The following is a 224,002-nucleotide window of genomic DNA, read 5'->3' as shown; positions in this document are numbered from 1 at the left end:
GTCAGAGTTCTTACACTTGATTAATTTGCTGTTCCTCCCAGACCAGCTTGGTCTCAATACCTGATTTCAGCTCTGAGAGACTCTCACCATGAGATGGAGACATGCGTTCAGCCTTGCCAGAGCAGCTTTCTCAATAGTACAGTCACAGTTCATTCTCTTATTGAGTCCCTGGTTCAGTTTTTCTGAGGACAACAATAATCCCAACAATAAGGGATGAAATTGCAATCTCTTTAATCTCCATGTAAGCTGTTTGTAAAGCAGTTATTAACATTGAAAGAAACAAATAGGAAATTACCTAAACTGTACCTTGGAGCGGAATTTTTTGATTCTTACTAACAGCTAGATGATATTTTCCAGGCCAGTATGGAGATAAAGAGCAAGAGAGTAACCTCAGAATACTTTAGCAATTTAAACTTTCAGAATGTCAATTCACTCACTGGGCTGCTTCAGAAATGGTCAAAGATCTCCGACATTCGGCACTAGCACCATCCAGTGATCTATGACTGGAGATGACCATAAAGAACCCACCTCAAATGCAATTTTTGCAGGAACTGAGGCAATCCCTATGCTTTGCAGTTGTGTTGCTATTTGGGGAGGGGAAGACTGCTGCGAACCTCTTGTTTTGCTCCAACTGTCTTCCACTTTTAACACCTACATGCTGTGTGGTGGGTACAGGGCCACAACAGATCTCCACGTGGATACTCTACTGCACAAGATGCCTGAGTCTTCCCACTAGAATTTGAGATCTTTTAGGAACTCAGAACCATCCAAGATAGGTGAGCGGTCACTCCGTGGAAGGAGAAGGAGCTCCTAAAGCTGAGTTAGAGCTCAGTTTTACTGAATCACCACTGAGAAGCAAATGTCTCTCTTCACTAACTGCACAAGAAACCAAGGCAGATGAGCCTGTTAACACCAGCAGCTCAGTTAAGTGCCCAAGGTTAATGGGGATGAATTCAGATCAGAAAATCCAGGCCTTTGTGTAGCTGTGTAGCCCGACCTCACCCACAGAGAAACCCCTCACAGACACACACTTAGTGCAGAAAAGCATCTGTACAAAGGGCTTCTTAATAAAGAATAAGTGCACCTATTTAGAGAGCTAAGGTGGGACTGAAATTCTATCATGGCTTTTCCAGTCCATTTCTGTTCCTTAGAGAAGCCCTTGAGATCCAGTCCTGCGTCTGGATGTACGTGTGTGTGTGGGTGTGTGTGCTGCTGACCGGTGCAATGGCAGAATTAGGATTTTCCTGGGAAACAATACTGTTTAATTTGCTTTAATTTAAATCTGAGATATGTGGGGATTGTGGAAGAGAAACAGTCCTTTGCCTGAAATTCTGTACATCGGCCTCAGCTTATTTCAGGCAATCATGACTCTGTGGACATTTTTCATAAATTTACAAATATATATACATATATATACATATATACACGTATATGTGTATCAGCCTATGGGCTACATTTACCACTGCATTGTTCCAGCCACACAGAATTATAATGGTTGGTTATTTTTACGAAAAAAAAAAGAACTATTGGTATAAATTTGAAGTGACTTCGTGGTGGCTGTCACCATATCTATGCAAAAGCTCCTGAAGAGGGCTGACGTATAAATACAGCCCGCCTTGCCGAAGTTCCCCCACCACATGCACACATAAATAGAAACACAGAACTGTTAAGGTTGGAAAAGACCACTAAGATCATCCAGTCTAACCGTCAGCCCATCCTCACCATGCCCACTGACCATGTTCCTCAGTGCCACATCTACCATTTTCTGAACACCTCCAATGACTGTGACTAATGGGAGGTGTCTAAAGAGGACCCTGTTTTACAGTTTTAATGAAGCAAACTTCCCATTGACCCTACTGACCTGTGATCGAGGGAAATTTCACTTCAAAAGAAGCAGAAAGTTCAACTGTACCTATTTCCTATTTTAGGTACAGCTTACAGCTTTGAAAGTTGTAACTTCTGCCACAGTAGATCTCAAAATGCTTTAAAGTAATTTAAGTTACTGCAGAAAAGTATCTTCAAAAGCCCCCAAATATACTTTTTTTGTGTGTGTAAGTAGGGGGAATTTTGTCCTGTAGAACACAAAAACATGAACATAAACATATTAAGTGATGGAAATTGCCGAGTAAAAATAGTAACAGTTTAAATTAGATGTCTGTGATTGCTATTGGTGCCCAGGAGTTATAAATAATTCAGTACCTCCTTGCTGAAAAGTCTGAGGCTGCACTTCTCTTCTGTTGTTATGATTACCTGATTTTTTTTTTCTTACGATCTATATTGTTAAAAGAAAACTCTTCATAAAAATGTAGTCTTATGGTCTACAGCCAGATGACAACTATTCTTCAGACACAACTTCACAGGAGTTTAAGCAAATTAGGAGCGTGCATGGTTTTAAAAATGATGCTGGCACCAGGAACATTCAGTGTTATACTCCTATTTGCTGTCTGAACAGGGACTGGAAGCTGTGGTTCTTCTGTGTAATTGGCCTCAGGAAACTGAGCCCCATCTGGCTGACACTTCTTGGTGTCCACATCCCCTTGAAACCGGAGCTAAACCTGCAGGTCACACTGCTTTTTGAAGACTTGATTCTATCAGAATCACTTGCTGTTTGGGAAGTTCTGACCAGTTGGCTAAATAACAAGGCCACTTGAAAGGAATTGCTTTTACAGCACTATTCCCATGCCATGGGATATGAAGCTCCCTGCAGTGCTGAGCCCCATTACGTGCAGCCATGGCAATGCCAGCAGCCAACCATAGCTCTCAGCAGAGGACAGAAATAAGATTCAGGCTGCCCCTCATCCAGCAACATTTCTACATATGGGGATTGTAAACTTTTCTGAGTTGGAGGTGATATGGTGCCATTTTTTCTCTCAAATATGAAAACTGGCCATCTGTTTTACAGAAACACCTTGTAAGTGCAGGTTGCAAGAAGCAATTTGCAAACACCAAGGCTCTCTTGATGGGATTTCAGTTTTTTTTTTCCTTTAGCCTTACTCGCTCAAAAAGAACAGCCCATTTGTATCACACGAGTGGTTACTGCTGGGGTCTATAGCATTAGAAATTAGTGAGGACTTGTGGGCACAGCTGTTTTCCGAGGTAGAATTGCCAGCTCAAGTCTGGCTGGATGCAGAAGTAGGTCTGCAGAAATCCCATATTTAAGAGCACCAATAGTGAGGTGTGGAGTCTTGCAGTGGTGTTTCAGCATGTTACTGCTCTGAGCTGCTGCCTGCCCCCCATTTTGCTGGATATATCCTGCCCAAAGGCAGAGCAGGCAGAAAGAAACATGTATTTGTATCTCGGCTGCTTCCTTTTCCTACACCTCTGGGATAAGAACAACACAGGCAGCTCTTCTCTAAATATTCAAATACTTTCTAGTGGCAAGTATCCAATTCACACCAGCTCCCACTTCTCTTCAGCAGAGATTTTATATGTGATCTGCATACACGACCTAACACAGATGCAGATGACACCTGAATGGCACTGCAACTCCTGAGCTAAGTACGAAAGAGCAGAAAACAAACGATTATGTTGCATTTTGCTATGTACTTCCTCTGCACATAATACACATATTTCCAGGTTACCCACATCAACTGGGGTATGAATGTTTGTGTGTGGCTAAGGAAGGAGGGGAGTGAGGGTGTCCACATATATACACCCTAATCTATTAAACTTTTGACGGCGTTTTCTGCCACTGTGCAGGAGAGTTAATCAATAAAAAAAGACATAAAAGTATAGTCTGGGCAGTGATTGACAGCTCAGACTCCTGATGCTGTGGGTGACATTGGATTGTCCTCACGTAACTCAACCAATGCCCGTCAAGTCTGACCTAAAGCAAATGCTGCTTGATTTCCTTTTTTTTTCACTCCCCACCTCCCCCTGGGGGTAACCTATCTGAGCCTCAGTTATTTTCATTCCCAGTCTCTCCTTAGCAAAAAAGGACAATTGATCTGTGACTCTGGAGTGCTTTACTAAAGGTGACCAGCATTTCATTTCCCTCTTGTGGCCTATATTGAGGCAGTTGTCCAGGCTTTTTCTGCAAGTAAAATCCTAAACATGTGCAAGGCATACTGCACTTAAACTAGCAGCATTCTGTCAGGCTCCAGTTCTCCCACCATTGCCCATTGGCACCAGCAGTTGGTCCTTTGTTTTAAAAAGCATCGCAATCTCTAGCTATGGCTCTGAAGAAAGCTACAGGCTTGGGGTATTAGTGATCTGGGGAGGAAGATAGAATGGGAAACATAAATCAGGGAAAAAAACAGATAATAACTGATTTCTTTATAAAGCAACTCATTAGATAAATGCATATATGAGCACTCATTTCATTTTCAGCACTAACCAGGATAGCACTGAAATATTTTTTGATGCACCTGATCCAAATCTCACTGGAGCCAAAGTGAACCTTTCTGTGGACGTCAGTGTATGTCATACGGAGCATATGCATTATACTGCTGGCTGTTACTGGAAACTGTGGGGCACTGAGTGTTGAGTTAAGCCCTCTTTTTATGAGCTTTTCAGCTCAGACTGGCAGAATCAAGATCTTATGGGGAGTATGGAGTTGGATTATTTGAAACTCAGTTCCTGGTCTTGGATATTCACCCATCACTAACCTTTACATGCTGAATGTGCTTCATGCAGGCTTTTTACTCCTCATCTCTCAGTGGTGCCTGGCAATCATTCAGAAATGTCTCTGTTTTTTACCTTGAACCTTTCCTTGCTGACTGGATGAATGCAACAGGAAGGGCTGTGAAAGAGCGCAAAACCTGGGGGTAAGGAGAGGCAGTGCTGATACACAGGGATGATTTTTGTGAATGCAGTTCTATAGCCCTTCTAGGCCTATGTAGAGACACAAAGAAGAAAGAGCCCAAATAATGTATGTCTTTATTTAAGCTATACTTGGTAACATATTATTTCCTCTCCATTTTGCTCCTGGGAGTTAGCTTGGCACTCAAGAATTAAGGACAGATTACAGTGATTTTCTTCTGAGCTCTGCTTATCAGTGGGGCTCCAAGGATGAGCCTGGTTTGGAGGTGCTGCATGGTGAGTAAATGGACAGCCATGGAGACACAGTCTTCCAGGAACACTTGGGAATCTGAGATATCCCCTGCATAGCAATCCTCTCCCTTCCCAATGCTGTTTTGCTCATCATCTGATGAAGTGCACAGCTAGCATGCTACAGCTAAAAGTGCTCCCAAATGACTTGTGTCTACAGGGAAGCAGAATACCTGCACTCTCATGAGTCTCTCCTGGGAGGAGAGGATCCTCTGGGTTAGAGGAGGGTTTTGGTTTTTTTAATTTATTTTGTTGGTTTTATTTTTTCTTCTTTTCATTTCTTACTGTAGCTGAAATAACATTTTCTGAAGTAGTGACAGTTTTTTAAAAGCAGTATTTCAAAGAAATTGCTCTGGTCACTGGTGGCTTCTGATCCACTTGTGACTGTTCCTGGGGTAGAGCAAATGAAATAAAAGCCCAACTAGAAATATGACTTGAGGGACCATACTATTTAGATGAGGGAAGATCTGTGTTTGCAGAGAGGGAGAAAGGAGAGATGATATATACAGGTGGCCACTATGAGTCAGGAGTTTTAACATGCGAACAGCTTTAGCTTGAAGATGGTGTCCTAAGAGTCCGTAAGATAAATAGCACATAGATTCCTGCAATATATCCCCTATGCAGGGCTACCACACTGTGCCCTGGCAGGGATAGAAGTAGAAGCCATTGCAACTAACTCACTACCATCACAGAACCTCACTGTACAAGAACTGGAGGCTCACTGTTAAAAAAACCTCAGCCGACACACCACAGAGCGCTGGGGCAATTCACCCCACTTCCCTGGGAACAGCCTCCTGTAAAAGGGAGGGAGCACAAGCACCTGCATCAGGCTAGGACAAAGGTGTCACATTATCTACAAGGACAGGATAGGAAAAGAAGAACAGAGGCTGGACTCTGAAGGAAGCTGAACATCACCCAGAAAAGCACATTCTTAACTTTAAGCATGTGAATAGTCTACCAAAGGCAATGAAATCAGTCACATGTTTGAAGTAAAGTATGTGCTTGAACATTTCCCTGGAGCAGACTGAGAGACAGGGCCAAGACCCTTAACGTGGGGAGCACATCTGACAGGTTTCTGACTACTGCTCAGACTACTAAACCAGACACTAGTTGGAAAGCTTGAATGTCAGGTCAGAAAGATATTTCAAAGCCTCCCAAAAATGCAGAAGCTTGGAGCAGATGGAAGTGTGCTTTGGCTCTGCATGTACATAGTCGCTAGCCATCACAGATCTGTCTCTAGATTATCTTGGGTCAGCACTGCTCTAGAGATGAGTGCAAGACAACAGGTAAGGCTCTTGGCCCACCTCGTACTGCTCATGGCCCTTTGGGGCTCCTCCTGAGTCTGTGAGCAGCACAGAGAGAAATTAAAAAAATCCCAAGGGCTTTTGCCTGTGTTTCAGTCAAAGATGAGCACCAAAACTTCTGCCTGGACAGGTGGTCCTTTTTGGAATCCAGTCTAACATTAAAGTTCTGTATTCACCTGCTGCTTCAGGCACTTACATCCACACTTTTAATACACTTCATACTTGTACAGGCCTGAGAGGCTGTGCTATAATGAATGGAATATCACAAATCGGGCCTAAAGATAAGATCCAGGGTTAACACTTCTCTGCTATAAAGAAAAATGAGCGTAACCCTCTCCCACAATCACCAAACACAGGCCAGCACTCAGCTCGTACACAGCTTGTAAACCAACCAACACTTTCAGAGAGTACTTCATCAAGGCAGATCTATTTTCATGTCAGCTGCAGAGGGAAGAGTTGAGAGTGCATGAAACGGCAAAATGACTTCAATTTCTTTCAATCTTACTGCTATAGCTCCTTCAAAACTCCAGCTGAAAAGAATACACTTCTTGAATTGTCATGGCTCACATGAGGCTGTATACCACCACAGGAGCTGTCATACTGCTTCCCACGTCACAGAACCCAATGGCAGATGCCAGTTAGAAACCCCTCTGTCTTTCGGTCTAGTGAGGTCACTCCAGATACCTCTATTCACATGAAGGAGTTTCCCTATCACACTCAGAACTGCAGAGGAAGAAGAAAGTTTGTGTTCAAAGATGTTTTAATGAAACAAGTACCAGTTTCGTAAAGCATTAACACCTTTATGAGAAGTTGCTTTCTCTCAAAATCTTTCATAGTTTGAAATTTTTCACATTTTTAAAGGTCTCTTTTAGTTTTCAGTTATTGTTTTTATGCTTTTGGTTTCAATTTAGCTTTCCAAGAACTGTTTTTATTTTTAATTTCCTTCTGTCCAGTGGTAACTCATCAGCCTCCTCATCTAGTGAGCATCTGCACGTTCAAACAGTTTCAAAGCTTTTCAGAACACTGCTTAAAAACATTGCCAGAGAAAAAAAAAATCCAATCTACTTAAAAAGCAAGTTTCTTCAAAAGGTTTCCATTTTCAACATGAATCAATAAATACTTACTTTCTCCAGTCAGATCTAATGGAGAATGAAATGACAAAACTTAACTTGCCGGGGATGGCATTTCAGTGGCAACACATTGACTTGGCAGCTGACATTGGCATGTTCTGGGAATTTGTAAACCAAAGAACATAAATGCTAAGTAGCTGAGCAGGAGTGAAAGAAAACCAAATTTACCCTACTCCAAAATAGCCTTCAGAAACTTTATTTCTTTGGACACTGTTAACAAAAAGGAACATCATCACACAAGGTGTAACAGGGAGGGAAAGCAGATCTGGAAGGGGAATGGCTGGCTATGCAATTGCATTGCATAAAAATTATTTCTTGGTTGGATTTTTTTTTTTAACAAGTCAAAATGCTGCTTCCTGACAGCTGCGTAAATAGCATAATCTGGAGTTAATGCCTTTATTTCTGTGCAGGCATCATTTTGGCAGATTACCTCCTTATCCTTTTGAGATTTCATAGATTCAGGAGATCACAGAATCACAGATTGGCTTAGGTTGGTAGGGATCTTAAATCCCATTCAGTTCCAACCCTCTGCCATGGGTAGGGTTGTCACCCAGAGCTCCCATACAAAGTACCTTTGAATGCTTCATCCACAACCTCTCTGGTCAGCTTGTTTCAGCACCTCACCACCCTCTGAGTAAAGAATTTTCCCCTAACATTCACCCTAAATCTCCCCTCTTTTAGTATAAAGCCATTCCCCCCTGTCCTATCACTATCAGACTGTGTAAAAAGTCAGTCCTCCTTCTATTTAAAAGCTCCCTTCAAGTACTGGAAGGCCACAATGAGGCCTTTCCGGAGCCTTCTCTTCTCCAAGTGAAACAAGTCCAAATCCCTCAGTCTGTCTTCATAGGAGAGGTGCTCCATTCCACTGATCATCTTTGTGGCCTTCCTCTGGACTTGCTCCAACAGCTCCAAATTTTCTTGAGCTGTGAGCCCCAGGTCAGGCGTAGTTAGATGATTTTTATCATCGAATGGGAGCTGATGGCATGCAGATATCGGGTGCAATAAAAGACTGATGTAACTACCCCTGAATTAAGAGCATGTTGGATTGGCTTGTTTTGTGGGGGACTTTTTTCTCTGTTCTGTATCCCTTTGCCTGCTCATTTATCGGAGGTGCCATCACTTTCTGAACAGGGCCATTTGGCAGTTGCCTCTTCCTGCTCCTTTTAGTTACGGCCTTGGCCTTTCACCTCACCTTCCCCTCAGCCACTGTTCCCCTGCAAGCAGCTGCTGTCTTCACAGCCAAAATGCTCTGCTTCCTTCAAAGGTATACATCCCCATCTGCAAGCTTGGCTGTTCTGTTAGCTCTTCTGGGATCTATGACCTGAACGGTGTGGAGAGAGGAGTAAAGGGAAAAGGGGGTAACAGGAAGAGGAGTGGCAGGAAAAAGAGAAAGACCAAAAGAGAGAGAGAATCCCATTTGAAATTCACAATTATATCATACAACGCTTGAGCTCATGGGAAATGGATCTCCATTCTCTGCATCTGACCCTTTCTTTTCCACAGTTCTCTCAGATGGAGAGTGGAGATGTCCAGTGAACTGGGGCAGGTTCCAAAGACAAGATGTGTGAAGTTCTTATTTGGCATACATGAACACAACAAGAGGCTTCTCTTACTTCTCTCTTACAAAAATTTTCTCCCTTTTTCTCTTCAGTAATGGCTTTTGCCCAGTTTTCTCAGACATCCAAAAACTGAGTGTAATTCCAATCCAGTAAATACTCAAGAGGAACAACTGCCAGGACTCCCCCACCTCCCTTCTCCTGGTCAGTATTCCCTTGGATCCACCATTCTGAGCTCTCGGATGCTCCACGAAAACCAAAACCATCCAGAAATCCACCAGAAGAGACACACTGTCTCAGACCTGACGGCTTTCTTCACGCTTCTGCAGTTGCCTCAGTCTTGGGCCACAAACACAGCATGGATGGTGTAGTGGACAATCACATTGCAATTTTTTACATTTTTCTTTTTCTTAAAAAAAAAAAAAAAGAAGAAGAAGAAGAGGGAAGAAAATGTTATACACACAAGTATCACAGCATTTTCAGAAGGCCTTCTACTGCAATTGCATTAGCAGTTCAGCCTCAGTTGTAAGCCTGGATGTAAGGCAGCTGGAAGATTAAAACCGTACTGTTGGAGAGTCTGTTGAGACATCCTCATGTTGTTTTTTTTCGTTGTTGCTGTTGTTGTTTGTTTTCTGCTTTTACTTCATAAGATCCTTATTTTAAATTGTTTTTGTCTGTTTGCTTCTTTCTAAAGTTTGGCAGGAAAGAGAAAATGCTTTTTTGCTTTTCCCCACGTCTTCTGTCCTTTTTGTTTTCTGCATTTTAAGAAGAAAGGAGAAAGAAAAGTAGAAGGAGGAGAAGAAAAGAAAAGAAAGGAAAAGGAAAAGGAAAAAGAAAGGAAAAGGAAAAGGAAAAGGAAAAGGAAAAGGAAAAGGAAAAGGAAAAGGAAAAGGAAAAGGAAAAGGAAAAGGAAAAGGAAAAGGAAAAGGAAAAGGAAAAGGAAAAGGAAAAGGAAAAGGAAAGGAAAGGAAAGGAAAGGAAAGGAAAGGAAAGAAAAGAAAAGAAAAGAAAAGAAAAGAAAAGAAAAGAAAAGAAAAGAAAAGAAAAGAAAAGAAAAGAAAAGAAAAGAAAAGAAAAGAAAAGAAAAGAAAAGAAAAGAAAAGAAAACTTCAAACAATATATATATGTATATTTAAAAGATAATACTAAGAGAAACAGCAATAGGGTAGGCTTTTTTCATTTTGTTTCCAGAAAGAAAAGAAAGTGCGTGGGTTTCTGATAACGGCCTCGAGGAGGTACATTGTAGAGGTGGCTCATTTGCTTGATTTGTTTATTTGCTTGTTGTTTGCATTTTCCTTTCTAACTGCAATGGACAGGCTTTTTGCCCCTGCTCCCCAGCCCTCCATGTCCTGCACAGATTGCAGGTCCCCCACCCGGAACCCTCTCTCCCTTGCCAGGTGGCAGCTGGTAGGTGCAACATCATGTTCATTCAACCTCTAAGGTATGATGCTGAAGTTAAGAGTTGGATGGAAGAGCCATGTGAGAGAAAAGCTTTCCCATCTTGGTGAGAAAGAACGAAGCAACACAGAGTCCAGTGGAGATGTGAGTGCCGTGTTGGACTCAGCTCTACCTTGGCACTGGCATTAATTTGAGATTATATATATATATTTAATTATATATACATATATATGCATGTATACATATACATAGACATATATATATATATACGTGTGTGTGTGTATCTGTTGTTGGCTATTTTTTTAGCACACTGTCCCATTCTCAGGTCTAGATTTGGGGCAGTTGGTCCTGGGGACAGGTTGGACAGAAGGGGCCAGAGTGCAGAAGAAGCCAGAGATAAGAGTGAGGCCCAGGCCCCCCCATGCACAGAACATGGACCAGCCATAGCCATGGCTGATGTCGTCGGGAAGTCCATACAGGTAGCGGGGGAAGCGGGAGAGCTCGAAGTTGATTCCAGCCACACACGTGCACAGTGAAATGATGCAGAAGGTTCCTGGAGGAGAGCGGGAAGGGGAGAAGGAGAAAGGAAAAAAAATACAGAGAAGTTAGAAGAGTGAGAGACATATCGCTTTCCTAGCTGCCAAGAGTTGGTGAAGTCAGTAAGGATACGCCTAAGGGAAGACGTTCGTATAGAAAGTGGCTTAGTCTAGCCATGGGAAATGAACTGTGCCACCAGAGCCTCGAATATTGATCTGATGCTGAATAGAGTTGTATGGAGAAACTTCAGCTGGAACAGTTTTGTCATTATGAGCACTCCCTTGTGAACCAGAATGCTCCATAAAACCATTGATTTTGCAGGAATTTTGCTTTAGATAAATAAGGAGTGAATAGTCATGTTTCAGTACTTTTTAGAGGAAAAAGACTGAGTTCTTGTTAAAATTCAGTTTTTCAATTATGAATTTTATAGAAGAAAATATTACAAAATACTTGACATTTTGGCTACGTTGAAACATACATTAGAAATGCCCTGGGGAGTTTTTTTTCCCATTCTTCTTACATCAAAATCTAAAATGTTCCACTATGCTTGCCCTTTCAAAATGCCACTTTTAAAATCTTAAAATCCCTCACAAAATTTGGATTCTATCTTCTGAATGACTCCAGTGCCATTCCAGATGCCCTCTGCAATACCGGTGAACAATTCAGAATATCCTGTTCTTGTTTTCCATCTCTGCAGCAGTATTTCATTTCTTCCTGAAAGCACTGCAAGGACAGGTTTCACAACTCTGTCAGGTGTTAAGTATTTTGGAAGCCACACACATCAGATGAGGCTGAACCTTAGCCCACCCAGATGAGTCTAACTGTGATCTTTGGCCTCCAGCTTCATCACAGTTAAACTCTGAGTTCCTGAAACGTCACCGTTGCCACCCACACACCAAATAATGGATAGCTGCAGTCTCTGTGTGCCCATCTCAAGAGATAACACCCACTGTCTACACAAAGTCGGTAGTTTATTTTTCCTCTCTAATTCCTCCCTGTACAGTCCTCTCTGAATTGTCTGCAAGAGACCCAAAAGGTGATACACAGTACACATGATAGAGTACTCACATGGTTGGCTTGCTGCTCATGCACATCCCTTTGGCATGCTATGTGTGCTACCTGCAAAGCACGTCCTGTGTCAGACCTCTGTTCACCAGCAGGGCTGCTGGGTGATCTACTATTCCTGTCCATAAGATAGCAAAATGCCCTAAAGCATTCACAGCTTGCCTGTTTTTAACATCAACCTCTTTTCTTCTGGTACCTTTGCCGCCTTCTGTCCCCTCCTTTCTCTGCTCCTGCCACTGTCCTGCAACTCTCCTTTTGTGTCTCTGCTGCTTTGCTCTTTCTAGTTGCAGTTACACTGAAAAATGGATTTCCATTGAAGACACAGATTAGATTATGTGTTGAATTCCTCTGGAATTAGGCTCAGAACTGAGGACATTTGTAGGAACACACATACCACCAAAAATGTTTGGACTCCCCACCATGCCCATCTCTCTAATTTAGCAGGCACATCCTGAAACTCTAGAATCTCCATGAAAACTCCATCATGAATGAGCTGTGAGCCCACTGTCATGTCACTGTTACCCCTCTGACCACAGCCTCCATCACCTCACAGAATCACAGAACCGTAGGGGTTGGAAGGGACCACCAGAGATCATTGAGTCCAACCCCCCTGCCAAAGCAGGATCCCTACACCAGGTCGCACAAGTAGGTGTCCAGGTGGGTCTTGAATATCTCCAGAGAAGGAGACTCCACAACCTCCCTGGGCAGCCCGTTCCAGTGCTCCGTCACCCTCACCGTAAAGAAGTTCTTGTGCACATCTCTTTGGATGGTCATTTCTCTTCCTATGTGTTTGCTACTTGCCACTTGCAGATAATCTCCATTGTAAAGCACAGGGAATACTAGAAGTCTGGGTTCCTCTCCTGATGATATATATGGCTGCCAAATGGCCCCATGAGTACCACTCATAAGTTCTCACATTATGATAATGCCACAGGGCACCAGTCTGTACCAGAGAGTTGCTGTGGTAGATACTCTGCTGTTACGAAGGCTGCCTTCTTAGCCCAGCCCAGCACCCAGTTAGGCTGCAGTTATTGCTGTGGACTTTTGCAAAAGTGTTGCAAGTGCCCCAGCTCTGGTGTTGCTTTCAGAGATGCCCTGCACTACTTCAAAGCACAGAGCAGGAGGAATGGGTCTCTTTCCCAGAATCCCTTACTCAAAAATCATGTAGTTTGATCAGGGTAAAACTTCTGTTCTTTACCATGTCACTTAGGTTATCCTGGAACATGAAGCTGTCTGCCAAGAACACGGCTGTCCTTGTGTGACACATCAACATGACTAGTACATTGTGGAGAAAAAGGATCCCTCAGAGCTGCTGTGCTCAAAACCCAGCTCTACGGCTTGTTTCGGAGAGTTAGAAAATGACATGAAAGGCCTCTCTTTTCTAGCAAGAACATGATAATTTCAGTTCTCTTGAAATACAAGATTGTTAAGAGAGGTGGGTGGGAAAATCTGTGCGGCCAGACTGAAACTGCATTTGGAAAGTACAAAAGGGAAGAAAATAACTTCAGTTTTCAAACGCTCCCTGTGCTTTCACGCTTTGTCTTGGCTATTTTGATTACAAGCTCTTCAGTACAAGGAATGTTTTGTACCCATTACATTTGTACAGTGCCCCAACCTATTGGCACTCCATCTTGCTGGGGGTACTCTGCCCCATAACAAATGAACAACAAAATGGAACAAGTAACAGAGAACAAAGCTTATCACGATCATGTGATTTGTTTTTTTTTTTTTTTTAAAAAAGGCTGCTCCTATCCTGCCCCTGCACTGGGGAAAGTGCAAATGCCATGATTAACAGTGACCATCACACACAACATCAAAGGATGCATAGTGTGGCTCTCAGCCATTCACCCCTTGTGCTTCTGCAGGATGCTTTGTACAGCACTGTGGGCACAGATTTATCAGCCTCTCTCACACTATTCATTGCAGACATTAAACTGTCATTTTATACCACCTAGAGTAATTCTTACAAACATTATATGAATCCTATGTGTTGTTTGTGTTCAGCCAATCGAGGAAGTTCCCACTTGTAGTTAATCTGGCTTCTCACCAGGAGGGTTACTGACGAAAACTGGCTGCTGTTAAACCTCATGACTGCTCAGTGCCTTTTCCTCATGAACTGGCAACCATAACACAAAAGATCATCTTTCCAAATGTTACAGGTGTTGGCCATCATAGCAAAACAGTCATGGGTGGAAAGGATGATGAGACAGAGTTTGCCCTTGGACAGCTTCTGCTAGTGCAGGTCTGACACCTAGCTTGGAAGAAAGGAGGAGGAAGGCTGCCACTCTTGCCACAGCACTGCCTGCTCTATGGATGCAGCACCAAGATTGCAGCAACTCCTGAACATCCCCAGTACTGAGATTCTTTCTCTCCCCAGAAAATAAACAGAGCCGTTATTTGGTTTCCTGGTGGGTTCTTGCAGCCAGTGAGGTACTAACACACCACATACCCAGGCAGCAGCAGCAATGCAAACTTGTCTTTCTTTGTCAGAATCACTGCTCATAACTTTGGCCCAAGCAGTCATGAAGGCTGGAGGGCTGAGGCTTGGCACTGGGGCTGTGGCACTGGTTTCTACAATGTGAATGACAGGCAGTAATAAGGGCTTACCAGGGATGTGCTGGTGAATGAGCTGGGCTTGGAAGATAAAGCCCATCTCCTCCAGCAGCTGGGGAGAGCAGAGCACATTCGGTTCTTTGTGACGGGATTTATGTGTTATCATCCTAAGTGAAGCACTAATGAATGAGACAAGGCAACAACAAGAGCATTTTTGACAAAGGAAATTCGCATGTCATTGCAAAATGCTACAGGCAGGTGAGGAATGAAATTCCACATAAGGCCATGTCTGCACTACAAAAACTGCTGTTTGACATGCAGTCAAGCCTCCATCTTGACTCCTCATCGGACAGATATCCTCTTCTCTGGTTTTGACAATGCTTGTCCTGCTAACAGAGCACCTGAGCTATTAAATTCGTCATGGTTGGTGACCTTGTGCTTTTCCTTTCTCCTTATTATGGAGGAAGAATATAAAACATACTGAATGTCTCTTCCATTAAGACTGGATATTTGTGTTGGGCAGATATGATCTTCTTCTTCTGTTTTTTTGTTTTTGTTTTTTTTTTTTTACAATGGACATTTACAACATTAGAGTCCTTTAATCTCAGTCCTTTAGTTGCCACAATCTGACAAATGACAAATGTTAGCTGTATCACCCTGTTCTCTTGTGCAAGACCTCATGGTGGATGCGCAGGTTAGTGGCCACTGCCAAGCTCAGCCTCCTGTCAGCTAAGCCCATGACTCCCAGCTGACTCTCCCATTTTGGGAGCCTGTCAGGGCAGAGGTAGGGCTCTGGCTCCCTGCCACTGGATATGGCTGCTCATGGGACATTGCTTCTGCCATCTTCACTGCAGGGCAGACGTGGTCAGGAGAGTGATGGCTGGGAAAGGAAATACAATTACTGACCAAAACCTAATTTGAAGTGGATTGTGAGCAAGAGTCCTTTGTTGTAGCTGTTTTTAAGCATGATTTTAGCAAGTGGAGCTGTGGGGCTCTGCAAGGAATTTTATTTGGTAATCACTCCTTTTCTTTCTACTATTTCATATCTGGAGAGTGAAGAACTTAAATCACCAGAATGCAATATGTGTGCACTTCAGTACATCTTCTGGGGAAGGAAGGAAGGAATCACGGAATCACAGAATCACTAATGTTGGTAAAGACCATCATACAAGATCATCCAGTCCAACCATCCACCTATCACCAATGGTTCTCGCTAAACCATATCCCTCAACACAACATCCAAACGTCCCTTGAACACCTCCAGGGTCAGTGACTCCACCACCTCCCTGGGCAGCCCATTCCAGTGCCTGACCACCCTTTCAGAGAAGTAGTATTTCCTAATATCCAGCCTGAATCTTCCCCGGCGCAGCTTGAAACCATTCCCTCTAGTCCTATCACCGGTTACACGGGAGAAGAGGCCGACCCCCAGCTCACTACAGCCTCCCTTCAGGTAGTTATAGAGAGCAATAAGGTCTCCCCTGAGCCTCCTCTTCTCCAGACTGAACAATCCCAGCTCCCTCAGCCGCTCCTCATAAGGCCTGTGCTCCAGACCCCTCACCAGCTTTGTTGCCCTTCTTTGAACACGCTCCAGGGCCTCAATGTCTTTCTTGCAGTGAGGGGCCCAGAACTGGACACAGTACTCAAGGTGCGGCCTCACCAGAGCTGAGTACAGGGGAACAATTACTTCCCTACTCCTGCTGGTCACACTACATCTGATACAAGCCGGGATGCCATTGGCCTTCTTGGCCACCCAGGCACACTGCTGGCTCATGTTCAGCCAAGCGTCAACCAACACCCCCAGGTCCATTTCCTCTACACAGTCTTCTAGCCACTCCGCCCCAAGCCTGTAGCGTTGCTTAGGGTTGCTGTGGCCAAAGTGAAGGACCCGGCATTTGGTCTTATTAAACCTCACCCCATTGGCATCCCATAGCCCAGCTACCCAGCCTGTCCAGATCCCTCTGTAGGGCCTCGCTACCCCCAGGCAGATCGACACTTCCAGCCAACTTGGTGTCATCTGCAAACTTACCGAGGGTGCACTCAATGCCCTCATCCAGGTCATCAATAAAGATATTGAAGAGGACAGGCCCCAGCACTGACCCCTGGGGAACACCACTCGTGACCGGTTGCCAGCTGGATTTAGCTCCATTGACCACCACTCTCTGGGCCCGGCGCTCCAGCCAGTTCCTTACCCAGCCAAGAGTGTACCTGTCCAAGCCACGGACTGCCAGCTTCTGCAGGAGAATGCTGTGGGAGACAGCGTCAAAGGCTTTGCTGAAGTCTAGGTAGACTACATCAACAGCCTTTCCCTCATCCACCAGGCGGGTCACTAGATCATAGAAGGAGATCAGGTTGGTCAAGCAGGACCTACCCTTCGTGAACCCATGCTGGCTAGGCCTGATCCCCCGGTTGTCCCGCACTTGCCACGTGATCTCCCTCAAGACAATCTGTTCCATAACCTTCCCTGGCACTGAGGTCGGGCTAACAGGCCTGTAGTTCCCTGGGTCCTCCTTACAGCCCTTCTTGTAGATGGGAGTCACGTTGGCAAGCCTCCAGTCTTCTGGTACTGGAAGGAAAAGGAAGGAGAAGGAAGGAGAAGGAAGGAGAAGGAAGGAAAAGGAAGGAAGGAAAAGGAAGGAGAAGGAAGGAAGGAGAAGGAGGGAAAAGGAAGGAAGGAAAAGGAAGGAAGGAAGGAGAAGGAAGGAAAAGGAAGGAAGGAAAAGGAAGGAAGGAGAAGGAAGGAAAAGGAAGGAAGGAAAAGGAAGGAAGGAGAAGGAAGGAAGGAGAAGGAAGGAAGGAAGGAGAAGGAAGGAGAAGGAAGGAAGGAGAAGGAAGGAAGGAAGGAGAAGGAAGGAAGGAAGGAGAAGGAAGGAAGGAGAAGGAAGGAAGGAAAAGGAAGGAAGGAAAAGGAAGGAAGGAAAAGGAAGGAAGGAAAAGGAAGGAAAAGGAAGGGAGGAAGGGAAGGAAGGAAGGAAAAGGAAATTCTGTTTCCTTGATCTCCTCACCTTCAGAATACATCACCAACATGAAGTCAAGGGAGATTCAAAAAGCCAGTAATGAAAATGCTTCCTGCCCCAAACCCACCTTTGAGACCCCTGTCTCTGTGGCAGCACAAATCATTTTTCTTATTAATGAGAAAACATTTCTTCCATGTCTGGCTGGGAGACACACATTCTCTCCCCCAACAGCAGGCAGAAATGACTCACCTCATGAGCTAACAGAGCTGTCTGATGTACAAAGTAAACAAACAAACAAACAAACAAACAAAAAAACCAACCCCAAACAGATTCCTTTCCCCTTCTGTTTTTTGCAGAGAAAGAAATGACAAGTATTATTTATAAACACTAGTAGGTATAAAGGGAAACAAAAAGGTATGGATTTTAGGATGCCCTCTGAAACCAAGTGATTCTCAAATACATGTGAGTCTCCTCCTTTTCTCTTGGCTGCTGTTGATGGCAGTGTCTGGCTACTAATGTCTTTGGAAGGAGTGTTGTTTATTTAATTATCATCAGTTTTTTATTGCAGGGCTATAGGAAAAAAAAAATCTCACAAGTGAAACAACACTATTTTCAGTTTCTCTGTGCCCTGCTAGTTTTATTGTTTTCAAGGTACGTGAAACAAACAAATAAAATGGGGTCTAATCCTAAAGTGGAGCATGTACCATTAGCTATTTAAATTATATCACAATCAAATGAAATTATTAAAGAATAAACCAAATTCCCTCCCAGCACAGGGATGACAAAAGCCTTTTGGAGGGAGCAGCTTTGCAGTAAACTCCTTCTGTGCACGGATTAAACGCCTCAGCAGCACACAGCTCTTGAGAACACTTTATTGCTCTGTGCATACATGCATAGAATATAAATTATTGCTTAATTATGTACTGTTCCAACAGAAGCAGCTTGCAGCATCACCGGTAGGTTGCAGAATAGCAAGGGGCTTACTGGGAAATTGCCCTTATAAAAAAGCTGAGATGGAAGCCAAAGTCTGACTGGGTGATGAAGATCCAGTGCCATGTCCTTATCAGACCATAAACCCACCTTGGTTGGCACCTTATACATTTTTATTTTATATTAAGAACCAGAATAAAATGCAGGGTCTGTAGAAGGGCTGTGATATTGCATTATAGCCACTTTGAGAATGCTGTTTGCATTTGGCCTTTGGCTTCCTGCTTCAAAACGTACCCATGGCACCTATGCCCTACATGTGAGAGCTGAGTGCCTGCCGCTGGTGTGTTCAGCAGCAGCTCCTGTCTATTGGATTGATGCTGTACAAGCTGTAATGCATTCTGGCATCAGAGGACTACATATCCTCCATCACGACTGCATACACTGAGTGGGCACGACCCTTAGGTTTGTGTAAGTCGGAGCAGAATATGGAAAGACATTACAGCAGTTGAGGGCTGAGTTGCAGTTAATTGTTGCTCCAACAGTCAGTCTGTATTTTGCATGCTACATACCACTCAGATTTGCTCATGGAGACGTTTCTGCTGCCATACCAAACAGCGCATGATGTTGCACCAGGAGTAGATGCTCATGCTGGGTGCCACTTCAGTCAGCAACAGCCAGGACAGAGCAAGTACCGTCTGAGCCAGTATGTAAGGCAAAAGCAGGGCCATGTAGCTAATAGCACATTGTTTTGATAAAATGTACTAGGGGAAAAGAGGGGAGCTGATCAAAGCCTGAGCTGAACAACCCTCTAATTACTTTAGCCATAGTGATGCCTACGACCCACCTGAGCTAACCTAGCAATAATAAAGTGACTTCAAAGTAGCCATTGAGCAAACATAATGGCTCGTGAACTTGCAGCTACAACAGAGGAGGCAGCAAAAATTGTGCCAGTTGTAGCAGTGGGATGTTATTCAGAGCAGTGGGATGCTATACAATATTTTACTGGTGGCAGAAGAGAGAAAAGAAGAGGCTTTCTTAATGTTAAAATAATGAAACATCCTAATCAAAGGTTAGTGAAGTTATTATATCCTTTTTCTAGCAAGTACCACACTTGGTGACAGGCAGAAACTGCTAGTGGGTTTGTTGCATCCCTTGCAGTTTGCACCTCCCAGGACTGCCCAGGAAGAGATGCTTTGTCATGCTCTGAGGCTAAAAGACCAAAGTCTGAGCCAATTCATCTGAATCCACTGTACCTCAGATACGCCTGATGACAAGACACGTGAGTTTAGTATCAAACTGTATGGCAGAGAGGTGCTTCCAGCCTCAGCCTTTGCCAGAGCTGAAGATAAACTTGTAAGGTCAGGGTTGGGCTTGCTTCATCACAGGGCATCTCCCGTAGCACAGGGAATCCATGCACCACTTTGCATCCAGTTTTTCAGCAACCAGGTCATCCTGCCTCCCTCCAAGGATTGTCTTTTTCCTCCAGTCAGAAAGAAATGAACGTCTCTCAGAAGACTTTGCTTGGCAAAACCTTTCTTCTGTGGGAAATTTTAAACAGCTTGAAAGTCTTTAGAATTATTCTTTGCAGCCAAGGGACACAGCTACTGACATATAATAGCCCCAAATCAAAGTAAGATGTAATTGATTGGCCAGCCAAGAGCACCAGGAACAGGCCTTAGGAAGCTCAGATAATTTACATGAGTGCTCTCAAACAACAAAACTATTCAGACCCTCTCTGTGCTGCCTTGAAGGATCCCAGAGCATAGAAGATGCTGAAATCTTTCCTGTTGCAGCCTCTGAAGCACACACAGGTGCAGAGAGGTGACACCCCTCTGTTAGCACTGAAAAAGCCAGGGCAGTGCACATTGGCTGGAAAAGAAGGCTCTGCTCATCGAGTTTCTGCCTGATCTGGCTGCTTCTCTGTGAAATTTCCAGCAGCCAGATGAACTTCTCTGTCCAGGCAGATTAGACCAAGCGAGCGTAGCAGTGATTTGTCCAAGGGGAGTGTTGTTTTTCCAAGTTGACAAACCAAGGAGCCAATGAGATTTGCTACACAAACAAATTCACTCACCTCTCTCTCTGCAAAGAAATCTTTCTGTCCAGCAAATTATGCCAGCATTGATCTTCCTTCTGTTGCCTATACAGTTCTCTTTTCCTCTTTGATGCCAGGCATGCAGAAAGACTCAGGAGATATTTTAAAAAGAAACAAAAAACAACCCCATGATAAATGCCAGTTTTGTTTTCATTGCCTTCCTTCGGCCTTGAAGCATCACGCTGTTGGAATTCAAAAGCCAGCAGCAGATCAAAGACCTGGTGATGCTATTAAGGGGTAAGGAACAACCACAGAATTTTAAAACTACACGTAACTTGTTTTCCAGGACTGGGTGGGTGGGAATGTCTTTTGTATTCCTATCGGTTCTGTCTTCCCTACTTTATTTCTGCTTTAATTCACCTTCTGTCAGGTTCCCCAAAGACCTCCTGACATCCCTGAGAAGCAAACCAGATTGCAAGCCCTTAAAAACCATCCTAGGCTTTTTGTTCTCATAACTCTAGATGGGACCGACTCTTCTATCAGTAGCTCTTGTCCTGCTGAGTGAGAAATTACAAGTCAGCAGAGATGATTTTTAAAAAGATGAAAACAGGAATGGGAATCGTTTTTGCTGAAGAGCCCGAGTGGGCTGACTTCTCTCTTTACTGCCCACCAGGTTCAGGGAGGCTGAACAATTTGAAGTAAGAGTGAAAAAACAATGAGTTTATATGTGTGCACACACTGCTTGCCCTCCTTTCTGATCCAGATTATCAGATCTCTGCACCTCATTACTACGCCTTTCCCCTCCTTATCCTAAATGCCAGTGTACTTCTGTACAAAGTTGCCAAAATTGCTTGTTCTGCTGTTTCCTTCCCACGGTGTGAGCATGTATCCAGGAGAATCAGAAATGAGCCACAGGAAAAAATCCAGCATACTCAAAGGCTGATTTTGAAGTCAGATGGTAATGTTTCCACAGAGATCAAATGCTATGGAGTTGACAGTGAATTCTCTAGTCATGCCATTCTTTTCAGGAAAAAAAAAAACAACAACACAACAGCACAACAAATCTCAACACCTCTGAGTGACTATTCCCTGCAGCACAGCTGTGTTATTGATTTAAAAAAAAACACACACCAAAAAACCATTTCTATCTCCAACTCCACCTCCATTCTCTTATAGAGGTGTTAAGCCTTAGGTCCCTGTTTGCCAGATCTGTCGATATCGACTTTAAAGAATCAGCTTAATTCCTCAGGTATTATGAAATATAACTACTAATGAAAATAGCATGTTTCTGCGAGAAGAAGGACATATCCCTGCTTTTGAACTTCTGTTGTAGGAGATGCAAAGATGTGTATAATTCCCCTTGAGGAGTATTACAACATGAAATTACAAAAGAGCATTTCAGTGGAAGGTACGCAGTAGCATATAGAGAAGCCCAGACAGTGAAAGTAGACAATCTTTCATGTTCCTAGAGAGCTTCCTTTTTAAATTTTCAAAATAAATAAATAATATAATATAAGATAGATATAATAAATAAAATAAAAACGCGTTCTCAGTGCACCATAGAGAACTACTGGAAGCAGAGATCTAACACGCTACCCAAACTCTTCTATATTTGATATATTGAACCTTGTCCCATCTTCTCATGCAGTTAGCTAAGCAACTGTTTTCTATCTTGGAAACACTGAAAGGGCCGCCTTGATCTCATGTTAAAATACCAAAACATGGCAAGAGGGGCATATTTTTACATGGTTTATTTCCTAAAAGTTTTTTTTTTAACTGAAAATATGTAATTAAATTACATTCAGAAGGGAAATCTAAAATGTGCTTACTAATGGTTAGCCAGTAAAGACAAAAATGCACTCTCAATCCTAATCCTGTGGGAGGGCTGGACATATATATCCATATATATCCATATATCTATGTATCAATTTATATACAGATGTGCATCCATCAGTGCCCAGCTTTTAAAATACATAAGAAAAACATAACAAAAGAAGGGAACACTTTAGGTCCAAGAAACATGACCTAGGATGGAACCAGAGACTATAACTAGCCATCCCATCCATGAGGGATACTATGAACTGTGTAGAGGAGAGCTGCTTGAAGAAAGGGACTGAAAGCGAGGAGGAAAGGGCATTTTTAATAACAGACTAACTCTTATTATCTCACTATGCAGGTGCTCTGCATTGTTACATTACTGCTTGAGGGGACACTGAGGCACCAAGTCTGCCTGGCTCCTGCAGGCTCTGGGTCTCATCACAGGTCCACGAAGACCTCCATGTCTCTTTCTCTGCCTTCCCCAGTGCCCTGCTAATGTGTTTGACAGTTCTAAAAAAATCAAGAGCCCTAGAGGGATTTAAACATTTAAAACATATTAATGGTATACATTAACACAAAGTCCATTCCAATTCAAGACATTAAAACCCTTTAAACATAGTGCACAGTTTAACCAAATCACAGGTAGGAGCAGAAATGTGTGTCTGGTGTGGGAGGGATGGCAGAGGGACACTGACCATATCTCCCCGAGGCTTGGTTCAAAGGTTCATACCCGGTTTATGTCCTCTCAAATCAGCCTTTGTCACCATCTGGAGGCTGATCCACGTAAACAAGTACATAGGCTACTCTGAAAGGAGTTTTGCTGAATTCTTAAGTTTCTCTGCAGTCATCATTAATTTAGCGTCTCCCACAGGATTAGAATGTGATTGGCATCTCACTTTTTCCAGCATTCCAACTTCTTTTGAATTATAAATACTTTTTCAGTTGGCAAAAGCTGTTATGCCTCAGCAAAGATGGTATTTACGTCAATCTTTGCTGGTCAGACTCCAGCCACTTTTTGTATGCCTCCGTTTAAGTAAAGATCACATGATGTTGCTTAAGCTCTATATGCAAACAGATGTTCACACATATATGCATTTGCACTTGTATTTCCATGATGGGAAAAAAAGGATTTTGTGTAAATATAAGGCTATTGCTTTGAGGGAAGGAGCACAATTTTCAGTGAAAAAATTGTGTGGAAAAGAAAACAAAAAATAGATCACAGGTTGCCCAAGGAGGCTGTGGATGCCCCATCCCTGGAGGCATTCAAGGCCAGGCTGGATGTGGCTCTGGGCAGCCTGGTCTGGTGGTTGGTGACCCTGCACATAGCAGGGGGGTGGAAACTAGATGATCATTGTGGTCCTTTTCAATTCAGACCGTTCTATGATTCTGTGATCACAAAAAAAGTCTTCAATCTTCAGTGTTGTGGATTGATCACGTCACCACAAGCTCTCATCCTGAAAAATGCGGAGAGACCTTGATCATCAGCGGGAAACAGACACCCCAGGCTCCCTGCTGGATCCACCACCTCTCCAGAGGGAGTCCAAAGAACGCCTTTGGATTTCTCTTTCTGTTCATCTCCCTCCCTGCCTCCTCTTGGCAGCTGCTCTGAAGGTAGCTGCCTAGGAGACGTCAATCACAGAGCTTTGCCTCACGCTCGCTGTATTAAATTGTTACATTTTTGTTTCTTAAATTATTCAGCAGCGGAATGATTATTTTCAGATGGCAGGACCACGGTTATGTAGAATAAACACTCTTATTTTCTGCCGCTCTGTGCTATTTTCAAAGTACAGTGAGTTAAATTTGGGACGCAAATGACTCAACAGCTGGTAGCGATCCATGGCTGCAAACACACAGATGCCTCCGTTGTCATCTCCTAACACACGCAGAGCGAGGCAGAGGAAGCACAGCACACGGGACTGGGATTTTAAAGACAAGGCTCTGCACGGAGGCAGGGAGCAAAAGGGTGCAGATGTATGCAGCACATCTGCACTGACAAGTGTGGGTACAGGGCTGATCAAGCACTATGTAGGCAGGACTTATGCCTGCACTGAGGGAAGGACTATTTGGGGAACATTTCTGAGGAGAGATGAGGATGAGGATTTGGAAAGGGTTGTTCCTCCCTGGATTATTATCTAAAAGCTTGCTGGGAGAAAGGCGCTCGTGCATTCGTAAGTGGGTTGTTCATTTCTTTAATAAACATCTTTTCTTGCATGTCTGAAATATAGCATTAAATTGTGCCAGCACACCTGCATAACTTTATTTCTTCTTCCTTCTCACACATCTTCCCTGTCTGCTTATCTCTGTCACAGAAGCCAGCACTGGAAGGAATATGTTTTCACCTCTGCTTTGAGGAAAGGTTGGTAGTTATTGCAACCCTGATCTAAGACTCATGAAGAGGAACTGCTGCAAAGGGCAGTCTGGCAGCAGAAGCCTTGGGCAGGTCAGAAGGAACCCAGATAGGCAGCAGAAATGGAGTTGGCAAACAGTGCTAGAATCCCCGAGATGGGAATATTTCCTTGGTGGAGCAGAGGACACAAGGCCTTCCTGGCAGCAAGTGCTTAGATGGAAAATCAGAGAGGAAAAACTCCATAGTGCTGTTTTATAAGGCAGGACAAAACAGCAAGGCTGTCAGGCCTTTAAGTGCCAGTAAAAAAAGGGATTGCAGGCTCCCAGGCAATGCCCCAAGCCCAGCATCTCACTCAAAGATGTTGCTAGGCAAAGGTGAGATATGAGATACAGTGTGAGACTACAGATCATTTTATCACAGATCTGCATGGTGAAGCTATATCACACGAATAAGGGCATTTAGCAGCTGGAATAATTTCCAAATAGACTAATTAGAGTCTGAATTATTAATGGTAAAATTTATAATTGGCTCAAAGCAAGGTTACAGCAAGAAACATACTTGACTTTGCAAAGAATAATGAAAATTTGCAAGGGTGGTAAAATGATATGCTTCTCTAAGGGAACTGTTAGCAAGAGGGGAAAAACCCTAAAATGATCATAAAGTGCATGTCACAAGACAAAACAGGCAGAGAGCAGATGAAGGAGTAAAGGGAACGGGTAGAACAGTAAACAAGTGCAGAGATGATTTATTGCATTTATTTGCAGTAAATTTGGAACAAAATAAGACAACTCAGAAGTCTTTCCCTGAAGGGCTGCCTTGTTAGGCATGCAGTAAAAATCCTAACAGTTTCACTGAAATGTGTTCTCAATACAAATTACAGACTTAGAAAAGGAAAACACATGAATGTGCAGCTGAAGGACAGAGCTCTGATAAGGCTGATAAAACGTCATTCTTTGTGGGTCTTTAATACATTTACAAAGGCAAGTGATGCAGCTCTTGCCAGGGATATAATTTGGTCAGGAATAATCTTATGCTGAAGCAAGTACTGGAAAAAAAATATTAGAAGTGCCATTTTTAATTTCCAGCTGGGACCAGAGACTGCAGCTCATCAGAGAGGTGCACCAGATTGAGCCGGGGGGGGGGGGGGAGGTGTAGCCTCTCCGAGATGCTGGAGTGTGTTCCCATGGGGCTGCCCTGCCACCCCACTTCTCCTGTGGCAGGCACTGGAGAGGAGGAAAAGGGTTCTGGAACATATGGGTATGAAATCAGCCCTGCTCTCAAAACTAGAAATATAGAATCTCACATGCTAGTGCAGAACAGCTGGCTAAAATGAAACGGACTGGGAAAAGGGACACTGAAACAAAAAGATCCTATATGTGAATGTGCTGGAGGATGGGGGAAAGGCCCGTAAGTAGCTGCCCATATGGTAGTTAGTTACGTTAGTTACGTAGTTACGGGTTAGCCCGTGTGCCTAACATGATACAGGAAATATTCTTAAATAACTTGATGAAGTACTGGAAGGAGGGATGCACTGAAGATGCAGAAATTTGCCTCGATAGGGTTATTTACCAGTGGGCCAGCTCACAGCATCTCAACTCTTTGGGGCTGGAAGAGAAACGGACATTTGACCTTAAGTTGGTAACAATGTTGGCTGTTACTTGGGGAGGAAAGACACCAACCAAATGAAGTGACAATTTTGCCACCGTAAGCAAAGAAGTCAAGGATCTGGATACATTCAAAAGAACTTCTCCAAATCTGAAACTGTAAGGACTGCTTCATGGGAATTGATAAAGAAGTCATACTCAGGCTTCAAAAAGCAAAAGCATGGTTTCAGAGCAACTAAACATGCTTTGGTCAAAGCAGAATATAAAAAATGCCCCAAATATGTGCATTTCTTTTGGTAGATGTTTAACTGAACTCCTTTTAGACTATCACTAAGTACTTGATATTCATGAAACTTGATAAGTTTGCCACAGGACCATGACATTTCAAAGCAGTGTTACAGATGCCTCTAAGGTTTCAGTGACTATTATAAAATTGGAAAATTACTGGAGGATGTGCCCAGCATAGAGCTTTTACTGGTGCACAGATTTTCAATAATTTGCATGTAGAGAACAAGCGAGAAGCTGCAAGAGGATGTGCTTGGAGTGATATATAATTTGAGTGTGACCCACTTCTATAATAGAATTAAACAGTGTCAAGTAGGATGCATAAAATGAACAAATCTTAGGGAAACTGAAGAGCATGGTTCCAAATGGAGAAACTCCAGAAGAGAAACTTTTGTAGGATAAAATCATACTGGTAATGCTGAAATGAAGCTACAGTCCTGGGTACAGGACACTATGCAGTAGTATCATCATTCAAAATGAGGTCAGAAATACTCCATATAACCTGCAGTGTCCATCTGGCCTTATGCAAGATGAGGGACTAAAACAAAATCTATTGCTGTCAGGTAAATGTTGTCATTCAAGATAAGAAATCCAAGTGCAAATCCTATGATAAATACAGAAAAATATGCAAGAGAACTTCAGAAGCCGTAAGAGATGTGTGTTGTTGATACAGATACATTTGGACTAAAAAGGAAAGATGAATTATTAATAATTTAAACTTGTTACAAAACATGCTGAATAACAGTGTAAAATACACTCTAAATCACAGTTCACATGTCCTGGATTCCAGATGAGCTAATACCAGATAACAGCCTTGCATTTCACAAATGACTTATTCCAGCAATTTGCTTGAGAAATTACTTCAAGCACAGTAAAGCAAGTCCTTATTAAGCACTGCCACATGGGCTAGCAAGAGGACCATTCAGTAAATATATTAAAGAACCAGAGGTCCAGGGAAACCATGTCTGGTCTTGTAAGATTACTACAGTACATTTCTCAGTGCTCCATTGAGATTTCCTGTTCAAAACTCATAGACGACTTAAGCAAGTAATGTTAACCCTGAAATTGTTACAGGAAAGCTGTTTATCTATAAATTAATACAAAACAAATGCTACAAACATAGCCTGAACAAGCAGCACTGCAAATGGAAGGGAAAGTCAGATTTTGGACTGATTATAAAGCAACCAAGGTAACACAGAATTCTGTTATCTGCAGTGCGGTTGGACACTGTAAGACTCCCAAAGCATTTTCCCCCTTTTTAAACCAGAAGAAAACTAACCAGAACTAGGAGGCATTTTGAAGGCTGATGGGGTGACATCTTGACAGCATTTATGTCAAGACAGAAGTAACAGATTCATCTTCAAACAGTGTTTGGCAAGAAAAGGTTCAAACTAGATTCATTGGCTGTAGAAAGAATGCCTACGTAACTTGTGACACAGCAAGAAAACACTGATAGCTACTGACTAACAGATTAGATGGCTTTAATTATGCATGTATTAACTGACTGCTTCATTTTGTAGATGCACATTTGCTGCTGAAAGAAACCAGGAAAGGGGTAGCAGTTGCCATGGACTTGTGCAACAAAGAGAATAACAACCCTTTGAAACTTTGATTCACGTGCCTATGCTGGAGCAGAAAATATGTTTGATCTCCTCCCAACGCATCTTTATTAAAAGTATCACACATCTTGACAGAATTTGGCAGATAAAATGATCTGGTGCCTCTCATTTCAATTAGTTTCAGCTTCCAACTGCTGGATCTTGTTATTATTTTGTCTACTCAGTCAAAGAGCATGCTACTATCAGATGGTTTCTCCTTGCACAGGTACTTCCACACGGTGTTCAAGTCAATTATAAACCTTCTGTTAAACACTTTCAAGCAATTGGCTTTTGTGGCACACTGTGTTTTTCGTGTTTTCCAAACCTGCAGTCATTCCCATAGCTCTTCTGCAAATCTCTTCCATCTTTTCCACATCCTTTTTGTTAAGGATACCGGGTTAGGATATCCAGAAATAGTTTAGCTTTCCCCAGAGATAATCCTACCTCACGCTCTTATCGCATATTCCCATCAAAACAATTATGGGATGAACTGGCACATGTAGCAGCTGCATTGCACTGAGAGCTCCCATGCAGCTGGAGATCCCAGCAACCGTGATCTCAGAGATCTTCTCAGAGCTGTTGGTTTCCGAGAGGCAGCCTTGTGTTCTGCAAAACTGACTGACGGTTTTGTTCCCAGTTGCATGACCTTGAATCTGTCTCCACTGAAATGTGTATAGTTTGAGCATACCAAACCACTGTTATTTTTCTAAGTTGCCAGTGACCCATCTCATTATGTGTGCTTACACTCAGTCTTGTTTCACCTGATAACTTTCATGAGCTTTCAAAAGAAACTTTTTTTGCTAGAAATTCCCCACATTTATTGATAACTTTCAATTGCTAAATAAGACTTAACTAGTTTCTAAAAAAAACTGCTTGTCGTATTTATTTACTGTATTCCAAACACTTTAATCTGATGCCATGCTGTAGTAAGTTAAATATCACACACATATCTGAGCATAATATAGCAACATAGCCCCCATGCAAATTAAGCTTTTAATTACATAAGCAATACTGAGCTAATTTGGCAGACCCATTGCCCATAACGTGCTGAACACCCACAACAAACCATTTACTGGCAGCCACATATAGACCAGTGTGTGTTTGCAAAGGGTACTAGCAGACTTCAAATGTGTTTGTGGGCACCAAGACATCTATCTCACCAACAGCACTGGAACATAAATGCTTATTATCTGAGCACTTAGCTCCTCTTCTGGGACTACCCATACTTTCCTGTGTTTTACACTCTTTGCTGTATCACAACACAGTAAGTGTGAACAAGTGGTCAAATGCATTGAAATGCTGATATGCTCAGTGGGCAAGGACCCAGACAAGCAAAAACCACCAGCAAAAAAAAAGAATGGAGAACAGAAGTAATACTGTTCAATTGTAGATGTTCAGCCAGCACCGTGGTTGGGACTTAATTCTCACATCCTTCGTTTAAAGTAATTATGTGCTATGAAGCCTGCTGGTGGCAGAAAGTTGGATGGCATCTGTAGTAAGGAAGACTGGAACATTACACAGGAAATATTGGGTAACCTTGAGGGCTACTATAGTGAAAATGGGAAGAAGTGCAAAAGCACAGAGTGCCAAGGCATATATCTAGGGACTAATAAACAGCAACTCTGCTGTAAACTGTGAGCTCATCAGTAGAAAATTACAAAGGAGGAGAAAGGCCTGGATGTATTATCTAACTGAAGGATGGCTGTGGGTCTCTCATGTGACATAGCATGAAAAAGGCAAATACAGTTATAAAGTACTTCAGGCAAGGGACTTCCATCAGGGCACTGGAACCTTCACATCACTATACGAGGCACTGATCAGACCTTGTTCGGGAATTACTCTTCTCATCTATATTTGAGAGAGGCATGTACAAACAAGAACTGGTGGCAGAAAGGGCTGCTGGATTGATAACTGATCTTACAGAGGGAAATCTACAGGAGTAGAAAACTCATATTTAGAGAAGGAAAGGTGAGAATTTACCATTATGCTCTTCGTAAGCATCAGAGAACTTAAACCAACGGTTGCATTTGACTCAAAGAACAACTAAGCAGGAATAAACACATATTAAAATGATGATGGGCACAGATTCCAGTTACCAAAGTCTCCCACAGTGGAATAGAATAGTAGTGGAAATAACATGTGCCTCATCTTCAGAGTCTTATTACGAAATTTATTAATCTTAGAAAGCTGAAGGTATAGGAGATTCTGTGACAGTGTTACTTGTATCAATAGTGGTCTGGTCTAAGCAACCTAGAAAGGCCCTTCCCAGTTTGACTTATGGAATATGCAACCATAGTTGGGCTATTCATAACATACAACAGAAGGAACTCAGAATGAAACCAAGTCCAGTTGGTTTCTTAAAACTTAAAACAATTCTGAAAACATGTTTTTAGTGACAGAAAAGGGGGAACATATGAAAGCAACATTTGTCTTCTGAGACACCAAAATCCTTACCTCCCATGAGGAAGAGAAGCCCCGCCACATATTGCATAAGGCCTCGATCCCAACAGCACCCCAGCACCCCGATAATCCATCCGAAGAGGATGATGGCCACAGCCATGCCCATGAAGCCAGCTGTCATCCTGCGCAGATCTGCAGTGGGGAAGACAGAAAAACAGCATGCTTGAGAACGGAGCTTCATAAAAGTCTTAATCCAAAATGCTACCAAAATGTGGGGTGTTCAATATGTTTTGGCACAGGAGGGTTTGTGTAAGGAACGTCCGGAGGGAAGACAACCCATACATTAAGCCACTAGCTTGGGCTGGGGAGAGGGAGCAGGTGGCCACACACACAAAACTAGGGATTCACCTTAGTTCTGATTCCATCTGTGATTTTGGGATAGACATTGAGCCCCTCTGGGATGCAGTTCCCCATGTGTAGGATGGGGCGTAACTCCCTGCTGCCCTGCAATGCTGTCTGTGAATCTCGGGAACTTCAAGATGGTGAGACACACAGTGCCCTGCTGTCAGAGACAAGAAATTCTATGCAGACACACAGCTTATTGCCCTCTCTAGTATCTAGATGGTGACCTTGTCAGATGATTTTTGGTGAGGACGTTTTTGAGTGCTGCGGGAGCACAGTGAGTGGAAAGAGGGCAGGAGGACCAAAGTGGAACATTTAGTGCTCTGAAAGTTGGGACAGAGTAACACATAAGATATGCCTGCATGGGGTTAACCTGTATTTATTTCAGAAGTAAAGGAAAAAGGTCTTCAAGATCTAATGCAGGAAATCCTTAAGTTAAGCCCTTGCTGCATCCTATATTTGCCTTCTGCAAAAAAAGGATGGGACTAGAGGGATCCCTTGTTCTAGATGTGCTGGGAAAAAAATCTTCACAGCTGCTTTTGATGTGAAATCTGAGCAGGGAAACCACCTTGCAAAAATAGAATGGCCTATGAGAGCTGACAAACATCTTTACATCCTCAAATAATGGAACAGATGGGAACATCTTCACTAACATTTGCCTGTTCCCGGTCCTTCCTCATGCATGCAGACAAAGTTTAAGCACTGATATGTCAAAGTATATGTGTAGGGAAAATTCCAGCCAAGTCAGCTCTCCAAACATTCGTTTCCTTTTGAAAGCAAATTTTATTTGCATAGCAATGATTTCACTTGCTTTCAAGAAACAGAATGCTTATGACAGAGGGAGGTGGGATTGAAAACCATGAATCAGCCACTAGTCTCTATGGCAGCTTCTCTCCTTGGCTGGTATTTCCCTGTTTCTCAATTTCTGTTATCTTTTGCCCTTTTTCTACAGTGGATCAAAAGGACCACAAATACCAGCAGTGCAGGGTCAGTGAAATTTATGAACAGCAACAAATTATCATCATCAGAGATAAAAAACAAACTCCTAATCCAAAGTTCAGAGACTCTGCAAGGTCTGTAGGTGTGCTGAGACAGAATGATGTGATTCAGTGAAAAACAGTTTACTCAGGGCTGCGTTCATTGTAGTGATTCTTACAGAAGATGGAGTAGCAGAACACAACCTTTCCCTTGAAATTATAATGAATTCTTGTAGATTGTCACTGATTTCTCCAAGGACTCTCTCTGACAAAAAAAAGATTACCAGGCCTTCAGCCCAACAGTATCCAGTGCCCTTAAATATACATCTTTATCTGAGGTTTTGTGACTGTCTCACCAAAACCACACAAAAAAACTCATCACAAAACATTTGAATGTATTCTAAATGGTCTGACACAGAAAAAAAACCAAAATCATTTCCTGCAGAAACTCCTACTTTCCACAGGCAGTGCTGGTCCCTTTTCCTTGGGAATTTCTCAGAGGGCTTCCCAAGGCAAGCAGTAAATGTTAGTAAGCATTTCTGTCGGCAGAGCGTCTTCATGCTCTATAGTCTGTGAAAGCCTGGGCTCAGTTTGAAAGACAGACAAAAATTTAAAATGTTTACTGTTTCTATGTCATCTTCAATAACAGCAAAACACGTCTCAGAGCTGCTGTGCAGCTGTCCATGTCAGCTCAGCAAAGCCCATCCATTTTAACTTGAGATTGCTGACTCTGGGTAATGGCACTCGCTCGTCCAAATAGCCTAACAATTTGCTTTTAATTTAAATATTCAGCCATGAGATGTCACTAACTCCTCAGACCTACCCAATGACTGACTGATGGTGCCAGTCTCAGAAGGGATCACAAGTATCTCCACAAACTATCCACAAACTAAGGGATGGTTTCCACCCCAGTCGAATGAGCATGAGTTTTACCATTGGACAGAATAGTACATACAGCAGGTCCAAGACTTGAAGACCCATTTTTTGAGGTTTGTTTCACTGGGCCTTTTTTCCTGCTGGAGACTGAAACGCAGCAATATCCATCAGCATCTTAATTCTGGGCTCACGTTCCCTTTTGAAAAAAAAACAAAGCTAACCTCTTTGACTGACATCTAATATCACACATGAAAAAAAAAAGTCACAATTCTTTAAGAAATGCTATTTCTCACTAAGTTCAGTGGGCTCAGCTTATGATTGCCACTGCTCGTGCCATATGCAAACCTGTTCTTCATTAGCCCGCCTATTAGGGTTTATTTAAAATACATAAAATACAAACTTTCTTTTCTGTTCAAAGCCACCTTGGTTTTTGTCCTGTCATATCCTTCCTTGAAGGCAGCCCTTGCAAATGGCAGTGCTAGGAAGGAGTTGCAAAGCTGGTTTCATAAGCAGTCCACGCTTTATCAAGAGCATCTTCCTGGTGCTCCTCAGCTGTCAGCCAGCATGAAGCTGATGTCAGTATAGGGAGCAAGTCTATTCAAAGTTGTTCTTTTATGGGAAAATATTTAATGGATATAATTTGTTGCAGCAGCAGATCAGCACCCTCAGGCAATTCACTGAGAAGGACATGGAATAGGAGCCCATTTCCTCTGGACACAAACCCACATTAATGGTAATTTTATGGTTATTGTTCTGATGGCACGGCTTCTTGGCAAGGAAAGCACAGCAGAAAAGCAAAGACTCGTATGGTGTATTTGAAGCAATATGTATATTCTTTCTGCTAATTTAGGAAAAGAGGGTGTCATATAAATAAACAATAGCTCATCAGTAAAAATTGGTGCTTTTTTGTCCAAATTTGATCAGCACTGACAAGACTTTCCCTAATTACATACACTGCAGTGGTAAATAGTGTCATGCTTTGCCATGTAACTCTACTTTGTGACATTCAAACATATCCTGGGTTTGATTTTTTAATGTTCTGGTTTATTTTTACTTCAATTGTTTTTAGATTATGACACGTAGGATTCCCCACACTCTTTCTTGGAAAACTTCTGAGTAACTGCAGAATCTCAGGATGATGGCACGACAATCCCAACGCAACTGAAGGAGTGATTATGCCAGAAAAATGCATTGTTGCATGTGATGCAGCTAAATGGAAACTGAAATAGCAAACATGCTATTTCACATATTCACAAACATGCTATTACACATTCCCCTGTCCTTGAGGACAGATTCCCAAAAGATTTTGTTCACTAACTCCCTGAAGAGCTTCGAGTTGGCTTTCCTAAGATTTGGTGTCCTGATTTTATTCTTTCTCTGTCCCATACGCCTGAGGATTATGAACTCTACTATTGCATTATCACTACAGTCCTGATGTCACCAATCAGATCACTTGTTTTGGTGTGCAACAGGTCCAGCTGGTCTTGTCACCTTCTTGGAGGATAATTCCTTAGTTCCTTTGAAGTATTTCCCTTGAGTTTCCCTGTTGCCTTCTCGTATTGTCTCAGAGGTCCCTGGCTTATGGACGTAAGATTTCAAATGTGATTCAGTGTTGCCAGCAGGTTGAGGGCCCTCACTAGAACCCTGTCCCTCTAACTTAGTTATGCCGTCCCACATCTTATCATGGACAGAATCACTTATCTCCCTCCCCCTTCAAACCTAGTTTAAAACCTGCCAATGAGCCCTGGTGTGTTTTCACTAAGGACCCTCTTCTACCTTTGAAAGAGGTGAAACCCATCACTGCCCAGTCATGTAGGCTATCCTGTTGTCAAAAGAAAAAAAAAATTGTGGCAGTGGTACCAGCCACAAAGCCAAGTGTTTATAATAGTGGATCCTCCCATTTCTTTCAGTTCTTACCCATTACAGGAAGCAGAGACAAGAAGATGACCTGTACCCTCGACTTCTTCATCAGACATCCTAAAGCTCCGAAATCCTTTCTGATAGCCCTTGAACTAAGTGTTGCTACTTCATCACTCCCCACATGGAGAAGGAGTAATGTAATGATCTGCTGGTCATACATGCTAGGCAGTTTCTTGGCAATGTCCTTCAGATGAGCCCCAAGGAGGTAGCAGACTTCTCAAAGAGGATTGGCATACTGGATGTTCAGTTCCCTGGTGGGATGAGTCACTTACAACTAATACCCTTCTCTTCTTTGTAGATGTAGCCCTGATACTGGAATAAGGCTGTTCTAATTTTGATTTTGTCGGTTCATCCGGTGTCAGTGGGCTGTTACCACCCACAGACAGGCATTCCTCTTCCAGAGCCTTGTACCTGTAGTAGAGTCCCTGAGGGCGTGGAGCAGGCAAGGAGGGGTTCTGCTTGCAGGCCCAAGCATGGGCGTGCCTCCATCCGCTCTTCTCTTTTGTAATTCAGACCTTTAGGAACTAACTGCACGATGCAAGTAAGGAAAGCATTACAGAATTGCTTGTTGTGTAGGGATTAAAATGTCAAAGTAGACTTTTGATGCCATGCCTGTTTGACCAGTAGTCTGATTGATGTACTACATGGATTTACCGATCACTTGTGGGTGAATACATAGTATTCTCTTTCCACTCACATTTTAGAGGCACCTTCTTATCCTGTTTACAGTTGTGAATATATTTCCTTTGAGAGTATTTTCCATGGCTAACACTGCTACAGGTGCTGCTGCACGAAACAGAGAGATAAACTTATCCTGATTCAAAACCAACGTGAATTGTTAGGTCAGGAATTCAGATACCCCATTCGAGTAGGCTAGAAACAACAAATTTCTTGATTAGTAACATTTGAGAAGGGACAGGGGCTGAAATAATCCAATTCCCATGACTGAAACTGAAATTGTAAGTTTGAAAGCCAGAAGCTTCATGAATCATGATGAAAAGAGAAACATTAGCATTTTAGACAACCTCTTTAAAAGAGTCTCATAAAACAACAAGCACTTCCTAAAAGCATTTTAGTCCTCCGCTAGAGAATATTAACTCTAAAGCTTTTCTAAAGATAATGAAAGGCAGAAGAGCTGATTAAGATCTGCTTATTTTCAAGTAGCTAGTGGAGAAGGTTCTCTCTGTCAGTTTGCAAATGCCCCTGCCCTTCATTTCACCCTGATATCTGTCCATCTGTATTTGTTATGAGCAATAAAGTATTTCATGCTGGTTATCACATTGTGGAAGAAGTTTCACACCCCAGCAGCTGCAAACAGAACATGTTCTGAATCAGCGTTGCTTCTTGAAAATTTCAATATGCCTTTTTGACTTCTGAAGTTCTGTCCTTTTCTTTGAAATTGCGTCATTTTTCTAAGGCAAAGGCTTGGTCCTTCTATTGATATCTATCTTCTTTTCCAAAAACAAGATTAATATTCTGAAAATATTAGACACTTCTTTCCTCACAACATGGACAGGAAGCAAAATGTGTGAAAGATGGGGAAATCAAGACAAGACGAAAATAAACAACCTGCTCATGACTACATGAAAATGTGGAGGAACATATAATGGAATCTATATTATCAGGATTTCTGGCAAGCCCTTTAATTACACAGCACTGCTTTTGCTTTCAGCAATGCTTATTCTCAACTGTTTGTTACCAGATCACAGTACAGTGTTTATTACCAAACCATAAGATTGTGCAGTACTGCTGAAAACAGTCCACCCTACATCTCCTTTCTTCTATCAACACAAAAAGGTCCTCAGGGACTAAAGATCCTGAAGGCTGCATCCAGAATCTAGGACACCTTAGAAGACAGTCATGACATAGGGCAGTCCTTTCCTATGGTGTCCCATCAAAAGGGGAAATCAGCATGTATTTCAGTGCCTCTCTAGGACCAAATATCAGGAAAAATCACAAACATCACAGAAAGCAGAAATAAAGTAAGTTAGCATTATTCTTTAGCATAATCCTTCATTCCAGGTAATCTTTGTGTGTACTGGACCTATACTAGATCTTACTTCAATCTATAACTAGATCATACTTTGATCTATACTAGATCAAAGTACTGTAGTAGATCCTGTACTAAATTCATTCTCATCTCTTTATTGATGTGGTTTTAAACACATTTGTACTTGAAGAGAGTCTAACTCACTCCCTTATCCTTTTTCAAAGCAAATATAGGTATTGAAAATCATTTAAGAACAGCTGTTTGAGAGCCTAATTTACCAGCTTTCACCAAGTTTAGTTCAAACAACTTCTTGTATAAACAGCCTCACAGAGGTATCTGATATCTTTCCTTCTCTGACCTCACCTCAATAGCGCAAAATGGGTGAAGATCTAAAATTGGACAGATGTGTCTTTCACTGAAAACTAACCCTAGCAGCTCCCAGCTACCATGAAGAAATGAGTATTAATGCAGATAATTTTGAGTGGCGTCTTCTGGCTCTCACAGTTCTCTCTTCATGTCTTAAGACAGTATTTTGGATGAGGTTGGCAAGCGGAGGGTGAGACTTTAATCTTTTCTTTCCACTTAAGGAATGAAGAGATAAGAAAAGAAATATGTATTAGTCTACCTGAGACTCCATTAAAATCTTTGAGTACTTTTAGTGAATTCTGTAGCAATTCAGTCTCCAATTTGAAGATTACTCTAACACAGTCACAATGAGTACAACCTACTTCAATAAAAGTAACAGTGGATTATACTTCTATGCACATACTCTGCACCAGGGAGTGACTCAGAAGTACAAGTCTCATAAATATGTACACTAACTGAACCCTCAAAAATGAGAAAAAGGTCCTCAAATAAGAAAAAAAAAAAAAAAAAAAAAAAAGAAATCAAAACTCCAAAGAACTTAGGTAAGGTGTTTTTTTGGTTTTTTTTTTTTTTGGTTTTTTTTTTTTTTTTTTTTTTTTTACAAGCGGTGCAAAAATATTTATAACAAGTATGTGTAGTTTCTCCTGAACCAGAAAATCTCATCCCTCATCCCTTTCTCTGGACTAGCGGTGCTGATTGTGTGATGAAGTGTTTTGTTATCAGAACGGATGAACTCACCAATATGGAAATGCTCATAGGAAACTCCACAAATACTTGTTTATGGCTAGATTACATTACTCGACATATTTCTCAGGACAGGATGTAGAAAGGACATTCTAAGACGTGATTTATTGTTGTTGGGACAGATCATGTTTTAGAGTTGGGTGAGCAGTTCATCAGAAGGGGAATGAAGTCCACAAACCCCACTATCTGTGGAATTTCTTGTTTGCAGTGAACTGTCTGATGAAGCACCAGGGAGGAAAGGGGCATCCCAAACCAAATCACACGCTGTGTGTTACTGCCTGGAAGAAGTTCCTCCAGCAGTGGGGGAAATCACAGAAGCGTAGGAAATTCTGGAGTGACTGAAGGCAATATCTAGAGTTTGAATATCATGTCCTGATCTTCCTCTTGCCTTTTGCTTTTGCAGGGTAGGAAGGAGACAAAAGAGAATCACTAGATAATAAGTGGCAGAGTTAAGGAGGCAGTAGAGAAGTACAGAAATAGAGCTTGTATAAGTGCAGGGAAAAAAGATAGGTGGGAAAAAGTGTCTCATTTGAGGCTGAAAAGATGGATTTGTATTCAAAAGAATTTATGCCATGGATATTAAAGAGGTGGATGTATAAAGGAGGCATTTATGCAGCAGAAATTTAACACATTAGATGGAGTTCTGATCTAATGTAGAGTTTCACCGTAGAAGGCAAAAAAATTATGCTAGGTCTTTGGAGAAAAATAGCTTTGAATATCATCATGTAGAATGGTTCAGCCTTTTGCTCCAATCTTACTCCCCTTGTGTTGAAAAAGAATATCTGGTTAGAGAACAAATTATCTGCTGTATTGCTACTCAGCTCTGAGTGGCAGCAGGCTGGGAAGGAAACAGAAGCTTGGCCCTTACAACCCCCAGTGTAGTGGGCCAGTGTGGCTGAGCCTCTGCCAAAGCATTGTTCTATTCTGTTCTGTTCTGTTCTGTTCTGTTCTATTCTATTCTATTCTATTCTACTCTGTTCCGTTCCGTTCCATTCCATTCCATTCCATTCCATTCCATTCCATTCCATTCCATTCCACTCCACTCCACTCCACTCCACTCCACTCCACTCCACTCCATTCCTCCCTATCCTATCCTATCCTATCCTATCCTATCCTATCCTATCCTATCCTATCCTATCCTATCCTATCCTATCCTATCCTATCCTATCCTATCCTATCCTATCCTATCCTATCCTATCCTACCCCATCCTGCCCTGCCCTATACTCCTATACTGTCCTATCCTACCCTATGCCATGTCACACCATCCCCTCTCCTCTCCCACTCTGATTTTGGAGATCAGTTCTTTTTCATTGCTGTTGTTTTTTGTTTGTTTGTTTTTCATAAAGTACTTCAAGTTGATGGTTTATATTTATTCAGAGATGTTCATGAATAATCTTTCTTTCTAGATTTACTGTCTGGGGTTTTAGCACTGCAATATGTGATCATCTAGGAACACTTCCAAGCTTTGGTCCCAGCAGAGTATATTTGCAATTTGACCAATCAACCCCTTCATCCCTTTTTCTCTTCTTAATTCCTCAGAAATAAGGAAAAAAGCCTGAGTCAATTGTATTTTTGGCCACCCTTTTTTATGTTCATAACCTTAGTATTTCTCACTCCTGCTAAATGAGGATACATAAAGCAAATATTTCCCACTCCTGGATATGCCAAGAGGCTTTTCATTGTGCAGCCTTCATGGATTACAGAATTAGAGGAACACACAGTAAAATGCATTCTGTTCAATATCAAGATGTGGGACTTTATCAGGTTAGAATTGTAAGATCTAGAGAAACTTGGGAAAAGTGGCCTCTCCAAGCACCACTGCCTCCAAGGGGCTGAGCATCTGTGCAAAGAGCTCAGAGAGATCTGCACTCCCTGAAATCAGTGGGAAGCTTGGGTACTCCAAAGATTTCCTCAGAAAAATCAGACTTTTTCCCATTTCCCATGAGTGCCATCCAAGCTGATTCACCACTTTTTTCAGAGGCATTTAGATAATAGCGATGAACAGTGTACAGTAACAGCTGTGTAATCTGGATACAGGAAGCTCTACATGCTATTATATATAGCCATGGTTTTGTTGTCTAGTTTACAAAATCCTGCTTCCTCAGGGAACGCACACTGCCCTGCTACACTGCATTTCTATGCCAACCACAACTGCAGAATCTGTGTGTTCAACTCTGTGGTGACTGCTGTAGGCAATGCAGCAGTCCAGCAAATAGGGAGAACAATGGGAAAAGCTCTGCTACTCCATCCCAGTGATGACTGGCATGAGAATAGGATCTTCTCTTTGGAAGGAAGTCCTTCACTAAACACATGAAAGTTTCTTACATTTAATCTTCAGTTAGAATCTCATCCGTTGAATCATTTCTTGCAAAGGTGGTCAGGGCCCAACAGGGCCAGAAAGAAACAGAAGAAATGGAAATATCACTTCTTCTCTTCCTCTTGATGAGGAGAGAAGAGAGGACAAAAACAAAAAAATAAAAAACAAAATAATACAATAAATAAACAACAACAAAAAACAACAGATGGAGAATGGAAGAGAGTGATGAAGAAAATTAAAGGAAAGTTCTATTAAAGATGACAAATGGAGTGTGAAAAGAAACAAGAAATGTAATCTATGCAAAATCCCAGTTATCAGGCAGTGTTAAGAGCCTTTTGTAAAACACAGGTTTACCCTACATTCATCTTGAAGATAAATGAGGTTAGAAGTATAGGGGAATGGACCACAGGAGGTACAGGAGGGGTAACACAGAAAGACAAAGACTTGGTAACACTTCCCTCTGTGATCACCTTGCTGCATTTGACTTCCTCCCCTGCTGCCCATCCCACCCCGCCACCAAAGCCCTGCTCACACTCAGTGAATAAAACATTAACTCCAAGGTTCTTCTGCCCTTAAAGTCTCAGTCCCAGCCTGTGGTGCAATATTGCGCAGCACAAGCCTAAGAATAATCCCATCATAAAGCATTCAGAGCAATGCTTTTGATAAATGGTTGGGAGGAAAAAGGCTGGAGGTGGAGTGATATCTCTGCCTTATCAGTGCCCCAGCTCTCTGCTCAAACATCCTCATTTCACAGACACTAGCATTAAATATTTTAATTCAGGAACTCTGAAAGGTGTATTCTTATTTTTAAAAAGAGCATGTAATGCAAACAAGGCCGGTCTGGGACTTGGGAAAGAGGAAAGAGGATGAGGGAGAAGGGAGGAGATATAGAAAGACATTTAAAGCCATGAGAAAACATTCTCTTATGGAGAAATTCTGATTTTGAAGTTTACTCTTCTATTAACATTTAAATTGAAAGGCGTTTCTTCCAAGCTCCACATTGGAAACCAGAAAATCTGCATTTAAATAGATAGCATTTAAAAGGGGGGGAGGGGAAGTATATATCAGAATTGAATGCTTCTCAGTTTGTCTGAAAATAACTTCTCTTATAGATTATTATTTTTTTTTTCTTTTTTCTTTGTGTGCGTGTTAGAAAGAGAAGTTGGACATACATTAAAATTCTGCTTGGCACAAGAAGGAGGTGGGGGGGATGTCTGCTTAATTGCCCAAGACCCAGGTTTTGAGCTGAGATACTCTGCCTCTGGAGCCTGTAGAAGGGACGGGGTCAGCAGGGTCCTCTCCTTCCTGGTCCAGGGGATGCACCCACTTCCACAATGCCTGTCTCCCTACAGATATAACCACCGTCCCCAAAGGGAAAGAATGAAGATGATAATCCTGCACTGTGCGTTGTGTATAGGGTCAGTCTCCTGCTCAATCTGCCAGTCTTTGCCTCATCTCTCAGCCCTGCTCTGTCAGTGCCCCGCATCCCAAGGCTCCCATTGTCCATCAGACTGTATATACAGCCAAGAGCAGGAGCTGAGGTGGAGCAGAGAAATCCCTGCCTCGCGAGAGAGCAACCTCTCACTGTGCCTCTGTCCACAGGAGGCCACAGAATCCTCATTTCTTGTTCTTTGTCATGAGCGATGAAATTAAATTTCACCTACCAGCAGCATTTGGGGAACAACAAAGAGGCACCTGCGTGTGGTGCGTGCTCTAATTCCACAGCACAATGGACTTCATCTCCAGTGAAAAATCCCTGGGACAATCCAATGATTAATATTCATTCCCTTTTTTTCTGCCTCATTTTCAAGCTCATTCTTATAGAAAAGGTCAGGCACTTGATACCCCCTGGCACTACTGTATCAGACACCTAAATGGTCTTTTCTTCCGTGTCATAAAGGGAATAATCAGGAACGAATGAGGAGCAGTGCCCCAGAGGCTCAGCTGGACTCTGGTGGGTTTCACCTTAGGGTTACTGGTCTGAACCTAAGTTAGGTTGGTGCTGGCTGTAGGCTGCAGTCCAAAAGACAGGCAGTAGGTCCTTTGAAAGAGTAAATCCAACAGCTGAGTGCCTACACAGCAATTTCACTCTATTTAGAGTAACACTGCAACAGAGACTGAAGCTTGTGGCAGACTCTGGACACTCCTCTGCCTGCTCTTCCTCCTCCTCCTCTGCTTCTTTCTGCTTGTCTAAAGGATGGCTCCGGTGCTCCCAGGCAGCCATGAGGGTGACTTTAAAAGAATAAGGTTAAAAAGCCAAAGGACAAAAATAAGGCATGAGAAGGATGGATCAGTATCCATACACCAGTAGAGGGGCTACAAAGATGCAGCTACTACTCTGCTTTTCATACAGACCTGGAAAAAAAGGAAAAAAAAAACCACCAACAACAAAAAAACAAACCAAAACAAGCAAACAACAAAAAAGCAACCACCAGGTTTTGTGTGCCACATTTCTCACAAACTAGGATGATCTTATCTCAGGGCCATTTGGGGAATTCATATATATAAGATTGTGAGCTGAGTTCTCTGCAGTGGTCACACCAAACACCATCAAAATGTCTTGAGCAGATAAAAATGTTTTGGTAGGATATGGGAATTCTTTTAAGTGCTGACTTTGTATGAAATTTGATTACATCTAGAAAAACAGAGAAGAAAATAAGCAAAACAGTAGGCCCCTTTTGTACACAATCATCTGAACCTTGAGGAACAATTGGGTGTCATGATTCCTTCTTGGGCCACATTGAAATTACAGAAAAATGAGCAGAGTCCTCCAATATGACACCAGGCCCCTCAGACTCAAGTTCTGTAACACAATCAGTAAAACCTCAGGCTTGGTGGCTCAGTGAACACGAACAATTCGTACCACACGTGACCAGAACAAGTCTGGCTAACTTGCTCCTGTTGCCTCTCTGTTTTCCCCAGCCCACCTTCCTTGAGATCCCACATGGAACAACCTTGTTCTTCCTGGTGTCTGTAGCTAATCTGTATCCCATGCAGATGGAAACCACTTTGTGAGAATATATATTCGACAAGCAGAAACATTTAGCAAGAGAAGCAGGTGCCTGGAAAATGGATTCCCATTTGTCCTTCCCTCCCCTTTTCCAAAACCCAATCATTTCCCTGTTAATAAGCTCGCTGAATATAATGCGGCACTAACCTTTCAGAATTGATGCCAGTGACATTTTGACAGTTCCACATATGGGCCTGCCGAAAGCAGAAGGAATATACATTTGCAATTTGGTAAAAAGCTGGGTGAGCAGCCAAAGCAGCTTGGGGGAAGGAGGAGAAATGCGCCAACCAGCCAAACAAAAGCCCACTGCACAGATGTTATGAACAGAAACAAGGAAAAAACACATCCACAGCTGGATGCACCCAGCAAATATGTGCTCAGAAAAAGAGCTTGAGGCAGCCATTAAGGCCAGCCTGGCTTGAGATGCCTCCCAACTGATTTTCCTCACGTGGCAAACTCAGGGAAAGTATTTCCTAGCAAAAGGAAAATGGGGCATGGGATTCAATCTGTGCAGGCTATGGTTAGCATCAAATGTCACAGAACTCGGCAGTTGTTCTAATGAGGAATCTTCCAATATTGTCTCCGATGTGATCAATCATAAGGAAACAACTGTTTTCTAACACTGTTTTGTGGAGCATCTTTGAAGTTAACTTTTCAAAGTATCTCTGCACAAAACATCACTGACAGCGCACAATACCAGCTCAGCTGTTCTGTGAGTGTATCACACATTGTGCACCTTCCCCAGGTTATATCTCTTCACATCCAACTAATATTTGGTTAAAAATTATCCTCCAGAAACAGATCCAATCATCACGGTACAAGATGAAGATGAGAAAAAAATTGGACTTAGCTGTTTGCTGCAGTGTTTCATTAACCCCCACTGAAGATGATTCTATTCTTTCATGTAGTTATGTCTGATTTCTGATTCCAGGCACTGGTTATCACAATATGGTAAGATAAGGGGTGCTCTGTGAACTCTCCTCTCTCCTTTTCTTTCTGCTCTCCTTTAGCCACATGCAAACAAGTTTAGCTGAAACCAGAGAACTGTTGATTTCAGCTTGGTTTATTGATACATGGAGATTGTGGAGGTGTATACCAAAGAATCACAGAATGATTTGGATTGAAAGGGACCTTAAAGCCTACCCAGCCTCAACCCCCCGCCATGTGCAGGGCAGCACCCACTAGCTCAGGCTGCCCAGGGCCCCATCCAACCTGGCCCTGAGTGCCTGCAGGGATAGGGCACCCACAGCTTCTCTGGATAGCCTGTGCCAGAGCCTCACCAGATATATGCAGATGTAAATAGTAATATGTAATAATGGTATGACTGTTGTACGTGACTAAGCAGTGATGCAAAATTACTATTTAAATACAATGTTTTTTTTGAATTTTCTTCATGATGGTGTGGGATTTTCAGTATCACAATGGTCCAGACACGAATACCCCAGATTGCAACTGGAAGGCAATGGAGTATGCTCTTCTCCTCTCCAGAAACAGAGACAAATGCAGAGCCCTAAAAAATCTCTAACAAATCCTAGATCGCTTCTTAAGGGATCTGAAGCCACTGCCCAGCAGCACGGAAGGCACAGCATCAGAAAGCTTTGTTTCTGTTTGTGTCCAGCCATGATTGATAAGCCTGAAAACGTCAGCTTTACCATTTTTCAGGCATTTCACCTGAAGTATTTTTGTGCTGAAGAAATAACAGTAGGGTAGCTGCAGGATAGCAAAGTAAAGGTTAATAGTATTAACCGCACTCAAAGACAGTGTGAAATTGAAGACCTTTCTGAAGTAATGTCACCTGATGGGCAGGGGACTGCAGCCAAGGCCAGAACGCACAAGGATGTTTCATGCAACAGCAGGACAGAGTTGATGGCCACAAGCATGACATGGGGTCATGTTTGATGGGACTGGGAGGATGATGCGGGTCACAGGGAAGACCTTATTGTTCTCTACAACTTCCTGAAAGGAGGTTGTAGTGAGGTGGGCATCAGCCTCTTCTCCGGGGTGATGTGATAGGATGAGAGGGAATGGCCTCAAGTTGTGTCAGGGGTGGTTCAGATTGGATATTAGGAAACATTTTTTCTCAGAAAAAATGGTGAGGCACTGGAAGAGGCTGCCTGGGGAGGTGGTTGAGTCACCATCCCCGAAGGTGTTCAAGAAACATGTATGTGGTAATAAGGAACATGGTTTTGTGGGCAACATTGGCAGTAGGTGGACAGTTGGACTAGATGATCTTAGAGGTCTTTTCCAATCTTCATGAGTCTATGATTTTATTATTATAAGGGCAGGGTGTCCAGAAGTCATGACAGAAAGCACGCTGGATTTCACCACGCTGTGCCTGATCTGAGGTCATCCACCTGTCAGGCTCCAGGAAGCAGTGTGAAATGGTTTCCAAAGCTAGGATACCATATTTAGTCCCAAATACTTCTGCAACACATGCTTCATCTAAAATAACTGGTAGCATCCAACTTGGCACATGAGACTACCTGGTCTCATCAGATTAAAAAAGTGAGACTTAGTCATTACTTGGCAACAACAGTCCTGTGAGCAGGTTGGGCTTTCACACACACAGAAGAACAGAGAGATCCCCTGCCTTGCTTGAGCAGTGCCAGTAACACAGATAAGAATAGCACACAAATGCTCATCGCAAGCTTTCTCCTCAAGTCTGCACATCCTCAGCAGATAAACAGGATAGGAAGACCATAGAATCATGGAATCATTAAAGTTGGAAAAGACCTCTAAGATCATATAGGCAGCCTGCTTCAATGCATCACTGCTCTTTCTGAGAAGAATTTTTTCCCTAATATCCAACCTGAATCTCCTCTGGTTGAACTTAACGTCATATTCTCAGTCCTATTACTGCTGCTACCTGAGAGGCTGGCCTTCACTTCACCACAGACTCCTTTCAGGTTGTTGCAGAGGGCGATGAGGTCTCCACTGAGACTCCTCTTTTTCTGATTGAACAGTCCCAGTTCCCTAAGCTGGTCCTCATAAGACTTGCATTCCAGATACTTCACAGTTTTGTTTCCCTTTCCATCTTGGATTATTCTATTATTCTGCAACACCAATGAGCCCTGTTTACATTTTTTTTATATCTTATTTTTTTCAACCAACCTCCCAAACTGTTGATAACTGTCTCTGCCATATACCCACCAACAAAGAAACTGTGATCCCTGAGAGTGAGTACCAAGGTCTGCAGAGCACACACACAGTGACACTGGGACAAAAGGCACAACTTTACACTAAGTGCCTCATTCATCAGCCAGGAGCAAGGCTGGTTATGTGTTTGGATATGTGCAAAAAGAGAGAAAAGAGAGGAAAGAGGTGACAGTTATAAATGTTTTGCAACCTGAATATGACATTAATGTATGTATGTGGTGTGTTTACAACATTAGGTATTTGTGCACAACTCTAATAAATACCATGTTCAACAGCAATGTTTCAGAAAAACACTTGGATCTAGAAGGGCTTGCCATGATGAAACAGACTCTCTAGTTTTACTTTGAAAAAAAAAAAAGAAATATCTGTGTACTTAGTCAAGTCCTTAATAAAAATGTAGAGCAATTCCAACAGTGCTCCATATAAAGTTTAATTACCAACAGGCACATTGGAATGACCAGAGAGACTTAAGTGATCAAAACCTGCTCCATAAAACACACACTTGATTTCTGTGCACCAGAACAGAGTCTTAGTAACCTCCCAAGTCTAGAAACATCCAATACAGGATGCATGATGTTGCACCACAGGCACCCAAGGGTCCTCTCTCTGTGGAAGAGGCAGCAAGCCTATGTCTGGGGGATGAGCCAGTGAAGTCCCAAGTCAGAAAGCTCAGCACAACACATGGCTTTCTTTGCTCATTCACCTTAAAAGGCTGCAGAGATAAATCAGAGATGTTTCCAATGCTAGCTGGAAACTGATTGCCAAACTACCTTGATGTTTTCTTGACATTGCTCAGTTGATGGAGTACTGCATGTGGCTCCTCCTGCTCGCCTGGTACCAGAGTTCTATCTTGTGCAGGGCACAGCCATGGCCACAGGCTCAGGACGTCTTTCATTTGGCCAAATGTGCCATCCTCTGCCCCAATTCAAAACTTTTTTGAGATTAGAAAAGGACCCAATGCTGAATCAATGTGATCAGCTCAGAAGCAGGGCAGTCATTGGTAGTGAGGTAGGCTTCCCAAAATCCATGGCACACAATGTTTCTGTAGCTACCTGCATAACGTTTTTCTTCTTTTGTATATGTCAAAAAAAAGAGAGAAATGTAAATGCTGCATACAAATGTTAATATGCTCTATTAATAAATAAATAAATAAATAAATAAATAAATAAATAAATAAATAAATAGATAAATAAATAAACCCTCATATGGGTGTTTTCTTAGAATACAACTTTCTGACTTCTCATTTCCAGACAGCCTTTTTTTCAAATTGCACTTAAATTAGAAAGAAAGGGGATTCAAAAGGGTTAAATGCAGCAATCAAAGCATTTCAATTCAGCCAAAATTTTGTTGGCTGCTCCAAAAAAAAAATTGTTGTTCATTTTGCTGAAAAACGTCCAAAAGTTTGCTCTGCCACCATGCTGCTTTATTCCCTTTGCCTTTTCAGCCAGAAGGTCCTTTATTTCATCAGCCCCGTCCATCCTGCAGCACCCGAGTGGTGGCAGAGGGCTAACAGTATCCCTGGCAGCAATGGGAAGGCTAAACTGGAAAGCCAAGCTTTGATGGGAGAATAAAAAGGGAATTAAATCTCAAATATTTTGTTTCTAAGATGACATATGGTTTCATTTTGTGCCTACCCGCGTCTGATGCAATTGATTTGGGATCTAAAATCCTTGTAGCATATTTTCTCACTTTTAAGAAGCTTTTCAGTTTGCCTGTATTGGCTGGTTTGCTTGTTTCCTAATGGGTCTCTCCAGATCTGATGCAGCATTTGAAGCTGCGATGGATACATATGCGAAGGAGGGGGGAACAAATGGAGGGAAAGTCCTCAGTGTATTGCTAACAGACGCACGTTTCCAAAATGCTGTGCTTAGGAGACACCTAATTCAGTTAACCTCTTTGATCTCATCATGCAGTCCAGAATACCAAAAGGCAATGAAAAGATTGCAGGCAGGTCTGCTATTTTTGCATATCAAAACACATGCCTCAACCCTGTACAGAGTAGGAGACAGATACAGTAAATACACTTGTGATAGATGGAAAAAAAAACATCTTTTGATTTGAAAAGAACAGCTTTCTTCCTGGCTGTATAATGTTCGTGTATGTGCAAAAAGAAAATATTTCCAGAAAACTCACACTGGTAGAAAGTGAATGCGCGCAGGTGCCAGAATTCACTCCTGCAGCACTATACTAGGCCACAGTCATGATGTATCTCTCCTTTCCCCTTCATTATTAGCAACAGAGCAGAAAGCAGATGGCCTTCTGATGACAATGATACATCCCTTAAAATAGCCTATCTCACCTCATGCTCTGTCACCAAAAGATGGGATCTGCTTTATCAGGTCCCAGAAGCCCATTCTCGTTTCCTATAGCTGAGGCTTATCCGGCTAGAAGCCCAGACATGCCCAATGAATGCATGAAAACACCTCTACTTTAAGAAAATGTGCCATCTTTCTCCGTGCAGTTGCCAGCCTGCTCCTTCCAGTTATCTCCTGCCTTTCCTCCTCCATGGTTCAAAGAGCCATGGAGGAAATGCGGTGACTGCTTGGGCTTGTTTGTCTGTCCCTCCTAGGGCCCTAAGTCTGGCACAGGCCCTGATAACCACTGCATCTAGACACAGCAATCATTAACAACTAAGCTTAATTACATCCTAATTTCTCCACATAGAGCCCATGAGCAAGATTTCAATTAATTTTAACTTTATGTAAGTTTGATGCATCTCTATCATTCCATTAAGATGATTTGAGACAAGACAAAGATAAATATAGATGTTATCATCTTCAAAAGTATAAGATTTTTAATTAATTTTTACAAAAAAAAATTAATTACCAATTTACTTATAAAGGATCATAAAATTCATTTTCTAATGACAAAAGGTAGTTTCTGTAAATTTGGGATAGATTTGTTCTGTTTCTCAAATGGAATGGAGAACCTGAACACCTTTTTGATCCCATCTGTTCTCACCATGGAGGATCAGCAATTTCAGTTACAAAGATTCAAATCAATAGCCCATCTAAGTGCAAAGTCCTGCCAGGGTTTTGTAGCGGTCATTTTTATTAGCATGTAAAGTTTTAGCTCATATTGAAGCCTGTTTGCCTGAACCAATCCTCTTCTGGAACAAGCTGCCCAGAAAGGCTGTGGATGCCCCATCCCTGGAGGCATTCAATGCCAGGCTGGATGTGGCTCTGGGCAGCCTGGTCTGGTGGTTGGCGACCCTGCACATAGCAGGGGGGTTGAAAATAGATGATCATTGTGGTTCTTTTCAACCCAGGCTGTTCCATGATTCTACGATTCACGCTGGGAGGAACAGTTGGAAATATGCCAGATCAACAGAATGAAGCTCCTTTAAAGCATAGCCTTGTTGTCATGGGCTATCCTGTTTGCTGGCTATTTCATAGTTTTCATGGTTTTGAAGATGTCCAAGAGGATTTGCTGTGGAGGATACCTCTAAGCTTCACTGATTGGTGCATAGCACCATACTACTAGGGTTTGGCGTCAAGAAGCCTCATTGCTGACACTTCTTTGTCCCCTTAAAACAGTGCTGTAGGGCAGCAAGGCTCCCAGCAATGAGTCAGAGGGTTGGTGCTGTCTCACAGCAGCCGTGCTCACTGCCATCCCTGCAATTAGCACTGTTAGCGGGTTGCTATGCAGGTTTCTGCTCCCTGGAGATAGTATCAGGGCACTGCTCAAAGGAGATGAGGAAATTAATAAATAGGAAGGAAAAATGCAGATGGCTGAAGGGAAAACATTGCACGTTGAAATTGCCCCCAAAGCATTAGCTCTTTGGCCAGAGCAAACCATGCGTTTTCAAGTCAGGGCTCACTGATTGCATCCGTGTCTCTGGAGAAATGTTTGGCTTGGCATGACTAATGCAACAAGCCACATAGCACAGCAGAAATGTCACTGAAGTCCCTATCGTGCAGGACCTGCGATTACCATCAGTGAGCACTCTTAACCTGCTTCATCTTTAATTGATAGCTAAAGAAAGCAGGGAAAAGATAAAGATCTGTGCTGAGTTTTGCTGCATCTTCTTGACTCACAGTAAAAACATGGCTTCTGAAAAAAAAACAAACCAGGCAAGTTGCATTCACTTTGCACCACTGATTCCCAGCTTCCATGCAGTGGAGAGAAACAGAACAAATTCCTCTCACCACAGTACGTCCTGAATCAGAGGAGAGCACAAGTGAGACCGAGGGAGAGATTTAGTTCCAGCCTACACCAAGTGCTGTGCCAGTGGGGAGAGGCAGCGGGGGGAGAAGCTGGGAACGAAAGTCTTTAAATGGGTTTTGTTCCTCTGGAGTCGCAAGGGGAGAGAATTCATAGTCTAGGTAAATCTGGATGTAAAACGAGCAGGGACCCAGCTGGAATCAGTTTAGTGATATAAAGACACATAGTCTTAATTAAGGGAATTGTGATTTGCCAATGAAATCCCAGCAGGGCGTCTGTCTGCCTGATCAAAGGCTCGGCTTTCTGATGGAATCTTAAGTGCATGAGCCATGAAATTACTTTTTGAAAAGGGAACACACAGCACACAGAGGCAGAGCAAGAGGGGAGGAATGGCGGGCAGGAGGGCGGGACGGACATGGGGATGTGGAGCAGAGCCACCAGTGATGCTGCTGAGAGCCTCCATTCCCTCCAAACAAACAAAGCTAGAGCAGGGCAGGTGGAAAGGGAAACGCGCAAGGATGCCAAACTGCCAGTAGAGTCGGTGCTTAAAATCATCACCCACATGCTGAATAGACACATCCCTAATTTGGTCTTAAAAATTGCTTTTAAAAGTGCTTATCTGGGGGAAAATGATTTCCCTTCCAGGTAAACTCCTTTTTCCCACAACCCCTCCCCATTCTCCACAAATGAGACAAAGGCATCTGCTATTTCTGCTCTCAGCCTGATTTTCTAATAAGCTCAAAAACCCCAAAAGCAAGGAAGGCTTCCTCCAAATGATGGCTCCTTTCTTTCTTCCTTTTTCCAGAATAACAAATTTCCCTCAATTTTATTGCGAATGAATCAGTCAACAAGAAATGTTTCAACCTGCTTCAAAAGACATAAACTCCGTCACTGTAGTTGGGAAGAGTTTTGGTTTAAATTCCAAAGTACACAAATTCTGCATGATCTGCAATTATTCTGTTATGAGGTCCTGAACACTGAAAATGCCATATATCATGCAAGAAAGTTGACAGAAGAGATCCAACCTACTCGCTTCACTTATCATGTCTGGACTGCAACAAGTATTCCCACAGCACTCAATAAATTTCCCAAATCCCAGCTCCTCCCACACCAGACACAGCACAGAACTTCATGGGATTAACACACTGCAGCCCCACCTTTATTCCTAAAGGTCTGGTGGGGTGTCCAGAGTTTCCAAACATCTTACACCGCATTTCCAAACATCTTACACATCTTACGCTGACATTTAAATGGCTATTTTTTATTGGGCAATGGCAACAGCAGTTTATGAGGGTGGATAGTAATAGGACAAGGGGAAATGGTTTTAAACTGAGACAGGGGAGGTTTAGGTTAGATATTAGGAGGAAGTTTTTCACTCAGAGGGTGGTGATGCACTGGAACAGGTTGCCCAGAGAGGCTGTGGATGCCCCATCCCTGGAGGCATTCAAGGCCAGGCTGGATGTGGCTCTGGGCAGCCTGGTCTGGTGGTTGGTGACCCTGCACATAGCAGGGGGGTTGAAAATAGATGATCACTGTGATCCTTTTCAACCCAGGCCATTCTATGATGATGATTCTATGATGATTTTAGCAAGAGCTCTTGTTGCTTGACTGAAAACCCAATGCAATGACTACGAGAACCATATCAGAAAAAGGCATTGTCAGCTTGTCACACGGCCTTCCTCAAAAGTAAGTAAAGCAAGCACTTCAGAGGAAAAAATAAAACATCCACACATGTATGCAGTGCAGACAAAGACTCTGCTTAGTGTAGGAATAGTCCCAGGCTAACACAGTAGGATGTTTTGCTGCTAAGGCAACAGCATGGACCTAATAAGTCACAACTGGTGCCCTGACGCCATGCCGGGACCTAAAGTAAAAGTGAAAATAAGCAATCAAGCCCTATGTATTTCTACCTGTGTTCAAAGAATTTGAAGGAAAGCAACAGATGTTGTAACACAAAAAAAAGATAATAATTTTTAAAAAGATGAAACCACCATGGGAGACCACTCTATTTTCAAGCATCTCCAACAGTTTGTGTAGTGAAAACCCTAAGGGATTCTGACAAGTGGCTTCATAGCACGAAGTGCAGCACTGATCCTAGCTAGTGGTGTGAGGATCACGGCCTCCAGTACTTGCCAGTTTGCTCACTTCCTATTAATGCTGCTAGACCTAGAAGAAAACAAATCTCAGCATTATTCTTTGGGGTCAGCTTTAAAACTCTTCCCTGGGACAGTGTAGCTTTTGAGAAAAGCTGCAGTTCAAAAAAATAAGTAAGTGGATCACAAAACTCAGACATTTACCTTAGTTACCCTACTTCAACATGTGTGTGTCTCCCTTCGTGCCCTACTCATCCAATGTCAGTCATCAATTTATTAAATGGGATATGATTAGCTCTGCAGTAGCTATGCACTGTTTGGTTTTTCAGCCCTCCATAAACCAGAAACAGGCCTCCTGGAGCCAAGTGATTTACCTGCAATGCTGAAAGACTTTGTGAAGTTCATATTAGTGGAAAAAATATTTTCCTCACCGCTCACCTTCCCTCAACATCTGCTATCTCTAGGCCCCTCTCTGCACACCTTCACTATTGTGGGACTAACCAACCTCCTGCACTACAGCTGCAGGCACCAGCTTCCATTCCTTCAACCATTTTTTCCTTTCTTCATCTACCGTCTTTTCCATTCATCCCTTCTCTCTCTCCTGCCATTGTTGTTGCATGCTGGGAGCTCCTGTACTCTAAATTTTCGAAGAACAGATTTACATTAAAAAGCACAATTCAAAGCATAAAGGAATGTGTTTTCCAGGAGAGCACAACAAAAAATGTTATAGAGGTTTATAGAAGTTTTAAGGAGGATTGACAGCCATTTCATATGTGTGACTTCTTCAAAACGCTTTTCTTCTCACCACCAGAACAGGCTTCACATTCAAGCAATTCACTGTTTTGAGTTTTCCAAAAAGGTTCTGTGCTGTACTGGAGGGATGAATTAGAAACACCAAAATGTGCTATTACATCATGTATCTTGAGTCACACACTGCTGATTTTGCTGTTCATCCCCAAGCACGTTTGAGATCTAGAGGAAAAGCATCCCTATCCATTTCTCATCTCAGTCACTCGTCCTTTATTTTCCAAATCCAAGAGCATCTGGTGGCTGTTCAGCATCAGCAGAGCTCTTCCATGAAATGTGGATGTCCACCTGATGCAACATCCCTCCTTGTGACTCGGACCTTGTGTTTTCTCAAGGTCTGTGACTCAAGAGTGCCTCACTCCAGCTGTGAAGTCATATACCAGGTAGGGTGCAGTGGGGGGCTGGTTGCCTTCAGCAAAGGTTTGCTGTGCAAATGGTTCTTTGGGCTTCAAGGAAGGGTAGATCAGCATGGCTCTAGTATCTCAGCACTACTCACAGCAGCTGAGCATCATGCTTATTACACACATAAGACCTGTGCACAAGCGTAGTGTAATCATGCACATATAGCTGCAAAGCTGAAATATATGACTGCAAACTATGCAGCCTTTCTAAAGCGTCATAAAAAGGTTTCGATACGAATACTGTTCTGTATTTCCATGAAACACCCGTGGGGCCACAGTGTTGTAACGCCATGCCAAGTGCTTCTGTCATCCCAGGATCTGATCAACAGGTGGATGGTTTTCTGGTAAAGGAAAAGAATGAAAACTTGGGAAGGTGAGCCTTTCTCCTACACTTCAGCCCTCCACAGGAATGAACACCTTCCTTCTTTCCTCTCTCCCTCATTTCCCCTCTCCCTCCATCCCAACATACGGAGCAGTCCTCTCTGTCAGATGCTACAGTTATGCCAGAAAGAAAAAAAAAAAAGAAATGAGGTGCTCTTGTCCTTCAGAGGCCCTTTTCTTTTTAAGCTCTCCTGGTTTTTATTTCTGAGTGCTTTTGCTTTCTCAGAAGAACATTATCAGCTTAGACAGCAATTCTTCCCCAAAAGAAAAGGGGCTGCTTGTAGAGATGCCATCAGCAGTTGCTCCCTGCTCACAGCTTCTAGCTCTGCTGGAATTCATACCCGGCTGTGCTCATCCGCAGGACTTCCTCTACTGCAGACTCCCCCTCCCCTCCCTTATATAACAAAAAACTCCTAATTCATCCTTCCTTAAAAACCCTCTACTAAAAATCAGTGTATATTGTCGTTAGTCCCCCTTCCTCAAAGGGCATTAATTGCTTTAGGCTTCACCTCAGAGTTGCTGAATACTGATAATAACTGGTTTGCCTGGGCTTACTGCCTAAATAGCTAATAATTACAGCCCAAGAACAGCAAGCAGCATGCTGTCTTTCTGCCACAGCCGTCTGTCTATCTTTGCTAGGCATCTGTCTATCTGTCTCTTGGCAATTGTTCCTATTTTTTTTGACTTTCTTCTCATTCTCCATGATGTTCCTTCTCTCTTCTTCCTTTACTTTTCAGTCTCTCTCTTTTGCTTTTTTCAGAGCCCTGACATCTTTGATCTCATGTTGACAAGGAACACAATGTACCAGCTACAGGTTCAGAGATCCAAGCATTTTATCACAGCCCAGAAAAAGCTCAGGATCTGACAGGTGAAACGTCAGAAACAATTACAGAAAGCGAGAGGCATTCCAGCCCCACGGGGAAACCATCCAGCCTGCATTCTGCGCTTCACCTTCTGACTGTGAACAAACCAGAGCCCTGCCACCCAGCCAGCACCCAGAGAGACAAAAGTGATGCAGATACAAGGCAAGATGCTGAAAGCTTGAGGGCTGATGGGGGAGGAAGGGCAGTTCTGCAATGAAAACCACTAGAATCCTCGTCTAGATTCCACTTCAGCTCTGACAAGATGCAGTCATCTCTGTGTATCCAAGACAAATGTGCCCCCATCAGGTGCAGTTTTCATATAGCATCACTACATTATTGTGACCATCTGCTCCCCCAACTTTGCCAACCTCCCATGAACTATGAGGATCACCATACTTTGACCAGGGAGCCAGGAACTGAAATAGAAGCGCGTTTCATAACAGATAAGGGTGATGAGAGAATTTGGTCTCTGCAGTAGCCCGCTGCACTGGAAATATAGAAGGAAAAACAATATAGGAGCCTGTTCGGAAAGTGGGCAAAAAAGATATCCAGGATTGCCTTGTACGAGCAGAGTGGCACACTAGTGCTGAAGCCTCCTATAGCTCACAAGCAAAGAAAGCAGTGAGAATAAAAAAGTACACAGGAATTGCTGGAGCCTCTGCTGTCTCCATTCTGTTGTGTACAGAGAAGAAGGGGTTGTCACGATACAGCTCTGCCACTGGGTTTGAGGAGCTGCAGGTCATCTGGGACTGCCAAGAGGCATTGTTCACCTTACTGCCACATACTGAGGCTTTTCTAGCAAAGGAACCTACAGACCTTTCCATCCACTCCTCGCCATCCAAACTGTGTAGATGAACAGAAAGAGCCTTGAATGCACTGCTTTAGTCAGAAAAGAATTGTGACATGTTTGTATATTGTGGCACTCTTACACTTCTTGGACAAGAGCCAGCAGGGTTTGGAGGAACTCTAGGTGAAGATCTCTCCCAGTTCTTCTGTCAACCCATTCCTCGCCAGACAAGAAGTCAGAGCCTATTCCTGGGAAACCTCACTGCATTGCCCTGCTCCTCACATCTAAGAGAACCCCTGCATCCTCCACTGTCCTCCTGGATGCACCAACCTCAGCAGGCACAGTACAGTGCTGCTCTGATATGGCTCCTAGCTGGGAAACCAGAAGGAAGAGCCACCACAAGCCCTTCATAACAGCTGGTGTTGAGTAAGCCCACTCAGGGGAGATGATCACTGGGGCTGGAAAAAGAGAGGTAGGCAGGGATGCATCCAGCCCAGTCTGCACCCAACAGGTGTGGATATGCCTCAAAGGGTGGCAGATAGCAGGATTCAGGGTTAGCACTGAACATACAGCAGAGGTGTGCTATATTGGTGTTTTGTAGCAGGGCACTGAGAGATATCTTACACCTCCAGAAGCATGCCAATGCTGCAATATCTCTCTGTCAGTCATTACTAGTGCAGACAGAAAGGCTTAAGACTGGGAATCTATAGTCATGTCAGGGAAAGTGATCTACACAGAGGGGTCAAGGCCAAGAAATACAAGTGTTCCTGAAATGTGCAAATAATGAAGAAGAAAAACTAGCCCATTTTTTTTTCCAAAACTCTAAAAAAGTTGTCATTTAAATTCTCTGTGAAAGTTCAGCTCCTAACTCCTCCTCCTGCCCCTGTTCCTCTCATGCACAGCTCCTACGCAAACAACCACTGGGTCCTGGAAAGAGATGCTCACCTCTGCCCTAGGAAATGTTCTTCCCTAGCTCCTGCTTTGGCCATTTGTACAAAATGGCTTTCTTGAACCTTTTTCTTCCCTCTTTTTCTCCACAAAACTGTTCCGGTAAATATTTCTTTTGCTTCCTGATAAATAGCATAATTTGTCTCCCATGTGCATGCACCCTGCCAGATGGCAGGGTGAAGCAGCTATCTGTACAAGGAAGCATTCTGGCTCCTGGTGCATGGGAAACAAGCCAAAAGAAAAAGGAAAAACACTTTCAGATGATGTGCCTCCTGACTCATATTGATGAAAATCCAGAGACAGATAGTTCAGCTTCTTTGCACTCAGCCCTCATTTAATTTTTTCTTGTGCTTTGAACTGTAGGAATAAAGGATTGCCAATCAACAGAGGCTGGAGGAGAAGGAAAATAAAGGTCCAGGCTCTTCTGGACACTAGAGCTCCACGTTTTTGCTGCTGTTTTCCGGTCCTTGGCTGCTTCTAAAAGAATGAACAGAGGAGAAGGGAATCCCAGTTGGGCTTGGCAGGGCTTCATAAGTCATGTGCTAGAATTCAGAGGTGACATGATGATAGCTGCATTTGCCTGAAAATTTGTTGCAATATCATAGAATTATTGGATATTTAAGGATGGAGAAGACCTCTAAGATGATCTAGTCCAACCACCAATTCATCCCCACCATGCCCACTGACCATGTCCCTCAGTGCCACATCCACACAGTTCTTGAACATCCCCAGGGATGGTGACTCCACCACCTCCCTGGGCAGCCTGTTTCAATGCATCATCGCTCTTTCTGAGAATAAAATTTTCACAAGATGCAACCTGAAACTCCCCTGGCACAACTTGAGGCCATTCTATCTCATCCTATCACTAGTTACCTGGGAGAAGAGACTGACCAAAGAGATTGATAGGATGAGATTAACCCCCAATCCATGGGAATTATGATCTCTCCATCCCAGTCCCCATACCCAACAATACAAAATATTTTCACACTCCTCAGGACAGTGAATCTGACTGATTTTAGTTACAAGAATTAATGCAGAGCAGCTTCACAAATAACAACATGAACCCGCTAGCTCAATCTCTCTGAAAATTATAAATCTCAGTGTCTACATGGGAATTCTGTGATTCTGTGAATTAGATATCTGCAGATGTATCAACATCTTTATGCTAAATGACTCATCCACATGCATGTAATAATAGATATATATGCCAGGGTCAGACCTGAGTCCTCCCAGGACTCCCATGCCCATCCCCAATTGAGTATTTAAGATCCCAAGCCCTAAGGCCCCTTGCATAGAATCACAGAATCCCCGGAGTTGTAAGGGACCTTTAAAGGACTGCAATGAACAGGGATACCACAGCTAGATCACGTTGCCCAGGCACCCACTACTTCTCTAGGCAACCTATGTCAGTGCCTCACCAACCTCACTGTAAAAGACTTTTTCCTTATATCCAACCTAAATCTCCCCTCTTTAAGCTTGAAGCCATTTCCCCCTGTTCTATCACCACATCACCATAAACCCTTCTAAAGAGTCTGTCCCATCCTTTCCTGTAGCTCCCCTTCAGGTATTGAAAAACTGCTATCAGATCACCTTGCAGCCTTCTCTTCTCCAGGCTGAACAGCCCCAGCTCTCTCAGCCTGTCCTTGTAGGACAGGTGTTTCATCCCTGGAATCATTTTTGTGGCTTTTTCTGGACACACTCCAACAGGACTACATCTCTCCTGTACTGAGGACTCCACATCCGGACTCAGTACTCCAGGTGAGGTCTCACCAGTGCAGAGTAGAGAGGCAGGATCACCTCTCTCACCCTGCTGATCATGCTTCTTTTGATGCAGCCCAAGATACAGTTGGCTTTCTGAGCTGGGAGGGCACACTGCTGGCTCATGCCTAGCTTCTCATCCACCAATACTCCCAGGTCCTTTTTGGAAGGGTTACTCTTAATCCTTTCATCCCCCAGTTTGTACTGGTAGTGGGGGTTGCCTCAAGCAAGGTGCAAGACCTTGCATTTGGATTTATGGATCTTCATGAGATTCACCTGGGCCCACTGCTCAAGCCTATCTAGGCCTGTCTGGATGGAATCCCATCCCTCTGGTGTGTTGATCTCATCCCACAGCTTGGTGCTATGACATCTTTGTGCACGCAAGCAAATATTTGCATGGATCTACAACAAGTCCACTTGCAGTAATGCCAGGAGGGCACCACCAAACTGCATCAGTAACTTCTTGTCCCCTAATATCCCTTGGGATCTCTGGCACATGACCTCTCCTAAATCATGTTTTTGTCACATCATTTCTTCCTTTGCTGCCTGCAATGACATGAGTAATGTCTTCTGATTAAAACAGTCCCAGTAAAGCCTGCCTCTCCTCACCTAAACTGACCTTATAGAATTCTCTCCAGATTCAGACCTGGATCCACAGCTTGTGGGAATAGGGATTTGAGCTGATGCTGCTCACTTAATATATTGTCATATTATCCATGAGGCCTAAGGATTTGCACCTCAGAAACACTCTCTATGGTCCTGAATTAGCCAGCTCCATCTTCCTGAGGAAAACATTCCATATTGAAAATAAAGTTATGGACTGTGTGGGTGTCCAGTTACGACTTCTTCTTGTTATTGAAAGAAATTCAGCTTGAAAATGTCCTTCAGTTCACACTGTACCTTGGAGCACAAGGGAGACTTGCTTGGGGAGAGTAGATCTCTGCATTCCTAGACCATCTGGGGAAGAAACAGCCTGGCATCTCAAAATTTTGAATGATTCATCATTAAACAGAGGTGAATGCAAAACAAAGAGAGCCTGACGCCATTTTCTCCAGTGATGTGCCATGGCTTATTAGGAAGGGGTTATAAGCTGCTTTCCAGTGTACTTGTTCTCAGAGAGATAAGCTGACTATTGGGAAATCAATCACTATGAATTTTGATAGCAGCTCCTGCTGAAGTAATTACTTCAAACATCAATAATTCTGCTCACCTGCCTGTGGAGTTTTCTGTCATGCTGAAGGTTAGATTAACGCCACAGAGCTCCTGGGGACTTTTTTGTTTTGTTTTGTTTTCTATATCCTTTTCTATCTACTTCCTTTTTTTTTCTTTTTTCCTTGAACACTGATGTAATTGAAATGTCACGTTGTCCGCTCCTCTCTTTCTCTGTCTTCTCACCCAAGTCATCAACATGAGTTTGCTCATATCAGTGAAATTGTCTCCGCAATTCTGTGCACGCAGGAGCTGGCGTTGATTCTTTCTGTCAGACTTACCAAGCATTGAACACTCACATCACATCTCTCTTCAGCTGTTTATGTGTGTGTTTAAGTTAATAGATATTTAGAGAGAAGGTCAAAACAATGTGGTGCCAAACGCTCTTGAATCCAGGACCTTCACATTGGCCTCTGAGTGATATTTGTTCTTCTAATTCTCATGTAGGTGTGTGCCCACACACATCATCATGCCATTCTAGTTTTGCCACATAATACACTGACAGGTACTAAGAAAATTAATAATTTAAAGCACATCTTACAAAAAATGCTCTAACACCTAAAACCTTCTCGACTCAAAATTAATTCCCCTTGAAAGAAAAAAGAGAACAGTTGGTACAACACACATGTATACACTGGCATGTTCAGCAGATGGTAAATTAAAGAGGGTATTACTCCACAGAGAGGCCAAGTATTTCATCTAGTTACTAAACACCAGGATAGAATTGTAACATTATCCAAAACACGTATCATTTTCATTTTATATATAATGTATGATCTGAGTTCTGGACTACTGTGCTTTGCAGACTGCAACCTCCTCCACTTGCCACATCTCCTGTGCTCCTGGATATCTCCCGCTGCCTCATACTAAATATCCTCCAGGTCTCCCACTGTTGCCCCTTTTATACCCAAATTTCATACAGCCCCAGTAGTCTTGCTCTCTCTGCTGGAGCACCAACATATTTATTACTGTATTATTATTGTATTTCAGCTCCCAGCTATGGTAAATTCCATCCTGCCGTAACCCCTACCTCCATCTACCATTAGACAGCCTGGGATTCCTACAGCCTTGGCAGATTTGTTTATCAGCTCATCAGAACCGATGCATGCATGGACTTACTGACTGCCTGCAATTGAAAGCTGGCAGAGATGTGCCGGGGGGGGACATTTCTCACTTCTCATTCCTTATCTTTCTCCATCCCATGTGGAGAACAAACAAGTGCAATATTCCACAGACTATTTAAAGTTACTTGCATGCATACTCTGTTCTCATAAACAACCCGTTTGCCTCAAATTAAACATTATAAAAGTTCCTCTTAATGTTAGCTTTGGGCCTAGCTCATATAGATGTCCTTTGTTTGTAACAGTGATTGATCGAATATATGTCACAGCTTTCAGCAAAGAAAGCATTCAGCAGACCCAATTTCAGATCCAAAAAGCGTCCTGCTGACAATTGCCCACATAAATCCAAGCAAAGAAGAATGAAGACTAAAAGCAAGTGCTTTCCTGTCTGAATGGCAATTCTCGCTCCCAGCAAAGGATGACATCCATCACTCCAGCCCCACTTAGCACATCACCACAGCCACGGCTCACTGGGAGCAGGGAAGGGATGGGCAGCATCATGGCTAATCAGCCCTCTTTCAGAAGCAGCCGCATGTGAGAATAATAAAAACTGCACCTTTAGCTGAATTTCACTCCCATTATCTTAATATGGCTTTGCTGAAGTCAGGAAATCAAGAGCTGAATTTGGTCCATATTGTCCATAATGACAAATCGATATTTGATGACCTGCTGTGAGAATGCCTATTCATTTTATTAACAGGAAAGTGCTCTTGGTTGATCCGGCACTGTTTATCTTACTGTGATCAGAGCTCTTCTGAAATTAACAGTTAAGGGGAGGGAGAACATTACTCCAAAGAGAAAATGTAGTGAAGAGGAAAGGTTCTCAGTGACTGAGGGAAAGGTGATTTGAGCACTAACCTAGCGAGTGAACAACAGGTGAGCAGAATGATTCCTAACTAAGAATATTTAAACTGATTTTGGACTGTTCCAAGATACATTTTGAAATCTCAGAGGTTTTCTTTTCTGTCTTTGAAGTGGCAGGAACATTGCACAGCAAAGGATCTGAGTTTTGTGATTCTTGTTTGGTACATTATGTCAAGATGCTTAGTGAGGATCGACAAAAAGGAGTAAAGAGGAAGGTGGTTTAAGCCTCCAAGTGATGCCATTTATTTAGTTTAATCAACAGTGAAGAAGGTGATAAAAACTGTCAGCTAAGCCTGGCAACGCTATGGGAATGAGCACAAAGACGACAAATGAAACTCAGTGCTGACAAATGTGAGGTATCAGAAAGAATTATTTGAACTTGTCATACATTACTGGCTTCTAAATTATCTATAAACACTATGGACAATCCAATATGCAACAAAGGCAATCTTCAGAACAAATTAAATTAAATACCAAGATGCATGAACAATAGAACAATGAAGAGAACTGGAAATAATGCAAAGTCATTAAGGCAACTTGTAGCATCTATGCATAGGGAAGAATTTAGTTAAAAACTAAAGAAAGAAAAGAATCAGGGAGTCTAACAAAAAAAAAAAAAAAAAACATGGTGGGGGGAGGATTTACAGGACTGTCTATATTCAGAACTGCAAACCCCACCCTGGAGGTAAGAAAGGCATAAATCACAGAATCATTGAATCAAAGAACCAGAGAATCATAGAATCACAGAACCATAGATTGGCTTGGATTGGAAGGGGCCTTAAAGCCCACCCAGTCCCACCTTCCCACCAGCTCAAGGCTGCCCAGGGCCCCATCCAACCTGGTCTTGAGTGCCTCCAGTGATGGGGCACCACAGCTTCTCTGGGCAGCTGTGCTAGTCCTTTGCCACATTCTTAGTAAATAATTTCTTCCAAACATGTAGATTAAATCTCCCCTCTTTTAGCTTAAAGCCATTCCCCCTTGCCTTGTCATTTTCAGGGTAAAAGGTTATAAAAGGCTGTAAAAGGTTGGTCCCACTCTTGCTTGTAAGCTCCCTTCAAGCACTGGAAGACCATAATTAGAAGACCTGAAGCCTTCTACTCCCAAGGCTGAAGAAGCCCAAATCTCTCAGTCTTTCTTCATAGAATAGGTGCTCCAGCCCTCTGAACATCTTCATGGCCCTCCTCTGGATCCTCACCAACAGCTCCTTCCTGTACTGGGGACCACAGGCCTGGACACAGTACTCCAGATGGGGACTCACAAGGGCAGAGCAGAGGGGGACAATCCCCTTCCTCACCCTGCTGCCACCCCTTTGCTGATGCAGCCCAGGATATAATTGGCCTTCTGGGCTGTATGTGTGCTGGCTCATGTCCAGCTTTTTGTCTGCCAGGACCCACAAGTTCTTCTCTGCAGGTCTGCTCTCAAGGTCTCCCAGTCCATACTCATATATGGGATTGCCTCAATGCAAATGCAACACCTAACACTTGGCCCTGTTAAACCTCATTAGGTTCTCTTATTCCCACTTCTCCAGCCTGTCCAGGTTACTGTAGATGATACATCTTCCTTCTATTGTGTCAGCTGCACCAGTGAGCTTGGTATCATCAGCAAACTTGCTGAGGGTACACTTGATCCCACTGTCTTTGTGACTGATGAAGATGTTGAAGAACACCAAGCCCAAGACAGAACCCTGAGGGACAAGACTGAACAGTCACCACTTGCTACTGAACTCCAACTGGATAACCATTGATAACAACCCTCTGGCTACAACCACTCAAGCAAATCTTTATCCACCAAATAGTCCAGCCTTCAAATCCATGTCTCTCCAAGTTAGAGATAAGAAACATTTAAAGAAAACATCAAATGCTGAAGAAAAGTTAAACTAAGAGATCACATTTCTCTATTTTCTTCCTATGAGAAGAAGATCAATTAATCACTGGATTGAAAAATGACAGTTGTCTGGAAACTCACCGTCATGACCTGACACCATTCAGTAAGCTCACCAAAAATTCAGCAGCAACCAGCAATACCTATCTATACATACTCACGCACATACAAAATGTACAAACACACATGTTCCTAAAGCTAAACAAAAAGGCAGTGTTAAACTGGTAAGGACCAAAATTAGACAGGTAACATGACTGAAAGGTGGAACTACTTTAAACAAGAAGAGTTAATTAACTAGTTAAAATGCTGGAGTCTCACAGTCAAAACAAGGCTTGTTTTGATGGCAAATAAAACAGCAATTAGAAATAAAAGCAACATATGGTGAAATGTAAGGCTGAAGTTACAGGTAGCAGTCAACATAAATGAGTGTTATGGGGTGTAAGAAAGTGATAAGGGAAACTAAAGACATCAGGGTAAATGCCTGCCTGACAGAGTTAAGGATGACAAAATGCAGGTTTCTGGAAATGTGCTGGGAACAGAAGGAATCCAAAGAAAAGTAAAAATGAGATACTAGTTACAAATGGTAAATTTGTTAATGTCAAGGTTGCAAAATATTCCATAATCTTTACTGTGTCTATCTAATACACCTATTCCAAGTCAGAAATAGTTCCATAATTAAATATAGAACATACTACAGAACAAGACAAGCTCTGCAGGCCAGAGAATCTGTAATAACAACTCTTAAAAAGCTGACTACAGATATCCTTGGCCTCCTGATGTTAATTTTTAATACATTCTAGATTATCAAGAAATCTTAATATGACCAGGAGTTTCCTAATGTTGAGTCAATAGTCAGAAAGAGCTGGGGAATAAGAAAGGGTTCTTAGCCCAACAGTGCTCCTGGGGAAGATCACAAAAATGCTGATTCAGTATCAAATTCTTAAAGAATTAATACTTATTAAACAAACAAAACAAAAAACAAAACAAAAAAAAACCCAACCCAACACTCATGCTAAAGAGCATGACAGTAAGGGAAAAAAGTATTTTTCAAGCCATACATTTTCATTATCTAATTAAATTAAAAACTTGGTCAAGGAAAGTAAATGAACACTTACACAAATTTTTGGTTTTTATAGAGCATGTGATTTAATACTTTTTATCACTGTGCTTTAAATTGCCTTGTAAATTAACAGTCAAGTATCTATTCAACAGATTAAGGAGTGTCAGAAGGAATCTAAAAAAGGAACAATGAATGGGGAATCATCAGCCTGTAGGAGGATTTGCGTAGATCGTGAGTAAACAGAAGTCAATTCTACATTTCACCACTGATGTGGAAATAAATATCTTGATGTGAAGATTGTAGAGATTGGCAGAGAAGCAGAAACATAAAATAACCTGGATCACTTCATAACTATTTTCATTCAAATCCAATATATTTTAACATAGTCAAATACAAAGTATTGTATCAAGGATGTAGGCATGCAGACCACCTCTGCAAAATGGGAGACTGCAACATGGAATGCAGGGTCCTCAAAGAGGGTTAAGGTTCACTGTAGATATGCACAGTTGGAAAAATGGGTGAATGCAAGTCTGGGAAGTGAAGCAAGAGACCTCCAAACTAGAAATTAGCAGAAATTACACTGGAATGGCTTAATTACTGAAGTAAACTACCAAGAGAAGCTTAACATCTCCATCTCTCAGTCTCCTCACTTCAAGAGTTATCAGCCTCCATGGAGGCTCAGCCATTGAGGATTCCTATGACCAAAAGAATGAACAGATGCTGACTGGCCACAGCTGTACATCTCAGGGCTACTCTCTCTAGCAGATTTCTGATGTTCAGGAGCATGCAGCCCCTGCAGCACCCTTCTCCACAGGAGTATCTCTAGGTAGTTTGGCTACAGAGGCTCATAGTTTAGAGGAGGAAGAAACACTAACACATCTGCACACAAACATCTGCTGTTAGAATGTAAATCTTGTTTCCTTAGAAAACCAAGGTATGTAAAGAGTCTGTATTTATGACCTTGCTTCACACTTACACTAAGATTACCATCAAAGCAAAGTGACAAAGGAGTGTCCATAAATGTAATTTACTCATACTGTAAAAACATAGAAACAACCTGTATTTACATACAGTAAATGCAGTCACATGAAATACAAATTAAGGTAGATAAATGAAGATTTGACAAGTATAATTCAAGGTATAGAGCACTAAGACACACAGACCTTCAGGATACACATTAAAAGGATATTTTCTTCACAGTGCAGAAGGAAGTTATCCTTGTTGTTGGGGGTGAGGCCAAAGAAGTGGTAAATATGAAGATGAGTGGGCTAGAGAGAGGAATGGGGCTTCAATGAGTGCCTCAAGCTGTACAGTTCATCGCCACAAGTTATGCTGCCATATCCTACTCTGCTAGATCCACGTTACTGTCTTTATGCTGGTAGTGCACTCAAGAACAAGGGACACCTGGATTTCAGGGGTGATATCTCATGTCAGAGCCCAGGTAAACCGAACTATTACCATGTTTCCATCCTGCCAACTCATGGGCAGTTTCTGGACATGAAAGAAAGACTAGGAGAAGGCACTGGAGAAATTCTATCATGTCTTTGAGCTCAAATCCTCTCATCAAAGCAGGCAGCTTGTCAGCTACAGCAGCGACAGCATCCAGGCTTCATCTTGTGCCCAAGGACAGATTAATTAGCTCTGATTTGGAATTATTAATCATATACAATAATATTTTCATATATATGTTTTTATATAGCAAGATATAAATACTTACATGTATTCTACCTTATACTATTCTACATATTTATATTCTACTCATGGAATGCATCACATGTGGGATGGGGCCCTGGGCAGCCTGATCTGGTGGGTAGAAGCCCCACTCATGGCAGGGGGCTGGAACTGGGTGAGCTTTAAGGTCCCTTCCAACCCAAGTTATTCTGTGATTCTGTGATTCTATGATACCTATCCATGCATACAGATAGGTATAGGTATACATGTAACAGTGGGACTTTGAATATGGGATACACCAGAACAAGGACCACTAATAGCTGGACAATGAAGACATGTCCTGGGAAAGAGCACACATGAGTAAGAAATAGAAGTGTTAAGAGAATGAAAAAACAGAGTAGGGATGAAAGAAAAACATCAGCTATGTGCAGAGAGCCTCTGAAAGGGCAGAAAAGATGTGCAATGGAGAAGAGCTTGGAAAAGGTGTTTTGATTGTAGTAGAACATGGGGAAACAGAGGCAAAAGGGAAATACAGAAGATAGATACTGAAGCACGAAGAAGTGCCAGGAAAGCCAGGAAAGGAAAAGAGCAGATGATATCAGAAAGGAATTCACTGATGGAAAGACAGGACAGGAAGAAGGCACCTTCCCCTCCCTGTGAATTGGTGCAACTTCTCAATTACATCTCATCTCTTTATTCTCCCCCAGCCCCTTCCTTCTATTCTCATCTATTTCCATTAAGAAGCACAAATCTGCACAGATTCCTTCTCTATGTTCCTGCCCTTCTGCTCTCTCCCACCCTAGCACAAAGACACGATCAGAGGGAGCACCTCTCACCTCTGCCTCCTCCCAGTGTGAGTTTTGTCAGCTGATGAATCACAGAGACAGTACAATTTACCTTCAGAGAGAAAGCCTCATTATGGCAAACCCAAGGTTTGTTTCCACCAGAAGATGTTCCCCTGGGGATGGAATTTAGCAAATTGTATGCAGTGTAATATTAATTTTTGTGTGTTATTTCAAGCTGTCACACTGTCTATTAAATGGCTGGTTTTTTTGTTTTTTTTTTTCCTAACAGGACTATTCCACTGGAAGGAAATTAACACTTAACAGGGATTTCTCCCCTCCTTTTTCAGGTTTCCATCCTCTCTCAGTTTCCCTCATCTGCCCTCTACATCTAGACATAGAGCCACTGGGGAGGCAGTCAGCCCACTTAAAAACCCAGCCAGCTCCACAGAGCCTCCAGCACATTGCATTGTTTTGCAGGCCACTAGTTTTGGCTCTCACAGCCAAATTAGAAAATTAGAATAAAAAGCAGCACCTTCTGGTGCAGGGTCCTCAGCACTCCTGGGGACCCTGAGCAGGAGTCTGGCTGGATTTACGCAGTGCACCAAGCTTTGAAATGGATGTGCAGGGGAAAAGATTGGGAAGGACTCATTGCTCCTAACTTCAGGTAGTTTTAATGTTGGAGTCTTGTCTCATTCTGTTGTGTGCTCATGGGACAGTCAATAGAAGGAGAGGAAAACACTTCCAAAGGATTAATTATTCTATTCTTAATTTATTTTGGGCAGGGTGGCTCTAAAGACAGCCTCGCTAAACAGCTGAGATTAGTTACCTAACTTTCAGACACTGAAAGCCAGATGCCACGAAACACCCTACACACGATTAAGATACAGGAGAAAACAGAAAGGGAGGTCTGCATGATGGCAGAAAAATGGCAGAAACTGGGGAGGAAAAAAGAAAAAAAAAGGGGGGGGGGAAAAAAAAAAGAAGAAAGATGGGAAAGTTGTCTTGTTTGCTAGTGGACAGAAAAGAAAAAAAAAATCCTTGCTAAATCAGCAGTATATTGAGGGTCAGTGCTGCACATAGGCTGAAGCCTTCCTGCTCCCATTGATTTCTCCTGCGTTTTGGACTGCTCAGCAAATCTGGAAGCGAAAACCAAACACCTCGCCTGAGCTGAGGACTAATCCAAGAGGTTTGCCTTTCACGGCTGATGTTCTGGACAGCTCTCCCCCAAAACGCTGACTTCATTACATTTTGCACCTAACTGCTGCTGAGAAAAAAACTGGAGTGAAAGAACAGAGAATTAACACTAACATGTCTCACAGAAAACTGGTCAATATCTGAGAAATCTGTCTCAGGCTATTTCCCTCACATCGCTTTCCGCTAGAGTAATTTAATCTCCTGACAGCACGGACTGTCAAGTCCCGGAAGGGATGCATGTGTGCACACACATGCTCGTGCATCTGTCTGCCGAAGCGTCAGCGATTTTAGCTGTGCTGCGATGTGCACAGCAAATTAGCTCTTGCCCAAACTGGGAAGTGTGGTGTCCTTTTCTGGGGATCGGTGCTACCTTTGCAGCTGGTGAGGTCTGGCATCTCCATGTGTTTTGTCACTGCACATGAAGACACAGGATGGAAACCAACAAATGTGGAACAAAGCTGAGTGCAGTGTGTAGCTTGGCCAGGTTCACCTTCAAGGCTTCTCTGCCAGGCAGGGTATGTGAGACTTATGCAGGTGATGCAGAAGATGGAAATGTCAATGAACTTAAAGAAGAAAAAGGCAAACAGAAAGCTGAAGTATATGCTACAAACAGTTCTGTGAGTAACCAAGGCTTTCTATGTGCAGCACATTCCAAACGACTGAAAAATTGGTGGGATTTACAGATTGCTCATACTGAAAGTACAGTGCAGAAATTCATTTGTGATCATTTGGGACCAAAGGGAGTGAGAGTAAGATGATGATAAAAATGTTGACTCTGGCTCAGAAACACTGAATCTACAGTCTACTGGCTGTGTCAGGCCTGTGGGATGTGCAGAAGGCATTTGGGGTGAACAAGGACTGAAGCCCAGGAGCTGGGAGGATGGCTGGGGTGTTGTTTGACACTGGGTCCCCCGCTGGACTAAAGGGCAAATGATGCACAGTGACTGTGGTGTGAAGAAATGAACATCTTGTCAAGTATGAAATATACCTACAGAAAGGAAAGACAAGTAATTTCCCAGATTGAAAATTGGCAGGAAGAAAAGGGAATGTAGAACTTCAGAGGTGAATCAGTCTAGTGTGGTTTTTTTGTGGCTGTTGGTGGTGTTTTTTTACTTCACTTGCATAAAGCAGCTCCAAAATAGCCTGCAGCTGAATAAACCAACACAAGAGCACTTCTGGTTTGGTGCCTATTGCAGTCTCTAAGCTGTGCTGGCTTTTGACTGTTCACTGACAATTGAGAACATGAGGACTTCTGAGACGATTTTCTTGGGACATGACTGAGGATTTTGGGAGAGGACATCCCAACAGCAGACCTTCAGCTCTGGAGCTCGTCTTCTTCCTCGGCCCTGCCCAACCTGAATGCGATCAGTGCTCATTTACACAGTTTATAAGGAATTCTAGAAATTTGATTTAAGTAGAATGAGAAGGCAATTTCCATTTTCTAATACTGCTTTGTGCATATAACTGTGTGCCATGGTCTTATTTATTAAAAACAAGTGACTTCTCTCTAATTGGATATTAATTCCTGCTTGTGACTTTGTTTTGTTTTGTTTTGTTTTTTTTTCTGCCATGGCATATATTACATTGGAGAACACTTACAAAATAAAATAATAAACTGAAACAATTTGAGACTCCACGGATGCATCTAACTACCCTGTTGTCCCACTTAATCACACCTAATAATTTACAGTGTCACTAATCATCAAACATTAATTTGACATTTCTTTCTCTTAGTTCAGAGTTAATAACTTTATATAGGAAATGTTGGTTTCAGTTAGGAAGAACCAAACTTTGAAGGAACTGCACTGCGTGGAAAATAGCCCAAAAGAATAAGGGTGGAACAGTTTACATTCACCTCACAAGCAGTGGGCATGCACAATAGTGCACATGCATGAGCTCACAGAAACACTCATTTTCAGTTAGTCTGTATTTCAGAGGAAGTGGTGAATACAAACAACAGCAGGGATTTGTCTATTAAACACGCCTTCCCGAAAAATTTGGCACTAATGATGAACAAGTGTGAGAGAGAAGAGGAAAGAAGAGACAGCATTTGGGCTGGATCGCCTTCTTGAGTGAAAGAAACCAAACCAATATACATTTGTAGTTAATTTTTTGTTTCATAGCAGTTTTGTCCCCATTGTACCTTTTCTCTACTTTAATACAAGGGGTAATAAATGCTGTAGCAGCCATGATGGCACCAAAAGGTGCTGTCAGTAGCCAAGGAAAGGCAGGCACCCAGAAGTCAGCACCTGCTTTTTCCCTTTTGTCACCACTCCTGATCTCCCCAGTCAGTTCCAGTAGATGGGGCCAGCTTACTTCTACCATGTCAAGGGGCACATTAATTAATTAGTAATGCATAATCGGTACTGATCTGCTGATTAAAACACACCTCTGCCACAACCTTTAACCTTGAACTCACAACCTGCCAAGCCTTGTCCTCCAACTCACCCCCATCACCTTCAACAAATAGGCAACAGATATCTATCATATCAGTGATATGAACTTTTTCCAGGTGTACAGCTTCAGGTTTCTCAGCAGAAGAAAGACCTTTAACACAATTTTTCTTTCTTCCTCACTTACACTGTATATACATGCCCTACTACATGTGCATCTCATAGAGTAAGATCCTGTTCCCTCAAATTTTCTCATTTTGTACTTGAATATATCTTTCCTAGAGAGAATGAAAAAGGAAATTGTTACAGAACAAAGAAGGGCAGGTTTTTGTTTTTAAGGCTGGCAGAAAGTGAAAAGGTGTGGAAAAAAAAGCAGGAGTGCAGCAGGAGTAGGTAAGAGATAAGGAAGCTGAGCAAGGTGACCTCAAAGGAAAGGAAGCAAGAGTTGGAAGGAATAATGAATAGGAGGAGAAACAGTGCTAATGGAGACAAAACTGATAGGAAGTGAGTGTCAACAACAACAAAAAAAATACAGAAACCAATGCTTGAAGGTCACATTGAGGGTAAACACAGTAGTAGGCAAGCATGGATTTACCTGAAGAGGCTCAGGGGATCTATCTGGAGAAGCTTTGTCTCCACTTCCCTCTCTGCCTTCTTTCCCAGTTAAATTACTGTCTGAGGGACAACTCTGCAGCCTGCTGTCGTGGTCTCATGGATGTGGCTCACTCAGCCCCTCCTGCAGATCACAGTAAGGAACTCAAGAAGACAGAAGATGAGGAGCCTTCACAAAATTGAGTGGGAATAGTAAAAACACCAAGAAGAAAAAACGGGATGGTAGAGTGACAAAACTATTGTACTCAAGTCTGGGCTCTTCACTGTTAGGAAAGTATGTAATTTAGGTCTGCTTGGTGTAAAAGAAAATAATAGAAAGATTATTACATAATCTAGTTTGTTGAAGAAGGAAAACTGAAAATAGATAAATAGGCTGTCTAAGTAAGGAAAAGCAACAAGGCATCTGCATAGGGTATTCTACATACAGCAGTACCACAGAGGATGCTTGTCAGGCACCCACAGCCCACTGCACAACATTACGTGACAGTGCCCCACACACAAAGCGACCACCTAAAATGTGCAGGGCACAAATACAAAGCAAGACAGGGAGGATAAGAAGAATTCCCCAGATGGATACAAATGAGTGTACATCTGTCTGCATGTTTTTTTCTATCATGTGATGCAAATGAGCATAATACAAAATAGAGATTTCTATGGAAGTTCTTCTGAATCTGATGTCTGCTTCTGACCCAGGTATAAGCCCTCTTGATTCCATACTGGCATTTAAACTATACTGAAAAAAACAATATTTAGTGAAACAATTGTGAAATGTGTAATACCTGGTGAAGAGACATGCAGTGATCTCTGAGCTCTGGAGAGGAACCTCCTTGGCCTTGCTGGTTCAGCTCTGATTGGCACCATCTCCCTCTCCTCCTCCCCCTTTCACACACAGGCTCATGAATGATATTGAAGCTATTAATCAGCACCAAGTCCCCAGAGTACCTCCTGCTCTGGAATGCCACTGATGAGCAGATGGGATGTTTGGCAAGAAGTGACCTGGCATGAAAATGAACAGAGAAGGAGAGTGCTAGAGGGGAGGGGAAAGGATCTGCCAAAGGATCTGCCTGCATATCTGCAGTTAGAAGAGTGGAGGGAGAGAAATGTTTCTTCTCTGCTGAATCCATACAATTGTATAAAGATTTACCAGGAGCCACCTGTGCTTATCAGCACCAGCCGTTTTTCTTCCTTTGCAGCCCAGTATGTCTATGTTTGGGGAGATGTATCTAACCTAATTTGGGTAATGCTAACATCTACCTACAGTGGCCCAACATGGGTTAATTGAAAAATGATTTCATAGCCTCCCAGGCAGACTTCACAGCTCACACCAATGACCAGACAGGGGTCACATTAAGAAGACCCTCTGTGTGGCTATTGTAAGATGGCCACATCTGTATGAACTGCAGTAGAAAAAAAAAAGAGTGCTACAGTACTGAAAAACACTGTTACACATCTTGGATTCAAACACGAATCAAATATGTGAGACAGCAGTAAAGACTATTCATCATGGTCATATTTCTTCTTTTTTGAGAAATCTCACATCCTGTTGCAGTTACAAAATTATGCAGTGGCAGAACACACAGTCAGTCTGGCAAAGCAACCTGTGTGCCAGCAGCCTGTGAGATGAGCACCTGCTTGGTGATCATTAGTGAATGGAGAAGGAAATACTTCACTGCCCCATGCTCTCGCTTCACACGCACTTTGAAAAGCCATGTGGTGCATCCTTTGGTGATGCACACAGCACAGTGATACTCCTTTCTATGGTCTGTGTCATACAAGAGCCACAAGGCAGTTTACAACTGCTAACAAATGAAGCCATGTCTCTACAACATCAATGTTATTATGCCTCTTGATTTTATTCCGAGTCTTACCTTTCTACTTGCTCTACTCTGTTTCATGTGAAACTGTGGTTCTCAGGAGTCAACTCATATGAAAGATCTTTAACTGAAGCAGGAATTGGTGAACATCAAGTTTTATGATTTCAAAACACTAAAGTAATTGAAAAATTGCTTCCACTTGAGAAAGAAAAAAAACCTTCTTGCTTCTTAAGTCAATCCTCTTGTTGCATGGTTGGCTTCTGATTTCTAATTCTTGGGTTGGTAAATTGTAACATTTCTTCATTAAGGGGCAGGCGCTCTTATCCTCAGCTGGCAGATCAGAAAATTACGAGGCAGCACTAAACCTGGCCACGGTATAAGTGAGTTTTCAACACAGCTGAATTCCTGCTATATCCTGCAGGGCTGAACTATGCCTATAGGAAGGGAAATGATGTATTTAAGACTGTGTGCACAAATTCTGAAGTAAAATCCAACTGTTTCACTTTCAGCTCACTTTCTCAACCAACAAACATGTTCTCGTCTAAACATGGAATTCAGAAAAAAATCCCTCCTATTTTTAAACAAAAAATCTGCAAACCCACTTGCAGAGCTATTTCAAGAGAGAAAAACCTACTGAAAAGAAAAAGGTTGGAGCTTCTCAAAACTAATTAGGGAGCTGAAGAAGAAAAGGAGTACATTTTTAAAGCATCTGGAAAACGTTGCTTCCTATTTAGATTCTAATAAACTAGCAACAGTTCCCTAGTCTAAGCAGCAGTGAGAACAAATGAGAGACCTTTACACCAAAAACCACTTCAAAAGGCAGGAACAGACAATAGAGGGAGATGCCTGTGAGGTAAGGAGTTAATCAGATCCTATCTCCATTCAGTGCACATCCTTGAAGAGTCATTATGGATACATCTCTGGCAGAGCAGGGACCCCGAGGCCTTTTGTTTAGCTTGCAGTGTACGACACGAGATGGAGCCCACACCGTGTTGTTAAATGCCTGCTGAACAGGATGATCCGAGCTGCTTCACGCACTGAGGATGTTGCACACCACTCCCAGTGAGTACATGGCTACCGAGTTCCCACAGAGAATACCTGGCTGCAGAGGCAAAGCGAGAATCAATCATGCACTCTTCCCTGCCTTGTCCTGCTGTCTGCCTCAGTCCCACTCATCCCACAGCAAGGGACTGAGAGCTGGAAACATGTGGGAACAGAGCAATTGCTTAACACCATCTGAACAGGAGGGAAAAGAAAAAGCAAAATAAAAGTTAAGCAAATGTAAAGGATAAACAAGTTCCCCCCAAAAAAACTTCAGAAAATAAAGAAACCTCCGAATGGAATTTAGTACCAGCATCCATCTTACGGGAATAAGAGGACTGAATGGCTTTAAGGTTCATAAAACAGATTATAAACAGTTGCACAAGAGCAGCACAATATACCGTAAGTTACAATTTTATAGAGGCCTTCAAATGAAAATGAAACACTGGGTAGTTGGGATTTCTTACGTGGATGCAAAAGGAAGAGAAAGTATCAGGAATTTATAAACGCAGGGGAGGGAAAAGGCACAAGAGAGAAAGTGACAGTAAGCATTTCATTGTAAAAAAATCATTTTATTTGTTTCAGAAATATCGCGATGGGTTACTTCAACTTATTTCCTGGTTAAACAAATGACTAAGTCATCAAGGCATAGCTGTTCCGTAACAGAAAGTATCCCCCTTGAGTGAAATGTAATCAAGGAAGGAAAATGGGGAGGGATTTTAAAAACACGATAGCCCTACATGAATTAGTTACTAGCAATCACTCTGCTGTCTTCTTTTCTCTTTTTAACCTTGGGGAAGAGCAGGGGTGAAAGAGATAAGGAAAACAGAAACACAATGAGGGAGAACAACATTTTCCCATCCCTCACATCTGTCAGGACAACGAGGGAGAGTTTTTCTTGAAAGGTGAAGGTCAGGGGAGACAGCTGCAACAGACTGATGTGCATGTCCAGGAAACCAGAGCCTTCAGCCTGCCTGTGACAGAGGAACTTGACCTCATGTACCCTGCATCGATCTGTTGGTTTTTCCACACATAAAGAATGATCAGACTGGGGCCAGGTAGCTCACTCAGGGGATTCTGCCACTTGCTGTTTGCTCCCAGATGAGCAGACAAGGTAAGAAGACTTGTCAGAGCAACAATATGCACTAAGGCCAGCTCAACGCACATGACTCTTGCACTTGGGCTGCAGTGCCTTTTAGCTGGATTGCCACACAAACCAGGGTTGAATCAGTGAGAATGAGCATTGCATTTACATCAGAGAAGGAATCACAGAATGACTTAGGTTGAAAGAGACAACAAAGATCATCGAGCTCCAGTTCCCTGTCATGGGCAGGGTTGCCAAGCACTAGATCAGTTTGCTAGGACTCTGTAAGGAAGATTCTTACAGACTCTAAAAGTGCATGCACAGAGTAGCACTCCCAAATAGCCCACAGCTTTCTGGAATGTTACTGTTATCACCAAAAGGGCACATATTGGACACACAAGACTGCACAGAATCACTATGAGCAGAGTCCAAACCATCCAGATCCCGAAGGAGCAGCACCTCCGAAACACAGACGAGCAATTTTAGCTCCTTACAGTGGTTAGGGGCACCTGCTGGCACTTCATCATAAATGCACTCCTTGCTGTAACACAGTGAGAGGCTGAGATAATCACTCCTTTGTACACCTGGATTGCATGACCACCTCATTTCTGGGAGCACTGTGGGGAATTGCAGGGCAAGAGCAGGGGGCTGCTCAGCACAGGACAGGCCACAGATGACTCCTGCCACAGCAGCATGGACCCTTCTTCCATCTTAGCTCCTAATCCTCCCTCTAGTTATACCTGGGGTGTCCAGGGGATGTGAGACCAGGAAGGCCCCATCCCCATGTCGCTCTGGGATGTGCAGTATTTCACGCAGGGGCTTCACATGTTCTGGGCCATCCCTCAAGGCACTCTACCCTCAGCACACCACCATGTCTCGGGGTGAACACCCCTCAGAGTGGGGCCTTGTTGAGTCCTATGAAGGGCTGTATAGGGCTGTGGTGCAGAACCAGCAGTGTCAGGCTACGTGGAAAAGCAAAGGCCAGAACCATCCAAGTATTTATACCCGGTTCCTCTTTGTCACAGAACCTTCTCTTTGATGCAGTGTCATTACCTGCAAACCCCAGCATTGCTGAACTCTCCGCTGGCATGGGAGCATGCTGCAAAACTTGTCTTTCAGAGACTTTTGGGAGACAAGGATCAGATGTAGGGAAAGAGCATTGTGTTCTAGAGGAAATGTTAGCTCTCAGCTGCCCCTGAGTGTAGTGGAGGAACTGAAATGCTGGGCACTGACTATGGCCATCTGGAACACGTGGACCGGGTTAATGAGAGGACAGAAATTATCTATGCATATAAGGAACAAAATCAGTACTGCAACTGAACAGTTTTGCAGACTCAATCTTTTTTAAGAAATTAAGTTTATCATTCACAGAAGATGTTAACTTTTCTTCATTTATGTCTTCCCATCAGCTTCTCTTTTTCTCTCTAGTGACTTTTTTTGCATATGGACCACATTGCTGCCTAGCGCAAAATCCACTGACTACAGAACAGGTCGTAGCAGAAATACCACTGGCACTGAATGCCTATTCCCTCATTTCCTCTTCTGCTTCTTTCTGTCCATGAGTCAAGTTCTTGTTCCTTGCTTCCACACACACACACAGCACAGCACAGCAAGCTTTTGCACAAAAGCAACATTGTGTTCAAGCAGCCCAAATTCCAAGTGATGAAGTTTCTGCTCCATCTTTTACCCTAACACCACTCTATTGTTCTAAAACATGTAGCTTTCATGTAGCTTTTCTCTAGGTAATTCCAAAATAACAACACTTCCTAACTGCACCATATGGCTGACAAGGGACAGCCAGCCATAGGTCACACTCAGACAAATTCCAGCAAAGGTTTACTCTCTGTAAAGAAATATTTCAGAACCTTTTATTAACACTGCTGTTTGCATCACAGTATGAGGTCACAACCTCAAATAACAGGAAATGTTTGCCAGTGAAGCAAAAGACAAGACTGGTAGTCTAGCTGAGGTCTAAAACCCCACTGTTTTACTCCAGGTCATAATTTAGAAGCCCTCATGCCTCCTCTTTTTTTTTAACTAACCAGCTCTATACACCTAGTAGTCCTACTAAGATTAATTCCCTTCCTTTAACTACAACAGCCCAATTCAGTTTTCCCAAAAGCACTTACATAGAAGGAGGTAACTATGCAATGACAAATCTGTCCTTTTGCTGCTCATGTCATTTCATCTTTCACAGATGCCACTCCTCAATCTTCATGGAAGATAAAACATCATCTGCCAAGAGCCCACAAGAACAGAGCCAAGAAACTTATTCACTTGAGACTTCGTTTATCTCCAGTTCTGATGATTAACATAGCATAGCAAGCAAGGCCTGATGCTATCTGGGTTAAAACCAATATTCATTAGGTGACAGTAATGGCCCTCACTCCTTCAACAGAAGCATACAGGTGCTGCAAGTAAGGGTATTGCTTTATGCGTGTCTTTTATTTCAAATGAGATAATGCCTGTGTGAAGTGCTACGTTGACAGTCTTAGAGATAAAAGCCCACCACCTGCATATACCAGGCAGCACTGGAGGCAACAGGAATGATCAAATGCATAGAAAACCTGACCAAGGAGAACAGTATTGGGGGAAATTCTGGGTGTTTAGTATCATAGAAGCTGAAAAGAGATAGAGCAGTCTTCAGACACGTGAAAGGTAGCTGCAGAAATGCAAGCAGTGTGCCATTTCACAGGGAACAGGACAAGAAACAAGTTTTAGTTGACTGTGGTAAGCAAGATGTGGGTTAGATATTTGGAAACCATCTCCAATGGGAGCATACCATGACTGCAGAGTTTCCAAGGCAGAGCAAGTTAGGCAAACATCTGTCAGAATGGCTGTGAGTGTGGCTTGTCCCACCTCCAGGTAGAATGATGGTGTGCCTGGGCAGTGGAGAGCTGATCCAAGCCCTTTTCCTATGACTCAGTTAACCTCATTATAACCTTCCTCACACTATCTCACCAATGTGCTTGTGCCCTCAACTGGAAAGGCAACACCGAAGTTTATGGGCTATCTCCCTGATCACCCCGTTCAGTCCTTAGTCATATTACTCAAAATGCCAGCAGAAAGGCTAGCCAGTACAATTTGCACCTAAATGTTTTTGGCAGCTGTCTGTTTACAAAAGAATTGAGATGAACTAATGTACAATATGGCAAGTGATTGCTAAAAAAGGCCTGAAACAAACCAGAAGGGAAAGGAATAACTTCCAAAAAATGGCTCATGATGCAACCAGAGAGCATTAAAGGACACCTGGACTTCACAGGAGTTCAATCCACAGTTTGGCCCAACACAAGTCCCGGGCACAGCTGAGAGAGAGACTTGCCAAGAACTTTTCCTGGCACCTGTTTCTAGCCTTCTCATAAATCCTGGCACCTGTAGATAATTCTGAACTACGCTTGGTGGCTATGGAGTACAATCCTTCAGTTTTGATTATGTCCCTTGTACCTAGAGGGTGCAAGTACCTACAAACTGGAAACCCAACTTAATCCCCTCTATGACTGCCACTGGGTTGCAGCAGTCTTGGAAGTAATGTAGTGAAAATGGTCAGTGACCTTTGACGCAAATTCTTCTGGCTCCCTCACAGCACATTCTCCATTCTGAACTCAATGCCTTGGGAAAAGCAGGAGGAAAACGGAAATATGTTGGTGACAGAGACGATGGTCCCTGTCCAAGAAAGATAAAAAATAAGAATCACAGAATTATAGAATGGCTTGGGTTGGAGGGGACCTTAAAACTGTCCAATTCCAACCCCACTGTCACGGGCAGGGTTACCATCAGGCTGCACATTATGACTGGTGATAATAACATTGCTTGGAGTTCAACAGAGAAGGGAATCAATTAGCCTTCTGTCACTGAAAACCACAACAAGAAGAGTCTGTAAAGCACATGTAGGTAGCATTCAATTTTGCATTTTGACTATCTCCCATCTTCCAAGTTCCTCCACCTCTGAAGTCATCTGCAAGTGCAAAGAGAAACTGCACTCTGTACTCAAGAACGAGCTGACAATGTTAATTTGCTTTGCTTGTTCTCATCATCCCATGCATCTTAAGAGGCAGTAACTAAGCCACTGGTCTAACTAAGACATTACTGTCATTAAGAAAGCAGAGTCTTTGGCATTGTGGTGCAAATTAGCATAACGGCATCACACCCTGCGGGGGCATTAAAACAACTGCTTTTATTGTCCTGGTTTAGGTCTTCAGATATGGAAGTCTATGCTTCTGAAACTGCTCTCAAAAGTCTCATTGAAGTCATCCTGCTGTGTCCTATTAGGATGAATCAAACTCCAAAGACCAAGTTTGTGATCTTCCTTAGATAATACTGAAAAGATGCAGCATATTCTTGCTCTCTTGAAAACATTAAATCGTTTGCAGCTATCTTGGTTTTCCAGTTCTATAAATATGTTATCTCACAAAATGGTGATCTGGTTGGTTATGGTGATTTGCAGTAGGCAAAAAGCCACTATGTATGTCTTGCACTTTGTAAACTGCCTAAAATGTGAATTGAAATTTATTCCTGTACACAACTGCAAGAGAGTAAGTTCCAAATCAGCAAGATTTCAGTTGTGAAATAGATACATATTATGCACATATATGCTATTATTATTTTTGTTGCAAAAAACAGGAATTCTCCCTTCAGAGTGTATGAAACTGAGCATCCCTGCCACACATTGACCCTGTGAGTCCCCTGATTACAGGCAGGACTGTCTATAAGGAAATGACCTCACTAGGCCACACAAATGGGGAAGAAATTCTAGCTCCAGTTCTTTCTAATGACAAGGTCACCAGAAAGCCGCTACCCATTTCAATTATATGCAGTAGAGTACTTTGTTGGTGACCTCTCTGTTGGACCACAGAGCCTCTGCTGTTCTCTCAAGCTCTCTATAGATCCAATCAGCTTACCAGCATCATGCAAACATATGGTCCTGCTTCCAGATCAAGGCTGATTCCCTGTGTTCACAGTATCCATGGTATGTGCCATATGATGTGTTTGTACTTCAAAACAAGTTTTTCACTGTCCTACTAGTTGTGTAGAGGATCCTTCATTTCTGTGCAGTGTAACAGGTCTGTCTCTGCTGGTAGAGCAGCCAAGAAAACTTCAAGCACCAAAATTCAGCCTACTGAATGAGGCCAGCCCTAACTGCCTTCCCAGGTATCTCTTCCAGCCTGACTGCTTTGGGAAGTCATTGGGTACTGAGCAGAACAGACCAGTAAGCTTCAACAAGGACATCCAAGCTGAGTCTGGAGCTGGTTCCACTTAAGAGTGGGAGCTATATTACTCTCTGTGGTTTTCCATAACTGGAAATGATTCTTGTTAAATGGAGTAATGGGGAATTTTCAGCATACAGTTAGCATTGATACAATGGTGCAATTAGTAGAGTCAGCTTTCAACACTGTTCCCCTGACTATATCAATGACAGCCTTCAAAACAGCTCTTTTTCAGACCAGACTAATTTGAAAGAGAATCAGTCCCTTTGATGCAGGGATTTCTCTTGAAGCCAGGTCACTGGATCTTGCTGAGCTTAAGTGCTTAAGAATAGCAGCAGTAGCATTCGTATCTCTGGCCTGGGGACTCCCTTTCTACTGCAGTGCTCCACTTCTCAATGCTAGAGTGGATGTCACTTCTATTCCTGGCTCTCAAGCACATCTCCCCGAAATACTGAATTCCAGCTGTGACAACTGGGAGGCAAACTCTAGCACATATGATTCCCAGAGACATGCTACAAACCATATGTGTCTTGATGAGCATCAGCTTTTTGTCCGCAAAGAACTGCCTGTTCAATAAATCCCTACCTAAAGTACACTATATACCCTCTTCACATCACCTTTTCCTCAGTAGGCAGTTGCTGTCACATGGTAAATAATGCCCTCTTCTGCCATTGGGGTGGCAGTGCTGGATAGCAAATTGGAAGGAAGATCCAGAGGTTTACAGTACGAAGGAGACTGAGAATACTTGTAATACAGGAGCCACAAAGTGGTGTTATGATAGCTAGTCCAAGATGAGTGGCACTGGGTTGATAATTGAACTTGATGATTCTAGAGTCCTAGAGTTCCAGCCTTAATAATTCTATGGTTCTACAATGATTCTAAGATGAATAACAAGAACTTCTGTAGTCTGGCTCGAGTGGATCACAACAGAGCAAATGTCGCAAGAAGCTAAAAGCCATTTCCACTCTAATTTAAGCATTTAGATGAGAATGTCATACTGTGTCCCTTCTAAAGGGGTAGGCAGCTTACACAAAGTCAGTTTTATGCTGCTTGCCGCTGCTCTTCGATTTCATATTGATGTATGAGAAGGAGCATAACTGGAAGATACTGCCTTCCTGCTCTGACTTTGACAAACCAAACATGAGCAGCTATGGTTTAAATTCATGTCTTGCAGACCTAACAATTAGCCCCAAATAGAGCCCAAGGGGCACCAAGGAGACATGTCCTGCCCTTTTCTTCAGTTGTCCTAAAGATAGTCTGAGCGCTCTCAAGAAGCTTCCTTCAGAAATCACGTCACAGACCAGCAGCAGCCCTACCACTCAGTAACCTAAAATCCGTGATCAAAACAAGAAAAACTGGCCTGTGGTGTCAGCTCTCCAGCTACCGTAATGACAGCTCAGAATGAGCTGGCACCACACACAGTCTTGATATGAAGACAGAATAAAATATGAGACGGAGAGTGAGAATATCAAAAGGAAACATGAGAGGATGCTATGCAAGGCAAGGCTCTTTGAAAATGTGCTGAAGGACCGTCTGTGAAATAGGAAAGGTTTTCAGCTTCCCACTGTGAAACCTTTCTCTTGCCCTGTGATGCAGGCTTGGTAGGGACTGACCCAAGCTGAGTAATTTCTGTTCTTCTGCCTGCGCAGCTCTCACCTAGAATCTAGCAAATGATCTTGATGATAGCTGTGTAAAAGTAATGAAAAATAAAAAAACAACTGCAATCCAGATGAAGTAGAGAAATGTTAAATTCCTGTGAAGTGTAGTAAGCAGCACTTGCAGGGAAAAGCACTTCACAAAAGGAAGCCAAATGGAGAAGGCTGCAAGCATGGGGACAGGGGCCCTGGGTAGAAAGAGTGAAGGAAGACACATGGCATCTGAAAATGGAGAAAAAAGAGGTAGGTGGGAGTGCAGAGAACACAAGCTGATGCAGCCTCACAGCCTGGCTCATTTAAATGGTAGCAGAAACCTGAGCAGGAATGGAGAGGTGAGTCAGTCTTATAATTAGCCATCTTTGGCAACATACCTAAAGCAGGGGGTAGAAATAGCAGAGCAAATTCTGTCCTACTTACACTGATGCAAATCTGTAATATTTAGCTATAAATAAATTCATTTTATCTGTGTTTTCTACAGAAAACTACATAAAACCAGCATAGCCATTTTCAGATCTTCATGATGAACATCATGCTTGTTTCCACATTTTTAGTGGCATTGCAGGAGACATCACAACTAGAAAGGAATTTATTTTTCATGGCACAGCACAAGTGCTGAACAACAATATCAAACTATTTTCCATTCAGTGTAACCTATTTACTTGACAAGTTAAACGTTTCAATACAACCTGAGAACCGTATTTCTTTAAAGCAGATTTTAGTAGGGAATTTTCATCAACAGCTATTTTACAGAAAAGAGACGGTCCTGTGAAACAGGACACTGGCTTATGGGAATGTGAATTCACATTTTAACAGAGCACTATGAGTTAATAATTTCATTCTCAGCCCAGAAGAACATTAATACATCTCACAAACACACATACTTATCAATATGAATGTTGGCATCTCCCTAAGACCTAGGAGGGCAACGCAGAAGCAGTTACTTTAAGTGAAACTGCTTGGCAGATTTATTGTATTTGCTATGAGGTTCTTCACCTGTCTACCATACTGTACAATATTTATGATATCAACTGTGTTCCCTAGCTAATTGAATGAGAAATAAATGCAATTGTGACACACTTGCCAAAAAAAAGACACCTTTTACTTCAAATTGATGACAAGGCCATTCAATGCTTATAATCCCTCATGCAAACTGAACTACAGACAAACTTTTCATGTCAGGAGCAATGGGGGAAGACATGTTGAGTTACCCCAAATAACAGACAACTACCCTTGCTAAATTAATAAGAAATGTGATAAAAGAACATACTGAGGATTCTGAATGGTTTAATTTAACTCCATATATGCAGAATTGTAGGGGTGGCCAGGAACCTTTGGAGTTCATTTCATCCAGCCTCCCTTCCACATGTAGGACTTAGCACTTGCCTTTGTTAAGTCTCATAACATTCCCCTCCACCCAAACCTTCAACGTTTCCTACTACAAAGTCTCAGTTCCACCCAAAACAGAGCTGGGGCTGCCACGCGCACAGTGCTGCTTTTTCCCCCTCCACCAATCTATCACCAGCAAACATGTTTATGCCATTTATTTTGTCCTAAAGGACCACAGAGCACTCAAAAGCCATAAGGTTGCAGTGCGGAGATGCTGAATTCATTAATGATGAGCACTCTCCTCCACAAGAACAAGGAAAAGAAGCAAAATTTAGAAGCTGTGCATCTTGCAAGCATGTTTAAAAGGCCTCAGAAACACGTGCAGATACAGAAATTTGAAGTGCTGCTGGGGTGACTGCTGTAGGGGCAGAAGAACCGTGGTGACATCACTGAGCAACAGGCTGTGATGTCACCAAGAGATGCACTGTGACCTCAGCACCATCACTGCTCAGCTTTGGGCGCGGGCAGAGCCTGGCCCAGTCAGTCTCGAGCCTGAACTCCGGCCGAGCGCGTGTGCGAGGTTGGAGGTGGAGCGAGATTTGTCTTGGGAGCATTTGTCTTGGGCTGTGCTTTGGGCACTGCTGGCAGCGGCTCTCGCTGCCCGTCCCTACGGCCATCACCCGCATTTCCCTGGCCTGCCTGGCTCAGGCAGCCAGGGCCCCACGGGGCGCACGTACAGCAGCAGAGGTGAGCTGGGTGGGGACACGTCCCCCAGGGAAGAGATTGGGTGAGCGCTGGGACTCGGGGAGCTGCCAGGGCTGCATCGCATGACTCCCACCCATTAGATATTTATAACATCCTCCTCTCAGACCACTCTTCACCAGGCTGAACAGTCCCACACTCTCAGCCTGTCTGCATACAGGAGATGCTCCATGCCCCTAATGACCTTAGTGGCCTCCCACTGGGCTCTCTCTAGAAGTTCCCTGTGTTGCTTGAACTGGGGATCCCAGACCTGGATATGGAATTCCACATGCGGCTTCACCAGGGCAAGGAAAAGGAGAGATATCACCTCCCTCAACCTGCTGGCCATGATGTTTTGAATGCACTCCAGGATATCACTGGCCTTCTGGGCCACAAGGGCACACTGTTGACTAATGTTCAACCTGTTGTCCACCAGGACATGCAGGTTCTTCTCCAAAGTTTGCCTTTCTAGCTCCATTCCCCAGTCTGTATCAATGCATGCAGTTATTCCTCTGCAGTTGCAGGACTCTGCATTTGTCCTTGTTGAACCTCATCAGGTTCTTCTCCACCCAACTCTCCAACATTTCTCTTCCACAGAGTCTCAGTTCTACCCAAAACAGAGCTGGGGCTGCCACGCGCACAGTGCCGCTTTTTCCCCCTCCACCAATCTATCACCAGCAAACACGTTTATGCCATTTATTTTGTTCTAAACAACTACAGAGGACTCAAAAACCATGAGGTTGCAGTGGGGAGATGCTGAATTCATTAATGATGAGCACTCTCCTCCACAAGAACAAGGAAAAGAAGCAAAATTTAGAAGCTGTGCATCTTGCAAGCATGTTTAAAAGGCCTCAGAAACACGTGCAGATACAGAAATTTGAAGTGCTGCTGGGGTGACTGCTGTAGGGGCAGAAGAACCGTGGTGACATCACTGAGCAACAGGCTGTGATGTCACCAAGAGATGCACTGTGACCACAGCACCATCACTGCTCAGCTTTGGGCGCGGGCAGAGCCTGGCCCAGTCAGTCTCGAGCCTGAACTCCTGCCGAGCGAGTGTGCGAGGTTGGAGGTGGAGCGAGCATTTGTCTTGGGAGCATTTGTCTTGGGCTGTGCTTTGGGCACTGCTGGCAGCGGCTCTCGCTGCCCGTCCCTACGGCCATCACCCGCATTTCCCTGGCCTGCCTGGCTCAGGCAGCCGGGACCCCACAGGCGCACGTACAGCAGCAGAGGTGAGCTGGGTGGGGACACGTCCCCCAAGGAAGAGACTGGGTGAGCGCTGGGACTCAGGGAGCTGCCAGGGTCAGGGCTGCAGCTGAGGGACCTCTGAGGGTGTGGAGCATAGCGTGACCCAGATGTGGGGCCAGGAGGGTGTTCTGCTAAGGGACCTGGGCTATTCTTCTGACTGTCCATGGGATGGAGAATGACTGCAGCCTCTCTCCCTCTTGCAGTGCGCAACATTCACCCCTGTGGCATTGGTGAAGAGGAGCAACACCTCATCCTCACTCCCCAGTGGGCCACAGCATAAGGACCATGGCAGCAGAGCAGGAATGGGTATGTCCCATCTGCCGCGATGCATGCCAGGACATTGCCTACGTGGTGCCATGCCATCATGAGTTCTGCCTCGGCTGCATCCTGCGGTGGGGCAAACAGAAGAAGAGCTGCCCGCTCTGCAGGGGGGACATGGAAGTGGTCAAGGTCGCTGCGCGGGATGACAGTGAGGACCTGAACTTCATCATCAGGCCTCCAGCACCACCAGTACCTACCTTCCAGGAAGGCACTGCTCTAAACTTCAGCAGCTCTAGTCCTTCATCGTCCCCTTCGCTGTCTCCTCTGCTGTTCTCAGATGAGGAAGAGGATGAGGAGACAGACGAGGAGACAGATGAGGAGACAGACGAGGAGACAGACGAGGAGACAGATGAGGAGACAGACGAGGAGACAGACGAGGAGACAGATGAGGAGACGGATGAGGAGACAGATGAGGAGACGGATGAGGAGGATGAAGAGGATGAGGAGCTGGAGGAAGAGGAGGCAGAGGAGGGTCCTTTGGTGGACGGTCTCCAGCCTCTGGCCTGGGCACAGCTGTTCAGGCAGCACCAGGAGATCCTGGACCCTGTGCTGCCCGGGCTGCACCTGGAGCTGAGAGCCACCTTTGACACTGACTGGTGGCCAGCAATGGCAGCAGAGAGCTTCATCTTCGATGCTCTGTGTGACATCGGGCCAAACAGAGAGGAGCGGATAGAGCTGACATGGCCTGCGCTGGAGGACGAAACTGAGATGTTCATCCCGGGACTCCTCGACACCACTGTGCACCAGAGCCATGAGGAGGCCCACAGACTGCTGGGTCTGCAGGGCGCCCACGTGTCTGGGGCGCAGGAGGAGGGCCCTGCAGTCAGGGGGCAGGAGGACAGCCGTGTGGCCGCCCCTGGCCCCACAGCCTCCCCACAGGTGACCCTCACATCAAGGCCCGGACTCTCTGGCAGCACTGCGACGTCCAGCAGAGAGGAGCAGCCCAGCACAGCAGGGGCTGACATTCATGCGGGTCCCAGTCACGGCCCCGCTGCACACGCAGCGAGGGAAGCGGAGCGGCCCTGCGAGGAGATGGAGCAGGAGGCAGCAGCAGGTCCCTCTGCCCGGGGCAGCAGCCCCTCCGCTCCTGGCCAGTCTCCTGAGAGGGCACGGCGGCCCCCTAAGAGGAGGGCTGACAGTGACCAGGACCCACAGCCACCCTGCAAGAGGCCGCCGCCTCAGTGGGACTAGCAGGGTTACACTTCTCCTTTGTAAATGTGCAAATGAATAAAAAATGATTACAAAGAATCACAGAATCATTGTGGATTGGAAGGGACATCTTGAGTTCATCTAGTCCAACCCCCTGCTAAAGCACATTCCCTACTGCAGGGTCACAGGAGAGCATCCAGATGTATTCTGAATATCTCTGGAGAACCAGACTCCACCACCTCTCTGGGCAGCCAGTCCCAGTGCTCTGTCACCCTCAAAGTAAAGAAGTCCCTCAGATGGGACTTTCTCCGTTGCATTTTGTGCCCATCGCCCCTCGTTCTGTTACGGAGTACTGCAGAAAAGAGCCTGGCCCCATCCACTTGACTCCCACCCGCTGGATATTTATAAGCATCAGGAAGATCCCCCCTCAGTCTTCTCTTCTCCAGGCTGAACAGTCCCAGGGCTCTTAACCACTCCTCATAAGGGAGATGCTCCAGGCCACTCATCATCTCTGTGTCCCTCCACTGGGCTCTATCTAGAACTTCCCTGTCTTCCTTAAACTAGGGAGCCCAGAACTGGATACCGCACTCCAGGTATGGCCTCAGCAGGGCGAAGGAGAAGTGGAGGAGCGCCTCCCTCAATCTGCTGGCCGTGCTCTTTGTAATACATCATAGAATCATAGAATGGCTCAGATTGGAAAAGACTTTAAAGATCATCATTGGACTTCAGGTCCAGAAGGGCACACTGCTGGCTCATGGCCAACTTGTTGTCCACCAGGTCCTTCTCCACAGAGCTCTTTTCCATCATGTCAGCCCCTAGCCTGTACCGCTGCAGTGCAGTTAGGTTTATTTGCTCCAGTTGGATGTTATCCCTCCCCAACCAGGTTCCGTGCCACAGAGCCCCCGAGGTTGAATGCATTTCCCTCATGGTTCATAATGTTCCTGGTTCCTAGAAATCCTTGCATCAAGCACAGGGCAGAGCCTCCTGAAGCCTCTAGCACCAATTGCACATGGAGCCCAGCTGGGTCTGTAGTGTCCAGAGCTACTGAAAGCAAATGGATTCACAAAGTCCAGTGCATAACCCTCTTGATACTGCTACCTTCCCCACCACTTCCAAAAAGAAGGGGAAATGGGTGCCTTCCTAGACCACTCCATCATGATCCCAAGCAACGCATGGAAACATGCAAAGCTGAACTGAAACTTATTGCAAAAATGGGAGATAGAAGCAGAAATGATGCCACAGTAAAGATGGAATTTCTCTCAGAAAGAGGAAGAACCAGCATAGTGAATTTCTTGTAGTGCTATGAAGGTATCTGTCCAGAGAGGCTATCCAAAAGCATTTATTTCACAGTTAGGAGTGCAAGCCAGTAGCCTGTCTTCACAGGACAATTTTTTTTTACCAAAATATTCTCCATTCTATTAGAAGATCAGAGCAAGGATGTGAAGGGAAAGCAAGGAATGGCAGAAATAGAGCAATGGAAAACACTGAAGAGGCAAGAACAGGACACAGGAATGGTTTTCTTTCTATTTCAAGGAAAGGACAAAAATGTGCAGAGGAATGTATTTGTTTTTCTGTGTTCTTTGCTGTTGTTGTTTTTTACAGTTTTAAATCTCATCAGTTTCCTGATTCAAAGCCATCGAGAATCAAAAATCAAAATGGTGCAGGCCACCTGCTGAGCTACAGAGTGTCACAACAAACTGACCTCCCAGTGAACCAGTTAGCTAGAAACTAATGGAGGCAGCAGCGGTTTCATTGCTGCAACAGCTCTTTCCAGCAAGAAGCAGATCAGAAGACACCTGGGCTGATTTAATAGATTAACACAGGTCAGTGATTGAATTAGTGTGTCAGACATCAATCTCAGTCCTTGGTCAGTCTTTACTGCAGAGAAGGATCTCTGTGAAGAACTTGGAGGAAGACCAGCATTTCAAAGCAGTGAGTGAGTCAAGGAGGGGAAAATACAGCTGTGATTCACCAGAATTTCACTCAGGAGGAACCAACCCAGGAAGAAGGGGATGCATGAAACTGCAGACATGGATTACTGCTTAACTGCTCTTTGGATTTTTATTTGTGTGCAAGTGATTTCGTTCTCTGTTACTAGAGACTCAGCAGCATCTTTTGAAGGCCTTATAATGTGGTCTCCCACTGGAGAAAAGGGAAACTTAATTCTATCTGAAACCCTTCCTCCTTCTTTCTAATTCTCCTCATTAAAACAGGAACAGATGTCAATAACAAATGCATCTCCGTCTCTTAAAAATACTAATTTCCTGCTTGGGCCCCAAGCTTGGGAGTTAACAAATGTTCTCACCAGCTACTGGACAGTGAAGCTCAAAGGAAGGCTCTGAGGAGGATTAGGCACCAAATGTCACCAGTCCTGATTATCTGCCCACAACAAACGGCTGCAGAGAGATTACTTAGAGAAGATGGATTGGGATTCTCAGGAGTAGGGAAGAAAAGATAGACTGAGGAATTTAAAAACAGAGATCTCAAACACAATAAGGATGTCTTTCCCCAAACCAAATATGGTATTTGGATAGGACTCGAGCTAATATTATCAGAAATGGTGGAAAAGTCATGTGGGATCTGGCTAAACAGGGAAATGTTTGAACGCTTCTGTTTCTGACCTTCTGTACTTCATCTTACTATACATCAATTTTCTTGTCTAGGTATTTTAGAACAAGGACCCAAAGAGTGATTAAAATGTTGTATATTTGTATAGCATCAACACTGTGCTACCAATCTGCCATCTGAGATATCCACTTGGAAATGTGTGGTGGGGGGTTCAAAATGGGAGAAGTGGGATTTTGGAGGAGACTATCTAACTGACATTGTGGATGAGAAGTTGTTTAGTCCACTGCATGTGGGTCTGGCATGGGCCAAACCACAACTTCAGGAAGGCTGAAAGTTGAGACTAAAAATCCCTCCCTATGGGATACTGCAGATCAGTGAATGACTGCAAAATATGGTATTCAGGAGACCCCTGTCATGTGCCAGTCACTGAGTCTCTATACCCAGTCAAGGACCCACTTGAGTTGTTCTGTGATAAAAGGGTAAAAATAGAAGAACCTAACTGTATAAAAGCTTAAGTGGAAAAATAGGCTTAATATTTAGAGAACACTGAAAGATCACTTTGCCCTATCATCTGACGTTTTTGCAGCTCCTTGTTCCTCCTAATCCTGACAACAAAAGACAGGCAGGTATTGGTGTACAATACATACATGCATACCAAGTGCAAGGTATTGCATCTGGGTCGGGGCAGTCTCAAGCACAGGTACATGTTGGATGGAGAAAGGCTTGAGAGCAGCCCTGAGGAGAAGGATTTGGGAGTGTCGATTGATGAAAGATTCAGTATGAGCTGGCAATGTGCGCTTACAGCCCAGAAGGCCAACCGTATCCTGGGTTGCATCAAGAGAAGTGTAACAAGCAGGTCAAAGGAGGTGATTCTGCCCCTCTACTGACAGGTACCAGACTTCAGTCAGCTCCATATCCATGCACTCATATTTGATGGCAGGAGAGAAATTATAAATTCAGCTCTCACCACCTCCCCACACCCACTGAAGATGAAAGCGATAGTTGGAATTAAAATGATGATATTTCCTTTTAGTTTCCAAGGGGGTGGAAAGTTTTGGGAATGGTAAGAGCCATTTCACACTGCAGTGTTCTATTTTATTTTATTTTTTTTTTTTACCAAGTGTGAGACAAAAAAAAAAAAAAAAGAAAGAAAGAAAGAAAGCACCGTATTTGTTTTGCTGGGTTGTGAAAGGTGTGGAAATAACCACTCCACATGATAAGTAAAGAGCTGCTTCCTCCTTCCCATCAAAGCTGCTACACCCACAGCCCACAAAGAGCAGAAACCAGTGGGAATTGGGTTATGGGAGTGCGGAGGGCAGGAATGCCCTGTTTTTAATTCAGAAGTCATCATCTCTGGCAGCCGTTTGCCTCCCCGTCTCTGCTGTTTCCATAGCAACAGCAGCCAGCAGAAGCATCCTTCTCATGCTGGCTCCAGCTCAGACAAATCCAAGCAGGGGTCAAAAGCAGCCCCTGCATTCAGGAAAGCAAGAAAATGGGCTGTCTGCCTCCCTCTTCCTTTCCACTGCCATCCTCTTTTCTGATATATTTTTTTTCCTTTGGTATGTTGGGGAGGAGGCTCACCTATCACACTTGCTTCTCTTCAGAGAACGGCTCAGAGAAATCTTTTTTCAGACCTCTCTCCAGTCAGTGCCATCGGCCATATTGTACCAAGCCAGGATGCCTCTGATATACACTGCAAGAGAAATGCAGGGCAGGACACCAGGCTCCTGCCTGGCTGCTGGGACACACGGTTTGATGTGCTGTGGGAGAGCTGCCCAAGCAGCACACACCCCATGAATAAAACCACCTCCAGTCCATTAATAGATACTGCATTATTTTTTGTTATTTTATTTAAGTTCATCTGAAAACCCAGGAAGCTTGACATTGTCTATGCTGACATCAGAAATTTGCTATTCTCTGTTCTCACTTTGCATTTCTTCAATTGAAAGCATGTCAGACTTCGATCAAGGAGCAGAAGCACCACAAGATGACTTGCTCAGGGGAACGGGTCAGTTGTGCAGCAGATAGCAGCAACCTTGAATAAGCAAACAGTCCCAAACCGCCAGGACAACACTCACACAGAACGTATTAGCCATAGTCAAAATCATTTTGAAAACAGAACTGAACCATATTGACAGAATATTTTATCTGAAGGTAAGAATTCAGTTCCTGGACTGAGTTCTCTGGATTTGAGAATAAGACTATGGAGACATAGGGCTCAAAATAGCCTCAGGCTGGCTACATGTCGCTTGTGTACATGAGGAGTGCCACTCCCAAGCACTAGGTGACTACAGGCTGTGAAACAACCATTTTAAACGATACTATTGTGCATGATGCTTCACTGCCCTGCTGCCAAGAACTTGACAACTCATTTCCTCACTTGAGAGCCACATTCACATGGTTCTGAAATGCCTCTTCCCTTTGGTTCTTTCTGGACCAGGAGATGCCCCCGACTGTCTCTTCCCTTTCTCACATCACATCCAGATGTGCTCCAGAGGGAATACTGCTCCAGTGGCATCCTGGCTTGTATCAGGAATGGTGTGGTGAGCTGGACTAGGGAAGTAAGCCTGCCCCTGTACTCGGCACTGACGAGGCCTCACTTGAGTACTGTGTTCAGTTTTGGGCACCTCAGTACAGAAAGGACATTGAGATGCTTGCTGGACAGGTCCAAAGAAGGGCAACAAGGTGAAGGGCTTGGAGAATATGCCCTATGAGAAAAGACTGAAGGAACTGGGGATGTTCAGTCTGGGGAAAAGGAGGCTGAGGAGAGACCTTATTGTTCTCTTCCAATATCTGAAAGATGACTGCAGCGAGAGCGGGGTTGGTCTCTTCTCACTGGCGACATGTTACAGGATGAGGGGAAATGGCCTCAAGTTGTGCCAGGGTAAGTTTAGGTTGGATATCAGGAAAAGCTTCTTTACAGAAAGGGTTGTTAAGCACCAAAATAGGCTCCCCTGGGAGGCGGTTGAGTCACCATCCCTGGATGCGTTTAAAAACCGTTTGGATGTGGTGCTCAGGGACATGATTTAGCAGAGGAATGTTAGAGTTAGGGTAGTACTGTTAGGTCATGGTTGTACTTGATGATCTTTAAGGTCTTTTCCAACCTGAATGATTCTGTGATTCTATGATTCTATGAAATGTAAAACTGTTCTTCAAGCAGCTGTGGGTCCTACCCACTCTTGCTATGTTTCTACTCATCCTACCCGCTCCCAAACTTGTTTTCACTTGTCAAAACCACTCCTACTCCACTTCCACAGGTCCCACAGAGTCTTCCTTAGCTTCCACCTGCCTCCCTCTTGTTTCCTCTCCATTTCCACTCCCTCGACCCACTTCTGTGCGTCATCCTAGTTCTGGCAGGGGGAAGGGTTGACAACCCTAATGCTGAGCTACCGCAGATTCTCCCTACACTCCTCTCTTCTCTCTTTTCCAGCCTTGCACATATCTATTTATATTGATGATAAGGTATGGAACTGCCAGAAGTTTTAAGACATCCTGTTGCTGAAGGGAGATGTGAGCTGACTGGAATGAGGATGACCCAGGACATGAATTTAGAACTGGAAGCCAAGATTATTAATATGTCTGTACTTCTGATTTCCAAAGTGAAAAACAAGGTGGAGAATGAAGAAGGAGGGAGGCTGGAAGAGAAGTGGAGTATATAATTGCCTAATTAACAGGATTTTCTCCACTGGTTATAATCACTTTCAAATTAAAGAGAGTTTAACTGCATCACAACCAAAATTTTTCTTGTGCTTTTGTTTGCATTAGGGATGTGCCAGCAGTGTCAATAAGAGTGCTGCAAGGTTAGCTCTCCAGTGACAGAGCTCTCATTAGTGACCCGGGGCCAAACCCTCACAGCTGGCCTAACCTGGCATGGCTCCAGCAAAGTCACTAGATTCAATAAGACCTCAAGACTTTCCTGCCTGCTGTGCTGTGCAAGAGGGAGTGTGGAAATAAAAATCTTACCTGGGTTGTTTGGCAGTGCCCAAAAATGTTCATTCAAACTTCAGCTTTTTCATGCATGCTTCTTTGCAACCCAGTATTTGGATTTCCAAGTTTTGGATTAATTGCATATTTGGCCACTACCTATTTATGCACATGAAAACATGCTTCGAATTTTCTTGCATTAATTTTCAAGTCTAGGCTGGTATTGCTTATCTTCCCAAACAAGCAGCTTGCAGTGAAAAATCTCTTCAAATAGTGTCTTTATGAAACTTCAATTTAGTTTTTGAAACGTTAGAAAATTTTCCAAAATCAGTCAGATGTTTCTCTGCACCAAATTTCTGAACATTTCAAAGTTACATGGATAAATACGATATCCACAAAAGGGGCAGCACAAAAAGCTGTATGCTCACTCCAATTTGTTTTTCTCTTATGAAACCTGCAGAAAGATCCAATGATATCTCTTTTCCAGATGAAGAGAGGCACTGAGCACTTTAAATTAAAATCTTTATGGGTGAAATGGACTTTCATCATTTAGACGTGAAATGATCTTCTGCTGCAAAATGAAGAGCCACCTTTAAATAACAAACTGATGGCTCCCTGCAGAGAACGTAATGCCACACACTGTACTACACTGGATTTTTCTCTTCCTTTGGGAAAATATCACAGACATTATTAACTTCTCCAGCAGAAAATAAAATAAAAATGACCTTAGGAAAATATATTCGTATGTCTTTATGTTTTACAATATAAGTGCACGTCTACATATAATAATACTTTTACAACTCCACCATAGATGTCATCTTATCCCATCTAAGCACTTATCTTTGAAAAATGCAAGAACAAATGAAGATGCACTTGTGTGCAATGTTTTGTCTAAACAAATGTTACCTTACCTGCTAAATTTTCACCTGTAACTCAGACATCCACATGCATAGGCTTCCGCATACACATTCATAACTGACATGCATTCACATTAAAATAACCTGTACCTTACACTCACAGCTAGCTAGTATGAAGGTCAATGCTCAACATGCATATACAATAACGTTTGCACTCATGTCTAACCCTTGCATACACACCTCTTGTGCACTGTTACAATCATACAGCTGCAAGGTGAATTAGCATCACTATGCTGTGTGCACCATGGCTATATGAAGGCATATGTAGTATTAAACTCTTACAGTGCCATGCAAGGATTATGTGCCCCTTGCTAAAAAGACATATGCAAACAGTTCTCAAGGATAAAATAAAGAAACTGCAAATAAGAAGTCTCCTCAGTTTACCTAACCTCTTTTCAGCTGGTGTTGCATCATTTCTTCCAGACTGCTTCCTACCTATATCGTAGATGACTTTTAGGCTCATCTGCCCATGCATGCAGATGCAAAGCACGTTTGAGGAGCATTGGGATCCCACAAGCACCAAAACCTAACTGGATCTAACAGCCTTGACAGAAGGCAGTAACAGAGGTGTACCAACTATGTCTCAGAGATAGCATTTCCCCCCCCACAATCAACAGCAATGATGAACGTCTGACCCCAGACTCCCTGAGGAGCTGGAATGATGTCTCCAGCTGCCTGTTTACTGCCTGCAGTCCTTGACAGCATTGGCAATGCCATCCATATTACTGACATTTTTCACCGCCCTCCCCTCACTGCCATCCTTGCTTGCTATGGCCGGATAGTTGTGCTAATGTTGCCATTTACAAGAACAGCTGAGACAGTAGTGCTGACCGAGCATTTCTACCATGCCATTATCGATTCAACAGGCATACAAAAAGCTAAGGGGTACTCACAATTTTTCTCTTGCAAAAAGGAAGGAGAGCCACAGAGCATGGAGCAGTCTCCCCCTGCACCAGCACACTGCATTTCCTGAGCTCGCACCATACCCTACCTTACCCTGGATGCTGAACACGTCTGCCAACCCCATCAGCAGCTTGGCTCCATGCCATAAATCAATAAGTTCTCTTTAGAATTCCACCTTCCAAAAATATTTACTGTACATAATTTAATATAATACTCTTCTGGATAAAGAGCTGACATGTTTAATTACCTGGCTCAAGTGCTTTCCTTCTGCAGAATTCTGTATGCCCATCCAGGAACACACATGCCATCCAAGCTCACAGCATATTCTTAATCTGTTGAGTTACTGGGGTGGGAGAAATTTCAGCTCAGAAACTCCCCAGTCCTCCCAGTCCTAAGGGTGAGTTTGTGTCTAACCTAAGGAGGGAGCAGTTTCCTCCCTGACCAGGCTCTGTCTTTGCCTTACCAACACCCAAAGGGCTTGTGGGAAAGGAAGGGGTGCTGATAACGTACTCATCAGATGGTTACTGTCATTGATTTGATGGTAGGATGGTAGGATCATTCATCCCAGAGAGACTTCTTGACCAAGCATCTCTAGAAGAGTTGTATCACCCTCTACTGCTTTATAGGTATGAGAGTCCACAGCTCCTGTTCATATCGCAGCCTAATTACATAAAGGCAATCCACCACTTATTCCTCACATCTTTTAGACTGTAGTTGTGTTTGAAAACAATTTTTGGCATCTAAACCCTGTTTTACCCTGTGTTTATATCTTTCCATGCCAGTACTTTATCTTTCCATCTCTGCCATTTGTCAGATGTGGCATCCTTGCCAAGTGCATCGTGGCACCTAGGCTTGGGATCCATTCTAGAGACCACCACCACTAACTGGGCTTTGGTTAGTCTTTCTGCAGTCTCCTAATAAACACACATCCAAGCTGGGGAGTTTTCATTTGCAGGATTAAAATTTTGGTCACTCATTCCATGCAGTCTTCTCCAAGTTGAATGACTTCAGTGAAGAGTGTGCTAGCAAGCAGGTATGCACTGCTGAATATAGGTAGGTAAAATCAAGGTGGCATATGAAAGAGAGGACATCCCTACCAGACTCAGAAAGTACAGTTCACACAGCTTTTGTGCAGACAGTTTCAGTTCTTGTGCTCATTTCCACCCTCTTAGGAATGCTTTGACTTTGGGATTTCCAAAAGCTCCAAAACCTAGGAAAACTCACCAAAGCATACAAATATAAATTAATTCACACTCAGATTTCTGAGAATGAAAATGCTCCATTCTGTACACGCTGCTGAGACATTCTGACTAATTTCTGCCTACCATTTCCCCAGATGATCAGAGGCAGTGGCAGCTCTGTACCAAAACTCTGAACCAAAGCTAAATGAAGCTCAGTCTGGATCTGTTCACAAAAGTAGTTATTTGCTCCCCACATGATATATGACAGAACAGATTTATATAAGAAATATGCACATCTCTGTTCCACAACATTTGTCTCATCTTTTCACAAAGAGGTCTCAGTGATCAAGGAACATCACTACCCTGGTTTTCATTTTCATCAACCGAAATTTGTGACTTTTTTAATAACAAAGTATTTCTCTAAGGCTTATTGCTATACAGCGTAAAATTTTCTCTGTATTTGCCAGGAACAAGCAATTCAGGGGTATAAGCCTTTGAAGTGAAAAGCTGAATGTAGATTTTATCAAAGTGTTTCTTTTGTATGTTAATGATGCTTATTCAGCAATTCAGAATGGCAAAAAATGCTGGATTTTTTTGTTGTTTTGAAAATACAGTCAATTTATTCCTTCATTTAACCTGATACACATCCTCTATTTGATACTGAACCCAAATTCCATCTCGTTTTCATATCTAATCCTCAGTGAGTTCTGATCTAACTTGGTTGAAGCTTTGTGATCACTCCCAAATGCAACTGAAAACCTAATTCTTAAGAGGCAGATGCATACTTTAAGCAGAAAGGTATAAATTCAGACCCAAAATGTTTTAATTGTAGGGTTTTTGTCAGATATTCAGACCTGACAAGTTTACTCCCTCTGTCAGTAAATCAGGTAGGTTCTCACTAATGTTTGGTTTTTTGGTTTAGTTGCTTTGGGAATTTTCATGGAGAGGAAGGTCTTGGTTGATTAGATTGCTCCCCAAACACAGCCTGTACCAAAATGTTAGCAGAAGTCTCCCCACCTCCCTTGTCTTTGAAGAAGCCAAAGTGTATCACACAGTACTGTGGCTGATCTTGTGTATAGTGCTACTGTGTTGGGTGTAAAACTGTCACGTGTGACATTCCATCGGGACAGCAACATACATACTTCAACACAGAATGCTGTGAGCAGGAGTCACCATGATGTAGATCTCAAAATGCAAGAAATGTGGAAGAATTTGGAAACCCTTTTCTTAAAAGCAAAAGCCTGAAGCCTTTTGAACTACTTCTTTCTGAAATGAATACGAAAACTTACGTTACGTGCTCTACCCAGCCATGCACCATGCAATTTTCTACATATAATAATAGATCACTGTCAGCACATTTCAGTTTTCAACTGTAGACTTTTCTGCTATTCTTGTCCCCGGACTGTCTTACGCAGAGGCTGCCTATCAAGCCAAATTTTCTGCTAGCGACAAACATGTAAAAATAGCCCTGAACCAAATATCCTGGCCAGTTCCACTAGACTGAGAGAATATAGAATAAATATTTGGATTTTGTAGCTAAAGGTAAGAAAAAGAACACTCTGATCTAAGCACTGCAAAAGTTTTGTAATCTAGATCTGGATCTGTTACGAGATCATCTCTGGTGTCCAAGTCTACACAAAAGAAGGGATTTGATTTTGCATGGCGCCTAACAACAGTTACTAAAAGCAAAGAATGGCTTTCTGCTATCTTCAGAGGTCTGAATCAGGCGCTACAGCGGAGTATAAAATTGATGTGAGATACAGCGATGTCTTCACCACCTCGTGCTCATGTGCCCTTGTCCATGGTACCTCCCCAAGAGCAGGGAGCTCCACTCCTCCATGACACACTAAGCACCAGCCCCCTGCATTTCACACAGGCTAACACTCGCTCTCCCTGCAGCAGCTTATCAAAGTCTTGGGCATTGTTTAGCTGGTTATAAACCAGCAAGCAACTTCTGTCTCCATGGTGAACGATTCTTTGTCATCTTCTCCTCAAAGCCTCCTAATTAGACATCCTGTAATTTGCAGCTTTTCTGTAATGTATTTGTAGTGGTGTGTGTGTGAGAGCACAGAGAATAAAAATTGAAATGTGGCAGCGAATCAGGAGTCTCTAAATAATTACAATAAATAAACAAACCACTTTTTAAATTGAGACACATATAGGATCTTCTTTTCAGTCAAGCAGATGGCCATTTTATTGCTTTATCCTTAAATTCTCAAGGCTGATCTGCCATAACAAAGAAAAATATCAGTTTCCATCTATTCTCACCATTATGGAGTAGCAGGTCTGGTTTTGGTTGTCTTTCCCTCAGTCTGGAGGAAGCAAGAATGGGTGCAGAGAAAACAAGAGCACTCTAGAATACCGAGCCACTTAAGAAGCATTCTTCTCCAGTGTAACACTTCTTCCCTAGTTGATAGCTGATCCAAATCTGTTAGTGTTTATTAGGCATCTCATGTTCTTTGTGAGCTGCTGATTTCAGCAGGTTCCTACTCAACAGGTATTTATCATCTCATAAAAGTGACCTGTACAGCAAGCATTAGTTATTAGGCCATAGAGATGCACTAAAAATAAATAAATTAATAAAAAATAAAAAACATTGCAGGAGGGCAGTGGGACAAGGGAGAAAAGAGGTAAAACAGAACTAGTGATTTAAAGGATTGTTTTTCCCACTGTCCAAACTGACAGATAAACTGCTTATGCTGTGCCCCTGTCCTCCAGTGACTACCTGGTCACCCAAAACATGGGGAACTGAACAGTGGTGGTAAAGCATCCTTTGACAGAGCTCCTGCACCCCAGGGCAGTGATGAGCTTGCTGCCTGGCAGAACTCCCTGGGAGTGTCTGAGGGGGAAGTCACTTCAAATGTAGACCTTCCCCATGTCATCCTCACTGCTCACAGAGAAACACCTTCTATTACCTGTGTGAATGACTGAAGGGTATTTATCCCTTACTCAAAGCCATGAGTAAGCTATCTACTACTGTCTCCTGACATCCTCAATAAAATGTTCATATCAAAAAATATGCTTAAATATATATATATATAAGATAGGCTCATACATCCTATCTCTCTAACTTATTTAATATTACTAGAGAGACTGCAAAGAAAAACTGAAATTCCATCAGTGTCTTGCTCATTCCCTGGCTGGAGTTGTAAAGCCCTGCTTGTGATAACACAATCAACTCTGCAACAATATACAGTGCTTTCACAAAGAGGAGCTTACAATTTCAATTTGGGAATAATTAGATGGAACAGATGCAAATGTCAAGAGGATCTGTGTCTTCAAATTCTTCCACTAATACATCTGATAACCACAAAATGTTTTATGAGGTTCAGGCCTCATCCACGGCTAATGGCTCCCAGTTAATAGAACCAGTCAAAGGGCAAAGAAAGGAGAGGGGGATGTTCATAAATATTTACGAAGCAAAACAAGCAACAGAGATCCCCTTTTAACAGGTTTCATTACCTCTTCCACAATATCCTGATAGAGTAACTGTATTAAAACCCAGGCATCTGAGTGTTTCTCAGCTGATACATACAATCAGACTCAGAAAAGAATGTATATACATATATACCCAGAAATGAAATCAAGAAGAGTCAGGCATACTTTGTTCTTTTAAACAATTTTGTTGCTTGAGAACAGGACCAAATTGACAGATATCCCTCTTCTTTGTCTAATTCTTCTGCCTTATTCTGCAAGCTGGTAAGTGCCTCCCAAAAACACTTGAGCTTTCTCAGAGCCATGAATGGAAGGAGAGAGTGCTCAATCTCTCCGGAGAGATATTCAGCAGACTGCAAGATTGCTCCCTTCCTCCTCAGAGCGCAGACAGTATAGGAAGGCTTTCCTAACACAACCTCTGTCCATGCCTTTGGTCAGCATGGTTATCTTCTAACAGATGAGTCATTCCTCATCATCCTTGGCTGTTCCTTAACAGTTCTGGCAAAAGAACTGATGGGAATGGACTTACACGCCTATAGGCATGTTAACACCTAGGAAGACCAACCATCATCAGATCTGCCTATCAACAGCAATCACTTACAGCTCTCAGCAGGTTGGATTCACCTGTATCTCAATCTATCCTACCCAAGAAGCAGAATATCACAAGGAAGCACATCGATAGTTAGATTTTCTAAACTTGATACAGCTCCTGAATGTCACAGGTTAGAGGAGGATCCCTTTACCCAAATAGTGTGCTGAAGAGCCACCAGCATGCAGCAATGCGAAAGGTGATGGGTATAGGAATGAGCAGGTCCACTGTGTGATGGAGTTTTTGCACAGTGCTGTCACAGTTCACAACAGACTGCTGACAGAAGCTGGTGACTCATCAAATCAGACATGAAGCTCTGTCTGAGTTCCTTCTCATGCCTGCATGTTTCATGCTGCATCTTTTGTAGGCATGCCACAGACTATCAGACAAGTGTATGTACAGAAAACATACCCCATGTATACCCCTACAGACAAAAATGTTCCTAAATTCTGACTATGGCACACAGAGGTTTGAGATGATTGTATCTGTAATGCGAACCTTGTCCTTCATACTTGTCACAGCTGCATGCTCAACAGAAGAATAACTCAGCAAAAATGAGTGATTGTTTTTTATTCATAGGATAGCATTCATGACCAGTAAGAAAAATGATCTAATCGGTACAGAGAACATTCTCCTGGATGAAGTTCAACCCCAAGACCTTGAGAAGTGAAGCCTTGTCTTTCAGCCAGCCCTGCTCTGCCTCCCAAAGCAATCCTTCCACAGTCTTCACCCTGAAACCCTTCAAGGAAGAGAGTCCCAGACACATCCTTGCAGACTGAAACGGCCAAACACAGAATAATCAACAGTACCAAGAACCTTTGTATCTTGAGCTTGCAATGCAGTAAGAAGAGCCTGGAAGATCTTGTCCTAAACCCCTTGACAGTGATTGTTGTGACTATATAAAATGCCAACAAGCCTGACCTAGCACTATCAGTTAGTCTCATCACCTTTGTTCTATGAGAAAAATTCAGAAGGAAGACAGAAGACTGCAGCATCTTGTCTCTGCCTCTTCAGTACCTTTGTTACCATGCTGGAATCTAGGTGGGAATCATCAGTTATGTACATTTTTCCAGACATCACTGCCTAGACTACGGAATCAGCAATGACCAAGGTTTGAAATGCCATCCTGAGAAGATGCTGACTTTTTCATAGCTCAGCAGCACATGTACAGTCTATGGACAAAGCCTGGAAGTAACCCCATACTCCAATTCAAAAGATTCTGAAATCATCTTGTCCCATAGAAACAGCACTGAGATTAAAGCAAAGCTCTTCACTGAGTTCTTCAGCCTTTGAGCACTACAGTGTTGAGGAAATTGGAACATGAGTTTTGTTTTTTCATATGGACACCTTTAATTAAAAAAATATCCTTTTCAACAAAAACTTTACTAATAATGCAAAGTTCTATGAAAAAAATTAAACCTAAAAGTTTTAGTTTTGGATTAAATGCTTATCAACATGTTCTTGGTTCTGAATAGTGATAATAATGGGGTTATTTAGTCTGGAGAAGAGGAAGCTCAGGGGAGACATTATTGCTCTCTGCAAGGACCTGAAGGGAGGTTGTGGTGAGGTAACAGGAATAGAGGGAATGGCCTCAAGTTGCGCCATGGGAGATTCAGGTTGGACATTAGGAAATAATTCTTCTCCAAGAATGGGCTGGAACAGGCTGCCTACAGCAGTGGTGGAGTCACAGTTGCTGGAGGTGTTCAAGAAACATTTAGATATTATACTGAGGGACATCATTTAGTGGGAAATACCAGTGACAGTTGGGCAATTGGACTGGATGATCTTGGAGGACTTTTGCAACCTTGGGCATTCTATGATTCTTTATATTATTGTAAGGGATGTAGATTTTCTGAAAATAAACAAACAAATTTCATTCCCTAGTCCAAAATCAAATTTGATATCAAACAAAGATGACAACTTTTTTTTTTAACCCAGCCCTATCCCAAATTCTGTGCAACAGACGACTGCTTTTGGCACCCCTTCCATGTGGAGATAAACTGGTACATCTTTACAGCACATTCCCAGGGCAGCTTCTCAGACTTCAATGTCCCTGGCCACATACCTTTCCATTCACACCTGCTTTTTGCAAATTTTCCAGTCTTGATTGCTCCCAAACTATCAATGCCAATACTTTTTCACAAACATACCCAAACATACCCTTTAATAGCTTCATTATCTCTAGTCTTTACCTGCATATGTAAAACATATTATTTCTGTAGATTTTTAGAAAAAGCAGGCAGTTAACAGATATTTTCAAATTGAACAAGGATCTCTAAGTCTCATTTTTGCCTCCTGCCATTGAATCTGCAGTATCTCAGTGAGATGTACACCATCAAAGCTCTTATAGGATCAAGGAATGGTAGAACCAAAATGACCCATGCAGTTGGGAAATAGCCATTCTTTCTTTAAATCTCCCTTTAATACATTGTACTTGCTAAGTGTACTTATGTTTTAGTTTGAAACAATGAATTTTATATTCCTCTTACATCAACGTAACAGACATGAGACTCCAGTAATTTCCATGAAGCTATTTTAAGTTTATTGCAGTAGAACAGAAAAGACAACTGGGTTTTCATCCTGCACTTATTTCCATATACAAGCGATATTTTTTTCACATATTCATCACTTTTGAAAGCTGGTACAATCCTGTTCATATTAGTCTAATGTGCAACTTTTTGCCAAAACAGGAGGAATAAGCAAAAACCTGTTCTTCAGTATAAACTGGGAGAGATTTGGCTTTACCAGTATGCATCTGTTACACTACACTCAACACTGCAGTACTGCAAAATGTATGTAAGACATTAATGAATTCTGCAGTATATACACATGATCTAAACTAGGCTTCATCCATAAAGTTTTGCTCCTGATGGCTAGAAATATTTGGGGTCAAGAAAAGGTGAAAGTTATTAGTCACTTCTAAGCACTCAAACTGGACAATTAATTCCAGTCTGGCCCCAGTGACGCTCAGTTGCAAGCAGCAGTGGCTTCTCAAGTACGTATGCAATTGCACGTATTGATCTCAAAAATGCCCAGAGTCCTTTTAATGCATTTAATAAATATATAACATTTTGCTGAGTAAATGCGAATTGATGTTTTGTATATTTTCAATATGCAAAGAAAAAGTAAAACCTTCAAATCTTTTTATTATTATTATTTGTGGTGACTAAACTTTTGGGTTTCATTTACTGGTAACACTGGAACTTATTAGGAAACAAATTATTTCCCAAATTAATAGAATGCTGACAGTCAAGCTTGTTGTACAGTTTCATTCCTGAAGGACTTGAACAATGCACAAGCCTAACAGAATTCTTTCTGCTGGTTTCTATTTTAATTAAAAAAAGAAACATAACAGTAGAGGCATTTTAAATATAAACTAACAATCTGCTCTGGCGATTGCATCTCTGTGATGCTGCATAAAATCTAAAATTGAAACTGAGCAGAAAATGACTATATAGGCAAAAATGAAAGTCACTAGCACCTCATTAACTGAGGAAATTGCAGAGTGGTCAAACAATATGTATACTGACAAATGAAAACTACCTTTTTTTAATCTTGAGTTTTAATCTTCTAGGGTTATTTTAAGTAACAAAGTAAGTACCTTTGTTTTATCATTGCTTTTAAATACAGAGAGAAATTATTTGCCAGACCAACTCTGTACTATAATAGCAGCTCCATGACTTTTACCCTGATGAGACCCATCTGGCTTTCCTGTTTGTAGGGAAATTCTGTCCCCATTTTGACAGCTTCCATCTCCATTTTAGCATGAAAATGAATGGTCTTTTGTGGAATTCAATCCAGGGTATGGTTCAAGAAGTAAACTATTTGGAGATCAAGAAATTGACTATGACAAACCTATGGTCAAAAGCTGCTACTGAAGCTTGCTAGATGATTTATCAAAAGCATTTCCAAAATAGATGTCTGAATTTCCTCTGACATCTTCTTGATTTTAACAGAGATTGTTCCTATTAGCTTCTTTTGGAAGCCTGAGATACTAGGCAAAAGTGCAACAGAAGCATTCCTCTACTTAACTTTGTACTCATAAACCCTTTTCCAAACCTGGACTGCCATCTTTCAGCTGCAGAAGCTGGAAAGTGTCACTGTAGGCAGCAGCCATGCTCCATGAAGAGAGTCACAGCACTTGAAAGGGCCTCGTGGACTAGTCCAGAGGAGAGTGACAATTTTAAGTCACTGTCTGTGACATTTCCTTCTGGCTGGAAGGGAATGGAGAGCACACTGGAGGCCTCTCCCAACAGAAGTGATAGATGCCTGCTTTAGCAACTAAGTTAACTCAAATAAACCCCTGGGCAGTTGGGTACCAAAGAAATCATACTCCACACCAGTGACCTTTCAAGACAACAGATTCCACTTTCCAAGCAAGCCTGCTGGGGACCTGGCAGAAACCTGTTTCTTTCAGCTGTATTAGTTGGTCCAATAAATAACATTCCCTCCCTACAAATCTTGTCTTACTTATGGATGTTTGACAATTATGACCACAGAAATCCTACAGCTTCTTATTGGAACCACTATGAAATGTCTCAGGAGCCTTCCTCTTAGATCAAAGATAGATGATTACTATGGATCATTTTTTTTCCACCTCTACAACCCCTTTGGGTCCATTCCTCCCTCCCTACCCAAGCAGTTGGTATTAGTGATAAAACCACTGATGAAATGCAGATGACTCCAAGTTCTTCTTCTAAGTAAAACAAATAGTATTGTTCCAACCTTCTCCAATAAAAAAAGCCTGAAGAAAAAAGGAAACACATCAAATATTCTTCTTTCAACACTTCAAGTTTTCCATCAACATTTTAAACACATGTTCTTCCAGTTCACGTCCACAAGAGGCAGCATTCCTTTTACTGTTCCCCAGCCACTCCTCCCCTTCACCGCTATCTCCCTTCTGGCAGGCTTGAGCAGCTGGGTAATACACAAGATTGGGAACAGACCTAGATTTAAAAATATGCATTTAATATATCTTAGTACCACTGAAATCCAAAATAATGAGGCCAGGACAAGCACAGCCTATATCCTTCTGCCACTGTAACTATGATGACTAGTAGTGCTTAGATATCGAGCCACGTATCTAGAAGTTTTGGTGCATGTAATATGAATCTGTTTACTTTTTATAACCTGTATCAAGTCATTGGACAACTCAGAGTCTCCTTGTTAAGTTTGAAGCTAGTTCCATCTCTCTCTTCTCTGCTCCAGTTTTCAGGACACTGGCAACAGCTACTCAAGGGACTCCACTGTAATGCCAAGATAGCTGCACTGTGCCTACACAATTGCACCACTTACAGCAGAAGCCTCATGGAACACAAGGTTTACATGCTACATTTTCAATATGCAAAGGCATCATTCATGTATTCACTAAAAGTGCAGGCCTACCAACATTCAGAGCTGAACACAAAACACAACTACATATATATAACTATATAACTGCTCTGCACTCCGTGAAATTGCAATTCATGCCTTACCTGCTGCAATATACTCAGATACATATGCATGCACAGTTTATAGGTTGGGAGAAAATGATTATTACTATTATTTAATTTTTGATATCTTAGCAGAAGTTCACACACTTTATTCATGAGGTCACATATGTATTCATGTGGTAGATTGATCAATCAACAGATCAATAGCTTAACTGATCAAGTGTCACCTTTAATTCTGTCAGGATTATCTCTCAAGACAGAAGAAAGTCACACGTCTCAAGCGCCTTACAAAGAAAAACAACAACAAGCAGATGCATCAGCTATTACTCTGGATAACATGAGTTCTAACAATCGCAGGATCCTTGTAAACCTCTACTTGTCTTCTGCATTTCCATTTCCAGCAGCATATTCTGTTACCATAGGAAAGAGTTAAAGGAACATGGTTCACTTCTAGGAAATATGTATAAAGAACACACGGAGAGGTAACGGCAGTGAAGGAATCCTATCCAATAAAACTTTTCCCACTCCTGCCAAAACAGCTATAGGTTATATTTTTCAGGAGTTCATTTAATCTAAATAAAGTTAGTGCAGAATTGGCCAGGTTCTCAGATCAGAGCAGTGCAGCACCCCTAACTTCTGGGTAGTCAAAGAATACCGCAAGCTATATCCAAAGTGCCAGACATTCCCCATTACTAACCTCACACCCCACTGCTTGCTGTAAGAAAGGTCTTAGTGCTGCTTCAAGACCCACCCAACTACGGCATGTTTATCTTTCCTGTTGTTCTCTGCCTCCTTGAAACTACTGTGCAGATTTGTCAAACAACTGCTGTAGTAATGAACCTCACATTTACTTCTGGAAAAAATAGACTTTTTTCATTTATCTCACAACACGTACAGGCACATACAGTACATAAAACCTGTTTGCAAACTGTCGTGTGACCTAGCAGGATGAAAGGTGGTCTATGAGTATCATAAATCATTTTTTATCTGCCTTGGCTCTTTTTATAAATAGCACATCTTGGCTTTGTATGTCTTAAATGCTTTGGACCATTTCTTTTGTTTAGGGGAAGAAGTGATAGGGATTCGCTTATACAGAGGGAGGGAAAGTGGTATTAATATTTTTGTGCTGCTGTTGAAAATACAGTCCCAAAAGGGGCAGAATTCCCATAGTTTCATAGAAAAGCCATCTACAACTTTTTTTTTTACACTAAGCTACAAAGGACCTTATTTAAAGCTTAATGCACACAAGAAATTTCATGTAAATTAGCCACCTGAGGGTACCAACACAGACCCATGATTGTAATAGAAACATATTGGCATTGGCATAAAAAAGGCTAATTAACTGCTTCCTTTCTGCCAGTTGCACACCAGATCCACACTGCTGCTCAGCATCTCCTGGGCTGCTGCAGATATGCTGGCAAACATTCTCCTTCCACGGAGCTCAGCACAACACTGCTGAGAGAGGCTGCACAGATGCGGAGGGGAACAGCAATACGAGGGATGAGTGTTCCACAAGCAAAGGGATAGAGAGCTCAAAGCACGTCCCCTTCCTTCACACGGAGCAAAGCTCTCCTCATGCATGCAGCAGTTCTGGAAAATCAGACTTTGCTTCATACGTTTTTCTTCCTCAGTACAAAGAGCCATTGAAATGCTGTAGTCCTATGCAGTATGTTTGGGGCTGATAAGAATAACAACGTGCAAGGAATTTAGTCCTTCATTTCACACACAGGAAAACAGACTTTGTAGAATACTCTCGCTGAAAGACAATCCCAAACAGGACGCAAACCCACAATTTCTAAAGGATAAAGTCAGACTATTCACCCAGGGAGTTGCACACTCTGATTAGAGAATCTTAAGGCGTTAAGTAAAAACCTCTACACTTTCATGAATGCAACTGAAATAAACTGTGAATTACCGAAGTAATTCTCATGCAGCTCAGGATTTGATTGCCTTATTCCTTGTACAGTGATTTGCACCCACACGTTGCGTATCAAGCAGGTGTGAAATGCTGCCACTGGAGGAATAGGGAATGCATATTTAAGACTATTTGATGCACACATTGCCCTGAATTTAAGAGGTAAGAAAGTGCCCTACCAGGTAGCATGAAAAGAATTCAGTCCCTATAACTCAAACATGTCTTTTGTGGGTATTAAGCCCTTTCTGTTTGCAAATGTCCTAACGTTAATGCTTGTTCTTAAAATGTACTGGAGGTAAGTCCATAATAAAACCCTATTTGAAGTCCCACAGAGATGTACTTGAAACTCACTGGCAGGTTTTCCTGGTCAGCCCCTCGACTTCTCCTTCTTTTGACTCACTTGCTTTCTCTGTTAGGTGCAGCAGAAGGGGAGCTCACCCTTAGTGCTTTCTCTGTAGCTGTTCTGCATCCATAGCATCACCTCACACAAAGAAACCTTCACCTAGGCACAGATGTGATATACAAGAGAGCGACTGCACATGGCAGTAGAATAGCAGCAAGACCAGCAGCCTTTCATCTGAGATCACCGGGAGGCATCCAAATTATCCCAACACAAAAAACCCGTTCCACTTCGATGACTTTCTGGTCAACTGTGAGAAAAGAGTTAGTAGTTTCACAACAGACTGAGCTCCATGTCACAGAAAATAAATAAGTAAAATACATATATATAGAAAATAATGCACTCCTCTGGCATCAGTGTTACCACCCAATAATGAAATCAAGTCTGAAAACTAAACTAGCTTCTCACCTCCTTGCTAAAGACTAAGATGTCCTGGTGGGACACAGAAACATGGATTTCTGTTGCCTGTGCTGTCCTCATTCTGAAGAAAAACACAGGTCTCGGTGTTTGAGGATGCAAAGCCCTCACTAAAGTCACCATAGTATGAAGAGAAGAAGGACAATGCAAGGTACAAGAAAGAGAGATCTCGTTTGCTCCTCAAACAGCTGCAGCAGAGGGGGAGCAGAGGATGCTTCCCTGTGAGCTCAGCATTTGCCTCCTGAGCACACTTTCAGCACTGGGTGCATATGCACACACATAGGGTAAAGTTCTTTGCGTGTCAGAGTGCGCTAGGAGCAAAAAGAGTGATTTGTAAGCAGCCAGCACCATTACAATGCTACCTCATTTTACACTCCTTACATTCTCCGAACTTATCTTAGAGATAACACTTCCCCCTCTGGCTAGAAATTAGAACATCTTGGTTTTTGTTTTGTTTTGTTTTGTTTTTTAATCTCCCTTTTATTCCACTAGGTTTAGAAGAACTGGTACAAGAAAGATGAATGCTGTGGCAAACACACTTTGAAAATGTTAAGGGTTAACAAAAACACCGGCTAGGAATAGAAGACAAGCTTAAGGGCAACGACCTTCTTTTTGCTCCTGAAAATGTAGCACTAAGGTTAGTTGCTCCACTAACCCCGCTCCCTGTTATTCTCTGACTCCTTGTGGCCCAGAGAAGACCTAGAAGCAAAAATACGGCCTCAAATCTCACAGCTTGTTTGAGGTATGTATTCTTTGAGAACCTCTTCCTTTCATCTGACACAAAGCTGCTGATGCATGAAGCCAGCTCTTCCCGCAGAAAGGAGAGATGAGCACACATGCATACACACACACAGGGCTTGGGCTGCTCGGAGCACCTTGGCAGCCATCAGCAACAATGAGGCTATGTATTTGTTCTGTTACATTCCTCCACATTAACCAGTGCGTACCCAGCTGGATTGCACTGAAGAAAAGAGCCAGTCCTTATTCAATTAGCCATCAATGACTAAAATTCAGATAAAGCAGGGCAGAAAAACAACGCCGGAAGGCATGCCAATACCATCCTACAAAGCTGCAGCCCATTGTAAAACAGAGAAAGCAGCAAGCCTCTCGCATCACATCTCCCTTAGGCCTCCAGACTCATTCAGACTAGCATGGCACCTCCCTCACTGAACAAGTAGATTGTTTGCTTATTTTATTAACAGCAGCAGCAGCAGCAGAGCTGCTTCTTCTGGCACTGAGCTCTGCTTGACATTGGAGACTCACTTTCAAACTGCAAAACAGTTTTTGTGTCAGAGGCTTGCTTGCCACTTTTCTTCTTAGATCGCTGTCTTTAAATGAAATTATAAGGCCAGCAGGACTAGACAGAAAAAGAACCATTAAACCTTGATAATTTTCTGCTAGAAGAAACACTTTAAGCTAAAACGACAGTCAGATCAGGAAAAAACATCCACTTTGATAAGCCAGTAATTAAACAGCAAGCAAGCTGGTGAGGCAATGTGATCAGTCAACCATGCCGACCAAGATGTTACTGTCAAGGGGAGAGTAAGGCTTAAAGGTAAATTTTGCTCATCCATCTACTCAGTAGAAGGATAGAAGATGCCATGGATACCCTACTACAGAGGTCATATGCAGAAAAATAGGAAGGATTCTGGTCTTACAAGAGAACAAAAACACAAGGGAACATGCCAAAGGAATGAAAAATCTGAAGCAGATAAATGCTTAAAGTATTTGACTGATTTTGTTGCATGCCTCGTAACATGTGAGCTAAAGGATAACTGACTTGGAATCCCTCAGACAGCAGACTATTTTAGCTGTCCTGGGGTAATAGCTCACCAACTGCAGTGACCATACAGCCGAAGATTTGTGAAAAGATGGTTTATGTGTGGTATGTTCTGTGGGGACCACAATCAGCCCTGAAAGCTTAGGAGTCTTGCATGTCCAGCCCACTCATGCCCAACAGATACCTAGCAAACGAATTATCATCAGCATACACGCTAAAGTTTGCCCATTCTTGGGAGGTCTGACTGCAAGCCGGGTGTTTGGCAAATGCAACCCGTCTGACACAAATTTATTACATGGTTACCCAGGCATCTCAGTAATCACCTATGAAATAAATGGAGAAATCTGCATCTTCAGTGAAAAAAAGACAAATGTTAATGGCACAAGGTAAAAAGAAATAAGATGCTATTCTATATAGAAATATCAATGCTTATAAATTCTATGTATGTAACAAAGACCTGAAATCATTAACAATATTGAGCAATGACCACTGACAAAACTGGAAATTTGTATTACCATCAATGGATACCAGATTAGAATCTTGTAGAGTAATGTGAATCATTCAAAATAAATAACTTACTTAGAGACTAATATTGGTTTTGTTTTCATATAATCACAGAATGACTCGGGTTAAACAAAACTTAACCCAGACTCAGTCCCCTGCCATGGGCAGGGCTGCCACCCAGCAGCTCAGGCTACCCAGTGCTCCATCCAACCTGGCCCTGAGCCTCAAGGAATGGGGCACCCACAGGTTCTATTCCCATGCCTCACCATCCTCTGATTAAAGAATTTCCTCCGAACACCTAACCTAAATCTCCCTTTTAATTTAAAACCATTCTCTTCTTGCCCTATCACTACCAGACTGTGTCAAAAGTTGGTCTCCATCTGGTTTATAAGTTCTCTTTAAATATCTAAAGGAAATAATTTTTTTGTTTTTTTTTCATTTGATTTGTTGTGAACAAACCAAGTCCTAAAAATATGTCTCCTATTCAACACTGATGAGCAAAGGTTAAGTGCCAACAAATCTAACAAATAAAGTGTGCTTTTTAAATGCTTTTCTTGGACACTTGTTATCTTTCTGTGATTGATCATTTTATTCTCCATGGAGCTGCCTCAGTTCTCTGAAAAAGATGGACACAATTGTTAAGATGAAACAGGAAGTGTTTTAAAGACAGCATTTGGAGAGAATGAGAAGTGTCATTCCAGAAGCCTGCCTAATGACAATTTATATTATCTTTCAGAAAAAAACAGTGTCTGTCAAAAGGTACAAAAATCATACCAAAAAAATGCATAAAACACAGAAAAGGAATAAATACAAACCAAAGTAAAATTTGCCAACATATCTCTGAATGCTTTTAATACAGTTCAAATACTTACGCTCATAAATCAGTGGCAATTCAATTTCCAGACCAATTCAAAAAAGAACAAAATATTTTGAAGAGTATCTGTGAAAGGCACCATAATCATATGCAGCAGAGAGCATTTTAGAGTCTTAGAATATTAACATGACATGTTTTGAGTCCTATCATTTGAGGTTGTTCCACGAGCAGTCGCTGGAACAGAACAGCATTAAGCAGCATTTGCCCAGATTTCCAACCAAGGTTCAGAGCTGTAGACAGAATCACAGAATCATAGAATATCCTGAGTTGGAAGGGACCCATAAGGATCATCGAGTCCTACTCCTGAGAATGACAAACCAGAGATAGTGTCTGAAAAGAAGATTACTGACAGAAGTAGTGATAAGCAGGAAAATAAACATAAAGCCAAGCTGTCACTGTTCTCAGTTATTAGCACAGGAACGTACGATGTTCATTTTCTCCTCCTGTACAATTTGCCTTCTCTGGTTAGGTCACTGGATCTTTAAGCCCTAAACTCACTGCTGACAAATGCTTCAAGAGAAGTTAATAGTTAGTGAACATGGCCAACCAAATAATAAACTATGGTGTGGAATGGGGGTAACAGGATACCCACAATGACTTCCATACAAGACCAAATTAAAGGTACCACATTGATCAATTTGTCTTGAGTCTTCAGGCATGCTTAGCTCAAATTCACATATTCAGTGAAGAATGAGGATGGATCTATACACCTTCTGTTCCCATTGTCAGCATCACTGCTCCTTTGCCTTTAATTCACGTACACACCATCACCTCATGCTCTGGTACAATAATTCATCAGGGCTGGAATAATAGTGCTTCTGACTAAGCACCAGAGCTAGCCAGCACCAATCTCCATTGCCTTCAGAACATATATTTTCCTACAGTCTCATGAGCTCCTTCTTAAGATGTCATCAAAAAGTCAAGTGCTTTTTCAGAGCTCTTCAAAAAATTCAGTCCAGGTGAAGTCCAGGACTTCATTCCGACTCACACTGAACATAGCACAAAGTATGTGGCAGAGTCTGTTGGAGGATCACAAGAAAGAAAAGAACCATTGATGGATCACAGATTAAAAACAAGAAGAAAAAAAAAAAAAGAAAACACCAATGTATAGGGAAGTTTCTACGGAATCAGATTCAGACCAAGCTTCAGAACCTCCCAAAACACACAGGCATTTGAGTAAGTATCTTATATCTTCGAATTTGTAATCTAAACTTTTCTGAAGCTTCCAAGGACTTTCAGATTTAAGGCTTGCATATGGACTTCAAAACTGGCAGAAGTTTCCCTGTCTCTCTGAATATTCTGCAACATTAACAGCCAATAATATTTTCATTATTGCTACCACAGTTCCTCCCACAGCAGTCTCTCATCTCAGTCCTAGCTCTCAGATGAGCCACAGAGCTTCTTAACTGTTGGCTGCTAAACACTTAAATTACCCTGTGGGTTTCTCCCCATCTTCTCTTTTATGTATTCCCACTGTGTATCTTCACAGAAGACAGGATGTGTATTTTGCAGCATGGTGTTCCAGCTCATGGCTCAGCATGCAAGATGCACTCTCTAGTCTGGCTGCCAGCATTCCCAGCATCAGAACATAGCTAAATAGCTCTCAGGATAGGGCTCATTAGGCTCCACTGAATAGCCAAGAGGAGCAATAGATTTTATAAGTGAAAGCATTCACCAGGTGGAAAATACTCATCATTTGATTTGAGCAAGGACAAATCGCTCTTAAAAGACTTCCTAGAAGCTACATATATCTATATATATATTAAAAAGTTAGAAAACCACATCTGAATTTATTCTCTTCAGCTTCATCTTCCCTGCAGGAAAGGCACATTTCACAGTGCACCCCAAAGTCCTGGACTCCTCTTAAGTGAGGAACCCACTGCAGCCCTGTCCCTGTTATCTGCCTGGGTCTGCTCCCAGAGGAAACAGGTAGAGCGAAGAGATGACAGATTGCTGCTCGAGCCCCACTGGAACAGGCAGCTGTGGCACTGCCAATGCACCTCCTCAAACAGCTGTGAAGTGTTCCCTGACCCCACTGTCTAGATACATGGGACCAAGTTTTGTTTCTTTTTCATCTGCACTCAAAAGGCATCAAAGTGGCCATTCCAAACAGCACATCTTGACTCCTAAAATGCAAACTAAACAACTGAATTGGAAAGTATAAGCAGAAAACAAAGATGATGGCCAGGCACTAGGATATACTGTGCCTGTACAACTCTCAGAGCTGCTTCATGACACAAAGCAATTGCAATGCCTTAATTCGTAAAGAGGAGTTTTCTGGTGCTTACGCTAAATTTGAGGATCTTTCATACTTCACTGAGAAAATCTGCATGACAGAACTAAATGATTAAGGCAGAATGGGTTATACTGATTTTCTATTTTGTTACCACTAAACTTTTTCAGGACTGTTTCAGCACAGCAGCACATCCTTTCCTAAACCTTGGAACTTCTAGGCTGCATTTCCCTTTACTGCCAGCATGGGCTCTCATACAAACTCCAGTGGACAACAGGAAGAAAGCTGTAGGGATCTTCTCACTGAAGGGGACAGGGTCTTTAGCAGGTCTGTTGAGATAGGACAAGGGGAAATGGTTTCATACTAAGAGAGGGGAGATTTACACTGGATATAATGAAGACTTTTATTACAGTAGGGGTAGTGTGCTAGTGTAGTGAGGCACTGGCACAGCTTCCCCAGAGAGATGGTGGATGCTGCATTTCTGGAGATACTCAAGGCCAGGCTGGAGAGGCTCTGAGCACCCTGATGTAGCTGTGGATGTCCCTGTTCATTGCAGTGGAGTTGGATTAGATGTGGGGGATCTAGATCTACATCTTCTCACGGGGTCTAAGTCTAGTGAGCTCTTTACAGGGGAAAAAATAAATAAATAAATAAATCAAGGACAGCCCTGGTTTGCCTGGTAAGGCAGAGCTTCAGATGCTCAAAACACTGCACCTGCTAGATCTGCAGTGACACCAGCAGTGACACTGGGGTTCGAGGAATTTGCCTTCAGTAGGAGCTCTAATGAAATGGAGCCAAAGCAGAGAGCCAGCTCCTGCCAGGGAGGGATAAACAACAGCTTTGGAGACAGTCTGAAGGATCTACTGAGAGTGTCAAGTCAAAAAACAAAATCTGTGAGGAGATTAATAGTGAGGTGACATAAACTACTGTGCCAGAGGCCATGTCACCACCTTCAACCACAGCTCAACGATACAGGTTCCCCAGAACAGGGGGAACCCTCTGGGAGGGAGAGGGGCCCAAAGCCAGAGGACCAGACCTGCAGGCCACACCTGATCCCACCACTTAAAGCAGCGCAGAGTTCCCAGGGGAGGTGTTCCCACAGGAGACCTTCCCCACTGCAGCAGCATGCAGACAAGCCTGCACCACGAGTACTGAGGCAGGGCAAGCTGTTCTTTGCACTGACACGGCCTTTGGGACTGTTGGCTTTTTATTGCTGAGGCTAGACGGCCCACGTTCATACAACAGTGGTTTCATTTCAGGATTTATTAAGCGTGTTTAAATATTAAACAGCCAATAAATGCCAAATCGAAGACAAATATTCTGTTAAAATGTGAAAAAGAGGCTTCAAAACAGCAAAAGCGAATGATACATGAGCTCTCTCTTAGGGGAGTGTGCTAGGCCTGATAGCACCGTCACAAATATCCCATCCCAGAAGTGCTGTTTTAGCTTCTCTTAGCACTTCAGGATTTTTTAAAATTTATTTTTACTGTAGCCCCAAGCTTACTTTTGTTTCAGGAAGAAAAAAAAAGCCCAGGTTTTGCCCTACAACAACCAGCTCTGGTTGTGATGACAGCACAGCAGGAGGGCTGCAGCTCTGCAGCCTGCAGGCTGTGCCCTGTCTCTGCCACCTCACCATGTCTGCAGCTGATACCTCGCTTCAATGGGAAACACACAGCTGATGTGGAAAGGTTGCTGGGCAAGAGCACAGCCTTCACTGTTGAAAGAAAAGCCAACATTTTCCAAACTGTTCTGTCTGTAGTGTTCCATGTACCATGATGCCCACTCTACATTGTTGAACTCATGTTGACATGGCAAAGCTACGAGCCTCTTTAAGTTACGTCCATGGCTGTTCACGCCATACCTAACACTAACGCTACAGTTGGGTTTCCTTGGGAATGTACATGAGCCTAAAAAGAAAAGTCACTACATAGAAAACAGAGCCGTGTCAAAGAGAAGTCCTCCTAGCAGGGCAGAAGAATTGGGTCATCAAGTGGCCTGAACTGGAGACTCCTAGTGAGATGCTGGTCACAGCTGCAGTCAGAACCAAGCGCCAATGTGAAGAGAGGAAAAACACATTCGGGACCTAATTGACACCCCAGCAGAAGCAGACTGAATTCAGAGGACTTTGGCTCAGGCTCTTGCTTTTCAAATCCTCCCAGGCTTCATTTCCACACTAGCTAGGTCTGCATGATTTTGCATCATTAGGCAGCATAATGTGTGAGTCAGAAGGCATGCAGAAGCTTCCTAGAGGTTTTCTCTTAAGTATCCATTAAGCATTGTGTATTTAAGCTGCATTTTCTAAATCATAAACAAATAAATACATAACACTTCCTGATTTACGTTCTTACGTTAAGTTTTTTTAAGTGAAGGTCACCTTGAAAGCTGCAGTGTGAAGTGCTAACTCATTTTATCTCCAGCATCACTGTTCTGCCTCTTCCTACAGTAGTAAAAGACCCTCATGTATGAAAAACTCATTTTTAACTCTTGTGAAAAGTGAAGCTGTCACAGATTTTGAATGCAGTGCAATGATGAAAGAGCACCTGCCTGGCCATGTCAAAGAGCTGGCTGGGTAGGAATCCCACAGCACGCTGCATAGTTCTGAAACAACTTTGGAGAGGCAATATGGTTTCGGAGATACGGTGGTGGCCCCGGAGATCAGGAGACCTGGATTCTATTTCTGGCTCTGCCACTGACCTGCTAAATGACTAAAGACAAATGGCTTCTACACACCTGCCAAGTTTAACAAAGCAAGTGCGAGACTTGCACTCTCCCATTCCCTCTCAAGCTGTCCCTTCACAGCACCTTTATTCCACGCATTTGCAGCACAGCCCTGGCTCCTTTTCATCCCACTGATTCCCTCTCCAGGCTGCAGCTTATCAGCCCCTTCTTGTTGTGCCAGCCACCACAACTGGGGTGCAGGGTCCAAGGGTAGGAGGTGCGGGTGGTGCTGTTGGGGGCTGTGCTGTAAGATACATTTACCAAAAGGTACCTGCACCAGCTCTCTGTCCATGTCACAAGGCCTGACATGCCCAGGGGGGCTTTCTTCATGTCACACAACTCGTGGGCTCTGTAGACACAACTTTCATCTGCATATATCTCACAGACTGAGATGTGGGAATCAAGAAGTATATTTCTGTTTGAGGTTTCACTTTACTCTTTTTCACCTTACTACATGCACTGACATTACAATTGTTTGGCACAAGGACATCATTTCTTCATGTCTACATGCCACAAAAAGGCTCCAGCTCTCCTGAAGACCTGAGTCCCTCAGAGCCTTCGTAACTATAATCTTGTTTTTCTGCTCTGCTGACCCTCCCTCCCCAGAATCACCTCTGTAGTCCTTAAAGCACATCACAGGTCATCTCTGTTCCCAGGGTTGGTATTGATTTACTGGACGATTTTTGAAAAGTATTATACTGTCCTGAGCCCATACATTTGAAAAAATGCTATATATGGACCAGCTATCATTATCAGTATCATTAAATATTGTACATATTTCATTAGTTATTCCAGCAGAGGAAGATAATGTACTACAAATGGGAGTCACTAGGGGATCTTCTGCCCAGCTTGCTGCCAGCATTGTCTCTGTAAACACAGACTGCTTGCAGCACTGATTTTGTTTACCTTTCACAATGGAGAGGTGGAGCTCTAATGCATCAGTTTCTTAATTTTTCCATAAAACATTGTTACAAGGAAACACCACTACCTGTGCTATTTAAATTAGGATTCTGCACTTAAATTTGTGCACTTGAAATCAGCAGAATTCCTGGTGGGAGACTGGTATATAATGAGAAGAGCAAAATGTTTGCATCTGAAGATTACACTTCATTTACTTTATGCAGTGTCTTCCTTGGCTTCTGGGTGGTATCAGGAGAGGTCTTGCACTATGTCATCGGCACTGTAAACAGAAAACATGCAGGGGAGAGAAAAAATAACAGGATGCACTTTTCAAGGGAGAAGATCTCAAAGACAACTTCAGTGATCAGTGAACTGTGAATTTTCTCTGCTTTTAACGAAGAATGTAACTTCATCAACAGCTCAGAGGCAAGTGGACAGAAAAGGGCCGAAGTCCTATAACGGGGAGATGGGATCAATCACACACACAGGCATGTCCTAAAATCTTGTTGTATGAGAATAACCCCACCAGGACAGTAACTTCTTCCCAGTTTGTACCAACCTAAACAATCTTCAGCACTTGGAAATTGTGAAACATGCAGTTCTTCCACCTTGGCTTTAAAATTAAATCCAGTACAGAACTGAAGAGAGACCATTTCTTCTCAATTCAAAGAGACGCCAATAGCAAGAAAAGACCCACTCTAGCCTAACTCACCTTCCCAAGCTTGCTTGCACCCATCACCCTTTGGGAGGACTGTGCAGGCTGTGCTCATGATGGTGTGTGTCAGCAAGGATCCAGCAGCCTTACTCTCCCAGGTCCCATCACTTAGCAACAGATCAACATTCCAGCTTCACCCCAGCTCAACAATTACCAGCTCAGGGCCAGCACAGTGGTGCTCTCCCCAGCATTCATGTAGGCATTTATCCCAAGTATTTAACAACTTTCTATTTCATGATCCTCTATCTCTGTAATGATGCCAATACTGAAAACTTGTCTCAGGAGACTCAAATCTATCTGAGGAAGTTTTTGACTATTTGGTACAAGAGTCTTTAACTCTGACCTTGGGAAGGCAAGGAGGTGCAATGTGAACTCTGCCAGCATTTCAGGTCACTGCCATAATCGAGGCTACAGCCTTCCTCTGGGGAACACAGCCACCGCATGCAGAGCAAAGACTCCTGGGGCTGGGTTACTTCAGAGGGTCAGGATACTGTTATCTAATTGTTTATAGATAAAGGTCTGTCAGCTGTTTGTGGCTAAAAGAAAACACATCTCTAAGTTCCCTCAAAAAGCTGTGGTGCGGTAGGTTTCTCCAGGCAGGGCAGTACATCTCTTCCACAGGCTCAAGGCTGCTGTCTCTTTACCCAAAGGTGAAGAAAATGTGAGCAGCTAAGAGATGGGCATGATGGAAAGGAGAAGGGAGGATTACCTGGCTCTAGCAAAGCTACAGGGAACCTATCCGCTCAAAAACATGAAATGAACAATTGAAGAAAATAATGTGCTGCGGATATAGGGTCCTGTTGTCAGCCCCTTCACTGCAAGCTATCGATTTTACAGTATTTATAAGATTTATTCCCTTTTATTTTCACCAGGGGAAATTAGGCTGTCAGGATCTATTAACCCGAAACAAGCCATTATCCCTCTCATGACGATCACCTTGCAGGGCTGGCTGCAAAGTGCCCCCAGTCTCCGTCTGCTGGGGAAGGCTGGCGGCTTTCATCTGCCTCCCAGAGCCCCTCCGCCTTTCCTGCTCAGCCCACTGTAGGCCCAGCAGGCCAACTGCAATGCTTGCCTGGAGCCATGCGTGCACCCTGCAGCCCCACTGCCTATGGCCCGGCCATAAGCACCCAGCCCCCACATCAGCCCAGAGGAGCGCGTGGCTGTGCCAAGTGGCAGTACTCAGTGTGTGTGGGATTTGAGCTGACTTAAGCATTTAGACTCAAATGCAATACCTGTTTTTAATGCTGCTTTCCTACAATGTTTTTACCTGCTCGCTTTTCTTGGAAAGAATAATCTTAAATCCACAGGGATACCAAGCTCCCAAAACTCCCTTGTCTCTCTTTTGCTAACCAACACCAGGATGATGCCCTCTCTCACACTGAATTTTCTGTTTGCAAAGAGTGTTCAGGCTCAGTGGTGGCACTTCCAAGGAGCCTGGGGACTTCGGTCTTCACCTGGCCTCAGTTGAAGCATTTTGCACAGCACAGCCATTCTCAGAGGTTGTGTTAAACGTGCCTATAAAAGCCCAACTCTGCCCATTTGGTATGGGATTTTCAAAACCACCATAAACTGGCCAAATAAATAATCAGTTGCCTGTAGATCGGAGCTATACCCTGTCCCCCCATGGAGCCCATTTCCATAATGGACTGCAGCACTCAACTTCTCGCCAGTTCGGTCTGAGCCAGGCTCACTAAGTAGGAGCTGCAGAAAATTATGGAGCACAGACCTGGAAATAGGATTCATGGCCTCTCAACTGTTACAGCTGAGTGCATTTCTGCAGGCAACAGAGGCATTTTGACAGGTGGAGGAGCAGGCAGTATGGGATGCACTTTTCTTACTTTAGGTTTTCCAAGCCATGTGAAGAGTAGTCTGTGCTGTTTTAAAGCCCTACTGAGGCCCACACAGAAAACTGCAAAGTGAAGTTATTCCCTCACAAACAGTGCCTCATTCCTGAGCGCAAACTTAAACACAGCAAAACAGTCTATGGTGCAGGCTCAATTTGTGATTTTCAGTGCTAATAGTGTGGTGAAATCAAACTCAATTTCCTCCGGAAAAAGGCCACACATCACTCTTCAGTGAGGAGCATTTCTACCCTAAATCACAACTGTCAAACATCTTAAAAACAAATTAAAAATCAACAGCCACCTCAGCCCAAGGCTCCTGGGGAAATGCTTAGCTGCACTATTTGGGCTGTGCTCACGTGTTGCCATGGGGCAATTTGCACTCCTCTGGTGCTCTGGCTCACACTATAGCTTTAGTTTGAGTTTTCTCTCCTGACACTGACATTAAGTGTGGATTGGCCCTGTGCAGATGCAGGTATACTGCCAAGCAAACCACCAAGACAGTATGCTTCCATGCATGTGACAGTGAGTAGGATGGAAAAGGATGAACAATAAAACAGCTAGAGAAAGCTTGCATCACACGTTAGAGGCTCTAGAAGCTGTGAGCAAGTAGCCATGCTCATGCCTAGAATTTGGCTTCTTCTGCAAAGAAAGCTGTGTCCTGGAGTCACCTGCAATGAGGGGTGTGCAGAAGTCCAGCTGGAAACCTCAAGGGTAGCCACTGCCCCAAAGCCACTTCATCTTAGCAATATTTGAAATGGTCCTAATGTGCTGTAGGGCTTGTACAGCTGATGTGCTCTGGGGAGATTGAAAAGGGGCAGTCCCTGACATGCCATTCCTCATTTAATTCCCTCTGGAGCAGGATGGTGCCAGAGCTGGTCAGAGTAATTAAGCACACCATCTGGGCCTCAGTGTCTCATGTACACATAGAATAAGCCCTCTCCTTAACCCTTCTGAATCCACAGTTATTCACTAAGCTAAGTCACACATGTTGATGAACAAAAATTAGAAGTAGACTGAGCGGCTCAATGACAGAGCCTCATACAGACTGAATCAGACATCCTCCATCTCACCAGGGAAAGGAATAAATGATCCAAGGGTGGACTGGTAACCTGAAAATGATCAGTCACAATTCTAAAAACAATGGTTATGACCTTTGGACTTGTCAGCAGAGACAGTCAAAGCCTTTTCATAGAGTGAAATTGAACCAAAAAAACAACAGAAGGGACTGCGTCAGCAAGAATAGGAGGCTGGCCAGATCACAGCTGTCTCTACCAAAGGGCTTCCTAGTTCAAATGTTGCAAGCCAGGGGATGAGCCAGTGCCAGATGGTATACCAGACATAGAAAGCTGCCAAAGTCCTCACAGGAGAGGAAGCAGAGGATGGGTCTCCTTGGGCACAGAACTTGCCAGGAGGAAAAACTCTGGGGATTTCTGACAGAGAAGCTTCAAAAACTCCTGTGTAATTTGTGTCATTCTGATCAGAGTAATAGAATTTGGCTTAACTATCTTAACTATAAATGAGTTTATATCCAAACTCCTCTAAATTTATTCTTCTGACTTCCTGTCCTGTTAGGAATGTAGCCCTAGTAGGTGAAACTTCAGTTGGTCACAGAAGCAGCACGATACCATCACCCAGACAATGCAAGTGGTTTTCAGGAAAATCTCAGCTGAAGACAGATCAGAGATTAAATATATATATATATATTAAAATACACACATTTTGTTACACAGAAATGCTTATGGGTTTCTTAGAGGATCTCCCTGAATCAAAAAAAGGAGAGCAGGCAGTCAGAATTGTGTAAGTTGTGGTTATCAGAGGATGCAGAGAGATTCAAGATTGAGGAAATTACATGGGCTTTTGTAGGAGGCTGTTCAAAGACTAAATTGTACTATAGATACAAGTAGTACTGAGGACAGGAGGACTAGGTTCTGGCAGAAAACCCTGTAGAGTTCAGTTTCAAGTGAAGAGACCTTGAGTGTGCCAATACCACAGTTTGGTCCAGAACAGACCAATCCATCACAGTCTAACATAAGAAGGCATACAACAGCTCCAGAATACAACTTCCTGGCTAATTCTGGAAGAGAAATTGAAATAAAATACTGGGTATATGCCCTGTTATCGCTGCAGCCAAGCAGTCCAGCAGCAGCTTCCTACAAGGGTCTTTAGGAACACAAGAAACACATGGAAAAGAGAGAGAGGACTGTCTTGTTTCCTTCTACTCCCAGGGTGTGCATTAAATGCATGCTTTTATTTTAATAAGCAAATAAATTTATTTCCTTACCAGTTTATTCTTCAGTATCTGCTCTACGGTCTTTGACATGGTTTGGTGCCTTGACAAAAAGGAAAAGTACAAGGGAAAACACTGAGCTTTGAGCAAGGGAACAGATAAATGGTGTGCAATGGCAGATGCTGCTGTAGTTTCCTGGTGAAAGTACAGCTCAGTGGATGGAGCAAAAAAGGTGAGAAGTGTGCATTCTTTGCCTTCCTCCCAGCTTTGCTACTGCTTTACAGTGTGGTTATGGAGCATCTCACCCTATTCACCTATTCAATAACAATAATGCCAACTTATCACAAGGCATGAATGATTAGTTTTTGTAGAGTGCTTATTGAAATGGAAGTTATTGTGAAACACAATGTCATTGTTTTCCACATAGTATCATAAGGATGAGTTAAAATGGGAATAGGTATGTATAGTGCCTTCATGTTGTACATCTAGAGCATGTCAGGATCTGTTTAGATCTAGATTATTTTTTTTCCACTAAGATGAGAAGAGATATTTAACAATGCTAGCACAATAGCAGCAGATGAAATCCCAGGACCCTTCATCATCAGATCTTCCTCTAAAATTCCTATTTATTGCACTTTCCCTGCAGCAACAAAGGCATAGTAGCAGCAACTATTACTGTTCCCATATACAAACTGTATTAGACAGCATTTACAATATTAGCTGTCAAATAATATCCTTCCTCCTGCCACCCACTCCTTAATATATTCTGACTGATGCGACAAAATGAAGACTTGGGTACTGGGAAGGGAGCATCTCTCCAAGCTGGCTGCAGACCACTGTATCATAAGGATACTACCTGAGAGGCATGTGGGGAAGAAACCCAGAACTGAAAAGGAAAGATAAAAGGGCAAGAACTGAAGTATTTTCTCTGTAGATGACTGTGTTTGAATTTTCTAAGGTATTTTTCTTTCATGCTGCTACCAACTGCCTCTGTTAAATGACATGAAAAGCTGTGATCTTTATTTGTATTCTTGCAAGAAACTGATTGCTCAAACAGCACACAATTAAAATCATTTTTCTTTTGTTTTGCAACAAACCATAATAACGTATTTTATCCCAACATAATAGCTTTCAGCCAGGGATCTCAGTCATTTGCAAAGAAGAAGAATTTGGCGTCTTAGTTTTCGTAGGATACAGCAAAAAGCTGCAGTCTGTTTTTATCAACAGGACAAGTGAGACACAAGGACATTGTGCTACCAGGTCACAGTGACAGCAGATGGTGGAAGGATTAGGAGTTGAATCCAAGTGCCTGACTCCCAGAGCCATGAACAAAACAGGATCGTGTTCCCAATCAATCCCACCATCCAGCTATCTCCAGTGCCATAAATATGACAATTCCAAGCAAAATTCATCCTCAGTACACACATGAATACCTCCAAACAAGCAGGCAGGGCTGACTTCTGGAGAGGGAAAAATGAGTCCTGCCTCACTCAGTTGCTTTGTAGGCTGCAGGGTAATGCTTACCTCTGGAACCATGCCTAAACTCTGTTTTTCATGTCTGATTTCTCAGAGTCTTGAAGAGCTCTTTCTTGTATAAGTAGATTATTTAAGAAAAAAAACAAGCTACCTCCTGGCACCTTGTGGAGCCATCCACATGAGCACATAGTGAAGCATGCGTTCTGATCGGAAGAGTGGCACTTTGAATTCCTGTTTGCAGTGATTCAAAGGACCACCCATGGCACAAGGCAGCAAAGGACAAGCACCTATCCCTCAGCCAGCTTCCCTGCAGAGGACAGATCTGTTAGCAGCCACTGAGAAACCTCTCATATCCGTAACTACCAAAAACAGGAGTCTGAGTGTGACTTTGGGCACTGCTGAAGTCTTGTACGTGCCTGTGCTTTAACACAAATCAGCATATGGAGACATACATGGTCAGAAAAAAGCAGATACCTGCAGTGCATAGAGCTGCTGCATGGGAACACACACTCTGAAAGCCACCTCTGGCTGTGCTGACAGCTTTTGCGCTTTCCCAAATTGCTTCTGCAAATGCAATTGTTCATCTTCTGTCAAAACACAAGGAAATAAGTTTGCTCTTTGGTGGCAGTTTCTTAATGGAGAAGAGGGATTAGCATCAGCCTTTAATACAAAATGAGGGTCCACTTCATCATCACAGTCAGTTCCACCCAGGACCACGGGACCTCAGCAGCCTCCTGCCCTCAGCGCATTGATCCACTTCCAACATCTTAATGAAAAACGGGACTGAGGAGGGGGAAGGAGGGAAAGCAAAGGCATAAGGTCAGAAACTATGTCAGATGCACATTATTTCAGGAGACCATGTACTTGGATTGTTTTTTCTTAACTCTTTCTCTGTTAGTATTTCTATAGCATGCCGAGCTGCTGTTCTGCAGTGCAGATAAAATAGGATGACATGAGCTATTAAGGGCCATCTAATATTTAGGATCTCAACCATCCATCTGAATTGCATCAGTGTCTTCACTGTTTGCATCTCAGGAATCTTAAACTGGAAAGAACTTCTCTGAGAAAAAGTTGCAAATGTACAGAGAAACCAGCGTTCTTGTTAGAACTAGATGAAAGATAACACTTTCAATTTTACTGGTAACAATGAAATCAACACTTAAGTCATCCCAAAAATAAATGCTAACAAAGTTTTTAAATAAACTGTTCATTTAGGAATTTTCTTCAAAATTTCTTGGAGAAAAAAAAAATTCCATGTATAAAGCTATAATTACAAGAATGTCCATCCACATATGAAACTATTAAATGACTAGGCATCTTTTGGTGGAATCATTTTCCCCTTAGAAGGCAACAGTTAAATTCACTGGATGCTGTGGCAACAACAGAAGCAGCAGTTTCAGGGAACAAAGAGCCAGAGCCCACCCATACAACCTTTGCCCGAGCCAGCCAGAGGAGGAAAATACCTTACTTTGGGTGCAAAAGCTGAAGCAGCAGCTTGGGCTGCTGAGCTGGAGTGGGCTGCATACTTTTCCTTGCTAATGGTGCTACCAGTGTGGCAGAATCATAGAGTCACAGAAAGGCATGGATTGAAAGAGACCTTAAAGCCCACTCGCTCTTCCCCTCCTGCCATGTGCAGGGCTGCCTTCCACCAACTCAGGCTGCCCAGGGCCCCATCCAACCTGGCTCTGACCATCTCCAGGGATGGGGCACCCACAGCTTCTCTGGGCAGCTGTGCCAATGCCTCACCACTCTCTGATTAAAGAATTCCTGCCTGACATCTAACATAAATCTTCCCTTTTTTAGTATAGAGCCATTCTCCCTTGTTCTGTCACTATCTGACTATGTAAAAAGTTGGTCTCTCCTGTTTAAAAACTCCCTTTAGTCACTGGAAGGATGCAATGAGGTCTTCTTGGAGCCTTTTCTCCAGGATGAACAAACACAGCTACCACAGCCTTTTTTCATAGGAGAGGTGCTCCAGCTCTCTGACCATCTTTGTGGCCGATCTTTGTGGGAGGAGTACACAGTGTCTCTGTGCTTGCCTCTGCAGAGCAGCTGCAGACACCTATGCTGGCCACCTGGAGTACAGAGGGAATTTAGATATGAGGGTACAGGTATCTGAGTCACATTGTGGCTATTGCCTAGCCAGGGAGCAGTTAGGGTGCCAGGCTGCTCAGACTCAAGGAGGTGTATTTGACACTTACCTGCCAATAATTTTTCCTATTACTTGTGTCCATTCCCCATCCTAGTTATATGACATTCTATGTTGGAATGTGCCCAGCATAAAAAGTCACATTGATTCCTCCAAGATAACTTCCTTGCTGTTCTTTTTTAATTCATGCACAATCCCTGGATATCACAGCAATAAGCACTTTATAAAGGCCAATAAATAGAATCTATACATTTTGACAGTCACTTGTGTAACAGGCAGGTTTTTTTTTGAGGATGAGGAATAGCAATATGTTCAGCAAATTGCCAGTATCTGAAAACTTCACATAATTCTCTAAAACAGAACCTGATGTAAGAAAGACAGGACATGTATTTTTGAGAGCCATTATCATCCACAAATCCTTTCTTTTGACCGAAAGGAAGATACTAGGCTAATGGATCTTTTACAAAACATGTTTTCAGCAACAGAGTTTTTCTTCTGACAATTTCAAAGCCATTACAGGTGCATCAACGTCACTTCCAGAAATTACTAGCTTAGACTGAAAGGCTCAATTCTTAAGTTGAATTACTATTTAATAATTTTAAGCACCACTTTCTCTTTATTTATGTGCCAACAAAAATGAAGTTAAATGTTTTATAAAATATTTAAAAACTTGGAAAATCACACGACAAATTTTTTACTTAAGCAACAGTTAATGTTGCTAAGCAACGGTGAAGTATTTACTCATCTGTAACAAATGGATATTGCCACTCTACTCTGTGCTAGTGAGACCTCACCTAGAGTGCTGCATCCAGATGTGGAGTCCTCAGTACAGGAGAGACATGGACCTGCTGGAGTGTGTCCAGAGGAGGACCACAAAAATGATCCAAGGGCTTCTATGAGGACAGGCTGAGAGAGCTGGAGCTGTTCAGCCTGGAGAAGAGAAGGCTGCAAGGTGACCTGAGCACGGCCTTTCAAGTGTCTAAAGGGGAGCTATAGGAAAGAAGGGGACAGACGTTAGCAAGGTCCGTGGTGACAGAACAAGGGGAAATGGCTTAAAGAGGGGAGAGTTAGGTTGGATATAAGGAAAAAGTCTTTTACAGTCATGGTTGTGAAGCACTGGAACAGGTTGCCCAGAGAGGTGGTTGATGCTCTGTCCCTGGAGACTTTCAAGGCAAGGCTGAATAAGGCCCTGGGCAACCTGACCTAGCTGTGATGTCCTTGTTCATTGCAGGGGAGTTGGACTAGACAGCCTCTAAAGGGTCCTTCCAACTCTAAGGATTCTATGATTCCATAAAGGGTCAAATTTGGAACAAGAAATGATATTTTCAGAAGTGTCACTCACAAAACACAGCAGTAATCTGACTTGGATAGTAAAACACTTGAGATAGCAAAACATCAGCCAAAACTCCCACAGCTGTTAAAACTGCTTCCATACACATTCTGCAAGGCATCTCTCAGGAGAGTTTCTGAAATGGGACCATAATTAAGGCATATTTAAAACTGCCCTTTGTGCAGGAAGATTCCTGCCTGAGGTGCCAGACGATCCTAATACACCAATTAGAACAAGCAACTTCCAGTTCATATTGATGGGGAAAAAATAACAAGGACAGAAGAGCATCTGTTGTCATATGTTCACCCTTTTACCACACCACACACCGATCAGCAGTACAGCAACTCATGATGGCATTGCTGAAATTACAGGAGCCAGGCACCAGACCTGCATGCTGCTGAGACAGTTCCTAACCTGCCCCCAGACTACGGCTTCAGGCTGCCTGCAGACTCATATTTTCATAATGTTCTTCACAGATAGGAAGATTACTGACTCCATTAAAAAAAAACCAACAACAAAAACAACATGCAAAGGTGTGAAAGCAGAGAACAAAATGTTAGCCAGGCCATTCATCTCCTAATACCCAGCTCCATTCAAGCCCCAGGAAAGAAATAGCTGAGGAGCTCATAAATTGTATTCTGCCCATGTAATAAATACAAACGCATTTTTATCAAGTGTGAAGAAATACCTGTCATCACAGCTCAGCAACCCTGAAGGTGACCTGTAATGGATATCAAACTTGGTTTTGAGCTATTTTTTTATTCCTGTATGAACAATAAGAAAAGAAATAAAGTATTTGCATTTTACATGGTATCTTCCTATTGTTATCTTATGTGAGAAGTCCAGATACTTTCAAGAAGATGTTATAATTACTTGAGAAATTGTGAAAAGTTATCATGAGTCTAAAACCAGGGAAAATGGAAGAGTGATTAGAGGAAGGGATTTTAACCAGACTATGTGCAGAGTTTGTGGTTGTAATGTTTGCGTCCCGATGTGTAAAGGAGGTGGTTTACTGACATACTCTCTAATATCAGAGTCATACAAAATATGAAGGAAAACTTGATTTTAAAGATTCTTTTCCCACTCAGTTACAAAAAGCAACAAATGCATGCTGAGTCATTCAGAGAATTCCTTCCAGCCCATGGGATCATGTGCTCGGTCCTGACACAGCTGAACTCTGTACATGCACAAACATCCTTAGAGAGGACCAGGACTGCCATTCATGATATTTCTGCAGCTGCTCAGAACTATTCAAGGTAAGCTTGATCAGCTTCAATGCACTTCTAATTTACATGAGTTGCCTGTGGTCCCAAGAGATTAGGATGACAGCTGAAAAGCAGTAGTGCATGGGAAAGAGATGGTAACATCCACTGAACCTGTACCTCATCATTGCTGGTATCAAGAGATATTGAACATAGGGAAGCCAAAAGGCTGGCGCTGGCCAAGACCATGGACGTTGCATTTTCTGCTAGAAAAGTTCAGCAGGTGCAGCAAGAAGCACCTATACTAAAGCATGAGATTAAGGCCATCATCCCTTCCCAAATTCTTAGTACTTGCTTCTTCTCTTCTGAATGCCTTCATTTTCTCTGCAATGCAGGAAACATTTTCTGAGACCTTAACTTAGGACGTTTTTTTGTTGTTATTGTTTTGATCTGTTTACATATACAGCATTACAGCCTTAGGCACTTGCAAGGCACAGGTTTCGATAAATTTTATCTTTTCTGAACAACTATTTCTAATGATCTTGCTTTCCCCACCAAAGAACTTACATGTCGCTCGGGGGTTCCAATAGGAAGCAAGTCCATGAGTACCTGTTGGAGCACATCCAGAGAAAAGCCACAAAAATGATCCAAGGAATGGAATACTTCCCAGTGAGGACAGGCTGAGAGAGCTGGGGCTGTTCAGCTTGGAGAAGAGAAGGCTCCAGGGAGACCTGAGAACAGCCTTTCAGTATCTAAAGGAGAACTACAGGAAAGAAGGGGACAGATTCTTTAGTGGGGTTTAAGGAGATAGAGCAAGAGAAACGATTTCAAGCTTAAAGGTGAGTCAGTCCTGGCCAAGCTGCCTCTGGACAGCAGGGTTTAATATGAATTTCATAATATTCTGGCTTATAAGGACATGCTACTTCTGCAAGGTACCCTACGGTGCTGGGTGGGATCGATGCCAAACACAGATCATCGTATATGCTCCAACCACTGTACTCAAGAAATAGCAAATCATGAAAGTCTGCCAAAAAGGAGGCAGCTCCCCAGTGGGGATTATGCAGGAGATAAATGGGCAATGTATTAAAACAAAATAAATCCAGCAAACTGCAGCTGGGCTGCAAAGAACCTATGAGAAATCTGCTACTCGCTGTTCTCATCAACATTGGCTAAACAGAACTGTGAAGCAATCCCTCCCTGAGAAACATGGATGTAGGCAGACAGAGCTTGAAAAAACACAAATGGGTAGAAAAAAGATAAACAACATCTCCAGAAGCATCCCTTTGTTTTTAAAGTGCTGAGAGAAAATATCAAGTGCCATAATTGAGGGTTGGGAGCTAGGCATCAACCATCATCTTGTCGTAGTCAAAGATGAGTTGGCATTGGCCCTGCAATCTTGTTTAGCTTTCAACTTCTTCTAGTTCTACAGTTGATCTCCTGCATGAGCTTGTACAAAATGCCTAAACTATATGTGACTCTGCTTCTCTAGCTCCAAAATCTTAGTTTTATGCTTCTCTTCTTCACTGGGACTTTTTAATTAATATTTACAAACTGTCTTAGCTTGGCAACATAAGTGCTAACTATCAGTACTCTCTGCAATTGTACCCATGAGAAAAACATTCACACTGATATGAAAATGCAGCTAAGATGGAACCAGACACGCAGAAGCGTGTAGGATGTTCATCATATTCTTCTGCACTCTTTGGCAGGCCATTCTATGCCTAGCTAAAGCCCCCAGTCTTTGGAATACTGTGCTTTCATTTTCACTCAGCATAAGGAGCTATTAAAAGAGTTTGTTGGCCGTACATTTGTTACCGAGGAATGCAGAAGCCAACCTCAGCGGGTGAAGGCAGAGTGGATGACAAAAACAAGAGGAAGATGAGAAGCTCAGGGAGCCCAAGAGAAAGAGACATGTCTTGAGAAAGGCATGAAGAGAGAAAATAACCACGATGTAGGAAAAAGAGGGGACAAAAAGGCAGTTAAGAAGGAAAAGAGCTACTGAATTGTGAGCATGAGTGTTGTAGTCTTACCCATCCCTGCGTTGGTGTATTTATTAGTGAATATGTCCATGGAATGTGTACATGTCTTTTTTTAAAGGAATGAGCACGTGACCAGAAAGGAATCCCGATTTCAATGTTAGTTCTCTGAATGTCCCTGAGAAAATAATCTAGCTTTTATACCCCAATCCTTGAATCTATGAAACTGAGGAAATTCTGCTGACTCCACAGTGGGATAGCGAGCCCATATCCAACTTTTTGTTCGCTGGAAACCTCGACATAATTTCTTAGCATTAATCTTAGTTCAGAATAGCAAAAGTGACCTGCACTAAATATCAAAGGACTTACATTTCCCAGAACTAATATAGTCATACTTTTAGATGGCCTGGAAACTCAATGGATTAGTTCTGGGTAATGCTAACAGATGGCGTGGCAGGGCACACACATGGCACAGCAGACAGGCACCACTTGGTCATCTCCCTGTTCTGCTGTTATGCTTGTGGTGTTCTAAGGTAGAATTCAGCAATGGGCACTTTCCCAACTTGTTCCACTGGTAAAGTCAGCTTCATCTGGGAACAGGACAAGCGCTGAAGCCCTGGGATTGCCTATTATGGTTCCTGCTAAGGGGACTGCTCAGTGAAATCAATTAATACCAAAAACCGCAAAGCAGCTGAAGGTTGGGAGCAATTAAAAATGACACCTAGAAAGAGGCTGGGAACGAGGGAATAAACCACGTCATCTTAAAGAGCCCAGGAACACAGAGAAAAGAAAAGAGCACAAGCCCCTTCAAAAGGGAACTGCAGACAATTTTCCAAGACAAAACATCTGCTGAGAAGACCCTGCCTGTCTATTGCTGCAACAATCTTGGAAAAAAGTACCAGAGGAGAATGGACCACATTCTCTCTGGCCAGCACAGAAGCCTTGCTGTGCAAGAAGTCACTGATTAATGTAACTTTTGTCATCATTTCATTTCCCCTCTGCGAACCCTCCCTTCCTCTCCACCTGCACCCTAAGAGAATGACCTGGCAAGACATGCTGGGGACAGATTTATTACCAGCTTCCAGGGGAAGCAAGAAGAAGCTTCACTCAACTCTGAACCAATACAGCTGTGTGCATGTGTGGCAGTGTCTACTAATCCCCACCACATTGAGACTGAAGCCCACTGATGTTCCCTTCAAAGGTATTTTATCATCACCTGCAGCAGAGCTAGCGCAGTGCCATCTCGTGGCATTTTTGAATCATCCTATTCTAGGTAAAAAGCATGTCTGAATCTTAATAAACAGATGTCAAAATGGAGTTTGCTATGCTGCAGTTGTGCTGGGCCCTAAGCTTCGTGACCAAGACGTGTGTGAACAGAAAGACAACTAGAACTGATGCCATGAGCAGTGTGAGCCACCTGTGAGGACGGCTGGTTTCAAACAGATCTCACCTCCTCCCTTCAGACAGCTCACCGGTGAGCACCCAGACAGATGTGGCCTTCCATTTCATGCAGTGGTATCACACAGACCAAGAGCAACCCCTGGGATTCAGGCAGCAGCACAAGGTGGAAGCACAGGGCAGCTGGTATCCATCCCAAATGTCAAGGCTCCTTGCACTGCCTACCCCTGTACAACTGACTTGTGTTGCAGCATGGCACTGTGTTCATGCCAGCTCTAATCATCTCTGACTACAGCCCAGAGGCATGTGTAACATCCAAAACCCTAGAACTGCACCTGTGCTGTGCAGAAAAATAATTTTTTTCCTTTTAAATCAGCACCTTCCTCCTCTGAGATTCTGATGATCCAGAAATTCAATATAAACCAGCAGCAAACAAGGAACAAAGACCTCATATATAAATATCTCATCTGTACCTAGGAAGGCAGTTATACAAAAGCATAAGTAAGCAGCCTTATATGTCATACTAAATTTCATTCAGCAAGAAGTATTTTTAGGATATAGCAGCGATCCCAAAGATTTTCTAGAACTATTTCTACCCTCTCAAGATCAACGTTGACGAACAGGTGTAAATGAATCAGGCTTGCACATATGCTTTGGCTATGCTCTGTTGTTTCAAGCTACTAGAAAGGTACTAAATCCCAAATTAAGGTGGCCCATGAGACTGCATTTCACCTTCATAGAGAAACCTGAATCCTGGGTCTCACAACTAGCTAATATTGTTCTTTGCTGCACTTAAGGGTGAGACCTTCACAGATCTTTACTGCCTGCTCCTGGGAAAACAGAAGCCCACCCTGCACTGACTCTCCCAGCATCCCTGTCTGGCTCAGACCTCCTCATTATGGAGCAGAGGTAATGGTAGCTGATGCTCTTTGATCAGTGAAGGCAGATGGCAAAGCCAGAAAAGTGGGCAAAATTTTATACGGTTGTCCTCAATTGGACCATTAATTCTCCAGAAAAGATCAAAGAACAAGAACTGTGTGTACATGCTTCCTCCTCCCCTCATGTATACCTGTATAAACTTTCCTAGGCAGATGCCGCATTTGTTTCATCAAGCTCAGCACAAACCCAGCTCTGAGCAAGCTTAAGCAGTGGGAAGGGTGAGCCCACTTGACTCCACAAGAAGCTGTACAGGCGCATGGCTCGTCTCTTACAGCCTTGCTCACTCACATTCCTCACTCCTCCCAAGTTAATATATTCACATACATATTGTTTCAACATGACATAAAAATCTGCCTGCTGGTATAACAGCGATCAATCAAGATCTATGCAAGAAATACAGTTTTTAAAAAGCTTAGTCAGGCAATAAATATTAAATAATGGCTACTCCGTTGAAAAGAAAAATCTTTAAGTAGCATCTTAGAGGAATTTTAGAAGTAAAACTCAGAGATATAATTTTTTTGTCCCTTTTATAAAAAGGACAGACAGAGAGCAACACTCTCCAAATCAGAGAGGGAATGGGATTACCAGGCTGGCTGTAATGCATGCAGAACCCACACCCTTACACCTTAGACCTTATGAGTGGTCTTCACATGGTCCCAAGCATGCTGGCTAGAAACCACATCTCACAAATGAGCTTCAGATACGAGGACTTCCTGGATTTGTGCTGGGAGAGACATGGCACCTTACGCACCTCAGGGGTACAAGCAACCAGCAGCAGGTTAGAAAAGAAATCCATGCAGCCTCTGAGCCTCATCAAGTTCACAACCAGAGGAGGGAAAAGAGAAAGCTGTAATCACATCCATTACAGCTATTCTATTCCTTGTTGAAAGCTACCAAAACTATCAAAGGGAGGATAAGGATGTTGACAAAAAGTGCCAAAAATTACAGCAGCCTTAGAAGGTGCATAAGTCAGGCTCATGGCTCTTTCAGCTCCTAACAACTGACAAAAAATCTATAGAGTACAACAGTAAATAAAACAGAATCTGACCTTCTATTGCACATATTGTCTCTTAATCTATATTAGCATACATGGATGCTATAGCAACAAATATATGTGTGCATGTGTACATCTATGTACATACACACAGAATAATTTCATAGCTTTGAAGTGGAAAACACTGTGAGGTTAAGTCAGGTGAAGCTTATTTCAGTGTCTTTAACTAGAGAAAACCAGTTCACATGCCTCCCTGCAGAAAACAGATGCAATGCAACAGGTACAGTTTTTGTCAGAAGCCTTTTCTAGGCATGGCGCAAGCTTCCAAGCCAAGTAACCCAGTGACCCACGAGGCACAGAGGAACCACCAAGGACCTGGATAAGAACATGACCTGCAGAACGGTGTTTTTCTTCTGCAACCCCAACCAGCCTTTGCTTATTGCAAATATTCATTTATTTCCATAAGCCTTTTTCTTCTTGCAAATAGGAAGGACGAGATGCTGGATTGAGGACTGTGCCATGCCCCAGCAGGCTTTGTGGCTTTGTCCCTCCAGAAGGTTGAAAGATATGGGCTGGAAAACACCTCAGGTAAACATGTCCCTTCATATTTAATAGGTACAATGGAAAGTGTAGAACAGACACAGCCTGAAGGAGAAGGTACATGAATTTATTAGTTGCCTGGCTGAGGGAGCATAGAAGGGTAAACTGAATTTTGTGTGTCCTACTAGTCAGTAGAGTGGTTGTAATCCCTTATTGAAAGTGGTTCCATTAAGTAGGCTCAAAACTTCAAACTGTCACATTCTGGTACGTGTCTTTATATGTTCTCCCTTGTTTACCTGGATCACATATCCCAGTGAAAAGCAGTGTGCACATACAGCAGCTGTTCAGAGGCCGGGGGGCATGAGCAGTCCTGCCCTGATGCCCCAAAGCTGCCTCTTTGCACTCTCACACCACTGCCCCACGGCATGGGCTATGGTAATCTGGGCTGAGAAACTGATCTGGCTGAAGAAGTGACGTTTTCCTCCTCTCTAGGTTATTGAGGGAATCAGCTTACTGTAGATATTTTCACTGTAGAGTTGCCCAAAATATTGCACTGGCACCACTGAGGAGATGGTGTAGAGATAGGAACGAGTAGACAGGAGGCTATGCACTGCTGCTAGAAACACACGTATTGCAGCCCTTCGTGAGTGACAAAAGCATGTACTGCACAGCATCTCTATTCCAGACAAAGTAGACTTCATAGCCTACTTCCAAAACTTTATATCATCATATACTCTCTATATGTGACATGTTACAAAAAGGTCTTCTTGGAACAATACAAAGAGCTTTTTAAAGTACTGCTAGGACTGCATTACTCATTTTTTCAACTTAAGCACCAGGTGCCTTAGTTACAACAATCCCAACTACAGAGGGCTCCGAGGAAGCCATTAAAACTGGAGAAAGAAAAAAAAAAAGTTTTAAAAATAGTTTTATTGTACCTAAAAATATCTTAACTCTTACCTCAGACCTTTTGAAACCCTTAGGAGAGATTCTGTCCCACTGAGAAGAATGGGTGACTTCCCTTCTCAGTGGTACAGAACACTTTTCTCAAACTCTGCATGGCTGCAAGTTAACTAACAGACGTTGCACCATATCATATCATTATGTCCAAAGGATCAAGGGTAAAATGTTGACCATTTTGGAGCCCGTTAGTAACTTAATATATAATGTTATGGTGGGAGAGGAAATTATTTTGCCAGGCTGTTTTTGTTGTTGTAGTTTAAAAAAAAAATTAAACTCAGATGGTGGTTTTTGGGTAGTTTGTGGATTGTTGGTTTTTTTTTCCTTGGTGGGTTGGGGCTTTTGTGGAGACGTTGGAATACACTCAGAAAAACAAAGCACTGAACAGAAGCCAGTTGACATACATGTTTAATTGGTATCACATGACAGCTCAGTTTAATATCACCTCTACATCTGTGAGGGGACATCCATATGTAACTAACCCAGGACTGCTGCCAACAAATGTTGAAAGAGTAATTTTCTGTTTATGTAGGTCCTACCTTGTGTTATCTTTTCCAGCTTCAAAACAAGCAGGGGGAGCATCTGTTAACTGATGGGGAAAAAAAAAAACAGCAGTTCCCAAGGCAGAGAAGACATTATCCAACATTATGCAGGTGTTTCAATAATGCACTAAAACCAGGTTAATTTAACACCTATTGGGAACAAAGGGATATAGAGAAGTCTTTAAAAGACAGACAGCACATATCTGTCTGATACATATCCCACAGCATAATAGCAAAGGATGAAAATTTTTCAGACAGATTTTATTCATATCCCTCACGAAAGTTCACAAACATCAGAAAATTTAAAATATTTCAAATAAAAAGCAAAGTAAAATCCTAATTTTCATGCCAAAAATCTGACTCCACTTCACATATTTTCTTTTACATCAAAGGCTACACAGGTGCTTCAAAGCCTTTTACATTCAAGAGCCAAAATTTCACTATGGCCCACAAGGCCAATATTTAGAGCTTTTCTTTCTGGCTGTCAAGATGTAGTCAGAACTTGAACCTGAACTGGTGCATTTTTACCATCACTGCATATTATATGAATGGAGGTAAGAAACTACATGGAAGAATATGGTAGCAATTTACCATTCGACTTTTTTTTGTTGTTCTGAGACTGCAATGCTTGCTGAGGAGGAAGGGGGAAAACAGTGCTCCTGTCTCTGATTCTTTCCCCCCTGAGCAACTGGCAAACACAGCTCTATTCTACTGTCCTTCCAAAGCCTTAGATACCAACTTAACTCCAGTTTAGTTTCTGCTATGCCCATGCATAGGTACTGCTCATCTAATGAGCTGCTTCTTGGGCTTTCTGTCGTGCCCATCACAGTAAGACAACAAGAAAGCTTTAATGGAAAGGCAGCCCTTCTTATGAGAACAACTGATAGAAATAGAAAAACCAAGACACAGTCAGGCAAACTGTCACTTCTCCAAGTCTCTTCCTAAGGACATTCCATTTTCCTAGAGCATGTGATACTATTACATCCTGAAACCATTAGATCTAAAACAGCCTTAACAGGAGCATTTATTTGGGTATTGTTCACAGATTATACAAAGATCACATTCATGTAGGACTGCCCACGGTTAAGCACTTTGCTTCTGCCTTTATACTTGCAGCTAGATTTCTCCAGCTTTCCTTTGGGGAAATTTTCAGTGCAATGTTAAGCCCTGCAGTGAAACATGAAAGCAACAAAACTTGGATCTCTCCTTAGTTTACCACTGGAAGCCTTCACAGAGGATGCTCCCCACCGCCACACTTTGTGTACTGCAGCTACATGACAGACTGTGTTTATCTCTTGCAGGTTTGTGACTTGGCTCTGCCTGCTGCAGTAAGTTGAACAATCGCAGCTGTTCAGCCAAGTCCTGGAAGGCTTTGAGATTGTGCAGCTGCCCCCAAGGCAGGGCAGGGCTCTCGAGCTGCCTCTATGCTCCATAGGGCCATGGCTTCAGCTTCTGCTGGCACAGTCCTGGAAACTACGGTACGTTTGAGTCTTGCTCTTAAAAGACTTTCTGACTTTCAGTCCATCAGCAGAAATGAGTGTGTTATCACCAAATGCTCATTGTATTCAACAAAAGGAGCAGATTTTTTCAATGTTATTTTAAAAAGTCTGCCACTGAAAATATACTAAGTTGTAAGTTCAGCTCTGCAGCACACAGCTCCAGTTCTCCCCAACACCCTACAGAGTTGTACTTACACACCTGACAGCAGAATTTAATCCCTACAGTCTAGGAGCAGACCTATATAAAATATAGTTTTTGAACATAAGGCATACTCATAAAGCCACATTTCCTAGACAATAATTCAAACATCAGAAAATTAAACTCAACCATCTAGATTTAAAATTATTTCATTTTAGAGATTTATGCCTGGTTTTACTTAGAAAACAAGTACACTTTATGGGCTCTTTATATGTATTCACTCAGCACACCAGAAATCTGCTTAAAATGAAATTTCTTTTCATTCTACTTATCTTTTCCAAGTTGCACTCATCTATACTACTGCAATATTTTTACAGGTTTCTCATCTACATAATATCTAAGCACCTTATAATTTATGGCATCAATCAGAGAGGCACTATTTATCCCAATTTTACAGACAACAGCTGAGGTGCTGCAGTTACCCTGCTTGCACACAGCCACACCCAGCAGACACTGATGCTGAAATCTGGGACTGGAGCCTGCACACTGCATCTCCCTTCATCTTATTTCTACACACAGGTCATTCCTTCTCATGCTGCTGGTTCCCCAGTTTTTATTCCGGTTGCTGGCATGTATGTTATCAGTATGACTTAAAATGCAGTGGATCTGATAACAATGGTATCTGTCCAGATTATCAAATAGCAGTGATTGACATCCATTACCTCCGGTCTGGACATAAGCTAAAGACTTAGAGATGAAAGGTTCTTCATCCTTGAAAATGAAAGAAAAAGATAGAATCAACATTGCTATCACAGCACTATCTGCAGTCAAAGGCCAAAAAAGAAAATGAGGAAGACAACTTCTTCCGAACTGCCAGGTTGCTGGGGCCATGGATGAGGACTGAAGGAGCTGTAGGCTGTCTCCCCTGTGCAAGAAGAGCAGATTGGCAGAGGAACCAACCCTTTCCAGTCCCATCATAAGGATGTGCCAGGGACACCAGGAGCTACAGTGGAAGAGGCTTCTAGGCTGAAAGAGAATCAATCGGCCTGGAGCAGCTCAAATCCTAATCCTAAATACCCTAAATCCTGTCAGGCTACAAAGTCAGCTTCACTATTGTTTTTCTGGCTGAGGCTTGTGTGCTGCATCCTTCCAGTTCACGGGGGACTTTGGGAGGAGCACAGTCGGTCCCTAGTGCTGCACTGCCTACTTAGAGCAGCACACACCAGGGCTGCATCTGCCTGCAGTGCCTACAGCAGGGACATGGAAGCGCATGTTACCACTTGCAGAGAGCGAGAGTGCTAATGAGTGCAAGAGGGAGTGGGACTGCAGCAGAGCATCGGAATAAAATGAGATTTTGTCTGGAGAAATCCCCCAAGCCTCCACAAGTGTCAGTGTTGAAAGAAGAGGTTTAGAGGCATGAACTTAAGCCCTTATGGCTCCCAGCTGTTGGGGAAACAGATGTGATATGCAGAGTGTAGGGTTTGAGTTTTGTTAATTAGTATAACCCACTCCTTGGTGCTTCCAGTGCTTGCTATGTGGCCTTGTTTGGCATAGATGAGGCCTGAGTAACTGTAATCTCTCTTCTAGGCCCTGAATTATGGTTAAGATGATGGGAATGCTGGCCGTGCAGTATGGAAAGTGGAGAACCAGCCAAGCAGTGGCAGAAGCTATTCCAGCAAATAAACAATGGCAGGGCAGAAGGCTCTTGGATCAGAAATCAGTTTCCCCTCCTTAGTACTTTTTAAGCCGAGGCTGGCATGAAGTAGGGTAATTGCTGGCTCTCCATCAGGCAAATTTTACACCATTTTCAATGCCATTGGATAAGAAATAATTTATTTTTTCCCCTCTCCTCTTCACTCCCCAACTTTCAACCTCCCTTGACTTTTCCTGCACTTTGACATTCCATCTATAACAACCGTTTTTCAATCCCTCATTGATTATTTTTAGCTCCTGCCACTGAATTTTCTTTTTTTCTCTTCTGCTCCCTCCTTCCCTCCCCATCTCACTCCAAATATTCATTGGTTTCTTCTCTGTCCTTTGCTGTCCTTCCCTCCTCTTATCTCTGCTCACCCCATACTGACACAGAGATGAGTCTTTTCCTCTCTCCCACTTCCATTGGCTCTGCTAGTAGAGAGACTATTAGAAAAAAAATGAAGGATGTAAGTAATTATCTGAGCAAAACCTTGACAAGCTAAATTAAGAAAGCAAGCTGGGAAGCTTTTGGCAGGTGCATCTCCTCTCCTTCACTAAGATGCTGAGTGCTGCAGTGACCCAGACCTGGCAGACCCTTTGAGGCTTGCCACTGCCTCATGCTCTTCTGTAACACCACAAGCCATCAGCTAACCCAGCTCACTGGAAAGCAGGGTCTTCTACAGCATTCTGGTTGATCTCCTCTGAAGAAAAAGTAAAAATTTTATTTCTGCTTCAGAACATTTCTGGCTTCACATTATCAATCACGTTTGGCACACTATTGCCCTTAGGTAACGAATCCTTACAACAGCTTCTCACTTCCAACCTGTCAGGTAGGGAAGCATTATCATCCCAATTTTAATCCTAAAAACACTCAGACACAGAGCTGGAAAGAGCCATTGGAAGAGCATTGTCAATGCCAAGAGAAGAAATGAGTGCCTGCTTCCTATAGCCATTATTCCATCCATCTCTCTAGGGATGGAGGTGGCACTTAGAGAATCTTATCAGCATATGTGAAAGGCAAACTTGATGGGAGGTATGGCTTGCTGCACTTCCCTGGGAAAAGGCAAAGAGGTGACCTAGAAGAGGGAGCCACAGGCTGCAACAGGGCTGATATGTACAGCAGTATAAAAGCAGCCTCGCTGAAGGAGAAGATACACAGGTAGATCCATCCCAAGGATGGAGACAGCCAAGCTGAATCTCCTTGTCAAATGCAGAAAGAGAAACAGAAGCACTGCAGAGCATCATGCAGAGCTATGGAAGGCAGAAGGACATGGGCTAGTTCAGGGCTGGGTGGCAGTGGGCTCTAGCAGTGCTGAATCTGCAGATGCAAGCTCTTTTCTTCTGCTGTGCAACATGAAATAAATGGCACTGGTACTTCAGAGGGATTGTGCACTGGTCCCCCTCATGCACTGCACAAATGGTCTTGGATTCAAGCTGATACCACGTTAGCTTGCCCACCTTAAAAGCAAATCTCAGGAAAAAGTAAAAATAAAAAATCACCCTAAACAACATCCACACGGCCCGTTAGCTTCACAGAGCATCTGGTTGTTTATACTTGCCATTACAGTTTGCTGTAAAGTACTGTCAGAAAATGATTATGTTTTAAAATGGGAGCCTTTTAACTCAACATTGCTCATCAGTGACAGTAAAAAAAATTCTGTTGAAACATCTTTTTAAATAGATAATTGGGTTTTCGACAAAAAGCTATGTAAAAGCATTCAGTTTCCTTAAAAGAAACAAAATAATTTTTCTTGGAGGAAAAAACCCTAAAGACTTTTAAAGACTTTTAAACATTCATCAGCAGTTTGGTTCATTTTAGCATTTTATTGTTATAAAAGATCAAGACTCCAAAAGTTTATGCCTGAATTCTGTAAAAGAATTGCTGGGAATGCTAACATTTTCCTCTCAAAGCCCAAAATAGCATTTTTATTTTTTGCTGGGGCTTTTAATGAAAAGCATTCTCTGATCCCTTTCAATAATCATAGTTGGAGCATTCATAACTTGTCACATTTAAACAAGCAGCTCCAATTGATGTTTCATCTTCTATGTCGTGTTATTCTACCCACCTGCTTTGTCAAGCAAACAAGCTTTGTTCTATCATGCTAACACAAAAATGAACAAACTGAACTGAATTCTGCCTTGCACATCAAACTAAGTACCAACTAACCTCTTCTTGGTAGCTCCCCTTCATGATTGTTTTTTTAGGTAATTTTATTTAAAAAGAGCCACTTTGTGTTTCAGAACAAAGTTTAAATGTTCTGCAATTATGTTATATTCCAAACAAATTCAGTGGAAAAAACCAAGCAGGTGATACTCTTTCTGCAGACACTTCCATCATCAGAGACCCTCCTTAAGGTGCTTTCGTCCCCTTCGTTCCTGGGTGGAACTAAGGGACAAAAGCCTGGTGTCAGATTTTTACGAGTAATAAGATTCTGTCTACATACAAAGATAATCTTAGAGATGCCTTCCATACAAAATCAGCTTAAATATGGAATTTTAAAAGTTGGGGCAGGAGAGTTTTCTCTTCAAGTGTATTTATTAATAATTGTTTTCCTCTGCTTGCCAGATTGAAAGCTCTGGAGGCATAAGACCTATTTATTCACAAAATAGGTCAAAAATAGTCATTGAAGCAAACACTTTCCCACACGCGCATCTCAGCCAAGAAAGCACTGTAGTTTATGTGGATGCAGTCATGTTGGTTTTCTGTGCTTAGCTTCCAGCAAAGGTATTTTCTCTCTTTAACTGTGCTATGGACATCTCACTGCTGTGAACTACATTGACTCTCCAGATCTTCAAAGATGCATTGGAAAAGGCATCACATTGTAAAAGCTTTCCATTAATTACCAACCTGATGATGTACCTCGAGGCTCAAGCTCCCCTGGGAAGATACTTGATGGAGCAGTCTTCCACCCCTCATATTTAACTCCAGGTTTGTTGTTTTTTTCCCCCCTCCTCTGCAAAACAGGTGTACATACCAAACCTGATGCCAGAATACAGTTCTTTCTGGTACATACACTTAAAAAAAAAACAGAAGAAATATGGTCATCTATGACTCAGGTTCCTCCAGAAGAATATCCAGGCATTAGCCAGCATTCTCAAAGAGTTTCAGTATCAGTATGCAGCTGACCACAAAGAGAAACCTTTGTGAAAACACATTTATTTCCATCAGTCCTCAATACACATCTCGCTCAGCATCAAAACACCTGTCTGCTCATCCAGCATCTCCAGATTCACTCTTTCTGTATGTATATTTTATATGCAAGTACTGACATCCAGCAACTGTCAATTTGGCTGTGAAGTCACAGTAGGAAGTAGTAAAGTAACAGTGTGCAAGAATTCAACTCAGTGTTTAAAAAGTCTAGTTTGGTAAAAAAGAAAGGAAAATCTACTGGCAATAAAGAAATCAAAAGGGAAGTGAGAACATCACAGCCAGAAACTGGTATTCTCCATTGAAGAGTCTGTATCAAAAATGAAGACACGTTCTCTACAAGGATCATGTTAGTAACAAAAAAGTGAACATTCTCCTCCATAGAAGATCAGAAATGCACATAACCCTTCTGCCTCCTATGAGAAAGTTTGGGCTTCAGTAAGTAATCAGGGAATGGGGAGGGCATTTCAGTGCTCTGCTCCCCTGTACGCTCAGTGAGTTGTGTCAGTGCTCCAAGGCTCATGAAAAGCCCAAACAATTTTAAATGTTTCAATAAAGGCTCAGAATCGGTTTACATAAAATAGGCTTGAATGAGGCAAATAATTGTTTTACATAATTCAGTGTACATCTTTTTTAACGGCACTGACCGGAATGCCTGCCAAAAACTTTCAGACAGATGAAATGCTTTGTAATTGCGGACAAGTGAAAAGATGGATGATGCCTTCATACCATGACATTTTCACCTCTTAAACAGATTTTTCAATACTGCTGACTCCTTGCAGTATAGACACCTCAACAAGTGCAGATGTTTCAGGATCCCACCTATAGGAATGCACGGGCCAAATCCAATATACAAGGCATACACATGTCCCAAGCCTGCTTTCAGCAATCAAACAATATTTTAAGAGAATTAAAACAGAGGATATCCCAAAACATCTGATTTTCACAAGATATCTTCATATTCCCATACCCCAACCAACTGAATTTGCACTCAGGCAGCACATTTCTCAGCACATTTTTATTACCAGTACTGTTTCCCCAGCCTGCTCTAAAACACGGTCTGCCTAAAACTCACTCTTCCATCTTACATTCTGCTTTTCTTGGGGGACAAAACAAACAACAACAAATCCCACAACCTCAAAACTAAATCGAAGTTCAACACAAGCTTGTTCTCTGCTTTCCAGGAGAAAGCTCAAGAGTCCTCTTCAGAACCCAGGGTCTTGGGTTCATCTCAAGCAAAGTTATCCCAAGACCGGTCCCTCCTTCCCTTACAGAAATCGCTTATATAAGATTTACAGAAGTCACTTCTCCATGAGCCAGCAGAATGAAGATAACCTCTCACAGCAGCATGAATACCCTCAAAAAGAACAGGATGATGCCAAAGAGAACTGTCAAGTGACTGTTTGACATCTGGTGTGAGTGAAAATGTACCATACTGCAGTCCCCAGCTTACTAGCTTACTCATTCAGCGGAAACAGCTCACGGAGTGACAGCTTCCAAAAAAAGAAGAAAAATACCTCATCTCAGCTGTGACCAAGAGGGAGCAGGGAGCCTACCTGTCAGACCCAGACCAGCAGTCTCTTGCAAGAGCCAAAAATGAGAGAAGAAATTCTCATGCAGAACATTTATGACATAGGCAATTGCTATGTAAGATCACTAGGAACCAAAGAACAGTTTGTTCACATGCTATAAAACTTCTGCCATTGGGAGAGGGTAACATCACCCTGTGCCCGGAACTACTGAGACTGTGGCTAAAATTTTCTGCCTGAACAGAGTAGAAATGGCCTCAGCCAGACTGTTTTTAAGAACACTCAACCCCAACACTTCCGAACTGATGTCTGTGGGTAAGGAGCTATACTTCTAAATTTATCTCCAGTCACTTAATTAATTCCAAATAAATTACCTTTGATATTTTGTGCAAGGAGTCTGTTTAAATCAAGTGTCCTGAAGAAACCTCTGACTACAAATTAATCCCTTGGGCTCTTCCTGGCGAAGAGTTGTTGTTTCTTATGCTCATGCATTCTTCATAGATTTTTAATGTAAAAAGAAATTCTGCCTTCGCTTACCAAAGGCCTTACAAAAATTCCAATAATTAAATTAACAGCAATCAGGCATGGAGCTCCGCAGTGCAAAGCCCAGTAAACATCAATTCCTTTTCTCCTCCAGGATAAAGGACCAGCCAAGGAAACTTCTGCCTGTCCCCAGCAGGGCTGTAACTCACAATCTCAAACATGTGCATGCACTGCCCAGCCTCTCCTTGCATCCAAAGCTGACTCTAGTTCCTTGTGGCAGCTGTGACTTTACATAAAGTGGGCCAGCTCGTTTCTATTATATCTGCTTTCTCAAAGGATGAATTTGGCCTAAGATGGCAACTTCAGCAAGTGATTCCAAAACGACACCTAAAAACACGTTTTAAAAGATTCATAATCAGTGTTGGTCACAGAAAACTAAACCTTGCACATGGTCTTTCTGTGAGATCCCTGGGACAAGGCCAGTCATTCCCACCACAGGGGTCTATGTTCCCTCTAAGTAGAGAGCTTCTTCTCTCCACAGGCTCCAGATGTCCAACAGCCAGTTAAGTTGATAGTGGGGAAGTAACTACCACAAAGCTAAATCATCCATAGGAGCTTCTCTTGCACCCTTTGGATGAGACACGACATAGATTGCTCGAATTGCTTGCAAAGGAAAGCCATAAGCTGGGAAACAGCTCTCATCCACGTTCGGAAAGCTTCTATGATGAGCCCAGAGCAGCACTTATAAAACACTGCCACTGAGATGCTTCCAATCAGTGATTAATGGAATCGTATTGCACCCTGAGCAACCACACCACTGGCCAAACACAATAGGACTGTTCAGGACAGAGAGAGATGCAGACCCAGAGGAGGCAGGCAGCTGCTTCTTTCCCCAGAGAGAGAAACAGACGGCTTTTCCAGACCTCACTGCTGCCGAGGGCTTCCCAAAGGCACCACATCAGCACATTCACTCCTCGGTTGGGTTCTGATACTGCCTGAAATAGTCTTGTTTATTTGTGAGCAGCCATGGCTGAAACCAGAGGTGTTTGCATGGCTTGCGCCAGTACGTCTTAATCTTGGCAGTGAATAAAATCCAGTGATTATGGAAATAATTTGCTCATGATGTAAATTATAAAGCACAGCACGTGCCATTTGTTTTGCACTAGGGAATATATGTTTATGCTATGGAAAATATGAAGGTGAAAAACTATTTGTTGACTTCAGCTTTTACAAGCTGATTTAAATTTTCCATCAGATGTTTACTGCAGCAGTTTTGAAATCTGCAGGAACCAACAGCAATCATCAATACTAGCTAAGAATATCCACCTTGTCATGTATTAATGGGACACTAAGGAGATGAAGTCTTACACTCATCCCTAAGGGAGGGTGAGGTGACACCAGGCAGGGTACCAGCAAGTTAACTCAATCTTTGTCATCAATATTTTTAGTGTAGCCTGAAAAATACAGGCTCTTCAATATTAACTACATCAAAACAGAGGTGTAAGCACAAAGAAGGAACTGTATGCATTACTGTTAATAAATAAATGCTCTGTGCACTACTGTTAATAAATATGCTAATGACATTCTGTTTATAATGCTGATGTTCCTCAGATAAGGGGAACTGTATGACAGCTGTCTGAATTTTATTCTGTAAGTGATCCAGCCAGAATAACAACTAACCAGATATTTTCTCCTCTTTCCTAAGTAGAATGTAAGAAAGGTATCCCTGTGATAAAACTAGTACAAGGTTAAGGAAATGACACCAAAATACTACAAAAAAAAATTCCATCATGCATATAACCTTCTTGTTGTTAGAGTTTGTAATAAGCACATATTAAATGCTCTCTCTGCAGTTAATGCACCTTTAAAACTGAGGTTTGTGAACTCTCCTACCCAATAAATAATTTGCAAGGCATTCAAATTCAGATCATGGCTGGCTTTGCCATGCTCTCCATAGAGTTTGTGAGCTGAAGATGACTACCCAAGAATAAACCTGTCACAGGTGAGTTCTGGAACTTGACCTGAAAAAAGTCATGGCCCAAGTCCCTCTCAAGTTGGGCACAGACATGGATGGCCCAAGGCTGCCACAGTGGTGCCTACTCAGCCCCAGCCACCAGCACATATCTCCCAGGGCCTGGGAGACACACTGGGGCTGGTTGGTGTTTTGATAGCACAGCAAATTCCTGACTCAGTCTCTCATAGGAAAAAACATTCCATAAAAAAGCACCCATACCCAAAGGGTAAGTGCCTGGACACCAGAGAGAGGGAGTCTATAAAGCAGAGCAGCAGGAAGCAGGCAGAATTCAATAGACACTCTGTTTCTAGGAAGGATTCACAGTGGCTGTTTAGAGGAAGGATTTCAGTACCTGGCTGTTACAACTTTTCCACAGTAACTTCTAAATCGTAATAGGGAGTTAACTGCATTTTATAAATGAATAATAAACTTTGCCTGCGCTATAATCATGTTACATTTGGAGCCACCTCAGAGTTCTGCATTACTAACCCACTTCAAAATCCTAAACTGGCCTGTGCCTGTAATCACGGTGGTCTGAAAGAGGCTGTTTCAGGCCGGAAAATGGGGAGTGGGGACAAAAGTGCATTGCTCAGCCCATCACAAAATACTGTGAGCCCTCCTACTGTCTGTGAGCCCTCCTATACATGCTCAAAGCTGGTGCTGGCTCCAGCAGCAAACACTGTCCCCAAACCCCCTGCCAGCACCATTGAGGACAACCCCAGGTTGTTCCCTACATCCCTCTGTGAGATAGGCCAGCAAGGAGGGGATGACGTGCTTTTAGCTGAGTGTTGCCTGCCCAGATCTAACTGGTAGTTTAAGTGGCTCATGCTGAGAATCACCTGCAGCTCTTCACCCATTCACCCTGCTCAGAAGTCAGCCTGCCATTGCTCAACTCTCAGAGCAAAAGAAACAATCTCTTCTCTACCTTTTGACCATCATCAGAGGTAGAGGTGGGGCAGGAGGTGAACCCGAGTGCCTGAGAGATCCCACTGTTCAAATGACAAAAAATTATCAAGAGGTACCTGCCTCCAGCTTCACAACTGCAAAACACATCAGGCAAAGAGAAATGACCTGGGAAATTACTCTGTCATTACAAAGAAAAACAACAGGGCTATGCATAGGAGTTACCGAATATTTAAAAGTGAAAAAAAATCTAGAATTGATGATTTGGGGAGGAAGGAAAGAGAAGGAAAGGTGAAAATATAATTCAAAACATTTATTGGAAGATGGGTGGGAAAGGGAATTCTTGCTACAGAATGACCATCTCCCTAGGCTGATACTTGAGATAGAGCTGCGAGATCAAGTACAATTTCTGAAGAGATCCAAAGTTTTGTAATGCAAGGTTACCAGGTATAGCTGCATATAAGTATAAGCAGATACTGACAGTCTTCTTCAGACTGCTGAGCCCTCTCCCACTGACTACCAGGCCCTTTAAAGCTTTCTGCTTGTCAGACATCTTAGAAAACCAGGTACTCCGAATTATTTCCTCTGGAAAAGAACATGCTTTTAGAAATAGATCTCTTACTGAGATCAAAACCGTGCTCCAAATACAGATTTGCATCCTATCAAAGCTACCAGGGCAGCTTTCTCACTATGCATTCTGATGGCTGCCTGGAGATCGCGTTTTTCTTCCACAGCCACTCATTTTGCACATGCAAAAGAGGATTGAAAACATGCATGTGAAGTTTTGTCTCCTCCACAAATGCAGCCTGGAATTCTACAACATACAACTGCTTGGCACCAAAGAGTTGAAGGACATGGAAAAAAGACCAGCCTGCCTTCCCATTTCGAGTCCTAGGGCTCCCCAAAATGTCATGACTTAGAACAGGATAGAAAGCAATGACAGCCCCATAAACAGAAGGATTTACAAAAGAATTAATAAACGACTCTTACTTTTCTTGCCTCAAGACTCTTCTGGGTAAATTATTACTCTTTAAAGCAGTGTGCAGGGAGTAAGCTGCCTGACTCCCATTAGCATTAGTAGTGGTGGCATAGTGTAAGCTTTGTGTTTCAGTTCTGAGGATTAATCACAGCAACGTATCTGTAGGGCACTTGCTTTGAACTCAGAGAATCTGGAACAGAACTACTCTTCTTTGTCAGACCCTCCTTTGAAGAAAAATCACAAGGAGGTGGGTGGGTTGCCTGCTAAGCCTCTTCTTAACCCACCAGCACTTCCCCATAACTCTAAACCAAGCAGTCAAGCAACAAGTGCAAACATTAAGCAGTTCTCTTTTGCTGCCTCTCCAGTAACATTAGCCAACATGGGGAAGCAAGACGGGGCAATTATTTTTTGAGTAGGGAGGATAAAAGATAAAAGAAATCACACAAAAACAATGAAATAAATGTGCTATCGAGATGAGAGCTTTCTTGCTGGTTTGTTGTTTGTATTTTTTATATACAGGATGAAAGCAAAAACACTGGAGAATAATTTCTGTGTATGAATTTGGAAATCTAAAAATAACAGCTCATTTAATACATTAAAAAGCCAACAACTGACCCTAGAATAGCTGGTGATGAATACATTCAACATGAAATTTTCCCTATTTTCTTTTCCCTTCTGTGTTTGCTGGCATCTTTCCCCCAGCCCATCCCTTGCCATTTCCCCTGTGAGGGAGGAGAGGCCTTGGCAGAGCTGGGACAGTCGCGCCAGCTTAGGCTTTGCAGGAGGGCGGCTATGGGCTCGGGGCTCCTTCTTGTTTGCCCTGAGATGCTAGAGTGTGCTCCTCAGCCAGCAGAAAGCCCAAATTACTGACTCTGCATTACCTCTGCTTCTCCTGCTCCTCAGCTGAATAAGAGCTGACTAGTCCCTCCAGAGGGCTCGTGCCCTTTGATGAAAGCTGCTGGCGCAACAAGTGCTCACGGCCATTTCTGTCAGCACCAGTTACAGCACACTTACATCAGGGGCAGAAGTACTCCTCACAGAGTTATCTGTTGAGAAGCATTAAATGATTCGTGGCCTCTCTCGGTTCCAAAAATGAGGGTTGGATAAAGCCGGGGACCTACAGACTGGGTGAGGATGAGCTGAACACCTACCCCACAGATGGATGCCAGCCTGCGGGATCTAACAGCATTCTGCGTGACTGGCAGCTCCTGTGAGCAGAGCTGTATGGCCACAGCTGCAGTACTGCTGCATTTCAGGGAGAGCAGGGCTGTACTGTGAGGAAGGCTCAAGGTACAGTGGCAGAGCTGTCTGAAGTCAAGAGTGCACTGCACCAACAAGGGATCAGCTCCTGCTACAACAGTTTGCACACTGTGATTAAGCACACTGGCGTGGCTGTAACTGGGAAGACTGCCCGGTACTTGCCTGCAGTATGCCTGGTTTTAACCAGCGCTGTCAAGTCTCTTGCTTTCACAAGCAATACATTATTTCATCCCTCCCTCTCCTAGATAGAGAAAACTCATCTTGCTGCAGGAGCCAACGTTTTGTTCCTCCTGCCTGCTCATTCACACCAGAAGCCCACCAGAACGGTCACATCCAACCGCATCTCATTTACTCTTATTGATGATGCCAGCTTTGTAGCAAGAGAAACAAAACAACACATTGAATTCAGGATAGCTGAAAATCAGTTTTCCACTCCTTCATGAAAGGAAAAGAGTCAAGCAACAGCTATTGATATTTTCCAGCAGTAATATTTCACCAACATTGCTTACTTTCCTGTGCACCTGTTGTACAGATATTCAGGTACAGATAGATACAAGATGGGTACAGGCAGCAGCCCCACAAACTTGTGCCTACAATTTGTTACAACTTGGGGTGCTACATAAAGCTATTTTCTTGACAGTAGTGTAGACTCACACATATTTTATCCAGTCAAGCTTCCTTCAAGCTCTGCCCTGAACAAAAAGCTGTCAGGGGTTTAATGCACTGGCATGGCTATGCCCACTGCAGACTGAATGATCTAACAGCATACAGACGAACTGATCATCCCAGCCCTTGACTTTCATAAATCAGTGCACCAGAGGTGTTGTCTTAATGGGCAGCTGTAGCATGTGACCTGGTACCAATCTGCAGAAAACACTCCCTTCCTTATGTTATGCAACTCTGCCCTGGATGCTGAGGTCTAAAACATACGTACGCACAAAGTTGTTGGGCAGTGCAGCCAGTGGCATGGACCACGAGTAAATAACAAAACAACACACGAGGCCTCTCCTATGTGTACTTTGTGTACTTTTTTGGGAGCTGCCTGCTAACTGTCAGCAAACATACTTTTAATTGCTGTTTTTCTTTTGTCACTCACTCAAAATGAAAGGATTGATCTCTATTGATCCAGGAAAAGGCTCGCTTTGTTTGCTCAACCTTTCTGTTGCTTATCAGGGTTGTACCAAGAGCTTGACACACACAAAGACAGAAAAGTAAATTAAAGTAATGAGAGAGTGATGGCAAGCCTCATACCAATCTCATTCTCTAACAGACTCCACTGCAAAAAAAAAGGTGGTGGAGACAACATCTTCTGGTTATTTTCACAGTTGTACCAACAATGACTTATTTCTACATGAATCTAATGCGTCAGTATTGATGCATATCAGAGAGGTTCTTTCTATACACAGAAGTGCATCTAAACATCCTGTCTATTTCCTCAGCAGTTTCCCATTATTTTGTTCTTTATCTCTGCTTTTCCCCAGCTGCTTACACACATTACTTCGGCATCCTTATTCATGTTCTTCAAAGGCACCACATCTAACCCCACCTCACTTTTGGGAGAGAAAAGCCCACCAGCACCCCAGTCATTAAAGTTCATCTCTCCACTTACTGCTCTCCTCCAAGGCTGCAGGAGTCCTGCTTTTTTATACCTAGGAGTGTTTTCTCTGCTCATGACTACAACACAGGAATAAGACTTGGAGAGAAGCAGTGTTCCTCCAGCTGTCAATCATGCCACCAAACAGCCACCCACCAGATGTCTTTCTCTTTCCATCAACATCAGAGCATGAAGAAGACAGCTGTCAAAGCTGGTGGCATTCTGCCCCAAACCACCTCCCCCAGCCCTGCCAAGATGAGACTGCTGTGTGGGTCAGAGCTGCTTGTAGATAACCTGGAGCCATGTCAGCATCCTACCTACATCCTCTTTGACCGAAGCTCCTGCCAACTTCACAGCCAAGCCTGCCGTTCCTATAGGCAATAATCGCCTGGGGATTAGCTCTCCCTGGCCCCCTGCTCTGGATGAAATCCCTTCAGCTAATGAGACTCCCTTCCAGAGACTGCATCACCAGATTTAGGGGCCTCCCAGACCTTACTATTGGGTCTTGGACCCTGCAACAGTGTCTACTGTTGGTTTTCAATGCCTCTTACTCCTCTCATGCAGGGTTTTTTGTTTGCTTTTCTACATCCTGGCTTCCAGATCTTTTTTCTACAGACACTAACAAAGCCACCTAAGCACTATTCTGATACAGCAACAGATCAACTCTTCAGCTCTATGAGAAAAGAAAGTGAAAACTCATCATGAACCCAACAGGCAGATGACAAGTGTTCTCTTTTCTGGCCAGTGAAATACTGAGTCTCCTCCAATAGTGATAAAGAAAAGAATATCTTTAAATTACACTTGTCGTCCTCTGACTGCTGTAAAATGGGGATTCATTTACCTCTGAAATTCTGTTCTCTTGCTTGTGTAGGAAATGCCTGCCTGTGGAAAGCTGAGGCCAACATCATTAATCAGAGAAACCTATGAAATAGAAGCCAAAGAGAGACATCAACTGATCTAACCCACCTATACATCACACAGGTGCCACTGCCTATACTATCCTTGGTCCATCAAAGAGTTTAACTTAGCAGAGCTGTCAATTCAGCTCTTTACAGAACCACTGGTTCCTCCTGGAAAACTTTGACAGGACTTTTCCAAGAAGCAATCCAACTGCCACATTAAGTAGCTTTTAGGTTTCTCTGCCCCTTTTCCTAGCTTCAAAAGGCTTTTACATGAAATATTTGCTTCTTGAAATGAAATTCTCAACTTCTTTTGCATGAAAAATCTTTTGTCCCTGAAATGATGACAAGGTAGACTTTTCCACTTCAACTGAAGAGAGTACAGAGGTCTAGTGCTCCAGCAAAGAGTTAAACATAGGTGCCAAGGCTTGGTGATCAAATAAAAAACATCACTTTTATTCTGATAGCAATAAAATGCATCTTCAGAAAGAAGATGGTAGGTCCTGATATGTTGAGCTATTCAAGGTATGAAAATACTCCTGAAAGAAGTGAAAGACCACCTCAACTTAGATTTACAATGGAGCAAGTCACAGGCAACTCTAAAACAGACTGGCAGAAGATGGCTCCCAGCTAGTAAAGATGGTGCAGGACCACACTAGTCAGTTAACTGGTTTCTCACCTGTGCTGTTTTGGGATGAGGTGCTGAGTTGGCTGCAGCAGCTCTGCTGGCTGTGGAGATTTGCCACACAGGACAGATTCTCCCCAGGACACATCAGAAGGGCCATTTTGAAATTAGTTGCCTGCAGTTTTCTATTCAGTATGCATTTCTTCTTCCAGATTATTCCATGGCTCTGTAATAGGACTGATTACAAGTATCATTTCTCTAAGCATACTCATTTGATGACTTCTCAAATAAAATGACAGTGAAGATTACTTGGAGGCAAGAGACTGACTACAAGTACATTATTCTTGCTCTGCGTATCAGTTGTCATGACAATCAGTGAGGACACTGGTTTGAAGTCCAATTCATACACGGCATAAAATTCATCAGCACCTACACATACACTAAGGAAGATAATTTTTGAAATTATAGATTCTTGTTGTTCACTCTCAGACATCTCTGAAGACCTTGTTTTTAGAAGGTGCTGAGGAACCCCCGTTTCCTATTCCTTAACTCACTACTAGCCTCTGAGGGCTTTTTTTTTTTTTTTTTTAGGCCATTATTTCTAAGAGAAAATCACCATTAATGTATGTAATGGATCCTGGTTTGGGTCACTAAGCTTTCATGTGGAAAGTATTATTTCTACCTATCTTTAGAAAAAAACATTTTTCCCTGTACAGAACTTTGCAGTGGTCTTTTCTGAGAGATAGGCAGCATGAACTCTGGCACTACAGGAGGCAAGGCTGTCTAGCACTTACAGCAGTGGGAGGTCGGAGACCTGAGTTCTGTTTCTGGCTCTCCCACTCACTCTCTGCATGACATTTAGCAGGTCAATTAACTTCCCTGTAAACTCTCTTTTTCTACATGTGAAATGGGTGTACTGGGCTGCGTTCTTCTTTTTGCACCCTGTTTATGTCAGAAGGATACTGAGTGAAAAGCATTGCCCAAGTGTTTCAGGATGCTGGGATGGAAGGGGCACTGCACAGCCAGCAGCACCACTAACACCAGGAATATGTAATTCTGAAAGCCATTTACTTGCACTGATTTAGTGCCAAAATATCAAAAAGTCTAAATTTAAAGGAGCACTTTTTCTTTTCTGAAAACTCCATGGAATATTTCCCACCCAGATGCTGATTTCACTTGTTTTTTTACATCTCCGAATGTCTAGTGGAATTATTATTCTGGTATAAATATAAGCAAATCTAAACTCTTTGTGCCCTGCCCATTAGTCTCTTCTGATTAGCATCTTTGTGCATGTGGATTTGTGCCTCTACTGACTTCTTCCTAATACTGGCAACAAGATTTTGCAGTTTAACCCTTTGTTTCTCATAGCACCACAGTCAAGCATGACAGCTGTAAGGAACAGCATTACACTTTGCTCACATTTGTAATTGTACCATACTGTAGAATGGATTCTGTAAGGGGAAAACTGATTTAGTATGTGTCCGTGATGAGTGAGGAGCAGTCAATACAGAGTTAATGCACTGCTAAAGATTTTATCAGATAAAACAGTTATTCAGCCACCTCCATGGCCCCTTCCATAAAATTTTAATCAACCTGGTCTTATGGGAAGAAAGGAAAGATGTGGACACTGCTAAATTATTTACAGCCATTGTTGTGTATGACAAAGAAGTCCCTCTTATGTCAGTAAGTGATATTCTTCCATTGATTTCATTCTCGGTACATCTAGGTGAGAATCAAGTTTGGGGAGAAAAAAAATAATAATAATAAAAAAATAAACAACAAGAAAACAACCAGGGATGCAAAAGGCAAGCCGGAAAAGACAGATTTGGAGGCAGAAATGATAGAGTTTGTATTTATGAAAGATATTGATCAATTCGACACACCACTGACAGATACTCAAATTAGCTGTCATAATTCCAATGATGCAGAGGGACACACAGACTCATGCTCCATTAAACACAACCTACATCCAGAGCAGTCAGATGAGATTTGAGAGACGGAACTCTGAAGTCCCACAGGAGATACCTGCAGTTGATTTATATTCCTGATTTCCCATTCCCTTACCAACTGCACAATCAGTTCCTGGAGGCGGGCAGAGAATAATTTCAGCAGCTAAACTGTGATTCACCCATCCAATTAAGGAGTCCTAGGATGGGTCCTGAGAAATCCTTCAGCTACCTCCAATCTTCCTGGGACATGACTTAATTCAGCCCTAACAATGTGGCTGAACTCAGGGCTCAGCTAATGGTAGGGGAGCCTAAGAACATAAATCTGCATAAGTTTTCATACATCAATATTCACACATCTTAGATCTTTTAAATTCAAAAGTAGGACAGTGCTCTGGATGTACATGAGAATCAGGTTTATTCCAAAATTCAGTATATAAAGAGCATCACTGAAAAGCAGTAATTAAACTGGCAACCACTGCCTAGAAGCTATCACCATACAAAAATCACCTCCATGTTTCAGCCTGAAGCTTCTGTCAGGGTCAAAGCCAGGTTGTTTGATTCCAAGTTTGTTGGCATCTATTTCATGCTGGCTGCTGTGATGTTCCCCTGTGGATGGTGTATGGCTTCACGAACAAATCACAAAAATCTAATTTCCAAAATGTTCCACTTAAGTCTTTCTCCTAGCACTGGTGCAAGGAAGCACTTACTCCTCATTACTAACCCTGTGTGTGGTGTGTGGCATGTAATCACCTTGAAATATTTCACTGGCTGGCTTTCATCTTGCTAACAGTGTGGGGTGGGGCACCAAACCGGGGTATAAATAAACCAGGATATAAATCATCATAAACCAGGCATTAAATCGGTATATAAATCAAAAATTATAGAAGTCAGAGATGGAAAAGACCCATTAGATCGCCCTGTTTGTTCTTTCCTGTGTTCTCACCCTAAGAATGTGCAAGGCATCATTCTTGATTAGCCAAGAGACATAGAAAAACGCCCATCTCTCCCCCTCTGTCTCTCTCAAGAGGGAAAGAAGGGAAACAGAGCGCACTGCATGCATATTAATAAAGCCGTATTTTGACTGGCTGAATGACTGGAAATGATTAGCGATGGTATGTTTTACCTGTCAACATCTCCACATTGCAACAAGTAAAATGTCTCTAATGCTCCTCTGCAAAAGTCACAAGGCTGGATGGAGTTTTCTCTCAACTTCCTTGCATTCAGAACAGCTCAAGTACCCTACAACTCTTCTATGACAGAGGTAAAAACATGCCTTCATTTTTCCAACAGAACAATAGGAGGCAACATAAAACACCATGTAAGCCAAGGTAAATCCAAGTGTCTGCATGTACAAATATAACAAAACCAAACAAAAAATATCAAAACATTTTGAAAGCTGCAGTATCAAACATACCCAAGCTAGCAAATGAAAACTGTGACCCCTTCAAAAGGGGCAGTGTGAAAGCTGGGAACCCATGCAGTGCAGTAATTAAGAGTGGCAGGTGCTGAGATCAGTCGGCTGACATACAGCTCCTGCTCCCTCACTCCCAAGTGCTTTCCTCTATGCTTACCCCAGAATCCTTGGTGGCAAAAGGCCAATTCATTTAAGAAATCTTTTTAGATGCAGTCTCTAACCATGTTCTCCTCATTTTCTCTGAACACAGCATGAGTTGGGTGATCGTCTGAAATCTGATTGATAGGCTGTGGGGCACTCATAGCTGTCAAATACTGTAAAAAACAAGTCTCAGTCATCTCCAGTTGGACACCAAAAAGCAGTTAATTTCAATTCTCAAGTCTAGAATGGAAATTAGAGATCACCTCAAAAGGTAATTGTGAATGCTTTTTTTTTTTTTTTTTACTATCCCTTCCATAATTCATTACAAGTGTCACAAAGTTCATGAAATAGTTAAATATTCTGTCTGTAGAGCTGCATTTTGCAATAAAAGGATCAGCAAAAAATATATTAAGCACTGAAAAACTCTAATATTTAAATGGTCATTGAATGAGAACAGAATATCCAAATGTATGGAACAAGGCTGGGGTCCTGTAGAAAACTTTATGTTTTATAATAACTGAAGACTTGATAATAAGCTCAAAGACAAATTTAAGGTCATGTTTTCAGCTTGTACTTTGTCATCTTCTGACTTAACATGTTTGTATTTGCAACCTTAAAGAGGCTCATATGATTTTGTGACCTGTACGTTCTTAACAGACTGCAATAGCAGGAGTTCTAGCAAGAGGTTTCCAACAAACTCAGCAGAATGAGACTTCTGACCACATTAGAGCCCCCTGTTATGTGAGCTGATGTAGGAACCAACAGAAGTAAGACGCCGAGCTGTTTTCTACCATCTATCAGTGATGTTGGTAAACTGGAGAAGTACCAGAGGACTAGAGGCTTGCCAACATGACTCCCATCTACAAAAAGGCTGGTAAGGAGGATTCAGAGAACCACAGGCCTGTTAGCGTGACTTCAGTGCTAGGAAAGATTATGGAGCAGATCATCTTGAGGGAGATCACAAGGCAAATGTAGGACAACTGGGGGATCAGGCCCAGCCAGCATGGCTTCATGAAAGGCAGGTCCTGCTTGACCAACCTGATCTCCTTCTGTGATTGAGTGACTCACATGGTGGATGAGGGAAAGACGACGCAGTCTGTCTAGACTTCAGCAAGGCCTTTTGCACTGTCTCCCACAGTATTCTCCTGGAGAAGGTGGCAGCCCATAGCTTGGACAGGTACACTCTTTGCTGTATAAAGAACTGGCTGGAGGGCTTGGTGGTGAATTGAGTAGACTCTTGTGCACTTTTTGCATAATGCTTCAGAGAGTCTCCTTCCCTCCTCATTTCCTGTCCCCACTGTTGCCCGTTTTTGCATCTCCTCTTCTACCATCCCAGCCCTTATCCTAGTCTCTATATCCAATAATCCCTTGTCTCACCTGTCCTAGCTCATCAGTCCGGATGAAGTTTTGTCCCTTTCCTTGTCTTAATCTTCTCCCTCCTCAACCCCTGTCTATCTTTCCTACTCAGACATCCCTATTGCAGCATAGGATGGGGAGTTATATAGACTCCTTCGTACTCCTTCTCTGCTCTTCTCCCTCTAAGATAAAGGTAGCATGCAGATGGGAAAGCTATTTTCTGGTGTAGGTATTAAGGTCACTGCCATATTAGCAGAGCCTAAGATGAAATCTAGCAGAAGGCAGTAAAATCCTTTACAAATTTGTAACAGTTTTCTTGGCATCAAAAGCTAAGACCATTTTTATATCTCAACTTGAAATAGCAAGATATGAAGAAAATCCTACAGCAGAGAGAGAAGTGGAAAAATGTTTGTCACTACCGCCTGGTCAATAGCATTTAGAATGACGAATACTATGGAGATCCAACAACACCAGACCTCCAGACAAACGAGCACCTGCTGCATGGCTAACTCCAGGATGGCTCTCCTGTCTGCTTAATAACCAGTGTATTAAGGAATGACATTATATCATCAGCCAAATGGCACTGACCAGCAGGATGGTGTCATACTTCAGGGTGTTCCTCCATCTGGGTGCATAGGTAGCTAATTAAAAATGAAACAACATTTCCTTGTAGAGGAAGATAGGAATGGAAAGGGACCCAAGGGAGTATGGTTGAGAGTGTGGAAGAAAGCAGCAGGAGAAGCTGCCTATTTATTTCAAACACTACTTTCAGTAGTACTCAAGGAAAAAAACAAAAATTCTCTTGGGTCAGCACTTAATACGGATACAAAAATGAAATATTTACTGTTGTTTATAAAATCATCTGACAGGGTCAAGCCCACGAGCCTACAGGCGTTACTAATGCATTGTCAAGCTACGATCTGAGATTGTCTGCATATCTCAGCATGTTGTTTCGTGGACTTGAGAAGCCTGTAAATTTAGAAGTGTAGACATTACTGTCTTCTCCAGAGCACTAATTGCTGCCTCTCCCATCTCCCAGTATCACATCCGACATCCACAAAAGAAGATTCTTCCAGTCCCCCTGCCAGTAGTTTTACTGGCAGTAAGGAGATAACTGAGTGCTTCCCAGGCCTAAATGAAGAAGCCTAGTAATAATGAATGCCTTATTCTCCTAGAGACTGCAAAGTTTGAACCATTAAGGCTGATAAAACCCACTTAGACTTCAGCATAAAAGAAGCTATATAAATTAAAATACTACCACTCTCCACATCCTGTAGAAATCCTTCATTTCCTCCAATACATGCTCTTCTCAGAATGTGCCAGGCTATTACTTTGGAATTTACAATTCATTTTTTATGCAAATGGCTTTCAGAACACCACAAACACAGGATTATTGCCATTTTCAGCAGAGAAGGCAAATGTTATCATTTCAATTAACACAGAGCTTCATGGTTCTTCTTTTTCTGACAGTGCATCTCCCCATGTCAATGCTCTAAATTCAGAGCCCACATCCTGTGACCTCACAGCAGAAGTTCACGCATTTGAGATATGGTTGTCTCCAAAGCAGTTTGGTGACAATTTCTAACTCAGCTGTGCAGGAAGAGATGTTTCCATTGCAATTTCAGCCATGATCTGCCCTGATGGAAGGCATTCCTTTTTCCTGGACACAAAATAGCTGCTTGCTCAGTAGTGTGGAGCACAGGTCTAGGTGGCACAAACAGAAGTCCCAGCTCTTGTGTGGCCAATTTTAATCCAAAGTAAAAATTCAGGTTCATGATAGGTGAGAAGAAAAGAAAAATAAGAGGTTGGAAGACAGCTAGCTGTCTGTCTTGTATGGTTGACTCCACGAGTCAGCAAAATAAAAGCTTTTGGAGAGAAGGAAGGAATTTTTCATCCCTTCTGGAGATGTTCACGTGATGCAGTGCAAGTTACAGGGAGCTCTGCCATACGCAGGCTCTGAGCATCATGCAGCATTTGCCCTGTTTCAGCTACCAATGCAGGAGAAAGAAGACACAGAGGTTTGGCTTGTTCTCAGAGAAGAAGATCTCATTCTTTAAGAACATGCATCATTGCTTGTTTGCAGCAATTTCTTTGCCTGTGTTAGAGAGAAGATAGTCCTAGAAAAGCCCCTTTTCCCTGCTTCACCTGACAAGACATCAGTGAGGAAGACTGGAGTGACCCATAGGCAGCAGCCCCATGTGGCTCAGGACAGTTCTGAGACCAGAGGAGGTTAACTCACAATCCTGTAGTACCTGCTTCCTGCACAACTCTTCTTGCTGAAACTGCTCTCACAGAATGGATGCACAAAAGTCCCACAGCATATACAAGTATGTTCATAGGCAAAAGTGAGTGAGAAAGGATAAGATCTAAAGAACCTGGAGGCAAAAATAAAACATCATACTAGACTGGATCTAAGGAAGTATAAAAAAAATCTCTTTCCTCTTATCTTTATCTTCCATTTGACTTAAGCATGCTTAGAAACTTCACTGTGTATTTATTTTCCAAACTATGGCTAGCCTTCTTCACAGAACAGTTGGTTCTTAGACTGTCACAGAAGAACAATGTAGAGCACAGGTTGTCTAAAGCCTATAAGCAAAAAAAAAAAAAAGCAACAACAACAACAAAAACCACAACAAAAAAAAAACAAAACATAGCCTCCCCACACTCTGACAGTATAAAACAGCATCACTCATTGGCGTGTCTGGTTTTACTCCAAGGAGCAAACTGGAATGGACTTTGGGTGCCTTATACCTCCCTCCTTCACAGTGGCCTTAGAGAACAGTACTGTAGATTCCTGGAGGATGTCACACTGAATATAACAATGACATTTTGTCATTGTACTACAGTTTTCAAAGAAAACAATCTTTCACTTTCTTTGGTAGAATATGCCAGGCAATTGTTTCCTGAAGTTTTTAAATAAGATTAAAAAAACATTTCCTGGCCAAAGCTTCCCGGTCAAATGCTTATTTCATGATCTGAAAATGCCTCACACCATTTCCAATGCCTGTCCTATACTCCATGAACTCCATGAACCCCTGCCATGACCACTTTTGCCATGTTTCATGAGCACAATTGTAGCACACAAAGTAAACCTATGGGAACAAAACAAAATATATGGAATTAAATAGTCCAGTAAATATAGAACCGTTCTGATTTTTACATTTTTGTTCAAATGATCTGTACCTCCATTTCTAAAAGGATCATTGATGCTGGTGGAGGGTTTCAGAAGCCAGAACTTTATGTACAGAACTATGTTTCTATACATAAAGGTGGGGTGAGAATGTGATTCTGTGACTGACACAGTCATAGAATTGTAGAATGGCTTGGCTTGGAAGGAACCTTAAAGCCCATCCAGTTGCAATCCCCTGTCATGGGCCAGGTTGCCACCCACTAGTCCATCCAACCTAGCATCTAAAATCTCCAGGGATGTAGCATTCACAACTTCTCTCGGCAACCTGAGAAGTCACACCATTACACTGGCAGCTTCCATGAAGTGACAGTTATTCATGCTCAAAGTTGTTGGATGCGGCATTCTTTCCCTTCTCCCTTCCCCTCTCAGCTTGTATAGACATTTGTTTTGTCTAATTAGATGAACATTATCTCCTGACAGTAGAAAGTTGGCAATACTACAATCATTATTCCCTCCATCCCTATTTAACCAGAGACAGTTGAGAAGAAGTGATTGCAGGGAAGTGAAGTCCTATTTCCTCAGCTCATGATGCCATAAGAAATCAATTTGGAGCAAAGGTTCCATCTTGAAAATGTCAAATAGAATGAAAAAAGACAAAATCAAAAATGATAAAGTCAGGTCCAACCATTCCTTCAGGTCCAGATGCTCGCCTGAGTTTTTCTAGCACAGCTGACAGCATAGCTATAGGAAAAACTGCTTTCTGTACTTGTGGGTGCCATTGGGTCCTTGGCCTCAAACTAATTGCCCACCTCCCACTCCTGCAACACAAGAGAAACTGCTAGAGCACCAGTCCTGTCTGGTCAACCTGAAAAGAATAGTCTGCTGAGCATGGCTGGAGTCCTCTCTCCTCTGCACCCCAACCTAACACGCAGGTAAATCAACAGAATTCCTTCCCAGGCCCATTCTTTGCTTCCCTTGCAGCAGGGAAGGAAAACAACCAGTACTGAAATACATATATGTCAAAGGACAGCAGAGGCTTCAACCTGGAAGTGGTATTTTCTTTAGTAGTATGAACAAACACTCCACTTTCACCTTTCCAGTTCCCCTGAAATTTTCCAGATGCAATTTAGTCCCAGTGTCTCATCAGGATATAGGGTTTTTCCTTTCTCCCATTTTATGTTACAGATCTGACATATTACCCATATGGAGAACATGAGGAACAACAGGTCTGTTCCTTTATTGCCTGTACACTCAGGGAGAGAGAAATTATGAATAGGAAATTGTTCAGAGGAGAATAATGGTCATGCTGACTTAGAAAGTTTATGCTGCCTCAGGAAGAGCAGAGGGGAGCTGAATTAACTGTGCCCTGGATGAAACTAGTCCAGAGGTATAGAACTGTGTCAGCTGCTAAGGAAGGGACTAAGATTACAGGGACTTTCTGAAGGTGCTTAATGATGTAGGGGTGGCTGCTCAATCACAAAGGTTTTCTAAAGGGAGAACATCCCATGGCCTAAACGTTATTTGAAAAAATTGCTATCAGCCTCATCTTTTAAAAGATGTTGTAGAGAAAAAAAAAAAAAAGATTGCAAGCTCTACATACAATTTGAATGCAAAATGGGCTCCAGATCCTTCACTGGCTAACTCCATATATCATATACTCACCATTGTACTAAACCACCCTGGAGAAGAGAGCTTCTAGGTACCTTTCCTTCCATGTTTTTACAAAGCATGAATCTGGCAATCTCCATCTACCTGCACTTTATCCGACTCATGAATCAGCACAAAAATCTGGGTCAGAAATACGTACACACACCCATGCACTTGGCGAACCCTCCTTAGGAAAGAAACAAACAGCCTCATCCTGAAAGAGCTTCAGATCACATCAGATATGTTAAAGTGTAAGCACTGCGTATAGGCTGCCACTTCGGAGACTGCCAAATGTACTCTTGAAAGCTCCAGTCAGCTGCCAACACCATGCTCAGGAACTTGCTGATCCCATCAAGGGACGCACACACTGAAGGACTAACATTGCCAGACATTTAGTAATTACATTTAAGTTGTGGAAAAACATTCAAAAGGGCATGAGGATAACCCATTGCTAAGACACTGCAGAAATAAAGATCAACTTCTTTAAGACAATAATTCCTATAGTAATTAGTGAGATTCCCAGAGGATAATCACAGAAAAGTCATCGCTGCTCACAGCAGTGACAAAAGCACACATACATAGCCAGAAGCATAAACCACAGCCTCTTTGTACTGCAACTTAACAGAAGATGTCCTTTTCTGAGGGGACAGGAGGAAGTGGGGTGTTTGTTTTCTGCACACACAGACTAAAGTGTTAACATAAAACTGACACCAGTGGAGATGGCATAGAAGCAGACAACCTGAAAGGTACTGAATAACCTGATCTTCTAAATTTAGGGACAAACAAGTGCCACACTGTGCAAAACTGGCCTTACAACCTTCTGAGAGGGATGGAGAGGCAGGAATTCAGTGTTCCTTTTCTTCATCATATCAAAATAAAAATAAATATTTATCCATAGACATCAAAATAATAATAATAATAAAGGAGTCCAGCAGGTCCCTCCGGAACTACTTTAATGCTTTATCAGATATCACCAGGTGGGTGTACAAGAACTAACAGAAACCAGGTTTGATCTTACCAATTCAAGGAGCGAATGGTATCATAACAGCTTCTCCTTCCCAAAGCTTAAAAGCATCCTCCCAGAGCAACAGCTCCAAAAGGCAGGAGTGAAACAGGCACTGAAAGTCCTGGAAACACCAGAGTTCTAACATATTTCTCAGACAGTTTGGACTTACTGCTTACAATTACCTTCTGAGATTATGCATCAATATCAGCATTCTTTAACTTCCATCATTTCCAAAGGGCTGTTAACTACTTGCACTGAGACAGAGGAACTCTGGACATTCATCAGTAACCATGATTGAATAGTAACAAAAGGAAGTTGCAGTGCAGGATTTTTTCCTTGCAAAATCCTACCTCTTCTATTTGTTTGTGAAAGCCATTTTCCAACTCCAAGATGAGGAAAAAGCTTTAATGCCCTCCATACACCTCACGGCAGTTCCAGCTCTGTCAGATTTTGTTGCATAAGCAAATGTTACAAGTTGATGACCACTAGCTACTGTTATCACTCCTTCCCTGTGCCTTTAAGGGTGCAGCTTCTCTTTCTACATCTTCAGAGGAGAATGATGCCACACTTACCAGGAGCTGCAGGCAGGAGGACATATTCTACAGTAAAAGCTAGCAATGAATTCTGCTGGAAGCAGGAAACTCAGCAGTAGCATGAAATGCAGGAAAACATACTTATAAACTGAACATTCTACTAAATTAAAAAAACAGGGCATTGATCTTGTTATACATTTTCATATTTAATTACATATGAATCTCTGCGTATAAAGATCTCTTCCCACCACCAATTCTTCATGCCTCAGCAGAATTTCTATTCAGCAGCAGAAATAGCCATGTAGGTCGTAAGTACAAATTGATCCATCTGCTATAAAGACTAACTGCATGTGAGAACACAATTCTAAGCGAGTTGTCTGTCAATTTCTCCATTCTCATTTATTAGTGAGTACCTCCCTCAGTCTGTACGTGAGGAAAATTGAGAAGAAAGCCAGCAACACTTACGCAAGGCATGCCACTCATCCTGGCGGATTGTCTTGGTGATGTTGTAGGTGAGGTTCTTGGGAATGGTCGCTGAGGAGTAGTGGTACTTGATGTATGAGCACCGCTCAATTGCTCCTGGAAATGGAAAAATACAGAAGAGAAATTGATGTTACATGAATGCAATATGTTCTCTCAGCTGTAGACTAGATGGACCTGACAAGCAAAAGCAAAGGCTGAGAGAAAATCAGTCCCTGCCATCAATCCAGTGTGGCAGCCAGTACACCTTTGGCATACGATAGGCAAAAGCAATCTGTAGGAAAAGCTCACATGCAAAATTAAGATACAACAAAGGCTACACGGTAGCTGTCAGAGCTGTGCTTTCACCACCGGGTAGAATGTGGCAAGTCACTCCTTCTTTCCTTCCTTTTCCCAGAGCCATGGACTAGCAATACGCAGGCCAGCATTTACCACTGAGAAACCAGAAATTCCCACTGTAGCTTATCCTGCAATAATGCTTCTGTGGGCAGGCTTCAGGAGATGTGCAAAGCAAACACTTTTCATCTTATCTTCAGTAATAAAAGCACCACGAGAAAAATATGTATTTATAGAAAACAATTTTTCAGACTACATCCACCTCATAGCCAAGAAGCAAGACGAGCAGAAGCAAGTGTTACTGGTTATGTTGTGTCTCTGGAAGGTATCCAGCCAATTTCATAGTAGACTCAAATAGAATTTATAAGCCTCTGGATAATAAACTTCAAATGGCAACACAAATGGCTGGAACAGGCAACATTTTTGCCCTTAGAATCATAGAATCATAGAAGCGTTCAGGTTGGAAAAGACCTTAAAGATCATCAAGTCCAACCATGACTAACCATACTACCCTAACTCTAACATCCCTCTGCTAAATCATGTCCCTGAGCACCACATCCAAACGGTTTTTAAACGCATCCAGGGATGTGTTTAAGATAGGCTCCTCCCCGGGGAGCCTATTCCAGTGCTTAACCACCCTTTCTGTAAAGAAGTTTTTCCTGATATCCAACTTAAACTACCCTGGCTCAACTTGTAGGATTTCATCTGCATTCTATGGAAAAAAACAACCACGTGCTTCTTCTGTTTGACTTCTGATCACATACTCATATTTTCCTTTTATAGCTAATTTTCTTCCTCTACAATCATCATACCTTCAGGCCATCCTCTTCTGGCAGCTCTCTGCACAGTGTCCTTAGAGGAATGGGCCTGGCATAGCCCAATGCTTTTTGTAAACTATAGCCTCACCAATTTCCACATCTGATCAGAATTCTGTGGTAGTGCAATCATTCTTGCACTGGTGAAAAAGCAGTAAAGTTTCCTGCATCCCTCTTGCCAGTACCCTTAACACCGTCTTCATTAGACCCTCTTAGTGAGCATTCAGATTTAAACCTCATGAAAGTCATTTTTCCATTAATATTACGGTATTTTGGAACAGCCCTCTAATAATTAAAAAGGCATCCTGAATGCAGTTGTCCACACTGTTTGCTACTAGCTACCACTGTTCAGAGGATCGACTGCTCTGGAAATGCTTTTATGTTTTAAAAATGCACTAAGACATGCACTCAGTAGAATTAAATGAAGCAATGATTTATGTAAATGAGAGAATGACATACCAAGAGGCATGTAGACAACCCTAACTGGCAACCAAAACCAAAATGCAGAGGCGTTAGCCTTATGTGTAGCTCCAAGGGGTTAACCATGTTTTTATACCTCTAGAAATATAGGTTTCTGCTTTGGGTTGTAAAATATTACTTGGGACGGACTTTGACCATACACCATGAATTCACAGCATGAATTAAAAAAAAACCATGCAACAAAATTATTAGTTACAACTGTGTAGACTAAGCATCCTCCCAAGTTACTGCAATACAGACATTGGAGGTCCTCTCTGTTTGCTTCTTTTAAGCATTCCTCACATTCTGCCTTTGACAGCAATTAGATCAGACAAAGCCAAATATTATAAGGGAAAAAGGCAAAATATTTACGTATGTATCCACCCGCCCTGACAGCGTGATGGGCTTCTGTGTGAATCTGCACCATCTGGGCACCAAATGTACGCCCAGAATTAAAGTTTCAAACCAAGAATAGTATTTGGGGGAAGAAAAAAAAAAAAAGAAATCTAGTGTGGAAAGAATTAGAATAAAGCCTGAAATTGCAACCTTGTCTTCACACGGGTTTTCCTCTTTCCTTTTGTTTACCTGCAATCAGGAGCATTGGTAAGAAAGTGGAAAAACACTTATTTGTAAGAAAATAATCTTTACACTACCAGATACCTGCATAGAAAAAGATTTATATAGATAGCTGACAAGAGCACAGAGCCAAGACTCAAATTTAAAGCATACAGAAGGAAGAGTCTGTAAAAGATTCTATTCCACTTGCTGTAATTTCTTTAAATAATCATCCAGTTTCTAGCAAAGTTAATCAAACATCTCATTTTTACTGCAAATACTTTTAGTAGTAATGCACAGAACTTTTCACTGATTTATATTACTACAGCCTAAAGCACAAAAAGATTATGGTCTGAATTCAGATCATCACTTGACCATACGTATAATTTTAGACTTATGCTTACATTCCCATGACTTTAATGAGTCTTAAGTATACATTTAGAGACTATCTAGATCTAAGAGTATGATTGCAGTGGCAGTGCTACAATGGTATCCGAAGTACACTCAACTGTGAGCAGTAAATTCCATGATGATCTCCGTTCCAGCCACACTATACTTGCTCGCCCTTCCTACATATAAATAAAATTCTGACTACTAGCCAATTAACATCCTGATTCCAACCAAGAGTTTGAAGGGACCAGGAGGGAGAAGTACTCATTGCAGATGATGAGGCTGGTCACTAAGTGCCCTGAGGGCTGATCAGAGCATGGAATGATTCCCCACATCTGTCACACTGAAGGAAACAGACCCTTAGGTCAGGCAGACAGGGATGCTGCTCCTAGATTTTCACCCTTCTCTGAAGCATTAAGCATGGATTCACTGCTGGAATAAGTCTAATAAATTTCTTGTTACAGGGCTTAAAATACTTCAGCCTAATCCAAGGTTTTGGGCCAATAAGTGAATAAGCAACAGTGTACAGTACACCAGAGGTCAGCCCACATGATCTAAGGGGGCATTTTGGTTTGAGCCTATTAAATTTTCTTGTGAACAGTAAGTCTAACACACTCAGGAGAACACAGATCAGGGTATTTTAGAGCTATCTTCTATCAAATTCCAGCACTTCAGTTACTTCAGACTCCAGAACCATAGTGACCACTGAAGAGTGCAAGTGCCCTTCTTCATCCATATGGCCACTGACTGCTAAGAGAGACAGGCCTTTACCAGGAACCTCAAGCTTCCCATGGCCCAGTGAAGCTGTCACAAGGTTTGTAACTGCCCAACATTTAAATGTGAGCAATTTATCTTAACCTGCTGACTCAATGCAACTGCACCAGTGCATATCTAGCCAGAAGTGAGAATTAGCTTTAGAAACTTAAAGAAAAAGCTTTCATTTGCCTGGATCTTCCAGTAAAAGTTAGGGAAAGGATAAGTGTATAGCAGTGACAATTTCATACTTAAGGACATTTCCTTGCTTGCAACATATCAAAGAGAGAGCTGGGCTCATCTGCACAAACATCCCATTTCTGGAGATTACAGGGAAAACAAAGACAGTGATTGCAGCAAGGACTAGAACTTCTGCTCTCATGGAAAAGCTTCTCAGAGAAACCCTAAGAAAACTGCACCTTCAGATGGATGAAGAGTAGTGCTCATACTAGTCTCAAAGGGTGAGGAGCAAAGAAAAAGTTTACACTGGACCAGGCCCCGGGCAGCCTGATCTAGAGGGTGGTAACCCTGCCGATGTCAGGGAGTTGAAACCAGACGGGCTTTAAAGTCCATTCCAACAGCATTCTATGATTCTATGACATTTTCCTTTCCTCAAAATGGTACCCAAACTTACAGAGCACCTTCAGCCTTCAGCACTAACTTGGAACCTCCACATGACCGAGCTCACAGTTACTTGAAGAGCAAATCAGTGACTGGGTTTTTGCATCTATGCAGCTTTGGTTGGCCACAAGAAACATGGAGAAACCACGAAGATGTGCTGCTATTGATGTAAGTTCCAATTCCCTCTGATTAAAGGGAAATGTTTGCTGGAAATCCTGAAGAAATATGCCAGGTGGTTTCAAACAGAGTGCTAAGAAAGGAATCAGCAGGAAGGGACAGCTAGAAGTGTGCGGAGTAAACTGCTGTACTACCCTTATGGGGATGGATGCTCAGGGAGGAGTCTGCAGTTGTAACTCTATGGTTGGCATCCACCTGCTCCAGCAAAGTTCAGATGCCAAGTGAAATTGAGCTGAGGGAACTAGAGGTACCTTTACCCAGAGCAGCTTTGCAATGCCACTAAGTGTAGTGGCACTGCACACGCTGCTCCTCTCTTACTGATCACAGTATCAGCTTGAATCCCATCATATCTATTGAGCTATGCTCCATGCTATCGCCTTAGTATATGAATTTCCTCTTCTTTATTACAAAGAAAATCCTTGAAGTGTGCTATAGCAGGAACATCAACTGAAAATATTGTGCAATTCCTTTCTATGCTGCTCACAGAACTATCCCAATGCTCTTGATGTGAGCTCAGCTGCTGGCAAAACTCTGCTCATTGCTTTGTGAGAGCTGTAAATACTACCCTTGCAGAGGACCCAAACTGCCAGCAATGCAGGAGTGACTGAACTCTTCTCCCACTCAAAGCCAAACAGGATTGAAATTTATTATAAAGGGAGGTCATGCTGCTGGTATCCATACTCTATATCTGGTAAGTAAATGATTTTTCTCCAGAACTTTCCATCACCAGCTTCTTCAATATTATTTCAGCACCGCTCCAAGAAAAGCAGAGATGAAAACTCAGAATGCCACCAAGGTATTGGTCACATCAGTCCTAAAATTTTGTATCTCAGAAGTGCACAGAAGAATTTACCCCATAAAGTCAGCTTAACTTTTGCAAAGGTGAATCTCAGGCTTCAGGAATATATACCATCACTGTGCCCATATGGTTTAACCTTCTGCATGACGAGAATCAGCTCCTCTGAGAGCTTTAGCAGTCCTTTAGTAGGTCCTTCACGAAACTGGTAACCTGCAGGAGCAGTTAGTCCTGTGTTCTTAAAATCACTTCAGATTCAGCCCAAGGTGGAATATCAAAGTTACTTTCATAGGTTATGTGACTACACTCCCCTCCTGTAAATCAGAATTACAAGGTTTCCCATTTCCCCCTTCCTCCCTCCCTCCCAACTTTCAAGGAGGCAGACTGTGGAACCATCCTTAAACTTTAGGTACAGATCCACCCAGTGCTTTGTCAGCAAGTCACATTTGGTAACTGAAGGGCTCACAGCTACAGAGCATTTCTAACACATTAAGTCTCTTTGCAGCAATCCTTGGGTAAGAATTATCAGGAACCACAGGTAGATGCAGGGAGCCAGCAGCTTATTTACTCTGGATGAACAACGTACGGCATGGCCGTTCCAAGCTCCGCAACAAGCCAGCACTGACCTGGCAGGCACCTTGGTTTCTGTAGTATGCAAATACCCAAAACCTAGTGATACCCACTCTTCTCCTGCAGTATGCATGCTGATTTCTAAGAAGGCTTCAGCTGTAAAGCTAGCATTTGTTTATTATGTTTCCTGCCAGGGCTTTTGATATCATGAGCTTCACTGAAAAGGCTGACGTGGATGTTCTGAGCCTTTGCTACCTCCAGGCAGCTTTTCCTTCTGTTTTGTAGATACCTCTCTACGAACTGTTCAGAGCAAGTAATTTATTCCACAAAATTCACCTTTTGTGCTGGATCTAATTTTTACATATCTGTTTGAGAATTACTACACAAAGATTTTCTACTAAAAAGAATCTTAGCCTCTGGCTTGTGAGCTGCATTCACTACATGTATTTGCTATTCATTACGAGAAACTGCCTTCTGTATGAGAAATTGCCTTAATTCCATGTTTTGGTTGCTATTCCTCATTGGGTGAAGTATAACTATACCAAGCAAATGGAGGATATAGTTTGGTCATTTAGCCTCTAGTTGTTTCACATTGTCTTCAGAAAATCTGCTGATCTCGAACAGAAACTGTTTGCAATTTTTTTCTTAGCATAACATTTCAGGAAGGTTCCCAGGGGCTGCAGTCATTACCAGGGCTAGATCAGGCTGTGCAAAGCAACTGCATCTGGCATTTACATCTGTTAAGACTTGATCTCAAAAGTCTTGTCTCTGTTGGAAAAGTTGATTTTTAAGTTGTGCTAGAATTTTATATCACCTCCAAGTCAGTCCTGGCTATTTAGGTTGGTGCAGTTTAAGAAATGGTTGCCCTTGGCTGCATGTCCTGCCCTCAATCTCTTAAATCATTTTGTATGAATCACCAGAGCTCATCTGCAGGCACACTTCATATAGGCAAGGTTGTCGCAGTTTCAGCATGCATTAACTGGTCAAACTGAAGCCTGAAGGAAGCCATGAGGAGAAATAAGTTCTACCTTGACCATCTGCAATGAGAAAATTGCAAATCAGATATGCTGAGCAGTTAATGAACTCATGATGAGTAACACTGTATTCTTAATGAAGGCAGAGACTTCATTAGAAGGTATTACAATACACTTAACAGGATTCTTTCATTACCTCTGGAGTAATACTAACCTAGAAAGTATTGGGTACGTGTTTGTGCCCATCTATATTCATATTAATGCCAAAAATGTGGGAATATTATTCATTCGCATGAATTATAGAATACTGAATGTCAGAAGAGTCCTCTAGGTGTCAACTGGCCCAATCCACTGCTCAAAGAAGAAACAACTTCAAAGTTAAAATCAAATTCAAAGATAGCTCAGGTTGCTCAGAACCTCATCCAGCCACGTTTTAACACCTCCAAGAAACAAACATCTTTAAGCAAACCCTTCCAACAATTGACCAGCATCATTATGATTTTTTTTCCTAATACATAATCAAAGTTTCCCTTGACTCCACATGAATATCTTGAATATTAGAATACCTAAGGGTAAAGTTCTAAAAATGTAGGAAGAATATGCAAATAACAGCACCTTAATCAACATGTCTGATGAATATTCATCAACTCATATACATAAATAGAAGCCAATGTTCTAATTAACTGCACTCAAGATAGATTTTCAGCTGCAGTATGGGCCAAAGCTTTCAGAACAGGGGATCATACTTGTTTGGGATAGCTCCAGTATCAGCCTGAACCAGGGCTCAGCTCACTCTGCCAGAAGGACTTGTTGCTGCTACTGCAACTTCTGGCACTGACTGTCGGTTGCTGTGCGCATTGAGGAAATTGGGCTGATGCCTCCCTTTGGATGAAAGGTTTTGTTTGTTTCTAAGACTAAGCTGCTGGCTCCTAGCTGGTACCTCTCTACAAGTGGGTGGAGGTGCACTATCAGCCTCCATCCACAAGTTACAGGTTCATTTAAAGTTCAGGAGAGAGATGCACCACAGTTGCCTGCCCCACTCACTGACCCAAATGCCTCATCTTGGAGGAGACAAGAAGTCTATAGTAAAACTTTGTATGTATCAGCAGAGCTCTTTTGAAAATGACTTCCTAGACCATCTCTTGTCACCACGCTTTTCTTCAGAACACAATGCACTGCAGGATCGTGCCAACTGGCATCTTCACAAACAAAGCTGAATTGGAAGATGAGTTAATGGGAATTCAACTACTGAGACAAGCATTCAATCATGGCGCAGCAGTAGCACAGCAAGAGGCACAGGTCTGCAGGCAAGTTGTGTGGAGCTGCAACTCCTCCTCTCCCAGCGCAATGGAAGAAGTGCTGCGGCCATCAGCAATATGCTCACACCAGCCACACTCACAAACAGAGGTAGGCAAAAAAAGTCAGGGGCCAAGGGGTGAGACTGGCAAAGCCAAGGTAAAAAAAAGAAATGGCTTTCAGATCAATTGAAAAACTTTGTTCAGCCATAACACTGAACTCATCTGTCATTTCTTTATTCTGTCTTTTTTTTCCAAGTGAATCCGTCTGCCATATTAGATTGTTTCACACGTGGTTCGGCTTCCTTAGAAACTCTTTGCTTAGGAGCTTATTATCTACATGAAAGTAAATACTTCACCCACAAAACTTACTATAAGTGTACTTAACAAGCATAGTATGAACCTATATCTTCCTTGCTGGTAAAATGGAGATAGCACACAAGGCTGCCGCTGACAAAGGGACATTTCATAGTGAAATCTCTACACAGTTACCTAAATTTGTTTTTTACATCTGAATGACTTCACTGATCAACAGACAACACAATGAAGGCAGAACTCCAGTGAAACACACTCAGAATAAAATAGTATCTTCCATTTTACCTGAAAGAAAAGCTCACTTGTGTTCACTGAGCTGTCAGTCCCTGAAAGGATGAGGCATTCATAAGATAAATAGTATTCTGTCCCATAAATGGCACATACCCAGCAAATGCATTACAAGAATGTATGGCTTAAAGATTTTCCTTAGGAATGTGATCAAAGGTTTCTTCAGAGTGACAAACAGAACCTTCCTGCACTTTTTTTCTCCTGTTTTTTCTTTTACAGTTCATCTCACTTGACTTCCAGATAAAGGTCATCTCAGAATCTCTAGCTCAGTAAAACATGTTCAATAGTGCTCAAGTGGCAATGCAGTCATGTAAAAAGAAAAAAAAAACCCAACACCAACAAAAAGTGAAATTATAGCAGAGAGTTTGATTGAAAAGGTCCTATATACTGTGTTATAATACTGCCCACACGGAAATAGGGCAATAAAGGACAGTATGCCATTTCTATTCTTCCCAGATCATCTGGGCCAAAAATCTTCTGGCTTACTTTCAGTAGTGACCCATTCGATCTCTAAATATACAGGGGGGGAAAAAGTCAGATTCAAAGTGTATGTGGAACTACAAGAAGCTTGTGGATGCAAAAGCTTTCACATATGGGCTGTACGGGGATTGCATTCTTGCAAGAGTTTCCATATATTTCAGAATGGAACACCTACATGCTTTTTAACTTAAAATTCAATGTGGAAATACCTAAATTTCCTTTTCAACCAGTGCATGAGTAAGGACAAGAGGTGCAAACACATTTGCGTGCACGGAGCAGACAGTAAAATTTTCAGAGCAGAAAAAGAGAATGTGCCTAAAAAGCTTTTTCCAGGCTCATTCCCCACGTGCTCCATGGATGTCCCAGCAAATGGCAGCTTACTGAAAGCATCCAGCTGGCAGAACATGCATATTCCACCCTTGATAAGAAAAGAATCCAAGTATGAGACCATAAGCTGAATTTGCATTGGAAAATGATGAGCTCACATTTTCTCCACAGGGATCATGGAAAGGGGGCTGGCAAGGAAGCTGGAGCAAGAGGATGATTATGAAACACTTTTTTATTTCAGCTATTAATAACAGTTTCCAAGCCATAGGGCATTCAAGAGCAAGAAGGCATCTTCTTCCTTCTATTAATCTTTTTGTCCACCTATTTGCATTGGGTTGGCCACAGGGGAGAAGGAAGCAGAGCACAAATGAGAAGTTAAGGAGGTTAAAAGGGCTGAAAAATATTTGCTCCTACTCATTTGGAGGCAGAAATTAAATGATCAATAAAAAGTCACTGAGACAGCAATTACCAGTAAAAACGTGCTGATGACCCAATAGCTCACGGAATAAAGCATTATCTCAGCACTGCTGTCAAGGCAAAGAAAAAGCACAGGCTTCTTTTGGAGTATCAAATGGAAAGCCACCATCGCTAGTTTATGAAACACTCACCCCATCAGTCACTTTATCAGCAGCAATAATAACTATCACTTTCAATGGCAGCAATGACAGCAGGTCTAGCATCTGTACACAATCCCTTTGCCTGCTTTCTCTTTATTTAGATTGCATATGCTTCAGTATCTCGGGACTGAAACTTTATGTGAACGCACATCTTCTGAGTCAGGTATATACTCCTATGAAGCTCAGTATTCACCGAACCAGCTATGAAACCTATTTCAAATTTACCTGGGAAGCAGGGTCCTAGATTGCCAAGATGAAAAGTATAGGTCCACTGATATCCTAACTCTGCTGAGGATTATTGATCACAGGCATCCTTAGACCTCACCGCGTATCTCTGTATCTTGGAAAGCTATTTTATATTCCACTCAGCAATGTAAACATGCCTTTTCATACACATACACTCCTGTTTTCTTCCTAAAAAGGAAAGAGCAAAAGCCTTTCCCCGTGTCACCACACTGTTAGTTTAAAGCTAGGTCCACAAATTGTCAAGCTGGAGAAAGCACTTAGCTTTCTTGTAGCAGTTCAAGTTCTTGTAGCATTTCAACTTCATGCTTAAACAGCAGAAATCACAACATGGCAGGGAATCATTCAGATGCTCTGTATCCTACATTAAGGAACTGTCATGTGCATTAGATCTTGGCCTATCTCCCAAAGGACCCACAAATAGGTACAGCCTCAGCCAGCACCTACCACAGCCTCTTAAGATCACTGAACTGAAAAAAAAAAAAAGCTAACAACAGCTCTCATGTAGATTTTGTCCATCAACTGAACTTGGAATGGAAATTTCACAAGTATGCAAGACTTTGGACATATTCTTTCTTTGATTGAAAGTGACCTTTTTTAATAAGCACATCCTTGTCTTCTGGGTGCTCTGGGACTCACTAGCCTTCGTCATGCTGCCCACCCAGTTATTTTCAAAAAGTGCTATGGTAGTGTGGTTGGAAGAGAAATTTTCAAGACATAAGTTCAGACACCAAGATATATCCTGAAATAACCATGCAGTTAATAGATATACATGCAGTGTGAACCTAATAGACCATAGCATTCCCATTCATTCACCACAAGTGAGTACAGCTTCCCCTGTAAATTCATTAGGTGTCTTGCCCTGTAACTTCAAAAACTGAATCTCCAGCCTGATGGACAAAAGTTCCTAAACTACCTGTGAAATAAACTCTGGAACTGCCTACTGGCAAATAGAAACCACTGAACCATAAAGCCAGTGCGTATAAGTAGTTTCATGTTTGACCATTCTCTTTCCCTGTAAAGCCATTCTCCAGATTACCTGTTTACAAGTTTCATTAAATGGTGAGTTGACATCACCAAGTTCCATTTCAAATGCTTCATCCTTCCTCTGTAAAAGAGTATGTATTTAGAGGTGCAAAACATTTCAGAGCTTACTGCCCTTTCCTTCCAAGGCCATTTCCCATACTAATGTTACTGGATTGAATTAAAAAAAAAAAAAAAAAAAAAAAAAGCTTTAAGAAATGAAATGCTGTGAAAATATTTATAAGGCAGTCAAACTGAAAGACACAACTAGAAGGGAAAGAGTAGAAGATAAGAATGGTGGTAAGAAGATCAGGCAACTGTGCTGTGAAATCTGAGATGAGCTAAAGCACAATTTGGTCATTCTAAAGCCTATGAACCACAGATACTATTAATCTCTGCAGCTGTCTGAAATCACAACTGGTTTTTCCCTTGCAGAAGGAAATGACTCTTGAAGAAAGATTTGAAATAGGAAGGGTTGGTGGATGTGATCAAAAAATATTTTTCCTATTGACTGGACTGTGCTGTTATTTATCTACCGATGAGTTTTGCAGTACCATCATATGCCCTTGTGTCCAGAAGGCTTAGGCATTGAGTGCCTCTTCACAAATGCCACAGTAATTTATTTTTGGTGCTAGCAGCAAGTTTTGGATGCATTCAAATATCCCTAAGTCAACAACTTACGGCTAAATGCTCAACATCACTACAGACAATCTGCACCAAACAAGCAACACTGGTTTCAGAGTAGCTAACAGTATCAAAAGGATATATGCCCTTCTCTAGGGAAAAAGGGGAGAAGAAACTGAAAAGAGAACCACTTGATTCAAACCCTAGGGTTCCCTGTTATTCCCAATGCAAAACCGGGATGAGCAGGGCATGCTAAGAGCTGACAGCTACAGAAAAAAATAGCAGTGAGAAGACTTACTCCCAGCATGGTTTTCAATTGGGAATTAAGTTGCCCTGACCAAACCTTAGAGGCATCTATTTTTCAAGCATGTTAGCTAAGATTCATGGTACTTTTTCTCTTTGCTGACATGTGTAATGTGTGCCATTTAAAGCAGAGATCAAAAATGGCAGAAGTCAGACCAAGTTACATAACAGGACAGCAATACAGCACAGAGAAAACCCAAGCAGCTCTAACGGCATCCATGGCTTTAGACGCCTTAGAAAGTTACAAACTGTTCTACAGCCACACGACACAAGCTTAGACAAGAGCTGGTGTATTTTTAAGCGTAAAGAGCCTATTATGGGATGAGGATTTCTCATCCAGTAGACACATTCTAATGCCTACCGTTGGGTCAGTGCAGACTGGGGAGCAGCGTGGGCCTTTGCTGATGCTATTGGATTTGGGGTGGGTTTTATGTGGTTTGGGTATTTATTTGGTGGAGCGGTAAGGGAGATGTAGCTGTTGTTTTACTTTGTGACATGATGATCTCTTGTCTATAACATCCTCTTGTCATTTGGTACAAATAACCTACCACTTCTTGTATCATCCTATCTGAAATGTCAAATCACATTAGAGTGTCACAGTATGAAAACCTCCCCCTTACCACAATGCAAGATGTTCTGGCCAGGGCAAGTTAGACTAAACAATCCTGCTGCCTGTCAAGAACAATTCATAGCTCAAAGGGAATGCTTCAAAATGCATATTAGCTAATATCATCTATTGACAGCAACAACAAGCAACATCTGAAAGGTAAGTATTTCACCCTTGGGATACTTGTCACTGTCCATCACTATCCATCTCGTCCTACCACCCCTGTGTCCAAAGGGCCAGACTCCCACTGGGGCTTCATAGCACTAGGTTCAGCCCTTTACAAGAACCCACTTTAAATGGCCTTATTCTGAGAGAGGAGGGATAAGTCATGCCCTGAAAATCCATCATCGTATGATGGTGAAGAGAAGAAAGCAGTTCCTAGTGCCATTTTCAAGGTGCAGAATAGACCATTAACTCCATACCAGAATTTCACTCAGCTTTGATCACTGCTTTACATCTGGAGGGAAGGGACTAAGGAAACAGGTATTTACTCTGACAGTGTCAGCTCACGATTATATATATTTAATCTTTACTCTTAGTCTGAGCTGAGATAAATGCCTGTGTCTCAGTAGCTTTTGATAACATCAAAGGGGACAGAGGTGCTCTTGAGGCAGAATGCTGTATAAACATAGAAAACAGAATCTGTGCCCTGGAGGACTTTTGCTGTTCCTGTTTTGTACCTTCCATCCCCATCTCATTGCTAATTTTGTTTAAAATGTCAAGTTAAGTCTTTAACTGCAATGTTTGATTTTAGAAATTATTAACTCTATGATTCAGCATCCTATGTGCTTCTGGAATCCTATTTTTGTCTGTACAATTAATTTAAATCCAAGTGGTATTATAGACGTGTGCATTCTATTAATTCTATACTTACTATTCTAATTACCACTCTAACTATACTTTGCACAACGTATTTCTTCATAATATCTCAAATCAGTTAATAAAGACAGCATTTCATCTCCACATTCAGTTATATGCTATACGTCTCCCTCCTCCTCAGAAAAAAATAAAAATAAAAATCAAGCCTTCTCTTTCCTTCCCTTGCATTCTAACTCGTGCATAGCACAATTAATCCTCTTCACAATAGGTCTAAACGCAGATCCATCTTTCAATTAACTGCAGGTTATTTAATGAACAGCAGAGCTCTATTTTTCTCCCTACAAACATCACAGTCGAAACCAAAGACAATGTAAAAATGGATAGCAAGTAATGTCAGCTTGTCCACGTCCTGAGCTACATACCAGCAAGCTACTGCAGTATGGAATTCTTCCTGTGCTGAATCACAGTGTGGTTTAAGAGAAGGACTGGGCAGATGCTAACCTACCCACCCTAATTTTTTCCTCTCATTTTGTCAGGAGCTGAGTTCAGCCTCTCAGAGGCTCTGAAGGCAAGCGGTCTCAGCTCAATGACGGCAGGATCAGGTGAAGAAGATTCAGGATGATTCCTAACATGCCTCCACTGGGCCATCAGCCATTCTGATGAAGGGTACGAAGAGAACATGTCAACTTAATGGAAAACGCATTCTTTGGAAAACATCCAAACATTTAAGAAAATATGCCATTAACTTCATGCTTATCCCCTAGGGTTCTGGAGTATCAGGTTTAATTACAACAATTGTGACAAAAATCATTGTAAAGAGTATAGCTGCAAGCTGAACTTGCCCATAGATTCCAGGCACCAGAGTAAGAGTCAAGTGCAGCACTGGGAAAAGACCGCAGTATGAGCTCAGGGAGCAAACTTTATTTGAATCACTTTCAGCAAAAATATTTCGAAGTATAGCTTAACTCAGCAGGGACAAGTCATGAAGATAGCAAGTGCACAGCTGAGAGTTGGGAAGGTGTTCCCAGGATGAGGAGACTTTAGGAAGCAGAAGCAAAAAGCTAACATCATATTGCACTAGAAATGCAGTGAAGAGAGAAATGCCATGCTCACCGGCAAAGCAGTCATCACTCCAGTTATAATGCAATCGATTTGCTTTCCTTTGCTGGAGGCAGATAAGGAAATAACTGCTATTGTAATCTCCCCCAGCAACTGAATAGCATGGCCATGCCCAGAGAAGGGAGCACCCAAGCTTACATGGTTAACAGGATTGGGTAGAGTGTATGGGCTTGTAGCTACGCAGCTGTGCGATAGGCAGGAAAGAAGGGCCAGAAGCACAGAGCTCTGAAAGAAAAGAGGAAAGGAATAAATGACAAAATACCCTAAATTCTGACATACATAATATCCTCTTACACTTCCATGTAACTCACTTGTAAATGAGGTAGGTTTACACCCTAAAAATTGAAAGGGTTTTTAAAGATAACCCCAGTCAACAGCTGCTGGATTCTCAGAACAGGGAAATATTTTTGGCAATATACTCCAATGCTTGGATACCAAAAAAAGGACAAACCAGGACTTGCATGAACACGTCGTCATCCACACAAAAGAGAAGCCTTTGCCAGAAGCATGCACAGAGGTGAGACTGGATGTCAGCGCTTCATGTTGTATCACATTAAAGAAACTATACCTCAGCAAAACAGAATCCCAGAGGTTTAATAATTACTTTTTCAAAATGAGTGAGCAAGCAAGCCAGCAGGCCAGAAGGTAAGAATCCCTCAGCAGGTAGAAAAAAATCTGGGTAATACTCCCACCTTTCAGCAAAGTTCTTTCCCACTGGCAAATAACCAAGGTACCCTAAGGAGTGAGAAAGCAGTGTTCATCCACTCCTCTGCAGCCTTTCAGCTAAGAAAAAAAAAGCTGGCTGTGAATCTGTATGACAATAAGTCACTTTAAAGAAAAAATATGCATGGTGGTGCTCCATGTTACATAGACTATAATATTTGAGAACACATAGGTTGCTGTCAAAAGAAGGGAGAAGGAGAAAATATCTGCTCTCTATTTAGATTCCCTGCAGATTTGATGACATTTACTGCCTGTCAGCAGTGATGTGGCAATGCCCAGAAGCCTCAGCCTTGGACCAGATTCCCATGAGGCGAGGCGCTGCGCAGCTATGAGTGAAAAGCATCGTCGACCCAATTCCTTTACCACTTCAGGAGTATTTCAAGAGCCTCTGAATGCCCCAATACCATTCCTAACAAGCTGAACTTGTACTGGTGTGGGGGTTATACTTAAAATCAGTGGAAGTACAGAGCCGTATATATCACTATTGCTAATATTCAAGGTGTGAGAAAAGAGGTACCAGGTAGAACAGCCTCATTACACTAAACATCTACTCATAGGAGGGTTTTTTTCATTAAGAATGAGGCTGTAATTTTATTATTTGTATCATATCAGTTCAGGAAACAGTTTGGAAGAGTCTCAGTGGTTTAGAAGATCCAGCTTCTAGAATCCCAAATGGAATTAAGAATAGATAGGCTCTTGTGGTCCCGGGAGAACACAGGATATGGTCACGTAAGCTGCAGATTGTCTCTGTAACCTTCTTTAAGCTACATCATTCTCCTCCAATTTAGTCTTACATCTGACATCAAATGCCTTTTGTCTGATTAGAATAAATTAAATCAGAAACTTGGATCATTCTCTAGTCCCATGGAACACATCCCACGTCATGAAAAAACACAGAATCAGTGAGGATATTTAGGGCTTAGTACAAATGATTGCACATGACCCATGGCAGCGACATAGCACCATGAAGTGCTTCAGCAGCAGAGTGCTCTGCAGCTTCTCATCACTCAAACCACAGAAACAGAGATTTAGGTATGCTGCTCTGGGCATTACAATGAGCATAACTTCCTCTTAACCATTATTCCAAACCCCATAAAGTGAATTTGAGTAACAATATGTGGCCTTTTTACATTTTAAATGAAGGATACCAGTCTGACTTGTAATAAAGAGAAGATTCCTCATAGCATGGATCTGGTGAAGACAGGTTGGAAGCTATGTTAGATATAGATATATGTTACTCACTTCTATCTTGAATATGCTGATGCCTGCTGGATCCTCAGCTTGCTGTTAGAAAAGACAGGGATATTCCTTGGAGCGCACTGTCAAAACTGGAATTCATACTAGTACTCCTATGTAGAGATTCCTGTGAGACACCCGTGTTGCATCAGAGATGCAGTCATATAGTCTAAGGCAGGGAAACAGGATGTCCATAGATGGAATGTTCTGCTCTGCCATATCACATAAAGGCAGCAAAATGGAAGGGTATCCCGCACTGTCCTGACAGAGGCTCCATATTGCAGGACATCATGCCAACCAAGTCTCCTGTGACATTAATTACCTGATCAGAGGAAGTACAGCTTGTTGCAAAGTTGCAAAATTAAGAACAAATATCCCTTTTGTGAGTTTAACCTTCAGTTCCTTCACCCTGCAGATTGCTTCTGAGCCACAAACTACAGTCACAAACAAGCACATGCAACAGGTTGTTAAGAGCTGTGAGTATTTAAGAGAAAGCACAGTTTCTCCCTGTTCAAGAAAAAGAAGTTTAGTGTGGACTGCACATGAAGACAAACCAGATGATTATGAAATGAATTAGCAATAAAAATTTATTTCATGTATAAAAGCCTTTTAAAAGAGAAAGAAGCCAGGCTCCAAATTACTATTAAAATTAACTTTCCCAATGCTTTGCCAGTACTGCTGAATTAATATTCTTTACAGAAGCTGAATGGACTGCTTGATACCAATCAACACAAACTCTTGTGCTAGTTATTTCATCTGGAGATCAGAGGGTATTGCTTTAAGGAGAGCAGAAAAAAAAGCAGCACTGCTCATGGTGTCCCCCCTCCACATCTGTCCAACACACAGTTTCCAGTACAACTAACACGCTTTGCCAGGCAGAAGTCTCTGCACTGCACAACCATCAGCCATAAAGACAAACTGAAACCCATTCTCTGAGAGTAAAAGCTCTGACCAGGACAGCTCACAGACCAAGGATGTTCAAAGTGTTAGAGACAGAGCTATCACACAACCATCATGGCAGAGTGGTGTTGAAGTAAGAGGACACAGCTTGCCCAGCTCCCTTCCACTGCGGCTCTTTTGCAAAAAGTCGTATCTCATTTCAAGGTGGCTGCTTGCTTCCTTCATACATTTATAAGCAGTGCTATTGCACTTTGAGTTCTTACCATCTTTGTTTTTCAGCCCTCTTCCCACTTAAGTGTCAATTTGAGATAGCGCGATGCTTATCTTATCAGCTTATAAGCCATCCAGTTTCTTGATCCGTGCCACTGAATGTGCTGGAAGGAGCTGAGGGGTGAACTGCTCGTAGTTAGGACAACAGCAAAGGAGTATCACGTAGTTAGGACAACATCAGGAGTATCTGTGAGGGGCAGAGATTATCCATGAGAGAACTCTGCCCCAGAAACTCACACACCTTCCCTCAGGTGACTCTGAACACTCCCATCAGTAATCCAAACAGAAGCTGCTGTTTGGGTACAGCTCAGGAGCTATTCTGTGATTTGTGTTCAGCATCACCACTTTCCCTGTATCAACTGCAAGCTCCAATGAAGTAATAACATTCAATTAAGTGACCTACTTGATTTCAAAATATTCAAAGTCACTACAACTCAATTCAAATGTAGGATCTAAGCAAATGTCTACGACAGCCACAGGAAACAAGTTAATGAGATTGGTTAATATTAGCATCTTACTTAGCATGAGTTACACCTGAAAGGACTGGGCCCCCTTAATACCTAACATGTAGAATCATAGAATCATTAAGGTAGGAAAAGATCACTATGATCATCTGGTTCAACCAGTGCATCCATTGTTTCCTTTTGTTTCTTTAAGAGACAAGGATTTATTCCAGCACCGGCAACAAAACATGACTCCACTTGGCTGTAGCACTTTCTCCATCTTATATCCCAAAATATTCTGTAGAGGCAACTGAGAATTAGCAGATACAGGAGGAGATCAACTACACTCTGTGCTGTGTTTTGAGATGAGATGGAAAGTCCGTGAGGCAGAAAAGGCTCAATCTGATGGCAGGAGCTGCAAAGGAGAAGATGTACCAAAGAGGCAAGAACACTGACTATGAAAAGGCAGAAATTTAAGAACTAGGCCAAATTTAAATGCAGTGCAGAAGTAGCCCCACTTTTTAGTGGGCTTCAAGGAAAAACGGAGAAAATCCTGCATTTTTTTCAGATGTAAGAACACATTTATGGCTGGTATTGCACATAGTAGTTGTTTGAAACAGCAGAAGACCAAACTGACTCAGCAGTGCTCTCTAATCCTACACAGACATTTCAAGAGAGGACTGAGTAGGAATGGCCTGGATTTCATGGAAGCAGAGAGAAAAATAACTACAGTATTTGAAGAAGTCTCAATTAACATTTTTGTGAGTAAGAAGAATCAACCAATTCTAACCTCCTTTCCACTATCCCTACCCTTTCCTACTCCAAAGACTAGCTCGGTATTGCCATTCAGAGCCCTCTTCTGTAGCAACAGAGCTATGATTCTATGATTCTGTGCTCTTCTGCAAAGAAATAAAGAAATAAATAAAAATAAAAAGCAGCAGAAAATAATTTAATTACTATTTTCTCCTGAAGGGTGAAAAATGCTTCCAAAATTATTGTGCTTGGTAATGAACTGCACCTTCTTTCACTCTGCTGTAGATCTGGAATAGTGATATATTTGTCTTAGTTCAATTTTGTTATTATTGTTCTTGTTTTTTACACATTTGTTTCCATCACAATGAAAGCTAGACAATACTACAAGCAGAGACAGAAAGAAATGCCAATATTAAGGAAAATTGAGTTTTCCGTTACCATGCTAAAAGAACTTAGTCAAGATGAGTGGGAGCAATCACAATGGAAATAGAATATTCGCAAACTGTTGAGGCAGAGAGGAATGAATTCATTGATATGAATAGCAAGTACCATAGTAAAATAAAATAAAATAATCAATATATTTCAGAGGTTGAACAGTCCCTGCCCTCTTATATTTAACATACGTATTTCTAGTAGATTTACACTGGAACAAGGACTGGCATTCAGAATGGAAGCGGTTGTGTTTAATTGCCTTCACATTTGCAAGGTGGATAGTGCAACTGAAATCTGTGCAGCACTGAGGACATGATTCAGTCTGTGCCCAGCTCACCATCAGGGGCTGAGCTGTTGATCTGCTTTATTTCCCTGAAAAGCAACAAGTAGCTAGCAGGATGGGAGCTGCTCAGGTTTACATTCTCAAACTCTAATGATTCCATAGCATCTTAGGCAGGAGAAGTCATGCACCTTGATCATTAAGCCAACCTGTGCTGTTACTTTTCTTCCTCATTTCTCCCACATACACCTTTTTCAATATTTCCATTGTTTCATCCTCCAGGTGACTTGGTCCTTTGTCCCATTAAAGTAAAGCTGAGACCATTTCCAAGCAGGAATTACTCTCATGTACACATGCTATCACTCGGAGGTTTTACATGGATCAGGTACTGAAGACACTCCCATGCCATGTTGTTTTCCAGCCACTTCCATTATAAGAAAGACATTGAGGCCCCAGAGCACATTCTGAGAAGGGCAACAAAGCTGTGAGCGAGGAGCACAAGCCTTATGGGAAGCATCTGAGGGATGTGGGATTATTTTTTAGTCTGGAGAAAAAGAGGCTCAGGGGAGAACTTATTGTTCTCTACAAGGACCTGAAGGGAGGTTGTAGCAAGGTGGAGTTTGGCCTCTTCTCCCATGCAACTAGTGATAGGATGAGAGGGAACGGCCTCAAGTTGCACTTGGGAGATTCAGATTGGATATTAGGAAATACTTCTCCTCCAAAAGAGTAGACAGGTGCTGGAATGGGCTGCCCAGGGAGGTGGTGCAGTCACCGACCCTGGAGTTGTGCAAGAAACGCTTGGATGTTGTACTGAGGGACAGGATTTAGTGGGAAATATTGGTGATAGGTGGATGGTTGGACTGGATGATCTTGGAGATCTTTTCCAACCTTGGTGATTCTATTAGTCTATGATTATAACCTTAGGAGCTATGCATGGTGCATGTGAAACTCACCCTCTTGAAAAGGAGCATAACAATTACAGAAACAATATGTTTTTTTCCTGCAGTGAAGTGAAGTGCATCTCAGTCTCCAAATGGTAAATAACCACTAATCATCATAAAGTTCTGTAAGGTACCAAACTGCTGTAAGGTTGAACAGGTGAACAGGAGCTAGAGGACATTTCACATTAGAACAACTTCACCCTGCCCTTCCAACACTGAGCCAACTTGCTGTGAGCCATTTCAGCCCCAAGCTTGCTTTTCCTATAGGAAACTTACTTTTGCCAACAGCATCCCTATGTTTGTCAATCATCGCATAAGCTTCAGGCAAGAGAAGGGAGACCTCAGCATCCATAAACTATTAACCCTCAACTAATGCAGCAAAGCCAGACCACAGGCTGTCAGCACAAGTGACCTTCAGCCCCTCTAATGAGTTCTCATGGGCTGCAATGGAGAAAAGCAGGATGGAGGAGAAGGAAGAACACAGCCAGACCCACAGCACCACTCACACACAGGCCACAGGATCACAAAGTTACAGTTTCACCAAGCAGTCACCCATGTTTCAGCAAAACAGCAAAGAGACCTTTGCCATTATAGCATGTTTCCAACCTCACACACCGGATACAAAAGCTTCTCAGAGAACAGACATGTTGTAAGATTTCACTGGAATTAATAACATCCTATGGGGCATGGATGCAAGGGATAGTCTGTATTTAAACAAAGTTTTCACATTATTAGTGTGGTATAGGCAAGATTTTTCCCAAAATTTTTCCCATTCAAGCAGAAACTCCAGTACATGGGTTAGAGAAACTGACCAGTGCTAACACAGCTTGGTTTTGTTCCAGAAGTGCAACTGGATATTCTATTGGAAAAGCAGAAGGTTAGCTAGAAATTCAGACATCAGTATGGATGAAAAGTATTCAAAAGTTTAGAGGACTCAGGATTTAGACAATGAGATACGAACTGTCACATTTACTCAATAGTACAAATCTGGAGCAGACTGAATAATTTAAATACAACTTTGACAAGTTGTGTCTTTTTTTCTTTGTTAATTGTCTGCTAACAGACTGCAAAAATCTGAAATTTATTCATTATTCAAAATGATTCATAAATGTCTTCTCTGACTAACTCCTGGCCTACAAATATCTTAAGCTATGACTGTCACAAGTAAGTAAACAATCTGCAATTCATGCTATAACTTATGTAAGAAAATTCTTCACCTTATGTAACTAGTTTGAACAGCTTAAATAGCTGACAAACACAACATACATTTTTAATTGTAGGCTGGCAGTTAGCAGTCTGGTGGTTACAGGAATCACCCTGCCAGGAAAGAAGCAATGCCTTGTGATTTTGGTTGCAAACACCAAATCTGTCCTTTGGGGATGCGCCTTCTTTGCCTACACCCAATGAAACATGTAAGCCCTTCCAGCCACAAATGAGCTTTCAGCATCTCCTTACATTTAGTAGTATTATTTTAAATAATAATAATAATTAATTTAAGCATAATTTTCTCAAATTCAATAAAATATTTTTATTATTCTGTCTTCTCTATAGTGTTCCCAAATTCGGAAAATGCACATTTGCCAAGACTCTGTCACCTTTACCCTTGTACTATGAAGGCCATGCAACAAATTCTGCATCAAGCACTGAGGTTACATCAATGTGCCATGTGTTTCTCTGCTGCCTTCCTGATGCTGCACTCCACTTCAGGAGTTTAAGATGAAACTGTATTATGGAATATAGCTTTAAATAGTCTCTCAAACAAATAAAGAGCCTCAGGCAACCGTGATATATCGTTATCTCAAAATCCAACTCTATAGCTGCGTGCTACAGTCAATTCTGTATTGTATCGAGCTCAAATTTTATATTTCATTTCATTAGTAATTACTGATTCTGTCATGTTTCTCTAAACTCTCCTCTTACTGGAACCACAGAGAGCTTTATGATCTCATGCCTTTCCCTACATTTTTTGGGGGGTCATGGTACATGCCAGATACTGATACCATTCCCCTGGTTCACAAAAATAACCCTTTTAGTCAGGAAAAAGAAGGTGGATTTAATGGGACTACTACTGAACATGAATAGGAGCTCTGATATCTGACCCTACAGATCTAGCTTTAAAAAATTTTACACCTAAACTAATCATTCCAGTGTCCCAGTTTCTACTGTTCTTTGACTACATGCCAGTATTATTCAGATAGCACAGTAAAATATTTTTGTGCAGTCAGACAATAGACATGAAAAGTTCTGGGGGTACTCCGACACTTTGCTCTCTTATACACTTTTATTTTTAAGACTTGTCAGTTTAATATCTGTTCTTGCACAGGCTACAACTCGAGTATTTTTTGCTAAAAGCAACTGCTCCTACACAGGACTCTCCCCACCACCAAGAGCTTTACAGAGTCCAGGCCTGAAACAACAAGGGCCAATGGGAAGACACTGGCATTACATTTGTAAAACACTTCTTGCCAACAAATCTCAGGATCATTCCCTTAAAAATGAAAAATAAAAAAAATAAAAACCAAAACAATCACATCTAATCGCCAGATTGGATGGGGCCCTGGGCAGCCTGGTCTAGTATTAACTGGTCTAGTATTAAATGGGGAGGTTGGTGGCCTTGCATGTGGCAGGGGGATTCATGATCCTTGAGGTCCCTTCCAACCCTGGCCATTCTGTGATTCTGTGACATTTAAGTATTCTGTGCTGCTGTTTTGTGGATTGTTAGTTTGCTTTTTTTTTTCCCCCACTTCTCTAATTTTCTGTGACTGTATACTTTTATGGACAGATTACTGAACATTTCAGTTTAATAACTAGAAAGTTAGGATTTCATTGTGGCAACTTTAAAGGTTAAATTAAGATGTCACTGAAAATTCATGGGGGAAAGACAAGAAAATGAGTCTAACTGAACTCCAAAAAATAAAGCAAAGACTGGGGCAATCTTTCCACAAGTCTTCTGATTTGTCAGACAGCTCTTAGCCCCAGGACTCTATCTGTCCTCAAAACCTTCTTTACCAGTGATAACACATTCCTGATAATTTTGCCCTGAATGTATAAGCAGCCGTTTGTACACTCTCCACCTCCCAACATTTGTCTTCTTTTCCTTCTTCCTCATGTTCTAGTGTTCTACTTTAGTCCCCCCTCTCTTTCCCATCTAGACAAATTCTACTGATATTCATATTACTCATTTTCCTAACAAAAATCCCCCCTGTTCTATCTGCCACCACAGGGCCGGTATGCCATGTAAGACATTCAAAACACTCAAAATAAAGCTGAGAAGAGCCATGGATCTCAAATCTTTTGGAAAGGAAAGATTCAAAACACCTACAAAATCCAAGTAAGGTTATTCTAACTGTCCAGATTTAGGGTTCATTAAATTCTTTTCTGGTGAGAGCTACAACAGTACTGATGATGCTCCCAAAAATCCCAAAAGTATATCCTAGGCAAAATGATATTTTTGGACAAGACTACAGTACTTACAAAGAATAGCATCAAATTCTGTATTATGCTCCAAATGCCTTTCAGACTTTACCTCTACTTCCCGCAATATCTCAACATTGCTTTATTTCAGGTGATACACAGAATAGAACTCACAAGCAGAAATATCAAAAGCTAGACCTTAGGCCTGCATGAAAAAGATGGACTAGTACCTGACCCATTTATTTCCAGCAATATTTGTCACAAAGTAGCAGCCATCCCCAAAAAATCCCACACAAGATGATATATAGTAGAAGGGTTCATTTAATATTTTCATTTGTAATACATAAAATGTCAATTCAATTAAGCAGTTACCATTATATCTTCCTGGTAATAGTTTGCTCTAGAGATGTGTGACTTAGAGCTCTTGCTATTTGTTACGCTGGGGGGGGAGGAAAAAGTGTTATTGCATTATGTAATAGGCCATCTGAAGGAAAGAATGCTGTTAGAGTTGTGGTTTTTCACCTATCTAAATTTATGGACCTATGAAGCTTCTCAGATAGAGGTATGAATGCCTGGATAATGAATTTAAGCATAATGACAACAGCCTTGCTTTTCTCATTACCTTTCACAAACCTTAAAGAATCACAAAATCACAGAATGGCCAGGGTTGGAAGGGACCTCAAGGATCATGAATCTCCAACCCCCCCGCCACATGCAGGGCCACCAACCTCCTCATTTAATGCTAGACCAGGCTGCCCAGGGCCCCATCCAATCTGGCATTGAACACTTCTAGGGACAGGGCATCCACAACCTCTCTGGGCAGTCTGTTCCAGTAAACAAATAGGCAAACAAAACTGGCTGAAGACACACATGCTGACACACACACTACTGCTGACTTGGTCATACGCTGAGTAATTATTTATATTACAACAGGGCAGAAAGTCCTTTGACTGTCCAATCTAGACTGTATTCTGGAATATGAGTATCTGTGCAGGGAACTTCCCCCAGCCTCGTAACTGTACTGAAAGAAACTGTACATAGGCACTAAACCACGTGCAAAGGTAGCTGCTGGGTAAACACAAGGGTACGATGTGAGAACAAATGAAAAAGTAGCAGAAAGGTGAACAATGGAAAGCAGTACAAGTTATTAAGTGCAGTTACAAACTTCCTGTGTTTATTTTTAACCCCTGCCCTTTCTGGCAAGTCACCAATAACACACCCAAAAGTCCCGAACTGAAAAAGAAACACCAACTGAACATGATCTATCTCATTAATTCAATTGAAACCATTTGTCCTAGTCCATTTCAACCCTAAAGTAAAAGCTTTGTTAAGAAAACACTAATGAATTCCTTTCCTTGTTTGTTTAAATCTATTTTAATTAACTCATAAGTAAATGTAGACCAGAAGTTCCTCCAGTGTTCATCCAGCAGCTTCACTGAACAATTCTGCAGCAGTCATACATTATCAAACAGCAACACGTGCAGAACAATGCTTCATGAAAGCACAGAGGTGCTGCAGTCAGACAGTGGTCCTTTCACAGATCAGAAGCTGTTGCTGCTGCTGTTGTTACAGGATTCAGGTTTGAAAGCATGCAAGTGACCTCCTGGTGAGGGAGGAGAGGAATCAGAAAGCCACCACACAGCTTACTGCTGGGCCAGGTGAGAGAACATTGCACACTGCACGGTTTCACACTCCCTGAAGATAATTACTGATTTTTTCTTCTGGCAACCACCACTCACACAGGTCACTTCTGAAACACCCAACTCCAACCTGAGTAGCAGCCAAGTTTCTCACCTCATGGCTTCTCCATCAGCAAGCTCACCACCACAAGCTAATCGCACAGAGTTCCCCGCTGTCCACACTTACACAGACCTGGAAAACATACTTACTGTGAGTCTCTCAGGGCCCTGGTCTGCCTGGAGCCTGGATCCAGCATGGACTGCCAGCGCTGGGAATGCTTCAGTGGAGGATTTTGATGCTGAACTACAGCCCCTCACTGCGACAGGGGGTACAACAGGGCAGAGGCAGGCTGTCTGAGGAGAGCCCGGCTGCCATCTTGGCTCAGCCTCACGTGCTTCAGGGCAGGATGTCAGTGCTGTGTATCCCTAATGGCCAGACTGTTTCACCACCTAGAGCACATAAAGCTGTTCTACATATCATGCCTGCCCTAAGATATCACTCTGCGCAAGCATCAGCCCTCCTCAGGTGGACATTTATGAGCAAATTAACTCAACCTGATTACACGAGTCTGAGGTGAAATGGCCCTTGGGCAGTGGAGCTGGGAAGCTCCAGACAGGGCTGATCAGGGCCACTGAAGCGCTGTAGCCTAGGCCTGGCCCTGCTGCCACAGTGGAATGTGATGTGATAAACAGTTCAAAAACTATCCTCATAATTTTTTTTTTTTTGATTATTCACAACATTCACTTCACAGAAGCAATTAATATCTAGGTCTTACGTGCATCTTGCTCCAGTAGTAAGCAGCAACTGAAACAAATGAACAGTCAAGCAAGGAGCAGAAGAAAGGCACCCAAAAATTCAGACCACATAGCAGACCTCAGAGGACACATGCTTCTGAGGATGGAGCCAGGCTCTTCTCAACAATACCCAGTGATAGGACAAAGGGCAATGGGTGCCAGCTGGAACATAGGAAGTTTCACATAAATACAAGAAAAAACTTCTTCATGGTGAGGGTAACAGAACATTGGAAAAGGCTGCCCAGAAAGGCTGCGGGGTCTCTCTCTGGAGACACTCAAAACTTGCCTGGAGGCACGCCTGTGTGAGGTAATCTAAGTGTTCCTGCTCCAGCAGGGGGATTGGACTACATGATCTTTCAAGGTCCCCTCCAATCCCTGACATTCTGTGATTCTGTGATGCTTCTCACTTTCCAGAAGCCTTCAGCCTCTATAGTCTCCAGAAAAAACTCCAAGCTCATCCCCTCAGCACTTGGTCCTCGTATCCCTCACAGCCTTGAGGAAGAGTCTAAGGATGTTTCATATTCACTGCAAACGGGGTCCAGAAATATTTTGCAAGCTTTTTGGCAGGGGTCAAAAGTCTGCTTTGAACCTGCTGCCTTTGGATCTGAATGATCTGCCATAGTGCTCCAATAAAATAAAAGCAATCTGAAATTTACTTAGGGACAAAAGCAAAATTAAGGTAACCACGTAGCATTCAATTAATATGCAAAATAGATGTGAAGGGTTACAATGATAGAATCATAGAATGTCCCAAACTGAAAGGACCCACGGGATCAAGTCCAACTCATGGCTCCACACAGCACCACCTAAATATCAGACCATGTTTCTGAGAGCGCTGAGAAGACTGTTTGAATAAATGGTGCCTTCTCAAAGATATTATTTTTAATATTTCTTGATCATCTTGTTTTATTCAGGAATTCACAAATGCAAAACAGTAGGACACCCCACAAGGTGTGTCGTATCAAAAGGCCACTTTGATGGTCCTGAAGGAGATTACTGTTACCTCTTTGGATTTCCATGACATTCATTCGTGTCAAAGTAACTTTAGAATCTATCAGTCTCTGTATTTCATATCTAACAATCAACATTTTACTTTATTTTGGTTTGGCAGAATATATGGAAATGAAATTGATAATGCCAAAAAAAAACAAACCACCCAAACCCACACACAATATGTGTGATATACAGAAGTTGTCTTGGATGTAAATAGAAGTTCTTTTGTTCACTTGTCTTCTAGGGCAGGCTTTCTCCATACACTTTCTGAAGTCTCGCCAGGCCTTCTTCTGAAGGCCTCAAGGGCTTGTTACCTATCTCTGGAGATACTCTATTCAGAGCAAAACCCAAAGAAAAAGCTGGCACTAAGTATTTCAACAGCAGAAAGTTCTTTGTAGCTTTCAGACTGTTTTTTCATTCCTTTGTGTGTCATTTCACATGATCTACCGCTTTGAATAACACAGTGTAATTCTCGTCCTGTTAGCATTAACACTGTGTAGTCTGTTAGCGCGTCACCACCTTAATCATCTCTACATTTAGCTCTTCTAATCTTTCCATCTAAATCAATTCTGAAGCCATCTTGCTAATTTTTATTGCTCTTCTTTGAACTCCTTTCAATTTGTGGAAATGCTCTCAGTAAAGTCCTGGATGTGATAGTTTTAGGTGTGAAAACATCAGAATTGTAAAGAATAAACCTACTACCACCTTGAGCGGCGATACGGTGCTTCCATACATACAGCTCCATGCCATATTGACAATCTTCTGCAAACGTGCTTCTTTACTAATGAGCATGTAATATCCTGTTCCAAGTCTCAGAGCCTTTTCTTCTTTCTGAGTTGTATGAGTTATAGATTGTTTTATTATCTTGATTTTTCCTTTAGTAGACAGATACAGAGCTCACAGGCTCAGAAAATCTCAACAGAAGGTGCATCAGAACACACTGTAATAAACAGAGAAGAAAGCTTCAACATATTTCCCAAAGTCTATATGACATTTTACCCCTGAAGAAAAATTTTGATTTGGTTAATTCCTTGTTTCATTCCTGTGTGCACAGAGAATATACTCCTGCAATAGCAAAGGACTGCCAAATCCCATAATCACACAATCCTGAGGTCACTGTGGAGCTACACCCATTGTTAAACTCAATCTATATAGCCTCACATGATGTAAAGATGAATTTCCACTGTGAACACTGCTGCTGAACTTCCAGGGGCAGGATCTTGGGGATACACTTGGTACAATGTCTTACTGACAGACAGAAAGGAAATGCAGGAGAGAGTAAAAATACAATACTAGAATGGTGGACTCAAGGCCACCAAGCCACAGAAGAGTATAAATCAGAGTACACAGAGAAGACTACCTCAGTCCTCTTTGAAAGTCTCCCAACCTTGTTTTGGGGTAAATGCTCTGTTACCCTGGACTGACTGATGTATGCTCTCTGTCATGAGGCTCCCCGAGAAATCAGTCACTTTTGTGTTACAGCTAACCCCAGCTCCCAGAATTAAAGGTCTGTGCTCCCTGCTTCTGTCCCACGGCACACGGACAGGTATGCCTTCCAGTCCTCACCTGGCTTCAGCATGCTGCCTGTGCATGCTGCCTTCCTCACAGTCAATACAGAGAAGTGCAAAACACTGGAGGGGAGTGAGTTTTTTCTCTCCCCTTCCATTGGTTCAGTCCTTTTCTGATCTCTTATAAACTGTTTTTTCACCACAGCATCAACGTGACGCTCACTGTGAGATCTCTGGCACTTCAAAGATAGGGATCCTTACGAGTGACGCTGAAAGGTACAGGGGCAATGCAAAATGTGCAGAGGATGAAGGCTGGTTTAAATAATGGGATAACTTAAAAGGCCAAATTTGATAACAGCAAAATAGGTGTGGGGAAAAGGACAGAAAGGAAGGGAGCAGAGATGAGCAGGATCAAAGGAGCAGAATAGAAGTAAGAGAAAAAAGGCTTCTCAGCCCCAGACTGTCACGCCGCAGGACTGCAAACTGCATCAGGCCATTAGGAGCAAGATCTCATGTCACACACAAACGCAATCCAAAGGCAGCCATGGCAGCTTCCAAAGGGACATCCTTTGCACTTCAAACATTACCATTACAAGACAGAGAAGCCCCAGACTGAACCATTAGTAGGTGAGTAAGCTTTTGAAGGTGATAGCCAACAGCCATTCTACTGAGATAAAACTCAGCCGCACATCTGCTCAAGAATCTTTCAAAATCTCATCTTCCTGTGTAGTACAAACAGTGTTGTGATAGTAACGCTCTTTCCTTTAACACAGAACAGTTTATTAAGAGATTTCAAAGCACCCTGTAAAGGAGGTATCTGCATCACGGGTAGCAGGTGAGCAGGCTGGGGCTCAGAGGGACGAAGCTGCATCCTAAGGTGCTCTAGCAGCAGATCTGTGAATAGAGAACAGCCATGGCTGTCTACCTGTCTACGCTGGCATACTATTTGCAAAGAAGTGCTTCCTATTAACATGATCCACTCCCCTCACCACTTAATGGGGATCACTTCTCCTTCATCCTGAGCAATACACTTCCTCCACTTTCTTACAGTTACCCTGGTGACAGGATAAAAGCCAGATGACATCCATTCTTCCCTTTAACATTCATGAACAGAAGCAAGGAAGGTAGATACAGGGGAAGGACCAGAGCACTCGCAAGCAGAGAGATTCTGCATACCCTACTGCAGCTCAGCTCCCTCCTTCTCCTTGCCTGACTACTCAGTGTGTTAAGTGCATGACAAGTGGATTAAAATAAGATTTAAGGCAAGACTTAGCACTCATTAAAAAGAGGTGAGATCTCTAAACAAGCTCGAACTGTGTCCTTACCTCACCCTGAGGAGCTGGAAGATGGCAGCTTGCTGCCCAGAACACTGGCAGTTTTTGTCACAGCCCACGTCAGGCTCACACACATACATTAAATTACCTAAGCGTACATGTCAAGGAGTCTGGGAGGGCTTTCAGTCATGTGCCAAACCTCACACAGTACCTGAACTCAACAAGGAAAGCTCCTGAGCTGGAAAAGCCAGGAACTCCAAAATCTGACCACATCTTCTAGTGGCCAGGTGACCACTTTGTGGAGTGGAGCATTTTGTATTCCTCTCTTGCCCTCCGTTTTGATCCCACAAGTGATTTTTGCTTTAGAAGCCAACAGAAGGACACATGGGACAGGGGAAGGAACGCTAAAGAGGTTTCTTCCAGGCTTAGTATCACGGTGGCCCACTGTACACCAGTGGGCTTATCTGGAAAATATTCTACTAAGATGAGATGCTTTTGTGGTAGGAGCACTGCATAAAAATTACTCTGTCCTAGGAGATCTGCTCTTCAGATCATCCTGTTCTGGCTTGCTTTGCAGAGAATGTGCATTTAACCAATTAATGATGAAGAGTCAGCCTAGCTATGGTTGAATGGCTTGGATTAATCTTTTTTGTCTTATGTATAATAAACACCGACTTGTCAGCTAAATCCTGTCTGTAGAAACTTTATTAAGGATGATTATGCATGAGTCAGAGAGGACACAGCTTGACTTTCAGAACCCAAGTTAAGTTTAAGGGCTGGCTGGATAGAAACATCACCTTGAAAACTAAGTAAATTTGATCTGGATGCCGTTAAAGAGAATAAATATGGAACCTACTAATGTCATTTTTCTCCAAAGTCACTTTTCTGTCTGCAGCAGCACTTTACCTTTATTTGAAGACCTTCCTTATTAATTTTCTTGGTTTTTCAATTGCTTCTTTACTGAGACAAAAGAAGAAAGCAAAAGGCAAAGATAATTGTCAGTTTTGCACAATGACGTTCTTAGCTGTGACACTACATATAGCTGCAGAGGACAGAACCCAATGGAAGTTATTTATAGGATTTTTAAGTTGAGTTGATAGAGGTCAAGATGTTTACCTGACCCGCTGCTACAGTCAATGAGCTGCAGGATGTTTTAAAGGAACCAAAGTGGAATGAAATATTTACAGACATATAAAGAAGTTATTCATTATGAAAATGCAATGCATTTATTTTTCTAATTATTTTTACCTTTTTTCTTCCCTTTTAAAAATATAAACCAGAAATTATCAACCAAGAAGATGTTTAATGGAAAATTAATTGTGCAAGATCAAGCCAGCAAAAGTAAAGATACAGTTTTCGTAAAGAGTTACATTAGTTACAGCTGGCTAAGTGGAAAAAATCAGCAAAAATTAAATTTCAGTCAAGCTGAATAAAATCTTTAAAGCTTTTCACCAAAATGTTAAAACAAAAAAAATCATTTTAGGTCAACCCAGAATGTTCCGGTCAAACCATACTGAAATACTCTGTTGGGTTTTTTATATATATATATTTTTTTAACTGGATCAATTTTTTTCTTGAGAAATATTCACTTAGAAAATTAAAGCCTCTTTCAAGAATACTAAAAATTGTAATCATTTCTGCAATGATATTTTTCATGCTGGAAAAATAAAAGGCTTTTCATCCCTTTGTTTCCTCTGACCCTTTCTTACCCTCTAACATTATTTGCTATATTTGACAAAAATTCACAAGAGCATTTGACTCTCCCCCAAATTGCTGACCTTGTTTTTTATGAAAAGACTATTTTGACCAGCTCTGCCATGCCAGGAATTCATCCACACCATAGAGACATCATTCTTTTTTCATTCCGTATGTCTGATTACATTGACCTGAGGCTTTATTTGGATTTGTAATACTGGAGACAAGAGTAGACCATTACTTGAGCTATTTAGGACGGAAGGATGCTTTTATAGCTAAGGCATAAGACTAAGAGTCAAGCTATTTGGACACATTTCCAACCCTATCTAAGATTTTTCTGGATGGTGGACAAAGCATCCTGAGTTTCCTGGCAAAACAAGAAAAATTGTTCGACAATCCTTGTTCTGTTTAGATCTTATGCTTTGAGACAGCAATTTTCCATACCATGTTACTCTTCTCAAAGTTAGATACGTGGTCCGTAAACGGGGACAAGGTCTTCTGTTGGGATCCTCTGGGAAAATCCCACATAAAAGCTGGATTTTCATGCCTTCGAAATGAATTTGTTTTATTTGGGGATTTGGTTTTGGAGAGTGGAAGATGTTTATTTTCCCATCAGCAGAGCTTACCATAAGCAGGCAGCATCCTCCACAGCTCCTGGTGTTGCTCCAGCATGGCGACACCTCCCTCCTTTGCTGAAAGCACCACTGGCTTCTGCTCTCCCAGCCCCAGCTGCCAGGACGAGCTGCCCCCAAGGGCTCACACCTGGCACCATGTGCCAGTGCCAAGCAGGCCTGTCAGCTATGGCTAAGAGAGCCTTGCCCATGTGTTCCCACATGGAAAACTACGTGAGGCATCCTGCACCCAAAACCACTCCCATGCAAACCAAGCGTGATCCCATGCAGGGGTGTTTCTACAGGGTGCCCAAACAGCAGGATCCAGTCTGTACACAAGACTGCAGGAGTACGCAAAGCTGTAGAAGGAAGCAGGGTGCAGGCACAGTGCAAAGCTTTTCCCTGCTATAAGGAAAGCTGTAAAGGGATGATTAAGTAACGACAAAGGGTCAGCCTCCAAGAAGATTAAGGTTTTGGCACTTTCCACTGCTGTTTTCCTATAGCTGTGCACAGAGACTTTTCAAGCATGGTAACAACTGTCAGGGCTCCGGGTGAGGCAAGTGCTGGAGGAGGGAAGGCTCTGGGGATTTAGCAGCAGGCAGTAGGCTATTTGTGTTTACCAAGATAAATGAATAAATAAAGCAAAATCAAAATGAAATAACTCAGCGACCAAAACAGGGGCTTACAGCTGATTCAAACTGTCTACTTTCGGTGCTTCAGTTCTGGGAAAAAAAGAAGTCCTACTTTGACTTTCCAGATTAATTCTTGCAAGCCTTCCCCAGCCTCGAAATCTGCTGCTGTAGCTCCAAGCAGAATGGCCCAGCTGCCCTCCCTCCTCCTGAGCCAAGGCTCTGCATCTCACCCACCTCACTTGGCCCAGGAGGCCAAGTACCACACAGTGGGGGTACCTCCTCAGATGGTGCTCTATGGCTCAGGAAGGCCTGGCGGACACTGGCCCTATTTGCCCATGATGTGATAACCTGTGTAGTCCAAAGATGAGCATGCTAAGTAAAAAACTGATCTGCTGTGTTCAGCAAATGGGCTCTGCCCTGCCTCAGCACAGATGGGACCAGGGGCTGGCAGAGAGGCCTTGTGCCCCTTCCTACTTTGTGAAGATGAAAGGTTCCTGAGGAGCTGGGAAGCCTACACACAGCCCAAGAGACTGCTCTCATTGATGCAGGCCCGAAATAGCTTTTACAGCTATTTTACAGCTTGTGTTATTTTCATTCTTCTAAAAATGAATAAGCACAAAACTTAAAGCCTGTTCTCTGGGCACTTTTGCTGAGGTTTCAGTCCAACAGCACTGACCCTGGCTCTGCTTAAGACTTCCCAAAAAAAGCACCATTTTTGATGGTGGTTTGGTAATGCAGACAACTGTCTGCTAATAATTGACTGAGACCAACACATTTCACGTAAGCCACTTATGGTAATAACTTTTGGTCACCAGTGAAGCAAGCAAGGTCAAATGAAAACCCGTGGGTGACAGACTGCATGGTCCGTCCTGAGTCCTACAGGATATCCCTTCTTCAGTGGTGATAACTGAAGTATCAGGGCAGCTTGCAGGGAAGACTTAATTTGTGAACAATGAAATGTCTCTGAGCTTTTTTAGGGATATAGACAGTATAGACTCCCAGCTGCCAAAATACAAACATTTTGGGTGAGCACGATAAGGTAGAACTGGCCTCAGTGCCATGTCGGCTCAAACTCTATTTTAAGTGCTGCAGAAAAGCAAATTTCTCCCCAGAGACAGAAACTGTATACCCCAAAATAAAATAAAAAACCCACATCACTTTAACTTGCTTTTACTTTTTGTGCTGCCTTCTCACCATTTAACTGTTGACATTGCTCTCTCTTCTGAAATGAAGACTGAATAGCAGGTCCCAAAATAGAATCATCGAATTATAAGACGGTTTGGGTTGGGAGGGACCTCAAAGCCCACCCAGTTCCAACACCTTGCCATGGGCAGGGCTGCCACCCACCAGTTCAGGCTGCCCAGAGCCACATCCAACCCAGCCTTGAGCACCTCCAGGAATGGGGCACCACAGCTTCTCTGGGCAGCCTGTAATAATGTCAGTACCATGTGAAACAAAAACTGACCTCCATAATCTGAAAGATAACTGAATGCCCCCAGTCATTAAATTCAGCTCATCTGTGTCCTGAAATGAGGGGATTCTTCACTCTCTTTCACTTCTGGTAAAGCACAGTCACAACTCTATCCTCCCCAGAGGATGCCACAGGGCCTGTTCCTGCAAAACAGGTACCAAAGGCAGAGGAATGCAGGACCTGCAGATGGGGCTCAACAGGGATTGTCCTGCATATGTAGTTACTTGGACTACATCAGAGGGGCCAGGCAGTAAACACTTCTGAAGTTTTGGCTCATAAGTGCTGATTCCCTAAAAACTGAATCTTGTGACTATCTGCAGTCTGGTGAAAAACATAAATTAAGTTACAGCTTTTTAATTGAAATGCAGCATCGATCTCTGTTTTTCAATAGTCCGCCTTCCCGTACAGTATAACGTCTACGTAGGAATTTTGGTGACATGATGCAGCATGTCCACATTTAAAATAATAATGACAACCTTATCTCAAGCCCGCAGGATGCTGAGGGGTTCAGCATCGGGTGAGATGTTACCCCAGCAGAGGATGGGCTGAGGAATTTATGTACAGCAGGAGCTTGTGATCTGAGCACAGGGGTTTAGAAGAGGGCTGCATTTCATGACCTACAAAAGAGAAAAAAATGAGATTTACATTCCAAATGTGCTGAGCAGCCCTTTCCCCTCAGTTATTAGAGGCACTCGGCATATAATTCATAATCACCTAATGGCAGGGCAACGGGGGGAGGTGCGTCGCTGCAGTTCAACATCAAAATCCCTCCGGTTCCAGCAGTGACGGGATTCTGCTCTTATTTATATCGTGACACTAAATGGCTGGCAGGAAGATACCAGCAAATATCAGAATGAATAATTCAGTGAGTGTAACGGAAGGTCACAATGCCCAACAAATGTGTTTCTCTTTCCTCTCCTTTTCTCTTCCCCAGCCTTTATTTACATGCTTTCTCTTCTAGCCTTCCCCCCTTGAATCTCTGCTTTAGTCCAACAATTCTTTTGCATTTCATAGGACAAAAAGATCTTTTTCTCCTTACGTACATAAAAATACAGTTTGAAATACAGCTTTTCCATGTTACTTCTTTCTTATGGCTTTCCTCCATCTGGCCTTCCTCACTGTCTTTCTCATGGACTTTTCCCCCTTCTAATGACTGTTCCCATCATCACCCACCACATCCCTTCTTGTGGGACAAGTAGCAATGCTGATTGCCAGGGTAAACTCAGCTCTGAGTTATGCTACAGCAAAACCAGCATGGTGATGATGGAACTGATAAAATCCTCTAGGCTTCATCTCAGGCCAGCAAAAGAACACAGCCCTCCGTTGCAGGGACTCCCAGACGACTGCATCACTATACCTGAATCTACCCAGTTATCAAAACTACAACAGGAATACATGCTTTGAAGTGGAAGCGTTTATGACTGTGCGTACTGACACACAAAAAATACTACAAGTTTCACCCCGCATTCAGAAAAGCCAGAAAAACTCTTGGCTGACACACATAAAAGCTGAACCCTTGGTGCCTACACTAGCGACCCCAGCGCCTGCAGGATGCCAGGACTGCTCTCTCTGCAGGCTGCCATTGCACAAGCAGGTCCTGCAGGCTGCAAGGAGCTCACCCATGGATCTTCTCTTTGTTAAACTCGTCTGACTGAGCTCTTTAAACCTTGTGATGATGTCTGGGCCAACAGCAGGCCACAACTTGTCGTCGGAGGCACAGCCAAGGTGCATAATTTGCTTCTGGTACAGATGCTAGGATAGATCAATTTTATCTTTGTGACATCCCAAACAGATGTACCTACAGTACATATTGTTTCTGTCTGCTTTGCAAAGAGAGCCAGACCAATTCTAATGAGTAAACTGGTTTTCATTTTTATTTATCTCCCCCCAAACAATTATCAGTATGCTTTATGGGTAACTCTGTCATGTATTCTTTTTGTTCTTTAATAAATGGTAACTCGCCTAATGCAAAAATCTGTAACAAGCAACAGCCTGCTAGAAATCTATTTTATATCTACAGAAAATTTCATTTTAAACTCTGCAATTCAACCAGCTTTTTGATCCATTTAATGTGCATCGTGTTGATTTCTGTAGCTTATTAATAAAAATGTCATCTGGTACTGAGACAAGTGCCTGAAAGAAGAGAAGGAATATTCAGTCAACACCAATTGCCTTTATCACCAAAAATTAGTTTAATTTAGAGACTTATTGTTATAAATGCATGTTGATTAGCACCAGTTAGCATATCTGCATTTAATTCTTTATTAACTTATTAATTAATTATATCAGCTGCTATGTAACTTTCCTTGCTTTGCTATATTTACACTTTCCAAGAGTTTGAATAAAACTGGGTTTCTCCTAAGGCCTTGACATTTCACTAATTATGAAAAAACACCATTTATATCATTGATATCAATTAGGTCTGGAAATTTCCTTAGCCAGCACTTTTAGTATCCATGTATCCTCGGTATCCATTTATTCACATCTATTGAATTAAAATGACTGACTTTATTAACTGTGCTCCAAAAGCCTGAATTGCTACTGGAGAATAAAGTTGGGTTTTTTTGGTTGTTTTTTTTTTTTTTTTTTTGTCATCAGATGGTTGGAATAACTCACCCAGCTTTTTTTTCCACAAGCAGAATAAAAATAATTATTAAACATATTTTTTATTTCCACACCATTTTTTAATCATTTCCATTCAATAAAAGACAAAGCCTGTCGTTAGCACTTCTATCATTAGTATGCTTTGTTATTGCAGAGTATATAATAACAACTTGAAATATCTCTTATTTAAGAGATTTTGGTGTGCAGTTTCCTGTATTAACTCTGCTAGACATTGCATTTCTCCCTTGCCCTTCTTCTCCTATTTAGATTTTACAGTTCTTGTTTCTAATTGTGAGATATTTCAGTACATCACCTATTCTTCTTCCTATCTGCGAGAACGGGCCCATTCACTATTTTTATTTCCTAGTACTTTTGCTTCCCCTCATAGCAAAGTTATTGCAGGTTTTAACAGTATGGTCTTCTCTCTCATTTCTGGCACTACCGCTTTTTGCAGACATGTAGTAAAATGTTATCAGTACATTCCCAATTATCTGTTGGAATGTTTAGGTTTTATCTCCAAATTAACTTGTTCTTTCATTATTTCCAGCTTGGCAAAATGTTATGCACTTCTTTCTCCTTCTGCCTTCAGCCTTCAGGCTTTTAGTACACTATTTTTTAGCATGCTCGCATCCTCTAGTGGTATCCGTTTCTCAATAGACAAATAACTATTTTATATTTGCCCATGTCTGTCTGTGCAGTTGCAGAGATGCAAGACAGAGAGGTGCTCGAGTAGGCAACAGCCTAGATTGACCCTTTCAGTGCAAGACTGGTGAGAAAAGCAAAACTTCTCAGGCCTGAGCTGACCATACATCACCGTACGTCCCAGCATTGCCCTTGCACTGCGCTGACCCCACGGCCCACAGCCTGGCATTTAGCTCCAGTCCAGCACACGCAGCTACAGAGCCATCAAAGTGCACTTCAAGCTATGGATTTCTGCTGAAAGGAACAATTTAAGTGAGTTAAACCGAACGATTTAAGTCACCCCTAGCTACACTCTGCTCTGCCACCCATGGGCAAAGCTGTGCGAGCAAATCCTTTCCGCACACATGGGCTCGGGCATCACAACGGCTGCTGGCTCCCGCCCATCCCAGCTGCGGTCCAGCCAGCTGCTCAGAGGTCAGCTCTGCAGGCCCTCGATAAAGCTTCAATTAAGTGCTCCTGTTGCAGCACTCGCTGATTTACACATTTTGCTCCTGCAAAATCCAACTTTTGCTGCGTGAAATGGGAATTCAGTCCCTCCTGGCTGGGCAGCTTAAAATAATTTGTAATATTCAAATGGAGTTTTTAAAAAGGAGGCGAATCAAGCTGCAGAGGTCATAGTACGAACATTACTATAGGTATTTCAATTGGGTAATTAATAATACATAGTGGCTTATCTATTCCAGACAGTCTCTGAGCTGCACTTTCTTGTGAAGATGGGCAGGTCTGTGTTTAGGGGCTGCAGTGATGGGTATAAAGGCTCCAGAGAGGTGAACACTGCAGCATGCATCTCCAACCAGGTAACAGGAATGATTTGGTCACCACAGCATGCACCAAGGAAGAGCTGCATTATTTATTTGTGAGTGAGGCTGAATGTCTGAAAAGGAACGCTGACTTCTGTAGCTTCTCCAGAAGAAACAAGTTCTGCAGAGATAGAGGTGTTACAGGAACACCGGCCTATTTAAGCAAAGACTCAACGTTTTTGTTTGTAAAGCTACTTACATGAACTGATAAAAAGACTCAGGTTATTTTCCTTTGGAATGTTTTGGAGAATGGCTCGGAGTAACAGCCTTGAAAAATGCATTTGGAACTATACTGGCCTGGGCACAAAATCTACTCACTTGCCAAGGGTACAGTAAGGAAAAAAAGGAACGTCATTTGATGTTTTCCTCAGGAAAACAGACATATCCCAGCCAAACAGGCAAGTGGAATTTGGCAAGACTGAATCGGTGGCATGCTTTTATTACACCAATAAATATAACATTAACTGCAAGCGTTACATGTCCCTCTCATTGTAGGTAGGTCCTTTTCTCTAGGCAAATCTCCTGCTCAACTCAACAAAATATTTCAAGGGTCTCATATGGCTGCGAACCTGTGCAGGAATTGATTTGTAAGCCCCTGGGAGGCTTAGTCCAGAAGGCCTTTCTCCATTTTTTCCTCAGGTCTTTTCTGAGGAAGCATTAATGCTTAGCAAAATCTGTATCCCACTGAAGTCCAAGGCATGCTTGCTTCCAAAGTCAGCAAGATCGACTTTGCTCTCCTGGACTTTAAAGCAGCTTTGCTTGAGCAAGAACAGAGTAAAAGTGATGTGTGATCTTCAGCACATTGCCCTGGGCTAACTCCAGGGAACAAGATCCTCTCAAAGCCCAACTGCAGACATGAGAGCTCATTTAAGATTATTTTAAAATGCAAATTACATCTGCATGCTCATCATACACTTATGTATCTCCTAACATGGAAATATGCATGGTCCACAAATATCAATGAGATATTTGTCTGAGAAGGCTCACCAGAGCCACAGTGCTGAGAGTTATGAATGAAAATGCAGGATAAGGGTCCATCTTGAATTCATACAAGAAGAACAGGATATCAACTTAGGTTTAGTTTGATTTGTCATACTTTTCCAGGTTTAAGTCAGAACCATCAACATTATTCTAATATGGATTTTTTACACTCTCACCAACAGAACAACTGACAGGCAGCCATGAATTACGAGGATATAAATACATCCAAGGGCTGTGGTGGGCAGAGCTGATACAGTAAATGATTACTCCAACAGACTACTTCTCGGCTCTGCGTGAAGAAGCAGTCTGGTCATTGATTATTCCAGGCAGCAAGAAACAAAAATAATGGCACTTGATGATGCTAGCGAGCTCAGCCTGCCCTGTTATGTCAGTGCCAGCCACGGTGCCAGACCCATGGCAACTTCCAGGGCAGATTTACACGGGTCCTGTGAAAACATTCATCAGCAGAGCAGCAGAGGTGTTGTCCCTAGCCTGAGCTCCTGTGAAGGGGTTGACTACGACATGCTCTTGTATCCTCTCACATCCCATGCTAGCCACAGGCTGCCTGGCAAAGCTATCTGCCTCAGTACAGGCAATGTACTGCCAATATGATGGCAGAAGGAACTTGCTCAGTTATCTAGCCCTGTCTCTAACAGAAACAAGCTGATCCCTGCTGCATTTTCACCAGAGCTGCATCCCACCCAATTCTGTGTGTAACTTGTAATAGCCATTTTCTCTTCCCCAAATGATTTTTGCAGCCTGCAGTTGAAATCATCTGGAAGCACAAGACGGGAGTTTGAATGGCCTCTGATACCTCTGAGCGAGCTGTGCCATTGTTCTGCACCTTGACCTCAGTTTTCCCTTTTTATCATTCACTGAGATGTACGTGCAAACCCAAAGGGGACAGTCAGTCACAGGTGGTGATGCTATCAAACTTACTGCTCCTCTTCCTCAGCAGGAGGAGCCTGACCAAAGTCAGGGAACACTGAGGTACCTGCAACCAGCAGAGGGATTTGGGACTGATCTCCATGTGTGACAAAGCTGTCATTAAAGCAGTAGAGGAGGATGGAGGTCTTGAAAAATGCAGAGATGGTAACATGAGCAATGAGGAGGTCTTGTTTTATTAGAAATTATTGCCAGTACGCCACACTCTTGAGCCTGAATTCAGTGATCAGTAATGCTAATTTCCCCTTGTAAGAATTACTGGGTTAACCAAAAGCTCAATTACCAAGGTATTTAGGGCTCCTGATGAGGTTTGGGCTATAAGGTTCATGCTGAATATTGATTTGCCTTTTCCACCTCCTTGCCTCCTCGCAGGCCTCCTCTCCCCTTTCATGCACACAGACCACCTCAGTGCAGGAGGAACTGTCTCAAGGTCACACCAAGATGCTTCTGTATGGCACAGCTAGGAAAAATGCAGAAATAGCCTAAAATGTTGTTCAAAAGCAATAGACTGAAAATAATGTCCGTTATTTTCAGACAGAGCCCAGGTTTATTTAAGATACAGGGTTATAAATGCACACTTAAAACCTTCCTATGCTTTACCAGCTAAAACAAGGAGAGCAAATGAGGCTGCGATCTGTCAAGTGATCCTTTGTCACTCCTGGTACAGCCCCATAATCCTTCAGTTGTGATTATGCAGAGGAATATTACATTGATCCTGCAAAATATCTCTGATTGGATCAACATTATTTTCTCTCGCATTGACAAGGTCTTACCAGAGAATGACTATAATTCCACTGCTAACACTGTCTTACTGAAATCCCCCAATAAATCCTCAAAGCAGTGCTGTTAGTAATACCTTTATTAGACTAACTAAACAAGATATTTATATGAAGGGCTTTCCAAAGGATTCTGGCTCCTGCTGCAGATTCCAGAAGAAAACTTGATCAAAAGAGTGCTACTGAAAGACCTGCCCTGAAGGAAGCTCTGCACAGCCGTAAGTAGCAGGTGAAATTACCCTTTCAAGATTCACAAGGTTGCTCACAGGTTTACAAAAGTAACTGCTGTTTTCTTGCTCATCCTACAGCGAGAACGCTCTCAGTTCACAGCACATCTGGTTCACAGGCAAGGCTGGAGTTCAGGGTCTCCCCAAACGTGTCATCAGGATGGCTGTTTGCTAAGTGCCAAAAGGGAAATACGGTCTTTTATATATCTACTAAAATTTCAATATTTGTTTAAGGCCAAATCTCAGCAAAAGACCTGCTTCCCTTCCAGCTCCCGCTCTCTCAGCCCACTGGTGTTTCCCTTCTTCTCTTCCTCTTCTATTTTTGTGAATCTCCTCTAATTTTATCTCCATGTTATTTGCTTTGTAGCTCCAGGCTTTCAGTCATAGATTCATAGAATCATAGAATGGCCTGGGTTGAAAAGGACTACATTGATCATCTAATTTCAACTCCCGGCTATGCACAGGGTCGCCAACCACCAGACCAGGCTGCCCAGAGCCACGTCCAGCCTGGCCTTGAATGCCTCCAGGGATGGGGCATCCATAACCTCCTTGGGCAACCTGTTCCAGTGCATCACCACCCACTGAGTGAAAAACTTTCTCGTAATATCTAACCTGTCTTAGTTTAAAAACCATTCCCCCTTGTCCTATCGCTATCCACCCTCATAAACAGCCGTTCCCCTTCCTGTTGATAAGCTCCCTTCAAGTGCTGGAAGGCCACAATGAGGTCTCCCCGGAGCCTTCTCTTCTCCAAGCTGAACAAGCCCAGTTCCCTCACCCTTTCCTCACAGGAGAGGTGCTCCAGCCCTGTGATCATCTTTGTGGCCCTCCTCTGGATCCGCTCCAAGAGCTCCACATCCTTCCTGTACTGGGGGCCCCAGACCTGAACACAGTACTGCAGATGGGCCTCACAAGAGCTGAGTAGAGGGGGACAATCCCATCCCTCTTCCTGCTGGCCACCCCTTTTTTAATGCAGCCTACAACACAGTTGACTTCTGGGCTGCAAGCGCACACTGCTGGCTCATGTCCAGCTTCTCATCCACCAGGACCACCAAGTCCTTCTCCACAGGGCTGCTCTCAAGGAGATCTTCCCCCGGTTTGTATAAATACCTGGGATTGCCCTGACCCAAGTGCAGCACCCTGTGTCCCAGTGGCTCATTCCCAAGCTGATCTCCCCTTCATCACTGAGGCTGAATTCTCACCTTTTGGCTTGAAATGCAGAGTTCCACTGAGATAAGCTACAACTGCAGTGATCTCCTTGTCAAGCCATTTTTTTTCAGGCTGTCTGAATGCTCAGGGATACACCACTTCTCTGCTTTCTTTCAGTAAAGGTGTTTGTACAGCCATGAGAACTACAGAAGTACCTGTGTCCTACCTTCCTAAAATCCTTTAAAGAGGACCACAAGAATCATGAGTAAACAAAGAATCATTTTTTGTGCTTACCAAAAAGCTCAAGCACAGCTGAAAGACAGTGTATAGGACCATACATCAGTTTGTAGGTGATAAAGCTACAAAGACAATATATCAGTAGAAAAATATCAAACAGCAAAAGGAAGAGAATATGCCTTCTTAAATTCTTTGAAATCAGGTTGATTATCAGGGTGGGTAAATTCTAGCTATTATAAGCTTCATGTAAATATTTTCCCCATATTCTTTGCAGCAATATACTGAAATGTCAGAGGCCTTTAGAGATGGCTCCCAGGCCTTTAGAGATGAAGGAAAAATAATTGATATTAGCCTTTGAGAGGGAACAGGCTGATGGTAAAATAAACTGTTAATGACTTTCGAGAGAACTTCTAACCACTTTCCTCCATCCACAACCAGATTTTTAGAGCTCTACAATCTGGTTCAAATATCTGTGTGCCAGATGTCTAAACTCTTGATGTCAGCTTTGAAGGTCATTGTCATAACTGTGATGGATAGCAAAACTTTCTCAAATGAAAGCTTGAACTCAGGAGCACTGACCTGCCTTACAGGCTAGATTCTGTGATAAATGCTACAGCTGTGAAAGTGCATTATTGCACAGCACAGTTTGTGGACCTCCATGGCCCTCGTTAATACATTGTCATGTTGATGGGGTCATGGACACGTGATGAGCTCTCCACTCTTTCACCAACCAGGCTTCACCAATTTCCCAGAAACTTTATGTGGCCTTTTCCAGTGCCATGCAGAGTGATATGCTCCTGTCCTGACGGAAGGGTGCAGATCAAACAGCAAGATGAGCATATGTACAAATGCTCCATCACACAGAATCACAGAATGGCCAGGGTTGGAAGGGACCTCAAGAATCATGAAACTCCAACACCCCTGCAACATGCAGGGCCACCAACTTCCCACAATACATTTAATTCACCACAGCAATCAAGTAACAGCCCTCAAAATGCAGGTGCAGAATCTCCCGAATGACCTACATTCAAATGAGGAGAGAATCTTTAAAGAAGACATGTCCTTCCAGTTATCCCAATCCCATCAGACAAATACTACACTCCATATGAAATATGGTAACGCTACCAAATGCAGCAGTGTAGAGATGGCTGGGATGCCACAAGCCCTTGCTTCAAGGCCAGACCAGCAGCAAGTGAAGGAGAGCTTGATCCTGAAGACCTAAAGTCCATGCCTCAGTACTGTGGGCAACTTTCTGCAAGGATAAATCCTGCTTCTTTCCCCTTTCTCTCTCTTTACAGTGGTATTCTTAGAAACACACACAAGAAAAAAAAAAACTTTGTTGCTGAGGAATTTGTCTGCTCCTACTGCTGCTTCTTCACTTGAAGGCATTGACAAGACAATTAGTTGCTGCATCACAGGCGGGATGCTAACAGTAACTGATGAGCAAGAAGAGGAAAGATGTGCTACCAGCTTCATGTGTAAGGGAACACTGGTGAGGACAGGACCAGGTTCCTCACTGCAGGGTTAAGAGAGAAATGCTGGGAGGCCGTCTCTGTAGTACCATCACGTGATGCCAGACTTTATACTGGCTACATCTCTCCTTCTGCCAGCCATTCAAGCAGCCTTCCTCAACTTCTCTTTATAAGTTGCCTCTCTTTTTCCTATGAAACCTCATTTAGAAACACCTCTCACAGATTTGAAACAATTTCCTGTGCTTGTCCCAGAAATAAGTTTCACAGTCCAAAGGCCAAGACACTGCACAAGCCCATTCTGCAGCCACTTCATCACAGGGAAACATGGAGCTGACAGAGGTCAATGTAAGGCTGTACAACAGCACTCCCACCCCCACAAGCCTGAAGTCACCCCTGGCAGGCTGTGGCAACCCTTTCTATTACCCACTAGGAGCAATGAATTACAGCATTTGGAACTGCAGGCTCCTTGGGATACCAGATACAAAGCAGTTCTTTTCCCTCTTGGATACAGAAGACTATTTCATATCAAAAGGACAGACAGCTCAAGTCAACATCAACAAGCATAGAAACCCCTTGCTTCAAATCCTTGGCAGCACATAGTAGCTTACTGCAGCATCTCCCTTCCACAAACACGAGGCTTCCAGAAGCAAGCAGTTTATTCTAGCAATGCAGAGGACAGCTCTGTTACTGGACTGGGCAAGGTCCCCAGATCTCCAGACATACCAAGCATCCCAGTTTGTCTTGCTCCACTCTGACTGATGCAGCCATTTTTTCTGCTTTTCTAGGAGCAGAATTATATCCCCAAATGCAATTCCAATGATGTTCCCTATCTTTTACTTCTCTGGTGCCTTTCTGTTCCCTTTTCCCAAGACTTGTGAGAATTGTGTTCTGCTAACGCACACACAAGTGCACAACCAACCAGGATTTGGTGCCATTAGCCCTCACAAATCCATGTACTCTCTGACAAAATCCTTCCCACTATGAGGAAACCAACCCAGCACTGCCAGCCAAATGGCTGAACATTTTGTGAACTGAAATGCGCATCTTGTGGCAATTTAAATATGTGCAAATAAGAGTATAATTCCACTGCTGCCAGCCAAATGGCTGTTTAAATATAGTACAAAAACACCATAGCTTCTATTTTATTTTATATAAACTATTTTAAGGAGAAAGCCTAAAGCTCTACATTCCTCTGGTTATGAATACATATGGCTGAGAATCCTGCAGGACTTTGCTGTTGTTAAGCTAAGGCAGTACGAGAGCAGACCTGGGAGTCAGGAAACGAAGAGTCTAATGACTGCATTATCTAAAGGAAAGATACAATATATATATATTAATATATATATATATATTAACTGCACACGGGCATCGGCCACGATCCTTCATGGATGTGAAGGGTGTCACTGGAAGGAAATGAAGTGCAGCTCAGACTGAGGTGAAAGAGACAAAGCAGCTGGGATGATGCAGCTGGATTTGTCTTGGGTCCCTTCCCACTCACCAGGCAACCATGGCTGGTGTCAGACACCCAGTGACAAATACTCCTTCCATCGGATCCTGCTTGATGTAGAGCTGAATATGCCCTTCCTTGGGGGAAAAAAAGAGGAATTAATAGTAATAACAAATTAATCCTTCACAGTCCTATGACATGCTTCACAAGGACACAGTACTAGAAAGGACTATCTGTGTTCGTTTTTCTTGCACAGCAGGAAAGTATATCATATAATCCTTCCTCCTAAATATATCCATCTTCATCCTTAAAACCTGTTAGAAGTGCTGTGCCCTCATCACTCCTTCCAGAATCCCACTTCAGCACAGCTTTCAGCCTGTTCATGGTCCTCACACACAGCTTCCCCTCTCCTGTGGTTTAACCCTTTCTCTTCTAGGTATCAGTTACTGTTGTATAATATCCTTCTCATCCCTCTCTTCATGCTAGTAACCTCACTCTGGATCTGCTTCAGATCAGGCTAGGATCCTCTCTATTCCAAATTCATTTTTCTCGGAGGTGGCTGAATAATGAAGACTGTAACATGACTTGAACATTTTCTTACTTGAGATATCTCACCAGCACCACTCTTCAACCACACCTGATTTGTTCTGATCATGGCTGTTCCATTGTGCCCACACTGCAGGACAGGTGCACTGTCCACCCATTGTCCGCCATAATTTGTACTTTGTGCTCACATCTCACTTGCATGGGTGAGATTCAGGCACACTCATTTCCCACCTTGAAGGAAATCCACTGCAGTACCCAGGCAGGAAGGGACCCACCTGAGCCCCGGAACTCCCACAGTCCAGATGTCTGGGGGACCAGACTTTCAGTATGCAATATGGGGTGTATTTGCACAATAATATAAACCCGCCCTTAAGGATTCACACTGAAAAGAAATTTCAGATTGTTACTCTCTTACTGCATGACTTGATTCTTGGTATTAAATTTTGCATCTTTACTACCAACCTATCCTCAAGATTGTCCAGATTTTTGCACAGAAATTCCAGGTCTCCTTTCTCTTGGTGATGCCACATTGTTTTATGGCAGCAGCAACGTCCTTCTGTTTGCATCCAGGTCAATGAGAGCCATCACCTTGCAAACCTTGCTGCAATATCATTGATGACATTATTAAGCAACCTTCCTTCATCTTAATACTCCCTCTCTCCACACTTGTAGGCTTCCTTCAGCCAGTTCCTTAAACACACTGTAAATTGTGTTCTAATTACCTTACCATTGTAATGAATTGTTTCCTCAGGGGTAGAATATAAAATCCTTTCCCCAGATCCCAATATGTTAGGTCTACTGCATTTTCTTTTCTGGAAAACTGGTTATCTTCCTGGCAAAATATATCAGGGTAGTTTGGCACACCTCACATATAAAAACATATGTTGCGTGTATATTTCTTTTTCCCCCACGTGTTTAATTAATCTTTCCTTTAGAACTTACTTTAAACTCTGTTTAGTATTATTATGATTAAACTAAAAGGTCCTCTGTGGCCCAGACAACTTTTTCCCTTTTCTTTAAATATAGATTTGCTACTTTTCATTCCTACTGTACCATCTTAATAAGACAGATTAATTGAAAATCCTTTTTACTGGACCTGCAATGTCACATATCACATCTTTCAGTATTCAGAGATGGAAATTATCCAGCTTGCCAATTTGAGCCCATTAAGCTATTCAATTTTTTTTCTATTTCCCCTGTTCCTGCTAGCTGGCTACTTTATCCCTCTGAACAGCATAACGTTCCTGCCTATCTCTTTAACTACTATGGAACATCACTGTGCAGAACTGGATAATCTTGAAGACTGATGAATGGAAAAGGCACTAATAATGGGAAATTTCTTTCCAGTGCCAACTTTAGCCCTGCAAGATATGTTTTCATCTCTGGACAACAATCTCTGTGTAAAACAAGGATAATCCCGCTCTTCACGGTTAATCACAACATGCAGTATTCAGATACTGACACACAGGAGCCACTGAAGTAGCCAAGGCAGAGCAATATAATTGGATCATCAGTTACCATCAATCAGCATCATTCCTTAGAAATCAGTATAGTGACCTTAATTTACACCTTTAACACTTGGTTTAACTTTTTACTGCTATTGTGGTTTTGGTTGGTTGTAGTTTTTACATCATTAAATGACCACTGAACAGAAAACAAAAGTACCAACAAAAATATTCTTATGTAGTGCTTATAAGGGCTTTTTTACATATTAAAAGATGTGTATTGATTAGTGGAAACATAGAGGCAAGCACTGTACATTCATATTTACGTTTTAGTGTCTCTTCCGTTCAGCCAATATCCTTGTTTGACCTACTGAGTCACAGGGCTTCACACCAAGCCCTGTGTTTCACACCAGACCTTTCACTTTCCCTGAGCCTCCTGCTCCACCACCTGGACCATCATCTGGACTCTTTCTGCAACATCCAGTGGCCACCACATTCACACTAAACTAGTTTGGCCTTTATATCACATCAGTTCAGCATTAAGGACTTCCTGCCTGCTCTCAGACCTCTATCACCCTCTTTATCATTTATTTCCTTTCTTCACATGCTGATTTGATCTGTGCCACACTCTTTCATAGACCTTTTACTCTGCATGTCCCTATCTACTTCTACCCTGCCATCCCAAATCCCTACTGACTCATACCGGCTGCTCTCTGCTATGTCTCACACAGGAGAGCATTACTAATGGGAATCCCACTGTCTGCTAACTCCCTCTGCTATAAATGCATTTTTTTCCCATTCAGTTCTGCTCTTCTCCTGAGTCTACTGCTCCAGCTCAGCTCAGCCTTGCAGTCATCGTCACCTCTTTGCCACGTTTGGCTCATACCTCAGACCCTCCCACCTCCTCCAGCCCCCGCTTCAGCTGTTGCACAGAATTTCATCCAGTTCTTCCACAAGAAAAATGACTATGATCTTCCTCTTCCAGTAGCTTTGCCTTCTGTTCCCTCTTCCCCTCCTACCGATCCTTCCTTATTCTTTCCCACAGATGAAAAACCTCCTATGCAGCCCTTTTCTTTCATTTGATTTGTTTGCCACTGAGTCAGTCTTCTCCTACCTCCTGACCTTCCTTATGGTCATTCTTGTCTTCTCACTCTCTCTCCTTGACCTCTCAGACCCCTCTGCCTCTTTGCTCTCATAACACAAGTACCATTCAATCTCTTTCCTCTTGAAGTATTCTCACCTTAAAGCAATTATTTTTCTCTCAAAATGCCATGTTGCTTTCTCTCCTTTCTTTCATCATCAGCCACTCTAAATACTGCAAATTCAGATCCCATCCGGAGCCCCTCACCACTCCCAGTCTGAGCTTCCCAGTTCCATGCAACTTTCCTTCCATTGAAGCTGATGTTGCCAATGTCTGTACTTAGCCTACGCAATTTCTGCATACTCTGAATCCTCTGTTCTCATCAGCTGCAGCACATCAGCTATCTCCAGCAGTCTCCTATGCTTAGATCATGTGTTTCATCAGCTATCATGAAATTATTCACTTCTTTTGTGCCACCTCTGAATGTGCCCATTTGAACATTCTCCAGGAGACACCTTTCTTCCCCGGCTCCTTGCTCTGCTACTCTTCAGTGAAATTCACAAGATTTTTTCTCCCAATCCAGAAATGTAGATTTCACTACCATCTTCATGCAGTAGTTTACAGATTCACTTCTCTAACACAAACATGTGCACACCCACAGCCTCTCTAATGCTCCATCGTAGAGATAACAAACTAAACATACCATAGCTAGAACAAAGTTACCAATGTTGTTGTCTCTTTTTCTTTACTATATGTCCCCTTCAGGAATTCTACTCTTGATCAACACAGCTGAATGCTTTACTGTCTTCGTTGTTCTGATGAACCTGAGTGACATATTCATCTCAAATCTTTATGTCCTTAGATCCAAGGGATGTCCTCAGACATCCCTTTTGCAGATTCTTTCTCCATCCAGGCTGTCATCATTTCATGTCTTTATTACAGCAATATTTCTTTCTCTGACCTTTACAAATGCTTTCCATGTAACCATTCAGAATGCTGCTAGAAATATCTTTTTCCAAACCCCCCAGTCTAACCAGGTCATTTCTCCCAGCAGCCATAGACTGCCATCCCAATAACTGTCTATCTCATTAGTGCAATCTATTTGTCTTCATTAGGGAAATGTCAACTTCTTCTTACAGTCAGCCAAAGAGGTCAGCCCCCACCAACTACTTATTAATTTTTCAAGAAGACATGACCCATGATTTGTTGGTGCCATCCCTCAGTCTTTGGAAGACAATCTTGTAAGCACCTGCACCTCCTATTCATTATCCTTTCTTACAACTCTTCTACAACTCTTCTGCATTTTGTGGTGCTTACAGAAATGTGGGTAGCCTGCTGATGTTTTAAAACCACTGCCGGTCATGCTGAATATAATTACTTTGTCATCTCCTTGTACTATCTCACAGGGCGCATTACTCTCCAATATTTAAAGCGCAGCAACATGTCAAAAGGACAGGGACGTTTTTCTGCTCCATGATTTCTGATCCATGATTAAGGCTTATAAATCTTGTGGTAGAACTCCAACTGGTATTAATAAGAATGAACAGAATCCCTATTATGCTACTGCCGAGCTGAGGTACATGAGATCAAGTCATTTGCTTCAGACCATGAAGAAACACTATGGTAGAGCTTGGATTGAATTCTGGCATTGTAAGCCCTGCCTTAACTCCAACACAACCTCTTTTCACCCGTGTTGGTAGTTACCTACAAAGAACTGTGATTTCAGCTGTCTCAGCTGGGCAGCACTGGATATTTATTTGTGGAAGAATTAAGCATTATAAGAGAGAAAATGGTGACATTTCTTTTTTATAGCCTGATTTCTCTCCTGCAGAGAAAATATGTCAATTTATTTATTTTTATTTTTCATTTTTTTTAAGTGGATGCTATTTTGAATGATCTGTTAAGTGTGTTTGGATTTTGGAATCCACATTCTTTACTTACTTATACCTTAACAAACTAAAAAACACCATCTCTTTCTTTCTTTTCCTTTTAAAGATGTGAATATGTACTCGAGGGTTCCAGCAACACTTGATTAGCAATGAGCCATTAAGTAACTTACATTATAAATGACTATCATTATTTTTTTGCAGAACGTACAAGACACAAAGTCTTCTTCCACATCTTTTCATTGGCACTGTAATAGTTTATGAACACACTATTCTTAAACAGCTGTTCTGAGTGCACAGAAAGACTTTTTCAATGAGTAAAAGCAATATCAATATGGATTTCTGGAGCTGACAAAATAATTTAGATCATTTCATCCCTATTTAAATACTCTTTCTTGGTATATATTTATTTTTACAGTAAATGGAACACATCTGCACACGTATTAAGTCTTTCCCTCACATTTTTTAAAAAGTTTTTAACCAACACACAGAAGGGATAAAAATGCTGAGATTCCTCAAAAGGATTGGGATGCTCACTTAAGTGAATGGGAATTAAGCACGCAGTCCTGTAGGCAGCTCTGCAAATACCAATTTCTGTTGAGAAGGGCACGATCCCATCATTTTTACTTAGGCAAAATTTCCATTTGTCTTCACTGACAATTCTGCTTGAAAGCCAACAGCTTGACTGAAATTCGCTCTTTAAAACAGCATGACTAAAAACAGTCGCAGCTCTGATAAATTACATATATGTTCTTGGTATTTTTAGCAGATATGTATTATCAAACTAATTATCTCAGATGTGTCAGAGGAACGTGTCAAGTTCTCATTACTCGTGGTAAAAATGCTTCTTAATGAATTGTTCCTTCTGCACTGCCAGACAGCGGTGTCACTGAAAATGGTGAGGTGAAGTACTTGGTTAGCCTAAAGTGCAACTGAAATTATACCTTCTGATTCAATTTTAGCCAATCCCTCCAGCAGAATCTTGTTGTGACAGAATGGAGCGTAGACCTTGGGCTGGCCTTTCTGTGCAGGGGCCATTTTAACCTCAAAGGAAACACTAAAGGCCTGAACTTGCTGCATCACCACATTCAATAAAACATTCACTTTGCCGTTGTGAGGATCAGAACCAAGACTTCAGTAAAGTCACAGAATCATAGAATCATAGAATGGCCTGGGTTGAAAAGGACCACAATTATCATTGAGTTTCAACCCTCCTGCTATGTGCAGGGTCACCAACCACCAGACCAGGCTGCCCAGAGCCACATCCAGCCTGGCCTTGAATGCTTCCAGGGATGGGGCATCCACAGCCTCCTTGGGCAACCTGTTCCAGTGTGTCACCATCCTCTGGGTGAAAAACTTCCTCCTAGTATCTAACCTAAACCTCCCCTGTCTCAGTTTGAAACCATTCTTCCTTTCCCCTATTACTATCCACCCTCGTAAACAGCCATTCCCTCTCCTGTTTATATGCTCCCTTTAAGTGCTGGAAGGCCACAATGAGGTCTCCCTGGAGCTTCTGTTCTCCAAGCTAAACAAGCCCAGTTCCCCCAACCTCTCCTCATAGGAGAGGTGCTCCAACCCTCTGATCATCTTAGTGGTGTTCCTCTGGACTCGTACCAAGAGCTCTGTGTCTTTCTTGTACTGGGGGCTCCAGGCCTCCAGGCTTTTTTTTTAATAAAAAGTCCTTTTTATAATAAGTACATGCAGTGGGATTTCAAACACATAAACTAAGCACTCACATTCTTTAAATGTGTGAAGAACATATGCAAAAAGACGGCTGTCCTAATTTGTCTGGCAAAAACATTGCTTTTTAAAACTGAAATCTATGGAACTGCAAGGTATTGCAAGTACTTTTATGGAAATAAATCTGAGATAGCTGCAAGTAGCCTCTCTTCAGGCTTTCCCAATTGTGTATAAATAATCCCTCGTGATGGCTGGAGTAGTCTCGTTAAGCCTCTCTTCCTCAGTTGTGCCATGCATCTGACAATCAGAACAGAGAAGGCTTTCATCCCAGAAATCTTGCATATTATTTGGTTTGGAGACAGGCTGCACAGGAATTAGTTTCTCTTTTTCTTGATGGTGGCATGTGTCTGAGTATACATGCAATAAAGTGTTTAAAAATAGGATTTACTATGACTTCCATGGACCTTAGGGAGGAAGGAAGGTAAACAGGGAGTTGAAATAATAAGGATATTGTAAAATTTTTTAAATAAAATTGGATTCCAGTGGCAGGCAGCAGAGCCCCATATAGGCAGGTTTAACTGGCAATCTTCCAGAAGAGAGATGCAAGGTCCTCTGAGCAGTAATTGTCTAAATAGAACAGTCTCTGGTTATTGTGCAACTTTTCTGTGTACTTTATTGTACCTTTATAATTAAATGATGTAATTTCTTTTTATCCTTTCTTGTTTCCCTCTCAACTAGAACAGGAAAGCATCCAAGAAACTCTGCAATCCAAGCAATGGTGTGGACAGACCCTGTGGCTTGCAGGTTTATTTTCTGGGTCACTACAAGTTGTACACAAGGAATTGTGAGATGGTGATTGCCAAGGCAGGAAACAACCTCTTCCTCCCCCTGCTGTGAATGGATGCTTACCTGCACTTCAAACCCCTCTATGCATAGTGCTGGAGGTGCTTGGTTCCCTAGAATTTTTTGGTGGGGTGAAGGAATGCTGCTTTTGCTAGAAACTCAGTGGCAGAAAGGCAGCCAGCATCTGTGACGGGGTATGGAAAACACTATATTTAAAAGGACATTGAGCAGCAGGGCTATTTCATTCACTGAGGAGATCATGCAGACATCTGAGTATTAGAAGCTTAGAGCATTGTACTGAACAAAAACAGGACCGGCATTCCTTGGCTTGGGGCTTCAGCTATCAAGAACAAAATTCTGGTCCCAAGATGTTAAAGATTCCATCAAACATCAAGGCAGAATCACAGGATCAGCCCCCTAAGCTCTTCTTTGGCTGGCCCTCTTCTACATGAGTACCTCCCCTCAGTCTAAATAGTCTGTTCACAGGAAAGAACATTATTCAAGTGAGTAAAAGTTAGCAAGACTGAGCCTTGGCTTTGCATGTTCGGCTCCAGTACTTTCCTTATTGATTATAGCTTACGTATCTTCTGTACATTTTGTTTTGTTTTCAGTTATAACAAAGAGAACAGATCAGTTGTCTAGTTTTGATGCAGTGCTGGAATGTCATCCAGGCCTTTGGGTTCTTACGTCTGTGCCTCTCCCCAAGTATGCTCACATGTAAAAATTTGTTTTAATTCATTGCCTATTTGTCTAACTGTATTACTAACGTAAATGTTTTAATTACAAGAAATTTAACAAATACAGAATAGAATTCCAGTAGTGACCCAGAATCTTCAGAAACAGAACAGTTTTTTAAAACCACTAGCATCAGAATATTGCCAAATACCACAGGGCCTGATCCTGCCATGAGCCATTGCCTACAGCTTGTATTAATTTCAGCAGAGTTCACAAGCAGAATAACTGCAGGGTATTTGCAAAGCTAGTTAGGCTCTTAATGACTATTTTTTATTATCCTTTGATAGACAAATCTACCATTCTCAAAACTGGAAGTTTTGCCTAGGGAAAAGTGTGTCTCTGAGTAAATGGATCACTTAGCTTCTGTCCAGCTTAAAAAGAAAAAAAGAAAGAAAAAAAAGAAAAAAAAGGAACTTAATAGCATTCACATTCAATTACACGTAGCATTAAATGCAATATTTGGGGCCAGAACCCACATTAGTTTATCCAGTTTCCTACGAGGTGTGCCATATTAAATTAGCAGCTGGCAAAGGATGGAAGGTAAAAGGCCCACATATCAATGACCATTTGCCCTGGAGCTCTGGTTTTACACAGAGAGGTATCACCTCAGTGCAAGAAGATGCACTCCAGTCAGGGTATCTGATGACTACAGGTACAGCACATTTGCAGTTCTTCACATTCACATCAGGCATGCTTTGCCCAAACACCAGCCCTGCAATCTCCAACTCCAGATGAGCGTCTGGCATGGAAGGCAAGCGAGACAAGCAGCGTGGTGCTGCTGAGATGAACCACAAACACCTGCCTCCTCTGCAACGCAGAACTGTTTTCAACATCTGACAGCAGCAGCAGATGTACTTATTTCACTGTCACCATACAGCTGTGGATCATAAAGGAATGTCTGATATCTGTCCTTAGGAGGAAACAGGGACACCAGTTGCTTTCCCTCGTAAAGATAGCTCCATATCAAATTTCTAGTTCAGAGATTCCAGCTTATAGGCATCCTTAATAGGTGGTTATTTTTACATTACTTTTTGGTAAAGGAAGAGTAAAATCCATTTATTCTTTTTGATCTAGCTGCTAACTTACAGTGGATAAGCGATCTTATAATACTGCTATCCTTGGTTTTATATGTGAGGGAGTCAGAAGCTGTCACTTACCAAGCAGACATTATATTTGCTCTCCTGTGTCTTAACCCAAAGATGCCAGAACAACACACCTCTACAGCATTAATGTAAACATGTGATTCTTCAGCATAACTGAGACTTACAATATAGGTAAACCCTTCCTCCAAAAAGGCCGCCATTGGTATTCAGCTTTATCAGTGTCCCTCCTTTCAAGTTTCTCTTAACACGCTACAAACTTGTTTGTAAAGCATCCACAGAAAGCCATCAGAGAAGGCAAGGAATTAAGACACCAACATCTGTGCTCTCCTGACTCTGGGGCACTAACCCCAAGCATTGGTTTTCCATCCACCAGCATACAACCAGAGATAGGAGCAGAGCAGCACGCACCATTCCAAGCCCAGGAAGCGGTGTGCATTTAGGGTGGCTCACCACACACACACAGCCGTGACAGCATCTTCCAAAGACTATCCTATCCCATGTTTAACCACCTCAGAGTAAGGTGCCTCATTTTGTCTATCACCAACACTTCCCAGAGCTGCTCTCACACACAACCCATCACCAAGCAATCTCATCAGGTTCCAGATATTCTTGAGTCCGGGAATGGGGTAGGTGGTGAATGAGAAATGGCTAACTTATTTCAACACAAAAAATCTCTCTAGTAATTGAAATTTTATTTGGTAAAGGAGTTCTCTGGTTTGATGTTTGTCCGCTGGCAAGGTTGAAGTTCTCAGATTGTGCACACAAGCACGTGGAAGAGTGATCCACTGCAAGCCCACACCCTCAGCTAGACAGAGAGCAGAAATCCCTCGACATTGGCATGAGCACTGAGTTGTCAGGATGCAGACCCTTGTCCATTGCTAACAGGATTAAAGCCACCAGTGCATCCCACAATGGTCATTAAGTAGAACTGGACATTAAGGGTCACCAGTAACACAGAAAGGGGGGAAAGGTCCTTCACTACATCACCTGTGTACGCTGCTTCAGTTCAGGTCTATACTGTGCTACATACTTGTATGACTCCCTTTAACACATAGGGAACTAAATGTATACATTGGCAAGTGTGTGTGAAATCATACCCCTCGAGAATAATCAGCCTTAAGCAACAATTCTGCATGCATGGTCTGAAAAGGGAGTCAACACAGGCTACCAAGGGAACTTAGGACAGAGAACACAATGTAAGAAGCAGCAATTTCACCACGATGGAAATAAATCTCTAGAGAACCATCTGAGTGCCACAGAAGAACCATGGGAGGGAAATGTTATTTTGCTGTTTGGAGCAACCACACTGTGAGCAGCAAAGATGCTGTCATCCTTTACTGAATCCCAGTCATCTCGCAAAAACATAAATCTTTTCATGGATGGGATGTATAGACAGGGGTTTGTGTGCATCTCCTCTTGCAATACTTCAGATCAAAGAGACATTTGAGGCAAACTGACCATCATCTTGAGCCACTATGTTTGGGGAAAACAGAAGGAGGAGGACCAGAAGACTAGAAAAAGAACAGCACAAAAATGCTACAGGCAGACAGATGCATCTCCACTCTGAAAGAAAATGATTCCTAACACTCCTAATAAATTAATGCAACGTTTTGTAGGCATTGAAAATATTCCTAAACGTAGCTTAGTGTAAACAGCAAGCTGGGTTTCCTCCTGCTTGTTAGCATTTCTCTTTGTTTACGCTCCATTTGAGGATAGAAGCCTACATGTGAGCACTACTAATGGTGTCATTCAGGACTGATGGGGTATTTGGGAAGGGAATGACGAAATACAGACATATGTAGCATCTCGTAAAATACTATATACTTTGTCTGAGTCAGCAGGCTCAAACTAAAAATAAAATAAAAAATACCAAGGCTCTGCTTTATTCATACAGTTTGCTTCAGTGTGGAGAATATTCCGATACCATGGTGATGGGCTTACAGAGACAGAGACGTGAAAGAGACGTTCTGAGGTGTGTCTGCTCTCACCCCACTGCTGCCTTGCTCCCAAATCCCACATCTCCATGGAGGAGACCCCACAGGAAACTGCCCCGGTGATGCCCTGGGAAGCAGCACGCAGCCGAGGCGCTTCACCCATCGCAAGGAGAGGGTTTGGCTAGGGATGCTCACTTCCACCTGGGAGCCCAAACGGCTCTGCTCAGCTCCCACTCAGCTCGGGAGGGCCCAGCACATGCATTTGGTAAAAACAGCCCTTACCTTTGGCAATCAGCTCCTCCAGCTCTTGGTCGAATCCTTGTCGGTGGCATTTCCTCCAGAGCCCCATGTTGGTTGAGTTGTACTGTCTGTTGCACTCGTCGACCGCGCTCATGGCAAAGATCTGCCTCCTGTTCCTTGCCAAGAGGAGTTTCCCTTCCCAGCGGTCCAACCTCGACCTGCTGGCCCTGAGAGGCAGGTTGTTGTTGGAGTTGTAAATAAAGCCAGGATCATTTCTCTTAGTGGTGATGCTTTTGCACCTCTCCCTGTGCTTCCGGGCATCAGTTTCGTACCAGTGGTCAGAGCAGATCGCCACAGCCAGCATGCCCAGGGCACACAAAGCTAAAGAGAGGCCAGCATACAGCAGCAACCTTCCAGCAGCCATACCTCAGCTTCACGGGAACACCATGGACATCTTCACCGCAGGCAAAGCCCTTGAGCGCGAGTCCACGCCGAAGCCCCGGAGCAGCCGCCCGTCGTCACTGGGCAGAGGCAGCCTGGAGCATCCCCTCTCGTGCGACTCACATCCACGCTGCGGACGGACGCCCGGAGCGCACCGAAGTCGTGCCCCGAGGGCAGTCGCGGGGGCTCATCGGCCTCCCCTCCCCTGCGGAGGAGACGCGGCGAGGAGAAGCGCAGCCTTCCTCCCTCCCGCCCGTGCAGACGTCCCGCCGCCCTCGCCACGGGGCCGGAGGAGCGAACCCCGGGGGGACTCGGGAGCTACGGCCGTTCCGTTAATCTCTACGGGTCCGGCCGGCCGGGAGGCGCGAGAGCGATGGCTTTCGGCGCGGTAGATCCAGCCCGGCCGCGCAGGACAGAAAGTTCAGCGGGCGGACACCTGCCGTGCAGAAGCGGGGCTCTCCCGGCCCCGAAGGGTGACCCGTCTCTTCTTCGTCAGCCGCTCGGCGCGGGCATCATCCGGCCGGCCGGCTCGGGTTTAAAGAGGGGTCGAAGGGGAGGGAGCGAGGCGGGGAGCGATCCGTTGCCGCCGCCGCTTCAAATCGCGGCCGGAGCGCCGGCTCCCCGGCTGCGGCTGGCAACGCGGGAGCGCGCGGCTCCGTCTCTCCCTCGGCGGACTCGGCCCGAGTCGCTCAGACGTTCAGTCGCTCGCGGCCGCCGACATCCCGGCTTCCGAACCGCCTCGGCTCCTCCCCGCCAGCCCGGCCATCCGCTCGCCCGGTCCCGCCGGCTGCGCCGTCACCGGGCGGCCCCCGGCCGCCACGCTCCCCTCGGGCGGCGCGGCCCCGGCGTCCCGGAGCCCTGCCCGAGCGGGAGGCGCCGAGGGACCGCGGGGCCTACGGACGCACCGCCCGGCGGCGGGCAGGCGGCTCCCGCTAGGCGGCACGGCTCCTCGGCCCCGGCATCGCTCCTCCACCCCCTTCCGCCGGCGTTCGCTCGCCTTCCTTCGTCAGCGCCGCTTCGGTTTGTTGCGCGCCGCTTTCCTAGCGCACGGGCGCGTGAACCATCTGCAGGATGAAGGCAGGGCTGCTGGAAGGATGCTCGGGAGCGGGGCGGGGAGCTCGGGGGGATTGGAACCAAAACAAACCGGGGGCGAAAAAAAAAAACACCGCCGCACACCTTAGGCGGGGAGGGGATGGCAGCCCCTAACAGTTGTCAACAGCTCTGGGTCTGCGCCGTTTCTCTGCCATATGGCCTGATCGCCGGCGGAGGAGACGAGGGTTTTAGCTCAGCGGCTTCACGTGAGACCTATCCTCGGCATCAGCAGATATGTATTCAGACATCTTTTTTTTTTTTTTTTTTTTTCTCTTTAAATTTCCTCTCCCTTCCTCTCTAATGGGAATAACTCACCCATCTTGTAGAGATCAAAAGCAACAGAAGGCGCGCCGGAGTCCACGAGCTTTAGAAATCTCATTTCACCGTTTTTTAACCTAAATAAGAGTGGATCCAATCTTCCGTACACCTGGGAATCTTTCCTTGTTCAAACACCGAGCCCTGCAGCCTTGGCTAAAGCCTACAGACAGAGAATACAGAGCGCCGAGCCAAAAGCCAGTGATGTCACCCATGCAACGTGAGACTCATTTCTTATTTCTCTGGCCTCCTTAAAGATAAACTGCACCGCTTGGCAGACAGGAAATGTCGAAGCCTTACTTTCTTACAAGGGGAGAATGTAAAACCTGGATTTAAGCGGATTCTGCTCGTTCTCGGTCACGAGACCTTACGCTGTGTCACCCAAACCCAAGACAACCGTGGCTGTTTCTGACTGCACCAAAAAACCCCACCTCCTCTGCAACTCGAAGTGTGAGCCCACCTTGCATTTGAGACC

The 224,002-nt window shown here is 42.7% G+C and overlaps 2 protein-coding genes and 1 long non-coding RNA gene across 5 annotated transcripts; 1 reads left to right on the top strand and 2 right to left on the bottom strand.

Moving 5' to 3' along the window:
* Positions 1-1,465: 1,465 nt before the first annotated feature.
* Positions 1,466-222,923, bottom strand: TMEM178B (transmembrane protein 178B). 3 transcript variants are annotated; one of them, XR_016468437.1, is made up of 5 exons: positions 221,722-222,923; positions 164,279-164,392; positions 30,615-30,752; positions 4,608-4,760; positions 1,466-4,212 (listed from the first exon to the last, which is right to left on the bottom strand). XR_016468437.1 is itself a non-coding variant. In XM_090144425.1 (4 exons), exons 1-4 carry the CDS (start codon positions 222,101-222,103, stop codon positions 4,672-4,674), a joined length of 723 nt encoding a protein of 240 aa, XP_090000551.1. In that variant the 5' UTR covers positions 222,104-222,923; the 3' UTR covers positions 1,466-4,671. The 3 variants fall into 3 exon arrangements, 2 of the variants coding, with proteins under 2 accessions (XP_090000551.1, XP_031445660.1); XM_090144425.1 differs by having other exon boundaries at positions 1,466-4,760; XM_031589800.2 differs by lacking the exons at positions 1,466-4,212; positions 4,608-4,760 and adding an exon at positions 10,185-10,990 and having other exon boundaries at positions 221,722-222,917.
* On the top strand, positions 84,195-86,990 carry LOC149919642 (uncharacterized). Its single transcript, XM_090134438.1, has 2 exons — positions 84,195-85,405; positions 85,625-86,990. Exon 2 carries the CDS (start codon positions 85,707-85,709, stop codon positions 86,931-86,933), a length of 1,227 nt encoding a protein of 408 aa, XP_089990564.1. The 5' UTR covers positions 84,195-85,405; positions 85,625-85,706; the 3' UTR covers positions 86,934-86,990.
* On the bottom strand, positions 117,766-121,767 carry LOC116226818 (uncharacterized). Its single transcript, XR_004166415.2, has 2 exons — positions 118,294-121,767; positions 117,766-117,861 (listed from the first exon to the last, which is right to left on the bottom strand). It is a non-coding gene; the product is annotated as an uncharacterized LOC116226818 (long non-coding RNA).
* Positions 222,924-224,002: the final 1,079 nt, after the last annotated feature.

Source organism: Phasianus colchicus, chromosome 1 (assembly GCF_987193195.1).
Source record: "Phasianus colchicus chromosome 1, bPhaCol1.hap1.1, whole genome shotgun sequence".
Classification (NCBI taxonomy): Eukaryota; Metazoa; Chordata; class Aves; order Galliformes; family Phasianidae; genus Phasianus; species Phasianus colchicus.
Note: the sequence above shows the minus strand (reverse complement) of the source record. Positions and strands in the feature narration are given on the sequence as shown.

Bases quoted from the DNA above. Each gene is read 5' to 3' on its own strand.
- TMEM178B (XM_031589800.2), bottom strand. From the start codon at position 222,103: ATGGCTGCTGGAAGGTTGCTGCTGTATGCTGGCCTCTCTTTAGCTTTG. The intron at 164,393-221,721 runs GTAAGGGCTGTT...TTCCATTTCCAG, and splicing joins GGAGGAGCTGATTGCCAAAG to GAGCAATTGAGCGGTGCTCA. The intron at 30,753-164,278 runs GTAAGTGTTGCT...TCCCCACTGCAG, and splicing joins GGATGAGTGGCATGCCTTGC to ATCTGCGCAGGATGACAGCT.
- LOC149919642 (XM_090134438.1), top strand. From the start codon at position 85,707: ATGGCAGCAGAGCAGGAATGGGTATGTCCCATCTGCCGCGATGCATGC.